The following is a 288,358-nucleotide window of genomic DNA, read 5'->3' as shown; positions in this document are numbered from 1 at the left end:
AAGATAAACACAAGATATGTGGAATGTTCTACTTTATAGAATGAAAGGAAAGAGGACTTGAAATGGGTCCTAGGTAAATGGATAAGAAAGCTCCTTTCTCTAAATCTCTTTCCCTCTGGGATACCCACAGAATGCTCACAGATACCCATGGCCATGACTAGAACAAAAGAAAGAAGAGAAAAAATGTTTTATTTTCTCCACTGATACCCCTTCCCTCAGATCTGACCCTAGTTGCAGTCTTGGGGCCATGGCTGGTTATAGGAGTAGGCAGCTGGCTGCTGGATGAGGAACAAAGAAAAGTAAACACTGATGCCAAGTAAATGTGTAGGTTTCCCGTGAAGGCAAGACGTATGAGCAAAGAGGAGCAAGCATCCTAGATACAATACAATTCTGACCAGTTCTACTGTATGCGGGTTTTTCCCACACCATCAAGCAATTCTTGGACACCAGCTGGGTGTCCTATAATTCAACTCAGTTCTGACACTATCTGTCAGGCTCTTGGAATTAAGAAATTCCAAGGGTTTTCGGATCTCTGTGCCGGAAACAGGGATAAAGACCAAATGTATATTTATTATAACTCACAGTATCACATATGGACATTCTGGAAAGCAAGGGAACGTCGAAAACATCAAGGCTAAAGCCAAACAGCAAAATGGAATCTGAAGCCGAAGTCTAAAAGAATGAGAACAGGCAAGACCAAGAGGGTGAGTTTAGGAGACTGAGCCCCCAAATGTCCTGCATACGATGCTACAGGACAGGGTGTGAGAATCTGCATGCATGTTTTCTCAGGCAGGTGGTTGGGAAAGAGAAGGGTATCATGCTAGTCAGGACATGTTCAGTATTGTATTCCCAGTTCTTTACATGTTTATATTAAGCATATAAAGTGTTTACATGTTTACATGTTTATATTAAGCATATAAAGTGTGTGTGTGTGTGTGTTGAGAAGTGTGTTTCTACCTGCTTCCTTAAGGATCACAATGGCACCCAACAGTCTCCCTAGGTAGCAAGTCACATTGAGCATAAAGTAAGGCCCAGAATTGGGCTGGAATAAGTGCTGTTCTTCTTACCAATAATCCATGCTCAGAGGATTTATTTTGTTCAGCAAAGAGAGACAAGTGAGCTAAATAAAGGCTTTTTTTTCTAAAGAGCTTACAACACTTGAAGAATGATGCAGGTTATCGTTAATGCCATGTAAGCACCCTCTAGAAGCACAAGGAAAGTTCTCGAGGAGACCTGAATGACACGTATGTGGAATGCCTCCCTATCTGCTTAACTGGTCTGTCATGGGGAAGGGATGATTGGGGAAGTAGAACAGGAAACTTGAAACAAAACCAGTTATAGCACATGAAAATGAGCGAGCAAGAAGGTTGGCATGCATGAGCTGTAGTTAAAGAGTGCGTCTGTGCCTCATGCTTCCAATGAATTGTTCAAGAACGCTTCATCCTTGAAGTAGGATTTCCTCTAATTCTGTCAAGGTTGGTGTCTGCATGGGTTATGTGCCAAGTAATTGTCCAGTAGCAAGTTAACAGTGTCGAGAGGCTATTTTAAAGATGAATGGGAACATAAAACATATTTTGTCCTATTCTCCACTTTGAATATGTCTCTGGAACAAAACTTGTACTTGAAATGAAATGGAGAAATGTGATTTTTATGAGTTACGGGGTTCTTTTTTTTTTCTTTCACACGACTGACAGAACAAAAACATTTAGAGGAAGACAGCCCAATGTCATGTAAGTATTTGTGTATTTGTTCTTGCCGTGGCTCACAAGGGACACAGCGAGCCCCCTCCCTGACTGAATGCTGGATATTATTTAAACTCTGCCATCACACTCCAATGCTTTCCAATAGCTAAAAGAATTTTGCATTTCTTCCCATAGGGACTGTAAACTCAAAAAGAAGGATTCTCCTGCAATAAATTGTATCTATTTTATTTTCTGAAATAGTTACTTTTTAAAAATATATGCTAAGAAAAAATGAAAGGGGAAAAATAGGGCCTCCATTTATGAATTGTGCTCTTTTTTATTCCTACTATTTCCAAGACCAGGCAAATTATCACAGTTTTCCTACCAGAGATACACAATTCCACCTAAGAATTGCTGTTTTCCAAAACCAGTGAAAAGCAAAGTTTCCAATAGATGCTGAGATAAATCTTCTGTATGTACTTGTATGTGTACCCTAGCAATCCTTTTGAATTTAAAGGTTATAAATAATTCCCAAACTCAACTTTCTGTTGGTATTTTAATGTGGATTATTTGTACCCCTCTGTTGGTGTCATTTCTTTTTACTTAATGATCCCTTCCAGGCTGGCACCAGTACCTTCAGTATTCTGATGGGACCAAGCCACCATCCCACCTAAGAATATCAATTATGTTTTGAAAGCAGACAATTTGATTTCATGCAGAAACCACTGTATATGCATGATGGTGTTTTCATAAAGACTCCCTTATTTACTCTAAACAGTGTTATGACTTTCACTGTATGGCCACATAGTAACTGTTTAACCATCTTACAGTCTTTTCAAGAAATCTTAAACAAGAAAAAGGAAAGCTTGGTTTCAAGAATACATTTTCTGTTCTTATAAAAATCAGCTCCTCTATGAATAGCTGAAATGAGGCAAAGCTTCAAAGCTGCAGCCTAGAGTACCATAAGTACTGTACTGGAGAGATGGCCTCTCAACCATGTCTGAATGGGAAAGGAAAGGAACTTTCTGCCAGCTGAATGTGTGTTTCCCAACTTTTTCTTCTCATGCATATCTAAAAAGGACACTGGACTAGAATCCCTAGTAGATTTCGTATTTAAGGCTTGTTAGCGAGGGATTCCCACAGTAGAATCTGGAAACACACACAGCCACATACACAGGCACACACACACCCCACCCCATTCCTTTGCTCGCTCAGGATTATCAGGACTTCACCCTGGGCCAGTTCTGCCACCTGTGCTGCCTGTTTTCTAGAAGCACAAAGAGGCTCAAGTGAGCTTATCATCTGATCAAAAAAGCCATCAAAAACGAAAAAGCCTCTCTTTTCCTATCCCTATGAAATGAGATCCTGGTGGGCAAGATTCGCCCACACTGCTCAAGCCCTTTGATCCTATAGACTGAACTACTTTCATCCTTTTCATACCGTGAGTGTACCCACAAGGCACAAACACATGCAGGTGCACATGCTCATGTGCACACATGCAGTGACATCAGGGGTGGCCACCTTTTCTTCCATATGTCCACTCACCATGTGACAGAGAGAGCAACAAGGAAATAAACATTACTTCACCTCCCCAGATCAATCCTGGTGTCCTTGTTCAGTAGATATGGCACACATTTCTACATGGGGGCTCCTGTGTAGGAGCCAGAAACTCTGTGCTTCTCCAGACACATGCTCGTCTCGAAATAATGAGCACAACTGTACAGTGGAGAATGCATATAAACAATCACAGTACAGTTGAAAACTGCTCTGTGCAGGCTGATTATCCACAGTGTACCACGCTCTACCAGGATCAGTGTGGCGGAGGGGAGCTGTCTCCCCTCTGCCATTCTTCTAGGATCAGCTGTTCCAACTCACAGAGAAAACTCCTCATTAAAAATAGTCAGAAACAGAAACTGATATTGCACCTGAGAAGACTTGAGGAAATGCCATGCATATACTCATCCTTGGAGTTCTATAGCATAGTTCGCTCATAAATTGCTTACCATACTCCTTAGGATGGGTTTTGAAAGGTAGTAAGATGGTTTTAAACATTTTCCCTCACTTTAATTCTTCAAAATAAACAAAAATTTTTGTGAATATTCCTCCAGTGTTTTTATAGGTACATCTATGAATTTTTTTTTATTAAGATCATACTATATAGACTTCTGTTAAACTTTTCACTTAAACATTTTATGTTCTCATTAAATTTTCTTTGGTAAGAGTTTTTGTAATTACTCTTTTTTTATTTTTTTTATGCTTTTATTTTATTTTGAGAGAGAGAGAGAGAGTGCAAGTGGGGAAGGGTCAGAGAGAGAGGGAGACACAATCTGATGCAGGCTTCAGGCTCCGAGCTGTTGGCACAGAGCCCGACGCGAGGCTTGAACTCACGGACTGTGAGATCATGACCTCAGCTGAAGCCGGACGGCCAACTGACTGAGCCACCCAGGTGCCCCTGTAATTATTCTCTGACACAACTTTTTCGACATCTATAAATTTAATTAGACATTAAACATTTAGATGTAATTTGGGGACGAATTCATCTGTGGTGTAGATCTGATAAAGCCTGCAGAAGTCTAGATCCCATTGAACACCCAGGAGAATTATTTTTCTCTGTTTTATAATCCACGTTTAAGAAATGGATTTGTGTGTTCTCACTGATGGTTTCTAATTCTTGCAAACCTATGTATTGGGCTTTATTAATTTTAGGCATGATATTAGCTAGCTAGGTGTGAGATATTACCATCTCACTTGGGAAAAGAAAAAATTCTTTACTTCTCCACAGCTACAGCCACATTTGTTATTAAACCCTCCATATAACTCTTATGGCTATTTAATTCTAACTTTTAGGCTACAAGAGCATAAGCAGAGCTGATGGTCTACAGCATCCCCTCTCTCCTGTAGAACCCATTAAGCTCTAATCATCTTGTGAAAACATTTGTCAAGACAAAAAGTACAATGCACTACTGGCCACGTGAGCAGTCATTTCGGTACAAATGAAAGATTGTTGCCTGTCTTTGGCCTTTAATTCTGCAGACCAAAAGCAGTTACAGGTTAAGCTGTATATCCCCAAGCTGGTAAATCTTCTTTTTACCACCGCATGAGACTCGGGGTCTGTAGAAAACTTCCTATATGACCAAATCATAGTCCAAAGTTCTTTTAAACTTATACTTGAATAAAATAAAACCTATTTAGGATGATCTGAAGCACATTCTTCACTACAGAGAGAAAAATATCCCTCCTATATGCTAATGACATAGTTTTATTGTCATGAACTAATAGCAGCAATAGACAATTAATTGGTTCAGCTGTCTAATGATTGTTAGAAAGGATAGGTTATGACCAATAATTCCGAAGGTAAAAATCACTATTTTTGGCAGCTACTCCCTGGTTCAATTAGTTTATATTCAATAATTCCATGAAACAAATAATTCATGTGGTTACTTAGGACCTTGGCAGTTTCACTGGGAATCTCTGTTGCTCAGTTTTGCCAAACCAGATGTTTCTTGAGCAAACTACTAAGAGCTCTCTATGATTGTGACAGGCTATTTGCAGCTCCTCCTTTGATAATATTCCAGGATATATTATACCTACCGCATTCTATAGTGTAGAGCTTTGGGGAATTGATCATTCATTTGTTTTTGTTAATGGTGCAGATAGAATGGTGTATATAGAGGAACTTTCTATAGAAAATTGTACGTTCCACCCATAGATCTTCTTCTGAGCCATTTCAGTGGAATATTGAAATGACCATTCATTGAGGCGTGAGTTTTAGTTAGATCACAACAGAAGCATCAAAAATGAAACTGGCTGACAATGGAGGAAAATGGGGTCAAGAAAGATTTCTAGAGAGTATGACCCTTGATATGATCCTGAAGGACAAGTAGGCTGGGGCTTGATGGAGGAAGGGGAGGAATGGCATTCCAGGTAGAGGGAGTAGTGTGTGGAAACAGCTCTGCAGCGTGGGGCAGCATAATGTACTCAAGAACTTGCATGTTGCTGAGCAGGAATGAGGGCCAGAGGTGGGGAGGGTAGCAGGAAATGAGGCTAATGTATGGTCAGGAGACAAACCATGAAGGACATTCTGTGTTAAACTGTTTTTACAGTTTGATCTTTATTCTGAAGTATATGGGAATGAATTCAAGGATTTTAAAAGCAGGCACATGACTTGATACGATTTGCCTTGTAGAAAGGTTACTCTGGCAACAGTGTGGAGAATTAGGGCAGGTAGGACCAGAGGCAGAGAGGGTAATTCCGAAGGTATTAAAGGAATTCCAACAAGAAAGCTAGTGACGATAAGACCAGAGAGCAAGAGAGGGATGTACAACAGTATTGGGGAAGTAGGATTAACAGCATAAACTGAAAATAAAAAAGTAGAAAGAGTGGAATTAAGACCAGTATTCAGGTTTCTGGCTTGGGAGGTTATGCGAATAGTTGTGCCAGTCTCTGACATGGGGAATACTGGAGTAAACTGAGAATCTTATACCAAGATAATAGTCTGGTTACTGGTATGTTGAATTTGAAGTGCAGAAATGACATCCAGGTAAGGCTGTCTTATAAGCAACTGGGTTACCTGAATATGGAGTTTGGGAGAGAGGTCTGGGCTGTGGGTATAGGTTTGGGAATCATCAACATCTAGGTGACAGATAAAGGCCAGTGGGTTGAAGGAGGTCACCCAGGGTAAATGAATAGTGATAAGGCAGGTCAGAGACAAAGATCATTGTCTATTAGAAAATCATCAGTAACTTTAATGACAGCACTTGCTTTAGAGCCCTGGGGGACAAAAGGCTCAGAGCAGTGAGTTCAAAGTGAATGGTAGGTATAGAGGTAGTCAAACCTTTGGACTTTGGTACAAACAGCCAGTACAGAAGTTTGAGGACAAACATGTTCCTTATCAGGGATTTCAGTCATCATTAAGAAAACTAGGAATCTAGAATGAAGTCAATAAAATAACTGTTGCGATCATAGGCTGGATTAAGGAAGTGTTATGCCTGGAATAGAAACGTTCTCACGTGTAGTTTATTATACTCATTTCTGGGCACTGTGCCATAAATTCTAGCTTAATGGGGCTTTAAGTTCAAGAATTTGCTCCTCTTTTTCATCACTGTTGCAAAGGATGAAGACAAGATGTGAGGAATTAAGCCAAAGGAAAAACCAAAGAATCAGACTAATTAATTGTTATAACAAGTATTGGGCTCTTTAGAAAAATAGGAGAAAGTGGTGAGGCCTCCTCACTCTCACTCACTCTGAATTAAAACCAGCCATGTTTTACAGGGCATGGGTGACCCGACCTACTCACCCAGAAAGCAGGGAAATTAGAAATTAAAGCAATATCAAGGAATTTTTAGCTGCCTCTACAAGACAGGGTTGGTTCCTGCTTCAGTGTGCTCACTGCCTGGAAGCAAGAAGGGGAAAGTCAGGTCTTCTGTGATCTGTGAGTCTGAGACTGGCAGTGAAAGAGACAGAACCTGTTTATCACCTATGAGGTAAAGGAATCCTGGCCATTTTGAGAACCTTGTCCCAAAAGTTGTGGTTCTCAACAATCAGATGAGCTGTGACTCTTCCTCTCAGTGGAATAGGAGGAAAAGTGGGTAGAGAAACAACCAAAGTGTTCCTACTTACCTTCTCCCCACCCCACCCTTCCCCTGCATAGAGAGAGAAGTAAAATTCATCTCCTCTATGAAACACATGGATAGAAATGGGAAGTTCCTCCCTCAACAGAGGACCATACATTCTGAGGAGACCATGTGGAAAATGCAGTATCTAGAGCTATGCCAGCTGAGATTTTTGGAACAAGAGAAATATACCTGAAATGTGTCAGAATGGACATCATCTGAAGGAAATTATAGCACTTTTTTGCACGGCCAAAGATGGAGCAGAGGGCCAACAGATGGCAACTGAAGATGGAGTGACCAACTGTCTCTGTTTGCCCAGGACTGAGAGGTCCTCCAGGATGCAGAATTTTCTGTTAAAACCAAGACATTTGTGGGCAAACAATAACAGTTGGTCACTTGGGATGACAGATTCAATGAAAGGAAGATATCTTTTAACAGAACTGTCCAATGGGAGGAAATGAGTTTGTTGTCTGGACATGTTCAAGCTCAGCTCAGCACGAGGCTGACACTCAAAGGGAGGTGGGTGTTGATGACTTTCAAAGAAAAGCTCATCTATGGAGTCTGGAACTTCATACACATAGAAGGCATATGTGAAATGAGATAAATTCTGTGAGCCGCCAAGGAAAAGAGTTTCTTTAATTCCAAACATGTCTTATAGTCTCAGTATTCATAGCTTTTTCTCATGGTTGACTGCTCACAACGTAAAGCCAGTACGGAGGACAGTGCTGGTGCCCTTGCTCAGGGCCAGCCTTAGGGCTTCAGTTACAGGAGAATAACCAGGATCAGCTGGCAGGAGTCACTCTGAAGGAGGGAGAGTGTTTCAGTGTCCCCACCTTTTAAAAATTTTATTGGAATATAAACATTAACAAATTATTGGTTTGGTTTTGGCATGTATATAATAACCTTTCTCCAAGAAATTCATGGTTTTTTTCATGTGTTTCATATATATAGGGATAGAGATAGAGATAGAGATAGATGTATGTATGTATGTATCCTTCACACACACATTTTGCTTCTGTTAGAAATTGCAAATGCATTGAGGGTAAGATGCTGTCTGAAAAGGACTCAATTTTATTTACCATAGCAGACTATATGTTGAATTAAACAGTGGTTGGGCTGGGGAAAGGGAAGTTAGTTCATAGAAGCCTCTCTCTCTCAGTTCCTTCTTTCTCAAAGGCATGTATTGAGGGCCTGCTTTATTTTTTGAGAGGTAGCGTAAGAAACACCAAAAAGGATATTGTCAGTGTGATCACAAACTTAGGAGATTATTTAAATTGCACTTGTAACAGCTAAGTAAGTCCCTAGTTCATGACTAACAGTGCCTGTACACCTTTAAACCTGTGGACCAAGGGCAGCAATGAGTTGCAGCTGCAGACAGAGCCTCCATTTGGCTTGCAGGAGACTGGACTGGTCTACAGTCATCATAAGAGCTTATGGTTGGAATGACTATCTGTTCCCATTTTCTCAGGACAGCCCTGATTTGTTCCTGTTATTCCAGAATAATTATCAATAGTATTCCAGTTAGGGTGGTAAATTAAATTATTACCTTGGATATGGATCCTTTATTGGGTATGATCAAAGTAGGAGCTGAAGTTGAATAGCCAATGACACTTAATTGGCCTCGTGGTCCTTAGGTTTCTAAAATACATCTATGCTGAGTCCAGGTATCAGGGAGATGATTATACCTGTGTGTATATGACAATATTTTTTCATCATTAAATCATGATTCAAAGGAATTTATGACCACTTGAAGAAAACTTTTAAAATTAGAATTCAAAATGTTTCTCAGTGATACCCTTTTGGGTGTTGTTTTGCTTTCATGTTTGTTTAACAATAGGAGAACGGAGAATAACATTGTGTACCTGGAAGGTGGTGACTTTTTAAATTTCGTATTCTTTTTTGCACTGTCGGACTGGGCAAACTCACCCTACAAAAACCTCTAGGTTAGACATTGCTTCTAGTTTTCACTATCAATGTGCTCTACCAGGTGATCACAATAGCTTAGTAGCTGGATGAAAAAAACCCAAGTCTGCGACTAACTTTGACCCAGACACTTAGGATTTCAGAAGACTAGAGACAAGATCTGGAACTTAGCCAGCTGGCCCCAAACAGGGAAGTTTTCCAGATTTATAGAGCAAGTATAGGGCTGTGACTCTCCCAAACTGGCTCAGAGATGCCCACCAATCACCACCAACACAGCCACCTGTGTTGTGAAGTTACTTTGGGAAGAATAAGTTTCTAAAACTGGGGATCCTATTGAAAAAGAAAAGAAGAGACTAGAAATGTGTGGCCAGAATGGTACAGATGGGTGGGAAGAAAAGGAGGAGGAGAAAGATGGGAAACACATGCCCAAAACAAAGCTGGTCCTACATGGATTCAGACCTGTCCAAGAAGGAAGGAAGCCACCAGGAACTCTTTTGAGGGACTAGATGGTTACACCAATATTAGAGAGAGTTAGGCAGACAAACTTCATCCAGTTAATAATAGCTTAGTTGTTGGAGGGCAGAGAAGATTCTAAATACAGCATTGTGTCGATCACTCAACAAATACTCATTGAGCATCTGTGATGTGCCAGGCACTGTTCTAGGTGAGGACATGAGATGCACAGTCAACAAGTGAACAAATAAATGAACACTATAAATTCAGATAATAAATGCTATGAAGACAATAAAGCAGAGTGATGTCATGGCACCATTATGGGGGAAGGGAGGAACTATTTCTGCTTGAGTCATCAGAGCAGATCTCTCTAAAAAGATGCAATTTGAATGAAAAAAAAAAAAAAGCCATCCTGTGAGTGAGTAAACTAAAGAATGGATAGCATTCATTGGGTTTGACAGCATGGAACTCATTGGTGATCTTAGAAAAAGTTTCAGAGAAGAAGTGGTGTAAGTGCCGGGTGGGAGCAGGCTGATAAGGTGAGGATACAGTGAATGTGAGATAGGGAAGCAGAGATAAAGATTGCAGACCGCAGTCCACTTCGGATCTAAGTTTTCGAGGAATTGGAAGGGTGTGTGCAGCTGTAGGAGGGTTTCATCCTGGAACATTGCTGAGAGGGCTTTCGACATGCAGAAAAGAGCAGGAGGAGTAGGAAATCGGATCTGGCTGGCCTCTAACAATAAAGGTGACATTTCCTTTGTATTAATAGGGAGGGGGAAGAAAAGGACTAATGCAGGGGTGGTTTTATGGGTCAGACAATAGGAAGTTGAAGGAGTTTCCATCTTGTTATCTCTGTTTTCTTAATGAAGTAAGAAATAAGGTCATCAGTGAGAGTGAGAGGAGGTGTGCAAGAAGTGAAGGGGGGAAAAGTGTATAATACCTCGATGGTGGTTCACCGTCTAGGGAAACACTAGGGAAACATTACACCATCGTGCAGTGCACTTAAATATGATGATGAATTCATTTATTGTCAAAATCAGGCAGCCTAGTTATTTATTTCTCTCTAGTCATACACAATTGCTCAGATGTAGGAACAAAGAAGGAAAATAATCGTGCTCAACAAGTGCCTAAGTTCTGCCAAGTGAGTGTGAGAGGCAGAGAGGTGAATAAGGAGTTGAGCGTCTCCCCAAGGACATGGTTATGATTTGAGCCATGAAAACTAAACTGGGCAAAAGAAGAAGTGAAGGATCGTTGATGGATAATAGAAGTGTGGTCGCATTTATGGGGTAGGTGTCTCAGTGAGGATTCACCACTGTGTGTGGCGTGGTGGCGAGATAGTGAAATACACTAGTAGTGATTTCAGAAGAAGTGAGTTGCAGGATGTGTTGTGGCAGTGGGTGGCTGAGGTAATGTGAAGAATTAGATGCTAGAGATCTTGTTTGTAGTCTTCTGAAATCCTGACTATTTGGGTCAAAGTTATCTTCAGACTTGAGTTCTTTCATCTAGCCACTAAGCTATTGTGGTCACTTGGTGAAGCATACTGATGGTGAAAACTAGGAGTGTCCCTGTGACACTGGGGTACTTTGGGGCAGAATGACAGAGCAAAGTGTCATCAGTGCAGATTTCCACTGATGACCTCATTTCCTACTTTGTTAAGAAAATAGAGATAACAAGATGGAAACTCCTTCAACTTCCCATTGTCAGACCCATAAAACCACTTCTGCATTTAGCCCCTTTTTTCCCTCTTAATACAGAGGAAATGTCTCTCTTCTTGATAAAGACAGATTCTAAATGTGTTCTGGATCTGATTCCCTGCTATGAGCTGCAGCAGAGGAGACAAAGGAAATAGGAGCAAAGGTGGAGTGAGCCAGCCCTTGCACTATGAAAAAGCCTAGGACAACTGAAGCAGAACTGGCTTTAAAGGCTGTGTCCCAAGGATATAACTATCAAATGAGGAATGGTCAGTAGAATGTCACCTTGCCATGCATAATGATCACTGATGTGTGTTCCAGAGTCAGACTGCCAGGGTCTGAATTCCAATTCCCTCACTTTCTCACAGAGTTCCCTCGGGCAACAAAATAACAGAAAACACTTGCAAGGTATTTACTGAGCACCTTACAAATAGAGATACCTCACAGTAACCCAATGAGTTAGGCATTCTCGTATCATAAAATGAGAACAAGTTTCTTGGCCTCTATAAACCTCATGATGGTTTGATAATGATAGATTCTACCTAAATTGTATTATTGTAGTTTTCAGTGAAATGACCTAGGCAAATGATTAGCACACTCCCTGGCTCAGTGGAAATGTTCAGTAAATGTTAACCGAGAGGGTTAGATAGGAGGAAAAAGGTTAGCCTCAACAGAGTAGGGTTTTAATGGGAAGGAGTAACGGTCTACAAGCAACATTCAGAAGCAAAAAGGACACTGGCCCAACTTCTGGCCTTGAAGAACACAGAGCATGAGGCAAACAAACAAAACACAACATCAAAGTTGGAAATTCTCTGTAAGTGATGTACAGAATTGTTGAATCAATATGTTGCACACCTAAAACTGATATGTCATCATATGTTAATTGTACTCCAGTTTAGAAACCACAATACAATCCGGTCCAATACAATAAAAGTCCTGGCTCAGAGTGCCCAGCTGGGAGTCAGGCAAGGAAAGGAACTGGAAAAATAAGAGAGAAAAAACTACAAATATTGAAGAGTTTGCTATTCATAAAAGAGGAATTTTAAAGCAGGGAGCAAGGGTGAGGGTAACAAGATGGGTTGAGCTGAGCTGGGAAAAGAAACACACAGAGGAGGGTGGTGGAGCTGGGTTGAGCTGAGCTGGGAAGAGAAACACACAGAGGAGGGTGGCGGAGCTAAGAATCCGGTGGGGACGCATCATATGCACACACTTATCTCAGGGTGCCTAGATCTTAATCCTTGAGGAAATTGTGATTCCACTTAAGGGTCATAAGACCAATACCCATGAAAGTGACACCTGTTCAGAGAGGAAAAGCAACTAGGAAAAACAGGAAACAGGTGGCCTGTTTCCAAAGAAGAGTGTATACATTAATCTGATCAAACAAAATTTAGCCTTGAATCCAACAAACATTTTTTTGAGCATTTACTGTATGCCAGAACCTGAGCTAGGTACATTCATGTATATTATCTCTTTTAATCCTTATACCGCCACAAATCAAACCGTATGTGTGTGAAGACTGTAAAGGTTTAATATTGAAACATTGCAGATTAGTCAGCAGATAAACTGGTACACTTCAGAAACCTCCACCTGTTTACCACCAAGGATATAATGATTACCATGAAGGAGACAAGACCTATGTATTTCCCCTTTGTTCCTTCCTTTTGTTTACCTCAGTGGTTCTCAAAGAATTGCTGTATAGAACTATATCCTCCAAACCAAATGCACTATCTTGTGTGGGTAATTTAAAGTATTTTCAAGAGTAATCCTGATTTTGCCTTAAACACTACCTATATAACCCATATAACCCAACCCCCAAGTAGGATGTAGGTCCTCTGTACAAGAGTTTAGTGATACTTGGAGAGGCTTGCATTTTGAGTGATAACCCATATAACAAGGATGACAGGCAAGATGGATTTTTTTTTCTAACCCCATCTCCCATGGTCTAAGAGTTGGTTGCCCTAAAAGCCTCATTAAACACTGGACACAGGCAGTGGTAATTGGCAACTTCCTAACAGAATATTACATCAAAATAAAGAAAGGATGTCTCCTCAAACTGGCTTAAAGAAGACAAACTTTGGAAGGTAGAAGAGTGAAGGTGGGGCTACTCAGTAACTGATGAGTATGTGTGTATATAGGTCAGGACTTCCAGAAATTCTTGGGGAAATGGAATTTACTTTTTTAAGTTTTTATTTAAATTCTAGTTACTTAACATGTGGTGGAATATTGGTTTCAGGAATAGAATTTAGTGATTCATCACTTGCATATAACACCCAGTGCTACCCTGGGAAAGGGAATATATAAGAGACTAGAGTCCTACATAAGCAGGTAGGATATGGTTATTGATGGAAATTCTCAAAGGCAAGAGAAATGTTTGGGTGGTGGATTTCAGAAGGATTTGTGGGTTTTGTGGTAGTTGCTTATCTTTTCGTTAGTTTACTTTTGACTTTTTAAATCAAAGAATCATTAGGCCTATCAGTTTATTAAAGTATTTTTCAGATTTACTTTGAATTATAAGAATTTTTTAACCATTCCACAGAGATGCAATAATGTCCAAAGAATAGACACATGAGTGCATACAACTGCAACACCTAACAACATGTTTTTATCCCCTAAAAATGATAGGATATCAAAATTACTGGCTGATTTACTCATGATTCCAGGTAACACAGGCAAACGTCAAACCCATTGTCTCAGGTTAAGTAGACCAAACATTTCAGTGACTTATTTGGTTTCCTTTTTAACCATTACATTTGTCAAGGTAGAGACATTAAAATGGCAGTGGAAACTTGTCTGTGGTTGATAAACTTAAGGAATTTCAGAAAACTGAAAGTAAAAAGGGAGAATTTTCTTCCTTTGGATTTTGAAACTATATAGTTAAAAGATTGTCTTGCTTGCTTTTACGTACTTCACAACACTGAACATGCTTTAATAAGCAAGAATGGTTTCAAGAGTCATTGTCAGAGGATCTTGCATTTTGTCTTTTAATAATGCTTATATACTCGTATATTTATTGGACGTTATAAGATCTAAAATATGTGTGGCTAGTAGACACCACCTGAATTTTTAAGGCACATTCTGGTTCCAAAATTCTATACTTAGGAAATTCTATTGCCAAAACCTTTCAGGAGGAAAACTGGAAATCATCATCACAGTAGATTCTATCTCCTAGATAATAAAATTGAGTGGCTCTCTCAAATCTCAATATAAACTAGACCAGGATCTGAGTTCTTTATTTGGCTCTAACAAAACAGCTGATTTTCTTTCTATTTTCATTCATTCTTTTTCCATTTATTGAGCACCAACTCTATCACTTACTGTGTTTCCAGCCACTGAGATATCAGAGATATAGGTCCCTGACCTCTAGGAGTTTGAAGAGGAAAATAATTTCAATATAAATGAAAAAGTGCTATGAGCTAAGCACAGGATTTAATATGAGCTCACAAGACAGACAACTAAACTGCTGGAAAATTTCTCTGAGGAATCGATGATCAGGCTGGGTTTTGAAGGATACATGGGTGTAAAAGGGACAGGAAAGATGTGCCAAACAGCAGTAAAAGGATTCACAAAGATACAAAGGTGGGAAGACACTTGGCCCTTCCACAAACAGGAGACTTACCATGATTTGAGTGAAGCATGCAAGAAATAAATGGCAGAGTGTGTTAAGAGGTGGATTTGGAGAGTCAGTTAGGATCCAAATAAAGGAATTTCTTTACTGTGCTAATCAGTCAGGATTTTTTTTCTAAAGGCATTAAAGAACTATTAAAAGTGTTAAAGTGAGAATGACAAGATCTGATTCATATGTTAGAAAAATGGTTATTTTTTGGGGCGCCTGGGTGGCGCAGTCGGTTAGGTGTCTGACTTCAGCCAGGTCACGATCTCGCGGTCCGTGAGTTCGAGCCCCGCATCAGGCTCTGGGCGGATGGCTCAGAGCCTGGAGCCTGTTTCCGATTCTGTGTCTCCCTCTCTCTCTGCCCCTCCCCCGTTCATGCTCTGTCTCTCTCTGTCCCAAAAATAAATAAACGTTGAAAAAAAAAAAATTTAAAAAAAAAAAAAAAAAAAGAAAAATGGTTATTTTTTAAGATAAAGAATGGATTTTATGACATCAGGACTGGATTTAGAAAGATTAGTAGGGTGACTGTCTCTACCTAAGGATGAAAATGGTCAAAATCCAACCAGTGAGAAAAATTCAACCAGTGAGCAAAATTCAACCAGTGAGCAGAGAGGGGGGGTGAATTCAGAAGATATTAAAAGCATAAGTTTAACAAGGCTCAGCCACTAACTGGCCATGACTTGAAAGGAGAAGGGAAAACATAGAGGGTCCCAGTTTATCTTGGGTAACTAGATATCTGCTGGTCCAGTAAACAAGAAAACACACAGAAGGGAACCAGATTCAGTGGGGAGACTCCACTTTTGACCACATTATGTTCGAGGTGCCTATGACATGATCAAGGACAAAAATCCAGAAGAGAAATCTAAGATGTGATGTGAGTCTGAGATTCATCAGCATGTAGGACACAGCTAAAGCCAGCAAAGTAGAGAAGGCTTTTCATAGAACATGTGTAGATTCAGAAGCAGAGAGGTCTGTGCATAGACTATGAGGAAATACCAGTGTTTAGGGGAAAGATAAACAAAGAAAGGTGCCAAAAAGATATCCTGAAAACCATGAAAGCTTATTATAATGGAAAACAAGGTGAAAACATTTCATAGACAAAATGGACAATAATGCTAAACATTAAAGAGCGATGCAGTAAGAAAAAGATAGAACTGTCTCAAATTTAGCAGTGAGGACCCTGATGACCGTAAATAAAATTTTTAGTTAAAAAGTGGGAGTGGAATCTGCAATGGATTCAGGTACAAAAAAAAAAAAAAAAAAAAGAATTGGAAACCAGTGTTATCTTCTTGGGAAATTTTCAGTTATAAATGAATTAGAAAAATAAGCTAGTAGATAGAGGGTGCTGTAGAGGTAATGGGGGACCTGAAGGGGTGGTGAATTTTTCCCTTTGTTTTTATGTGATACAGACTTTAGTGTCTTTATAGACTGAGGAGGGTATCTTTAGAAGACAAAACACAGGAGAGAAGAGAGAATCAGCAGTGCAAAGAGGAATAGGACCAACAGAACAAATGGAGAATAAATTTGTGGCAAAATTTTTAAAATCAATTCCTCTAAAGTGGAGGGAATAAATTATATCCTGGTCTAGACAGAGCTATGTTAGTAGAAGGGGGTGAAGAAAGAAATGGGAAGTTGAGGAAGTTGCCTTCAGATAGATGCTCTGTGATTCAGGAGGTAAGAAAATCACCTGCTAGGAGCAATGGGAAGCCATGGAATCTGGTCCAGGTAAGAATGTTAAAGGTCTGAAATAGCTGAACATATTATGGATGTGCTTGTTTGTTTGTTGTAAATAGCTTGCTGGGAAAACAACAAAAGCAACAATTTCACAAATAAAAACATGTGTCAAAATGAAAGAGTTAAAAAATATTCTTGTGAATATTTTCACTCCCTAACTCTTATTTCTGAATTCCATTTGGGTCCTTATTCCCTGCCAGTAAGTGGCACCACCACTGTAAGAATATTCTACACATTCAGCAATATGCTTTCTACTAGGCAAATTGCAACACTATTGGAACAAATATTTAAAAAATCTTGTCCTGATATATTTACCTTGTGTTTACATTTACTGTAAATTCCATTCTTTTCCAAGACAGTGGAATTCTTTTGTAATGGTAGTAGTGGGAGACAGGTCTAAGTCTATGGTAGTAGGAAAACTGTAAATTCGTTTTTTTCAGGAAGGGAATACAGTGTAATCACAGGATACCTAAATCCTTAACAAAGAGCTACATTATAATACACTTCTACTTGTAATTTTTTTCTTATCCTGTCATTTTGTTTTAATTCCACTTTAATTGCATTTTGATTATCTGAAAGGGAAGAATACAATAAATGACACAGTGATTTAGACACAGCACTAGTTTAGCTTGAATTGCAGTTCAGTGATATATAACTGAGGTAATTGAAATATGCTACATGAGTGAGATTTCAAGGAAAGAAAACAACAACAAGCTGTATTTCATATGTGGTTAATAGTTGAAAGCCTACAGACTCACATTCTTAAGCCAAAAGTAATGATCTAAATCTGAGCAAAAACTTTGGTGGAAGTCTCCCAATAATTCATTGGGAATGTAAATGCAATGAACTGTAAATTAGTATCACCTACAAAGATTGAGCTGGACATTTCTCTAAGTAATAAATTGGTTCAATACATTTCTTAAAATCTGTTTCATTCCTATAAAAGACAAATGGCTACTGAGAATGACAAAAGATCACTCAATCAGAGTAATACTGATACAAAGTGATATGTGTGTGCCAAGTAAGCTTGCTGTTAGATAGATTGAATTCGGTGATACCTTTCCGAAGCACTTCTGTAACTGGACTATATTAACTTGAATTCAAACCATTTTCATTTTACAACAGTCAAGGATTAGTCATTGGCAAAAAAATTTTAAACATCTAACCCCATGCCTCTTTCTAGTGTTGATAAGAATTGCACTACATTGGTGAACAGAAAGCCCTACACAAACAATCCCCTAATTATAATTCAATGTCTGGTGATAGAATAGAATTTGTAATTTAACATGGGCAATCTGTTGATTAACTTTACCTAATAAATACTAATGCATAGTTTAAGCAAAATGGTTAATTTCAACTAAAATTCCTCTTTTTAAAAATGTTTATTTATTTAGAGAGAGAGAGAGGGTGTGGGAGCAGGGAAGAGAGAGAGAGAGAGAGAGAGAGAGAGAGAGAGAGAATCCTAACCAGGCTGTGCACTCATCACAGAGCTCACGAGATCATGACCTGAGCCGAAACCAAGAGTCAGATGCTCAATGCTCAACTGACTAGCCACCCGGGCTCCCCTCTCTTTTAATTCCCTAGCTTTTATTATTTATAAATGTCAAGATACTTTTTTAAATGTCAGAACAATTACTTGAAAATTTTGAAAGCAGAAATGAAAAGAGAATGGGGAGTTTTGTTGTGTGTTTTCTCTTCTCAACCTTTAAACTTAAGAAAATTAAATAGTTGTGCTTTTGGCACAAATGACCTATCCTTTAGGTTTATAAAGTTGTCATAAAGGTACACCATTTAAATATTCAGCCTGGTAGCAATGCCTTGAAACATTGGGCAAACATCCAGAAAATAGGTGTCCAAGCTAACCCATGTAGTATTAAAACATATAACAGACAAAACAGATGAACATAAGGGAAGGGAAACAAAAATAATATAAAAACAGGGAGGGGGACAAAACATAAGAGACTCTTAAATATGGAGAACAAACTGAGGGTTACTAGAGGGGTTGTGGGAGGGGTGATGGGCTAAATGGGTAAGGGGCACTAAGGAATCTACTCCTGAAATCATTGCTGTACTATATGCTAACTAATTTGGGTGTAAATTTAAAAAAAAAATTTTTTTAATAATAAATAAAAATTTAAAAAATTTAAAAAAACATAACAGAGGGAAAGCTAACTGGCTCAGAGAAAGACAATAACTGCTAAGTTTGGGATTAAAATTAAGTTTAAGGCCAGGGTTAAACTTTATTGCCTGCTCTAACTAATTGAGCTAATCAGCCATTCTATAGTTTTTACTTTAAGATTTTAAAATTTAATTGTGATTAAAAAAACATTAAAATTTTACCATTTTGACCATTTTTAAGTGTACAGTTCAGCAGTGTTAAGTGTATTCACATTATTGTGCAACAGATCTCTAGGACTTTTTCTTTTTGCAAACTGAAACTCTACCCATTGAATACGTCTTTCATGCACCTCTCCCTCATCCCAGCTACTGGCAACCACGACTCCACTCCGTTTCTATGAGTTTGACTAGATATCTCATGTAGATGGGAATCATACATTACCTGTCTTTTTGTCACTGGCTTATTTCACTTAGCATACTGTCCTTCATGTTCAACCATTATATAACATGAGACCTGACTTCTGTCTTTTTTAAGACTGACTCATACTAGATTTAATGCATGTACCATGTTCTCTTTATCTTTCATCCCTTGGTGGACATTTGGGTTGCTTCTACCTCTTGGCTATTGTAAATAATACTACAATGATCCTGCGTACACAAATCTCTCTCCCAGATCATGCTAGTGTTTACCTTTTTTTTTTAACCAAATAATTGTAGACTACATAAAATCTGTAGTCTATAATAGAACTTTGTATTTATTCTTTAATAATCAGACAGATCTTTTATAGAGAAAGGGCCCAAACAGAATTGTGAATAACCACATACATAAACTATCTTCACTGTTTAACTGGGCAATAACATTAAAAACAAAAAGTACATCTCAGAGATCTGTGAAGTTTTGTTTGCTTATATCTTTTAGGCTCTTGTCCAGTTGTTTGACTCACTTTAGCAATCAAGATAATTAGTACAGTTCAGTTTGTTTCTCTGGCCCGTGTCCTGATGGAGCAGATGCCTGAATGCCATTCTGGGAGAGGTTTGGACGAGGCTTGCATTAAGGATAAGGGTGGTTATGAGCAGCAGGATGGAGAGGCTGCCCACCACCCTACTTTGGAGGCAAATGAATCAGGAGGGAAACAGAAACGTGACGTTCCCAAAATCTCATTCATAACATTTATCTTTGGGGTCCGATTTACAGGGCTATGACTTATTTTCTCATTACTCATTTAAAAACTTACTTATCAATGGGGTGCCTGGGTGGCTCAGTTGGTTAAGTGACCAACTCAGTCTCAGCTCAGGTCATGATCTCATGGTTCATGAGTATAAGGCCCACATCAGGCTTTGTGCTTATGGTGCGAAGCCTGCTTGGGATTCTCTCTCTCCCTCTCTGTCTGCCCCTCCCATACTCTCTCTCTCAAAATAAATAAATAAACTTTAAAAAAATGTTTTTAACTTATCAAAAGACAGTAGGAAGTTCAGGGTTAAAAGAATTTATTCTTAAAAAGAATGAACTCCATCCTAAAAGATTTTAATTTTAGGGGCGCCTGAGTGGCTCAGTTGGTTGAGCGTCCAACTTTGGCTCAGGTCATGATCTCACGGCCAGTGAGTTCGAGCCCCAGGAGCCTGGAGCCTGTTTCAGATTCTGTGTCTCCCTCTCTCTCTGACCCTCCCCCGTTCATACTCTGTCTCTCTCTCTGCCTCAAAAATAAATAAACGTTAAAAAAAATTTTTTTTAAAGATTTTAATTTTAAATAACCTCATACAATGAGAGAAAATCAGTAATGGTAAAATGTCTAAATTAATCGTCTTGGTAATTAACTTCCAAAAATTCTTATTCATATGTTTGAATCAAAGATGAAAGCTATATATTACAATAGTTCTAAATATTAAGTAAAATGGATTCACCAAAATTAAATTTCAAAAGGCATCAGAAAATTTGTCCAAAAATACATACGTTTTTTTTCCTCTAAATTTTCTGCCATGAAATCCTCTTATTTTCCTGTGAAGGAAAAAATGTAATAAATATTACTTTTAAAATACACAGGGAATCAGGCCAAACAGTCCATTGATCAGCAAGTGTCTAAGAATATGGATCAGAAAAATGCTTCATATTCACAGTTTGAGCTTGATATGGTCAGAAAGAGTGGAATTTCAAGGCTTGACCTCAAAAAGCACTGCAGTCAGGTGAGTCAGGGGCTTTCAGGTGTCAGGTAGACTTTTCATCACTGGAGTGCTGGCTGAAATTGTGTTCTGTGCAGTCATGAAAAGCTGTTTCTTTCTAATGGCTCTATGGTGAATTAGCCTCGATTAAATATTTAATGCTACAATCTTAGCACAACTAACACTAATTATCTTCATGTTCCCAGTCCCAACAAGATCCTCAAGAAGACAACAGTCCTGTCACCCTCGATCCAGGGCCTTTCCTTCCACAACCAGATTACCATGTGTTGGTAAAACTGTCTGGGAAGCTGAAGCAGTTTCCTGTCTTGAGGTTTGGAATATAAACTAAATATATATGCCTACAGGACTGTCAGCTAGCACTTCTCAAAAACCTGTAAGTCATGGATGAGGATTCCATCTTTTCTGATTTGCCAGGATGTTGACAGGATTGGAGGAAATTGTTTGAAATTATGAGGGCACTATTACTCCTCTTAGTGGGTCTAATTAGTTAACAGATAGGGGGTGCATTGCCTCGACTTAATGAGAGATGAATAAAAATAAACATAAATAAATAATGCTAGAATGAACAAAGAAAGTGAGAATTCTTAAATCCACAATTTAGGCATATTTCCAAATAATTAACTTGGAAATAAGACAAAACCGCCTAATATATTTTACATAAAACATTTTTAATTATGAATGCATTTTCCCCACCCCACCCCCATTGAAATAAAAGCCAAGAATTCTGTTTTAAATCTTTCAACAAGCAAAGCTGCCCAAGAACCTGATGTCTTGACTCTCTCTCCCAGTGGTTCCTTGGCTTTGCAAACTTTGTGAAAGAATTAATTGGATGTTTTTAAAAATGCTGATTCAGAGGTCTTAGCCCTACTGTGTCTCATACAGTAGGAATCTGATTTAAAATACATATACCAGGTGATTCTGAGGCAAATGGTCTAGGGAGGAGGTCCAGCTACAGAATTTGTGGAGCCCAGAGCAAAATGAAAATGTAAGCTCCTTGTTCACAAATAATTAGAAATTTCAAGATGGCAACAGCAGAGTGTTAGACCAAGAGCAAGGCCTTTCTAAGTATGGGCCCTGTATAACTACGTGGGCTGCATGCCCATGAAGCCGGCCCTGCTCGGGAGTTTATAAACACTACTCCAGATAACATTTAAACCAGACCTTGATGTCTCCAGAGCACTTTGAGACTGAAACAGAAACTACCCCCACTACACCTAAACCAGGCCTGCACCAGAAGAGACAGCCCAAAATGGTTTCTCTTTCTCAGAAATCTTTGAGGGATGATAACTTAGGACCATCTAGAATGAAAGGATACCTTTTAAAACCCAGTTTGGGGGGAAATTTAGGTAAGATTCAACTGTTATATCCCAATTTGGGGGCAAATCTGTTTATTTTCATTATTTTCTTTAATAACTCTTCTATAATCCTGTCTCATCAATGAGACCATTTTGCAGTATAAACAGAGATGGAGGACTGAAAAATACAACATGGCATGAAGCTTTTCTCCAGCTGTTCACAGCACTGGCCATGAGCCTCAGCATGGTTTTAATGGGCCACATGTGGAAACATGGAGAAAGAAAATGACTATGGACAAGGATGCCCGTGTTTCCTCAAATACTGTCTGTCCAGAGGCATTTCCTCCCCACCCAAAACTCAGGCACAGGAGAACAGCCCCTCCCTTTATGGTAAAGGGGAGTCCATGTGAATCACTGGACACAGTTCACAGTAGAACACCACAGAATAGTCTGAGCTAAAATGGTAGTGCCTGGCAACTAAATCAAGGAGGCCTCAGACCTTCTTTCTGAGCTCAGGAAGCTAAAGAGAATGTGTACACTTAGGTTACATAGCTCAGCACAAAACAAGCATGAGGGAAACCCAAGCCCAGCAAAGGGCTTGCAACACAGAGCCCAAGAGCTCAGAGCAGAAAGCAACAGCAAGTTGTTTAAACAGCAGACAGTTTATTTGAGGCAAGGTAGCAAGTCATCATACTAAACCAATCAGGAAGGAAAATGGCCCACAGGAAAACTGAAATTCTCTGTCAACGGTGAAAAGCATGTGAGGACCAAAGGAAAACAAAGAGACCCTGTCTAGTATTCAGAACTGGCCTTTAGTCCTAGGATGAGGAAGGGGAAGGGAAGAATGGAGATAGATATTAGGTAGATAGATAGATAGATAGATGATAGAAAATCCACATTATCTTGAGAAGGGAATAGTAATTAAATAAGGCCTTCTTTGTTATACCTACTACAATGAGTTCTCAAATAATTTCTTTTGTTTTCTAATACCCTGAGTTTAAAAGACAGAGAACCTTAAGCGTTGTATATGAACATATTAAACCAAAATGAACCCCACAGACTATATCATGCTCTCAGCTCCTAATTGGGGAATTAAATTTTCCAGGTCACAAATTAATCCCTGCTACGCTCTTAATTAACTCAAACCAGGTGTGGTCCTGACTGAACATTTCCAGATTATTTTGTTCTCTAAATTGTGTCAAAATAAAACATCCCAATTTGGTTTTATCAAAGCAAGCCTTTTAGATACTGACATCAAGTAGTGCCTGGATGAAGTAGCCTATATGTAGTACAAGTTAATGAGACAAAAAGAGAGGGAGTGGCAGACAGAAGAAAGGAGAGAATAAAGCATTGGAGTTACATTGGAATGTGGACAGAAAAAAGAATTGCAATAGAAAAAAAATCTCATGTTTTTCTACTTGCTCATAGGCTTCAAAAACTCTACCTTACTACTTCATTAGAAGGAAGCATTTCATTAGAACGAGGCATTTGGGGGTTTTCACAAGATCACAATCAAGTCATGTAATTTTTCTGAATTGCCGTCTCACCAATAAAATGGGAATAACCTTTTGGAATTGTTGGATTAAATTAAGTCATATGTGCATTAAGTTATTTCAAGTAGCAAGGGAAAAGCGTGCATATTCTGGTAGCTTCACTCTCATCAGCTATAGTGCTAGGCCTCCTGGAGAGGGAGGCAGCTGACTCTCAAAAGTGAGTTCCCCTGCTCCTTCCTCCAGCATCTCTAGTCACTCTACTAGCATCTCTCTCTGTCTCTGCCTCCACAGCATTTTTCCCTCTGATCTGTGACTTTCTGTCTTTTCCTAATAGCCTCTACTATCTCACGACTTCTGCTTTTTCTTTTCTGGGTACACATGTGTTCTAAACTACTTCTACCTATCCTGGTAACCTACATTCAAACTCTCTCCAGAGAGAGATATTGTATGGGTTACTCAGACACGATCCAGAAAGAACATTCTTGCTGAACAGAGTTCTCTTGCCAGGCTCACTCAAGGTCACTGACATGCTATGGATGGTGCCTTCAGATCAGTCCTTTGTCCAATCAGCTGTTGAGCAAATCATGAGAAATCACCTGTAATAGCATTCCTCAGAAGGAACAATCATTGGGCAGGCACTCAGAGCCTTCAGTCCTGTCCTTTGAATGGGTAAGCTCTTAGCTCAGTAAGGAGCAGAGTATCGATTCTTAGCTGTGCCAAAAGTATAAAGTGAAGGGTCAGTGATGGAATCAGCCACTCTGTTGTCACCATTTTCAAATAGCACATACCAGATCTTGATAAATATCAATCTTGATAAATAGCAGGAGGCAAAAACAATGGTGTGGGTGGGCTTCAGGGGACAGGAGAATGTGAACAAGAGAAAGTGGTGAAGAAGGAGAAAAGAGAAAGTATGTGTATGCAAGGATATGGAAGTCAAAGAATAAAAACACCAGCAGAAAATGTGAGCAAAGAAATGAAGAGATAGACCTAGGGAAAAGTGGGGAGGAGGAGAGCAATCCTAGGGAAGGGGATGTGAAATAGGAATGCTTGATTCCAACATCCCAGAACACAGCTCACTGCGTAAGGTCAGCCTCCTAGACATTATGATCTCTCCATTTTCATCTTTACTCCCAGACAACCTCGGAGTCAAATGAAGGTAAAGACCGAAGGCAAGAGTCTGAGACGGCTTCTCACTTCCTGCCGCTTAAAATGCTATTGCTCTTCATAGCTGAATCTATTTCTCTGATGTTAGAAACATCTCATCGGTCATGCGTTAATTAGAAGAAAACATAATAATTACTTCCCTTTTTGCTGTGCTCAGGAATCGAGGACATAATAAAGACATAGCTGACAGTGCAAAGGGAGATCGAAGACAAAAGGCTCCTTCTCTCTTCTACCTTTCTGTCCTTCTTACACTCATACTCTCACCTCAGTGCCCTTAAATTTAGGGATTATCAGAGGTGCATCTTCAGCCCACCCCCTTTAAGGATAGTTTCTATACCGTGTCCCATTCAGAAGATTCACCTATCTGCCCTCCAAACATAGATGAAAAGTAATTAAAACCTTTACTGCAGTCTTTCAAAGAAGAGGGCAAAACTTAAATTACCCCTCACTCCATCCTTCTCCAATGCTTCAGATAGCATGAAGAGCCTTTTTCTTCCTACTCTCCTACTTCCCCTACTCCCAAACTCCCCAAAATATTTCCCCTCAAAACCAGTCCTTGTTGATTTCTTCTTTCTCCTTCCTTTCCCAGATCTAGTCTTTTTTTTTTTTTTTTTTTTTTTTTTATCCTGAAGAAATTTTCGGCTCTATCCATTTTAAATCAAGAAAATCTAGGTCACTTCTATCTGCGACCTAAAACAATTACCTGTTGTCCCAATTCTACAAGAAAGCCCCGGGATGACCTAGCCAAGACCACGTGGCAGAAAGGAACGGGGAGAATTTGAGGATATTCAGACATCTGTTATATTCTCCATCATAGTTACCATATTTTTTCATTTCTAATCCCTGACCTTACAACTATAGATGGCTTAGAGCATGAAAACGGTTTTTGTTCTGTCCCTTTAAGTGATACAGGCTCAGAGAACAAAGGTCACCACTAGCAAGTCAGCTCAAAAGAAGAAACTTCTTTAAAACCTGGCTTGGGAAACAGGAGATTTTTTTTCCACCCCAGCTTCAAATTTATGCACCCCAACAAAAATTATGGCTCAGGTTTTGTGTTTTGTTTATGTGTTTGAGAAATCTTCTTGTGCAAGTAGTTTATTTGAGAAACTGTCTTCTTTCTAGTGCATTTGTCCTGTCTACGAGGAAAAAGTAGCAGGCCTGGTCTCTTTGGTTGTCTTATGTAAGAACAAATAAGTCAGGAAAATGTAACTGCTCAAGTCTTTAACAAGCTTACCAAACAACCAGCTGGCCCAACTAAAAATTTTACCCAGCTTTCAGGGAAGACAAACTAGATAAAGCAAAGCAAATAGTCAGGTTTATCAAATGTGTGGTAAAAGATAAAAAAAAAAAAAAATTCATGTTATTGTTTTTAATTTTTTTGTTTATTTATTTATTTATTTATTTTGAGAGAGAGAAAGAGAGAGAGAGTGAGCAGGGCAGGGGCAGTGAGAGAGGGAGAGACAGAATCTGAAGCAGGCTCCAGGCTCTGAGCTGTCAGCGCAGAGCCCAAGGTGGGGCTCGAACCGATGAACCGTGAGATCAGGACCTGAAGTCAGACATTGAACTGACTGAGCCACCCAGACACCCCTTCATGTTATTTTTTATTTGAAAATTTGAATCACTTAAATTCACTAAAACCATCAACTCATCATCTTTATTTTTTTCCCTATAAAATAGGAAATTCGCAAATTGTTCCTCTATCCTGTGGACCAAGTTTACCATAGATGAGAAACAAATCCATTATTAGAAGAGTAATAAGAATGTAGAGTAAAATTAACATATTTCAGCTATCTAGTGAAAAATCTACATAGTTTTCCACATCCATTCTTCTCTTTAGACAGGACAAGAAGTAAGCTCGTTACAGGCACGTGTGTAGGGACATCTCTCCTTCCAGTTCATTATATTATATTTTGTTTTCAGAAACTCACAAGATTTGCAGATTCCCACGACACAGGACAGCAGGCACCATTCCATTCTCATCACGTCCTGTGTACTACTTCTGAGTATCGAAGAGACTGCATTTCTTCTCGGCTTCCTGGGCTCCCAGATCGTATTTCCCTGTCACAGAGGCACCATTGGCAGAAAACAAGACTGGTAGGGATTCCCAGAAACGTAGGCATTAAAATCACATGTAAGCCAAGGTCTTCCTGCTGGTGCAGGTGCCAACAGCTGTCCCGGTGCTCACCTGCCTTGTCCATATGCTGAGCTGGCCTCCGACCTGGGCACACACCCAGTCAGATCTGCCTGCTAGGCTGTGGGATTTAAAGGATGATGTTGCTGTCATGCTTGCAACAAAGAAAGTGATTTTTTTCTAGCTTCTAATAACAAATCAGGATGTCCTGAAAGTCTTTTCAATAGCTTGTTTTGCCTTTAAAAAAAAAGGGGGAAATTATAGTTTATTTTTAAAGTTTATCTTATAAATACAACATACTCTAAGTTCAAATATACCAAATAAATAAATAAATAAATAAAGCCAGAGAAAGACATCCTTAGTCTTTCTAGATTATCAAAAATTATAAAGCATGAGGAAATGTTTGTGATCAAAATTAGGTTAATTGACTAAAACAAGAAATAAAGTCACTGATCCTGTCCTTGCTGGTTTCCTGCACTTCACATTCAAATCAACAGAAATCAGACTGAAGTCACCCTCCAAATACAATTGGTAACATTTTGGTATAAGTCTTTCTAGCCTTCTCTGTTTTTAAAATCAAAGTGGCAAAGAGGCGCCTGGGTGGCTCAGTCAGTTGAGGGACCCACTCTTGGTTTCTTGGTTTCGGCTAGGGTCATGATCTCGCAGCTTCGTGGGTTCCAGCTCTGCATCCCCTGCTTGGAATTCTCTCTCACGCCCTCTCTCTCTGCCCCTCCCCCACTGGTGCTGTCTCTGTCTCTCCCAAGATAAATAAATAAACTCTTCTACATATTACTTTTTTTGCCATATTTGTCAGTTACTGAGACAGGTATATAAAAATCTCTGAAAATAGTTGACCCTTTTTATTTATTTTTATGCTTTTTGACTTAAAATCTGTTTTGTATGATAAAAATAATAAAGCTACATCAGGTTTCTTTTGATTAGGTTTTGCCTGAAATAGGTTTCACTTTTGAGCTTTTTTTTTTTTTTTTTTTTTTTTTTTTTAGCTTTCAGTGTGTATCTCGTAAGCAGCCTATATCTCAATTTTACTTGGTTTTGTTTATAGTCCAGCCTAATTATCTTTTATTTTTTAACAGGTTCATATACTTGAATTTCTTTCTACCCCCAAATTTTAAAATGTATCCTGTCTTTTCTGTTTTCTTTTCTCTTTTTTCATCTTATTTTAGATTGCAGAATGTTTTATCATACTACTAACTTGAAAATTACATATACATTCTAGAAATTTTAGCAATGTTTAAATTAATTTTTGCTTTCCATCTGAAAAATAAAAGGGTCTTAGAATATTTAATTCCATTTAATCCCCTCCTAATTTATATGCTATTATCAAGCATTTTATTTCTTTCTTTTTTTGTGTGTTTTCTCAACAGGGTAGGTTTTTTATTGGTACAAATATAGCTTTACAGGCTTAGATTTACTCATATTTACCACTTTGTCTGCCTTTATTTTTTTTCTTGCATCTCAAATCTTCCTTGTTTGTTTTATGCCTGGAGTAAAACTTTTCAGATTTCCTTTAGTTAGGCTCTGGTGGATGTAAACTTTTTCAGTTTGTGTTGTCTAAAATGTCCTTCTTGCACCCCCACACAGAAGGTGCAACCTATATTGTTCCTGCGTAATGAGAGATGCTTTCTATTTAACCCCACATCGTAGATAGGTCCTAGGCCCTGTTTCCTGGTCCCAGAGCCACAGTCCAAGATTACTACTCCAAATGCAGATTAAAGTCCAAGTTCACCAAATTAAAAATACCCCAGCTTCAATTCTTTGCTTACTTTCTGGGTTCCTGATCTTATTTTACTTACTTTCTAGCTTATGGATATTTTTCAAAGATTTAAAAATATATAGATAATCCAGTATTTTTTGGAATGTCAGCGAAGTTATTGAGTGTTAAGTTTTCATTTACTCATATACTTACTATGACTTGAAGAGCCTTTTCCCATGTTATGTCCCAGCCTTTGTAAATATTGTTTATAAAGAATTTAGCTTACACATAACAAATGTATTATAGTTTACATATCATTATTCTACTGTTGGGCATTGGTTTCCATTATTTACCATCATAAATAATGCAGAAAGGGAATCTGTCATAAAACATAAGCAACAAACAGCATAAAAAGATATGAACATTTTAAAGACTTTTGATACATATCTCATGATACATTGGCTTTTCTTCAATTATTCAAAAAGGTGAACATCTTTCCATGTCTCATTTCTTCTTTTTTCTTTATGGATTTGTCTATTAATGTCTTTTTTTAAGTTATCAGTGAGATCTGCTTTTTAATGTTATTTTTTCTTGTAAACATATTGAGTAAGAGCAAACTGAATTAAAATGATTTGTGCAAAGCTGTCTATTAAAGTTCAATTTCTATATCCATCCTACCTCTTCACTCCTAAGCACAATGTACTATGGGTGACAGCATTGTCCTGAACTATTTTTGTCACAACTCTGTGAATGGATGGGTGACATTCTCACCTTGTTTCTCATGGTTGGCTAAAACTAAAGGCTGTGCATACAACAATTACAGAAAACAAAGGAATTGAATGTGCAAACATCTTTTTTTTTAGAGATCTTATTCTGTGTCAATTCTTCTGTATGTAACTATATTATCAAGAAAATTATCATATGGGAAGAATCCTGGATTGTATTGTATAAATTGGTATATATATACATATATATATATATATATATATATATATATATATATATATATACACACACACACAAAACAATTAGAATTAACCAGTAACTGTCCTCCTAAGCCTGTGCATTTCTAACTTTACAACCAGCCTCTCAAAGTCACATATGATTAGCATCGGAAGGTGCCTGGCTCACTTTGGGAGCCAAGCTAAAGATCATTTCGCTCCAACAGAGCTTGGCCTCTTCTCAAAATCTTGGGCCAGAAGAGACCACTGCAGGCAAAGAGGACACATCTGGGAGGCAAAATGCCTTACTTTGCCACCAATTCCACTGGAAAGAACTTTAAAGAAGAGCTAATGGGGGCACCTGGGTGGCTCAGTCTGTTAAGCATCAGACTTTGGCTCAGGTCATGAACTTGCTTTCGTGAGTTTGAGCCCCGTGTCAGGCTCTGTGCTGACAGCTCAGAGCCTGGAGCCTGTTTTGGGTTCTTTCTCCTCTCTCTCTCTCCCTCTCTCTCTCTCTCTCTCTCTCCCCCACTCTGTCTCTATCTCTCTCAAAAATAAAGATTTTAAAAAATTTAAAAAAGATAAAGAGGAGCCAATATCTGAATACAAAGGAAGAAAATGAGGTGAAATGACCAAATCTAGTCCAACTGGAAAAGAAGCCAGTTTTTCTGAGTGCTAGTCCAGGGCCCTGTTCCACACACTCTGCTACCTTCTTAAGCCTTAGATAATAACTATATTCCCTTTGAGCTGCAAGATCTATGATACGCACACATTTATAAAATGAAATCTGTCTTCTTAAAGTAAGAATTATAAATTCACAAATCAACTACATTAAAGAGAAGTTGAAGGATGACTTCAACCCACTCAGTCTCAAATTACTTTTATTAAAAACCTCCTAGTAGCTGGTGACTTTCAGAAAGTGTATTTGAAGGTAACATAATTCCTAGTGGATCCACAAGTTGTACTAAAAAGATAAAAGTTGTACATATTTGTAAACTGAGAAATGAGCATATGTAAAAGGAAAAAGGTCTGTTCTCTTACAGACATTATGCTAATTTAAAATAACACCAGCCTAGGCCAAGTTGAATAGTTAGTTCAAAACTGGTCCATAAGACAGCACCTTTAAAGATTGCAATAATTTAACTTTTAAATAAATATTTCACAGGCTTCACTGTCATGATTTTAAGCATTTTAAAACCGTACACTGTATTAAAAATGCAAAGGTATATTTAGTAATATGTGATAAGAAAATTTTACTACGATCGATGTTAAATGGTTTAAAACAATTTATCATTATCTCTCATAGTTCCAGGGGTTACCTGGGCTCAGGCGAGTGATTCTCACTTGAAGTGTTTTATGTAATTGCACTCAGTTGGTAACTGGGTCTAGAGGCAGCTGAAGGTTCAACCCAGTTAGCCATGATGGGTGGATGCCAACTGGGAACACAGGGGGAGCTGTCAATGGGATTGTCTTCATGTGGTCTTCTCCATTCCTTCAGCTTCTCACAGAATGGCAGCTAATTTCCAAGAAGGTGTCCCAAAAACAAGCATTCCAAAGGCAAAAAATGGAAGCTGCAGGTTAATTAACGTTCTGCCCAGAACTGGTGCATCATCTTACTTCCACTTTAACCTGCAATTACAAGGCCAATTCAGATTCAAGAGGACAGAGAAATAGACTCTACTTCTGGATGTAGCAATAGAGAAAAGCATATGCATTAGGAAATATTATTTAAGCCATCTTTGGAAAACATAATCTGTAACAACTTGATACTAAGTCTTGTAAAACAAAAAACAGTTGTATCATTTAGTAATAACTGGCACTTACTATATATTGAGTATCAGTCCGTGTTCTAAGTATGGATTTAGTATGGATTATATTTCATTTAATTTTCAAAAATAAGCTTAGGAGGAAATTCAACATGTCTAAAATCATGTCTGTAGCTTATGTGTATGGGTAGGACAAGAGGAATATATTACTAAGATAAATATTAAAAAATTTATGTTATTAGGTGGGGTGCCTGGGTGGCTCAGTCGGTTAAGCATCTGACTTTGGCTCAGGTCATGATCTTGCAGCTCGTGGGTTCAAGCCCCGTGTCAAGCTCTGGCCTGACAGCTCAGAGCCTGGAGTCTGCTTTGAATTCTGTGTCTCCCTCTCTCTCTGCCCTTCCCCTGCTCTCTCTCTCTCTCGCTCTCTCTCTCTCTCTCAAAAATAATAAATAAACATTAAAATATTTTTAATTTATGTTATTAGGTACTGAATTAAATTATGGTATTCATAAAACATAAAAATGTTTTTAAGTAATAATTCAAGCCGATTTACCTAAAAATCAATAGGTTCCATAACAGAAAAATTATCAAATTGTTTTTTTGATTTTGTAACTTATTATTCTTATAGAAGCAATATTCATTGTAAGCAGTGAAATGATGAAAAAATTGTACTTTTTCATTCCCATCAACAGCAATGTATGCTGACAGTTGATATGAATCTTTCCACACCCTTCTCTATGATCCCATATACACTAATTTATTATGCATAAGGGTTTGTTGTTTGTTGCTATAGAAAATAGGATTCTATTATATCACCCTCAAATTTTCTTTTTTTGCAAGATTATAGTATAGATATTCTTCCAGGTCTATAATTATAGCCCTAATTAATTCTTTTTAAGAATTATGTGATATTACAAAAAAAAAGAATTGTGTACTATAACATAGAGTAAATGTATCATATTTATTCAACTGATCTATTAGATTATTTAAAACCAAAATTGAAAGTGAAATCATCTTTTCAAATAGGAGAAGCACATACAACAAAATGGTCATGATAGATGTAAAATGAAGTAATAGATCAAGTTTAACGTTTCAGTGAAAAAATTGTTAAAAATATAACTCTGCCTACTATTTAACATTCAGGTAGAACAACTTACTTTACCCAGAAGGAACAAAAGTACATGTATCAGAGATTTATTAAAATATATTTTAGGGGTGCCTGGGTGGCTCAGTCAGTTGAGTGTCAGACTCAATTTCGGCTCAGGTCAGGATCTCACAGTCTGTGGGTTCAAGCCCTGTATCAGGTTCAGGCTCTGCGATGACAGTGCAGAGCCTGCCTAGGATTCTCTGTCTCCCTCTTTCTCTGCCTCTCTCTCTCTCTCTCTCTCTCTCTGCCTCTCTCTCTCTCTCTCTCTCTCTCTCTCTCAAAAATAAATAAACATTAAAAACTTTAATAATAAGATAAAGTATATTTTAATCCCTATATTGAAGCACAATTGGCATACAATAAACTGTATAGTTAAAATGAACAATGTGATAAGTTTTAACACACGTATGCACTCAAAATATCATCACGATAAAGGTAATGAACATAACCATTTCTCCCAAAAGTTTCTTTATCTTTGTCCCTTTTGTAATTGCTTCATCTTGCCAGATTTATCCCTAAGTAATTCATATTTTTGATGCTATTATCAATGGTATTATCTAATGTCAATTTCTGATTATTATCTCCTAATGTATAGGAGTACATTGATTTTTATATCAATCTCATATTCTGTAATTTTGCTAAGCTCGCTTATTACTCTCAGTATCTTTTTTTGTAGATTTCATAAGATTTTTTTACATGATGATCATGTTATCTGTGAATAAAGAGAGTTATTCTTCCTTTCCAATCTGGATAACTTTTGTTTTTCTTGCCTTATTGTCTGGTTAGAACCTCTAGTAGAATGTTGAATAGAAATGAGTGGTAAAAGCAAAAATCCTTGAGTTTTTGGGGGAATGCAAGCAGCCTTTCATCATTTTGCTGAGATTTTTTTTTTCTTTTTTTAACCAGGAATGGATGTTGAATTTTGTGAAATGCTTTTCCGCATCAGTTGGGATGATCATATACTTTTTTTCTTTTTCATCTGTGTTATGAACGGGATGTTTGTGTCCCCTCAAAATTCATATGTTGAAGCCCTTCCCCCATCACAACATGACTGTAGTTGGAGTTAGAGCCTGTAAAGAGATCATGAAGGTTAAATGAGGTCATAAGAGTGGGGCCCTAATTTGGTAGGACTGGTGCCCTTATAAGAGGAAGAGATAACAGATAACAGACCTCTCTCTTTTTGCCACATAAGGACACAGAGAGAAGGCGCTATCCCCAACCCAGGAAGAAGGTCCTTACCGGAAACTGAATTGACTGGCACCTTGATCTTGAACTTCCTATCCTCTTGAACTGTGAGAAATAAATTTCTGTTGTGTAAACCACGCAGTCTATGGTATTTTGTTATAGCGGTATAAGCCAACTAAAACAGTCTATTAATATGTTGAAATGCATTCATTAGTTTTCAAATGTTAAGGAATGAACACCACTTGGCCATAATGTATTTTCATTTTTATATATTTGTATGATCAAATTGGCTAAAATTTTCCTAAGAATGTTTTCATCTTTGTTCATGATGGATATTAATCTATAGTTTTCTTATCTTGTAATATCTTTGCTCTTGGTTCCAGAATAATATTAGCCTCATTGAATAATTTAGGAACTATTCCTTCCCCTCCAATTTTCTAAAACAATTTGTGTGGAATTTACATTATTCCTTTCTCAAGTATAGAATTCATCAGTAAAGACATCTGGGCCAGTAATTTTCCTTAAGGGAAATTTTAAACTACAAATTCATTTTGAAAGCAAATTTAGGAATATTGAGGTTGTCTCTTTTTTCTTCAGTGAACTTTGGTAGTTTGTGTCTTTCAGGGAATTTAAACATTTCATCTAAATAGTCAACTGTATTTTTATAAAGTTCTAAAAATAGAATCTATGGTGGTATCAGTTCTCATACTACTGGAGTTTATTTAGATCTTCTATTATTAACTTAATCAGTCTAGCTGGAGGTTTATCAATTTTTTTTATCTCAAAAAGTAACTTCGATACCATTGATCTTCTCTATTGATTCTCTATTTTCTAATTCATTGATTTCCACTCTAATCTTCATTATTTTCTTTCTTCTACTTAGTGTTTCATTTACTGTTAGCTGACATCATTGGTTCAAGACCTTTCTTTTGTCTAATATAAATGTTTTATACTAGAAATCTTCCCCTAATTACTAGATTAGATAAATTCCACAATTTTTACTTGATATTTTAATTTTCATTCAATTCAAAATACTTTGTATTTTCTTTTTTGATTTCTTCTTTGATCCATAGTTTATGTAGAAGAGTATTACTTTCTTTCCGAATATTTAGGGATTTTCACAGTATCTTTCTGTTTTTGCTTCTTACTTATCTCTACTGTGGTCAGAAAACATACTCTGTATAATTTGAATTCTTTTAAATTTATTGAATTCAGTTGTTTCATCACACAGAATATGACCAATCTTAGTAAATATTCTCTGTACACTTGAAAAGAATGTATGTGCTGTTGTCTACTGGAATGTTATACACATGCACATGTCAGTTAGGCAAGTTGATAGTGCTGTTCTGGTCTTCTACATATTTTCTAATTCTCTATTTCTTTCTATTAGCTAATGAAAGAGCAGTTAAAATATCTCTGAATATAATTGTGGATTTGTCTATTTTGCATTGCAGTACTATCAGTTTTTGTTTTATGTATTTTGAAGTTTTGTAACTAGATACATAAACATTGAGGATTGTTATGTCCTCTTGATGAATTAACACTTCTTTGTTCTTCATAATACTTCTGGCTCTGAAATCTATCTGAAATAATATAGTCAGTCTAACTTTCTTTTGATTAGCCTTTGCATGATTTATCTTTTTCCATCCTTTTATGTTCAACCTGTTTGTGTCTTTATATTTAAAGTGGGTTTTTTAGGGGCGCCTGGGTGGCGCAGTCGGTTAAGCGTCCGACTTCAGCCAGGTCACGATCTCGCGGTCCGTGAGTTCGAGCCCCGCGTCAGGCTCTGGGCTGACGGCTCAGAGCCTGGAGCCTGTTTCCGATTCTGTGTCTCCCTCTCTCTCTGCCCCTCCCCCGTTCATGCTCTGGCTCTCTCTGTCCCAAAAATAAATAAACGTTGAAAAAAAAAAAATTAAAGTGGGTTTTTTATAAGCCATATGTAACTGGGTCTTGCCTGTTTACCCGGTAACCTCTGCCTTTAAGTTGGAATAATTAGACCATTTACATTTAATGATTATTGATGTGTTGGGTTTAATCTATCATATTGCTATTTGTTTTCTGTCTTTCACATTTGCAAGATTGTTCCCTTTCTCTTCTGAATTAATTAGGTTTTTTGTGGTTCCATTTTATCTCATTTGTTACTAATTAGCTATAACTTTTTGTTTTGTTATTTTAGTGGTTGTTTACGGCTAATAGTATACATTTTTAAATAATCAGTTTACATTCAATTACCATTTTACCACTTCACATATAATATAATAATCTTATAGTAGCACATTTTCATTTTTCCTATCCCTGTTTTTGTGCTATTGTTTATGCATATTTTTCTTATATGTTTATTATAAACTCCAAAGTTATTTTTGCTTTAACCAATTTTTTCAAATTCTTAAATGTAAAGAAAATGAAGTTTTTTTATATGTAGCCACCTAGCTATCATTTCCAGTGCTCTTTGTTTCTTTACATAGACCTAAGTTTCTACCTGGTGTAATTTTTCTTCTGCCAGAAGGACTTCTTTTGCTAGTGTAAATCTGATCACATCACTCTTTTCACAAAAACTCTTCAAAGGATTCCAATCACACTTAATGTAAAGCCCAAATTTCTAACCCATAACCTGCTGGATTCTACATCATCTGGTCCCAGGCCACCCTTCAGATTTAATTTTTTTCTCTCACTCATACCTTAAGTCTTCTTCAATCACACTGGTCCCCTGTCAAGTACATGTTTCTCAAAGCCTTGAAAGTTGCTCTACACTTTACCTGGGCACCTCTTTCTGCAATTTATCACTTGTCGTGCTCTCTCATTTCATGGAAATCTGTCCTCCAATATCACCTCATCAGAAAGGACACACACACACACATTTCATTTCTTATGTTTTATATTACTTTATTTCTTTTCAGAGCACATAGTGCTACTTGAAATCATAATATGTTTTTGTTGATTATCTCTTAATCTCCATCATTAGAATTAGGCTCCGTGAAGATAAGAACTTTGTTCACCCACACATCTTCAGTGCCTTGAACAGTGGTGGCTGACACATAGAACTGGCTTAAGAAAAAATTGCCCTTCAACAACTGCCTGGATTAATTCTGATAACCGTTACTACCTCATATCAAAAAAATTCTGAAAAAGAAGATTTAGAGTAGGCTGGATTCTGGAAAGAATTCAAGAATAACACACAAGTTTGGCAGTCTTGAAAGTACAGTTCCTTTTCTATTAATCTAAACAAGCTAGCTTTTAATTTCAAAGCTATAATTAAGGTTCCACCTCAGGGCAATAGAGGGTAAAGAACAAAGGATAAGAGAGGCTTTTTCTTCTTAATTGCCCCTCATCCTCCCCAAACCCTGCCCATTTATTGAGTACACAAAGGCATTAGGAAGGAGGGAAGGGAGAGGAGGATGAAGCGCCAAACTTCCTTGGAAGGAGGAAGGAGTTGCCAACCCATCCCCACTCCTACCATCATAATCCAACAGCTTCCAACAGATTTGAGTCCAAGAATTTTGGAAGTGGTTAAAGTCTGTGAAGCTGCTCCATATTTGAGAGGCTTGTTCAATTATTTTATCCACTCAACTGACTATGAATTAAGTGATGACCCAGCCAAAGGACCCAGCACCAACATCCTCTGTATGAGGCATCTATACCCATCTATTCTGTGCTCTGGGTCTGCTGCTAAGACAAAGTGATCTTAATGTAGAGTTATCTGATAAGTCCCTAATTCATGCTTAATATTTTTGGCTTACACCATTCTCTGTCATCATTTTCTATGATTTATAGAGATGAGTTTATGCTGTATAAATTGTGTCTAATGCAAATAACTTCCTATTTTATGTTTTTTTTTTTTTACCCACAAAAATATCTATACTTATAACTAGAGGAAAAACCATTATATACTACAATGGTAGTAAATTTGGGGTAGGCCTCCATAAGCAAGAATTATCTCCCAAATTCCTTTTACCATACCATGTTTTCATAATTTATATATTTCAGAAGTATTATGCAAAAATTACTGCAAGACATAAAGATAGCAGTTTTACATTGGAATCTATTTTTTTTCCTATGCTACAGGAATATTCATGATTACAATGGAAGTTACATATTTTGACTACCCTATCCTTTGTTTATACAGAAATTGTCTAAAACTATTCCTATACAATCACAGTTTACTCATGAGATTATTTTGAAGACTAAAAACTAATGTATATAATGAATTTAAATATAATAAGCATTAATAAATATTAGGTATTATTGATTAATAAGTGATGGTATTCCATGTACATAGATTTATCTTATGCAGAATATTGTAAAATGATTCTCAAGACACTTCTTCCAGTTTTCACAAACCTAAATTACAAGGAATGGCTGATCAAAACAATATACAATATGCAAAGGAGGACAATAGGATAAAGTAACTCTTTTAGGTACAATAATAATTATTATATTATATTATAACAGTATTATTCTATAGTGAGAGAATAATAGAAACATCTTTCATTCACCCAACAAGAACATACTGAGCATCTAATATAGACCAGGTGCTAGAACATAGACAAAGCTTGGTTAAGAAGCATTTTGTTCACATTGATCAGTGGAGAGGAGCAGTTCTGCTGATCATTTATGAAGCAAAGAGTGGGAATTTGGAGGGACATTGTCTGGACTCACTTTAGGTAACTGGGAGGCCATCTGTAATTCTTATTTAAGTCTCATGGGGAAGACTCCTTTACTCTTCCATTTCCTCTTCTTCCCCAAGGTTCCTGAACTCACTCTCATCCTGAGCCAGCACACAACCCACCTCAAACAGGCTGGTCTCAGGGTAAAACTTTCTCTGAACCACCATCAGGTCATGCCCCTCATCCACTTCTCCCTTACCTAATTCTTTCCAGCCTTGCTTATTCCTCTCTATAAAATAAACGGATCCTTTCCGCCTCCCTCTTGAGATGCTTGCCTTCTCCATTTCACAATAATCCTTTCAAATTAAGTCCTTACTAATCCAGATTTGTTTTTTATTTGACACTACTCACTGGACACCAATACAGTATCTCTCAATAAGTATAATACAATCAGGTTTTACTCCAGCATTTGAAGAGTTTAATATTTTCTCAGTTGTTCAACAGCTAAAATATTTTGTCAGTAATGGGGCATAAAAGATACATGCCTCTGGACGCTACAATCACAAAGCAAGATACTGGCATAATAAGAGCTCTGAGAGTATCTGAGTTTGAAGTAGCAACATAAGCCTGTCTTCCCTCCCCTACTGCTGCCAAAATATGTGCTCACTGAATGAATGGCTGGTAGAAAACCCACCAAGATTTTTTTCTTCTTTTTCTTTTATTTCCTTTCTCTTTTTCTCTTCCTTTGGCCTGGATACATATAGTTGAATCCAGGTAAGTGAAATGCAAGTGGATATGTCTTTTCCATACTCTAAAACACTACAATAGAGAGATAAAGGAAAGAAAATGTAATGAAATCTATCAGCACCCCTTAGAGGATGTGTCTCCCTGAAATGTCGAAGATTTACTCACTTAAATCTCTTTCTAGAAATCTTTCTGAATAACATTGCATATCTTATAGCTTTCTGCAACAAAGTACTCTAAATATAACTTTACTTTTTCTTAAATGATGTTCAATCATCATTATTTTAAAATGAAATTCCACTCCAGCATAAAGCAATGGTAACTGTGTGATCTGCTGTGGTGCAGAGGACTGTGTGTTGCTGAGACTCTGGAGTTCTTTCTCCTTCTTCCCCTTCTCCTCCTCCTCCCTGACCCCTACCCCCTACTTCCCTTCCCCTCTTCCTCCTTCCTCCTCCTCCTCCCCACCCCCCACTTCTTCTTCTTTCTTCTTTTATGGCTATGGTCTCCTTTCTATTAAGAAAGGCCCAAGAATTTTTTCACCTCTGTCATTTTATTTGCCTGTGACAGGAACTCTTCCCCTATCAAATGCTCCTTTTTATATGCTTTAGATTTGGGGAGAGATGAAGGAATGAAAGAAACTTCCATACTTCTAGGACCTGTCCAGAGTGTTCCAACTCTCAGGGAGAGCTCTAGGAGCTTTTCTAGGTAAGAGACTATTGATCTATGAGTAAGTTGTATAAACGTTGGCATTTGATCTTGTTCCCACCTTGGTTATGCAGATCTTTCTTTATTTTGACTTCTAGCCACGTTTCAAATGTCAAAAAAAAGTAAAGCATATAGAAAAGAACATCTTAGAAGAGCATGCTGATGATAGGGTGAAAGCTGTTTTTTGGAGAATTTGAAGGGGCAAGCTGACAAATTACGTGAAATGATTTGATTGAAATGATTCCCTCTTAGGTAATACAGTTTCTAAATCCATATTTTTTAATAGTTAGAAAGGCCTGAAAATGTGACTTAATGGAAAATAACACTGTACTTGGGGCAAAGTACTAATACTTACACTAGCTGTGTAACCTTAAATAAGTGATTTACCTACACTAATTTTTAGTTTCTCAGCCATAAAATGGAAATAGGAAAATAGTTTTCTGTGACTCCAGCCTAGTATATACTCCAGTTTCCCTAAATTCCCTTGTGATACAAGCACCTAAAACAGTGCTTCTCAATTTTGATACAAATCATGTTAACATGCATTGTTAAATGCAGATTCAGATTTGGAGGGCTGGGGATCAAATGGAGATTTTCTTTTCTTTTTTTAAAATTTTTTTCAATGTTTTTTTTTAATTTGATTATTTATTTTTATATTTTATTTTTTTTAAATTTACATCCAAATTAGTTCGCATATAGTGCAACAATGATTTCAGGAGTAGATTCCTTAGTGCCCGTTGCCCATTTAGCCCATCCCCCCTCCCACAACCCCTCCCATAACCCTCAGTTTGTTCTCCATATTTGTGAATCTCTTATGTTTTGTCCCCCTCCCTGTTTTTATATTATTTTTGTTTCCCTTCCCTTATGTTCATCTGTTTTGTCTCTTATGAGTGAATTCATATGATTTTTGTCTTTCTCCAACTAATTTCACTTAGCATAATACCCTCCAGTTCCATCCATGTGGTTGCAAATGGCAAGATTTCATTTCTTTTTGATTGCTGAGTTATACTCCATTGTATATATATACCACATCTTCTTTATCCATTCATCCATCAATGGACATTTGGGCTCTTTCCATACTTTGGCTATTGTTGTTAGTGCTGCTATAAACATGGGGGTGCATGTGTCCCTTGGAAACAGCACACCTGTATCCCGTGGATAAATGCCTAGTAGTGCAATTGCTGGGTTGTAGGGTAGTTCTATTTTTAGTTTTTTGAGGAACATCCATACTGTTTTCCAGAGTGGCTGCACCAGCTGGCATTCCCAAAATGGGGATTTTCTTAACAAGCTTCCAGATGATACAAATTGAACTCACCTGGAAGCAGTTTGCTACTTACCTGGTAGTTTGTTAGAACTGCAAACTCCCCAGCCTCACCCAGACCTATAGAATCAGACTCTACATTTAGCAAGATAACCTGGGATTTGCATGCACCTTAAAGTTTGAGATGCACTTTCATAGCTTATAGTAGTGATTCTCAAAGTTAGAAATGCAAATTCTCAAACCTCCTCCACCCAGACTGCTGAGGTCTGAGAGGGAAATGAGGAAAATAGGTTTCTGGAAACTGAAAGAAAGGCGGTCCTTATATAGTGGCAAAGAACTTAGCTGAATTATGTTCTAGTGTTTTGTGAGCAGTAAAATTGGACATCAGTGGAGGCTATTTCTGAGCAAAGTATTGAAGGTGCAGCTTGGGTCCTCCTTACTGCTTTAGTAAAATTCAAGAGGAGAGAGATGAATTGAAGAAGGCATTGTTAGGTATAACGGAACCAGAACTTGGAGATTTGGCACATTGTAAGCCTACTCATATTGCAAAAAAGTGAAAAAGTTTGTTCTGAAGAGAACGCTAAGGGTATGACTGAGCAACCACTTGATAAAGAGATCATAGATGTGGCTTGTGGATTTCATCAGTCATCTCAGCAGAAACCAGGAATGGAGATAGGATTGTACGAGCAGAGATGCTGTCAGTTTGGACCAAAGGGGGCAGAGAAAGTGGAACAGAATGACGGAAGGCTGTCAGACTTCTTGGATTCTATAGGATGGCACCATAGAGGCATTTGACTGCAATCATGCTTTATCCTTCAAAAAAAGGGGAAATTTGTCCTAAAGGTGATTCAGGGATCATCAGGGTCGCTAACACAGTTTCAACAAGTCAGATCGCCTCTGCCTGACATGAGGATGTGACCCCTGATTAGGGTCCAGAAGTCAGGGAATCAAACCAGAGAGGATTACCCTCGAGCTTTAAGATCTAATGGAATTTGCCCTATGAGGTGTTGGAATTGCTTGGGATTCATCATCCCTCCCTTCTTTTTCTCCTTTTGGAATGAGAATGTCTATCCTTTGCCTGTCCTGACGGTACTTTGGAAGGACATAACTTCTCTGGTTTCACAGGTTCACAGCGGGAGAGGAATTCTGCCTCAGGATGAGTCATACCTCGTGTCTCACCCATATCTGATTTAGATGATATTTACGTGAGACTTCAGACTTTAGACTTTGGAAATGATGCTGGAATGAGTTAAGACTTTGGGGGCTGTTGGTATGGAATAAATGTGTTTTGCAAGCAATAAGGACATGAATTTTGGGGTGCAGGGAAAGAATGCTACAGACTGAATTGTGTCCCCCAAATTCATTTGTTGAAGTTAGCCAATGTCACTATATTTGGAGATAGGGTCTTTCAGAGGTACTTAAGATTAAATGAGGTCTTAATAATGGGGCCCTAATCTGATAGGACTTGTGATCAGATGAAGAGAACCCGATGTATGTACATCAAAGAAAAACCACTTAAGGACATGATGAAAATTCAGCTGTCTGAAAACTAGGAAGGAGGCCCTCACCAGGAACTGAATCAGCCAACACCTTGATCTTGGACTTCTCAGTTTCCAGAATTGTGAGAGATAAATACCTGTCTATGCTTAAGCTACCCAGGCTATGGAATTATGTCCTAGCAGCCTAAGAGAGCAATCACCAAGAAAGGAGATGTGACAAGATGTGAAAGATGAGTAGGAGTTAACTATGGAAAGTCAATAGGAGAAGAAGAGAGTTCCAGGGAAAGGGAACAGCATGTGCAGAGACCTAGTGGTAAGAAGCAGCAAGACACATTCCCAGGGGACTAAAAGAAAGAGGAATTAGCTGGGTAGTGGAGTATTATATAACATGATCAGATTTTACATTTAGGAAAGAATGGGTTAGAAGAAAGGAAAAGTAAAGGTAGACCAAAAACGTTGTTGTAGTCCTGGTGAGATATAATGGTGGCTTAGGCTAGGGTGTTGATGTTGATGGTGATAAAGCTGGAGAGAAGTAGATAGACTCAAGGGATACTTAGGAAAGAAAATCAATACAATTTAGTGGTAGATTAGATGTTGGATAGAGAGGGAGGGATTGTCAAGGATATACCCTGGACTTTTGACTTGTTTAACTGGATAAATGATGTTGTTGTTCACTGAGCATTTAAGTTCTGTGTCTATTAAGATACAACTAACATATGCAAGTTATATAAGTGAATTCTGGCTATCTGAGTGCAAGGAAATGGAGAGGAAATGCATCATGAATCCACCAAATCGAAGGATGCTAGAGCACAGGACCTGGAAACGAGGCAGGAATCCAAGCAAGTCCAGAAGTCCAAGAATCAGCAGTAATAAGAAGTGTCTTTTGACAAGAATAATCTGGCCAGAGTACCCCTGACACTGCAAGAATCATGCCACTATAATCAAACATGAATCTTCATCCTATCTTCATTTATGTAGTCCATTTTCAAATTTACAATCCAAGGGAGCAGTATCTAATTCACTAGGTCATATGCCTAAGCTTTGTCTTCCAAGAGCAGGTAAGAGAGGAGCTGACATCTTCAATGTCATTAGTGGGAGGTGGGGCACTTATCCTTTCCAAGACTATATTCATTGGGACTGCCCCAAATAGCAATGTGGTAAAATTCTAGAGTCAGAAATAAAATGAAAATACGTACACAATGGTGCACACCTTTGGCAGACCAATATTCACTCCTATCCTTCTTCCTAAATTGTACTTCCCAAAAGACTGTTCCTCCTAACATAATGTATATTTTACTCATACCACAAAAAACACACTTCTTTTCCAAATGAAATTAATCCCAACTCTTTCATCACTCTATCAAGTTACAAGCCTGAACTCCAGGAAATGTTCCTCACTCTTCTAGTTTCATTGTGATATATATTATTTACCCTGAAGGCTAAATTTTAGAATTAACCATCACTGATAAGCCATATATATTATACTCTAGTATAGAGTATAGAGAAAAGAACTCTTCACCAGGCCAGTAGTTTTTGGTTGCAGAAAAAAAAAAATGTGATCTTAAGGGACTAATCTTATATTTGAACCCCAAAGATTCTGCGATCAATTAGTCACTGGCAAAGATCCCTATAGTCACCCCCATTTCATATGCTGCTGGTATTATGCTAATAGGCCCACCATTCCTCCAGGGATGAGTGACCTATCTGGCTTCTACCACCTTACAGACTCACTGTTCCTACTGAAATCAGAAAACCCATTTCCATTTCAGCTTCTCCCACAGCCTCTAAAGAACAACCACTACTCCTCTTTTGTAATATGCCAGAGCTTCAATCACAATGTATGTCTCAGAGCCCTAGAAAATGGAATGTCTTCTAGGACTGCTTGAGAAATGTATTCATTGAATGAGTGAACGGGACCAGGACACCTATGATAAATCAAATCCAGTATTCCAATCTCCCTATCATTTGAGTTATTTTGTCTATGTTATTCTAAGACATTTCTGACGTGTCAAGTTCATCTGTAAGTCTAGCTTAGTGTTACTCAGCCCATCTTCTTTCCATCACATGGTATCAGGAATTAGGAATCTCCAATAGGTGAACTCATATCAATAATTATATTCAGCCTAATCTAAAACTGTTCCTCCATCTTTGGCCATATACACTAAAATTATGTGTTCTCCAAATTACTGCTGATGTGAATTGGTAAAGTCCTACAACCCTTTGATGTCTAAGCCTTCTCTTTCTGGATTTCACTTTTTAAGATTTTTTAATGTTTATTTTTGAGAGAGAGAGAGAGAGAAACAGTGTGTGTGTGTGTGTGTGTGTGTGTGTGTGTGTGTGTGTGTGAGTGGGGGGAAGGGGCAGAGATAAAGGGAGAGAGAGGAGGCTCCACACTGTCAGCACAGAGCCCTTTGTGGGGCTCAAACTCATGAACCATGATGAGATCATGGCCTGAGCTGAAACCAGGAGTCAGATGCTTAACTGTCTGAGCCACCCAGACACTCCCAGATTTCATTTTTATAATTGGTGTCCTGGAGCTCTTGGTATTCTAACTGTGAATACAAGTCTGCAAATAATTCCAGTTTCCTCTAGCAACATAACCACTTTATATAAGGGAATAATAGTCACATGTTGTTTCCATAAACCCTATTTATCTTTCTAATAAATCCCGTTCTTCCTTTTATTGTTGGCTGAAGGAGACCAGTAATGCTTTCTGTTGTTTGCAATCAAAAGCATCTTCTAAAATCAAAGAATTTAGAACCAGGAAGTAGGGAGTTACAGAAAATAATGAAAGCCTCCTTGGTGTTACAGGAAGATAATCTAGAAGTTCATGGTATACAATAACTGAAAGGTAATTAAATTATCATCTTTGGTCACCTGCACTCCAGTACGCAACTGCTATAACAATCTGGGGGGACATTGTTGCCACCACCAGTAAATGATATGACCAATTCAGTGACTATGTTAGTGTTAGTGTTTTTAATAGCATTAGAAATCTTTAAAAAAAGAGATCATCAGGGGCGCCTAGGTTACCCAGTCAGTTAAGCATCCTACTCTTGATATCAGCTCACATCTTGATTTCAGGGTCATGAGTTCAACCCCATGTTGGTTCTACACTGGGTGTGGAGACTACCTTTAAAGAGAGAGAGAGAGAGAGAGAGAGAGAGAATTAAATTCAAATACCTAAATGTTTGGCTCACAGTATGAACTAAAACCTGGGAACATCTAGTGACTGTTCTGGAAGTGACTATTCCAGTTCTAACTAAAAGGAACTTTCATCTCTAGCAAAACCTAATCCCAAATCAGATTTTCATGACCCCTGGCATGGATTTTTGGGGGGTTTGTCATGGTTTAATGTCCAGTTAGCTAGTTCTCACATGGAAATAAGATTGCAAACAAGTGGTACCAAAAGAATTTGGATGAGAGCAGAGGGAAGGACCCCTTCCAAATAAGTACCCTTGTCCTCAAAAACAGGCTTGGGAAATCAACAGGAACGGAGATCCTTCTGGAGGTCCTAGAACCACAAAGGACCATAAACATCTTTTAGGAGGAATAATCTGGCCCAAAGACTAAAACCACTGCAGTAGAATGCCATTATTGCCATCTAAGCTTGGAATAAATGCTAAAGACATTTTTGTGTTTTAATCAGTTACTTGAGAGGCAAGGAAGGAATCAGAAAAGACTTGATCATGTGCTATGAACTGGCTGCCTTGACATTGGAGAGAATGAAAAACAGGCTCTTCTAGATTCAGTAGTAGAGAGTTGAGAATTTCCCCCTCTTGGGACTGAGGAGTCTCCCCTAGATTGGAAAGGCAATGTTGGAAGGAGCAGGGTCTAAGAAAAGAGGCAGATGAAATTAGAGATATGTTGAGATTGACACGTTTTGAGACATACGATAAAAGAAGATCTGGGTACACAGATCTAAAACTCTGAGAGGCCTGGACCAGAAGTATTAATTTGAACATTTTTTGTGTATGTATGTTAAATGAAGCAGTGATCCTGAATGACATTAGTCAGGAAGAGAGTGAAATTAAGAAGATAGGAAGTTCCAGAACTGAGCCTTAAGGAAATGCCTACATTTAAAGGTCAAGACAAGGCTGAATAAGCAAGAAACAAAATAGAAGAATTGGTCAGAGGTGTTGAAAACCAAGAGATTGTTGTGTCACAGAAATCAAGGGAAGAATGTTTCCAAAAGCAGGGAGTGATAAACATTGTTGAATGCTACTGAGAGGTGAAGTCAAATGAAAATTTGAAATTATCTCAGGAATTTATGATATGGAGGACATTGGTCACCTTCATTAGAGCTTGTTTTCATGGAGTGACAAGGCTAGAAGCCAGACTGGAGTAGGTTGAGCAATGAGTGGGAGGTGAGGAATTGTGGACAGCTGGTGTCATTAACAACTATTGAGGAAATGTGGCTGCAAAGAGAGAGAAGGACAGGGTAGTATCTGGAGCCTGGAGGGAGAGGGTTTTAGGTTTTGGGTTTGGGTTTTTTGTTTGTTTCTTTGTTTGGTTGGTTTTGTTTTGGTTTTTGTTTTTTTGTTTTGTCTTATTTTTTGTTTTGTGGGTTTTTGTTTTTTGTTTTGTTTTTTCTTTCTTTTTTTGTGTTTTTTGTTAGTTTGGTCTCTTTAGTTGAAGAAACTTTATCGCGTTTAAAATCAAAAGGAAGAATATAGAAGGCAAGATCAAAATACACCAGAGAAAACAAATAATAAGTAGTATAATGTTATGGAGAAAGTGAGAGGCTTTAAAGTCCAAAACACAGGTGGTGGGTTAGTCTCCGGCAGGAGGAGAGAGTCCCTCTGTTGTAATGACATGAGACCCTGTGCACAAGTGTATATTTTGTGTTTGAAATAGACAAGCTGAGGGAGATCTTAACAGTTGTCTGCTGTTTTCTCTGTAAATGAAGAATAGCATCTGCTGAACACAAAGGTGCTAGAGTCGAGTTTTTCAACCTCAGTATTACTGACATTTGGGACCAGACAATTCCGTATTATGTGGGTTTTTCCTGTGCATTATAGGATGTTGAGCGGCACTACCCCAGCCCTGCCCTTTCAGCTGTGACAATCAGAACTGTCTTCAGACACTGTCAAATGTCCCCTAGGGACTGGGGTAGCGGGCAAAAGGATTGGGAGTTACCGGGCTAACGAAAGTAGAAGAAGATGGAGAAGGTCTGAAAGTGTTGTGTAGGGTGGGAAAGTAAATTGACCAGACAGACCAGAGAGGCTCGAAGGGCAGTTGTGAGGCCCACTTGAAGTTGGATATGGATCCTGGTGCAACCAGTCTGTCGTACTGGAGTTTTTCTACCAAGGACTGGCAGCTGGGGCACAGGCACTGAAAAAGTAGATGTTTGTGTTCCCCGGGGATTGAGGTTTTTGCCAGAGAAATGTTACAAAAAGACAGAAGGACAAAAGGTTTAGAATATTGGTAGGATATTTATTGAAATTATGAACCGCAGAATCTAAGCAGGTCGTGGGGAAAAGGGCAGATGAAAAAAATTCTCTTCTTAAAGAAGAATGTTGTAGTAAGTTTAGGAGCTAGAAATGAAGTTTTGACCTAAACATCTTTAAGATGCACAGACACACACACACACACACACACATTTTTTTCAAAAACAGTTTTACATCATCGCTTCTTCATGTACCAAATGAAGGAAATGAGAATAAATAGAAAATAATATGAGTTCTGGGGGTGCCTGGTTGGCTCAGTCAGTTAAACCTCTGACTCTTGGTTTTGGCTCTGGTCACAATCTCACGGTTGAGGTTCGAACCCTGAATGGGGATCTGTGCTGACCATGTGGAGTCGGCTTGGGATTCTTCTCTGTCTCACTCTCTCTCTGCCTCTCTCCTCCTCTAAATAAATAAATAAACCTCAATCATCACCATCACCATCATCATCCTCATCATCATGAGTTCCATTTACTTTGTAAATTTCAACATATTGTTTCTCTTTTCAGTTTCTCCTGAACTAGATCTGAAAACTGTTGCAATTTTACATTTGCATTTCAAGTTTCCAAGTCCCTTGTTTTGTTACAGGTAATGTTCAAACAGTGAGGCACTTATGAAATGACTAAGGACTCTGTTTTTACTTAAAGATTGGTCATGAAAATGTCTTGAAAAGCTGTTGTAGAGCAGTGCCCAGAATTAAATCTTTATTTTCTAGAAAGCTCAGTAACACTGAAGGGAGAAATGAACAACGGCAAAGTCTATTTTGAGAGGTGGGAAGAACCAATGAGCCAGTTTCTTTTAACTGGATATAGCCTGTGAGGGGTAAAGCAAAGCAAAACAAAACAACAACAGCCAAATAACCACAACCTATTTTGAATTGAACTAAAAACTTTCAAACAAAGAGGAAAGCAAATCATAACCAAAACTTAAAAGTAGCTGCATCTTTTAGTCAACCAAACAGGGTTTGGATCATTTGAATCTACTAAAAAAAAAAAAAAAAAAAAAAAAAAAAAAGCAGAAGCGGCATGGCAGAACAGACCTCAGCTAAGAAAAGTCTTCTTCGATTAGTGCAGATAATTCTCTCTACATGCCAGATTTCTGTAGCTTGAAAAAGAAATTGCACCTGTTTCACATTTACGTGTTTACATTTTTTATGGTTATTTATTTTTGAGAGAGACAGAGACAGAGACAGAACGCAAGGGGGGGAGGGGCAGAGAGCGAGGGAGACAGAATCCGAAGCAGGCTCCAGGCTCTGAGCTGTCAGCACAGAGCCCAACGAGGGGCTGGAACTCAGCACTGCAAGATTATGACCTAAGCCGCTTAACCGACCAAGCCACCCAGGCGCCCCTACATCTAGGTGTTTAAAAATTTGTGCCTTTATGTGTGTTTTTTTAATGATGAGGAAAGATACAGAATATATTAAATTTGACTGTCTATGAGGAAGGAAGAATGATTTCTTATTTTCCTTAATATTTTTTCTTTTTTTTTTTCAAATTTTTACAAAAACATGTCTCTGTACTAAAATAAAATTATTACATTTTAATGATTTGGTATCAAAAGAAAGTAGAGAAACAGGTGGTCCACATAAACAGAAAATGATAGTGATTAGAAAGAGAAAATCAATGATAAAACCTCTTCCATTTTTCATTTGTTTCCATGTTTTTAAATGAGAAAATTTAGAGGTTTAACAAAAGCATTACACATCTGCCTTCAAGGTCAAGTAGGAAAGAGAGATATTACTCACTACACTACAAATAAAGTTTTTAAAGGCAAGACAGAGAAGGGAGGAAAACCAGAAAAAAATGTTTATTTGAACATATGAAAGAGAGCACAACTATGCTGCTGTATGAGATAGGTACAAACACACTGTTATTGGAAGAATTTTCAGTTTTCTTTCTTTTTTGTTGGTCCATATCTTCTATATTTTCTGTAGCATGTATTATATTTGTGCTAAGAATGTAAAATTATAAAAATACAAAAAGCAAAAATCAATTTAAGAGGGAAAAATGTAAGTTTAATGGGAGTATGAATACTGTAAGAAAGCGGAAAAACAGAAAATTTCTTACTATGTCCTGCTTTTTATTATTTCTTGAAGGCGTGGAGCATAATGGTTTTTATTTTGGTAGGATTAAGTGAACATAGAAGAGTCATACGTGGATTCTGCTATAAACTTGATAATATGTCCTCTTAAATACCCATAATTTCTTTACAAAATAGAATAGTCAATTCTTCAAAATATTTCAACTTTTTCAGTTAAAGATATTGGAGATGATAGGTAGGTGGATAGATAGAATAGACAGATACAAATTCTATCTCTTTGGTCTTCCCGGTGATTACTGTACTGGAATTCTGATACCAGGTTCCCCAAGTGCTTAATAATAATAAACTAATATTAATAAATAATACTATATTAATACTTATTTTAATGACTGTACTTAATCTTGTATTGAATTTAATTAATGTAATATAACGTAATATTGGATTAATCATAACTAACATTTAAATAATATGACATAATTAATATTATTGATTATTAATAGTTGTTATACCTTACAGTGGTAGAGTATTCTCTTATATGCATATGATATATAATTTGATCCTCACAACAACTCTTTCAATTAGGAGTCGCCATGATTTTACAGAAGAAATTGAGGCTAAGTGTTTAAATAATCCACAGAAATCAGAGCTAGTTTTAAAAATAGGTCTTCTGATTCTTAATCCAAATCCTCTGCCCCTGCATCATTCTGCCTAGTTTAAGCTGTCTACTTGGAGCAAGTTAACTTCTCCCAGAAACGTTTTGGTCACTACAGTGCTGTGAGGTACATTTAACTTAATAGTAATTTTCCATATGTCAAAATATGAATGATATTACTTGTCTGTGTTTTACTTAATAGGAAAGAGTGTATACAAGTGATTCATAACTCAAAAACATTCCCTTGGTTTGACTACTCAATAAAAATATGTATTTCTCAAGCTGAGAAATTGTAGTATTTTCCTCTGTGGACTTGAAAATGTTTCTTGACATTATATTCTCTACTTACTACTTTTCAAACTTAAATATTTAATAATACTATTTAGTACCATGTCACTTCATCTTGCTATTTTTATTTTTATTTTTTGCTTAAGGTATTTCATGGTTCTTGAGAAATATTTTTTTTATAAGCTAGTTCTGAAAGGAATACATTCTTTTTGTAATAGCTTTATTCACATATAATTCATATATCACAAAAATCACCCATTTAGAGTGTACAATCCAAAATTTTTTGAGACACAGAGAGAGAGGGAGCATGAGCTGGGGAGGGGCAGAGGGAGAGGGTGAGAGGATCCTAAACAGCCTCCATGGCCAGCATACAGCTCTCCTTGGGGTTTGATCTCACTACTGTAAGATCATCACCTGAGCCGAAATCAAGACTTGGACGCTTAACCAACTGAACCACCCAGGCGCCCCAATTCAATATTTTTTAACATATTCAGAGTCAAGCAACTGTCATGACAATTGACTTTAGAACCTTTTTATTACTCCCCAAAAGAAATCTAATACCCTTTAGTGGTGACCTTCCATTCCTCCAGGACCCCAGTTCAAGACAATCACCAATTTACTTTCTGTCCCTATAGATTTACATGTTCTAGACATTTCTGTAAACGCAACCATACCATATGTGGTCTTTTGTGAATGCAATCTTTAACTTAGCATAAAGTTTTCAGGTTTCATCCATGTTGTAGTATATGTCAGTACTTCATTCCTTTTTATTGCTAAATCATATTTCATTGTATAGATAGATACACTGTATTCTATCAATTCATGGACATTTATATTGTTTATACCTTTGGCTATTATAAATAATGTAATGTTGCTGTGTATTATGAATAGTGCTGTTATGAACAGTTATGGACAGACTTTTATGTACACAGATACTTTCATTTCTCTTGGGTATAGACTTTAGTGCTAGAATTGCTGGTTCATTTGGTAACTCTATATTTGCCCTTTTAAAAAAACTGCCAGACTACTTTCCAAAGCAACTGCACCATTTTACTTTCCCACTAGCCAGGTATGTGAATTCAAAATACTTTTGCAAGGAGAGGGAAATGATGATGCTACATACACTTAATAAAATGTACTTAATGGAACATTATATATAGCCTATTAGTTAATTGAAGTTTCACAAATTTACCTTTCCTAACTTTCTTCTTTCAGTAATTTATTCTACCCTATAAACACCTATGGAATAAAAGAAATTTACTTGAGAAAACTGAATTCCTTATAATGGCTACTTTTTTTTTTTTTTTTAAGAAGGAGAGGTAGAGAGAATATGAGCAGGGGAGGGGCACTGGAAGAGTGGGGGGTGAAAGAGAAAGACAGAGACAGAGAATCTTAAGAAGGCACCACAACCAAGGTGGAGCCTGACTCGGGGCTCAGTCTCACTACTGTGAGATCAGGACCTGAGCCGAAATCAAGAGTCAGATGCTTAACTGACTGAATCACCCAGGCGCCCCTAATGGCTACCTACTTTTAAGAATATTGAAATTAATTTTTTTAACTTATTTATTTTTGAGAGAGACAGAGCACAAGCATGAGTAGGGAAGGGGCAGAGAGAGAGGGAGAGAGAGAATCCCAAGCAGGCTCTGCAATGTCAGCACAGAGCCTGATGAGGGGCTCAAACTCATGAACAATGAGATCATGACTTGAGCTGAAATCGAGGGTTGGGCATTTAACCAACTAAGCCACCCAGGCGCCCCGCAATTAATTTTTTGATAGAGATATATGTGGTTTTCGATATTAAGAATATAAAATGGGCCCTCTGCCCCGTCTACTGCAAGAATGAAGAACATTCTCAGCAATCAGACTGTTGATATTCCAGAAAATGTTGACATCGTGCTGAAGGGACACACTGTTATTGTGAAGGCCCCAGAGGAAACCTGCTAAGGGATGTCAACTACATCAATGTAGAACTCAGTCTCCTTAGAAAGAAAAAGAAGAGGCTCCAAGTTGACAAATGGTGGGGAAATAGGAAAGAACTGGCTACTGTTTGCACTATCCGTAGTCATGCACAGAACATGATCAAGGGTGTTAAACTGGGCTTCACTACAAGATGAAGTCTGTGTATGCTCACTTCCCCATCAACGTTGTAATTCAGGAGAATGGTTCTCGTTGAAATTCGAGCTTTCCTGGGATGAAAAATATATCAGCAGGGTTCGGATGAGGCCAGGTGTTGCTTATTCAGTATCTGAGGCCCAGAAAGATGAGTTAATTCTTGAAGGAAATGACATCAAACTTGTATCAAACTCAGCTGCTTTGACATAGCAAGCCACAAAAATTACAAGCAAGGATATCAGAAAATTTTGGGATGGTGTCTCTGTTTCTAAAAAAAGGAACAGTCCAAAATGCTGATGAATAAGATCTGAGTTGTCCAGATGATTTTTCAGACTTATTTGTGATATGTTAAAGATGCAATAAAAGCTGTATTAATTTGAGGCTTTTTCTTAAACCCAATATTCTTTACAACTATTTGGCAAGCAAACCATTCAGAAGTAAATTGTAGTGTGCTAAGAACAGTAACAGAAGGAATAGTACAGGAATTTTTTTCCAGTAAAACTTCATGGGATAAGTGGTTTGAATGTGATTTTTGAAGGAATATTAGGGGTATTTCAAGCAAGAGGAATATGGTACCCATGACACTCAACACCACATGGCTGTTCATCGCTGGATATAGAACTTTTGGGGGAGATCCTGAAGGCATCTAATTTTGCAGAGGCATGAATTTGAGTATTTGTGAGGTAGGTGTGCTTGAGTCACTTGTCTGCATACCAGTAATTTTTTGTGAAAAATCAGTTGAGAAGTGGAACAAAGTGATAGGCCTTAGTAAGGTTAATTTGTGTTCATGATAAATGTGGTTGTTGTGTCCAAAATCCTCTTACTCTCTACTTTACCTCAGCTATTTATTCCCATATGCTAGTCCTTGATATTTTTAGAAATTGATAACCCTTCATAATTTCTTAATTCCATGTGCCACACTTTATTTTTTCATGTAAGAAAACATTTTTTTATGTTTATTTGTTTTTGAGAGAGAGAGACCGAGTGCAAGTGGGGGAGGGGGAGAGAGAGAGGAAGACACAGAATCCTAGGCAGGCTCCAGGCTCTGAGCTATCAGCACTGAGTTTGATGTGGGGCTCGGACCCACCAACCATGAGATCATGACCCGAGCCAAAGTCAGATGCTTAACCGACTGAGCCACCCAGGAGCCCCACCGTGTGCCACACTTTAAATATGTTACCATGCTAGACTATTTTTAATTTAGCAGGGTTGCCCCCCCCCCCACCCAATTCCTGCAGTCTTCCGCATCTCACTCGATGGAAACCCTAACTCTCTGATTTCTCAGGCAAAATACAACACTACACATTCAATCCATCAGAAAAGTGCACGCTCTGCCTTCAAAATAAGGTATGTTTAAAGATTTAAAGAAATTTTAAAAAAAGGGGTGCGTCGGTGGTTTGGTCGTTTACACTTCCCACTTCGGCTCAGGTCGTGATCTCATGTTTCATGAGTTTGAGCCCGGCATAATAAGGCTCTGTGCTGTTGGAGCCTGAGCCTTCTTCAGATTCTGTGTCTCCCTCTCTCTGCCACTCTACTGGTCATGCTCTGTCTCTGTCTCTTTCTCTCTCAAAATAAATCAACATTAAAATTTTTTAAATAAATAAACATTTAAAAAATTAAGAAAAAGGGCAACCACTTGTAATACATAGATCTTACTGAGGATCTCAATTTAAAGTGAACCAACTAGATTGTTTATTATAACGAATTGATCTTTGATTTGATGATAATGGTTAAGTTTTTAAGAAATATGAGTGAAATGGTCAACTATAGTTTGCTTTGAAATATTTGAAGTGGAGTTGGGGAGGGCATTAGATGGAGTTCTAAATGAAACAGATTACCTATAAATTGATATTTGTTGAAACTGAAAAAAAAAGAATGGATGGCAAGTTTAGGCACTTGATATTTTAATTTCTTGTTCATAACTGTTCAAGCGACAATAGCATCATAATAGTGGAATTCATTATACACATTTAATATTTGAGAGAAACTGGAAAACCTAACAATCTCAGTGGATGTTCAATAACTATAATCTAAGAGCCAGATTAAGTATCTCAAACTCAACACATTTTAAGTTTAGTAATTTGTAGAAACCCTATCTGCCAGTTCCAGACCATTAAGTCTAACAGATATATGGGTCACTGATTTGGAATTCTTCCCTTAATTTTTCCTATGTTAATTTCAATATGTCCCTCTCATTCCCACAGGCAGGACCAGCATTAATTGTGCTAAACAAATAGACTACCTGTTGTGCTTTCAGTAGAAGCAATTTGTTCAGATACAATCTGCAACAAAGATCTGCTTTTACCTTAGCCCCTCATGAATCTATTAATTGCAGAAGAATGCTCCAAGTGAACTTGAAAAATAAGTTCAGTGGACAAAGAACTGTAAGCGAATTCCTATCTGTTTACAGAAACCCAGGGCTAAGACAAAATTCTGCCTTGAAAGACAAAATGAAAAACTGAACACATAGTGCAAACAGCACAATTATTTTGCAATGAAATTGGGAAGCAAAGTGCTGTCGTGTCATAGTTGTAGATCATTTCTCCAAAACAGGAACAAGCACATGTGGTTTCATTTCATTTAATTTCATGAAAAAAAACTCCAATTGAGCAGAATAATGTATTATAACTTTTCTAAGTTTATTTGGCTTTTCTGGAAAAGTGTATGATCTTTTATGGGAAAGAGAATGAAGAGGAAAAAATTTTTGAAGAAAAAGTGACTCCTTTTAAAAATGTATCTAATGAGGGGCGCCTGGGTGGCGCAGTCGGTTAAGCGTCCGACTTCAGCCAGGTCATGATCTCACGGTCCGTGAGTTCGAGCCCCGCAGTCAGGCTCTGGGCTGATGGCTCAGAGCCTGGAGCCTGTTTCCCATTCTGTGTCTCCCTCTCTCTCTGCCCCTCCCCCGTTCATGCTCTGTCTCTCTCTGTCCCCCCCCAAAAAAAATAAATAAATGTTGAAAAAAAAATTTTTTTTAAATAAAAATGTATCTAATGAATTCAAAACTAAGGAAACATTTTGTATTTTCTCTATCCATAGAAAGAAACTTTTCCCTTTCATTTAACTCAGTTGAAATAGTATATGCTCTTCAAGTCATAAAATTCAAACATTTTATATACAGGGACTTCTAAGGGTCATTGTTGGCCTTCTCTGCATAGCCTTTTTGCCCTGAATCTTTGGTTTCCTGATTCTTTGAGCACTAAGCAGTAATATTCTCCTCACTTGGAGACTTTGCCATCATTCACATTTTCTAAAGGCTTTAAAGAACTATAAAGTTGGTTAGTTGGCAAACTTTTTGGTCCTATTTATATAGAGAGTGGAGACACATTGTAGGACCCGCTGCCTACCAAACCTGAGACTGTTCCCCCAATTCCTCTAATGGGTATTATTTAAATAGAAGACGGAAGTTAAAAAGTGACAACCATGTGAAGAACCACATAATCCTAAATTTCTTACTTGCCATGCTTTTCTGGTTTCTTCCTTTTAAGAATCCTCTAGACACTGTTCTTTGACTATGTTGAACATTAATTCCCTTTTTAGGGAAGGAGAAAAATTGAATTAAATTTCTCAAATACCTATTGTGCCAGACACATTAGTTATACCATTTAATCTAAGAGCCACAGCAATGTTACAGATGAAGAATGAGAGATGTAGGAGATAGGTAACTTATCACCCATGGTCATACAACCAAGGACATGCATGTCTTGTATAATAAATTATTCTCTCATTCAAACTTTTGCCAACTTAACTCAGAAAAATTTCTCCCTGTACTTATCTCTTTCAGTCCTTTTGTTAATCAGGTCAAAACAAAACAAAAACAAAAACATCATAAAGGTAATTCTAGTGATACATTTGAAACCAAAAGAAAGCTATATGTATGTAATGAAGGAAAACTCTACTTAAGATCTTCCATCAACCTTTCTGACCTTGAAAGTAGGCTTAGAATCTTTCTGAAATAATCATTCTATCTCCTCTTCTTCCAAATAAATGTTTGTCCTCAGGCTCCAACATTCAAGATAAATAAAACACTTTCTAATTTAATGCTGCTTTGATTACTAGCATTGCCACAGGACTTTTCCAACATTTTATTCTTCCCTAGGGTCTTAGATCTTTGTAGAGTAGACTAGCAACCCAAAGCACCATTTACAACTTTGTTTCTATGGAGAGAAGTGCTTTGAAAGTTCCAAAGAGCTAATGCACAAATACTTGGTGGAACACAATGTTTTTAAGTTGGGGACTGCTAATATTTATGAAATGAGTGTTCAAAACAAAAACAGATGTTTCAATAGGAACATGCAGGGACAGAGGGGTCTCATTGATTCAGCCTCTTACTGCCCCCTCCCACACATACACAAAGGTGATTGGAGTCCTATAAAAATAATCTGTTATACAGATATAATATATAATCTACTATGTAATAATAATCTATTATACTCCAAAGTAAATTGAGGAGTGGGAGAAAAAGAACCAGGGTATAACTGTAGCCCTTCACATGACCACAAATGTTACTGACACTTTACTTTAAAACTTTGGTTAGTTCCTATCTTAATAAACTTCATGTAAAATTCAGAGCTGCCCAATGAAGTATTGAAAATTAAAGATTAATATTAACAATGAACTATTTTTTTTACATGTTACATTTTGTTTTTTTAGAAATAAAGGCCAAAACCTATTGTGACATGAAATTTGAAGATAATTAGAAAATCAGCAACAATAAGATTGTATCAGAAATCTAACATGTTGGACAATTTCAGTAGTTAAATGCTACCCGTATATATGAAGTGCATTTCTTTTGTCATATTACTTTTTATTTTTAAATCAAAGAAAAAATTTCAAAAGGATTCTTCCATAAACTTCTACATAGTACCTTCTGGAAACTCCCTACTAAGAAATACTTTTGCACTTTAATTTTCTGGGATTTGAAACTTTAAAAAAATATTCATTCACCACAGTTTTAATAAAAATATTATCACTTTTCCCCCCTATAGCCCTGTTTATAATTATTACTACATATAATTTTAGGCACGTTAATATAAGAGTTAAATGTACCCCTTGTTAAATATTATTTTAAAAACAGACAAATCCAAGCAGCCAAATAAATTGGGGATTTCTTTGCGCCTTGGGGAGATATCTCTAACCAAAATCAGGTTTTAAAAAATTAATTGATTGTAAAGATTTTATCTTGACACACAAAAATTTACAATTTACAAAAAAAGATACAGAGATATAAGCATTGAAAAAGGAAAAAGTAAGAATTAGGTTTGCAGGCAAACCTGAAAAAAGTACAAGGGACACATACTTCAGTACTAGCTCGTCAAATTGGAAAACACAGCAAGAATTTAAACAGAAAAACCACACAGAATCACTAAGGTTGCTAAGTTCACATTAGACTACTCATAACAACAACAACAAAAAACAGCAACTTTATCACAATCATTGTATTCACAAAGATCATGACATATCTTCAGGTAGATGAGGTGGGCGAGTATGGATTTATTGGACACAGTCAAGGTTATATTATCTGGGGACCAGAACCATAACCTGTATTTTTACTTTTTGCCTTATCCCAACATATAAAACATTGATCTCCACCTGTACAATGAGAAGTGTTTATGGTATTGAAATCAGAGCAAAGTGTCAGATTTTGCTAAAACAAAATGCAATTTCTAATTTATTGACCATCCTGCATTCCTCCTTTACCATGAATACACAGGACTTTGTGGGTTATTTTAAAGGGTTTTACTAGGTTAGTTTCTCTTTAAATTGGTATGTCTCTTTAAATACTGTCTGATTTTTTTTTTAACCTGCTGTAGCCCAAATATGAGCACTCACTCCCACATATTTCTCATCCTACCTAACACAGACTGGCCCCATTTAAAACATATCCTATAATCAACCACTTATGCTATTTTCTTATTTAACAAATCATTAAAGCCAGGCTTCACTCATAATAAATCTCTGTTTTATAAGAAATACAGGTATTAATAAAGTAATCTTAAAGTAACCTTCATAAAGGGAAACAGAAATAAACAGAGCAGTCACTTCAAACACAATATAGATAAATCAAATTTAAAATTTTTAGGAAAAAAATAATCCTTAAGACCATATGCTAAATTTTGAATAGTTCCACAATTTCAATGGGTTAGTTACCCAAATTGTTTGGTGTTGAAATTGAAGAATGCCAAAAGTAGAATTAAGTCTGTAACCCCCTTCCAGTACCATTTATTTTAAACATGCACTGAAAAGTAGTTTTTATTACCTTTCTGGAATATTTAATAATACTAATTTTAAATTAAAGTTTCTAAATATTTTTGTGGCTATAAGAAATAATTCCATTCCTAAAACGTAATAATTAAAATAACAAGTCATTCCGGAAAAGATGATCACAAAGGGATTGGCGTTTAGGGTACTAACCCTAATTATTATCTATCTATCCATGAGGTACTGAACTTTAAAGCTGTTGAAAATAAGCAATATTATTTCACACTGATTCCAACTCTTCAGTCTATCCACAACTAGCAAATGTAGTTTGAAACAAAAATTACTATTCCATCATTTAATTTTTAAAACATCGTTGTTTTCTTTTTCAGTCCTTCTAAACTTTGTTACCCTGCTTGGATATGCTGCACTCTTCTGGGCGTAGAATTTCACAGCAGTTATCAGAATAACTAAAGCCATAGGTCGGTTTTATCAAACAACAACCTCCATCAACAGAAACAGTGGGCATGTCACTCATTTTACTCAAAATAAAGACACAACAAATAGTGATGGTTAAAATGAACAGTTAGATGAAAACTGTAATGAGACTTTTTATATTTTCTTATGCAGTCTAACACCTGAAACAACGGTACTGTGGGCACCTTCCTGTAAATTGCCAGCTGTTTCCTTTGTTTTTAGGCAAGCAGAAACAGAGCTAGTCACGCTTCCAGAAAAGGGGGAGGCATAGGATAAGGCTGCTTCAAACTAGCTTTCAGAAATGAGAAGTCAGTAGTCAACTTTTTCCTCTCTGATAACCCTTCGTTTGCAGAGTAACGGGGAAATTACAAACACATTTTGGAAAAAAACGCTGTCTTGAAAACCATCTCTATTGGACCAAGTCCTTACTTCCCTGGAAGTAGTCACAGCCAAGACTTAATTTCAACACAGTGTTGAAATTTATTACTTGAAGCTATGGCATAAAACTGTCTCCTTTAAATGGAAAATTTGACTAACTTCTATGAGGTAAATGAATTTTGAAAGTGGGAGTGGGTGGAGGAGGTACACAACTTTTTTTCTTTAAGTGGGAGGGGGAAGGATGCAGACGAAGCATCCTGAGCAACCACAAAACGATGAGTCTCTTAGGACGCTAAAGGATGTTGGACCACAGAGCTCGAATGCTCTCGGATCACAGCTCCTCAGCGAGGGACTTTTGGTTTGACTGCCACCGGGCACCGGGGGAATCCCCGCCTTGGGTAAAAAGAGGGAACTGGAGAAAAGACACGTTCCGAACAACCCGGCGTCGGACGATTCTCCGCGAGACGTGGCCTTCCCGGGACCCCTCGGAGCGGGCCTGGCGTGGCCCGGGGGGGCGGGTCCGAGGGCCGGCAGGGAGGTCCTGCGTCAGTCCGGGCGCCTCCCCGGCCACTCGAGGCCAAGGAGCCCCTGCGACCCGGGCCCGAGGACCGCGCGGGATACACTCCCCGACCCCGAAACCCCTCTCTCCCCACCCGCTTCCCTGCGCCCCGGGCCTCCGGCGCGGGTCTGGACGGCCAGCCAGCCGCAACTCCCGCCAGCCTCGCGCCTCCCAGACCCGCGACCTCCCCGCCCCCGGCCGGGCCCCCGCGAGGCTGTGCTTCCCGTAAACTCCCCGCCCCGCGCGGCCCCCTCCCCGCCTCGGCCCCGCCCCCGCGGGACCCTGAGCGGTGCGTGATTGGCCCGGCCGCGCCATCACTCTCCGGACGCGTCACCGCCCTCGTTTCCGAAAGCCCGGAGACCGGCAGTGGTATTAGTGCTCGCGGGGCCGCGGTGGAGGGCGTCGTGCAGCCCTGCTCGCTCCTACTCGCCCGCGGGTCGGCGCGCTAGCCTTGCCGAGCCGCGACCGGGGCTGCGGGGTGGCCGGGCTGCGCGCTCAGCCGCCGCCGGGGAAGCAGAGGCAGCTCGTCCCAGCTCCGAGATGGGGAGCTGGCGAAGTTGACGAGCCCCCTGACCCGCGCTGCGTCCCTCCTGCCCAGAGGCGCGCTGCCCTCTCCAGGAGGTGCCCGCACGCGGCCCTGCTCCAGGTGTGCGCAGGACACTCCGCCCCCCGGGACCCGAAAACTTGCCCCCAAGTCCAAAGAGGGAGCTCTGAGGGCGGTGCCCGGAGCCGGACTCCCCACTCCGCGCTGGGGGAGCTGTCCCGGTGGCTCGCACGGCCGTCGGAGGGCGGAGACCCTCTGGAAACTTTATCACCATTATCGTAATTACCACATTTTACTGTTTCTCTCCCCGCAGGGGCTGCAGCCAGCGGTCTGTCGCGCGTGCTTGTTTGCCAAAGGAGCTGCCCCTGGGAGAAGACCCACGGAAGAGTTGTTTCCCCGGCGCATACCTGCAGCCCAGCCCAGGGGCTCGGGCGGCCTGGATGCGCAGGACCCAGCCCCGCAGCCGCTGACGCCGGGCGGCGGCGAAGTTTGGCTGCTGAGCGGCGCGGCGCAGGGCCACTGGACAGCGGGCACCCCGGCGGCCGCGGTGGCTGGAGGGATGCCGGTGGGGGGCCTGTTGCCGCTCTTCAGCAGCCCGGCGGGCGGCGGCCTGGGCGGCGGCCTGGGCGGGGGGCTCGGCGGCGGCGGCAGCGGCGGCAGGAAGGCATCCGGCCCCGCCGCCTTCCGCCTGACGGAGAAGTTCGTGCTGCTGCTGGTGTTCAGCGCCTTCATCACGCTCTGCTTCGGGGCGATCTTCTTCCTGCCCGACTCCTCCAAGCTGCTCAGCGGGGTCCTGTTCCACTCCAGCCCCGCCCTGCAGCCGGCCGCCGACCACAAGTCCGGGCCTGGGGCGCGCGCCGAGGACGCGGCAGATGGGCGAGCCAGGCGCGGCGAGGAGGGCGCGCCCGGGGACCCGGCGGCCGCCCTGGAGGACAACTTGGCCAGGATCCGCGAAAACCACGAGCGGGCTCTCAGGGAAGCCAAGGAGACCCTGCAGAAGCTGCCCGAGGAGATCCAAAGAGACATCCTGCTGGAGAAGGAGAAGGTGGCCCAGGACCAGCTGCGTGACAAGGCGGTGTTCAGGAGGCTGCCCCCGGTGGACTTCGTGCCCCCGATCGGGGCGGTTGGGCGGGAGCCAGCCGACGCAGCCATCCGCGAGAAGAGGGCAAAGATCAAAGAGGTGAGTGCACCGTACTGGGAACCCCTCCTGCATGGCAGCGTTTTTTCTGGGAGAAAAGACAAACCTTTGAAACTCTTAAGACTGTAACATTACAGTTTAAGGGGACATAGAGGTTTTTCGCTTCCACCAGGTGCAATGTCAAAGGCTCTTTCGTTTTCCTTTTTTCGCGATCGTAGTACATGTAGCCAGTTACGATATGAGGTTGAATCCCGTTGCTTTTAACTTGCATGCTCTGGTAAGCATAAGCCACGAGAGGTACGTATTACATACATGGGCAGGTAGTGTGCAAACGTCGTCTTTCACTGGCCACTACACGGTTAATCGTCCCTGCGAACACTGACAGCGAAGGTCCCAAACAGCCCCAAAATAAGGCTCGGACATGGCTTGAAATAAATGCAAAGCATCAATCGCTCAGGATAACAGAGTTCTAACAGCAAGCCAGCACACCCTGGTGTGGCCTTATTCTGCCAGGTGGCATCCTGTGTATACTTACAGACTATAAAGGTGAAACTTGAGAACTCCCTATAACAGGGAACATGCTGTTGTTTACACTTTAAAAAATGAAACATTTAAAAAGCCAGCCTATTGTCTCTTCTTGCATTTTTAATGTAGCCAGAAAAAGAGTATTTTATGTGATGCAACAGGTTTGCCTCCACAGTAGCACAGAGATGACAAAGTTAATCCAGGACAAACATGGACTTTGATAAGTCTTTCATAATTTCTTTCTCGTACTTGTAACGTATGGTTACTTCACTGGCTTAAAGCTGAAGGGGACCTTAAAAGTCATTTAGGGCTGTCAATTTAAAGATGAAAGTTGAGAAGCCCAAAAGCCCCAGAACCAGTTAGTGACCAAGTGAGGACTTGAAGCCCCATCACTGTCACCAGTCAGCAGGCTCTTTGTGGACATCCTTCCTTCCACGGCTACTCCCCTGTGTAAAACTGTGCCTGCCTGGATTTTTACACAATCCAAGAGCTGTAGGAACCATATTAAAAGCATTTCATCCCAAATCATTCTAAAATGCATTATGAGGGGAAGTAATATTTTTATCATTTAAAAAATTTCACAGTCTCTGAAAATAAATTTTGTGTTTTGATATTGGGTGGGTAATCAGGAAAGGAAGCATCCTCATTCCCCCATTTTCAGAGAATAAACAGAATTTTCGAGTTGGTGAAGAGGTATTTAGCGTGAGTGGCTACAGAACAGGCAGCTGGATTGTCACAGGATTTATGACCTTAACTATAAGACCAGGTGAATTTGGTTAAGCTGTAATTGAGTAAGTTAAAGTGGATTTGAATCCCTTTCAGTTTACCCTAGGCACGAGGAGGGTGCCTTCTTCCTTTTGTGCAGGTAGCTTCCTTGAACAGCCCATCAGCCTTTCTACTTTGGGACTCTTCCTTAGGCATAGGACCCCAGACTTGAGGGAAAGGATTTTATATACCTGGACAACTTATGTCGTGCAGATTTCCTTCTCTGGGAAGCCCTTCAATCCTGCCAGGGCTACCAAACCAGGAAAATGGGGGGAAAAGCTCTACTTCTCACCAGTCTCCCTCTCCTCTTCATCTCCCATCCTCCTTAAAAATCTCCAAATGAAACCTGTATGTAAATTAACCCCAAATCTGTATGTTTACGTTTCCCTTAGGTTTAAAACAGTGTAATTCACATGTTTCACGCCTTTAAATTCCTATGAGCTGCCACTTAGTGCAGATCACAGTTGTCCAAAGAAATTATTTCAAATACTAAAGATGCATGGAAGTTAAAAAGCTATTGGTACTGACCAATAGCGATTAAAAGTGCATTTAGAGCAGAAGCAGTGGGAATTCAGGACAGCATATTAACAGTATGCGTATCTGCCCGTGTTAGATCCATGTTATCTGTCTCTCTAAATCAAAAGGTCTTAATTAGCCTTATAAGGAAAATTTATGTAGCCTTCTGTGTCTGTGTGGTGCTAACATCTTAGCAGTTAGATGTTTTGAAACTGCCCAGTCTTGCATAAAGTGGTGGAACTAAATGTGTTCTTTAAAATTCCATGTTGCTGTGAAAACCCAAAAAAGCTGACATAATTAGCTTCAGTGTTTAGTCAAAAGCTAATGGGAAGAAATGGATTATGGTTTTTCATCAGATTAGTTCAGGCAGATGTGCTCCTTTGTAAACCACTCCCCACCCCCCCGAAAAAAAGTAACTCATGCCATTCTGAAACTGTGCTGAAAATGTTCAGGTTTAGAGGGGAAAGAGTGGTTATCCGTTGTGAATAGAGTGAGTACCCTGCACTTTAACTTCACACTTTTAGAGTCTGTTTCTGGCACCACCGTGGACATTTGTCATGGACCAGTGGATCTTTGCCTTGGTTTTGATCTTTGTTGTTCCTGTATTTTCTAGTTTTCTTTATATACTTAGGTTCTCTATCACATCTGAATGTACTAAGAGTTTTATAGCTAAAATTTAGAAGGTATAGGCAAGTCTAATATGTTGAGAGCGTAGACTATAATTTCTGAGCGAAACATTTATTTTGTAAATTTGGTTTAAAGGCAGCGAATACTGTTTTTATACTGCCAACACAATTGTTACTGGCACTTTGGTAAATTTTTAACAAATTTGTGCCATGAGCAGACAGCCATAATTTCAAATAGGATATTGCCTAGCACCCTTTACAAAAAGGCATTATATGCTGTTCAATACTAATTTGACGGATGGTAAATCTTTGACGTAAAACTTAAAATTGAAACCAAGATACCCCCCCCCCCAAAACAACTTTGTAAACCAACTCTGGAATTTCCCTGAATTTTATAATACATAATACATATTTTCATGAGTTTGATCTTTTTAAAATTGTACTCAGGTTGTGCTTAATGTAAAAAGCAGTGTTAAAATAATGAAGTACAGAAGTTAAAATAGCACCATGGAATTTTTAGAAGAATAGTTTCTCTTCTACCTTGACCTTTTTTTTTTTTTTTTTTTTAATCGGGAAGCTCTTTTCCTGTTTTGTTTTGTTTTGTTTTGTTGAGTCTATACAAAGAAGTTGCACTGTCCTTTAGGATTAGAGCCGTATTCCTAATTTAGAGGATGAATAATTTCATTTTTCATCTATTGGAATTATGGAGAGTCCTTGAGTAATAGGGGCTGAAGACAGTTAAGTTGTCAGAGGGATTCCTCCTTTCTCAGACTGGAATCTCCAGCTGGAATCTCCACCAACCTAAATGGGGTAGGGATGAAGGGGCTGACAGTCAACTTTGGGTCTATCAGGTAAGGCTTTAGGACTGGTTAGCCACGGGTCACAGTTGTCTCTAGGCTTCTCAAAGCAGTCTTTAGTTTTTTATTCCAGACCTGTTTATATGATCATAAGTTTAAAGAAAATGTTCATATTGATAGCTAATGGTTAAATACATATTTTTATGCCTTAGTCTAGTCTTACGTTGTTCTTGAGTCTATAAGTCAGCTATTGACGATCAACCCCTTTTTATTAAAGATCAGATGTAGGAATAATCTACCTTGACAGACTAATACTTTTATTTTGAAACTCAGCTTTACAGTTTATTTGTATGGGTAGTTCTGATGTGGAAAATAATATTTGCATAATACTAAAAGTCACAATTTGAAGACCTGACTCCAGAGGAACTGAAATACTCTCAGGTTACCTCACCTATCCTGCTCATCCTGGTCTGAAACACACTTGATATTAACAATGGGCAAATGCCAGATTCCCCCACTCTTAGGTCTTTCCCCAGAGCAGGTAGGTCATAGAATGTTAATAAAATCTTTTTTTTTTTCTCTTTAAATAATGAATAGATGAATAAATTCAAATTTCAATGGTCTAAGTACTAGAGTAGATGCTGACTGTTGAATATTAATACATGAAAGCAAGAAAAGACTGTGAATGGATAATCAATTACGTTCAGCTTAATTTTCTGGAAGCTGTTGATAATTTGAGAGGAGTATTCTGTCTTCCTCTTTAAACTAGGCCTGGGAACCTAGTTAAGGGTATGAAAAGTGGTTAAAAAGTGCATTTTCAAGTCAATGCTTCTGTGTGTCTTCGGTGAGCTGGTAAAATAAACCATCCTAAGAAATATATCTTAGTATTTCACATATGCCTTTGTATGACATCTGAATTTTTGGATTTCAGTGGAGAGCTTACATATTTGTATTGAATTATTCCATAAACTACGGTAGTACAAATTCTTCATTAAGGAGAGTTTAAAGCATGTGTCTCAATGTCAGAGAAGAGGAATACCCACAGACCAGTATGAGTGATGAGGGATAAATATACATGGGTAGATCAGCCCTACATTGGAACCTGATTATACCCTCTGGCCCAATAAAGAACCTGTGGCCTTTTAAGTTCTTTATGGTTCTACAAAACCATAAAAATGTATGTGTTTGTCAACGATGAGTTTTGAATGGTCAAATAGGAGCATCTACCTGGTGGACTCCAGAGATAGTATGAAATGCTTGACCCTAAGCAGATCTACATGGTAAAGGAGAACCCAGCATTTGGTAGTTTAAGGAAGAGATTCTTTCTTTGGGGAAACTAAGTCATGACTTTTCCCTCAGTCCTTAGCCTACTGTCTTGTTTAGTGTTAAGTAATTGAACTACCTCTAGCTAACCACGCCCCCACCCCTTTACCCCCACTCCCAAGCCTGTTTAAAGATCGTTTACGCAAACTATGCAAATTTTTTTTTCTGTTACTAACAATATGCCGTAAAAATGATAACTCTCTGATTTTTAAAAGTAAATATATTCTCTGAGCCATAAAGTGTTCATTCATCTGTATGAATCCTTAAAGATAGCTCAGCTTATTCATTTTACAGTAGATGAAACTGAGACGCAAAGATTCTTCTGGAAATCACATTAGAGTTGAGGATGGAAGAAGCCCTATCTCAACATGCTCACTGTCTTACCATGGTTTGCCTCCTAAATCAAATGCCACTAAAGTGTATAAATGGACTGGCCATATTCATTATTTGAAGGCCTTAACGTAGGATGAGTACAAAACACAATTCTGCAGTATTATAAATCTGAGTTTATATTAGTTAAGTTACATGAACGGTAGTCATTGTTTTTTTAAATCTTAGTAGCGGCATGATTTAGAAGACCTCTTCTTTTTAAAGCCACTCAGGAAAAGTTTGATGCGACATTTTTTTCTCTTTGTAAAGATCTGTGGGAAGCCGAGGCATTTGTAATCATTCAGTTGGACATTCTTTACAAAGAGAGGTGGGGAAGCAAAAGAGAAGAGAGACAGCTTAGAGAAAAGAAGTGTGACTGTGTGGGGGAGTGCTTTCAAACTATAAATGTGCATATTCTTTTGACATTGCATCATGTGTAACAGAAGAATTGATAGCTGGCCTGCAGGACTGTATTTTTCAAAAAGTAGACATACGTGTAAACATTACACCACTATGGGTTCTATATTGTGGGAGCACAGTTCTCTTTACCCAAGTAGGTCTGAAGAGTCTCCAGATGCCCTTGCCTGTTCCTGCTCCAACCACTTGCAGTGCTGTGGTGGTGAGAAGGGCTGGTCTGGAGGCAGATGACCTGAACCTGAATCTCTTCCATTTCCAGCTCTTTGACCATAAAGGAGTTACAGTTTAATCTTTCTGAGCTTTACTTTTCTCATTTGTAAAATGAAGATAATAATGGCACCCATTTTGTTGGATCAGAGGTCTCAAATGAGATCATCCACACTGAACACTTCCAATGATATTCAGCGTGCCAGGTGTGTGTATGATAAATGCCACTTGCTATTATTATTATTAGTCACTACCTAAAGCTATCAATCTAAGATTACATTGTTTCATACTGTTTAGTAAATCAGGAAGTAGATAATGAAGTTTCAAAAAGTTACCAAAAACCGTTCAAATTAAGTTTAGTGCTTAAAAGGATACATTTCCAGCTCATCAAGATGATCTTTCCAGACAGCTATGATTTTACTGTGTTACTGTCAACTCTGATTTTCTCAGATTCCTTCCGAATTCCAAAAAAAAATCAGGTATCTTTAAAATGATAGACTTCTTCAGCTTCTGTACTTCAAGTATTTGTTACAGAATTAGTTTCTTTCTCATAGTCAAATGTGCTTATTGCTGAACTGCCATCTTCTCAGAGCCATCACAGTCCTTGAGTTACCTCTTAGGCATTGAAACTGTTCCCTGAAATAGATTGAGTTAAGTGTGTTTTAACCAGTTTTACCTCTGGAGGAATGTTTTTAAGAAATGAGAAGAAAATTATTTTAGACTTGACAGAAATTTACTTCATCATGATCAATGCTATAATCAGAGCTCAGTCTATCCCCTAACAATCAAAATTCACATAAAGCATTTATACTTTATAACTCAAAGGTTTTGCCCTTCTTTGAGAGCCATGAATTGAGATTTATTAGGGTTTCTGGCCCAGAAAGACCTCTGAGATCCTGAAGCCCAGTACTCATTTTCCATGAGACACAGGGCCCAGCGAGCTGTGACTTCCTGAAATTCCCCCCAGTGCACTAAAGTCAGAGCTGGGAACTGCGTCTTAGCCTGAAGGCCCCACTCCGCCTGTGATTTCTTGACTCTAATGAGATCATATGTTTTGGAGGCTGGCTGGCCTGGCCCTCCCTCCTCCTCAGCCCTGAATGGCAGACCAGCAGTGAGAAGCCCCACTGAGACCATCCGAGAAGGACAGGAACATCCTTGCTTGGTAAGGTATTGCCTGAGAAAACAATGCTGACTAATTCCTTTGCTCCAAAGAAGGGGGCAGCACTGCCCTACTCCCACTGGGTCCTGACACAGACTTCTGTGATCATTAGGTACTTGAAAGAAAACCAGATGAGATTACGGCTTAAGAGCATTTAAAAGGCGCAGCCCTCCTTTCCATCTTGAATACTCTGGCAGTTGCTTTAGGTACATTAATGCCCAGGAGTCGAGCAGATAATCCAGAACAGAGATAATAAAATTAAAAGGCCCGCTATCCTTTATAGTCACTTGTCTTTTGTAACTAGAATGCCTGCCTCCATCAAGTCCCTTTTTTCAGTCCATTTGTGTCCCGGTTCTTAAGCTTATCAAAGGCCCGGTTCCTGATTCGCCTCACTGCTTTCCCATCACTCTTGCTCTGCATCTGTTCATTTAGTGACAGGCCATACTATACTAACTTTCCTTTGCACTTCTTCACACTTTGGTATGTGGGTCCCCCACTGGGTTGTCCTGTCCCCAGTCCTTAGTTCGGTGAGGGCACTTGGTGTGAGAAGAGGCATGGAAGAGAGGGATGAGGACATGAGGAAGCACACCAGCTTCCTCCGGGGGGTCTAATAACAGCATGCCATATGCTGACACCCTCTTTGCTACAGACTAGCAGGGATACCTGTTTGCCGAGGGTGTGGGTTTATGAGGAAGGGTGTGGCCAAGAGGCATGTAAACAGGCTGTGAACTGATGCAGAGGGAACTTAAGCCATGCAAAGTCCATGAGCTATTGCTGGAATCTATCTACCAAGTCCTTTCTCACTGAATGGTCTTTTCAAAGTCCTATGAGGAGCACTTGATTTTTCTAAGGGTGCAGAAGGTCCAGAGACAGGGGGCCAGGGCTTATGTTCCCTGCTGGGGATAGCCATGTCCCAATTCCCTGAGCTGATGTTTGGGCATGATTGTCTGACCCTAGTTCCCCTTTCACAACAGTATGTGCTGGAACTGTGTAAAGTGTGTGTTTCCTCACTGACTCTCTGTCAGGGCATAAGGCTAAAGGACAGCCCTGTGGAATGATTAAGGAAGCGCAGGGGTGTGTTCCCAGTCTCGAAATCTCATTCCCAGCTGCCTGAAATTTTGCCATCAGTGCCTCCCTTTCATAGATGTATTGCTTCTTAAAGGCCGCTGTTAAAAGTATATCACTCAAGTTGCCCAGCAGAAATTATTATACTTTGAGATTTGTCTTAGCAAGGGCGAGAATAGGTTTGTAGAAGAAGGAAATATCTTTCATTGTCTTATTTCATTACAAACTAATGCTGGCCAGGGGTGGGTGGTAGTGGGGAGAACATTTAGAAGTACACAGGAATAGAAAAAGGAAAAAAAATATCCTTCACAGTCCGTCCTATCATTTAGTCACAGGTAATATCAACACTACTTCACCCCAACATATAGGGTTTTTTTTCCCCCACAGTTATAACTGTGTCATTTGATGATAATATAATATATGTAATTGAAGTATCATAGTTTGTTTAACCATTCCCTTGGATCTGAACATTTAGATTATTTCCAGTTTTTATTTTCATATAAAAAATGCCGAGATAAACACCTTTGTCCGTTAAGTTTCCGTATCATTTTTTATTGCTCTAACCCCCCATAAGTAGGATTTCCCCTTGAATTCCTAGAAGAGGAAATGAGTGGACCAAGGGATCATAGTACATTTTGAGGGCTGTTTTCCGAAAAGAATTTATGCTTCCACTTGTAATATAGTGACTGTAGTCTACTGAATCTTTGTAAATTTCATAGGTGATGAAACAGTATCTTTTATATTTAATTTGCGTTCCTTTGAGCAACAATTTCTTCTGTATTGGTTGACTAGTTGCATTTCCTCATTGTGAGTTGGATAGAACAAGGAAGTTATTAAAGGGAAGGATTTAGGGAAAAGGCAAAGCCTGGAAGCCCAAGGAGTGGGGTGTCCATCAGAGAAGGTGGATCTAACAAGCTGGCTGGTTAGACATGGGCTCTCAAAGGAGGCAAGGTCCTATAAGGTGATAGACAGCATTTTATTTAAAAAAACAAAAAACAAAACATACAAAAAAACTTACAATAATATTTGCTTCCTCCCTGAGTTGGACCCTTAGAATAAAAAAGTATTCTTTATCGATAGGGGTACTTACCAAGAACCTTGGAACAGTCTGCTTTTCTGCAGCTAAGACCCAGCCAGCTTCCATCAGCTCATCTTCATTGTTAAGTTCTAGTTGGGCTTTTGCATCAGATATTTGAGGAAAGTATTGGCCTCTTTAAAGATCTGGGGAAGGAGGGAAACATCCTTCTCCTTCTAGAATCATCAGGATGGTTTCTTAATATTTTAAGATGATAGTTGAAGATCAAAAATAGTCCAAATAGAATTTCAGAAGTGATTTTAATGATGCCAGAAAATGGCAAGTCTTAACAAAGCTGATTTCTTACAGAAGAAAAATTATGCTATTTATTTTACAGGTATTTAATGTTTTAAATATGATAAATATGCATTTTGCGTAAGGTATTTTGAGAGTGCAAGAAAAGCATGATTTGCTTATGAAATTTGGGCTTTTTGTTTTTTGCTACTCCTTCAAATAACGTGCTTTTAGTCATGCGTTTTTAAGATAGTGAGGAGCTGCACATTTCAAGATGTATTTTTACTCTGACCTTGGTTAATTCATAAAAGTCTGCCAAACGCCAGAACTGTTTCAATTTGGCTCTGAGACTGCGTTAACATGGTGAATAACGATTGACATAAATGTACTATATTATTTTTATAAATTGTGGTTTAAGATGATAGTAATTTTAGAATGTTTAGGATGCTGTTCTTTGAGACATGTTATTTTTGTAGTCAACTAGCAGTGTTGAATGTTATGATGTATCTAGTCAACTACAGGTTTTCATCTCATAATTAGAAATGTTTCAACAGTCCATACTGTGTCCTCAGGAGTTATTAGCCCGAGTCAGCAATTTTATAAGGCATTCTTATTAAGTGTAAAAAGACCTCTACTTAGTAATTGGCATGTATTTAATACATTGTGTATATTTACTCATATTAAGCATTTTGGTTAGTCTTCATTATTTAATCCTCCTAGGGATTACTTAACTTTGGATATGTGATGAAGAACTTATTAGCTTAAAAAAAACAACAAAAAGGAAGCTGGGTGGGGTGGGCAATTTGAGGAGCATAAAAAATGAAGATGATTTATTAACTACTGCTTTAAGCTGTTTTAGCAGTTAGGGTGAATAAAAATTATGATTTAGTAAGTGGTCTGTCAATAATAAGATAAAGCCTTAGCATAGGTTAGAAGTACTTTCTCTTACTCCAAGAGAACTGTGATGTTGGCTCTTCATTGTTGTGAATTGGTTCCAGGACTAACATGTTGAGAGCGGGACAGAGCTTCCCCCTTATGTACCTAATGGGTCAGCTAACTCTGGGCCTTGCCCATAATAGGACTCCGTAAATATTTGTTGAATGAATGTGCTTATTTAAGCAAACATACCAAGAGGAGTTACTCAAGTGTGACACGCCTACCCCCACTTTAATTTTTTTTTTTTTTTTTTTTTTTACATTTATTTATTTTTGAGAGACAGAGCACAAGCGGGGGAGGGGCAGAGGGAGAAGGAGACACAGGATCCGAAGCAGGCTCCAGGCTCTGGGCTTGAACTCAAAAACCGTGAGATCACGACCTGAGCCGAAGTCGGATGCTTTACTGACTGAGCCACCCAGGCGCCCCTACCCCCACTTTATATAATCACATAATCCAGAAATGGTGTCCACTCATCTTTGAAGCCCCTTCTATGAATCATCATAGGCTACAAGCCATTGTCTTTTGAGGGAAAGCTTGATACTTTTTAACAGTCAAAAGTCACTCATAATCAGATCTAGTGAATAGAAATTAATCAATGTAGGAAATACCTTTAACCATTTTAAAGTTTTTTTCACAATCATTTATAAAACGAAAACCTGTATTCATTTTCTTATATGATTCATAAACTGGCTGTGAAGATTTTTCATAAAAAATCTTTTGACCGGATGTAACAGTGCTGAAATCAATGTAGATACTTGTGAGATATTTTTGGAAGTCAACACTTAATTGAATATAAAAGTTTGTGTTTGTTTAAAAGTTAGTCTGCTTTATGTTTACATTCAGTATTTTATTTTTCAGGTATGTGACTTTTAAATTAGGTAGGGTCCTCATTCATTTCTATTCATTATTATCTAGAGTTGTGGACTACATTTATGAAGAGTTGTCATTTTTCTTAGATTTCAATTTTATACATGAGACACCTAATTAAAGTTGGTTTGGGTGTCCCCCTTCCTGCTGCTCCTGCCAGCAAATAGTTTTGAGACAATGATGTTTTTATAAGTAATGTTTACAGTACCACCCTGAAATGAAAAGTAATAGGTTAGGGGTTATTTTCCACTAGAGAAATTAGAATTTAATAAAAATTTCTCTGTAATAAGGTGTGATATTTTGCAAAAGAACCTTGGTCTCCTGTTTTCCAATTTAATATTTTGTAGCTCCTGAAAAGGGCCGTCTCATATAAATAATTGCACGGTAGAAGCTCTGTGAACTTTATGAATTTGCAAATGGTCCCTTTTCTAATTCATTCTGCAGCTCACTATTAGATGAATTTTCCTAAAACATCACTTCTCTTAAGTCACCTATCTCAGAGGTTTTAGTGGGTCTCCATTTCCTGTGGAGTAGCAATTCAAACTTTAGCCAGCCTCAGAATCCTTTGGAGGGCAAATTAACACAGATTGCTGGGCTCTGCCCCCAGAATTTCTGATTCAGTAGATCTGAGTAGGCCCTAGAATTTGCATTTTTAGCATGCTCCTGGTTGATGCTGATACACTGGCCAAGTGACTAGAGTGTGAAAAATATTGCTCTAGGAGGAAGTCTCCATTCCTTGGGCTGGCATTCATAGTCTTCTATAAATCGGGCTCTGCTTCTTGAATCATACATAGCTCTTAAATTGGGAGAGACTTTAGCTTTAGTTAAACTAAACTAAACTGCCTTAGCTAAACTTGCATAGTTACTGTCTCCAAAACACTTGTTTTGCCTTGTTTAGTTTATTCCTCTCAGTTGGCATGTCCTCTTACTTGCCCCATGTTCCCCATGAAGCCCTTTCTCACATTCCCAGCCTTCGCTGCTCTTCCCTTCTCCAAATTCCCATGGCATTTGTTATCTCTGTCTTTGCCCTGTGGGTTGCTAATTCATGAGCATATCTGTTATCTTCCAACTAGATGTTAGACCCCCTGAGTATGAAGAGACCTTTTTCTATTCCATCGGTTCATGGTCCAGAATTAAGAATGGAAAGAAATTTGTCTTAAATGTAACCAAATTGAGAAACAATTCAAGTCTATCACCAAAATTCTAGTCAGACAGTGAAGCACTGTGGCAGAGCAGAATCCCTTCTGAGCCTCCCTTTCTACACCCATGAAATGGGGCTAACATTTCTCTAGTGCAGAGTCCTTGTGAGAATTAAAGTAGAAAATGTATGTGAATCTCTCCGTGTAATACCTGACACATAGCATTCATTATTAGTATTTATAGTATTTATTTGTCAGTAACTAGGGATTGGTTGGAGTAGTAAGCTTGGACTTTTGTTAAGAAAGGGATTGTTGGTAAGTAAGTGGATTCGAGAAGTCATTTCCAGGAAAGAAGGGGAAGCTTTGGCCGCAGTATTGTTGAACTAACCAATGCTAGTTCGCTTGTATTTTCTGCTGTTACCTCTGTACTTTGTTGTTGTTGCCAAAATTCCTGCTTCCTGTGGCAGGAAAGTAAGCATTGTTTTGCCTTGTTTCAATTGTTATCTCACAGAAGTGATGTTCATCCTTGGGAAGACCATAGAGGGGGTGACTATTTATCAGTGTCCAGTTACCTCTAGCTTCCTGGCCTGGTATGTCACACAATGCTCAAACTGAGGGAGGAGAAAAAAAGCAGGGGAGAATGAAATCTGGAGAAATACCTTAAAGGCATGAAAAGAAATATTTTGTGAGCTGCAAGGCTGAAAATGTTTCATTCAGAGATAGCTACATGTATAAATTTAGCTCAATAATTAGGCATATGGCGCTTTCATTTAGGAAGTATCTACACCCTTTGTGATAAGATCCGCTGATTATTAGAGCCGCTGCAGCTTTAACCACGTCTGCGGCTGAGATTCCTAGTGCATTTAAAACAAGAATTGAAGAGTGAAATGGAAAACGGAACTAATAATTTGTTCTTGGTTGGTTTTAATCTGCTCTTTATTAACTTTGTAGCTTATGCCTGGAGGATTAGATTTGGAAACAGAACATCACTAATGTTCTAAAAGTTTACTTCCTTTTATTGGAACATTATATTCTTCAAGGCTTTCTGAAGAACATTTTAACTGAATTTAATCTTAACCTAAGAAACAAGACATAAGTTCTTATGATTCAACCTAAAATAATAGAAGGCTTTTGACTTATGGTATTATTTTAATTTTTAAGTCATGTCACGTTAGATTTCAAAGTAGGATTTATTTGATTAAAACTGATTAGTGTAGAGAGCTAAGGGTATTCTTTGCTGACCGTATGTTTTAGTCTCCTTTTTTTCTAGCTGTTTTTTTTGTTTGTTTGTTTTTTTAATGCCCCGCTCCCAATCTATTTGTTTCGGTCTTAGAATTTTAAATCTACTTGACTGACATTGGTGGTAAGGAAATAGGAAAAGCTAAATTCAAAAGAATCTTGCATTTCCTATGCCTTGACAGTGTTTCTAAAGTTGATTGAAATTGAATAGACAATAATTTTATAAATAGGAGAGAGTCCTATTCCAAGATATAGCATAGTGTGATGAACTAAAATACAAAAAGTTGCCCTTGGGGGAGATGCTGTGCATCTATTTCTTTCTTGATGCTTCTTTAATGTAGTTCCATTAGAATATGCCTGTAAATCTGGGATTCAGTGTAGTTGCTTCTGTGGTTGTAGTTCTCCACCCACCTGTGATCTGTAGAATTACACTCTAGGTTTTCATAAAGTAAAGGCACTAGAATTTAGGCATTTTGAAGGGACTTCTTTCGGGACTAGAAGTTTTAACAAACTATATTACCAGGTTTGAGTTAACTGACTATGGATTTCTCATTAGGAAAACGTATGTATTCTTGATAAGTAAAAGCTCTGACCTAATTCCTCTAACTTGTCTTTGATGTTGTAATAGAGGTTTAGAATTTTAGAGCTGAATATGCCGTAGATAATTAACTATTAATTTTAGCTGAATTAGTTTAGCTTAATTTAGCTATATTTTTTCTTTCATACTTTTTTAGTGTTCATTTAGTTTTGAGAGAGAGAGAAAGAGAGATAGCACGAGTGAGGGAGGGGCAGAGGGAGAGGGAGACACAGAATCCTAAACAGGCTCCAAGCTTGGAGCTGTCAGCACAGAGCCCCACGTAGGGCTCAAACCCATGAACCATGAGATCATGACCCGAGGCGAAGTCGTATGCTTAACCAACTGAGCCACCCAGGCACCCCCTTTTTTTTTTTCATACTTTTTAACCCATGCTATTAGTCATCTTTCATCCTTTTGTGTTTTCTCTCACAGAGAGGTGGTGCTAATGACACAAAGGTAGATAACAGTAGCAGAAGTGGGATGTTAACTAGTCACCTTAATCATCAAGAAGGAACTATGTTATCAGCGGGGAATCTTGCTTTCCTGGAAGTTTAAGAGGTGAATTCCAGATGTTAGCACTGGTAGATCACCTTCTCCCTGACCTGTGGGGCACTTGCTGCAAGGTTTTAGAGTTCCTTATGGAGAAAGCTGTCTAGTTACATGATTGGTTGGCGTATCTGTGGGCCTTTGGCTCTCAGTGGAATTGCTGGAAGGCTGTCTCAGGAAGGAATGCCTTTGACTGAGTCAAAATCTCAGGCATCATCACCATAGGGTTGTTAGGGCTTTCCAAAGCACTGGGGGATTTTTGCAGTCAGCACTTTCAAGAGCTGATCTGAAGGTGGCAAGCTAAACTGGTAACGAGGGAAATCCCTCTTCCATCTCTAGGTGAGACCACTGCTCTTGTACTTCATTCTGGAGTACCCGGTCTTCACAAACCCCAGAGGCACAGAACACATTAGTGATCATAAAAGAGAATGTCTGTATATAATGCATTCTAGAGTTTTCCATCATTATATAAGAAGCCCCCCATTAGCTGTTTCTTTCTTAAACAGAATTTTGCCTGAATATTTGAGATAACACATTTATTCCTTAAATGACTCTTAAACTTCAGCTATTAATTTGCAGATATATTTAATTTATGAACAACAACAACAATAGCCATTAATTTTCTCTTGTTCTCTAGGTTTAAAACAGAAGTAGCAGTTAGGACCACACATTTAATAAAAAAATATACTTTCTCAGTTACGCTCTATAACATGCTTCCTTCTTTCTCCCAATAGAATGCATGTTATTCTTCTTGTTCTGAGAATAACCCCTTTAAGTGATTTTCTCTGTAGCTTGATCTATAGATAATTAAAACAACGAATAACTAGATTTTTACAGTCTCATCTTTGTATGGATTTTGTCTCTTTTATCTGTAATTTTAATTCTAGAGGGATGAAAAATATGAAAGTAATTATAGCATACCATTGTTGAGTGTTTACTTCTTATTAGGCACTGTGCTAACCACTTTACATACATAAACTTGCTTAATTCTCAGAACAGCCCTGTGACTTCAGTCTTATTTTCCCCATTTTACACATAAGAAATTGGGGTCAAGAAGGGTGGTGAAAATTGCCTGGGGTTACAGAGCTTCTGGGTGGCTCACCTGGGATTTGACATTGGCTCTATCTGGCCCTGGCACAAATCTTCCCAAGACTGCATTCACTCCTGGTGAATGCACCTCCCTCCCCTTGCCTTGGCGTCCTTGAGGATCTTACCTGTTTTGACTAAGGAACTGGGAGTCACTGGAGTCACTCCTTTGCCTGAGAAGTAAGGGGGAAACAGGAGCATGAGGGTCGATATTCCATCTCAGCTTGTGGCAAACAACCCGCTGGGTTTTTGTTTTTGTTTGTTTTCATTTTAGTTTTCAGTTTGTGCTGTTGTGTCTTGTTTTTACACTTAATTCTGAAAGTAAAACCCATGATCAGTTTGTTTGCAAAGGCTTCTCTTAATGATATTGTGGTCCACATTAAGCACATGTTTATTAGTGTATATTAATGTAAGCATATACACCTTAATGATATGTTTATACATAATGTATACATGATTATGTGTACGTATGTAATTATCTCAAATTATATGTTAAGCATTAATGAAAATAATTGGAAGTCCTGGAAAGTTGTTTAAGTCAAAATGGAGAGAAAGAGGACAGTCTCTGAAAAAAGTCTAAATTTGCTTCCTTTCTGGGGCACCTGGGTTCATTGGACTGTAGATTTCAGCTCGGGTCGTGATGTTACAGTTCATGAATTTGAGCCCCACATTAGGCTCCACACTGTCAGTGTGCAGACTGCTTGGGATTGTCTCTCTCACTATCTCTCTGCCCCTCCCCTGCACACACACACACACACACACACACACTCTCTCTCTCTCTCTCTCTTTCTCAAAGTAAATTTAAAAAAAAGTTGCTTCCTTTTCTCCCCTTAGTCTTGGGGCAACTATGACTCCTAAATTTTAGAATGAATAATCTTGCAATTATTTAATTTTTAAGGGAGACATTTCATAAAGTATGACCATAGTAACACAAGTGAAATATTAATTTTAAAATTCATGATGAGGTATATTGCCAAAAAAGATTTGAGTCAAAGTAAGCATCGTTACTGACTTGATGCTCAGATTTTACATAGAAGTAACAACAAAGCATGTTTAATTGGTCCTCGATGATGATACATTGGACAGTATAACTCCTTCTAAAGTATATTCAGGTGGAGCAGTACAGTAATCATTCATATCCAAATGTTTTTAAAAAACAACTTTAATATTAATTTTCTAAAATAAGCCAAATGAAGAAACATTTCCAACAGTGCTCTTTCCAGAAATATTTAGGAGTACTTCCTTGTACAGAGCACTGGAGAGACAACAGTAAGCAAGGTATATGAGACCAGTGCCAATCTGGAATCCAGAAGGATAGGGAGGAGAAGTGTGATAAGTGTTCCAGTAGGGAAGTTTGGGGTGCAGTGGGGGAGTGTGATAGGGACCATTAGCTCAGGTTTAGGAGTTTCAGGAATACTTTCTAAAAGTAGTAGAGCATTAGAGGTGAGTAGAGATTAGCCACTTGAAGAGCAGGAGGAAGGGGGCACAGAATAGGGAGAGGCCTGTGTGAAAGCCCCGAGGGTAAGCCAAAAACTGAACCAGCTAAATGAGCAATGAACCAGCAATTGAGAAGCCAGTGCTAATAAATAAGCCAGAGAAGTAAAGCAGAGAAGGGATCTCACAAGGTGTGTGGATTTTATCTTGAGATCTCTGGGAGTAATGAAAGGGTTTTAAATTGAGGAAATAATCTCAAATTTGTATTTTGGGATAAGGTTGGAGTCAGGCACGTGTTGGGCTTTGCAGTAATCCAGGTGAGAGGTGATGATGGCTTGTTTAACATGGGGGCAGTGGGGATAGCCAAAGTGGACAGATTGTTGAGATATTTAAAAGATAACACTTACAGAACTTTGTGAGCACTTACATGGAGACAGATGAAGGAAGTAGAATCAAAGACAGTGCTTGGGTTCCTGGTTTTTGTGCATGGGGTAATGGTGGGGACCTAGGCAAAGTAGAGGAATGGAGAGGCGTGATGGATCTGGTTTGGCGTGCTTTGCATTAAATGAGAAAGATGTCCAAGTGTAGAAGGTCTCTCACAGGCAATTGGAAATAAAGAGCAAGCACTGCAAAGACAGGACTGAACTAGAGATACCAATCTTAAGACCATCAAGCCGCAGAAGTAGATAAGCTCTCTCAGGGATACAGTATCCTACTACGAGAGTTCAAGACCTAAGGCCCGAGGAACATCAACATTTAAGGGATGCACAGGGTAAGAGACACCAGGGAAGGAGCCATCAGAAGCACAGAAAGAAAACTAGCAGAATATGGCACCCTGGGTCATTTTTGGATATTTAACATTTTAAGTAGTGAGTGTCAGCAGTGTCAAATGATGCTGAGAAACAAGATAAGGACTAAGAATTGGCCTGCAGATTTGGTAACAAACAGGCAGAAATAGATCCCTACTAGAACATATTCAGTGGTGTATTTGGAGTGGAATCCGTAGTGCAGGGGAGGGAAGGAAGTACAGAGACCTTTCTTCCAAGAAGGCCAAAGTGGTTGGAACTGGAGGGGTGGGATAGTAGCTGCAAGATGAGTAGGGGCAGTGCAAACATTAAGTACAGAAACAGCTTGCTGGGCACTGCCAAGCACACATTTGGGGCTGGCGGCCATGGATTTGTGCTGGCTCCATCTGCTCACTTGTTTGGTTCCTCTTTAGCAGGATTCAGCCACTCTGACATAGTTGAAGAAGGCAGACAAGTAGATTGACGTAGTCTTGGGGTTTTCCCAAGTGTTGTTTGTTTTGTTTTGTTTTGTTTTGTTTGAGAATTTGATGCAAGGATCATTTTTTTTGTAAGAATATAAATCCACTCAGTTTAGGTTAAAGAAAGTGGGTAGGGATATTTATTGCAAGATAAGAGAGATTATGTCATGGATTCAAGTCAAGAAGTGCAGCAAGATGCTACAGGGCCTAGAACTATCAAGGGATCTGGAACCAAGACTGCTGTGCCTCTAGTTTCTTATCCTGGGTTACTTGATCTTTTGTCTGTAGACATATCTGTTTTATTCTTTCCTCTGCAAACAAATGCTTTCTTTAGTTTCCACGGCCAATGAGTTAAAGTACTAATATTCCAAAAAGTGTCTCAGAGACTAAATTCTAAATTACCAGAATGGAGAATCTGACCCAGCGGTAGTTAGGTGTCTAATCCACTATGGCCAAGTGGTAGAGTATTGATTTTTAATACCAATATAGCCATGACACGGAGCCCCTTGAGTGTTGGAGAAGACAGGGTTGCCTGGATACACAGAGGTCTCCCTCCATCTCTGCTGCATCCAGCTGCTTTTCTTTTATTGGAGGTTCCTTTGTCATGGGACTACTTGTTAGAGGCAGATTGTCTGGGGTTCTGCTATATATATTCACTACAGAAAATTCTGCCTCCTTGAAATGACAGTTTACCAGCATTTTCATGTTGTTCCACTAACTATGATACAAACATGCCTGCAAAACACTAGTTCATGAATCAAACATACCTGCCCAGAGATGTTCTCTATTTAACAGCCTCTCATAGTGCTGCTTCATAATGGGATAAAGTTCAAATATTTTAACCTTAATGGTGGCCAATTCTCTCTCTCTCACACACACACACACACACACACATGAATTTGATTCCATGTTTCTAAAAAAAATATCAGGTCTTAGCATTCTTTGGAAATTCTACCTGTCCATCCAGACCCAACTTAAATCTTATTAGTTCCACAAATTCTTACCTGTTTCCCTTCCGCTTCAAATCATTTGTCTTTTCAGCGCTTTTATGGCTTGCTTTGTTTAATCCTTTATATTTACTACACATTCACTGTTAAAGGCAGCACATGCAAAGGCAAAGAGATAAAAGATCTCATGGCTTTGTCACTTATTAACAGTCTAACCCTGTGTAAGTACACAATGTCTTTGAGCCTTTCTCATCTGTAAAATGCTTTCATGGCTGTTGTGAGGAGCCTGTGAGTAAATGGATGCAAAACCATTTGCTTCCAGGATGGTGCAGATATTTATTATTTAAAGAAATAGTTTGGGGGTTGAAAGACTGGGTTTCTAAATCTTTGTCTGCCACTTGGTAATTTATGCTGTGGCAGTGGGTAAGTTACTGTTCTTCCTTGTTCAGGCATGTTGCATGCTCTGTTAGTTTTCTGTAGTTGCTGTAACAAATTACACAAACGTAGAAGCTGAAAACTGTATAAAATTAATGTCTCACAGTTCCTTAGGTCAGAGTGAGTGGGCTTCTTTGATGTCTCTGCACTGGGTGGCCTGGTCTCTTACCTGGAGGCTCTGGTTGAGAATCCACTTAGAGGTTCATTCAGCTTGTTGGCAAAATTCAGTTCCTTGCAACAGCAGGGCTGAGGTCCCAGTGCCCTTACTGGCTGTTAGCTGGGAGCCTCTCAGCTCTTCAAGGCTGCCTGTATTCATGTTCACAGTGCCTCTCCCATTTTCAAACCGACAACACCTCACTGAGTGCTGCTCAGCTAAATCTCTCAGTCTCCCTTCTGCTGCCTCTCTTCTGCCTCCAGGTAAAGAACATTGTCTGTTTTCAAGGCCTCAGGTGAGTAGATTGGCTCCACCTTGATAATCCAGGCTTCTCTCTGTGTCTTAAGGTTACCTTACCTATCCTTGGATAATTAGGGGTAACTTTCGTTACATCTGCAAACTGTCCTTTTGCCTTGTAAAATTACATTTCACAGGTACCTAGATTAGGGAGCGGACATCTTTGGGGGGATTTCTACCTACTACTTGTGGATACTATGTGTGTGAGGCCTGGGAAGCCTGGTACAGCCCATATACAAGAGCTACTCAACAGCCACTGGCGAATCGTGTGGCCTGTTGCTATGGTTTATGATCGACCAATCAGGCTGTTACCCAGGAAGTACTTCGCGCTTCAGATTACTGGTAGGGATAACCCAAAGCAGAAGCAGCGTTTTATAGTAGTTTCTCTGTGTAACCAATTCTAATTGCTATATGCATATAAACAGGGAAGAGACACCAAAGATACATCCACATGTAAAGAGTGTGAATAAATAAGAATATTCTATTCATTATTCTTAGAACTTTTTTTTGAGGCTTTCCTAACTGCTTTTGATAAATTATCTTATTTTATCTCATTATTGTTCCTGTTTTACCAATCACTATTCTGAACTCACTAGGGGTATGTAAGGTGTCTGATATTATAAGACCACTAAAAATCTTGAATGAGAAATAATTGTAAGTTGTGTTTGTTCTCCCTATGTCATCGCAGCTATCATGTGGAAATTAGGAGCCAGACTCCTTAGGTTTGACTTCCCTCTCTGCCACTTATGTGTCCAGTGACCTTGGGCAGTAACTTCACCTTTCTGTACTTCAGTTTCCTCATCTGCAAAATAGGGGTTAAAATAGGCTCTACCTCAGAAGAATTGTTATTGAGGATTAAGTTGAATGGTGCCTAGTTCATAGTGCTAAAAAAGTATTAGGATGATTATTTTAATTTAACCATTTGTTTCAACCATTGTTTCTCAACTGGGGCTATTTTGCCCTCCCGCAGCCTTTTCCAGGAGACAGTTGGCAATGTCTGGAGATATTGGCTATCACATCTGGGGATATGTGCTACAGAGCATCTGATGAGTAGAGACTAGGGATACTGATAAACTTCCAGCAGAGCACAGGACAACTCCTACAGCAAAGAATTATCTACCCAAAATGTCAACAGTGCTGAGGTTAAGAAACCATGTTTTAAACCAGTGCCCTTTTATGGTTTTAGTAGCAACTTCATTTGCAAATAAGATAATCACGTTTAATTAGTGACTTTTAACACTGAAGATACTCATGCCTGACAGACATGGGGCTCTGGGTTTACAGTAAAATAGAGAAAACATTTTATGGTGTTAAAAAGACAAACCTTTGTGTATCTATTTTTATATGTAACAGATTCTACAAGGGTGTGCTTAACCCCTACAATACACAATTAGGGGTTAGAAATACTCGGTTCCTGTGAAAAATTGAGTGAAATTTTTAATTTTCTTCATTTCCTAATTTTCCAGTGAGCTTTCTTCTGGAGATCTTAGGAAGGAAATTATTTGAGTTTGGGGATTTGCTGTTGCAATTTACATTGAAACTCAGTAATAGGCAAGATAAGTACCCATTGTAGTTACCTATTTTGAATTTACCTTTATTGTAGTGTATTGTTTGGAAACCCTGAAATGATTTTACCAGTGTCATTTTTATTTCTATTATATAAGGCTTGTGTATTTGCTGTTTTCATTCCCTCCCATTCCCTTCTTATACATAAGTAATGATTTAGAATATTCTCCAATTACTTTTTTCTCGCTATCATCCCTCTCCCCTGTCACCTCGGTCTCAAGTTTAGCTAATTGAATTGTCTTTCTCACTATCCATTTGTCTCAGAATTTGTCCTTCTGATGTTTGGGTCAGTTAGTCATCAATACCTGAATTACCACTGGGTACAGAGAGCTGATTAGCCTGATATCCTGGGAGGGAAAGAAAAGAATCTGGGTACATTCCCATATCTTCCACTGTGTTTTGTACCTGGAGAAACATAACCACAAGACACAAACACAGCAATAGCTTGCAGATCTGAATTGTTGTGGCTAAAGCAGAAGGAAACTGACATGCTGAGCACCAATTAGGTACTCAAAAATACTTAATAATGGATTTCATGTTATGTGAGACAGTTGCTAAGTATTGGTAAAATACATGATTGTGATCATGTTATGATGGAAATATATTTTTCTTGTAGCTAACAAATTCTTGGTTTTTACAAATGTCAGCAAAAAGGAAGTATTTGCTGAAGTGAGGATGACATCTACTCCATCCTTTTTGGGTCATTATATTACAACTTTGAATCTGTAGGTACAAAGAGAAACACCCAGGCACTTCATTTAAAAGGAGCAAACAAAACATTTTCCGTACAAACCATATCAGCCATACTTTGTCGTCAGGGCTAGAAACTGGGAAAAACAGATAACAACAGAATTACATTTTTTAATGTGGTCTTTTGTTAAACTTCACAGGTTCATTTTTGTGGCACTTTCTAGAAGTGGTGGAACAGTGATAACTACTTCTTCACAGACTTCATGATTAAGAGGAATTCGACTTAAGTATAATTGGCATCTTTCAAGGGTTTGGACAAAGTCCAGCTTGTTTCCTATGATCTCAGGCTGTTAGAATAGAGACCCTTATCTGTCAGCAGCTACCTCACTGTAGACTTGGTTACACCCTTGAGCACCGTGTTAAAAATCAAGCTACATAATAGTTGAAAACTAGTTAAAGCCCCCCTTCAATTTTGAAATGACTATTACCCAAATCTTATTTTGCCACTTCATTATTTAAAGTCTTGTGCTGAAGACATTTTGGAAAAACTCTTAGCTTTACTTTGCTACTTCATTATAGCAAAACTATTAGCTTTACTAGTGAAATGTGGAGGAATGCCTAAGTTTCTCTATCAGGAATGACTTGAATTAGGGGAGGATACCTTGAATTATAATGAATCAGCATTTAAATATGTTACTCTATAGAAAAAACTTGTAAATTGGATTATCTCAGTGGCAACCATCACAGCATTGTGCTTCTAGTCTTATGGAACTGTACATGTATCGTGGCATTTTTTTTTAATTTTTTTTAACGTTTTATTTATTTTTGAGACAGGGAGAGACAGAGCATGAACAGGGGAGGGTCAGAGAGAGGGAGACACAGAATCTGAAACAGGCTCCAGGCTCCGAGCTGTCAGCACAGAGCCCGACGCGGGGCTCGAACTCACGGACCGTGAGATCATGACCCGAGCCGAAGTCTGCCGCTTAACCGACGAGCCACCCAGGCGCCCCGTATCATGGCATTTTATTTGGTGGACCAGGCCAATGGCTAATGGGGCCCACAGACTAGAGACCATGCATGCTAGGAAGGCAGTTCCTTTACAAGGGATGGTTACCAATAATCCTGAGAATAGAGTTGAGGCATGAGTCTGGGCTGCAAAGAATATCAGCGAAGTATATCGTGGTAGTCATGGATCTGAGCGGAACAGAGCCCAGTACCCAAAGATCCAAGTCAGAGAAAGGAGAAAAAGCAGAAGTGGAATCAGAATTGAAGCTCTTAGTAACACCGATAAGAGTCATGGGCATACAGCTGTGTAAAGTTTAGCCACTGGTGGATAGGAATGGAATGTAGTGTTGACCACGTAGCTGTAGATGCTCAGATGTTTGTGGAAGGAATGAACAGTTCAGCTGGGCACAGAGCAACAGGTGGGAATGGAGTTGGAATTGGAGTCTGTAAAGTCCAGTACTGGAATACGCAGGCAGTCGCACCCGAGGCCACTCTGACGACCTCACCTTTGCCCAGCTTCTTTCCTGGGCAAACAAAGATAAACATTTACAGGCCATGCATTTGATCCATTAGATCAGGACCTTGGATCTTTGTCGGTAAATTCAAAGGTGAGTAATTAGTTGCTGGAAGGGCATCATCTTCTAAGACAGGGCTAAGGAAGCAGGTAGGATGGACAGATTCCTCTTAAATACTGACAGAGCATCCTGGGAGAAGGCAAAATATTCTGCTAGTTCTGAGGAACATTTTAAACAAGGATATTTTAAATCAAGTTAAAGAGTCCTAAGCCAAGGACAGTATTTTATATTCAGTGCTTGGAAGGTATTTTCTGTCAACTGTAGAAGGTCATACTTCTCTATTTGGAACAACAGTCTCGTTTCCAGAAACGAAGGATATGGAATTCTAATATTGTACAAACAATGAGAAGAAAATACATGGTAGAAGAGAGTCAGTTTATATGGAAATTGATAGTTGAAGATCACAAGTATACTGACCTTTTTAAACCAGATTTGGTGTCGTTATAATAAAACATAGGAAAAGTTGTATTCTTGTACATATAAATATATAGACATATTTGGGGAAGAGAAATTTTACATTGAGAAAAAGAAATTGTAACTCAGCTGTGTAACTCTATAAAAGTAGACAACAAATATTTCAACTAGTGTGACTAGTTTTACTAACAGGAAGCATAGTATTAAGTAAAAATACCTTTACATGTTTTTGTTTTTGTTTTTTAACCAGAGGCCTTTTCAGATAGCTTAAGCTATGTAATATAGTTAACAATAATGGGATGCAAATATTAGAGTAATTCAGTTTTTACCAGCACTGTGGATAAATTCTATTATAGAAGATACCTTAACTAATATTTGAGATTTTCATTCAAAAATATAACAGTCATCTTTAATGGCACTACTTACTTGAATAACTTATTCCACTTAGAAGAAATATTTTCCTTTTTTCGAGCAAGGTGGAGGAAAAAAACTCACATTCTTCAATAAAGTTACTGTTTTCTAGGTGAATCCAGAAACCCTGATTACATACCTATTATTTTTTTAACCACTTATGGCTCTCCCCATAACCCCTGCAACACACCAGCCATTTAAAGCTTGGACAGAGGACTCCGGTACCATAATTTCTTTGATAAATTGTATTATTTATTATTTTGCAACTATTCGGATCAAACCTTTGGAGTAGTTTCAGCTAGCAAACAATATTGTGAAAGTAAATAATGCAAAGAAAAACTTCCTGTTTCCCCTAATTGGAGGTATGGCGTAAGTCCAGTTCTGATCTGATCACTCAAAAAACAACCAAAGGAGAGCTACTCAAATGTCAAATTCATTAGTGGTGTTTGGTCTGTGAGTTAAGTAGCAATAACCTTAGTTTCAACTTATAGCTGAGGGGCAGGCCATGGTTGTCCATTCCATCAGAATGATGCCTCTGTGGTGCTTCTGAGTTCACACTCATTTATGGTAGCAGAATGGCCACTCTGACAGCTCATCTACCCACATCTTGCCTTCATTTAGGACAGAAAGAAGAGGTAAAGCAGAACTACCAACAGACGTCGGCGAATATCTCACTTGTCAGAACTTTGTCACATAGCCACCTCTAGCTGTGGAGAGGCTAGGAAAGCACACATTTGGCTTTCATATCTTATATTCTAGAGACAAGCAAGAGAGAAGGAGACTTGGGTGTGGTTAAACCAACCTATATTATCTGCAATATGTAGAATATATATTCACTTTTCCCCATTTTTATTATTGTTTTTCATCTTTGTGTCATCTTTTTAAACAGTAAAATAATTTGACTTCTGCTAATAAACTTGGCATCTTTTTTTTCCCTTCTTCTTAGATTTATAAAGGTCTTTGCCTGCTTTTTAAGCTGTAACACAGCTGAAGAAAACTGGAAGTCATTTGTACCCAAAGCTAATACTAAGCAATGCAGTCTACTTTAACAGGTCACTGAATTTGGCATATATTTAATTCTGGGCACTTGCCATCCTGCAACAGAAAGAATGATTATTATCTTTTTCTACCATTCGGGGGAAAAAAAAAAAAAACCCAGGCTTTGTCAGATTTTAAAGCTTTCACAGAATGGTAAGAGTATGCATTTTCAAGCCCAGGAAATACTTGCCATCACTTACAAAACATTTCAGATGATCTTCTGCCCATAGAGAATCATAGTTTATAGACTGGTGATAATACAAGCGTATGAGATGTTAATGCTTCCTTTAAAAATCATATCACTTACGGTCCAAGATAATTGTTTTCCATCTTCAGTAATAGTAAAAGTCTAAAAGAAGCTAGTAGAAAGAGCATTGACAAATAATCAGTATCTCTTTACTTTTTTTTTTTTTAATGAAGGTGTTTAGTGAGAACTCTGATGCTGCCAATTTAGGAGCAATTTATAGAGTGCTACTGACATTTAAATACATTTTGAGCAAGATGTCTTTTTTCAGTAGCCACAAAACAAAATTATTAGGGTGTTCCATTGGTGATAAAATGTCATCTACTATGAAACCAAGAACAAAATGAGCTAACACTATAGGGTGTCCAAATAAACACAAACTAACATTTTTCAAAGGAAGGAAATTTTAGATGTTAAAATTAATGTAAAGCAAAATTCTTTTTCATTGTATGTAAGACATCTTTATCCTATAGGGCACTAGAAGCAAGAGGTAGTCTCATTTTCATTTCAATTCCTTAATCTACCAATATATTTAATGTTTCTCCTCTATACCAGCAAGGTTTTCAAAAATAGAAAAATTAGAAGGTGGTTTTGCATGCCATGTTTCTGAAAGTCTTTATTAAAAAGTTTAATTTCTCTAGAATAATTAAATAGGTAATAGAAAACATACAAAGATGTCTATCAGTGACGCATGAGTTAATAGTTTTTTGGAAGTTTATTTGGAAGGCAAAGTCCCCAGATTGCATGGGCCATATGTTTACCTCAGGACAGTGTACAAGTCAGAATGTCATAGGCTTCAGAGTCAGCCCAAATTGAGAGCCAACCTCTACCACTCATCAGAGGCCTGACCCTGCAAAAATTACATAACCTATTGATTTCTTCATCTGTGCAATGAGAATCTTAGTCGGGAGACTGACTATCTTCTTGCAGGGTTGTTATGAGGCACTGAGAGAGTATGTAGGTGCTTCACATACTTCCTGACATAGAAGTGTTCAGTAAATGCTGGTTCTATTATTAAGGATGATAACAAAGTGCCTTATGTGACACACCAATTATGGATAATGTCTTATAGAATCACTAGTTGCTACCCCAAGAGTATATTAGGAACCAGCACTTCTGATATTTAGTATATATAAATATTATTTTTCACAAGTAACTTATAATACCTTTTAATACAACATTTTTATTATTGCTGTGCCCAGATAGTAGTGTCTAAAACTGTTACCTCCAGAATATAGAAGGATTACTTTCAGAATCATATGAAATCATGGATTCTGGAATGGTAATGGGCATCCCAACTATTAACAATGGTCAAATTTTAAGGATAATCATTTCAGAAGGTTTAAAAATTATTTTCCTATACCATGTGACACTTATAACTAATACATTTTTTTATGAATTCTACCTTCAAATAATAGTAACTTACAAAATTACAGTTTGTAATGCTTTAGCTGGTTTTAATTTGAAAACAACTGTGCCCTGCCACTTTCTTTTTGATGGCAACTTTATTTGTAATTGCCAAAACTTGGAAGCAATCAAGATATCCTTCAGAAGGTGAATGGATAAATAAACTATGGTACATCTAGACAATGGAATATTATTCAGTCTAAAATGAAATAAGCTATGAAGCCATGAAAATTCAGATATGGAGGAACCTTAAATATATATTTACCAAGTGAAAGAGGCCAATCTGAAAAGGCTTATACTATATAATTCCAACTATGTGAAATTTTGGACCAGGAAAAACTGGGGAGACAGTAAAACGATAAGTGGTTTTCAGGAGTTGGGTGGAGGGTAGGAATGAATGGCGGGAGCACAGAGGATTTAACGGCCGTGAAACTCTTCTGTATGACACTAGAGCAGGGGATACAAGTCATTATGCATTTGTCAAAACCCACGGAATGTACAACAACAATGAACCCTAGTGTAAACTGTGGACTTTGGGTAATTATGATATGTCATGTAGGTTCATTGATACAGCAGATGTCCCATGCCGGCACGTGATGTTGATAGTGGGCATGGTTGTATGGTGTTCAGGCAAGGGAGGTATATGGAAAATCTCTGTACCTTCTGCTCAATCTCACCATGAATCTAAAACTGCTCTAAAAAATAAACTCTCAAGGCTCCTGGGTGGCTCAGTTGGCTAGGTGTCCAACTTCATCTCGGGTCAGGATATCACAGTCTGTGGGTTCGAGCCCTGCGTCTGGCTCTGTGCTGACCACTTGCTCAGAGCCTGGAGGCTGCTCCAGATTCTGTGTCTCCCTCTCTCTCTGCCCTTCCCCTGCTCGTGCTCTGTGTGTCTGTCTGTCTGTCTGTCTCTCTCTCTCTCTCTCTCTGTGTCACTCAAAAATAAATAAACATTAAAAAATTTTTTAGAGATAAAGTCTCTTTAAAGAATATACACACAAAAGAAAAAAAAGGAAACACCTGTACCTTGTAACCCTCTTGCTAGCTGAAGCAGAACAGGGTTTGACATCTAGGGCTAGTTTGTTTACTTAAAAAATAATAAGAAGGGGCGCCTGGGTGGCGCAGTCGGTTAAGCGTCCGACTTCAGCCAGGTCACGATCCCGCGGTCTGCGAGTTCGAGCCCCGCGTCAGGCTCTGGGCTGATGGCTCAGAGCCTGGAGCCTGTTTCCGATTCTGTGTCTCCCTCTCTCTCTGCCCCTCCCCCGTTCATGCTCTGTCTCTCTCTGTCCCAAAAATAAATAAACGTTGAAAAAAAAAAATTTAAAAAAAAAAAATAAAAAATAAAAAAAAAATAATAAGAAAATAATATACTAAAAAAAAAATATCTGATTTTTGCCCATTTTTATATAAAATTAAAGCTAATTTTTTTCATTTATCATTAATTATGTTCTAACTCATGGTATTTGTAAAGTTTAAAAAAGGAATATTTTTTTTTTAATTTTTTTTTTCAACGTTTATTTATTTTTGGGACAGAGAGAGACAGAGCATGAATGGGGGAGGGGCAGAGAGAGAGGGAGACACAGAATCGGAAACAGGCTCCAGGCTCTGAGCCATCAGCCCAGAGCCTGACGCGGGGCTCGAACTCACGGACCGCGGGATCGTGACCTGGCTGAAGTCGGACGCTTAACCGACTGCACCGCCCAGGCGCCCCTAAAAAAGGAATATTAAATAACAAATAAAAGGTTATCTGTCTTTATGAACTTGACAAACCCATAAACAAATCCCTTGAAGAGAGTGTATGTCAGTTCGAAAAAATCATTGTGTCACTAATGCAAAAAGGTAAATGCAGTGAAAATTTGAAACTGTAGAATGACATGCATGAGTTAAAAAGATGTTTGGACTTGATTTTTTATTACAAATATTGAAATTTTGGGGCGCCTGGGTGGCTCAGTTGGTTGAGCGTCCGACTTCGGCTCAGGTCATGATCTCGCGGTCTGTGAGTTCAAGCCCCGCGTCAGGCTCTGTGCTGACGGCTCAGAGCCTGGAGCCTGTTTCCGATTCTGTGTCTCTCTCTCTCTCTCTGACCCTCCCCTGTTCATGCTTTGTCTTTCTCTGTCTCAAAAATAAATAAACGTTAAAAAAATTAAAAAAAAAAAAAACAAATATTGAAACTTTAAAAAATCTTTTGAGATGAGACATTCCATGAGAATAGTATTTGTTTTCTATGGAATAATATTTCAGATCTCCATCTTAGAATAAAGAGAGCTTCATGATATCCCAGCAGGGGATACCAGTTTGTCTTGATGGCTAGCAAAGTTCTGTAGCTGCTGATGCTTCCCAGTTTGGAAAACCCTTACCAACTCTTTGCCTGGGGACCAAGCAGGGAAGATCAGCTGGTGTCCCATTGACCACAGAGGTCTTAGCAGGGGTAATCTAATAAATGCAATTTTAGGTCAATTAAAAACCAATCAGACAGACCCAAAACCCTGAGGTTGAACCTTTGAACTTGAGTGACAACTTCCGTGTTAAGAGACCATAGACATTAACCACAAGACAGATATTTTTGATGAGGAAATAACTGCAAGTGATAGGCCCTGGGCTGATGCAGAGCTCATTGATGTAGAAAACCTTCTCAGTAATCTCAGTAATAGTGCTTCTTTCCAGAAAAGGAAGGTACTAGATATTCACATATCAGCAAGCCTTTTCTTAGCCTCCAACTTTTTTTTATAAGTTTTTTTTTTACGTTTATTTATTTTTGAGAGACAGAGATGGAGCAAGACCAGGGGAAGGGCAGAGAGAGGGAGACACAGAACCCAAAGCAGGCTCCAGGCTCTGAGCTATCTGCACAGAGCCTGAGGTGTGGCTTGAACCCAAGAACCTGACCTGAGCCAAAGTCAGATGCTCAACCAAATGGCCCACCCAGGCACCCCCTAACCTCTAACTTTTGAGATGCTAACGTACTATCCCTTAGAATATTTTAGAGACATGTATTGAATGTTTTAGTCAAGTTTGGGGGTTCTTTTTTTTGGCTTGAGGGTTTTTGTTTCTTTGTTTGCCCTGTACCCTCTTCCACTTGATAACTGCACAGAAGTTTTATAAAATAATGTAGAATTTTGGTCACAAAGAAAGAGAACCATTAAAAAGCATATGATCGAGTTCCCTGAGCTGGATCTAGAAAAACTGGCTCTTTCTTAGGGAATGGGATACTTCTTAGAAAAAGGACAGTCTGTCCTCACAAGTAGTGATTAACTAGAATTCTCATTTTTTAAAACTGGCTTTATCAGGCATTCTGACTCTTTCTAAAGAGATTGCTACTGCTAACCACTCTTTCAGTTCACTGGGGAATTAATGCTCAGTGGCCCACTGGGGTTCATACAATAGCATTAAATAATTACTCCTCCTTTATGTATCTCCTGCTGTCTTAAAAAAATAAGTATACTAAGATTGGCTGTGGGAGAACTCAGGACATCTAACTGTGAAGAAAATATGCACACATATATATCCACTCGGTGGTTAAGAGGCAGCTTCAAGTACTCTGTAACAAGCAAATTGTTCACACAGAGACAAGAAAGAAAAGGAGCGAAGAAAAACTGGCCACAGTAGCCCAAGTGGTGGTGATAAAGCTCAGGAACTAGTGGAGTTGAAGGGAGCAGGTGTAGGTGCAGTCTGCAGCTTGGTGTGAAGGAGAGGGATCCACAGTTCTCCCTAAATCCAGTGACAAGCATGTGGCCATCTTCTCTGCGCAGTTAGCCCCCAGTGCTAGGAGGACAAGAGCAGGGATAAGGTGGAGGGAGCCCTGATATGGAGGGGAAGGAAGGTCATGAAGGATGCAAGGCAGGCGGGGAGAGGTGGTGCTTTAAGCTTCTTTCCTTGAGCTGACTCACAAACCCAGTTTGATTTGGTGAATGCCATTTGGTGCCAGGCCTGGCCGTGTCTCCTTAGACCCCAGATAGGGCCGCCCTGTGTGCGTGGAGCAGTGGGAGAGTTGTCTTAAGGTTGACAAGCAGGAAAAAAAAAAAAGTTGAGGCTCTCTTAAATGTTGTAGTGGCAAGAATGAGAACTGGCGAGTTTGTAGCCTTGCTGCTCCTCTGCGCTGTGCTTGGCCTCAGCTTTCTCATCTGTAAAATGGGGTACTCGTACCCCAGAGGGACATTGTGAGGTAAATTGTTATCAAGTTCCCCTCAAGGTGCCTTGTGGTAGATGATTGACAAAGTTAAGCCAATTTCTCCTTTTCAGCTCCTGCAGTTTCATTTGTAAAACAGAGCATTTAGAATTCTAAATGCTTTCTAAAATGTGAAATCCGGGGCGCCTGGGTGGCGCAGTCGGTTAAGCGTCCAACTTCAGCCAGGTCACGATCTCGCAGTCCGTGAGTTCGAGCCCCGCGTCGGGCTCTGGGCTGATGGCTCAGAGCCTGGAGCCTGTTTCCGATTCTGTGTCTCCCTCTTTCTCTGCCCCTCCCCCGTTCATGCTCTGTCTCTCTCTGTCCCAAAAACAAATAAACGTTGAAAAAAAAAATTAAAAAAAATAAAAATAAAAAAATAAAATGTGAAATCCGGCAGAAGAGAATTGCTGAGAAGTGTATGCATTATGGTTTACACATCTCAGGTCTCAAGACCTCGCTAATTCCACTAATTCTTGGCAAAGAGATGGCAGCGAAGGTGAGGTCAGGACAGTCCAAGAGCCAGCAGTGAGGGCAGCCTGTGCCATGGAGCTGCCCATTGAGGGTATGTGGGTAAACAACATGCCCACAGACCTAAACACAGAGCGGTGTTTAGACATGTGCCTACAAACCAGGGACTGCGTTGCAAACTGCTGTCTGTGGGCTATCTGTGCCTCACAGATTTTTTTTTCCCTTAGCTAGCATACTATTTTTTTTTTTTTCTAGAGCTCTGGAAAACCTGGCTCAAAACCTTAAAAGCAAGCTTAGTTTTTTTTTGAGTAATTTTTATAAATGGCTTTAGTCAGGGCCTTCACTCTTGTTTTACCACATTCCCTGTCATTTCCAGTTGCTCTAGACCTGGCCATTCTGTTCCTATCTGGCCCATGAGTTTTTAGTCCCTCTTTCAGGGCCAAGGCAAGGCAGGACACAAGCCAGGGACCTGGCCCTGGACACAGAAGCAGCCATTGAATGGTTCTCTCCCTCTATCTCAGGGTTTCTGGATGAAATACAGGACTCTGTTAAATTTGCATGTCAGGTAAACCTAAGTATATATATTTTATGTAAGTATGTCGCATGAAATCTTCTTATTTCCTAAATCTGGCGTCCTGCTCTATCCTCACTTATAATTCACATCATGGCACCAAAAGTACTCCATAAGTAGTAATTGTCATTGTAACATTTGGAAGAGGAATCTTGGAAACAGAGCACCTTAGCAGCCTTGGAGAAAGGGAGAGAGAACTAATATATTTCAGCATTTGAAAGAGATAAATTGAGCAAGGCTCATGAGTGAATGTTTTAATTTGATATGGGGTAAAATTGGAAACTGTCATAGCTAGGAGGGTTTTTCTTCATGCTGGGCAATGACAGATAGAAGGTTACTGGACTCGGGCCTTGCTCAGTGAAGAACTGTGTCAGGAGGAGCATCATTCCTAGGACTGTCTTCAGTGCATCTTGATGCCTGTTAGTGAGAGGATGCTAAACACTGTAATTGTGTTAGACTCCAGGCCTGCGGTCTCTGTGAATCCTGTCATACATACCAAGCTCTGCATTCTCTCACCTCTAGGTGACATTGGCCTCTTTCCTTTTCTATCCTGTTAATTCACTTCTCCCTCAATTGCCTTGCCTACTCCGAGTGTAGCTGAGTTTCCTCTTTTTTCAGGCTGTTCTCCCTTATCTCTAATTCTTGTGGCCTGGGAGGGCAATGAGGAGGTAGTGTGGCTAGAGGCCAGCAATATTCATTGGACGTCTCCTATCAGCCAGGTGCATTATCCAATTTGATCTCTTGACCATGCTGTAAGGAAGGTAACGTTATTCTTTTCTTAAATATATGCTTTATTTTTTAGAGCAGTTTTTTTTTTTCAGAGCAAAATAGAGTGGAAAATATAGAGAGTTCCCATTTATCCGTGCCCCAACATACCCTACTATTAACTTCCTGTACCACAGTGGTACCTTTGTTACAACTGACTATTGTTATTTAAAGATGAGAAAACGGGGTTTGTGAGGTCAGAGTCAGGTAGCAGGGCTCTGTCTTTGCTGGTGGAAGCCTGCCTGCTTTGCTTCCACAGCTGCCTCAGCACCAAGTCTCTCCCTGGTCTGGTGCTCCTTGTGGTCCTTTCAGCCTTCATTCTCCCAGGGAAATGTAGGCAGGTGTAGCTTTAGATAAGAGGAAGGTGTGGGTAGATTGTTGTCTCGTGTTCCCACATCTAGAGATTCTTCTCCAGTGGATAAGAATGGGTTTTCGAGCAGCTGTGACTTAATTCCCTGAAGTTACTTTTTATCTTTTCCTCCTTCCACTTTCCAGTCCACAAAGATTAAAAGGAAGGTGGATAAAGTGATCCCAAAAATATTCTGTGTTGAGATTTTATCTGAAAGTTCCAGAAGTTACTTTCATGGGACAATCAAGTTATTTCAGGCAAAGTTTGGTGGAATCTACTGTCCACCTTTAAAATCCATGTTTTTCAAAACATCAACTGTAAGTATAATCTTAAGAGCTAACAATCAGTGAGGTTGATTGACCTCACACCCTAGACCTCACCTCAACCAAACATAGCCCTTCGTGTCCTCTAGAACAGGGGGAATGTGAGTGTCACTGGATTACAGTTTCTTCCCTTAAGTACCACATGACAAGCTGTCACATAAATGAGCCAGAGATGGCCTCTGAGTTGTTCATGTGTCCACTGTAGTCTGAAATATTGTTAGCTCAATAGCCCACTGACACTAAATTCAGGTTTTTACACATGCTATTATTTAAAACAAACAAGCAGAGTTTTAGCCATTTAGAGCCTGCCTGCTTTATATACTCTGTGAACCTTACCCAGCATCTGTTGACCATTGATAAGAGAGGGCCTTGTGGTTTTAATACCCCAGGCTGCTACTGCCTTCTGGAGTTCTTTCACCCACGGACTTCCTCCCATGCTTCTGAGTGAAGTCACTTAGCACGTAAGCTCCCTTTCTCCTGGGAGTTCCCTTGCCGTCCTTCCTTTCAGGAGGCTGGCCTCTTTTACTTAAGCCTCTGGACAGTCTCTTGCTGTCAGGGACTTCCATCTTCCATGAGCCCAGTCCAGGCAGCACGCAGTAAAGCTTATTGTGCATTACTGTTTATTGTGGGCATATCTATGCCCTAGATTAGCCCCCACATCCCTCAAGAAAACCCAGACCGGGCACAACTAACATTTCAAGAAACCAGGCACAAGAACCTTCAGAACTAAAATTGACCCATACTGCCTACATCTGGAAAAGACCCTTTGTAGAAAAGGTTCTCATTGTCTCTTCTACCTTTTGGATATCAAATAGTTGTATATATTTTTAAGTGTGTATATTTATAGTTTGTGTACTAAATAAATTTGCCTGGTTTTATGTATATTTGCCCCCTCCTATTTGTATATGTTACTAGGAAAAAGTATGATGCTTTTTCAGATTACAATGATCAGAGACATACTTAGGTTTTTAATAAAAATAAGTATAGTGCCTACAATTTATCATGTACTTACTGTGTGTCAGGCAATATATTAAGCTCTTTCCATGCATTATTTTACTTAATCATGAGAGTAACCAGTGAGGCTAGTACTTGTATTTATTTACATTTTATGGGTGTGGAAAGTGGGTTCAGAGAGATTAGTTGCCTCATTTAGAGTCACATTAATGATGCTGCCATTGGGTATGAACCCAGTTTGTCAGATGCCTACACCTGTGGCCCGCTCTCTTACATATTCTTCAATAAGTGAGAGGGTTTTCTATAAGGACACATGGGAAAGTAAGTAAACAGCCTTGGTGGGCAGAGCCACACCTCATGGAGTGGAGGAAAACAATTCATCAACATTCAGGATTCAACAGCACTGTTTGTAGTTCTGCAGTGGCTCCAGGACCTAACCTAATTCCCCTGGGGCACCCTGTCTGCCTCCCAGCCTCTGCTTGCTTTTCTCTCCTCACCTTCCATCTCCCTCATGGTTTCATCTGCCTCAGAACTCCTTTTTTCATGGCTTTTCTTCTTTGTATTTTTGTACTTCTCTGTTTCTCCCTCACTCTGGCCTCTGGATTCTCTGTGAATATTTCTGTTACACTTTCATAGGTAGAGTAGATGATTGGGTTCGTCCAGCCATTACAGAGAGCTTCATATCTGGACACCTCACCTCCAGGCTCATGGCCAGCCCTTAGTTGTCTGCCTTTGGGTCAGGCACCAGGCCCTGGATCAGTGAGCTGAGACCAGGGACTTACTTCAGTCACACTGTACAAATGATGGAAATTTTGTGTAAGACCACACAGGACAGAGCTACAAGTGGGACTTGAGCTTGCAGACTTTTGTAAGGAGGCAGCAAAAGCCCAAGTCTTCATAAGATCTGTCTGGCAAAAACAGTGAGATATTCAAAAAGATTTTTAATATATCTATTTTGAACAACCTAAGATTATATGGTGAAAGCATCAGCAAATAAAAACATTTTCAAGGGTACTTCCTAGCAACAAAAATGTAAGCTATGAAATCTATATTTACCTGGGGAAATTCAAGCATATTTTTGTTTATTTGTGGCTTCTCATGTCACTGATTAGGTCAGGACATAAAATGGAAAACAGATCATTGGTTGTGATAGCAGAGTTTCATACAATGTTAGTTCTCTTCTTCTGTTACATTTATAAACATCTATGAGTATGTACGAATGGATAATGTTAAGGTTCCATACATTATCTATTAGATTATAAGCATGATAGAGTCATGTACACTTCCCCTTCTAGTGCTTTAGCATCTTATTACTCATTTATTGAGCAGACACTCAATAAATGACATTGCCTAATTACTTAACTCTGTTGCCCATTGAAAAGAAAGTGCTGGAGTGAGGAAGATGGCGGCGTAGGAGGACGCTGGGCTCACTGCGCCTCCTGCTGATCACTTAGATTCCACCTACACCTGCCTAAATAACCCAGAAAACCGCCAGAGGATTAGCAGAACAGAGTCTCCGGAGCCAAGCGCAGACTAGAGGCCCAGGGAAGAGGGTAGGAAGGGCGGCGAGGCGGTGCGCGCTCCACGGACTGGCGGGAGGGAGCCGGGGCGGAGGGGCGGCTCGCCGGCCAAGCAGAGCCCCCGAGTCTGGCTGGCAAAAGCGGAGGGGCCTGACGGACTGTGTTCTGACAGCAAGCGCGACTTAGCGTCTGGGAGGTCATAAGTTAACAGCTCTGCTTGGAAAACGGGAAGGCTGGAGGACAAAGGGAGGGAGAGCTGCTGAGCCCCCGGACGACAGAGCTCAGTTTGGTGGGGAACAAAGGCGCTCGCCAGCGCCATCTCCATCTCCCCCGCCCATCCCCCAGCCAAAATCCCAAAGGGAACCAGATCCTGCCAGGGAACTTGCTCGCTCCGCACAAACACCCAACTCTGTGCTTCTGCGGAGCCAAACCTCCGGCAGCAGATCTGACTCCCTCCCGCTGCCACAGGGCCCCTCCTGAAGTGGATCACCTAAGGAGAAGCGAGCTAAGCCTGCCCCTCCTGCCCCCGTGCACCTTGCCTACCCACCCCAGCTAATACGCCAGATCCCCAGCATCACAAACCTGGCAGTGTGCAAGTAGCCCAGACGGGCCACGCCACCCCACAGTGAATCCCGCCCCTAGGAGAGGGGAAGAGAAGGCACACACCAGTCTGACTGTGGCCCCAGCGGTGGGCCGGGGGCAGACATCAGGTCTGACTGCGACTCCGCCCACCAACTCCAGTTATACACCACAGCACAGGGGAAGTGCCCTGAAGGTCCTCACCACTCCAGGGACTATCCAAAATGACCAAGTGGAAGAATTCCCCTCAGAAGAATCTCCAGGAAATAACAACAGCTAATGAGCTAATCAAAAAGTATTTAAATAATATAACAGAAAGTGAATTTAGAATAATAGTCATAAAATTAATCGCTGGGCTGGAAAACAGTATAGAGGACAGCAGAGAATCTCTTGCTACAGAGATCAAGGGACTAAGGAACAGTCACGAGGAGCTGAAAAACGCTTTAAACGAAATGCAAAACAAAATGGAAACCACCACGGCTCGGATTGAAGAGGCAGAGGAGAGAATAGGTGAACTAGAAGATAAAGTTATGGAAAAAGAGGAAGCTGAGAAAAAGATAAAAAATCCAGGAGTATGAGGGAAAATTAGAGACCTAAGTGATACACTAAAAAGAAATAATATACGCATAATTGGTATCCCAGAGGAGGAAGAGAGAGGGAAAGGTGCTGAAGGGGTACTTGAAGAAATAATAGCTGAGAACTTCCCTGAACTGGGGAAAGAAAAAGGCATTGAAATCCAAGAGGCACAGAGAACTCCCTTCAGACGTAACTTGAATCGATCTTCTGCACGACATATCATAGTGAAACTGGCAAAATACAAGGATAAAGAGAAAATTCTGAAAGCAGCAAGGGGTAAACGTGCCCTCACATATAAAGAGAGACCTATAAGACTCGTGACTGATCTCTCTTTTGAAACTTGGCAGGCCAGAAAGAATTGGCACGAGATTTTCAGTGTGCTAGACAGAAAAAATATGCAGCCGAGAATCCTTTATCCAGCAAGTCTGTCATTTAGAATAGAAGGAGAGATAAAGGCCTTCCCAAACAAACAAAAACTGAAGGAATTTGTCACCACTAAACCAGCCCTACAAGAGATCCTAAGGGGGACCCTGTGAGACAAAGTACCAGAGACATCACTACAAGCATAAAACATACAGACATCACAATGACTCTAAACCCGTATCTTTCTATAATAACACTGAATGTAAATGGATTAAATGCGCCAACCAAGAGACATAGGGTATCAGGATGGATAAAAAAAACAAGACCCATCTATTTGCTGTCTACAAGAGACTCATTTTAGACCTGAGGACACCTTTAGATTGAGAGTGAGGGGATGGAGAACTATTTATCATGCTACTGGAAGCCAAAAGAAAGCTGGAGTAGCCATACTCATATCAGACAAACTAGACTTTAAATAAAGGCTGTAACAAGAGATGAAGAAGGACATTATATAATAGTTACAGGGTCTATCCATCAGGAAGAGCTAACAATTATAAATGTCTATGCGCCGAATACCGGAGCCCCCAAATATATAAAACAACTACTCATAAACATAAGCAACCTTATTGATAAGAATGCGGTAATTGCAGGGGACTTTAACACCCCACTTACAGAAATGGATAGATCATCTAGACACACGCTCAATAAAGAAACAAGGGCCCTGAATGAGACATTGGATCAGATGGACTTGACAGATATATTTAGAACTCTGCATCCCAAAGCAACAGAATATACTTTCTTCTCGAGTGCACATGGAACATTCTCCAAGATAGATCATATACTGGGTCACAAAACAGCCCTTCATAAGTTTACCAGAATTGAAATTATACCATGCATACTTTCAGACCACAATGCTATGAAGCTTGAAATCAACCACAGGAAAAAGTCTGGAAAACCTCCAAAAGCGTGGAGGTTAAAGAACACCCTACTAACGAATGAGTGGGTCAACCAGGCAATTAGAGAAGAAATTAAAAAATATATGAAAACAAACGAAAATGGAAATACAACAATGCAAACGCTTTGGGACACAGCGAAGGCAGTCCTGAGAGGAAAATACATTGCAATCCAGGCCTATCTCAAGAAACAAGAAAAATCCCAAATACAAAATCTAACAGCACACCTAAAGGAACTAGAAGCAGAACAGCAAAGGCAGCCTAAACCCAGCAGAGAAGAGAAATAATAAAGATCAGAGCAGAAATAAACAATATAGAGTCTAAAAAAACTGTAGAGCAGATCAACGAAACCAAGAGTTGGTTTTTTGAAAAAATAAACAAAATTGACAAACCTCTAGGCAGGCTTCTCAAAAAGAAAAGGGAGATGACCCAAATAGATAAAATCATGAATAAAAATGGAATTATTACAACCAATCCCTCAGAGATACAAACAATTATCAGGGGAGACTATGAAAAATTATATGCCAACAACTTGGACAACCTGGAAGAAATGGACAAATTCCTGAACACCCACACTCTTCCAAAACTCAATCAGGAGGAAATAGAAAGCTTGAACAGACCCATACCCAGCGAAGAAATTGAATCGGTTATCAAAATCTCCCAACAGATAAGAGTCCAGGATCAGATGGCTTCCCAGGGGAGTTCTACCAGACGTTTAAAGCAGAGATAATACCTATCCTTCTCAAGCTATTCCAAGAAATAGAAAGGGAAGGAAAACTTCCAGACTCATTCTATGAAGCCAGTATTACTTTGATTCCTAAACCAGACAGAGACCCAGTAAAAAAAGAGAACTACAGGCCAATATCCCTGATGAATATGGATGCAAAAATTCTCAATAAGATACTAGCAAATCGAATTCAACGGCATATAAAAAGAATTATTCACCATGATCAAGTGGGATTCATTCCTGGGATGCAGGGCTGGTTCAACATTCGCAAATCAATGTGATACATCACATTAATAAAAGAAAAGATAAGAACCATATGATCTGTCAATCGATGCAGAAAAGGCCTTTGACAAAATCCAGCACCCTTTCTTAATAAAAACCCTTGAGAAAGTCGGGATACAAGGAACATACTTAAAGATCATAAAAGCCATTTATGAAAAGCCCACAGCTAACATCATCCTCAACGGGGAAAAACTGAGAGCTTTTTCCCTGAGATCAGGAACACAACAGGGATGCCCACTCTCACCGCTGTTGTTTAACATAGTGCTGGAAGTTCTAGCATCAGCTATCAGACAACAAAAGGAAATCAAAGGCATCCAAATTGGCAAAGATGAAGTCAAGCTTTCACTTTTTGCAGATGACATGATATTGTACATGGAAAATCCGATAGACTCCACCAAAAGTCTGCTAGAACTGATACATGAATTCAGCAAAGTCGCAGGATACAAAATCAATGTACAGAAATCAGTTGCATTCTTATACACTAACAATGAAGCAACAGAAAGACAAATAAAGAAACTGATCCCATTCACAATTGCACCAAGAAGCATAAAATACCTAGGAATAAATCTAACCAAAGATGTAAAGGATCTGAATGCTGAAAACTATAGAAAGCTTATGAAGGTAATTGAAGAAGATTTAAAGAAATGGAAAGACGTTCCCTGCTCATGAATTGGAAGAATAAATATTGTCAAAATGTCAATACTACCCAAAGCTATCTACACATTCAATGCAATCCCAATCAAAATTGCACCAGCATTCTTCTCGAAACTAGAACAGGCAATCCTAAAATTCATATGGAACCACAAAAGGCCCCGAATAGCCAAAGGAATTTTGAAGAAGAAGACCAAAGCAGGAGGCATCACAATCCCAGACTTTAGCCTCTACTACAAAGCTGTCATCATCAAGACAGCACGGTATTGGCACAAAAACAGACACATAGACCAATGCAATAGAATAGAAACCCCAGAACTAGACCCACAAACGTATGGCCAACTCATCTTTGACAAAGCAGGAAAGAACATCCAATGGAAAAAAGACAGTCTCTTTAACCAGTGGTGCTGGGAGAACTGGACAGCAACATGCAGAAGGTTGCAACTAGACCACTTTCTCACACCATTCACAAAAATAAACTCAAAATGGATAAAGGACCTGAATGTGAGACAGGAAACCATCAAAACCTTAGAGGAGAAAGCAGGAAAAGACCTCTCTGACCTCAGCCGTAGCAATCTCTTACTCGACACATCCCCAAAGGCAAGGGAATTAAAAGCAAAAGTGAACTACTGGGACCTTATGAAGATAAAAAGTTTCTGCACAGCAAAGGAAACAACCAACAAAACTAAAAGGCAACCAACGGAATGGGAACAGATATTTGCAAATGACATATCGGACAAAGGGCTAGTATCCAAAATCTATAAAGAGCTCACCAAACTCCACACCCGAAAAACAAATAACCCAGTGAAGAAATGGGCAGAAAACATGAATAGACACTTCTCTAAAGAAGACATCCGGATGGCCAACAGGCACATGAAAAGATGTTCAACGTCGCTCCTCATCAGGGAAATACAAATCAAAACCACACTCAGATATCACCTCACGCCAGTCAGAGTGGCCAAAATGAACAAATCAGGAGACTATAGATGCTGGAGAGGATGTGGACAAACGGGAACCCTCTTGCACTGTTGGTGGGAATGCAAATTGGTGCAGCTGCTCTGGAAAGCAGTGTGGAGGTTCCTCAGAAAATTAAAAATAGACCTACCCTATGACCCAGCAATAGCACTGCTAGGAATTTATCCAAGGGATACAGGAGTACTGATGCACTTGTACCCCAATGTTTATAGCAGCACTCTCAACAATAGCCAAATTATGGAAAGAGCCTAAATGTCCATCAACTGATGAATGGATAAAGAAATTGTGGTTTATATACACAATGGAAACTACGTGGCAATGAGAAAAAATGAAATATGGCCTTTTGTAGCAACGTGGATGGAACTGGAGAGTGTGATGCTAAGTGAAATAAGCCATACAGAGAAAGACAGATACCATATGGTTTCACTCTTATGTGGATCCTGAGAAACCTAACAGAAACCCATGGGGGAGAGGAAGGAAAAAAAAAAAAAAAGGTTAGAGTGGGAGAGAGCCAAAGCATAAGAGACTGTTAAAAACTGAGAACAAACTGAGGGTTGATGGGGGGTGGGAGGGAGGAGAGGGTGGGTAATGGGTATTGAGGAGGGCACCTTTTGGGATGAGCACTGGGTGTTGTATGGAAACCAATTTGACAATAAATTTCATATATTAAAATAAATAAATAAATAAATAAATAAATAAATAAATAAATAAATAATAAATCTTAAAAAAAAAAAAAAAAAGAAAAGAAAGTGCTAGTGGAAGAATCTTCCATAAGAGTAGAGTCGAGGAGAAATAAAGCTACTTTTATGGATATTTTATGTCTTAATTCCAGTTTCTCTGGGTCAAGATGATAAATTGCTGTAATAGAATTTTGTATCGTTCTCTTCTGTTTGTTCCCATTCACACCATGTGTTAGCTGTGCCTCTCACTAATGTAAATATAAACATTTGGGAAAATATAAATCTTTGGTATGCTTTCATTTTTTTTTTCATGAGGGCTTCAGTACTGTGTTTGAAGTCCTAATCAACTTCTAGTTTAGGCCTATTTTAATCCTTCTACTTGGGATGTCAAGCTGTAGAACTCTAATTAAATTGATGAAAGACTACAAAACAAAATTAAGGAACATGTGAAGATGGAGATTAATCCTGTCCATGGACTTCTTTGTTAATAGTTGAATTTTGGAAGTGACCTTCTGTCCTGTCAGCTCACAAGCTCACTGAGTCTAGAGAGATTAAATGCCTTCATCCCCAAGATCCCTCAGCTGACTAATGGCTTAATACTATAAAATTAGAAGCTATAGCATTTTGATGTTTCCAGATATTTGTATAAGTCATAGCCTTAGTTACAAAGTTGACTTTATATATGACTTGTGAGTTCAGTCTCACTATTATACACACACACACACACACACACACACACACACACACGCGTTGTCTTCTGTTTGGCTTTAACTTGGTAAATCATTTCCAGAGGTGATCAAACACTGGGATCATTTAACAATATGGTGTTTCCTCTTCATTTCATAAGTTCCTGGAGAAGCCACTCTTTATGCTTCATTCAAGGCATTTTGACCACAGAGTTTTCTTTTTTTTCCTCTCTAACTCCTCAAAATCCCATGGGATGAGGAACCCATTCTGAGAAATATGTCACAGCAACTTTTGAAATATAGAAAGCCAAGCAATTAGTGTCAGATTTTCCCTTGGGGAAAAAAGATTATATATATATATATATATGTGTGTGTGTATATATATATACACGTGTGTATATATATATACGTATACATATACGTATGTGTGTGTGTATATATATATATACGTGTGTATATATATATACACGTATACATATACACACGTATATATATATATACACGTATATATATATACATATACGTGTATATATATATACGTATATATATATATACGTATATATATATAGACACATACATACACACACACACACACACACACATATATATATACACATACACACACACATACACTACAGAGGTAACTCAAGGAAGTTCTGTACTAGTGGTACATTGTATAAATGATAACTTTTGATAAAGCAACAATCTATCTTCTCTGGGAGAGATTTATGCCATCTTTGAGTCATTAATAGTATATGACACTGGTTTCCACTCAGAGCTGAAACAAATCATCGTAGAGTTTTTTGTTGTTCTTGTATCAGGTATATTTCAAAAGCTTTTGAATTTATAAAATGTCTGGAAATTTACAGGAATGAAGTTGACCAAATGTACATTTAATGGGAAAACCAAATCAAACTCAGATGTAATCTCAAGGTGTTTTTGTGGACTTCATATTCCTAGTCTTTTCAGAGGGGCATTGGTTTCTTTTTCTGTGATGTGAATTTAATTGGTTCCAGTATAAGTTTAAATTCAATAAACAGGTGATTACCCACCATGTGCAAAGCCATACACTAGGTGCAATCATGGGCTGTGCTCATGTAATCCTTACATATACCCAGTGAGGAATATGATCCTATTACTTCAAAGAAAGTCTTGTAAAAGCTATGACTCATCCATGATTACGTGACTAATCAGTGGTATTATAGGAATCATAAATCATGTTATTTTATCCTTAAATCGATTATACCTTCCAATAAAATTATAAGGAGAAAAGTCTTGAAAATACTTCCTTGTCCACATTCTATAGATTGTTGCAGGATCAACAATCTGATTCATCAATGGAAGATTCTGTTGCTGACTCATTAAAGGAAGATGATGTTGGTTAATGCCATGACTTTGGAGTCAGGCCAACATGGGGATGAACCCTGGCTCTTCAGCTTTGGAGAAATGTCATGACTTTGAATAAAGTTGTTTGGGTTTTAACTTGCAAGCCTCAATTTCTTTACCAAACAATAGTAATACAACATTTCATAGGGTTGTAATGAGAATCGAGTACAATACTGAACATACAGTATTTAGCAGAGCACCCAGCAAATTGTACAGATTCTTCGTAGTTATTATTCACAGAGATAGTGGTGGGATAAGAAGATAGTATACAAATTGGCTAACAAAAGATATTTATTGTGTTCAGGGACTTATGAAGAATTTTCTTATTAATAAAATTGTATTGATCTCACTGAAGATGTTGGTGATAAACAGCCTGCATAAAGTATTTGTCAACTTTAGGTGATGTTTTTTTAAGATATTTTAAAATATGGAACCAGAATAGAACATTTTTAGGTTATGTCCGTATTTTAATTATTTTGCTAATGGATTGGGAATAATGGCATGAATAAATTCTGACAGGTGAAGAGTTCCCAGCCCTCTTTAAGAAATGCATACAAAACTAATTATATATATTCTTTGAGTCATTAAAATTCTACAGCTGTTATACAGTGGTTATACAACTATTTTGACAGGCTCTTAGAACAATTTCTCTCCTTAAAAATCATTCACTTTCTACTAAAATTAATGTCTAGCACAATAGGTCAGAACTTTATCTGTAAGCCAGGAGAAATTAATTTGGTTTTCATTACATGTAGATAAATTAATTTTGTTACAATTAATAAAAAATAATTTATATAACGTATGACAGAGAAGTTTGGCTTTAAAAATACTCCTGGTACAAGGAATCTAGATTGGGAATATACAGGATCAGTCTTTATTATACAGGTACACAGACATCTATACAATTCAAGATTGATTATATTAAAACAAGCTGAAGTTTCCCCAGATTTAAATATAACCATAGAGTTTCATTTATTTCCTGTAGACTTCTCCACATTAACTTGGTCAACATACATCAAAGTGTTTAAAGTGATAACCTTGGATATTTGTCTATATACTATGAGGTTGACAAAGTACAAAGAACCTTGTGCAAGAATCAGAATCTTAAATATAGTCTTTGCAGATTTAATCTTTCATGAGAATAAAATAGATAAATGTAAGAATGGTTCATCCTTTAAAGGTAAGTTAAATGTTGTTCCTGGGAAATGACTTTTGAAAATGATATCTCTGGATTCAAAAAAGAAATCTCCGTTTGTAAATATAAAGGGACAATGTGTGTGTGTGTGTGTGTGTGTGTGTGTGTATTCTAGTTTATTCATACCATTGTCACCCTTTTAATTAATCATCATCTTTTTAACTAAACGATAAGTTTTAAGGCTTTAACCTTTAGGTCCTCAGTGAATGATCTATTTCATAGCAAAAACATCTTAAATTCAAATTATAATCCTATTTTCATTTCTTTTTCTCAGATGATGAAACATGCTTGGAATAATTATAAACGTTATGCCTGGGGATTAAATGAACTGAAACCTATATCAAAAGAAGGCCATTCAAGCAGTTTGTTTGGTGAGTAGAATGTGCTTTGGTTTCTTAGTGACAGTAACTTTTCTCCGATTGATGGAACTTGTGGGTGGTAAAGTTTGTGTGCCCCTCCAGGCCATGTTGCTAGGAAACTTGCATACCTGCTGCAATTATCTGCAAGGACTGGGCATAGTGTGTCCTTCAGACAGAGCACTCTACATTGGAATCACTTAAGTACCTTTAAAAAAAAATACTGATGCCTGGGGAACAGTCCCAAAGATTATCATTTGATGGCTATGGGTGCAGCATCAAGATTTTTAGCTCCTGGGGTGATACCCAGCAGAGGAGCGTTTGGTCGGCTGCATTAACTGCTTCTTGTCAGGTAAAAGTTGTGTCTTTATCGATAAGCTTTATTGATCACCAGCCTGCCATGGTGATCTTCACTGTATCTTGGTGACTCTCAACTTTAGCTCTGGGTTTCTCCTGTTTGTGCCGTGGAAGAGAAAGTGAGAATGGATGGTCAGTTATTTGAATGTCCATTTATCTGCGTTGGCATGCTTCATTGCATTTTGTCCTCACAGCATCCCTTGATGTTTGGTACTGTGGGTATTAATAGCAATCCCATTGTGACGTGAGGAAGCTAGGGAACAGAAGTGTTAGGTGGATTCCTTGGGTCACAGAGCTACCATTGTCATTCTCCTCACACTTGATTCTTTTTTATCCTGCACAATTTTGCCTATAAGTAATAGGATGAAGGGGATAGAGTCTTATTCCAACACTTCTTAATTCCGCATAGAAAATGTGACTTTTTATACTTTAACTGAAGGTGTTAAATAGTATCAAATCATATAACAAACAACAGAATCAACTGATATTTATTATGCATTAAGCATCATTTGTGTGTCATCTCCCTTAACCTCATTATTATACACATTTTATAGATGAGAAAGATGCAGCTCAGAGCATAACTTGCCCATGTGAGCCACGTACTAACAGGCTGAGCTGGGGCAGAACCCAGGTGTGTCTAAGGTCAGAGTCTGTGGTCCTCTTTTCCATTTATTCAGGATCTTCCATGTGTTTGGCTCTCCTTCCAGTACTGGTGTTAACACAATACAAGTCTTTGCAGAGTTCTTGGCCTTGGGCAGAAGAGCTGTGTGTAAACAGTGAGTTGTCAGAGCATTAGAAGGGTCAGTAGATATTCGTCTGAAGTTCAGATATTCATATGAAGTTGATTCCAGGTGGGGAGAGGAGAATTGTAAGAACAGTTAGGGAGAGCTGGCAGGGTAGAAGAAAGACTCGTTGGTCCATCACAGTGATGCAGCCTGGAAGAGAGCCCAAACCTGGAGTAGTGACAGAAGTGCTTTCAGATGTTTTTATAAAGTAGTGTTTTCAGGACACAGTGACCAGTTAACATGGGTGTTGAGAGTTAGGAATTGAAGACAAATTTAGAAGCTTCATGCAGACTCAGAGGCCTTTGTTTTTTCATTGTTTCCTATAACTTTTTTTTTTTTTAATTTTTTTTTTTCAACGTTTATTTATTTTTGGGACAGAGAGAGACAGAGCATGAACGGGGGAGGGGCAGAGAGAGAGGGAGACACAGAATCGGAAACAGGCTCCAGGCTCTGAGCCATCAGCCCAGAGCCTGACGCGGGGCTCGAACTCGCAGACCGCGGGATCGTGACCTGGCTGAAGTCGGACGCTTAACCGACTGCGCCACCCAGGCGCCCCTAACTTTTTAAAATCTAATTCTGTTTTTGCTTTTATCCCTATAAAAGTTGCTTTTATAATTAATAACTCAGTTTTGTGTAAATTTGTCAAAATCTTTGTCAGAGAGATTATTTTGTTCTTTGTTAACATGTTGATGATTTTTTAAATTATTCTTAAGCATTGAACATACTAAGTCTCTTAGTATGGAATGTGCATATGAAGAAGACAGGTCTTTTCCATTCTGAGGAAGTTTACAGGCTAAAAGAGATGCATACAAGTAATTATAATGGAAGGCAGAAAGTGATGAATGCAAGACCAATGTAAAGTCTTCATGTCAAGGGAGTTCGAAGGAAATGAATCATAAAGTCAAGATGGGGTGGGTGGGTGGAAGGGGAGGTTAGGATCAGTCAGGCCTTCAAAGAGAGTGAATTCCATTTTAGAATAATGGCTTCTTAGAGCTATCATAATTTTAGATCTAACTATATTTAAAAATTTTGCACAGGTGCACTTTGATGTGATTACATTCAAATTAATATGTGTGTTGCTCCTTTGTTTCAGATCTATTTTTTGTTGCTGGAGAATTCAGTCATAAATGAAATGTCTAAGAGATTATTTTCTACAAGTTCAGAAGAAACTTTAAAGATTAGTGTATCAATTCATAGCCTGTGATTATTGTTAGTTTGGTTTTGATGCAGCTTTTACACTCTCTTTTACTGAAAGAAGTTTAGACTGTGTTCATTATTACTATTATTAATAAATTCTGTATTCTCTCCAAGGATGGTCAATTTGCTTGTATGTGTGTCAAATATTTTAATCAATAAATGTTTTTCTGATATTTTCAGGTAGTATTAAAGGAGCAACAATAGTAGATGCCCTGGATACACTTTTTATAATGGAAATGAAAGATGAATTTGAAGAGGCAAAATCATGGGTTGAAGAAAATCTAGATTTTAATGTGGTGAGTTAAACAAAAATTGCCAATTCAGTTTTTAAATCTCAGTTTAACACAGACAAATTCTGTTGTGGGGCCAATTATTGTGCTATATACCATAGCAGAAACAAAGAATGCATTTTTAAATAGTACCATACTATATTCTTGCCCCCATTACTGTGGAAGTACATGTTTTTGTTTTTTAGCAAATTAGGAGTAAGGAAAAAGTAAAATCTGTCAAGGCCAACATGTGCCAAGTGTTGATGTTCAAGTCCCATAACCACCCTATGAGATGGCCATTATTTTCACACTTGTACAGGCTATAAATTGGAGCCTCAGAGGCTTATCCAGATCACACAGCTAGTTGTGTGTCAGAGCTGTGAGTCTAGCAGAAATCTGTGTGGCTCCATGCTCATGCTTTTGCACCGTGGGCCATGGCACATTGTTTTCATTTTATTAAATTAACTTTTGTTAATTGGAGTACAGGGTACTAGGTGGTGAGCTGCAGTCCAACAAAAGACCACAAGAGAAACTGCAGTAGAGAAGCTTATTACTCATGGGTCCTGAGGAGGTACGCAGCAGGCCTCCAGGGGCCACACAGGGAGGTCAGAGTATAGACAGAACCTGGGGCACATGCCTTTAGTAGGGTGGGTATAGTGCTTTGGAGTCAAATTGGTCAATTCGTACCGGAAAGAGCTACGTTTTGGTAAGGTCCACAGGAGTCTTTTCTAAGGTGTGCACAAGGGGAAGGCCCTGAGGGGCTAGGGAGACCATTGATCACAAGGGCGATTGGGGGAGTCATGCCAGGAACTTGGATTTGCTTGTGACTGCATGGGCTTAAGGCCCCCCACAGGCTATGTGGCTGCCAAGACTGCAATACCAAGGAGACCTCCACTAAACTCTCAATATGCATCCACTGTCACATAAATAAGGCTTCAAACTTTGTTAGTTCTATACCCTTGTCTGCATAAAATGTTGTCAATATGTATTTGAAGCCTTTAAAAATCTTTGTGCGTGTACTATCATTCTTAACAAATACATCAAAATCTATTGTATACCAAGGAAAAGGTTCAGAATTAAGGAGAGCAGACACTTCAGAACTTCTTGATAATTTTGATTTGGGAGGGCAGCATCTTGTCAGAGCTCATCTAATTCCATAATCAGTGTTTTGCCTCATGATGAGATTGGCAAAAAACTTGTTTTAAAAAAGCGGAAGAGGGGCGCCTGGGTGGCTCAGTCGGTTAAGCGTCCAACTTCAGCTCAGGTCATGATCTCACGGTCCGTGAGTTCGAGCCCCGCGTCGGGCTCTGTGCGGACCGCTCAGAGCCTGGAGCCTGTTTCGGATTCTGTGTCTCCCTCTCTCTCTGACCCTCTCCCATTCATGGTCTGTCTCTCTCTGTCTCAAAAATAAGTAAACATTAAAAAAAATTTTTTTAATTAAAAAAAAAAAAAAAGCGAAAGACTGTTGGCCCAGCTGTGTTCTAGTCATTCACTTATGTTTGCATTATTAGTATTTTTAATCAGAGATTGTTTCACAGAAAGCCTTATAAGCTTCTTGTCTATCTGGTAAGCATTCGATAGTATCTGTAAATCTCCATAACCAGGCACAAGCAACATGCTGTATGTTGAAACTGGACATAGAAAGAGTGTTTCTCTCTCAACAACTCTACTTTGTGGAGCTCTTGTTCTCTCACAGGCCCAGTGAGGACAACAGTGTCAGTCAGAATATTAAAGACCGATAAAACTAAATCTTTTTCCTAACTCTTTGCATTAAAAACCTATATAAATTAAAAGTTTGAATATTTTGTTTCAAGGCTGCATGCTGAGCTTAAGATTCTCTCCCTCCATCTGTCCTCTCTCCCTCTCTCTAAAATAAATATATATATTTTTTTAAAGAATGAATATTTTGTTCCAGCCTTCTTATTAATTGCCTTGTATGCCCCATTTTGGAGATCACTGCCTTAAAGGACATTTAGATAAGTCTGTGTTTAATCTGCCTTATAATTGAATTTGGAATATAAAGGAGACATATTCCAACATAAAAGGACCTTGGAGATCAATGTGTTCGGCTCTTTCATTTTAAAAATGAGAAAACAGGGGGCGCCTGGGTGGCTCAGTCAGTTAAGCGTCCGACTTTGACTCAGGTCATGATGTCACGGTTTGTGAGTTCCAGCCCTGCGTCGGGCTCTGTGCGGACAGCTCAGAGCCTGGAGCCTGCTTCAGATTCTGTGTCTCCTCCTCTCTCTGCCCCTCCCCAACTTGTGCTCTGTCTCTCTATGTCTCTCAAAAAATAAATAAATGTAAAAAAAAAAAAAAAAATTTTTTTTTTTAATGAGAAAACAGACCCAGGGAGCTGGTGATTTGCTCAAGGTTCTATAGCCATTTGATTGGAATGACTTGTGATAGATATTATCAATAGAACTGAGAATATTATCAATATTACCAATAGAACTGAGAATGAAAAATCAAAGCAGTGAAAAAAAATTGTTTCTTCTTGAGGGTTTGTCGTCTCTTACTAATATCTCTGTCCCATCTTGTTATTTATAAGTTAAATTAAAATACCTACGTTTAAATAGGGCTTGTCATCAGCTATCTATGGGAGAGAAAATGGTTAATGTATTCCCTCCCCCAACCCCTCTCAAGAAAGGTTGGGAGAATAGGAACTGGATTCCGTCAAAATCAAATGATTTTTTTTTTCCTCCTGTTATCCAGTGTTTTTTCTTTCTTGTTTCTTTAATTTAAGTATAATTAACATAATGTTATATTTGTTTTGGATATATAATATAGTGATTCAGCAATTCTGTATATTTCTCAGTGCTCATCAAGATAAATATATTCCTAATTCCCTTTATCTATTTCACCTCCCCTTCCCCTTTGTTAAGAGGATATTTATATTTTTCAGTTTTAGAGGAACCTTTGTACTGTTTTCCACAGTGGCTGCACCAATTTGCATTCCCACTGACAGTGCTCAAAGGTTTTTTTTTTCTCCATATCCTCACCAACACCTGTTATTTCTTATGTATTGTGCCATTCTGACAGGTGTAAAGTGATATCTTGTGTGATTTTAATTTGCATTTCCTTGATGATTAGTGAGGTTAAGCATCTTTTCATATATTTGTTGGCCAGTTGTATGTCTTTGGAAAAATGTCTATTCAGGTCTTCTGCCCATATTTTAATTAGATTGGGGTTTTTTGGTCTAAAATTGTATAAGTTCTTTATATATTTTGGATTTAACCCCTTATCAGATATATCATTTGCAAACATCTTCTCCCATTCAGTAGGTTGCCTTTTTGTTTTGTTGATGGTTTGCTTTGCTGTGTAAAAGCTTTTTATTTTGGTGTGGTCCTAATAGTTTAACTTTGCTTTTGTTTCCCCTTCTGAGGAGATGTATCGAGAAAAATGTTTCTACAGCCAATGCCAAAGACATTACTGCCTATCCTTTCTTCTAGGAATTTTATGATTTCAGATCTCACATTTAGGTCTTTAATCCATTTTGAATTTATTTTTGTGTATGGTATAAGTGGTCCAGTTTCATTCTTTTGCATGTAGCTGTCCAGTTTGCCCGGCACCATTTGATGAAGAGACTATCTTTTCTCCATTGTATGTTCTTGATAGTCATACATTAATTGACCAAATAAATGTGTATTTCTGGACTCTATTATGTTTTCTTGATCTCTGTGTCTGTTTTTGTGCCAGTAACATACTGTTTTGATTACTACAGCTTTGTAGTGTATCTTGAAATCTGGGGTTGTTGTTACCACCAACTTTGTTCTTTTTCAAGATTGCTTTGGCTGTTTGGGGGCTTTTGTGGTTCCATACATATTTTGGGATTATTGTGCTAGTTCTGTGAAAAATGTTAATATTCTTATAGGGATTGCATTCAATCTGTATATTACTTTGATGGTATGGACATTTTAGCAATATTAGCTCTTCTAATCCATGAGCATGGAATATCCTTCCATTTATTTGTGACTTCTTCAATTTCTTTCATCAGGGTTTTAGTTCTTAGAGTACTCCTCTTTGGTGATGTTTATTCCCAGATATTTTATTATTTTTGGTATAGTTGTAAATGGGATTGTTTTCTTAATTTCTCTTTCTGCTGCTTTATTGTCAGTGTATAGAGATATGGGGCACTTGGGTGGCTCAGTCGGTTGGATGTCCAGCTTCGGCTCAGGTCATGATCTCACGGTTTTTGAGTTTGAGCCCCAAGTCAGGCTCTGTGCTGACAGCTCAGAGCCTGGAGCCTGCTTTTCATTCTGTGTCTCATTCTCTCTCTGCCCCTCCCCACTTGTGCTCTGTCTCTCTCTGTCTCTCAAAAATAAATAAATGTAAAGAAAATAAATGCAACATATTTCTGTAATTAATTTTGCAGTTTTACCATATTCATTTATCCAAGATCAAATGATTGAAGACAGGAAAGTAGATGTCAGTGATGCTAGACCTGAATAGTACCCAGGTCCCTTGTCTTTTAATTACAGAATTGCTCCCCAAAACTCCCCAAATCCTGCAACAATTCTTTGCTTTCATGACCAGCAGTAGTCTGAGAAACTGTGGAATCATTTATTTAAAAGAACGAAGCGTAAAGGCCTCTCAAGCTAACAGACAAGGTAACAGAAGGTGGTTGGCTGACCTCAGACCACTACCAGGTGACATGAATGTGTTCCGTGGGCAGTGGGGACCTGTGAGGAAGCAGAGGGAATCTAATAGGGGATATTAGGCTGTGGAGAAGAGCCAATTTTTGTGCTTCCTTACTTGCAGGATAAAGCAGTCAGACTGTTCTTGAGTGGTTGCTTAAATGCTGACCTTTAACGTTGTTTATTTAAAGCTATATTTTTGTTTTTTAACAAGATTTTATCCAAATAATTGACAGACTTGTGTAAAATATGATTTTAGAACTGTTATTGATAATCTTGGCCTATGTCTTTCAAAATATACTTTAAAAGTCACAGCCACAGGTCTCAAATTTCTGTTTCTTATAATACTATTCCTAATGTGAGAGGTCTTGAAACATATTTGTTATAGTTCTCTCTGGGTGTTGCCATATTTTCCCTTAAAAAAGCATTTATCAGTAACATCCAAGTGATAGTACTTCTTTTTTTTTTTTTTAAATATATGAAATTTATTGTCAAATTGGTTTCCATACAACACCCAGTGCTCATCCCAAAAGATGCCCTCCTCAATACCCATCACCCACCCTCTCCTCCCTCCCACCCCCCATCAACCCTCAGTTTGTTCTCAGTTTTTAACAGTCTCTTATGCTTTGGCTCTCTCGCACTCTAACCTCTTTTTTTTTTTTTTTCCTTCCCCTCCCCCATGGGTTTCTGTTAAGTTTCTCAGGATCCACATAAGAGTGAAACCATATGGTATCTGTCTTTCTCTGTATGGCTTATTTCACTTAGCATCACACTCTCCAGTTCCATCCACGTTGCTACAAAAGGCCATATTTCATTCTTTCTCATTGCCACGTAGTATTCCATTGTGTATATAAACCACAATTTCTTTATCCATTCATCAGTTGATGGACATTTAGGCTCTTTCCATAATTTGGCTATTGTTGAGAGTGCTGCTATAAACATTGGGGTACAAGTGCCCCTATGCATCAGTACTCATGTATCCCTTAGGTAAATTCCTAGCAGTGCTATTGCTGAGTCATAGGATAGGTCTATTTTTAATTTTCTGAGGAACCTCCACACTGCTTTCCAGAGCGGCTGCACCAATTTGCATTCCCACCAACAGTGCAAGAGGGTTCCCGTTTGTCCACATCCTCTCCAGCATCTATAGTCTCCTGATTTGTTCATTTTGGCCACTCTGACTGGCGTGAGGTGATATCTGAGTGTGGTTTTGATTTGTATTTCCCTGATGAGGAGCGACGTTGAACATCTTTTCATGTGCCTGTTGGCCATCCGGATGTCTTCTTTAGAGAAGTGTCTATTCATGTTTTCTGCCCATTTCTTCACTGGGTTATTTGTTTTTCGGGTGTGGAGTTTGGTGAGCTCTTTATAGATTTTGGATACTAGCCCTTTGTCCAATATGTCATTTGCAAATATCTGTTCCCATTCCGTTGGTTGCCTTTTAGTTTTGTTGGTTGTTTCCTTTGCTGTGCAGAAGCTTTTTATCTTCATAAGGTCCCAGTAATTCACTTTTGCTTTTAACTCCCTTGCCTTTGGGGATGTGTCGAGTAAGAGATTGCTACGGCTGAGGTCAGAGAGGTCTTTTCCTGCTTTCTCCTCTAAGGTTTTGATGGTTTCCTGTCTCACATTCAGGTCCTTTATCCATTTTGAGTTTATTTTTGTGAATGGTGTGAGAAAGTGGTCTAGTTGCAACCTTCTGCATGTTGCTGTCCAGTTCTCCCAGCACCACTGGTTAAAGAGACTGTCTTTTTTCCATTGGATGTTCTTTCCTGCTTTGTCAAAGATGAGTTGGCCATACGTTTGTGGGTCTAGTTCTGGGGTTTCTATTCTATTCCATTGGTCTATGTGTCTGTTTTTGTGCCAATACCGTGCTGTCTTGATGATGACAGCTTTGTAGTAGAGGCTAAAGTCTGGGATTGTGATGCCTCCTGCTTTGGTCTTCTTCTTCAAAATTCCTTTGGCTATTTGGGGCCTTTTGTGGTTCCATATGAATTTTAGGATTGCCTGTTCTAGTTTCGAGAAGAATGCTGGTGCAATTTTGATTGGGATTGCATTGAATGTGTAGATAGCTTTGGGTAGTATTGACATTTTGACAATATTTATTCTTCCAATTCATGAGCAGGGAACGTCTTTCCGTTTCTTTAAATCTTCTTCAATCACCTTCATAAGCTTTCTATAGTTTTCAGCATTCAGATCTTTTACATCTTTGGTTAGATTTATTCCTAGGTATTTTATGCTTCTTGGTGCAATTGTGAATGGGATCAGTTTCTTTATTTGTCTTTCTGTTGCTTCATTGTTAGTGTATAAGAATGCAACTGATTTCTGTACATTGATTTTGTATCCTGCGACTTTGCTGAATTCATGTATCAGTTCTAGCAGACTTTTGGTGGAGTCTATCGGATTTTCCATGTATAATATCAGATAGTACTTCTCATCTTAAAATTAGTAAATAAAATTCAGGAAAGCTGTATTGTTTTACTCTACTAATCATTGTTTTATAAAATTCTTCAGCTTCCAATTTTCTGGTTGGTTTTAATATGTCTTATATGAGAATTCGTTTTATATTTGCTCAATTTACCCAGAGGCTCAGGTGATTATATCAATAATTACACAGCTTTCTTTTTGAAAATGCAAACTTTTTCCGTTTATCTGAAGGATGGAGACATTGGAGAAGCTTATTAAACAAAGAGAGAAAATTTGTTTTGTTTTTATGGATAACATGTAATATGATTCCAGCTTGGAAAAATTATTGCTTGTTTTTAAATTAACTTTTTTTTTCCTGATAAAGTATTAATTATAATTGACGGTGTCGGGGTATTGCAGAAAAGTTAATGCATCCAAATTTATTGCAAGGGAAAACTCAGAATGAAACTGAAACAAACACTACTGTTGAGGGTTGGTTTATCCTGTGGTGCTCTTGAGCATCAAGAATAAATGTGTTTGTATGTGAAATATTCAATTTGCATCACTTACAGGTGTAAAGTAAATGTTTTTTTATTGGTTTATACTACCATTAACTAAAACTCATTTTCTTTTAATTAAGGCATAGCAAGTTGATTCCATTTGCATACTTGGTAGCACAGAGTTCAAGTGGCTCTAATAACGGGCTTAAAATAAATCACTGAGATAATATATAGGAGCAAGGGCTTCCCAGGTGGAGCTTTGTATTCCATTCAAGCATCTGTAGAGGAACACAGATCTGGGCAGACCTCTAAAGGTAGATTCCAATGCATGAGTTTTCTGGTTTTAATTCAAAGTAATCCTAAAACCAAGAATCTGAAACACATCCTTGGTTACTCATTATTTATTTCATTCATATGTTTTACTAAACACGTTTTAAGGTCAGTTACCCTCCTGGAGCTTATAGTCTAGCAGGAAAAATAGAGTACTTAGCTGGGGCCAAGTTCTCTTGAGGGAGGAAGAAAGGAAAGAGGAAACCACCATTTAAAGAGTACAGAGACATGCCAAGTATTATGCTAGGTGATTTTTTTCCATAGGTTATCTCATTTAGTGTTTGTGACAACCTTACAGGGTAAGTGGTATTGTCCCTGTTTTTATAGATGAAGAGGTGATTAACTAATTTCCAAATCACACAGCAAGTAAAAGCTGTGGGTGAACAAGATCTGCTTAACTCAGCGACCCTGTTTTTATTAGAGAGGAAGTGCAGAGAGTTGTGAAATACACATAGGCAGCCAGAGAATTTGAATCCTCCCAGGTTAGGCATGTAATCTTCATATCACAGCACACATTAAAGGGTATTGTTCCACAGGTATTCAATAAATTCTAATTAAATGAACGAGAAGTTATCTTGTCCTACTTCTCAACAGACTATGCTAGACTCAGAGAACAAGATGACAGGGCGCAAGGATAACTGTACTGTGTTATATTTTGAAATAGTTAGAGATGATCTGGACTTCAAGTGCAGTTGATCTACTTGATTTTTATCTAGCCTACTTCCAGAAGGGATTTGTGGTGACTCCTGCTACTGGAAAGTCTGTAACATAAGAACAAATGATCAAGAGTTTCATATTTAGGCATTTCTAAGTTCAGTTCTTAGTGCTGCCTATTCTTTACTGTCACCTCAAAGAAGTATTGATTACCTAGATCCTTGCTGGAGAAATATTGAAAACTGTGTTCAGTATTAATATTATAGAATGTGTAGAACTTTTCTCCAGATAATAATTTTTATATAAAACCTCAGTAAATGCCAAAGTTATATTAACTATTAAAAAGCATTTTTATTCATTGAGGTAAAGTGGTATCTCTATGACAGGGGGAGCTTTGAGAATGACAAAGGATAGATGATTAGCCTATTCCAGACACTTACCTAGCAACACACTAAGATGGTGGTCTTTGGCAAGCACATGGGTTGTACTTTTTTTTCTTTAATTTTTTTTATTGCAGTAAAATACACTGGTACCATAAACTGGTACCATCATAACCATTTTTAAGGGTACAATTCAGTAGTATTAAGTACTATAATATTAATAGTATATTGCTGTGCAACCATCACCACCATCCATATCCCATTCTTTTAATCTTGCAAAACTGAAACTCAGTTCCCATTAAACTCTAAGTTCCCAACCTTTATCCATCCAGCCCCTGACAACCACCATTCTACTTTCTGTCTGTATGATTATGACTACTCTAGCACCTCCTATAAAGGGGATTCATAAGGTATTTGTCATTTTGTGACTGCCTTATTTCACTTAGCATAATGTCTTCAAGGTTCATTCATATTAGAGCATATGTCAGAATTTCCTGCCTTTTTAAGGTTGAGTAATATTTTCATCAGATGTATATTCCACGTTTTGCTTATTTACTCAGCTGTCAGTGGCAGTTGGATTACTTCTATGTCTTAGCTATTGTGAATGTTTCTAGGAACACAGGTATCCAAATGTCTCTTTGAGATCCTACTTACAATTGTTTTTTGTATACACCCAGATGTGGGATTGCTGGATTGTATGGCAATTCTATTTACAATTTTTGGAGGAACCACCTTGCTGCTTTCCACAATTGCTGCATTGTTTTACCTTCCCACCAATAGTGTGCAAGTGTTCCAGTTTCTCCACATTCTCACCAACACTGTTATTTTCTGATTTTGTTTTTTACAGTAGCCATCAGTAGCAGATGTGAAGTGGTATCTCACTGTAGTCTTGATTTGCATGAATTGTACTTTTTATCATAACGAGTACTGTATGTTTAAGATAACAGGCGAACTTAATCTCTTCCCTTTTTTTTTAAGTTAAAGTACAATGTTGACATGCAATGTTATTTAAGTTTCAAGTGTACAATATACTGATTTCACAATTCTCTACATTATGCAATGCTTACGACATTAAGTGTGGTTGCCCTCTGTCACCATTCAGTGTTACTACAATATTATTGACTGTATTCCCTATGCTGTACTTTAATTCCTGTGATTTATTTATTTCATAACTGGAAGTTTGCACTTCTTAATCCCCTCTGCCTGTTTCCCCCACCCCTTCGGCTCTGGCAACCAAAAGTTTGTTCTCTGTATTTATGAAGCTATTTCTGTTTTGTTTGTTCCTTTGTTTTGTCTTTTAGATTCCACATATAAATGACATCACATATGATATTTGTAAAGTTTTATGGTATTCATCTGACTTATTTCACTTAGGCTAATACCCTTTTGGTCCATCCATATTATCTCAAATGACTTATCCTTTTTCATGGCTGAGTAATATTTATGTGTGTGCGCACGGGCATGCATATATCTTTTTGAATTAGTGTTTTCATTTTCTTTCATTAAATACTCAAAAGTGGGATTACTGGATCATATGGTATTTTTTTTAACTTTTTTAACATTTATTCATTCTTGAGAGACAGAAAGAGACACAGTGTGAGTGGGTGAGGGGCAGAGAGAGGGAGGCAGAATCTGAAGCGGGCTCTGGGCTCTGAGTTGTCAGCACAGAGCCTGACGTGAGGCCCGAACCCACAAACCCCGAGATCATGGCCTGAGCCGAAGTCAGATGTTCAACCAACTGAGCCACTCAGGCGCTTCAATATGGTATTTTATTTTTAATTTTTTGAGGAACCTCCATACTGTTTTCCACAGTGGCTGCACCAATTTTATTCCCACCAACAGTTTAATAATCCAGACTGTTCTTTTACCCTACTTTTCAAGAAAATAAGCTATAAGGTTCCCTGTTGGAAGGACGTAAATAAGTTAACCTCACAAAGCAATTTTTGGATCATCTCAAATACCTGAATGCATACTTGACATAGGTCCAGAGTTCTATGCCATAGACCATGAAAGAAGTGACTTCTGCTTTAGTATTTGCCTTAGTCTATTTTAGAATAGCATTATGTCTCTATGGAGGCAAATAAGTTAATTATCTGTTGAATGGAGTTATTCAGTATTTTTATCTGAATGCAAATCAGTGCCTGCCAAGCGTGATGATTTAAGTTTTGGCTTTAAAAGGATACTGAGATGTTCTGTCAATAATTAGTGATAGATTGGACTACTAGTTGAGGGTCCTTCTGGGTCTGCATAGTAAAATCTATTCACATAGAGAAGATGGTCTACCTTTGTGGCCTAATGCTTTGTTCCTCTTAAGAGGCTTATCATGTTACTTAAACATGAAACTAAAAGCTGCTAGGACATATGTTACACTAAGTTACATTGTTTAATATTTCAATTTAATCTGTTAAAAGGAGTTTTATACTTTTAATCCTTGAAATAATAATACAAAACATACTTTGAAATACTACTTATAATCCAAGGTGTCTGCTAAGCTTAAGCATAGGCAAGGTGTATGGGCAGTTACCACTCTTTAATCAATGTCTTTGAAAAGTCTCATCTTGTTTCCAACGTACTTTTCAGTAAGGCAAAGCATAGTTATCATATATGTTAGGAGTGGAGCAGTTATTATTAAACATAGTTACTGCATTGGATTGTGGTAGGGCAGTTATTAATGCTTGCTTTTCACTTACAGTTCATTGAGTAGAAAGCTGGTGGGGAGTTTGGAGGAATAGCTAGCAAAGAAGTAGTCTCTGATTTGAGGGCTCAGAGAATTACCCTTAAAAAAAGAAGCCTAAACATTTACCCACGGGATACAGGTGTGCTGTTTCGAAGAGACACATGCACCCCCATGTTTATAGCAGCACTATCAACAATAGCCAAAGTATGGAAAGAGCCCAAATGTCCATCGATGGATGAATGGATAAAGAAGATGTGGTATATATACAATGGAGTATTACTCAGCAATCAAAAAGAATGAAATCTTCCCATTTGCAACTACATGGATGGAACTGGAGGGTATTATGCTAAGTGAAATTAGTCAGAGAAAGACAAAAATCATATGACTTCACTCATATGAAGACTTTAAGAGACAAAACAGATGAACATAAGGGAAAGGAAACAAGTTATATAAAAACAGGGAGGGGGACAAAACATAAGAGACTCATAAATATGGAGAACAAACTGAGAGTTGCTGGAGGGGTTGTGGGAGGGGGGATGGGCTAAATGGGCAAGGGGCATTATGGAATCTACTCTTGAAATCATGGTTTCACTATATGCTAACTAATTTGGAAGTAAATTTTAAAAAATAAAAAATTAAATTAAAAAAAAAGAAGCCTAGGAATTTGGACCAAATACTCAGAATATTATTAAAATATTTTTGAAAATTTTGAAAATAAAAGTCCTCTTCCCAAGAGACCTTTTTAAATTAAATACAATTAATCAGATCTGTCATGCCATGTAGAATCATAAGAATTAAGAATTCCTTTAGTATAAGTTTGAGTCTATGTCTGTTCTTTAGGGAAAGGCTGTGCCTCTATAGTTCCTCAATCAAAAGAAAACTGTGGCTAAATCTGTGCTATAAACTAAATTTGTTATTCTAATGGTGAAGCCCATTTCATTCACTGAGATTAATTAAAATCTATCATTTTACAGAAAATTTTGGTGAATAAATTGCTTATAAAAATATCAAATAAATCCCTAATAAAGTTTTCTTACTTGTTTAAAATTCTATCTTGCCTAGTGGGAGAAAGTTAATCCTTCAGACATTCATTCTGAAACAAGGATTTTGAAGTGTTCACTTTTCCTCTTGCCCAGATAGAGTTAGGTTCTTTGTGCTCATAAATCAAATCTGTTGACTTGAAGGAAGTCAGTAGAAATATGGAGCATAGTATTAAGAATTAGGAGAGGGAGACATGCAAAATGGTATGTTGAATTAAACTCTTTTATCCATCTTAGCATTCTTTATCAGTTTATTTCATAATTCACATAAATGTATAGTGAACTAGATGACAGAAATGTTAAGGGATAAACTTACAGAAATTATAAGTCTAAGACAACCAGTATAAAAGATTAGTACTATGGCCTAATTTCTCCATAATTTGTCATACTCATCTCTTGATTCTAGGTGTGACCTTAGTTATACAATATATTTTACTTAATCTATATATGCATGTGGTTAAGTGTGCCCTTCAATTCAAAGACTGTTGGTAGAGGAAAGTCAAAATGAAGGAGGCATTTCTCCAAGCCACATTTTTTGATGGTTAGGATTTCAGCCAAAAATGTCCACTTCCACTTGTTTATCAATTGTGATATTAACTAGTAGGTGCATGCAATTTAGCCAGAAGACTGGATCAACTTCTCAACCTGGCAACCACATATGACAGTGCACTAGAAGCCCTAGAATATTGGAGCATATCCCTGCGATGTAACCTTACTTAAAGATTTAAGGAAGGTAACTTTATTTTAAAACAAACACAGATCAAGGAGATTGCAAAATAAATAAATCACACAAGATTTTAGTGTTACGGGCTCTTTGCGACTCCCCTCCTTCACATACTATCTTCTCCCTGTCCTAATCCCTCTCTGTCATTAGAGTAAGTCACTGGAAAAGTTTTAGAACATCTTAAAAGATACTGCATGAATATTGGTAGGATGAATATATTCACTTTAATTTAATAATATTTTTAATGGAAATCATAATCAGAAATTAATAAAGATAGCCTACAACCCTGATTGTAGAAATTCCCTTTTGAAAATCCCGATACCTTATATGAAGTATATCAAACCCAAAAGGAAGTTTGGTCAAAATACAGTATTTCAAAAGAGGATTTTTTAGACATTGAGAAAGAGGACTCCCATGAGGGTCAGAGAAGATGTGTCAGTTTGCATTCTAGAATTTAGAATGTTAGGATTCTGGAGTTTCTGATATTCCAGTAACCCCTGAGGAAATAAACTAAGATAGACCTTGGTTTATGTCGCCTGAGTTACTGTGCTGTGGGTAATGGCAGCCGTTCTCTGCTGAGTGCATTATGCCAGGCACCATACACAGTGCTTTACATTCAGACTCCTAGTGCCTTGTAAGGAATGCGTTGTCCCTTTTTACAAACAAGAAAACAGAGACTCAAAGAGAGTAAGTGACTTGCCTGGGATCTCACCCTCAGCCTTCAAGCCCAGGTCTTTCTGACTCTAAGGTAGTCTTTTTATGGTCTGTTGTTTCCAATATAGAAAACCAGTTTGCTCTGGTGGGAGAATTTTTATTTTCTTCGTCCTTTTCATCTAAGGATCTGTAAAGTGAACAAAAGTATCTAAATCTCAGTCTTTTGACCTAATCACATAATACAGCCCAGAATGTTGAAAGATCTCTCAAATTAAGGTTTATAAATAATTTAGATTTAACTTTGATAAAAAGAAGTAGAAAAAATAATGTTGGGAGTTCTAATGTCATTCCAGTTTTCAAAAGGGGGAAAATATGATGATTCTTGAGTAGTCGTAATGGTGATGTGACATTCCTGAACAAGGCTTTTAAAGACAAGGACACAGCAGTCACTGGAAAGCTGCATGGGTTCACTAACAAGCCAGATTTGCTTCTTGGACAGGCTCACTAGACTGTTAGATCCATGAAATTCAAAAGGCAAAGCAACTGACTTTGAGCATGGTGTTTTGCAAGGTCATTTCTCAATATTTTATAGAGCAAGATCAACAGAATTTAGGTTCTAGAATACATTGCTGGATCAATATCTGGTTGAACAGCTGTACCCAATAAGTGATTGATGTCTAGCTGAAGATATATTCTGATGATATTTGACATGGCTCAGTCTTCTACCTTGCAGTAATTTTTATCAGATGTCTATATCAAAGTCCTCATAACCAAAATTTTCATAGGAGGAAGAGAATGCATATCTAATAAACCCATAGCCAGAATAAGAATATAAAAATCACTTTCACAGATTTTAGTAGGTAGAAATGCAGAGGACTGCTCTCAGACTTAAAAACTGAAAAACACAAGTAAAATACAAGAGTTTAAATTCCTTTGATTTTACTATAAGACACTGTTACCTTTAGACATAAGAAATATAGCGTGTGAACCAAAGTAAATTAGTGAACTCCCTTCCTTTTTCCTTATCAGTGATTTTGTGGAATAAAGAAGCTTTTACCAATATGCCTACAATGCTCATTCTGAATGATGCACCTCAATGATAAATTGCACCTCTATAGAGTCAAATCATATCAGGTGCATGTTGCAGATTATGAAATACTGTTAAACGAGCCCACTAAAGAGTCTTATGATGCTTTTGCCTACCTCTGGCCCACTAATTCTCATAAGTTGTTTTCATCCTTTACAGGAAATTTTTTGAAAAATTTTTAACCATAAGTAGTTGACTAGCTTTCATTGTTAGATCCTTATAACTTTTTAGCAAGAGCATGGGGCAATTAAATGAAAATCTATGTGTATTTGTCTTTTCTGGAATTGTTTCCTCCCACTAAAGTGTAGATTCCATGAGTCTGAGGACCTTGTCAGTCTTCATTACCTTGACCCTAGGGCTTATGACAGTGCCTGGCACATAGTAGTTGCTTGATAAATATTTGTTAAAAGAAATAATGTCTTGGATGATTTTAACTAAGCTCATCTGCGAGACATTGACTCCATATAATATAGTTTGCTGTTAGCCCCTATGATTATCAGTGAATGGTTGGACCTTATGTAAAAGGGAACAACTACTGAGTAGGCCAATGAACATGAAGGGAAGCTAACCAAAGATTAAAGAGGATCTTACCCCTATTGTAGGTTAGCTGTGTGAAATTTTCTAGTAACAGCATGTAGGACAGGTCTATTTAGTAGTCAAGTCTTGTAAAATAATACAAGTATTGGTGATAATTACTAATTATATGCCACAACGGTATGACCATTAATAAAGAGACTTGGTGCATTATCATGGAGGTGATAATAGGAGTCAGGACAGTGCAGAGCCACGGGCCAGGAATTGGAGTACTCCAGTCAAATTCTGATTCAACCACTTATTTGTTGTCCGACCTTAAAAATGTCACAATAACCACTCTACATCTCAGTGTCTCCATTTGTAAAATAGACATAAGACTAGTAATTATTTCACAGGGCTGGTGTGAGTATTAAAGGATGTAGTTCAGGTAAAGAGACTAGCACAGGATCGGGCACACTGTGGATGATAAAAGCAGGCTCCTTTATGCAGATAAAATTTCTTCCCAGGAAGATGTCCATCCTAGGCCCCAGGCAGGAATTTGGGAACAAGCACTGGGAACCCAGGTCCCCCCAACTTCAAATTCTATTTGCATTCTAGCCCTGCTACTTTAACATGGTGGGAGAAGAACGCTAGAATAACGTTCAACCACCAGCCAAAGTACAGAGTCTGAATGGCCTTTCAGGAAGAAAAAGCAGGCAGATGAATAAGATAAAGGGGAACCCAACAGAACAGAAAAATAAAATGTCCTGGCCCTGTGGCATCTGCGCAAATAGAGAATACCAGCTAAGTACCGTATCTGTTGTTGAGCAGAGGGCGCATAACTTAATTTTAGAAATATTTTATAATTGTTAAGAGTCAAAATTATTTTTGTTTACATATATTTTGACATTGTTAAAAGAGAGGAACATTTTCTCTTGTATATAAATTGCTCTGGGCAAACATAAGATGGAGTAAAATTTAAATATTTGGCACATTTTATCATGATGGCATTTTTCTCAATTGTGTGCTATCATTTATGTATGAACCTTCTTTATTCTATTTCCACAGAATGCTGAAGTTTCTGTTTTTGAAGTAAATATACGCTTCGTTGGTGGACTACTCTCAGCCTACTATCTGTCTGGAGAAGAGGTAAGATGAAACAATAAAATTACATTTTTTGGAGTAAAATGTGCTTTCTATGGTACCTATTTTCATATTTTGATGGGCCTCAAGCATACAATGAATTGTCATATAATATATACTAATTAGACCAGCAAACTGGGAGATTTGGGCACAAGTTGTAAGGAAATGTTAAGCAATGCCTTTAAAAAAGCCTGCCTCCATTCCGTTAGGTGTGGTGTGGTTACAACCATAAATCACATATGCCTGTTGACCAATTAAAGAGGCTTAGTGCAATGGCAGGCCTGTGAATGATTGTTTTTCCTTAAAAATTATTTTAATGTTAGCATAATGTTAGCTTAATAAAAACCTTTTTTAAGGTAGAGACATTTTGACAGGTAAGATATAAAAATTACAGTGTTTAAGAAATTGAGAGGGTGAGTGAGATACTCAGCCTTGCAGTGAGAAGCCCTGTAGGCCAGTGTGTCCCTGTGTAAAGTGCTTTGGAGCTCTTCCTAGAGCAAAGCTCAATTAATTATCTGCTCCGAGGAAAGCAGAAATTTTTCATTTAGCTGCCTTTTATTGACAGATTAAGAAAGGATTTTTGTATCATGCTTGTATAGAGTATGAATGCTATTTTCTTGAAAGGTTTTGGACAACTTTATGAATATCTTAAGTTTCCACTAAGTTGTTGGAGCGGACTTCGTCTTTAATGTTGACAGTATTAAAAGCTGACGTCAAGGCAAAACAGTCAGATATTTCAATTTCATGTCAGTCAGATTTGTGTGAGCCTCAGCATTCTGGCTAGAGTGGATCTTACCTAGTGTAGTATTTCATGTATTTCTATGCTCCTTCAAACAGATTTAAGCAGAGCAATAAATGTTTAATGAGAAAAGCTGCTTGACTTTGTTCCTGTCTCTCGGGTACTTTCCTAGCCATAACAAAGCAGCCTGCGCAATCTTAACGTTCTCTCCGTCTTTAGATTTTATTCTACCGTAGATATTTTTAAAGTATATAAATGGCTTCTATATTCCCCTATATCTGTCCTGTTGAAGTGTTAAATTCTTTTCTTCGTTATAGATTCTGTCGCCTTCTCAGCCAGGGTAAAGAGACTTTCTGGCACATCATGCCTCTTCTTCCTTTTTTCCAGTCCCACATAACTTCATGTGTTCAGTTTAGTTTAAGATGTTCTAAGCATTAAGCCAGAGAATCCATATTTTTAGAAAGACATACTGAAAATTAATGTTATTTTAGTTAGCAAGTATCTGCTTTTAGAATATTTGTCTTTGAGTGTCCAGTGCCTGGTATTCTCATTGTTTTTGACGTGACATACTTACATTGAACTTGGTTTTAACTTTGTTCATCATTTATGTGGAGGTGAGACAATTTGGAGGAAGTAAGAATGGCATGCTAGCATATATCTGGGCTCAAATAGGAAAATTGAGCATATAAAGAGAAACAAGTAACATTTCTTTTAAATTTGCATCATATTTAATTGGGATATTTTTTTCACCTGTAACAGTGACTTAAGTTTATATACATATATATTTCATATGCGTGTGTGCTTATTATAGACGTATATTTATGTACTTTATATAACTATAATACCCACAGATATTTTTCCTATAGATAAAATCATTTGCCTCAGATCTTGTAAAGGTACTTTTTTATTCCATACTTAGATAACTTTAGTAAACTAAAGACTACAAAGAACACCTCCATTGAAAATAATTCTTTTAGTGTATTTGTTTTATGCTTATCCCCATGCAAAACATTGTTTTCATTACATCTAGAGTGTCTACATTTTAATTTTATAAAAATTACTTAAGGTATTTTCTTTCCTACATACATTTCTGTTTCTATAGAATATACTTTTAGCTTTTAGTACATAAGGATTCATCTTCTCAGCATAGTTTTTGCATAACCAGTCTCTAAATGTTGGATAGTTGGGTTTTTTCTAGTATTCCTGTATTTTGGATAATGTAGCTAATAAATATTTATTCTCTAAAGTGGGATTTCTTGGTGAGAAGTGATAAATACTAGACTTTTGTAACACCATCTCCTCTTTTTTCCTCTCAGTTACCTCATCACTGACAATTTCATTTGACCAATGCACTCAGGGGAGTTGTCCATCAGAAATGTGGTCAAGAAAAATTATTTTACCCCAAACACTCAGGGAATAGGCTATCAGGAATGTGGTCAAGAAAAATTACTTTACTTCAAATCTGTGCTTAAGCTATTTGTCTCCATATCAAAACAAAAAAAAAAAAAAATTGAGCATTCATTAATAGAAAGAACATCAATATGGCCAAATTATGAATTAGGTAGTTTCAGATTGTTGATAATGTTCTATACTGTATTTTTTATGTAAACTAAGGTATTTACTTATCTTGTCTAGGAAAATTCATCTTCCTAAATCATCTCATAGAGGGGTTCTAAGTCACAATAATTTAACATTCCCATTTCATTGCTGAGGCTCAGCAGTATTTTGAGAACATCTTATAAATCACCATCAGAAGTATATAGCTCCACATTGATATAAACACAAGATTCTTAAACTTATATTGCAAAAACAGAAGAGGAAGTACCAATTGTTTGTGTTACATGCTTCAGGAAAATTACAATTAGAAACACTAAATAGTAATCAAGAATGCCAATGGAATTCTAAACCCTACCAAAATTACAACGGGAATATGACATACCTGTTGATAAATAGTTTGATTGTAGGGACATATTCAAAACTTTTAAAACACCCCAGCTCATTTAAAATATTTTGTAGTGCCATTAAAAACAGTCAAGCCATGGGGCGCCTGGGTGGCTCAGTCGGTTAAGTGGCTGACTTCAGCTCAGCTCGTGATCTCATGGTTCGTGGGTTCCAGGCCATGTTGGGCTCTGTGCTGACAGCTCAGGCCTGGAGCCTGCTTCAGATTCTGTGTCTCCCTCTCTCTCTCTGCCCCTCACCCACTTGCTCTCTCTCTCTGTCTCTGTCTCTCTCTTTCTCAAAAATAAATAAGTATTGAAAAACTTAAAAAAAAAAAAAAACAGTCAAGCCACAAGATTTTCAGTCTATATACGAAATGCAAATAATCACAAGAATTACAAACAGGCTAGAGATAAGATGAATAGTAAATAGGAATGAGTAGTATTAAATATAAATAACATAGACAGTATTGCTCCATTATAAGCTCAAGGGAAACTAAAATCCTCATTGGAGATAGTAAATAGCAGTATCTAGAATATCATTACCCAAAATGTGTTCTACAGAGCACTAGTTTCTTTTTTAGACATGTCAGGATAAGTTTGTATCTGTATACATACTAAAAATAAGTTCAGAAAAAGCTACATCTTATATTCTGTCTTAGAAATTCACAATGTACAGAAAAAGAAACTAATTGAATTTTATTTATCCCTGTGTTTTCCATACTTAACTATAACCTCTCTCCTTTTTTCCTAGTGTAACATTTGCTGAGTTACAAATAATGTTTCCCAGAACAAATTTTAGGAAACCTCACTGTAGAGTAAGAGTAACCTAAGCAAAAATGATATTGAAAGTTGGAAAATGCAAAAAAAAAGATATTACAAGAGAAGATGATACATGTGGGAAGTAGCATGCATAAATATATCACATATTATTTGTTTTACAGGAGCAACCAATGGCTTTCTTGAGCAGAAAGAGAATTTAACAGGATATAGTAATGCCACAGACTCATAGTGAGGGCTGAAAACAAGTTGGAAGTAAGTCTCAAGTTGCCACAGAGAATCTCTGTGGCTGGATAATCACTCTGGGACATCTTAGAATTAATAAACATGCCCTATTTTTTCTACCTTTGTTAAGACACAAAGGCCCAGGAGAATGACATCAGTTGGCATGTGGCCCCTTAGGGATCTTGGGGAATGAAAGAAAGGATATGACAGAAAAAAATATTCCATAGGGTTTGAATTCAGTATCCCTTGAAGACTGAGTGAAGATCATTCCTGAAGAGGAAACTGAGGCCCTATTCAAAGAGTGCTGGAAAGAGTAGATATTTTGAAGCCCCCCCTCCGCAAAAAAAAAAAAAAAAAAAAAAAAAAAAAAAAAAGACAACGTCACTATGATGAGTAAAGGTGTCACAGGAAATAGACAAACCACAGAAACTGACAAATTTAATGATATGCTTGAAAAAACTTTTCCTGATTTGCAAAACTACTTTATTCTGTAAATTAAGAGAGAACATTTAGAACTACCAAGATCAGAGGAAACATTTGACTAGTATGTTTTATGTATGTGAACTAGAAAAACAAAAAAACAACTCCTGGGTGCTAAAACCATTGAAGAACTAGCTGTCAATGAATAAAGGTCACAAAGACATCTGATCTAACACAGGGGAAACACACATAATGGATCCTTATATTAAATCAGTTTACTCCGCCAAGATACCCTTCATTTCAAAGGTGGCAAAAGTATTGTTACCCAAATTCACCAAAAGAAATCAACTGCTCCATACACCACTACAGAAGATTGCTGAAGGACTTCCTGAAAAGAGAAGTAGCTAATGCCACTAAGTTTAGGAATGTCAAGGGGAAAAACATATAGGAAACTGATAGGATTATGGAGTGGAGAAGAGAAAAATAAGATTGAGAATATGAGTTTAGTGGTAGAAAGATTCACTCTTTTCTCATAATAGGATTCAGACATTTGGGGTACTAGGGTTCTAGCCATTAATTTTGTAGAGTTTGATTAGTGACTAATAATTATAAAAATGTTTAGAAATCCCTTGGAAACTCAGGATGCATTGATGGGGTTCCCTTTCAAACTCAATATCTGCCACCATTTACGAGAATAAAGTTGTCTTCCAGACCATCCACCCGTCTCCTGCCTTATTCTGCAAAGAAATTAAAGTGACTTACAGTAAATGTGCATAATACACACAGAGCTGTTGAAAACAGAGAATGAAGTCAGAATATTTTTTTAATTAATGTTTTTATTTCCATTCCAGTTAACATACAATGTTATATTAGTTTCAGGTGTACAATGTAGTAATTCAACACTTCCATACATCACCCAGTGCTCATCATGATAAGTGCTGTTCTTAATTCCTATCATCTATTTCACCCATCCCCCACCCCTCCCCTCTGCTAACTATCACATTGTTCTCTATAATTAAGAGTTCTTTTTTGTATCTCTCTCTCTTACCGCTTTTTTATAAACACTAAACATTGGATAATGTAAAATAACCCACATGTCACCTTATACATACTAAATTTTCCATAAAATGTAGAACTATCTGGTATAAACAGGAAAAAAAATCCAGCAGAAATACATTAATACCCATCTCCCCAAGTCCTGCCTAAATTGTAAAAATTGGGTTTAGATTTATATCCTCCTCCCTGGATAATAATTTAATTATGGTCTCTAATAAAGTTGATTTGAATCCAGAAAGCAGAAATATCAATAGAGGGCATAATTGCAAACACACACACACAAAAAGGATTGAAAAAAAGTCATAAAACTATAAGATCAAAATATATTAAGCCTATGCAATTAATAAATAACAGATGTGAGCAGTACAGTTTAAAAGGAGGCTTGAAATAATGGCATAATGAAATAGAAAAATTAAGTAATTGAATTCTTGAAGAATATTTATTATATGTTACAGACCATAAAATTTTTTTAGTAAAATATATGTGTAATGCCACAGTCAAACTGTAACACTGGGGGGCACCTGGGTGACTCAGTCGGTTAAGTGTCCAACTTCAGCTCAGGTCATGCTCTCATGATTTGAGAGTTCAAGTCCCACATGGGTCTCCCTGCTGACAGCACAGAGCCTGCTTTGGATCCTCTGCCTTCCTCTCTATCCTTCCCCTGCTGGTTCTCTTTCTCTCTCTAAATCGATAAAACTTTTAAAAAATATGTAAGATTGAGCATAAATGATACACATATTTAAAATGGTGAAACCGCTTGAAAATTTTTAAATCTCTTAAATAACTGGATCAGGGAATGAATCTATAATATTAAAATAGACTACTCAACAAACAAAGTATAAGCATCCCTTTAAATTCGGTGGAAAGTAACCAAGGTTGTTCTTAGAAAAACACCTCATTTTAAATGTCTATAGTATGAAAAAAATACATGGTTAACTAAGTCTATATTAATTAGAAGAAAAGAAAGGGAAATAGCAAAAGTAAGAATACTAAATACATTGTAAGATGAGAAAAGGGTTGGATTTCCAAAACTCCTTTTCGTCAATATTCTGAGAAAAAGTTTTGGGGGAAGAACTTGGTAACGGAAAGACCCATGTTGGAGGAGGAGGAGTTAGGGAGGCTAACAGGGAAGTGTTGGATTGTTAGATGAGTTAGGGTGCCAGCAGGAGAGCTCTCATGGGTGTGTGTTTGAGTAGAGCTGCACCCTGAAGTGGTGTGGGATTGGACGGCGATGCAGATAAAGCGGGGAGTCACAACATGAGAGAAGTCGTGTTCAGTGATGCTGGTCGCATTCCTGCCAGGCACTGCACACTGTTGCTTGCCTTGAGACATATCTGAGAATAAAAGCACCTCAAATCCCTGCCCTGTGGATTTTACCTTCTGGCGAGGAAATGTAGCTCTTCTAAACCAAAACAGTGACACTTGAACAGACCTGTAAGAAGAAGGGTTTGTGTTTTTGGTTTGTTAGTTTTGTTTTTGCAATGATAGCATAACAAGGCAGAAAACGGACTTAAGGATATCCACATGACCCGACCATAGCTCCAGCTTCTTAGCCTTCCCGTCAGTCTTGCACTTTCACACCATATAAGGATGTAACCATGCCACACAGCCCTTCCAGCAAACCTCCACTGGTCCTTGTGACTTTGTAAGTTGAGTCTTTTTGATTCCGCCTACAGAGCCTTTAATAATCTGGCCTCAGCTTATCTTTTCTAGTTCTGTTCATTGTGCCCCTCACACACCTTCCTCTGTAACTACAATGTGCTTTTTTTTTTTCCTTCCTAAAATACTCCAAGCACATCTGTGCACTTTTTATATCCACACTTGCTATCCCCAGAATGGCTCTCCCACCTCCCCCAGCCTAGATATGGCCCTTCAGTGAGGCCCTCCCTGACCTGACCTGCCTGACCTGCCTGACCTCCCTGACCTCCCTGACTGCTGGTACCATTTCTACTCCTACAAGGAGGAGTCCAAGACTCCCTTCCTGCATCCTCTGCACATGCTGTTACCACTTGTTGTTCCTGGTCCTCTTACTCCTCCACTGTCCCTTTCCCCAGTAGAATCTGTGTAACTCAAAAATAAGGATTAAGTTTCTGCTGTTTTTATATCCCTTTGCTGAACACTGTGTGTCTAGTACTAGAAAATATTTAGTAAATGTTTCTGACTAAACCTTTATCAGGCCTTCTGTGACTTTTATTTTTTTAAAACCCAACAGAAAATTCTTCTAATTTTAAAGCAAAATCTGTGCATTGATAATGTAAATAAGCAAATGGCCTGGAAGATTGAGGCGGTGTGTTGAGACAGAAAGAATATATAACAAGGTGGCTGAAAATGTGCACAATCTCTGATCCCCTGTGTAAGCCCCCACAGCTGTACCCCACTCCCCACCTCAACCTCTCCTACTGATCCTGGCAGAACAGCTTGCTTTTTTTTTTTTTAAGTCTGTTCTGTAATTGCTGGTTCTGTGAAGGAGAAAGTTTTGAAAACCAGTGAGCTAGAGACTACATCGAAATTTAATTAATTACTAAGTATCGTTGGTCATTTATGGTGGACCTTTAAAACAGAATAGACATTAGAACATTTTGTGAAATTGTAAACATAAAGAAGAAATTATAAAAGGTAAATGGGAAAGGAATTGTGCAATGTATATTTGCTTTAGTTTGAGGAAACGATCCAGCTAAAACTTTCTTAGCCATTTAATGGTACACTTATGCTACTTTTCTGAAAAAGAACAATTTTAATCATGTTTACTAAAGGCTATTGATTGTTTCCTTATGTTATTTTGTACTGATGTATTTAACCTTATGCTTCTTAGTTTAGGTTGATATTTACATATACTTTAGGTATTAAATTTACTGTTTAGCATTTATTATTGAATTTTTTACAAAAGAAAGGAATATGATATAGTGAACATCAGTTTTCACTTAAAAAGTTTCAATGTGACATTAGAGTATAGTAATTTTGCTTATTTGTTAATTAGATTTCCATGGTTAATGAGTTATAATCATCTCTCATTGAATGTTTTATTATGATTGGAACTTTAATATGTACTTTAAAAGAGCTAGGAGTGGGGCGCCTGGGTGGCTCAGTTAAGCATCCGACTTCGGCTCAGGTCATGATCTCACAGTCTGTGAGTTAGAGCCCCGCGTCAGGCTCTATGCTGTCAGTTCAGAGCCTGGAGCCTGCTTGGGATTCGTATCTCCCTCTCTCTCTGCCCCTCGCCCATTCACGCTCTGTCTCTCTCTGTCTTGCAAAAAATGAATAAACGTTAAAAAAAATTATAAAACAGCTAGGAGTATATGGAATTGATTATAAATAATATACATTTTAGTTAAATGAAGTGACTACATTTTTTTGTCCTAGAGTGAATTGCTGAAATCATATATACTCCTTAACTCAGGTTTGCTATATGTGTTTATCTCTGTATAAAAATCTATCCTATGTTTATAGTGGTTTGCAAAAGCACAGAAATTTTATCAGTAAGAACTTTCTCTCTACAATTCCTGAAAGTAGTTCTACAGTTTGCTAATAATTCCAGCTCTAAAACTTATTCATACTAATGTATAAGTGGCAGAAGCTGGTCTGATTTCTCTGATTGTAAACCAAACAAGAAAGGTTGGCGCCCAAAGAAAGGGAATGTCAGAAAATTAACTTGTTTCTTTTTTGTGTTTTAAGTAAACTCTACCCCCAAGGAGGGGCTCAAACTCACGACCTCAAGATCGAGGTGCACTCCCTACCATCTGAGCCAGTCAGGCACCCCTAACTTATTTCTTAATGAAATATCTGTATCCCTTCTAGTTTAGGTCAGTACTTTGCACACAGTAAGAAAACTGCAAATTCACATCAGTGAGTGTAGACCCAGGCTCTGATGTAGTGACAGCCTCAAAATCTCAGTGATTTAAGACAGTATGCTCTATATGTTCCACATGTTCTTCCCATGCTATATGCTGTGCCCATGACTCTGTGTCTCATCATCCACCCCCCACCCTCTCCAGAGCCCAGACTGATGGAGCAGCTGCCATCTAATCATTTCCATTTGCCAAGATGGGAGTCAGGAAGTTATGTCTCATCATCCACCCTCCAGAGCCCAGACTGATGGAGCAATTGCCATCTAATCATTTCCATTTGCCAAGATAGGAGTCAGGAAGTTGGAGGGTGGAGTTGGCAAAAGAGAATCTAGAAAACTCACACTGGCTTGTAATGCATCTATTGGAAAGACACCTGTTATTTCAGCCCACATCTCATTGGCCAGAGCAAGTCACATGGCCACTGTAACTTAAAAGGTTGGGGGAGGGGATGCATAGTATCACTGTATCCCCAGGAGGAAAATTTAGTGAACAGTGTTAATGACTGCCACAGTGGCCACTGACTTGAGTTAAAATGTATAGCCTTCCTGACCACCAGGAGTAGCAGAAGACAGGGATTTGTGAGAAGAGAGGAACTTTTCCAAGGATCCCCAAACCATAATCCATCTCTACTGCTAGGAAGAAACTTCCTCCCTGTGGCATCAAGGTAGTAAGTGGAGGGTTGTGCCTTGGGATAGGAATTCTCATCTTCAGGAACATTTCTTTTTTTTTTTTTTTTTTTTAAACTTTTTTTCAACGTTTATTTATTTTTGGGACAGAGAGAGACAGAGCATGAACGGGGGAGGGGCAGAGAGAGAGGGAGACATAGAATCGGAAACAGGCTCCAGGCTCTGAGCCATCAGTCCAGAGCCTGACGCGGGGCTCAAACTCACGGACCGTGAGATCGTGACCTGGCTGAAGTCGGACGCTTAACCGACTGCGCCACCCAGGCGCCCATTCAGGAGCTTTTCAAGTAAAAGGCTACCTGTTAGTATTAGTCTACAAAGATCTGCTTCTCCAAGAAGTATCTTCTATTGTAGACCTCTCGCCTAACTTTCCAGATTTTAAAAATAAAGTTGACAAACAGACATAAAGTACTCTATCAAAAAGGAATGTCTGTCACCACTATTGTCGTTGTCTGATGTGAGAGTGAATCGTTGCTTTTTGGAAGCACCCTATTGTGTTGACCAGACGTCGAGGACCTGGTGCTCTTCCTTCAACCACTTTCTCTTTGACTTAAGTGTTCCCAGGCCAGTCGTTTCTGGTTTTACAAAAGTCTAATAAAAGAGATGAGGTAATATATTGATATTTATGTTGAATCATTTCATAATTCACAATGTCTGTTAAAAACAGTATTCCAAGTCATTTTTACTGTATGAATCACATCAACCTGGATTTCCAGTACCAGGGTGGGTGGGTGTGTGTGTGTGTGTGTGTGTGTGTGTGTGTGTTCGCGCGCATGTGTGTGTGTTTAAACAGAAGTTGTATTTTTCCAGGATATCCTTTGTATTGTTTCTCTTTGAAATTGTGGTGTCCTTTAGAAGGGTACCAAGAGGTAGCTGTAGCAAGGAATTTAAAATTTAATAGGGCTAGTAGAAAATTCCTCAGAATTGTAGTAATTTGCCATCTGGTAAGTTCACTTATTTACTGAATCAGCAGATGCATATGGAATACCTGCTTTGAGGCACTGCACTTGGTGCTGCAGAAACAACAAACAAGGGAAAGACAGTCTCTGTTGACAAATATTAATCATTTAGATTTCACAACAACCCTATAAAATAAGAATAGGTATTGTTTTTATTCTCATTTTATGAAGGAAGAAACAGAGCATAGGTTGTTAAGTAACTTGCTCAAAAGCATGCAAAGTGGCAGAGCTGGGCTTCAAACTCAGACATTCTGGCTACAAGATACCAAGTAACAGCAAGACATTAGGGATCTCAAACATACAAGATAGATGTAGTAGGCTATAGCCTGAACAGATGAGTCATCAACAGATAAATGACCATAGAAGGAATAGAAGGGGAAGGGGTTGCCCATAGCATATAATAGGTTGAGAAAAGGAGGCCTTAACATTTAAGCATTAGTGAGAAGGACTAGAGAAGGAGACTGAGATGTGGTGGGCCCAGAAGTAGGAGGAAAACCAGTAGAATGTGACTAGCCAAGACAAAATAGTATTTTGAAAAAATAAGTATTCAGCTGTGTCAAAGGCTGCTGCTAGGGCAAATTGTTACAAGGACTGAAAAGTTTCTTTATTACATAGCAATACAGAGGTCATAGGTGACTTTACTGAGAGTATTTTGATAGAGTAATAGTGTAGATTCGAAATTATCTTTCATTTAAGAGGAGACAGTCTTTAAGAAGGTGGAGGAAGATAGGATTCAGAGGACAGATGACCTTAGGAAGGGGTCCTTCCTCCATTGCAGACTGAGAGTAGAGGAGAAAACATGTCAGTGACTCTGTAGATTTGATGGGCCATCTGATGGCCCCTGTTAACTATACGAAGAAGTAGAAGACAAGGACATCTGCCTAGACTTGAAGAGAGAACATATGTTGAGTGTTTATAATATAGAATTGTCATTCTAGAGATAGTTGACTAGAAACATGGTAGAGTGTCTAGGTTGGTGACCATGAATTCACGATGGCATCAGTCTTCCTAGGTTCCCAGGTATATATTGCTCAGTAGCTCATATACAAGGAGGAGAAGGTAGGTGGTTGGTTTTAGTTGGGTTTTACCAGGCAGAAGTGACAGAGAAAAAAAAATGCATGGGTTCTGTGCTATTGGCAAAAATATTATTGAAATTACAGACTACACTGTCCAAAACGAGTATAAGACAGTATGAAAAAAAGCAGGTGAGTGATGGTTAGAAAATGGACTGGTTGGGGGCGCCTGGGTGGCGCAGTCGGTTAAGCGTCCGACTTCAGCCAGGTCACGATCTCGCGGTCCGTGAGTTCGAGCCCCGCGTCGGGCTCTGGGCTGATGGCTCGGAGCCTGGAGCCTGTTTCCGATTCTGTGTCTCCCTCTCTCTCTGCCCCTCCCCCGTTCATGCTCTGTCTCTCTCTGTCCCAAAAATAAATAAACGTTGAAAAAAAATAAATAAAAATAAAAAAAAAAAAAAAAAAGAAAATGGACTGGTTGAATTGCCCAAAGTTTAGTTAAAGTAGAACAGGAGTAGCAGTAATTTACAGGTGACTGAAAGGTCTGAAAGTAAAGGCTATATAGTGGGATGGGTGAATAAGGGATTTTAAAAATGAAGGTGTTTTGAGTGATGTCATGATCTAGGATAATATCACAAGACTAAGTGGTTAAGGTGGGATTTGCCAGAGTCTATCTGCTTGCCTGACTATGCAATACATTTTGACTGAAAAAGTATAATGTAAAAATCAGTCTTTAAAAAAAAACTGCCAAGGGGCGCCTGGGTGGCGCAGTCGGTTAAGCGCCCGACTTCACCCAGGTCACGATCTCGCGGTCCGTGAGTTCGAGCCCCGCGTCGGGCTCTGGGCTGATGGCTCAGAGCCTGGAGCCTGTTTCCGATTCTGTGTCTCCCTCTCTCTCTGCCCCTCCCCCGTTCATGCTCTGTCTCTCTCTGTCCCAAAAATAAATAAAGGTTGAAAAAAAAAATTTAAAAAAAAAAAAAAAAAAAAAAAACTGCCAAGCATCAGTGAATTTATTTTTAAATTTGATAAAGTGTAAACACTGTTTACATGATATTCATAAATGTGTATGAAAATATGCACTGAACAAAGGTCACTGTTTAAACAAAAAACGAGGGAAGTATTCACACAGTCTGAAATTTAAATATAAGATTGTTGGACAAATATTCATGACTCTAGAGCCTTAAGAAGTTAGTACAGATGATTAGAGTTGGCAGTAGATATGTAAACAACACATATTAGCTAATTACTTGGGTTTAATGCATCTGTATACCTATGCAGAGCTGTTTCTTTTAAGCTACAACTAGATGAAATTTTACCTGCGATAAATACAGTAAATTTGATTGTGTGATGTGAATTTGTTTTGGGTTTTCTTTAAAAATTACATCTTACCTAGTATATGAAACTATTTTATTTACAAAAATTTGCTTTGGCAAAAATTTTATGGTTTGGGATTTAGGTATTATCCTAGTCCATTTGGGCTGCTGCAACAGAATACCGTAGACACATAGCTTACAAACAACAAACATTTATTTCTCCAAGTTCTGGAGACTCAGAAGTCCAAGGTCAAGGTCCTGGAAGATTTACTGTCTGGTGAGAACCAATTTCCAGGTTCACGGGTAGCTATCTTTTCCATGTGTCCTCACGTGGCAAAAGGGATGAAGGAGCTTTTGGGGGTCTCTTTTAGAAGGTCACTAATTCCATTCATGGGGACTCTATCCTCAAGACCTAATCACCTCCCAAGTCCCTACTTCTAAACACCATCACATTGGGTATTAGGACTTCACAAATGAATTTTGGGAGGACACAAACATTCAGTTTGTAGCAGGTGCCTTTTCAATAACTCCTCTGAAGATTTCATTTATAAAGCTTTCTTGTGTTACCTTTTTATGATATAGGTTTATAGATTATGTATTTTTTTAAGTTTTTTCTTTAAGACATTTTTGAAAATAGTTCATTGGCAAGTCTTAGGGTTAGCCATTGTAGTAACTGAATCCATTTCTACTACATTACAAATTGTTTCTAAGAGAGATCTGCTATATCTGAATATGCTACCATTAATTGTATGTCAGAAGCAAACAGTTCATCTTATAACTTAACTGAAAATTCTTTTACAATGATGATAAAATAACTGTAAGTCTTGAAGGTAATGTTTGTTTTTAACTTAATAATTGATCTTTATTTTAATTTGAGTTTTCCAATTCCTCTAAAGCAGTACAAATAGCAATTGATTCCAGGGTCCTGCAAAATGAGGAAGTCGAAGAGTTTTAATGGTATAGGCATAGAATACAAGAATTTTTTTCATAGCACATTATTATTTTGTTCTATTTTAATGTGCTATTTCATAGCACATTATTTTGTTCTATTTTATTCTTGCCATTAGGTAGAAGTTTAGAGTTAGACCAGATAAGCAGAATAGATTGTCACATTTAAGTTCCATGTGGTTGATGCATTTACTTGTTTAATCTTGTTTTAATAGATTATTTTAAGTTCTTGATATAATAATAGACACTGTTTTTCTAATTTATAAATCACTGTTAATTTTTGTGTTTCAATTCTTATGGCTAACATAGTATATAATTATTAAATAGGGGCTTCTTACTTTTAGTCTTCTCTCACAGACTTCCTCTGGTCAGGTAGAAAGTACACTTACTACTCAATTTAGACTTAACCACTAATTTTGGAAAACGACTATAGCATTTATGTTGAGCTTCCGCTGTCCAATCTTTATGACTATCGAATGCTTTATGACTGGGGCTAGAATAATACTAACTCATTTAACTCTGAAGATTTAGTTGTAGAGGACCTTACAGCTCTATCATCTTGTCAGGCATGCAACTGTCAACACGTTTAACCACTTATGATTCACACCTTTATTCAGCAAATATTATGGGCCATCTGTGATTACTTTGAGCATCTATTATGTGCCAGTCTATGTTCTTATCTCTGGAAGATTCAGCAAGGAGCAAATTTGACAAACTCCCAGTTTCAGGAAATGTACATGCAATGAAATAGTATGATAAATAAGTTCACAGGATAATTTCAGACAGCAATAAGTGCTGTGAAGAAAATACAAGACAATCGTGTGATAAAATGTGATAGAGGAGTAGGAAGATGAGGTCTACTTTAGGTCGAATTGGAGCCAGGACCAAAATGACACCACTGAGGATTTGGAGAAAAGAACATTCCAGAGGAACTTGGGAGTTGAGTTTATGACAGATTTTTCTCTTAACTTTGGAACGAAGATGAAGAGGAGGAGGATGGTGGTGGTGATGATAATGGTGGTATTAAGATGATTTTTTGAGGGTTTCTTGGGTGTCATAGTCCACACTGGAGAAATTGCGTAATCTCCATGTTGCAGATACACTGAAGCCTGTGCACCTGATTCCTGATTCACACAGGAGGTGTTAGGGCTGCCCACACAGTGTTCCCAAAGCCAGAGCTACCAGGGTTAGTACCACAATCTTTTTTCTTACTTGCTTGCTCATCTTTCCAACTTCTCAACTTCATATAATGAGCCAGCAGCAATCTTCCATAACCTGTGAAATCTTACACTTCCTGAACAGCAAAAAATAATTGAGGTATGAAAACTAAATTGTGTGATACATGCATAACACTTGTGACATTATAACAGATTTGTACTCAAGTTGTATTTGAAATTATTTATTCACTGCATTCATGTCATTTTCCAAAACAGAGACAAAGTTCTTGAATTTCTTTTCAGATAATTTTTTAGTTGCATTCTTATTTTCCTTCTCCATTTTTTTATTCTTCATTCCCTCACCTTCTTCATTAGTAGAATAAAATGCTTCTCATTGTCCAGTGAATACATGTAGCAAAAACCTTGCAATGTGTCTAAAACATCTATGTGATTTTAGCATCAATCTTTCTTTTTATCTGTATCAGATACAGTTCAAAATGTTAATAAAATCTCTGTACATTTAAGTGTGACACTGTAATGATTAAGGTATATATTCAACTTTTTTATAAGTAAGGCACATATTGAAGATGGCAGCAGTTGAGAGCACGGAATGATGTATGTGTACATAATTTAGAAAAGAATAGTATTTTCAATTTTGAATCATATTTTCTGATAAAGAAATATGAAGGAAAAAAGTAGTACCTTATCATTTCAAATGACACTAAAATATTTTGGCTTTATTAACAGACATAAATTGTGAAGGTTTACCAATACAATTGGAATGCTTTTATATAATTAGAGAATTCCAAAAAGGATTTAGAAATAGCTCATAAATCTACCATATGTCAACAGCACTTTAATAAATTCCTCCTGACTATGAATAAAAATTTGAAATCCTGTTGCCTATTTGCTTTTTCTATTATATTCACTCAACAAAGAGAGGTTGGAAAACTCAGATTTATCGTCATACGTCATAAAAGTCACTGCAAAAAATGATTAAAAATATACTTATTAAAGATTTGCAGTGAGGCAGCATTTAATAGAATGTTTTCCTTTAATTATGCTAACTGTTGTCAAAAGACAAGACTCAAAACTGGGACACCTAATGTTTAACTAAGATTACATCCAGTGACTTGGAATTCTGCCAGGAGTTTTTTCCTAGGGGTCCATACATTGTGGAATTCCAAGGCACCACCCCAAATAATAGAGTTTGATTAGTCTGTAGATAAATGAGCAGTTCTCACACTTCCAAGTAGTGCCAGTCTCATCTCACCAGTGCCTGTTGTTGCATTTTCCATGAGTTTTACCTCAGTGCTTTTCCTCCGTGTTCAGACAGATGCAGAATAATAATTTACACATACTCAAAGTAAAATACCAACACTTCAACTCCTCTGCCCCCTCCCCTTTTTGCCATCAAACTAGCAAAGACTAAAAACTATGTTAATACCCAGTTGGGTGAGAGTAGGGCAAAAGTTCACTCAGGCATTGCTGAAGGGAATGTAATTTGATGTGATTGCTCTGAAAAGCTATTAAGTATATGCATATAAGAAGATCCTTAATAAAGATATTTACTTAGCTTCTGTTATTCTACATTGGGGAATCTATCCAAAGAAAATAATCCAAAATGTAATCATATTATGCCTAAAGCAGCTAATGGATATATTTTATGTACTCATTATTAGGAGGACACATCTCAAATATCCAACAATAAGAGAATGATGGAACAGATCATGAAATTCCCATACAGTGGTTTACTGTGCGACTATTAAAATGTATTCTTGTTCATTTATTTAATGGCATGGATAATTATTGATATAATAAAACAAGATACAAAATTTCCTGTATAATGATTTCGGCTATGGAAAATAGAATAATTACATAAGAAACTTCTTAAATATAAATAATATTTGCCTCTACCTTTTTGGGTTTTTTTTTTTTTTTGGTACTTATCAAAGTTTCAGTGGTGAGCTAGTTAGTAACAATCTTATGATCAGAAAAATATTAAAGGAAAATTACAATAGATTTGGGGAAAAATGATTACCAAGCTTTTGTCCCTAGACTTACTCAGGATTCAGTTGTTCTAGCCTCTCTTCAGATTTAAAATTTTTTTGACTTTTCTTACAAGAATCCAGCCTGTAGAGTCTTGAAAGTCACCTTTTTCCCTTTCTGACATCTGTTTCATAAAGAGAATGACTTTACTCAGTGATAATTGAATTTCCCTCTTTATAGTCAATTTATAGATTTCCATTTCAGATGGTGGTTTATTTAAAACACCATCTTTTCGATGTTAATATTATCCTCAGTTCACATGGAAATAGAGGTGACACAAAGCTTAATTAAGTAAACAGATTGGCCATAAACTCTTGCATCGTCTCAGATCAACTCCTTAGTCTTTGTATTACCAAAAGCAGTTTAAAAAGACAAGGGCTAATTATAGTAATGAGATTTTTTTGTTACGCACATATACAAAACAACTTAATGTAGGATACAAAATTATTGAGTATTTCATATCTAAAAACATGTGAATGGGAAATCTCTCTGCATTTTCCATCGTCAACCACTTGAAAGGCAAAAGAGTAGAATTATTTTTGTTAAATGTATAGATTCATTAATAAAGTTTATGTTCATTGCTAACATAGAAAGAAATCTGGGAACACTGAGGCACTGGGTACAATCTGTGTCTTTGTTTTTCTCTACAAGATCTAATTGAAAGAAGGTATTAGGGAGGACATAGCAGAGAGCCTTTCTCCGGTTGTTACAGCAGTAAATATCCCTTAAGAAACTTCAAAAGCAATGCATGCTTGTTTGAGGAAGAAGAAAGCAAAAGGCTGTTCAGTAATGAGCCAGGGAAAAAAGAAAACCTTGTCTGAGAGAAAAAGGACGTGACTATAAAGAGGGAAGCATATAATCTACCAGACACTCTGAGGCTTCTCAAATCAAAATCTAGATTCACTTTATGATGCAAACCCAAGGTAACTAGAAACTGTATTTTTAAAACTTGTACTATTTTGCTTTATCTTTTTTTTAATCCAAAACAATTATGACTATATGACTGTGATACAAATTGATAGAGCTTAGTTATGGGTGTTCAGGTACTGGAAATTTCTATATTTATGAAATATAATTTTTAAAAATGTTTGAGGGCATATCTACAGATGCAATAAAAAGCCAACAATGTCTTTTTTCACTTCATTTTCTCCTCGCCTGAAAACTCTGCCTTGCCTTCCAGCTATGTGATATTTACTTGTCTGAGATCCTGTAATGGAAATAGATTTTTGTGTAGTGATCCTGAGCCTCTCATGACTTAAAATTGTATTTCTGAGGGAAATCGCCAGATTTTGAGCCTATAGATAAACAATTTGTAAATGGGCTACTTGACATATTCATTGTATTGGAGTTGTCCACCTAATAAACTTAAGAAGTAGCTCTTAGGGAGTGGAAAGAAGATTGTTTTTAGAATCTGGGATCCTGTTTCGATGTTGACTTTACCTTGAGCAAGCCCTTTCATCACTTTCAGATTTTTTCATTGATTTAAAATAAATGTGGAATAAATGTTTTCAAAGTATCGTCTAAATCCAGTGTTCTAGAACAACGATACACTGATTTTCAAGTTTACAGAATGTTGTAAACTGGAGGAGGGGTGTGGTGGGAGAAATTTTCTTCCTATAACTCACATCTTCCTAACTCATTTTCGGGTGTAAACACAATGACTGCTTCTGGTGTAATGTGGATTTATGCTTCTTGCTGTACAATGCTTAGGCAGTGCAGATATGTAAATCCCTGGCATTGAAAAAGAAGTAGGAAAGTTGGTCATCTTTACGCCCTGGAAAAATCTTGTGTTCCATGGAAGAGAAATGTTAAGAAGCAGAGAGAAGAACTGCAAAGAAAACAAACTGCTATGGACACAGAGAGGATTAGGACCATGCACTGATTCTTTTCTTATGGAATAAGTTACAGTCTTAACTCCTTCCTTATCCAAAACTTGAATGCAAATTTTCCATTATAAATAGATCTCCCATTTTAATGATAAACTCAGGGGAAATTCTGGCAGCTGCAGAGGATGCCGGCAAATTATTATCACCATGTAGGAAATTAGAGAATATGTTTTCCAGGAGCCCTTCCTGGTGAATCTAGCATAGAACAAGCTTGAATCAACCAAAATCCTGCATAGTATGATTCCATTTTTATGAAACATCCTAAATAAGCAAATCTGTAGAGACAGAAAGAAAGTAGATTAGAGGTTGGGGGGCAATGGGGAGTGACTGCTAATGGATTTGGTGTTTCTTTATTAGGTGTGATAAAAATGTTCTAAAATTTATTGTGGTGAATCAATTTAGTGTGACTATACTAAAACCACTGAAACGTACACTTACGTGGGTGAATTATATGATAAAAGTGTTAAAAGGAAAAACATTGTAGTTCTGAATTTTAATTGGAAATATTAGTATTAATTTATGAGATATTTTATCTTACAATATTAATATTCATTAATGTGGGTATATGTGTATTTGGATAACACATACACACACACACACATTTTTAGGCCTGAAGAAGTCTAAAACCAATGATGACTTCAGTGGTCGCTAGCATCCCCAGCACCCAGATTCAGTTTTGAATTCCTGTTTCTTACTAATCAGGGCTTCCTGCAGAAATGGCTGAAATACAAAATGTACAAGACTAGTCTGAAACATCTCATTAAACCGGATAACAAAGACTACTTATGTAATGTAATGTCAGAAGAACTTAAGAGCCAACTTAAAAAGGCTTCCCCTGACTGACAAATATGAGAATTTTGTTTTAGTAAAACTAAGAAATGTAACATTAAAACCCATTAGGTATGTTTAAATAGATGAGTTCATAATGATATTAAAAAACAAAAAGAATTGATCACCTGCAAAGCAGTGATGAAGCAATTTAGACCTTGAAAATCGATAGAGAAAAAGAAAGCATTTATCTTGCCCTCTCTATATGAACTGTATCACTGGTAACCAAGTAGTAGATAAGCCAAGTGTCTCTTAATAAAATTATTTCTGTTAATAAATGAATGTAAAATGATCAAAGTAGAAAATCACCCATTTTTACAAACCCTGAGGAATTAATGAATCTAGGCCATGATCATCAACAGCTGCTAATTTCTCAAAAGGAGAGCAAACTACGTATGTGCCTCCTGATAAAAGAACATATCACCTTGATTCTTGCCAAAGGGATCAAGTCTCTGAATCCAGCTTCCAATCTGTCAAAAATACAGAGGAAAAAATGTGTTGAACTACACTACACATGCATGTGCATAATGTGGCTGCTGTTGTTCAAATAATTCAAATTTGTCCTGGTAAATTATAAGGAAAAGAAAGGGGAAAAGGGAGAATTGTGGTTTAAAACAGGCATAAAAGTGGTAGTATTTTGTTTTTTGTTTTTTAATGTTTATTTTATTTTTGAGAGAGAGAGAGCATAAGTGGGGGAGGAGCATAGAGAGAGAGGGGGGGAGACACAGGATCTGAAGCAGGCTCCAGGCTCTGAGCTGTCAGCACAGAGCCAGACATGGGGCTTGAACCAATGAACCATGAGATCATGACCTGAGCCAGAGCCAGAGATTTAACCGACTGAACCACCCAGGTGCCCCAAAAGTTGTAGTTTGTTTTTTAAGTCTAAGGGTGAACAGTTGGTTGATTAATAGAAGGGAATAAGTGCCAGGATATGGTTAGTTGGAGAGAAGGAAGGAGCTGTCTCAGCTGGGACACACAGGGGCCTCTGATGGGGCTGGCAAAAACTGGTTTCTTGACCTGGATGGTAATTACTAGGATATGTGCCTTATGATACTACACTAAGCAGTACATGTTGTATATGTGTGTGTTGGGGGAGGGGATGTCTGTATCTCTGTGCATCTTTAGAATTTAAGTTTTAAAATAAATTAACAGCAAAAAAATTTCCCAGAAGGGGATTCAAGCTTGGGTGGAATCAATTTTGGATCTTGGGATCTATTTTGGATCTTGGGATCTTCTCTCTAAAGGAATGTTTAATGTATTTGAGTTAACTTGATACATACAAATTATAGATTATATATCAAATATAAAGCAAGCATAATTCAAATATACAGTATATATATAAATATTCTACATGTCTTAAAGTGCTGGCTGAAGAGGTATTTTGGTAAATGGCATTCATCTTTTTATTTTATAAAATAGATCATCCAAATAACTTGAAACAGTTTATTTACCACCTAGGTGTGGTAGTAAATTCTCAAGTTATAAACAGCTGTATACTTAATAGCATATATGGTGATTAACATTTATTATATGGAGAACAATAAGCAATCCTTTCATTAATTCAGTCTTGTCTTACAACACATGTTGAATTTTGTTCAGAGTTAACTCTGAAACTTGGTTTCAGTAGCATGGAGTAATGGTCAATCCTAGACTCGAGCATCAGACTTGGGCATTCAAATCACAGATCTACCTTTTCATAGCTTTGTGTGAACATAATGAGGGATGTTAACCTTTCCCACCCTCTGAAGCTTCTTTAAAGTCTTAAGCGACTTAGATGTAGACATGCAGAAAAGTCACGGGAGTATACCGAATGCTATATAAGCATCAGCTATTATTATTATTACTTGGCCAAAATCATTTATGCAGTTCAGTCTTTGGGAAGTTATATGGCTGAAAACCTACTTAAACATCCTCATTCCTGGCATCCCTGAACTTGGGCATTCCCACTAAATGATTGTGTTTTCACAGAGGTTGTCATCCTAGTGTGGACAGTAATAAAAGAAGGAAGGCAAGAAATGAAAGAAGGAAAGAAATGAAAGAAAGAAACTCATGGGGAGAAAAGGATTTGCCTCAAAATATTTGATTTGTGGTCCACGTTACTGAAATGCATGTGGTCTGTCATTATAATTAGTTGTGTGATTACTTTATTTAAATACATTTGCATTCCTTACTGTAAAGTCTTTATTATGAATTTTTTAAATGTAGAAATTTATTCAACCAGCACAAAACCAATATGTTGATCCCTGCCCCCCCTCCCCCACAGTTTTGGATTCTAATCAGTCATTGATAAATGAAGTTTAGCCGATAAGAGTTTGGAAAGGCCTCAGGAAACTTTTTTAAATGTTTATGTATTTAGATTTTCCAAATTTCCTGAGGGATCTAGACCTCAAGAAATATTTACATATATTTGCTAGTTTCCATTTCTTTCCTGCTGATTTCCTTGTTAAGAACTTCAATGAAAAGAAGCCCAAAATATCTCTTAAGAAAGTTGTACATAAATCTTCTTCCTACTATTAATATGAGACATGCCTAATTTTACAAATGTTTCTCAATTACATTATTCCTGGTCTATAATATTGGCATAGCTCTCACTGTTGGAAATAATTGTTGTTGTTACTGTTTTTAACTTTGTATTATCAGTCCTATGCTGAAACAGGGTTATTTTACCTGTCAACTACCACAATTAGATACAAGAGCTACTTTACATACAAATGTCCCTTCAAAACTGAATACTATTGTGTGCTGATTTGCTACAGAGTCTGTGTGAAGGGAGAAAAAACTAATAAATGCTGTGTTGCCAACCAGTAATTAGATTCTCAATGTGGTATAAAGTACTCACAGGAGGTTTGTTCTCAGCCTCATAAATTTGACCGTATCTTTCCATTCTAATGCTATTAAGTGACTTAGAGACATGACTAACAGTAAAATAAGCCCCTAAACCACAGTGGCAAGCACATAAGACTGAAATTATGCAGTGATGACTGCCATTCATTTAGGAATTGGCTGTCCCATTTGCTCTTATATATCAGGCGAACAGCAAATGGAGAGTTGGCTATTAAACGGTGAATTCAGGGTCATGTGGCTTAATACCTCTTGTGCAATTTGCTAAACTTAAAGATTATGAAAGATTTTTGCTTGGTTCACCGCAGAAACCATGTAATACTCATGGTGTTATATAAATATTTGGATGAAAGTATTGTTTCCAATCAATTTATTTCTCATTCTTATTGAATTATCTGAGTCCACTCACATTCAGTGCTTCTCAAACTAGTGTATATCCAAAACCCAGCAAAGGCTTATTAAACACCGATTTATGGGCCCCCCTCAGAGTTTCTGATTCTGTAGATGTGGATGGGAGTCTGATAATTCGCACTTCTTACAAGTCCCCATGTGACGCTGATGCCACTAGCCTGAAATCCGTCCACACTTTGAGAACCACTGACTTAATGCCATAAACTCTCCTCTTGCAACCAATAGGATTCCTTTAAAAAAAAAAAATGAACTAAAAAAATAGACATCTAGACTTGGCTGTCACCATTGTTTAGGAAACCCTGTCCTAATTTACTACATCAGAAAAATTGAGGGAAACATTTCCTCTATTGGGAACCATGATGATTCCTTTCCTAAAACCTAATAAACATTGTATCAAATGGAGCATACATTATTTGGGGTTTCATTTATATGAAGGGAAGCTCTAGTAAATAAAGTAAACAGAAGAGCCATCTCATTATCCCAGAAGAATATGTGGCACAAATTTTTGTCATTGTTCTAATATTTAATGGAGATTTTTTAAGTGTTTTAAAATCTTATTTCCTTCAAAGTCCAAGATCCATGCTGGAATTTGCCAGAATTTTTGTGTTTATTTTTCTATCACAACCCCTAAAAAAAAAGATACTTGCTATTTCCCATGGTTCTCAGTCAGTTATCTTCATCAATACTGCCCTGTAGTGACTAAAATTAGGGCCAAAGTTACAGTACTCCACTCTTACTCTATTTTTTAAAAGGTGAGATTTTCAGCATTCATATCAAGTTTTTATCCTGTGCATTGCTCCTTGTTTTATGTTAGAAGAACTTGACTCTGTTTCTATGTCATCTTGACCTATGGGTCTGCTGCCTGGGCTTAGACTGGCCTTAGGACTACCAGGCGTCTTCTATCACCTCTCTTTTACTCCTCTTTTATCCTTGAATGCCATGTTTTCTCCACCATGCATTATCTCAGAACTTTGAGTCATACTTCCCCCCTTCCCAGCTTCATTGAGACATAACTGACAGCGTTGTGTAAGTAAAATTTACAACATGATGATTTGGTGCCCTTATATATTGTGATATGATTACCACAGTAGCATTAGTTAATACCTCCATCACCTCACATAATTGTGGAGAGAATTTGAGGTCTATTCTTTTAGCAGCTTTTAAGTATATAATACACCATTGTCAACTGCAGTCACCGTGTGGTATATTAGATAGCCAGAACTTCTTCATCTTATAACTGGAATATGTATGTCCCCTTTGACCAGCATCTCCCCATTTTCCCAACCCCTTTTCCCCCTTAGCCCCTGGGCAACCACCATTCTGCTCTCTGTTTCTATGAGTTCGGCCTTTATAGATTCTACATATAATGATAGCATATAGTATTTGTCTTTCTTTATGACTTTTACTTTTTTAAACACACAGTTCTACTATCCCAGTCTTTCTATTAGAGTTAGCCCTTCTGAACAGATCTAATCAGTTTTTTAGCTACTTGGGGTAATTCCCATCGGAATAACCTTCAAGACGTTGACCAGTCACTGAATAAAAGACATATGTATAGTGTACATAGATCATGCTGGGGGAAGTCTGCTTTGTGTAAAACTGAGTTTAAGATCTTTAAAAACATCTAAATGATAACTTTCTCTATAGTTTTATACAGTTGTCTTTCTATATATCTCTGATACTTTTGCTGATTTTAGATGGTCTGTCTGATGGCAGGGATTTGTCTAATACTTTGTGCAGTACTCACAAAAATATAACTTTCTTCTCACTTTCTTTTTGGAGAATAAGTGGAAGTTATTACTTGATCCTTTCCTGTGCATCATCAAATACTACTTACTCTGTGGACATTTTTCTAGAGTTACACTTCAAAAACAAGTGTTACTATGAGTCACTGACCACAGCTGTCTTATTTACTTATGTATTCCAAGTGCCTTTTGCAACTTGGCATGTAGTACATAGGCACTCAATAAATATTTGTTGAATAAATGAATTGACATTTTTAAAGGTCAGAATTATAGAAGAGGTCTCTTTCTGAAAGTTTGTAATTTAGAAAGTTTCAGCTATGTTGAAGTGTGTGTGTGCATGTGTGTGTGTATGTAATACTTTACAAAGCATTCAGATAGTGCAAGAGTAGCCACAATGTACAAGGTAAATCATATTTTCTGTTAGTTATTATATATTTATATTTTAGAGGAAATGCCTCCCATATTCATTCTTTTTTTCCAAGTGATAACTCTAAATTTATTTTTTTTAACTTTATTTATTTTGAGAAAAAGAGCATCATCAGGGGAGGGGCAGAGGGAAAGGGAGAGAGAGAGAGAATCTCAAGCAGGCTCCACACTGTCAGAATAGAGCCCAACAGAAGACTCGAACTCACGAATCATGAGATCATGACCTGAGCCGAAACCAAACTTAGAAACTTTACCAACTGAGCCACCCAGGTACCCCCAGAATATTTCAGTTTGGTATTTTTGAAGCTCTACTAATAGAAAAGTATTGAGTTATATAACATTTTGATATTCTGATGACAATTATTAATACAAGGCATTGAATTATTTAGTGCAAGAATAGAACACTGGTCTATTAAAAATATGTAGTGTTGTCATGAATAGGATATATGAAAAATTTTTTAAACCTCTTACTGTAAATAAAAAATATTTAAGGTGCTCTCAGGAAAGTTAACATAATACGGGGTGGCAGGCTACAGACACACCCATTCATTTACATTTTGTCTATGACTGCTCTGATTCTACATCTCCGGTTGGTGAGTGAATGGATGAAGAAATGCCCTATGACCAAAAATTCTGCTTCCAACCATTTACCCTGAGGAAATAGTCATATATATAAATAAGTGTGTACAGCAATGTCCATCCCACTGCTCTTTGTAATATCAAGACAGTGGAAACCTCAGTGTCAGGTAATAGGAATCTGGCTAATTTCTGGCACATCTGGCATACATTGGTATATTATATAACTTTTTTAAGAGAGATACTACAGAAATGTATGCATTAATGTAAAACAGGTCAGCAAACTACAGCACTCTGGCCAGATTCATCCTGAGACCTGTTTTTTACTACCAGAGCTAAGAATGGCTTTTACATTTTAAAGGATTATAAAAGAAAAAAACAAACCCATGAGAGATAGAGAGTATGTAACTGGCACTTACCATCTGACCCTTTACAGAAAATGTTTGCTGACCTCTGGTATGCAGTGTTGTTTTTGATGTAGATTGAGTTGCTGGGGATGGATTTAAAACATTACATATGGAAGACTGCCATTTTTCAAAAAAAAAATGCAATCAATGCCATTTAGAAGAATAGGCACTTAAGATGTTAACAATAGTTTGTATCTAGATGGATAGGATTAACGGGACCCTATTTTTTTGTCTGTATAATTTTGTGATTTTTCAATAATGAGAATATATTCATTGTAAGATAGGAAAAATTAAAAATTTACTTTTGGTGTTAGGTAAAAAGAATGGGGGATGAGAAGGAACTTGTGAGTTCTCAGGTGCAAAGGTATAGTTGTCCGTTTTGTAGATGAGGCAGCTGAGGCTAAGGGAGGTTAATCAACTTGCTGAGGGAGGCATAAACATAAAAGAAAAATAGCACTGCGCCAAGTTTTTTTGTCCAGCAACATCACCATTTGATAACTTAAAATGTTCATCCATCAGTTGACTTGGTTAATTATGAACTCTGTGCCCAGGGGCAATTTAGAGGTGTCCTTTATCTGATAAAAGAGGGTTATGCAGAAATCAAAACCACCAAATTAATGGGATTAGATGTAGAATCAGATGGGTTTACATTTGCTTAGACTGAGAAAAGAGTCGCTTACATTTTGCATTTTTTTAGAAAAAGCAAACAGAACCTGTGTAGATGTAGGTATTTAGTTGACTTTGCAAATTTGCAAGCTACTATTGCTTAATACCATACTAATTCACTGCTGTTTCATCCATGTAGAGTTAATAGTTCATATTCAGTCACCTGACACAAAATTAGGGCACATTTCCTGAAGCTCATGCCCTTCAACAGAAGACAAACATGCAAGAGACATTTGACATCCTCAGGCTCTGGTACAGATGACTGTTTACAAAATTAGTCAGCAATTTAGAAGGAGAGCAAGTATACTACAACAGTGAGAGATCTTCACTATAATGAACTGATAGCTAATAACCAAAAGAAACATTACAACTACAGAAAACAGACATAAAAGCTCAGCAGTTTTTGGACCATTTGGTGTATGGACAAAAAGCCTAATATCCTCCAATTATTCCTGAGGGAACCGTGATCTTATGGCAAAGAACAATGAGGATGGTAACTATTATGGCTCTTTACAAAGCACATGGACATTTAATAACATTTAATCATCTTGTGGGGAAAATGATTCCCTGTTCACATATTTAAAAACTGAGGCACAGAGGGGGTTAAGTGAGTGCTCAAGATCTTACAGCTCCATTAGCAGATGGCAAGGAGCTAGATCTCTTAGTCCCAAACCAGTGTCTGCATGTGATACAGATGCTGAGTCAGCAAGACGGGATAGCTGTACATTTCACTAGATCGAAAGAACAGATAAACATGTTTCTAAAACCAATACAAATAACAAGGTTAAACTACAGATATTTTGATGTGCTTTAGAGATGAGGTTCGGCATCTGGAAAAATCCCTAGCATAGAACGTCTTAAAACTCAAAAATGCCAAGGAATCATAATATACTTGGATAGATGATGCTGTCATTTTATTCTAATCTTTCTACTGGACAAAGGTTTCCAAGCCTGGATTCTGTGTATTTCAAATTATTTGTGATATTTACCTATAAATGTAATAATAAACAGAACAGTCCCTGTTTTAACACTGTGATAGCACATATTAACAAGACTTATGTGGTGGATTCCACAAATTCTATTAGAAATTATAGATAGGGTACAGATTTTCATAATTTCCTGTCTCTTTAGCAGGGACTATGTTTTCTTTAAAAAGATGTTTTCTTTTTGATGTGAAATGTGTGTTCAGGCACTATCTGGCATACTTAAGTAATATTAAGTATCGTTAGCAATATACTGCATATTTTTCAAACCTCATGTTGGTGAATTGCCCATTTTTTAAGACCAAAATTGAGACAGAATGAGCAGCTCAACAGCCCATCTCTGAGCACTGTATAATGGCTTGGACTATTATGCTGTTATTTATTGTTCTTTTGGCCAGTGTTTTTTAGAACATCTAAGGTAACACAATGTATGGTACACCTAAGGATAATTCTCAGTGCAAGAGCTACATAACCATTGGTTCTGTTCACTTTTTTGTGCATTTTGGATATATGTTAGAACTTCCATATTAAATGTATGTTGGAAGAGGGACACATAGCTTTCTGTCATCATACTATTTACCTTCTCTAAACCCCGCACTGCCCCATTTATCTCTACAATAAACATATACTTTCCCCTTGAGAAAGTTTTTTAAAGGACCCTAATTATTTCTCAGGATCTTTTCTCTATCACAAAACCATTGTAATATTTCTTGGCATTTATGTACCTTTGCCCCTTACAACTAAGAAAAGTTACATAACCAATGAGAACTCCTGCCTTTCTCCTGCCCCATTCCTCAGGGTCCTGATTCAGAAATTCCTACATTTGTTGTGAATGGGAGGCACTAAGGTGGTAAGTGTTGGGACTTGCTTGACCCATGATATGCTCTTTTAACCAACCCTTTAACTTCTCCCTGATATTTAAGGTTAATGAACTTGTCTTATTTCATTTGGGCCCTATAAATCTACCTCTCTACTCTGCTTTCTGTCCGGCTCCTTCCTCTCCCCTTCTGTTTGATCTCCTGTCCTCCACCACATTAATGCAGAGTGTGCACAAACAGGTACATACCTACCCCCAAATAAACACCCACCTACACCCACATAAGTGCCATCTCTCCAATCTTACCTCACCCCCAGGACCTAACTCAATCTCTTTCTTTGTTTTATTCCCATAGTTACAGCCTAGATCGCACAATTTAGTCTCTATTTATGTGCTACTATTGTTTTATGGTGTATATTTTATGTTTATATAGTTCTATATGCCTGACTTGCCTTCCTGGTTGTAAGCTCCTTGAGATCAGGGATCTTTGTTTTCTCACGGATCTCTCTTATAGTCCTTATCACTTTGAGAAACATGCAGTAAGTGCTTCCTAAGTCTTAAAACCAGATCGTATAGAGCAGAAAAGTACTCAGAAAGTGTCTTGTCTAGTGCCCTTCATGAAGGTACTAGATGAAAATGAAGGCCATCTTCATTGTGACAGAACTGAAAAGTAGCAGACCCTGAACTAGTACCCAGGTCTCCTGACTGCCTGTTCAGTGTACCTATTACTAGGCCACCTTGACTCTGGCTTATTTATGCTCAGGGAAATCGTAGGACCAGTTCCAGGAGGAGGTGGCCATGGTTTCTGCCCACATGGATACTGGTGATGTTGACCTTAAACAGCCTGAAATTCTCTCTAGTATTTCTCCCCATTTTTCATCCTGCTCGCTTAATTTTATAAGATCTTCCCTGTTCAGGAGCTAGGGAATGAAATTAGAGCCCCCAGGAAAAAACTAAGAAGCTAGGGAATAGAATTGGAACCCTCAAGGAAGAATCAGTACCAAGATGCAATTTTATTAATTCATTTATCAACATTTATTCATTTTGACTAGGAGATACTATAAAAGCAAACTTTAAAAAAAACTTTTCACTGTTAATTTTTTCATGAGAAATATTTTTAAAAAGCTAGCTAGTTCAAAAATGCCTATTCTTTAGGGTATTCTATATCCAGATTTTAAAATTATACCTATCAGAAGTTTTTTCCTTTCACTTAAACTTTGTGGTTTTCATACATTGGAAAAAAATAGTCTAAGGCACAGTTACATTGACTCTTCTAGGTTATGACTCATGGTTATTGGCAGATTAACATGCATATTCTTTTTATTCTGAATAATCAAGTTCGGGGGGATCTTAGTGCTTTACTTTTGCAGGGAAAGGAAGGACACTTGCTTCATCTAATTGCCTAAAGACTAAAAATCGAATTATACTGAATCATAGAGAAGAAAAACAAAACAATTGACAAAAGAATTCACCTAATCAAATTTATAAATTCATAAAAAATGAAGTTCATAATGCAACTTGACAAATACAACAAATAGTTCTTATTTAGAAAAATGTCGGTTTTGGTGTTTAATGAATTACAGAGAGAATGCAAAATTTGAAAAAGGCAGTGTAAGATGTGTGCACACATACATACATAGAACTCACAGGGGAGTTTCTGTGAGTCAGAAGAATTACTTGTATCTGGGGTAGAATGAAGCTGGCATTCACTTGACCACAGCTACTATTGAACTGTCCCACATCAGAGCATTTAATTGGGGGAATAGGGCCTCTCTGAGCATCAGTTTCATCTGTACACTAAGATTATAGAACTAGATGACCTCTGACATCCCTTCCAGCTCTAAATTTCTTCTGGATTAACTATTTTTATATATCTTTATTTAAATACTTAAACCTTTAGCAATTCTACTTTAAATTATAAAGCCACAGTAGCTCAATAACTACTTATTGGTTGAATGATTAAATTTGGCCGTGTCATGTGTGTTAATCAACTCAGCTAACGATATATAGGTTATTTTAGTTGTTTTCAGCCAAAGATATTTATCATATCTATGGCATCTTGTGCTGAAAGTTTTATGTAGCAAAAATGAGTAATAGGTAAACACTGCTTATACTAATGGGGAATTAGTGTTTGATCTTTTAACAGTGAAGTTTTCAGCTCAGCGTAAGCATTTGAAGAAAGGCTTTGATATTGATTGCGCACTTCAAACTGAAGCATGTCTGAACTGAAACTGGTTCTTTCCAGTGCCAGAGCCTTCTGTTCTTATTCATTTCCTCTTTCCTTACTCTTTGCTCTGGCGTGTAAATATTCCTGTACAGTTCTTCGGGGATCTGCAAACTAGAAAGGCAAAAAAAGCCATACATCTTGTTTACAGCCTTGTCTAATCCTATCTGTAAGGGAAAAGTAAAAAGATAAATGTTTTTATTTGATACATTCTACAATCTGAAGTTTTTAAAACACTGATCAAAAACAGCAGTAAGACTATGATGATGTTCCTTAAAAGTAATGAAAAGATACAGGTTTGGTGCAGTTATTTTGAAATTCTTAACTTGAGACCATAAAAGTTTTTATTTAAACCTATTTGTTAGATACATGCTTGAAAGATTATTTTAGAAGCTATTTCATCATATTTTACTACCCTTCTTTCAGCAGATTACATTAGTTTTAATTTTTCGCTATGGATATCACTAGAATCTCTATGATGCAGGATCTTTTTGAAGTTTCCTTGTGGGTCGTAAGTGTCTGCCCATCTCAAATTGATTGGTACATGTTGTACAAAAACTATTTGATTTTAATGGTCATTTAAAAAAAAAAAAGAAAATATCTTCTATTATCAGCATGGATTGCATTTTATTAACTGTCATTTTTCTTTTTGCTATCTTTATAAAATCCTCCCTACCAAACATAAGTACCAGTAAATCCTGGAAACCAAGGTTGACTAAGAATTTGATGGCAAATTAACACTTCCTATCTTTATAAAAATGATAATAGGTTTGCTTTTTTGCGAGTCCCATTTTAGTACTAGCTTTATGACTTTAGAGTACTTGCTTTTCTATAAGCCCATTTAACTGGGGAAACCAAGAACCAGAAAAGTTAAGTGATGCACCCAGGCGCCTCTTGAAGTCATGGTAGAGCCAGTCCTAGGATGCAAGTGCTGGCTGGTCCAGTGAGACCTTCATCCTGCTTGCCCCATTTGAAAGAGCACAGAAGCACCATTTAAGTGTGCTTTTTGTGATCATTTGCCTTTCAGCACATTGTCCAGCATGTGCTAGTTAAAACTTAACTGTTCTTTAGAATGATTTGTGACATTTTTCCTTCATTCTTATAACAGCATTAACTTAACAAACTAGTTTCAAATTTTATTGCATAGTCACTGTTTTAAGGAGAAAGACATTATCTTTGAGAATCTGGATTCCTCCTCCAAGTAACTTGTCTTAATATCTCAGGAGGAGATAACAAATCAAACATTAAGAATTAGAATTGACTCAGGCTCATATATGATTTCATTTAAAGCATGAATATGTTAATTAATGTTTTTACCCAAAACTATTTTGTAATTGTGCCCAAGGGTTGAGACTCCACAATATTTGACATAATTCATTATTTTCCAACAACAGAAACTAGTAGAATAGGATAGAGCACTTCACAAACAGTAGAATATCATTGGTTTCTGATTACAGAGCCCAAGGTATATTTATTAATATTGGATTAATTCATTTATTAAATGAACATTTACTGAGTACCAGCTACATTATAGGATACTAGGTGTATGTATACCTCAACAAAGAAAACAGTCCATGCCCTTGTGAAGCTTATGCCTGCTGGGATTGTCAAACAATAAACAACACATTAATTAGGGACATGATAAATGGTGGGACAGAAATAAACAAGATGATATGATGAACAGTAAATGGAATGGCTAACTTTACATGGTGTTGTTAAGAAAGACCTCCAAAAGGGTCAGGAAAGTGGATTCCTAAAGCTAAGCATGAACTAGGCATGCAGAGAGCTAGGGAGCCAGCAAAGGTGGACTAGGGAATCTCAAGACACAGGGTTGTGATTTTCTCTCTGTTAACTGAGAATACAAATATTCTCCCACCCACTACTCATAGGAATACTGTGGTGATATCAATAAATTTAAACACAAAATGACCTGGGGCACCTGGGTGGCTCAGCTGATTAAGCATCGGACTTCAGCTCAGGTCATGATCTCAGGGTTCGTGGGTTTGAGCTCCATGTTGGGCTCTGTCCTGGCAGCTCAGAGCCTGGAGCCTGCTTTGGATTCATCTCCCTCTCTGTTTCTCTGCCCCTCTCCTACTCATGTTCTCTCTCTTTCTCTCTCTCTCAAAAATAAACATTTAAAAATCTTAAATAAACACAAAATGACTTAATCTGAGTTGGATATGTATAATAGGCAGTGAGGAGAAATGGAGGTGTTTTTCTCTACTTGTAGAAAGAAAAGAAAGTTACTTGGGGGTACAAGAGAGTCACACAAGAAAGCATTAGAGATCTATATCTTGATTTCTGTAATCAAATGCTACATTATGTGATGCCAGTTGTCAGTGTAGGAGTTCACATAAGGCAAAGATCTTGGCCTGGAGTTGAGATTTAGACTGGGCCTTGAGCAATGGGTGAATTTGGATTGGTCACCAGGAGGCAGAAAAGGGTGTTTCAAGGTGAGAGACTCTACAAATAAGTATACAAAGGTTGCACCCCCCCCAAAAAAGGAATTATGCAAAAATATAGAGATGTTAACTAAGCTTATTGTAGTAATCATTTCACAGTGTATGCATGCATCAGATCATCATGGTATATACAATTTTACATGCCAATTGTATCTCAGTAAAGTTGGGAGGAAAATCACTTAAGAAAAAAAAAAAGATACTAAAGTGGATGGACCTTGAATGAGTGACCAAGACCATGAAGACTCAAGCTGGAGCCAGAGTGGTCTTAGAGAGAAGGAAGACAATAAATTGGTCTCATTCATAGAGGTCATTGAAAAGTCAGCAGATCAGTTTTAACCTGATGTTTTAGACAAGAGGGAATCATTATTGTTTCTTGAAGAAGAAAGTCGTATAGTAAAAAGATTCGGTAATACAGATACAGACTAATGGAAACAGGAAGGAAAATCCTGGAGAATGGGAAACTTCCTTTTTTTTTTTTTAATGTTTGTTTATTTTTGAGAGAGAAAGAGAGAGCGCGCTCACTGAGGGGCATAGAGAGAGGGAGACACAGAATCTGAAGCAGGCTCTAGGCTCTGAACTGTTAGCACAGAGCCTGATGCAGGACTCAAACTTACAAACCACAAGATCATGACCTGAGCCAAATTTAGACGCCTAACTGACTGAGTCACCCAGGCGCCCCAAGAGGGCCTTCCTTTTTTTTTTATCATGCCATTTCATTGTACCTGGTGATGAAAATGAGGACTATGCTCATATCACAGAAAGGGAATGAATTGGATATGAGACATTTCGGGGAAATGAACATTGACATTTGATGACTAAAGAGTGATAAATCAATAGTCAAAATGCTTCCTCTCTTGGGACCCACGGACTGGTTGAACAGTGTCAGTGGTGGAACTGGGGAAGTTTGCCTGGAATATTAAGTGATTATTTCATCTTGGACATGTTGTTTCAGAAGACAACAAGATACCCAAATTGTGATGTGAGTACACAAGTAGAAGTATAGCCCTAGAGCTGACATGGAAGGTTGAATTAGAAAATGCAAACAGGTGATGAGAACTGAGGGCTTAGCTCTTGAGAATGAATGCTGATGATAAGAGTATGTGTAATGGGGTCATAGCACACACACACACAACCTGAGGAGAAGGTACCAAAACAGCAGTGGGATAAAAGCCAAGACAAGAAAGAATTTTAAGCATTTCCTTCTAGGGAAAGTTGTTAGGGAAATACCATTATCACTATCACCATAATGATACAGGTAACCTCTTAATGTGATTGCTGCGTGTCCTAAGATCCTTCAATATAGAAACAGTCATTTCTTTCCACAATCTTTAAAATAGTAAATGCAACTGTGGGCTTTTTTTTTTTTTTTTTGAGAGGGAGGGTGAGACAGAAGAAGAGGGAGACAAAGAATCCTAAGGAGGCTCCATGCTCAGCGTGTAGCCCAAAGCAGGGCTTGATGCAGGGCTTGATCTCAAGACTGTGAGATCATGACCAGAGATGAAATCAAGAGTTGGATGCTTAACTGACTGAATCACCCAGGCACACCAGTAAATACTATTGTTATCCCCACTTTATAGATGTGGAAGCTTAGCATAGAGGGATTAAGCAATTTGTCCAAGAATACCCAATTTGAAGAAGTTGAAACTAATATTCAAGTATAGGCATTGTGTTTTCAAAGCCTGCATCCTTAACCTCCCACGCCATATGGTTATAATATCCACGATGGTATTTTAATTGCATCGTTTGACTTCCATCTTATGTAAGTTTCTTGAAAAAGGAGTTAATTAACTAACAGTTTAAAAAGTGAAACTAGGAAGTCAACAGATGGCTGGGCGGTGATTGGATAATCCCTTTCAGCAGAAAAGAATGTAGAATTCTATAGAGTAAGGCAGAGAAAGAGAAGAATATATCTTTGGGTCTGTTTTTTTTTTTTTTTCTCCTCTCCTTCGATATACTGTTAGTGATTGAAATGGGAAATTGTCCACTTTAAAGAGAGTTATAGTAATTTGTGGAGGAAAAAAACCCTCTGTTTTCTAGTGCTTTCTATGTATTACAAATGTCTGTGTCCTCATTTCTATACCAGGAATGTTAGTTTATCTAAACTGATTGTCAACCAAAACTTTACAGTAAAACTCATTACTTCCTTAATTTTCATTACTAAATGAGAGTCTGCAAAAGAGTAGGGTTTTCAAAATAGCATCAACATTGGTATTACTGGAGTATATTCATTCTGGGAGCCCAAGTGTATGCCAGGATTTCTCTGTGGGGGGGCTCAGGACTTACAGCAGGAATTATGGACTGGAACCGTTCCCTCTGGAGATGCTACACAAGACCTCTTTGACAGGGGGTTTAAAGAATGCTTTTCCACTGTCTGGGAGAGGACTTTGTTTCCAGTTTTTTCCATGCTTCTCAGGGTTTCCCCAGCCTTTCTCACATCTCCGTTGTTTGAGCAAGAGGCAAAGGGAAATAGTTAAGTTCCCATCCCACCATGCTCAGTCCTATACAGTATAGGAAGGAGAAGGGGTGAGGCACCTGCTTGGTGCTTCAACTGTCACAGGGAAAGCTGTAGCATGCCTTCCTTCAGTGAGACTGAATGGATGTCATCTCATTACCCTTCCTAAGGCACAATGTGCTCAAGTGAACTGGCTGCTTAAAAACTTTTGATATTTTCCCATTTTAACAGAATAGAATTCTTAGACTTAGTTTATGACACTCCACAGTTTGGGCCCATGTTGTATACGTCTGACCTTGTTTACCAGTATTCCCTCTTTTTTGGTTAGGCAGGCTGACCTATTCCATTTCTGCTACAGGTCCCCACCTGCCTGTGTCTGTGTTTATTACACTGACGGCCCCCAGGGATACCGCTTCCACTTCCTGCCTTAATTTCTAGTATTCCTAGTCCCATTACATGCTGAGTACAGCCCTCATCTAAATGCTGTCTTCACCATAGAGCATTACAGAGTGCATCTGAACTCCCAAATGATTTTATCTCCAGTTGTCGTTCTATCTATGTTCTAGATATTTATGTGCATATATCATCTTCCTTATAAATTCTGGGCATAACTTGTACCTAATTTAACTTTGTGTCTTCCATTTCACCTACACTTAACATCAGAGGAAGTTAAAACTGCAACGAACTGAGAGGACATATAGGTTACTTGTAATAATATGTTTTTAAAACTTCTCCTTTCTCTGTGCTCCTCTGAATCAGTAAAGATGGGACAGGACCAGATCTCCCGATTTTCAGTCCAGGACTTACCCTCCAGCAGCCCTGGTTCTGCCTCTGGTTTGCATGTTGGAATCATCTGATGTCACCTGTGGTGCTTAAAAAAAATTGTGTTCCGGGAGCCTCAAACCATAGAATTTAGAATCTTGAGAGTGCGATCCAGACGTCCATATTATTCAGATCTCCCAGCGTGATGCTAATGTGCAACCAAGATTAGTAATAGATTCCCCACAGCACGGTGGCCCCTGGACCATTCTTGCTTTACTAGGTAATTCTATTAATTTGAGAAACTTATTTTTTCATATAAAGAAAATTTTAAAGTAGAAAGTACTAAATGTGAGACGATAATATAACACTTTTTTGTTTTGCTTACAATAGTAGCTTACGTAACTGTTTAACTTTTCAGATATTTCGAAAGAAAGCAGTGGAACTTGGGGTAAAATTGCTACCTGCGTTTCATACTCCCTCTGGAATACCTTGGGCATTGCTGAATATAAAAAGGTAAAATTCTTCATTTTCACAACATATTTTAAGTTGGAATATTCAGTTGTGGTTTAACTGGATGGATAATTTCTTGTATGATATCAGTGACTGATACCACTGGGAGTCTTGGCATCTGTCCTAGTGTTGGAAGCTAGCAGTTTTCCAAGCCTTAGACGGGTCCCTATCATGGGATGGTGTGACCCCAACAGAATCATCCAAGCCAAACGTGATTTGAGGTTTTCACTATTCATGGTGATGTTGAATATTGTCTCCCTATAGATACCAAGAACATCCCATTATCTTTAAAATCATTGTCAAAGCATTTCACTTCCAAAGAATCCAAGTCCTAAGAGCACTTACTTCAATTAGGCTGCTGGCAGAGATACTGCAGAGCCAGAACCTTGGACCAATCAGATCTCCCATGTAAGGAACTGGTGTGACAGGTGGGGAGCACTTGGGGCTGGCCTGCCCACAGTTGTAAGGAGGGAATGGAACTGCTCCACTGACCCAGATCAGCCCAACCATCTCATCCCATTTGGGTGAAAAATCTTGTTATGCCAAGTCCATGGGAATTTGGCTCCAAGAAAACCTGGGCTAAACAGACTTTCTGGTGTTTTCCCAGGGAGTAGTTTGAATTTTTATGATAGTTGAATAGTTTGCCAATAAACAGTCTTATCTTAAGCTGCCTTCTTAACCCCTTCTCCCCCATAGGTAATTAGTTACATACGTACCTCCTTGTGGTGGTGGTGGTGGTGATGATGACGATAGCTATTTTATTATCATAAAATGTCAAGCTTTGTTCTAGGGTCTTTGTGTGTATCACCATATTCAATCCCACAGTGACCCAAAAAGGTCAATACCATTGTTATCTCCATTTTACTAGTGGGACTTGCACCGCAGAGAAATTAAGTAATTTGCCTAACATCATATTGTATATAAATGGTAGAGATAGAATATGTACTTAGATATTTATACACACATCAATACATTAAAAAGTTTTCTTGTTTTTAGAAATGCCAAGAGGATGTGCAGGGTGATTTGGCAGGATTAATGCACATTTATTCTAAATTACTTATTTAAGTGACTTTCTTTCCTGAAATTAATCTTAAATAGTCAGTGAAATTAATTATTTGATTAATAAATCAGTTAAATGTGACGCTTTGTTTTCATTTGTATGTTATATATCAATACCTGACATCACACTGTACCTGTTTATAATTGTGTGTGTGTGTGTGTGTTTGAGGCAGGGATGTTAAGTCAGTAAGGCAGGGAGAGGGAGAGTCCACCAAAGTAGGCCATGTTAACTTGAGTTCTCTATTGTATGATGTGATATCTCAGGATCCGCTTTTCCCTTTAGAGGTCTGACAGCTCTCTCTTCCACCTTGAAGGTCATAGCATACACTGCAGGGACTCAAAGCAAGAGTGGGTGTGTGCTTGGCCTGGAGGCAGTATGGTGTTTGTTTGGAGGTCCGTGAGTTTTTTATTTGGCTCATGTAGATCACCTATAATAGGCTTCTATATCTTTGGACTTTGTATTTATAGAAAATACTCTGACCTAGAAACGACTCTGCCACCTGAAATAAGACCTGGTTATGAAAACACTTTGCACATTTAACACTTTTTTTTTCCTACTTACCCTCTGAGAAAAAAATGATATAAGCATAATAATACACTGAGTTAAGTGGTTATCAGGAGACCTGGTTCCAGGTATTTACAGCCACTCTGAGCGTCTTTCGAGCAATCATTTCAGCTCCCCAGGATTATTTGTAAACTGGAAGTTAGGCCACTTCAGTAGTTGCTTCGTGCACCTTTTCAGGTTTATAGGCCATTTGGAAATTCTGATGGAACATGGCCCTCTCCTCATAAAATGCACATTCCTGACTACACGTATTTTTACACAATTTCCAAAAGCTAACAGCACCATCGGAGCCCACCTAGAACCTAAGAACCCTAAGTTTAAAATACTGACGTGAATGATCTCTCCAACTTCTACTCTAAGATTCTGTGGAACTAATTTGCATTGTTTCCTGGAAGGTAATTAAATAAGGCCCTGCTGAAACTAGCAGAGAGAGATGTGCACCTCCATCATTGCCGAAGTTCAGTCAATTACTGTAAGGTGCTCATATCATTCAGTTAGTTCTAGCCTCTCTCAAAATAAGCATAAGAAATTAGATTCTTTTCAAGCATATTTAATTTTACTTAGTGTTTGCTTCCAACAGCCAAGAGGCTTTTTCCTTAGTTAAAACTATCCTTCGTGTATAGTGGAGGTAGTTTTCAGTACACAAAGGAATACTTCTAAAAACTTAAATACTGAGGAATCCTCCATTATCCTCTAGTGTCTATACCTCTTGAAAATTCATCAACTGGGGCATGGAGTTTTTTATAAAAGCTTATTTTGAATGTATAGTATTTTACATTAGAATTTTTTAATTTCAAAGATTACAGGAAAATTATATATGTTAAAAACTAATGTGTCATTTTATTGTATTCTCTAATGTTTTCCCGTAAAACTAGAGGAAATTAGGTGACCACTCAAGAGCTGATGGGAACACTTTTAATTTCTTCCTGGACAATTTGTATGAAATTTTTTATTATACATTTTTTCCATTCTCAATCCCATTTATTAAATAGCACTGACTTGCCCAAATTCACAAAATAAGCCATGGCAGAATTAATAGTGATATCAATCCACTGAAATTCCTCATATCCCTTTGCGTAATCAAGTATACTCATTGAATTCATTCTCCGTCCAGCTGTGAGGCTTGTTTATTACCTTAAAGAATATCCTCTAGGAAAAGAAGCCAGAGTTTCATATTTATCTGTAATAAGTGCCTTTCAGGATGTGCTGTTCATGTCAACCTGTGTATATGTGCTGTTTCCTCTGAGTATCTGTATTTTTACAGTATGTGCCAGAGGATAAGGGACAGCTGGCATGGAGCTTCTTTTCTAGTTTTTTGACGGCTGTCACCAGTAAAATTTTCAAAGGAGAGGGGAAAAATATGTCTGGCAAAAACATATTTTCTTAATTATCTTCTCAGAATAAGGGAGTGTCTGTGGAATGATTCCCACAAGAAAAAAAGTGCTTGAGGGTGCTTTTTAGAATACAGTAGCTACATATTCACTGTTGACTGGCTTTGAAAATTTTGGCAATAATTACGATGGGAGAGGTATAGAATATTCTGTCTGTAATATCATAGTTCTCTTGCTTCTCAATTTTAAAAATAGGGATGCTGCTCTTTGCCAACACCTATATGCTAACAAAAAATGTGAACTTATTGGTGTTATCTATTCACATCCCTCTAGTATTCAGATTATTGCCTGAAGATAATTGGTTTCTTTACCTTTCTGTTGTAAGAAATAAGCATTTATTTTAGTCCCTGCTGTGATAAAGTTTCTGTACTGGGTCCTGGGAAGATTTTCTGTTTCTCTTCACTTTATTTAAAAAGACAACCGACATGATCTTTCCCTCAGGGTATTCACGGCCTGGTTGGTAAAGCAGAATATATTTTTTATATGTTACTATATTATACACTCACTCAAGTAACTGATGAATGTAAACTGGTCTGTGCCAAGGAGAGATAATAAGTACTCTCCGAGTTGAATTTAAAGCAAGCAGTAGTTTGAATTGAGGAGGTTTATGCATTTGGAGCCAAAACACCAATAAGCCAAATTGGTTTTCAGCATTTGTGCAAACTGAGAATAGCAGAGAATCTAAATAATTTACTCATATTCCACATTAGTAATTCTGTCCCAAAAATCTGTTCAGAAAAAATAGATATATAATTATCTCTTTTGCTACATCTGTAATAATTCTTAATTCAAGAGCTGCTATATTATCTTGTAAGTTAATCGGAATTGTGATTTAATAGCAAGCGGTAATTTGAACAGATACCTGGGTGTCATACACAGGACCTGATTCGACTAACATACCAGCTTCACCAATACAATAGCAGAATGAAGATATGTGTATTATATAACACCTCTGCTAAAAGGAAAGCATGGCCTTTTTAGTAGATTAGATTTTTGGTAGAACTCAATTTCTCTAATGTGCAAATGTCAAAATTTGATGTCTGATCTTATTACTGTGAACAGGAGGCCCTATGCATTCTTTTTCTCCACCCTACAGAAGAAAAATCACCTCTGTGGTTTGTAAAATCAAGCATTTCACTATTTCCATATTTCTAGGTGTAATTCAAGCCTAGATAGAGTAAACTTACTAGATTTGGAGTTTTCTCCAGTGTGTTCTTAATTTAAAATAATATAGTTAATGTTCCCATTACTCATTTCTATCACAGGGCCTACAATCTGGGCATTCCTAATAATTATTCTGTCTTTCTTGATAAATGAGTTAGTTTTAGCTATATACTATTTTATCACTTGTTTCTCTTTGTGGATTTTTCCAAACTGACACTTGTCTGGTGGTTATATTAGGTTAGTGGAACTGTCTATAGCGTGTGCTTTTATGGCGCACATCAAGGGATGTGCTGGGAAGTGACTGATCTCCGTTCCAGCTCTCCTTCATTAGTCAGCAAGGTGATGAATGAGCACAACTCCTTCACCTATTCTTATTTCCTGCTTTGTAAAACCTTATTTACTGACTGCTCTAATTATGCAACACAACAGCATATTGTATCATTAGTTAGGTTGCAATTTGTATTATTATTATAATTAAATTGCAAATTGCTTTACTTTAACTGAAATGGGGCCTTAGTTAAGAATACTACATAGCTTAAGGTTTTCTAATAGTGAAAGATTATCCTGTGTGAAGCATGTACTATAGTAACAAAAGGCAGTAGCCCCCTTATTGGGTTTTACTTTGGGGTGTAAATGCTTAAGTATTATTGTAGCTGGTTTCAGTAGACACAAACTATGAAAGACCATCTAATAAAGTAAATATTTTAAAAAATATTTTCCATATATCTCCCTGTGTTTTATTTGAGAGTTGAAATATAAATGTTCACATTATTAAACTTATTAAATTTTAAGATGAAGCAAATACAATCTTAGACTTTAAGTCACAAGAATAATATTTTAAAAATCAAGAAACAAATTTTTTTAACATGAACAGATCAGACTTATTTAATGATTTGCTAATATTCTGATGCAAAATGCTGAAAAAGGTTCTGTAGCAGTGATACAACCTGAGTGTAAAATCAGTGTTGTGTCTTATCTTTATCTTTTATTTATATATTTTGTGGATCTGCTAAAAATTCAAAGTTCAAGCAACCCTAGAAAAGAAGGAAGTTCCACTTTTTCCAAGCATCTTGAGCTAACCTACTCTGTTTTCATTTTTCCTGATTGAATGTTTTAATAATAATCATATTTTAAGGTTTTCATACTGACATGCACAAAGTTATCAATGTCAGACATTAGAATATCAGTACCATAGTTAAAGCTGCTGTTTATGAACATTGTCAATATAGCTCTTGGCCTTGGATAAGTCACTAAACTGAGTTACCTTCTCATAAAGTAAAATAATAATAGTAATTTTACTTATCCTGATGACCTCATAGTTTTTTGTGGAAATCTAATGGTTTAATTATAAAATATCATTTCGAAGTGGTGTGAAATAAATGTAAATTGAAATTATTATTAATTTTTGTTCTTCTCAATTTTCATTATAAAATTATGTGGTGTGTATAGTATTTTATATTATAGAAAATAGCACATAACTAAAACTAATTTGGTTTTGATACTTCTTTTATAGCAGTTTTTAAGTTTTTAAGATACTCAGTGCTTATAACCCATTCTCAAGTTTCATTTTTGAGGTCAGGAAGAGAGATGGTATTTGTAGAACCAGCTGGAAATATAGAGAGAATGTCTCCATGACTATAGTACATGTAGGATTGTGCTGGTTTCATACTCAAACATTTGTTATTTTTTAGAATATTTTGGAATCAGCCTATAGGTTCCAATCTCAGTTTCCTCTCTAAAATTATATTTATTGGTGAATTGTCTCCTCTAGAAATAAGAACTGTTCCATCCATAAGATTTAAGAAGTGTGTGAGGCAATAAAAGGCAATGGTCTTTTCCCATGTCCCACATATTAGATAGTGTTTAATTAATATGGCATAAACCTGGTCCATAAGAAGGTATGTGCACTCTTGCTGTAAATATCTGTAGAGCCCTCCTTCCTAGTTCTTAGGCTGTCTCCCTTCTACTGAGGGTCTGACTGCTATGGTTACTTTCTGTCAGTGATTCTCAACCTTTCCAGTGCTTTAGAATAACTAGGGCATTTAAAAATACATATTTTTTGCTGCCTCCCTGTCCCCAGGTCTGTTTCATTTGGCTTGGAGTATGGTCTTGGCATTTTTCAAATCTCCTCAGCTATTCCAATGTTCACCTGGGGTTGAAAATCACTGCATTAAGTCTAGTGTTTATATGCTGAGAATAGCTTCATTTCTCTTCTCAATTACCTTTGAAAACATTTCCCTGCCCAATTGATGGTCAGTTTAACTTTTGAAATATAGAAATATTAGAAAATTGGTATGAAAATACCCAGCTTTAATAGAATAGTAGTTCTCAAATTTTAGAGTGTATAAGAATTGCCTGGAGAGTTTGTTAAAAACAAATATTGTTGGCTGCCCCCTAAGAGTTTCTGACTGGACAGGTTTTTGGTAAGTCTCAATAATTTGCATTTCTACCCAGATCCAGCTGACGCAGAGGCTGATGCTACCAATGCTGCTGATGCTCAAGGACCATACTTTGAGAACCATCGTAATATAAGAAATGAGCCATAAGAGCTAGTTAGTTTCTTAAATCTCAGAGCTGCTCAGTGAAGCCCCCAACTCCAAACATCCTTGAGGGGTGAGGAATGGCGGAGGAGAGGGGAGGGAGGATTCTGTTTCTATGACTAGTTTATTTTGTTAATAATTACCCAACTCTTTCAATTAATTCTAAGCAGTTTATTGCCTCTTCTGGAAAGCACTGATTCCAGACATTAATTACCCCCAGAAAAAGTTTACATGTTTTTTCCCTTGCACTATTATTTTTTTTTTAATTCAGTAAGACTAGAAAGCAAATGTTGGTCCATTTTAGCATAGAGGGGAAAAAAAAAACATTTTCAATGAAGGACTTCGGGGTAACATAGAAAGGAGAGCCATTTGTGTAAAAGCCATTCCTATGGCTCAGGCAAAGCAACTTTATTTTAAGCAGCTGGTCACCTGGTCCTATACCTGAGGGCATTCCAGAGCCCAAGAAGCTATGATCATCCTCCCATCAGAAGAGGAGGAGGGAACCCAGGCTTCTTCTGGATCATTTAATTCTCTCGCCAAGCGTCAGATCACTGTATCTGTGCCAAGCACTCCATAGCTTGACCAAACTAAAGGCATTTATTTATTGCAAGTGGAAAATAAGGATAGCAACACTTAATTTAAAGGTACTTTGTGTATATCCTCCTTTATTGGGACATAAGGGACAAGAAATTCTGAATAAAGGATGCTTTGCTATTCCTTAGTCATGCGTTGTGAGGCAGTAAGAATTTCAAGAACCTAATGGTGTCTGAACTGTTCCATTTCTTCCCACTCCTCTGGCCATAATTGAAGTTAATACCCAGGTAAATTAGGTTTTCAGTGTCTTTTATTCCCTGGAGGAAGGAGCAGACCATATCTGTCTTTGCACACAGCCTCTAACAGTCCTCATTACTTCTCTACACCACCCCACCCTCTTGCTTCATGAATTCCCGTCTGCCACAGACCACTTCTGCTGCGCTTCGGTGGGGCAGTGGAAGAAAGTTGACATGTGAATGGAATAAACTGGCTGATGTTTTATTCAACCATGGATTAGATGCTGAAAAAATGTGTGGGGTTTTTTTTTTTTCTGTATTTCCTGAAGTGCCCACACTTAAAGCTAAATTACAGCATATGAGTAATTAAAGTGCAAAAATTTATCAAAGGTGATGTGTAGGCAATTGAGAGACAATCTACCCCAAGAGGGCTGCTTAACTCCCTTAAAAAATGGCTTGTGGTATGTGGGAAGGCTGGTAAGAGGCCTTCCTCACTATTCAGTTCTTGGCAGATAGATCCTTGGTACAAAATGCATGGAACTGGATTGTTAAATATGACCACTACTTTCCCCCACAGCATCCCACTGTTGAAGCAGTTAACTCCCCAGGACAATTTTAAGGACAATTATAGTTATTTGAACGCAACAAACTCAAAGTGGCTTTCATCTCAAGTTTTCAAATGCTCAGAACTAGTATTTTAGGGATTCAGCTTTGTTCACTGTATTCACACAATTGGTGGCAAATCAGACTTGGCAATTGGAAATGTATTCTGTGTACAGGACTTAAATTAGGAACAAGTCAGAACACATAATTCATACAGTGCCTTTACAGGTCAGCAGTGGAATAATCTTTTCAAGGAGGCTGCTATCCCAGATTTTTAATGAAGCAGCAATCAATTTTCCTGTGATTAATCTCAAGACCAGGCTCATGTTTTTAGTGTGGGGCAAACCTTTCAAATATCTAATTAATAAAGTTTAATTTAAAAGTTTATGAAATCGTTTGATTAGATGTTTGGAAATCAGCCTAGGTATCAAAGCAATTTCTCAGCCCTTATTATTGTTAATCATTGTAAATATTCAACTAACTATATTGGATCTTTGGGAATTGGAAGGTCAGTATAAAATATTTATACTACAGCCAATAATTTTTAAAAGCCTTACGCTCTCAGTGGGTATATTAACCACTCCATGTTTTCTGCTCATGCAGTAGTGGTTGTAGTTGATCTGTTCTAAAAAGTGGGATGAACAGGAATTGATTGCTGTCTCTTTAATTAACTAGAAAAAGAAAAGTGATGGAGCAATAATAAGAATTAATTGTAATTTACTAATCTGGAAATTAATGTGCAGCTGGGCATGAGTACAAGCAATGCAATTTGGTGATTTAGCAATCATGACAAATTATCTTCATCTGTAAGGTAGAGAGTTGCTAGCATTTCTTTATTTGATTTTTAGTAACAGACCTAGTTTTTAGGAAGACCTTAGATGAGGGCTCATATTGCCCTTTTATCCTGGAAATGTCAGTTGGAGTTTAGCATTATTAATTAGGTCTCACTTTCCCTCTTTGTCATGTCATGCTATAGTTTTTATGGAACATTTGTATAAAACAGTGATTACTGGTAATTGACCTGCATATGTTGAATAATCTTAAGATGCTACTGAGGGTTTAATGTACCTTGTAAATTGAGAGGCTTCCAATTAAGTTGAGTTCTTAAGATAATCACTTTCAAAACTAATCAAGTAATAGGACATTAGTAAAGCTCTTATTGACTTAATTGTGACAAATTAATAAATAGACCCAGTGCAATTACTATAATGGTTCTGTCAGTGAGCAGTTTTCCAAAACTTAAGCGTAAATCTATTCTACCCCCTGGAAGTACAATAAAAGTTACATAAACCATTTTAAGGTGGATATCATTTCTAATAGCTGTGTGTGAGTACAGTGTAGTGTTGTGTCACTTCCTTTTTAAATATGACTGCATTTATTGCAGAGGCCAGTGAATCTGCTTGCTAAACCCTTAAAGCATATGATTTTATAAGAGATCTTCTGTATGCCTTGAACAAAATGATTACACGTTCTTGGGTTCTCCCATCTTTATTTTTCTATGCCTGTGCCCTTGGGGTTGGTGCCCTCTCTCCTTGGAGAGCCATAGAATGTCCTGTCCTAATGTCAGTCCCCAAGAGCTGTCAGCATAGTGCCTTTTTATACCTAGTTGGCACTCTGCAAATGGACTTTGGGAAATAAATGAATTATGAATTACAGATTTGCCATAATTTTTTAATATCTGACAGTGCCAATTTCTATGACTTTGCTGATTGCATTTAAGAAAATGGCATCAGAAAGAACGGGAATAGAAGTCCTGCTTCCACTAATTTAAGAATAGTATGACAAATATAAATATTTCTCCAAGAGCACCAAACTATGTGTTTAAAATGCTGCATTTTACTGAATATGACTCTATTAAAAAATAACATGATCACATATCTTCTTTCTCCAAGCTTTGATTTTCTCATTTGTTAAAGTAGAATTAATAAATTGTATCAGTTTTCCTGAGATGATGTTTATGACAGAATGCAGAAATTCAAGAAGTCAGGCGTCTTTTAGATCCATAAGTGTGGATCACTATGGAATTTCAGGATCCTGAAATCATCATGGTAGACATCCATACCACCCATCCATACTACCTGTGTTTAAGTTAGACCTTAGCACAGAAGAATGGACTTTCATGTAAAGAAGTGTGTGCATACATGCGTGTGTGTATAATAGGTATACACACATTTGTAATTCTAACATGACTCTCGTGTTCAGTTTGTAACTCATGGTCTTCCTCAAACAGGGAAGCATTGTAGAGACCTCATAGTAATTGTCATTATCTGGAACAACAAAGGGAAGTCAAGTACCCAATTTAACTACACGGGTGAAGAAGGATTGTTTTTAAATTATTGTAATAACCTAAAATAAGGATTGCAGTAAGGACTAAAATTGCGGTGATTTCATTAATTGTGAGGCATTAAAATAATGGTTCCGGAACTTAATAGGAAAAAATTCATGTTAACATCGTATAAATGCAGCACTTTTAACCATTTGTTTACATGCAATTACTGTAGCTAATCACATGATGGAATTTGCAGCCCACTATATCAGCACCATAAGCCCATGGTTTTTAAGCTTTTTTACCCTCTTATCAATGAGATATTTTTGAGCACTCACCCAGAACATGTACTCTTATTTGTAAATTATATATATATGGACCGCTGTATTAATATGCCCTATACATTTGCAAATACTCAAAAAGTAGAATTGTAAAGGATAAGAAATGAGGAAATAAAGTATTTTAGTAAGAAATGAGTGTTGGGGCACCTGGGTGGCTCAGTCAGTTAAGCATTCGACTCTTGATTTTGGCTCAGGTCGTGATCTCACGGATTCATGAGTTCAGGCCTCACCACACTACCTCCATTAGGCTATACACTGACAGCTTGAAGCCTGCTGGGGATTCCCTGTCTCCCTCTGTCTATCCCTCGCCTGCTCACACTCATTAGCGCACTCACACGTGCGTACCCTGCCTCAAATGTAAATAAACATTTTTTTAAAAAGGAGTACATGAATGATCATTTTAGACAGTGTAGTGTGATTTTATTTTTCATTTCAGTTTAAGGCTTATGATACAGTGAGTGTTTCAAAGGTCCCATTCTGTTTTCCTTATTTCAAAATTTGGTTTTAACTCTGTCCAGAAGGAAAAGGTAGCAAAGTTGTATTGGTGAGAGAAGTGTGGCACTGGCTGACTTTCCTAAAACGTGATGTTTGCATTAAATCCCATCCTTTGGTTATGCAAAGAATATTCTTGTAATTGTGCCAGGAAGTGTCAGTCTTTCCTGATATCATCCTTTGTTCTTGCAAAGTAAAAGAAACAAAAACCTCTGGAACTCTTCTTTTAGAAGATTTTAAAGCAGAATAGAAACTTCCATTCTTAAGTTTGATACAAATATGAGTTGTGAGGTGAGCCACTTTCGGAAATATTTTCAGGAATGTCCAATTTCAAAATAATCTTTCCTTAGAGTTCTTTTCAAATTCAGAGTTGATCCATGTTAACTTGTTACTTTTATTTTCAAGTTGTAGAATAAGTGTGTTGTTTTCTTCCTGTTTCTTCTTCTTTTTCTTGTAGTCCTTCTCCTCTTTCTCCTGCTCCTCCTCCTTCTCCTCCTTGGCTTCTTTATTTTTTTTTTTTTTAATTTTTTTTTTTCAACGTTTATTTATTTTTGGGACAGAGAGAGACAGAGCATGAACGGGGGAGGGGCAGAGAGAGAGGGAGACACAGAATCGGAAACAGGCTCCAGGCTCTGAGCCATCAGCCCAGAGCCCGACGCGGGGCTCGAACTCACGGACCGCGAGATCGTGACCTGGCTGAAGTCGGACGCTTAACCGACTGCGCCACCCAGGCGCCCCCTCCTTGGCTTCTTTAAATCATCTCATAGGTAGCATACTACCGACAGGTAGTAAGTCCCAGTAAACATCAGCAAATAAAGACCATTTTCTTTTTCTGAAAGGTCAACTCTTGATTAAATTCTTTGCTTCAAGATAATCATAAAATCTCTGTTTGTTGCAAAATATTTTCGTGGTCACTCCCCATCTCTTTACGAAGTATTGTAATAGAATTACTCTGCTGTGTAAGGTCTTGGATGTTAAAATTAACTGCATCAGTGACATTCTATAGCTCATAAACCATAATACATCAGAAGTCACTGACTGCTGTAGAACAAGTGAGGTACCCTGCTGACCTCTTCTCACTGTGTAGTCTCTGCAGAATCATCACGGGGCTATCTTGTATGGAGCTTTTTACAAGAAGCACCAAGGGAGGGGAGCAGTGAATATCTGAATATTTAATTTGATAAAGCTTTTCTTTTTTCCTTTCAGATAAAAAATTTAGAAATAGCAGCTTTGATAGTTTCTTCCTGCACTCTAATTAAGAGTCTTGCATTCTGCTTCAAAGGCTGCTGCCATAAACAATAAATATCTGAATGTCATTTACCTTTGTCAAGCCCAGACCAGTGTCTTATCGTTTGGCAGTTTATAATGGGCATATTGTCTCATTATATTAAGTGGACTTTGATCCTGTGTAGGTTACTCTTGAGAATATTTTTTAAATTGGTTTCAAGGGAAGTTCTAAATTACTTTTAACCAGCTCTAAATATTATAAGGGTAAATAATCCTGTGGCACATTCTCCTTTATTTGTATTAATTTTCTCCACTTTAAAGTGGGTCAGCTGTGGAAGTGTGCCTGAAAAGATTGTTAATTATATCAAGAACTTTTCTAAGGTGTGTTATTGGTTTTAATATGAAATAGGTCAGAAAGTGCTTGAAGACATTAATATTTAATATTGATTGAGTAAGCAATAAAATGGCTGGGGTACCAGTCTGCACTGGAAGAGTCATATTTTTAAATGGACGGCATATTTGGTGCTAATATCCAAAACTTTTGTTAGATTCAAAAGGTTTCAGATTACAGAATTTGCTAATTTGAGTTTCTGAGGCCCATGACCAAGAGAGTAATGATTTCATATTTATAGTTGAAAAAGAAGTTTCAAAAACTGGGATTTGTAGGGTAAGTATAAGCTCTATATAGAATAATCTATAAAAATAATAAATTTGTGTTTTGAGTTTTTCTGAAGACAGTAAAACCTAGGTCTCTTCAAACAAAAGGTGCTACAAAATATATTTATTATTGTGTTCATCCTGAAGAAAAGAGTGTAAAGGGGAGGAAATGGGAAGCAAGAGGAATTATGCGTGTACAAGCTGTAGGTAAACAGACAAGCAAATATCAATGCCTTATGCCCCTGCCATTCTCTGTAGTCTACAGAGGAATTCCAAATATAGGTATGTTTTAAAGTTTTGTTAATTTGATTTAATCTAGTCTGGCACAGATATAAATATCCAATTCTGTAATTTGAATTTCCTTTTGAAATCATTTGGAGCTATTTGAACTAAAGAAAACTTTTAATGCTCTGACATAAAAACATCTCGGTATTCTATTATTAAGTCCTAAATTTGTACCTGAATCATTGGAATCCCATTCTTTCCCCTTTCCTCAAAAAGACTCTTCAGGGGTGCCTGGGTGGCTCGGTTGGTTAAATATCCAACTTCGGCTCAGGTCATGATCTCATGACTTCTGAGTTCCAGCCCCACATCGGGCTCTGTGCTGACAGCTCAGAGCCTGGAGCCTGCTTTGCATTCTGTGTTTCCCTCTCTCTCTGCCTCTCCCTCACTCATGCTCCGTCTCTGTCTCTCAAAAATAAACATTAAAAAAAATTTTTTTTAAAGAGTCTTCAGTGGTAGCACTTGTATTCTTGAATGTACCCCCTTGTCCTTCCCCCAGGACCTTCTTTCCTGGGCCCCTTCCCCTCTCCGGCCCTTCCATCCTTTTACTTTTTTGCTGATACTTCATCCATAATGTTTCCCTTCTTTATTTATTTCTGGTCCTTCTCTTCCTTCTTCCACTTGGGCCCTCACCATCGCTTATTTCAACCATTGCAATAACTTTTAACATTGTCTTGCCACCAGTTTCCCAAGACATCTTCCAAAGTTCCACACTGTTGGAATGTTTTTAAAATGGAAATTTTAGGGACGCCTGGGTGGCTCAGTCGGTTAAGCGGCCGACTTCAGTTCAGGTCATGATTTCGCAGTCCATGAGTTCAAGCCCTGCGTCGGGCTCTGTGCTGACCGCTCAGAGCCTGGAGCCTGTTTCAGATTCTGTGTCTCCCTCTTTCTGACCTTCCCCCGTTTCCCCCGTTCATGCTCTGTCTCTCTCTGTCTCAAAAATAAATAAACGTTAAATAAATAAATAAATAAATAAATAAATAAATAAATAAATAAAATGGAAATGTTATCATGTCACTTCCTTTTGTCTTCTTCTTTAGTGGTTATTCATTACCTTAAGTATAAAATCAAAATTAGCCAAAAAGATGCTCTATGATCTATATTTCTGTTGTACAAGCTGTAGAATTTCTCAACTGTGTCATGACTATTCTTTCCTCTGTGTATTTACATTATCTCTGTCTGGAACAAGTTTCCCTTTGTCCCTTCCCCTTTAAGACATGGCAGGGACAGCACCACTTGCAGGAAGCTTTCCTCATTTCTCCCTGCATCTGTGGGACTGTCCTAGTGTTGCCCAGCACCCCACGCTGCCCTGATGGAACAGCCTTACTTGTCTCTGTCATCCCAGGCTGGGAATGCTCTTGTGGTGACAGGTGAGTGGCAAGTGTCCAGGTCCTTCTTCGGGGCACAGATGAAGAGTTCCAAAAGATGCTGGGAAACATAATTACCTTTAGGCAAGCAGTAAAGAGTGCAGCTATAAGCAAAACAAGGGTGCTAGAGACACACAGTTTGGTGTGAGCCTGACTACATGACACAGACAGTTCACATGGGGAGTAGCTGTTTTTGTCTCTGCCTTCTAGTCTTCACTGTCTGTACGGAGGTAGGTGTAGGTATATATGAGTGGATCAACAATTGAGGCTAGCTCTGTTGCCTTTTTCAAACCCTTTGCATGCAGATACGTCCAGAGTCCCCCTAGATTTTAAAAGGCAGTAACCACCCCTTAATCCAGATCTGTAGCCCAGACTTCACTACAGAATTTAATCCCTATATCCTACTGAGTGCCAGATAGTTCCTCAGCTAATCTGTCAAAAGTTGTCTGCAGTATTTTAATCCCCAAAGGAGTTCCCCTTCCAGACCTCTTGTTCTACCAATAACCTCATTCCAAACATCCTGAAGTCTTTAAATACTTATCCCTGATGGCTAGTCTGTCATCAGATCGTGTTTACTTCATTTCCATAGTATTATTGACACCTCTTACAACCAAGTTTCTTCCCCATTCTCTTCATCACCCAGTTCTAGGCCCCCAATGGTTCCATTCTGAGATAGAACAGTAGCTTTGGAAAAAGCCTCCCTGCAGACAATTTCTCTTCCAACTTGACTGTATTCATATATGTATGAATATGTGATATATATGTGAGATATATGATATATGTGATATATATGTCATATATATATATGATATATATCACAAATAGGTGAGATAGATATATATCTATTACAACTAGAGTCATCTCCTCAAAATATATTATCCTTCTGCTCTTCACACATTCTCCCTTAATCTAGAATCTTTAATAGCTTCCCCAAAGCTGTAGTGCTTTTCTTCAAACAGGCACTGTGCTCTCAAACCCCCACATTCATGCATATATAGCCCTTGTCCTAAGCAGACCCTTTAACCACCAAAAAATTCTGCTATCTTCAAAGGTCCAATTGTGTCACCTGTTCTCAAAGATTTCTTCAATTTCTTTCTCTCTGCCTTGTCCCTTCCCCACCCTGGGCAAGTTTAATGACCTTCCTTTTCTTGTTCTCTTAACACTTTGTTTCCTATTGCAGATAAAAGCTATTTCATTGAGTTGTGGGACTTCAAAAAATTCTGCATAACTGTGTTGAATGCATGGAGATGAAAGCTTCTGGGTGAATTAAAAAAATAGTATCAATTATTTTTCCACTACAACAAAAAACAATGCATTCAGGTACAAGTGGAAATAGTATCTTTTTGGTAAATCTCTATTCTGTAAATAACGCATTAATTATTTAGTGAAAATAATGAGGCATGCTTTTACAAATTGGTATTTCACCATTTGCTGTTTTTCTGTTTTACATAGCTAGATAAGAGATTAAGGCTTTCCCATTATCTCAACCTTAAAAACTGGTGTACCAAGTCCCATTATTTATCTAAATACTGTTTAGATTGTTTTCTTCTGGCATGATAAAAAAAACCCAAGACTTCCAAATATATGAATCATAAGAAAGATTTAAATTAGAGGCACCTAGGTGGCTCAGTGGTTAAGCATCAGTCTTTGGCTCAAGTCATCATGTCTCACAGTTTGTGAGTTCGAGCCCCACATCAGGCTCCACGCTGATGGTGCAAAGTCTGCTTGGGATTCTCTCTCCCTCCTTCTCTCACTGCCACCTCCATGCTTGCTCTCTCTTAAAATAAAGAAATTTTTAAAAAAAGATTTAAATTATATCGGGATACTTTAAGGAGTGGAAGAAGAATGGAATGAAAGAGGATGTTTTGTTCAGGTAGGCTTATTTTCAAAGTGGAGATACCACTTTGGAACAACATCCTTCACAGTTTTCTAGTATGAAAGCATTGTAATTAGAGGATGAAGTGGAAAATAAGTCCTATTAAGAATGTATGCATGAGATCTTTAGTCCAGTGAGTCTGGAATGATAAAAGTGGAATATCACAGTGCACTGCAGCAAATATTCCCCATTAATCACTGACCTGCTGCCCAGACAGTGATCCAGAAATTCAGTTCTCATCTTTGCCTTTTAAACTCTAGGTAGATCCCTTCGTGTGAAAATCTTTCTAGACTCAGGAAGATAGTTCTAACACTCAGGGAACTTTACCCAGTCATAGTCTACTTCTCCAACATTTTGATAAGCGGTTTCAAGGGTTAATGACAGGGTAAAATAGGTTTCAGTAATGCTTTGGCAAGACAAGAAAGCAGCATGCTCACGTATAGAACAACATAGAATGGTAAAATCAGCAGAAAGACCCTGTGGTCCAAGATACATTCTTGCCATTATTACCTGAGATCCAGTTTTATATTTTATATATAACTGTAGCTACAGTTATATAAAACTGGGGTGAGCACTGGACAGAGAAACTGCTCGGGGAAAGTAGTTGGGCGAATTAGACCAGTGTTCTGATTGCAACGGCTACAGGAAACCTGCTCGTTTATTAAAGGAACCTGTTCATTTATTCAGCAGACAGCAGACAAACATATACAGATTCTCTTCCTCATGATTTTCTTAGAAACATTTTCTCTAGCTTGGTTTATTGTGAGAGTACAGTATATAGTACATGTAACATGCAAAATATGTGTTAACCAATTGCTTATGTTATCGGTGAAGCTTCTAGTCAACAGCAGGTTAAGTTTTTGAGGAGTCAAAAGTTATATGAGAATTTTCAACTGTGTTGAAACAGTGCTCCTAACCCCCATGTTGTTCAAGGGTCAGCTGTATATTAAAGAAAACCCTAAGTCAATATCACAATATCATGATATTATTAGTGTGACTTTTTTTTACCAAAGCTTTGGATTCATTGTAAACACATGAAACACCTGTAGGGTTAGAATGAAGTTAATCAGATTCTTTGCTCTTGCACTAAAGGTAAAACTGTCTTCGATTAAGTTATCAAGGAATAAGTATGCTGGAGAAGAATCAATAAATAATTACCACAAAGCTGCATGACAGGAGTCTCTCCAAACTAGGTCACTTTCACAAGTCTGATAAGTTTAATATTCCAACATTGATCAACCTTCCACTGAATATGTTAAACTAAAAGCTAGAAAATCGAGCATGTTTTTCTAGTCTCCTTTTTCACTCCAATAGTTATTTTCACATATCTAGAAAAGCTTTGGTTTGCTAAGGATTTAAAAGTGTAGAGCAATGAATCCTGTGGGTGTATATCTCAATAATGACAAGTTTTCTTATAATTCCAATAAATAAATTAATCTTTCTTAAATACTTTCAATAAATGTTAGTTTTTTCTGATTGTAGAATTTTAATCCAGTATAAACAATTCTCATTTTTAAAGAGACAACAATGAAATAAATTTTTGTGCTATCTTTTTCTTTCATCAAATTTATTGAGGCATAATTTACATGCAAAAATGCATAAATTTTGAAGGTAAATTTCAATGAATTTTGACAAACATACACCCATGTATCCAGCACTACAATCAAGATGTATAACACATCATCACCCACAAGACTTTCCATGTGACCCTTGCAGTCATTCACTCACCCCTGACCTGACCCCCAGGCAATCAATCACTGATATGTTGCTGTCACTATAAATAGGTTTGGCCCTGGCTAGAATTTTATACAAAGGGTATCATATCGTATTTGCTTTTTTCTGCCTGGTTTCTTTCATACCACTGAGTAGTATTTCATTGTATGGATATACCATAGTTTTTCCATTCTCCTGTTTATGGACATTTGTGTTATTTCCAATTTTTGGTGATCATGAACAAAGCTGCTTTTGAAAGTTCACGAGCAAGTCTTTATGTGAACATTTTATGTATTAATTTGAAAGTTCATGAGCAAGTCTTTACGTGAGCATTTTATGTATTAATTTCTCTGAGGTAAGTACTTACAAGTAGAATTGTTGAGTCTCATCAACTTTTTTCCAGTCTTTCCAAGGGTGTTTTATACAGCCTCAGAAGATAAAGTGTCTAACATGTTTTCTTCTAGGGAAGTGGACAGTGTGGGTTTGTATTATTTTGTTTTGTTGCCGTCCAAGTTAATAAAGATAATATCCCCTTCTGGATCAAAAGTTGGGCAAGTTTGTCAGCAGTTCCTTTAAAAGATTAAGGTTTCCTAGACTGCAATGCAAACCAATTGCATGTGCAGTGTCTACCCAGGCCACCATTCCTCGTCCCTGTGTGAAAGGGGACAAGAGGAACTGATGCAAATATGGAGCTTATGCTGCCTGCTCTTCCTTTTTTTCTCCTTGTCTGTATTATTATATACATTTTTAAATTTTCTCTTTATTTTGGTCTAGGTAACATACAGTATTAGTTTCAGATGTACAATGTAGTGTTACATATATGTGCATATATATAGGTATATATGCATATATATGTAATAGATTTAGGTATGTATATAGATATATAGATTTGCTCTAAGGATTGTAATCTATTTAGAATTTATATTGCATTTCAGGTAAAATACAGAAATTTTTCAACAGTATCATTCTTTTTGAAAAAAATGCAGATAGATATAGTTAGACAGACATAGATAGATATATATACTGACTGACCTTACATTTACCTCCATAATTTGCCATTTCCAATGCCCTTAATTCCTTCTTCTAGATCTCAGTTTCCATTCACAATCATTCCCTTCAGCCTGAGTAGATTCTTCTAGTATTTCTTTTACTGCAGTTCAGCTGGCAACAAATGAACTCAGTCTTTTGCTTATCTGAAAATACCTATTTCCCTTTCCTTTTGGAGTAAGGTTTCATCAGATAGGGAATTTTTAGTTTTCAGCTTTTTTTACTAACGTTTTGAATATGTAATTCTTCTATGTTATGGCCTAGATTGTTTCTGTAAGAAGGCAGTCGTTGTGTTATTGCTGTTTCTGTGTAAATGATTTGTTCATTTTCTGCCTGCTTTCAAAATGTTTTCATTATCTTTGGCCAGCAGAAATTTGACTCTGATGTACCTAACAAGGAATAGTTTTCTTCGTATTTATCCTGGAGTTTACTGAGTTTTTAAGATTAATACCTCCATGGTTTTCACAAAATTTGGGAAGTTTTCAGCTGTTGTTTCTTCAGATATTTTTTTTCTTTTCTTTTTTCTCTCTTTCTAGGACTACAGTTACATTCTGTTGGACTTCTAAATGTTAGTCTACAGGACTCCAAAGCTCTGTTCATTTATATTTATCCTATTTTTGCTCTGTTCTTCAGATATGATAATTTTATTGATATCTTCAAGTTTGCTGTTCCTTCTGCCCATCCTGTTGGCAAGTTTCCCTTTAATTTTTTTTTCAAGTTAAGTTTCAATTCTGTTTTGTTTTTGTGTGTGTGTGTGTTTTTTTTTAATCCAGGTTAGTTAATATATAGTATAAAAATGATTTCAGGAATAGAATTAAGTGATTAATCACTTATATATAACACCCTGTGCTCATCCCAACAAGTGCCCTGCTTAATGTCCATCACCCATTTAGCCCATCCCCCCACTCACCTCCCCTCTATCAACCCCGACTTTGTTCTCTGTATTTAAGAGTCTCTTGTGGTTTGCTTCCCTCTCTGTTTTGATCTTATTTTTGCTTCCTTTCCCCTATGTTCATCTGTTTTGTTTCTTAAATTCCACATGAGTGAAATCATATGATATTTGTCTTTCTGTGACTGACATTTCACTTAGCATAATACACTCTAGTTCCATCTATGTTGTTGCAAATGGCAAGATTTCATCCTTTTTTTTTTTAACGTGTTTTGTTTTTTTTTTTTTTTTTTTGAGAGAGAGAGACAGAGACAGAGAGACAGAGCGTGAGCAGAGAGGGGCAGAGAAAGAGGGAGGCACATATTCTGAAGCAGGTTCCAGGCTCTGAGCTGTCAGCACAGAGCCCAACGCAGGGCTCGAACCCACCAGCTGCTAGATCATGATCCAAGCCAAAGTCGGTCAGACGCTTAACTGAGCCACCCAGGTGCCCCGAGATTTCATTCTTTTTGATCACTGAGTAATATTTCATTGTCTGTATGTACATCTTCTTTATCCATTCATCAATCAATGGACATTTGGGCCCTTTCCATAACTTTGGCTATTGTTGATAGTGCTGCTATAAGCATTGGGGTGCCTGTACCCCCTTCGAATCAGCCTTTTTGTAGCCTTTGGATAAATACCTAGTAGTGCAGTTTCTGGGTTGTAGGGTAGTTCTATTTTTAATTTTTTGAGGAATCTCCAAGCTCATGTTTTCCAGAGTGGCTGCACTAGTTTGCATTCTCACCAGCAGTACAAAAAGTGTTCCCCTTTCTCTGCATCCTCCCCAACATCTGTTGTTGCCTGAGTTGTTAATGTTAGCCATTATGACTGGTGTGAGGTGGTATCTCATTGTGTGGTTTTGATTTGTGTTTCCCTGATTATGAGTGATGTTGAGCATCTTTTCATGTGTCTGTTAGCCATCTGGATGTCCTCTTTGGAAAAGTATTTATTCATGTCTTTTTCCCATTTCTTCACTGGATTATTTGTTTTTGGATGTGGAGTTTGATAAGTTCTTTATAGATTTTGGATACGAAACCTTTATCTGATAATGTCATTTGCAAATATCTTCTCCCATTCCATCGTTGCCTTTTAGTTTTTCTTCACTATGCAGAAGCTTTTTATCTTGATAAGGTCCCAGTGGTTCATTTTTGCTTTTGTTTCCCTTGCCTCTGGAGACATGTCAAATAAGAAGTTGCTATGGCCAAGGTCAAAAAGATGGTTGCCTGTTCTCTCCTCTAGGATCTTGATGGTTTTATGTCTTATGTTTAGGTCTTTCATCCATTTTGAGTTTATTTTTGTGTGTGGTATAAGAAAATGGTCCAGGTTCATTCTTCCAGATTTCCCAGCACCATTTGCTGAAGATAGTGTTTTTTCCATTGGATGTTCTTTCCTGCTTTGTCAAAGATTAGTTGGCCCATGTTTGTGGGTCCATTTCTGGGTTCTCTATTCTATTCCATTGATTATGTGGCTGTTTTTGTGCCAGTACCATACTGTCTTGATGATTACAGCTTTGGAATATAGCTTGAAGTCCAGAATTGTGATGCCTCCAGCTTGGTTTTCTTTTTCAACAGTACTTTGGCTATTTGGGGTCTCTTCTGGTTCCATACAAACTTTAGGATTGTTTGTTCTATTTCTGTGAAGAATGCTAGTGTTGTTTTGATAGGGATTGCCTTTTAATTCTTTGAATGTATTTAAATAGTTGTTTTGAAGTCATGATAAATCCAACATCTAGACCCACTCAGAGTCTGTTTCTGTTAACTGTCCGTCTTCTGGAGTATAGGTCACGTTTTCCTGTTTCTTTACATGTCCAGTAATTTTTGGCTAAATACTAGATATTGTGGATATGTTTACCAAAACCGGATGTGTTACATTCTTCTGAAAATTATTTTGTTGTTGTTGCTTAGCAAGCTGCTAACTCTCTTAGAGTCAAACCATAAACTCTGTCTCCCCTACAGTGTGCAACAGCTGAAATTTCTGTTCAGTTTTTCAGTTTCAAGCTGTTTTTTTTTTTTGTTTTTTTTTAACTTGGCCTCCTCGGGATCTTCTCTATATCTGTGCAATTCAGCATTTGATCAAGGATTTGGGCAAAGTTTGTGGTAAGCCATCACCAAGCTTTGTCCTCTGATACATGAAATCATTAAGCCTTTCGCCTTCTGCCTCCTAGTTAGACATGTATACAGGAGTACCTGAGTCAGAAAACACAGTAGAACTCACAAGATCCTTCTGGTTTCTGCCAGCTGTTTTCCTGTTGATCGACTGATATCTTATTTAGTGGCCCTCCAGGGATTTGGCAGAGATTATACTCAGATTTTTGGTCCTACCCCTTCCATGGCTCACAGATTTCTAGGACTACCCCCACTCTGCCTTCCTCCCCTCAGTAAATTGTCAGCTGCTCTGCCAACCTTTAACTCTGCCTAAAGTAAGACTGCAATTTTGTGAGATCAGGAAAAAAAGCACTCACTCAAGTTCTAACTCATTGCAGTTGCTGTCTTTCAGTGGTTAATACTCCTTTAGTTTATGCTTGATTTTGGTCACTCTCTAGTGCCTTTAAAACAGTTGTATTAAATAGATAGATAGATAGATAGATAGATAGATAGATAGATGACATATAAATAATATATTAAATATACACACACACACAGGGGTGCCTGGGTGGCGCAGTCGGTTAAGCGTCCGACTTCAGCCAGGTCACGATCTCGCGGTCCGTGAGTTCGAGCCCCGCGTCGGGCTCTGGGCTGATGGCTCAGAGCCTGGAGCCTGTTTCCGATTCTGTGTCTCCCACTCTCTCTCTGTCCCTCCCCCGTTCATGCTCTGTCTCTCTGTGTCCCAAAAATAAATAAACGTTAAAAAAAAATTTAAAAAAAAAATATACACACACACACAAAGAGAAGGGAGCAGCCAGATTATATATTGTAACTTACTGGAGTATTTGCCAGCCAATACCCTTCATCATTACTGGAAGCCACAAGTCCCTCCACTTTTCCAATAATGTTATAAAGAATTCTCCATGTTTTTAAGCACTGTCTTACAACATGATCTTTAATGGCTACATACTATTGGATCTTTTCAATGGTCTAAGTTTTCAACCTTTCTCTTGTTAGGTAGCCAAGTTCTTTTCAGTCTTATACTAGTATAAATAGTATTTGAATGAACAGGCCATGGATTTACTTGAGGATATAAATATTTATACTTGGGGATAAAATTATTAATATGTCTTTAGGGTAAATTTCTGGAGCTAAAATTTTTAAATTAGTGTGTGTGAATATTATTAATATTTCTGATGCATTTTGCCAAACTTCCCTACAGAATGCTTGTACCAGTTGTCAGTACCACCTAGGGAACAAGATTATTTATTTCCTTTCAAGTCACATAACTTTAAATATATTATGAGATTTTCTTTTTGCTAAGAGAGTTAGTTCTGATTTATCCTTTTTTTTAAAATAACTGTCTCCACATGCTATGCTTATGTTAACAAAAGTCAGAGTTGTAATACGGTCACATAATCAAAATAGTAGAATAGTAGGAGCTTTATTTAGTTTAATTATTAGGCTTTTAATTTAGTAATAAGAATACTTGGAAACATTTTATTTATTTATTTATTTATTTATTTATTTATTTATTTTTTAATATATGAAATTGATTGTCAAATTGGTTTCCATACAACACCCAGTGCTCATCCCAAAAGGTGCCCTCCTCAATACCCATCACCCACCCTCTCCTCCCTACCACCCCCCATCAACCCTCAGTTTGTTCTCAGTTTTTAACAGTCTCTTATGCTTTGGCTCTCTCCCACTCTAACCTTTTTTTTTTTTTTTTTTTTCCCCTCCCCCTCCCCCATGGGTTCCTGTTAAGTTTCTCAGGATCCACATAAGAGTGAAACCATATGGTATCTGTCTTTCTCTGTATGGCTTATTTCACTTAGCATCACACTCTCCAGTTCCATCCACGTTGCTACAAAAGGCCATATTTCATTCTTTCTCATTGCCACGTAGTATTCCATTGTGTATATAAACCACAATTTCTTTATCCATTCATCAGTTGATGGACATTTAGGCTCTTTCCATAATTTGGCTATTGTTGAGAGTGCTGCTATGAACATTGGGGTACAAGTGCCCCTATGCATCAGTACTCCTGTATCCCTTGGATAAATTCCTAGCAGTGCTATTGCTGGGTCATAGGGTAGGTCTATTTTTAATTTTCTGAGGAACCTCCACACTGCTTTCCAGAGCGGCTGCACCAATTTGCATTCCTACCAACAGTGCAAGAGGGTTCCCGTTTCTCCACATCCTCTCCAGCATCTATAGTCTCCTGATTTGTTCATTTTGGCCACTCTGACTGGTGTGAGGTGAAATCTGAGTGTGGTTTTGATTTGTATTTCCCTGATAAGGAGCGACGTTGAACATCTTTTCATGTGCCTGTTGGCCATCTGGATGTCTTCTTTAGAGAAGTGTCTATTCATGTTTTCTGCCCATTTCTTCACTGGGTTATTTGTTTTTCGGGTGTGGAGTTTGGTGAGCTCTTTATAGATTTTGGATACTAGCCCTTTGTCCGATATGTCATTTGCAAATATCTGTTCCCATTCCGTTGGTTGCCTTTTAGTTTTGTTGGTTGTTTCCTTTGCTGTGCAGAAGCTTTTTATCTTCATAAGGTCCCAGTAATTCACTTTTGCTTTTAACTCCCTTGCCTTTGGGGATGTGTCGAGTAAGAGATTGCTACGGCTGAGGTCAGAGAGGTCTTTTCCTGCTTTCTCCTCTAAGGTTTTGATGGTTTCCTGTCTCACATTCAGGTCCTTTATCCATTTTGAGTTTATTTTTGTGAATGGTGTGAGAAAGTGGTCTAGTTGCAACCTTCTGCATGTTGCTGTCCAGTTCTCCCAGCACCATTTGTTAAAGAGGCTGTCTTTTTTCCATTGGATGTTCTTTCCTGCTTTGTCAAAGATGAGTTGGCCATACGTTTGTGGGTCTAGTTCTGGGGTTTCTATTCTATTGCATTGGTCTATGTGTCTGTTTTTGTGCGAATACCATGCTGTCTTGATGATGACAGCTTTGTAGTAGAGGCTAAAGTCTGGGATTGTGATGCCTCCTGCTTTGGTCTTCTTCTTCAAAATTCCTTTGGCTATTCGGGGCCTTTTGTGGTTCCATATGAATTTTAGGATTGCCTGTTCTAGTTTCGAGAAGAATGCTGGTGCAATTTTGATTGGGATTGCATTGAATGTGTAGATAGCTTTGGGTAGTATTGACATTTTGACAATATTTATTCTTCCAATTCATGAGCAGGGAACGTCTTTCCATTTCTTTAAATCTTCTTCAATTACCTTCATAAGCTTTCTATAGTTTTCAGCATTCAGATCCTTTACATCTTTGGTTAGATTTATTCCTAGGTATTTTATGCTTCTTGGTGCAATTGTGAATGGGATCAGTTTCTTTATTTGTCTTTCTGTTGCTTCATTGTTAGTGTATAAGAATGCAACTGATTTCTGTACATTGATTTTGTATCCTGCAACTTTGCTGAATTCATGTATCAGTTCTAGCAGACTTTTGGTGGAGTCTATCGGATTTTCCATGTACAATATCATGTCATCTGCAAAAAGCGAAAGCTTGACTTCATCTTTGCCAATTTTGATGCCTTTGATTTCCTTTTGTTGTCTGATTGCTGATGCTAGAACTTGAACACTATATTAAACAACAGCCGTGAGAGTGGGCATCCCTGTCGTGTTCCTGATCTCAGGGAAAAAGCTCTCAGTTTTTCCCCGTTGAGGATGATGTTAGCTGTGGGCTTTTCATAAATGGCTTTTATGATCTTTAAGTATGTTCCTTGTATCCCGACTTTCTCAAGGGTTTTTATTAAGAAAGGGTGCTGGATTTTGTCAAAGGCCTTTTCTGCATCGATTGACAGGATCATATGGTTCTTCTCTTTTTTTTTTGTTAATGTGATATATCACGTTGATTGATTTGCGAATGTTGAACCAGCCCTGCATCCCAGGAATGAATCCCACTTGATCATGGTGAATAATTCTTTTTATATGCCGTTGAATTCGATTTGGTAGTATCTTATTGAGAATTTTTGCATCCATATTCATCAGGGATATTGGCCTGTAGTTCTCTTTTTTTACTGGGTCTCTGTCTGGTTTAGGAATCAAAGTAATACTGGCTTCATAGAATGAGTCTGGAAGTTTTCCTTCCCTTTCTATTTCTTGGAATAGCTTGAGAAGGATAGGCATTATCTCTGCTTTAAACGTCTGGTAGAACTCCCCTGGGAAGCCATCTGGTCCTGGACTCTTATTTGTTGGGAGATTTTTGATAACCGATTCAATTTCTTCACTGGGTATGGGTCTGTTCAAGCTTTCTATTTCCTCCTGATTGAGTTTTGGAAGAGTGTGGGTGTTCAGGAATTTGTCCATTTCTTCCAGGTTGTCCAAGTTGTTGGCATATAATTTTTCATAGTCTTCCCTGATAATTGTTTGTATCTCTGAGGGATTGGTTGTAATAATTCCATTTTCATTTATGATTTTATCTATTTGGGTCATCTCCCTTTTCTTTTTGAGAAGCCTGGCTAGAGGTTTGTCAATTTTGTTTATTTTTTCAAAAAACCAACTCTTGGTTTCGTTGATCTGCTCTACAGTTTTTTTAGACTCTATTTTTTATTTTTGCTCTGATCTTTATTATTTCTCTTCTTCTGCTGGGTTTAGGCTGCCTTTGCTGTTCTGCTTCTATTTCCTTTAGGTGTGCTGTTAGATTTTGTATTTGGGATTTTTCTTGTTTCTTGAGATAGGCCTGGATTGCAATGTATTTTCCTCTCAGGACTGCCTTCGCTGCATCCCAAAGCGTTTGGATTGTTGTATTTTCATTTTCGTTTGTTTCCATATTCTTTTTAATTTCTTCTCTAATTGCCTGTTTGGCCCACTCATTCGTTAGTAGGGTGTTCTTTAACCTCCATGCTTTTAGAGGTTTTCCAGACTTTTTCCTGTGGTTGATTTCAAGCTTCATAGCATTGTGGTCTGAAAGTATGCATGGTATAATTTCAATTCTGGTAAACTTATGAAGGTCTGTTTTGTGACCCAGTATATGATCTGTCTTGGAGAATGTTCCATGTGCACTCGAGAAGAAAGTATATTCTGTTGCTTTGGGATGCAGAGTTCTAAATATATCTGTCAAGTCCATCTGATCCAATGTCTCATTCAGGGCCCTTGTTTCTTTATTGATCATGTGTCTAGATGATCTATCCATTTCTGTAAGTGGGGTGTTAAAGTCCCCTGCAATTACCGCATTCTTCTCAATAAGGTTGCTTATGTTTATGAGTAGTTGTTTTATATATTTGGGGGCTCCGGTATTCGGCGCATAGACATTTATAATTGTTAGCTCTTCCTGATGGATAGACCCTGTAACTATTATATAATGCCCTTCTTCATCTCTTGTTACAGCCTTTAATTTAAAGTGTAGTTTGTCTGCTATAAGTATGGCTACTCCAGCTTTCTTTTGGCTTCCAGTAGCATGATAAATAGTTCTCCATCCCCTCACTCTCAATCTAAAGGTGTCCTCAGGTCTAAAATGAGTCTCTTGTAGACAGCAAATAGATGGGTCTTGTTTTTTTATACTTGGAAACATTTTAAATTCTACTTTAGGGAACTAACTTTATTCAGATACTACTTAAGAATGAGTTTTTATTTATTACCTCCCCCCTTTTTTTTTAAAGCTGCTTTATTGAGATATAATTTACATCCCATACAGTTCACCCACTTAAAGTGTACAACTCAGTGTTTTTAGTATATTCACAGAGATGCACAACCATGATTTCCTTTCCTTTTGAATAATAAGATGAGGATAGAATCCTGGCAATTTTATACATGTAAAAGTGTGGAAGACTAGTTATGATGAAGAAAGTTTCCTAGGCAAATGTCAAAATGGAGTCCAGATGGTTGGTGTTTGTTGTCATTGTTTTTATTTTTGGATAGAGGTGAAAGGCACTAATAAAAATAAAAGGACAACTCAACCAAAATTTAAAAATAAACATTGTAAACTTTTCATATTAAAGGCTGTAATATTTCTCTTATGCTAGCAATACTACAGCCAAAGGAGCTCTGTAAAAAGTAATAATTCTTCATATTCTGAGGTTAGTTGCTGAAACTTGAGTAAAGATTAGGCATTAGACCATTTGAAGAAATTAATGTTCTTCGGTACCATATAATATCATGGTCGTATAGGAAAAATTTTCTGCTTTTTGGAGATGAATGCTGAAATATTTAATAGTTTGATGTCTATGATTTCTTTAAAATAATTCCCCCCGATAGGTGAAGCAAATATGGCAATGTAAATATTAATAGTGGTTAAATCTAGGTGGCAGCTATGTGAGTAAATCTAAATGCTTATTGAACTTTTGCTTACTTTACATTTTTGAATTTTTTGATTAAAAGTAAAGTTTTAAAAGATGAGTCTGTGAGCATTCTACATATGAAACGAATTGGTTTTAACAGTGTTTAGTCTGCTATTGTTTATGTTAAAAGACTGTATATGAAATTTACTCATATTGGTTAGTATACACAAAAAATTTTCTTTGGAATGAAAATCAAGAAACAAATAATAGTGACCATCTGTGAAAAAGAAAAAAATATGTAAACACTGGATGGGATAGGAATTGGAAGTAAAATTTTACCTTTTTGTGCTTTTAATTTGAAATATTTTATATCTAATAAAAATATATATTAAGAGAGAGCATGATTTTTAAGAATTGGATCCTTAAAAAATAGAAAAATAATTTTTTCTTGTTCCAAAGGCTTTCAGCTTTTGATAAAGTATTGGGCTTGTGGATGTAGTAACTGTTGTTGACCTAGACATTTAGAGTTCATCACTGGCATTAAAAACCAAAACTGTTTTACTTAGTCACAACTTATCAGAATTATTTTTCTTTTTACCTCTTTATAGCACATTTGCACCAGGGAGTTTTATTATCAAGAAAAAAGTTTATTAGGAGTCTATTCTGTGTATATTATTCTTCTTTAAACTATCATATTGCTTCAAATAAACACTGAATCATAATCTCAGTTTTACTGCTAATAAATTCCCTTTACTCTACTAGTCTCCTAGACTCTGCAAATTAGCTAATTAACCCCTAACATATATAGGAACATGAAAAATAACATGATGTAGTATGTGAAAAGTGTAGCCCACACATAGCAAAAATAATCAACCTAATATGGAATCCCATCCTGTCCCTGTCAGTTAACTAAAAACTAGATGAGTCACTTAACCTTGCTAAGTCTCAGTTTCTTTTTGGTAAACAGTAAGATAATAATACTACCTAAATGGTTATTGAAAACAAATTAATTGAATTATATAAACAATCTCCTACCTGTCATGCCCTCATTTAAAAGAGGTACCCAACGGCTATCTATGTTTAAAGTATGGTTTACTAGTTAAGTCTATCAAGAACTGTTATTTTTGACATTGGTTTCATTGCTTCATTTATGTACAGGTAATTCTAACAAGAATGAAATGTAGACAATTTTACCTGCAAACAAAACATTATATGAAAATAATTGTAATTAAATTTAAAGTTTAGATCAGTTTTTAAGAAAATTATTTTGCACGTCTCTTCAAACTTGCCAAGTAAAATAAATTTTTGAGTTATCAAATCTTTACCGCTTCTTTAAACTTCCTATCGGGTTTAACCCACTGTTGCACAGTTGATTGGATCAGCAGCTATGGAAATCACAGTGTCCTTTGTGAGCATTACATATTATCTGTAGTAAAGTAGTTGATATAATGAGCAAGTCTGGGCCAAGAAAGATTTCTGTGGTAGGCTTTTAAAAATCATTCTAAAATGAATATTGTGGCAAAAGTCCCCTTTTGGCAGGAGATAATTTGAGAGAATAATCTTTGCTAATTTCCTATGCATATGAATATTCATACATAGATGGATTTTTTTAAATGATGATTCATTAGGGACTCATAATTAATTGTTTAGCTACCTTACAGAAGGGATATGCTGCACCTGTCCAAAACAGATTAAGATTTTGTGCCTTTGGACAGGAAAAAAATCACTGGACAGGAATTTTGTGCTCTTCCTAATTAATGCATATAAAATGACATTGGTCTGTGCAGCTGTCTCTTACTACTAGAAATATTTTTCAAATTACCTTTTTTCTAGAAGACTTGTAAGACATGTAAGAGGTTTCTTGAAGTGCTACATATTTGGTAGTTGAACAGCAATTAAATTGCTTTAAGAAAGTTGGCTGTTAACAGTAGCAATTTGTTACATTTTTAACTCCTGGGAATGCCTTACGTTGTTTCATTATTACTTGTGTTATAATTTCTATCTCCAAGTGAACATTTGGTGAATTTATTTTTATTGAGTAGACATCTCTAAAATTGAAGAGAAAAACCCAAAACCAGATTTCTTTTGGTTAGCTAAATGTCAGTTGCTTAATGCAAGAGATAAAAATACTTTTCTGGGCTAAACTCTCTATAGTTTCAAAGCACATTCATGTGTATTATTCCATTTGATCCTGTGCAAACCCTACAAGGTGGGTTGCACAGGTATTACTTTGTTTTAAATATCAAGAAATTGCTGCCTTACAGAGTTTAAGGGACTTGCCCAAGGTCACACCTGAAAATTCTCTAAGTGCATAAATAATGCTTAAAGATGATCTGGCCCATTCTCTCATTTACCTACAGCCTCTCTGTTGTCTAAGTTTTTCTGGATAAAATGTTCTCCATTTTTAATTAAATACAACCTTTTTTTCCCCATCTCTTAATTAGGAAATACTGATGAAACTACTAAGTCTCTATAGGAAAGAAATAAATCAGTAAACTTTTGCTGTAAGTTCAAAAAAAGAGAGAAAAATACTAAGAGAACTTAACTTTAGGCTGCTTAAATATTCATTAGCTGTAATGAGCTAAGCTACTGAATAAAAGAGCCTAATACAACTTTTTAAAAAGTGATAAATGATGTGAGAAACAAAAATATTTATAGTTAAAAAATATAATATACTTAAATATAATAATACTATGATTTTCACTGTTAAATCAATTTAAGGAAGATATTGCTAAGATTTTCATGATTTTTAAAACATAATCTTGGATAAGGGGAGGAGACTTTTTAAACAGAGCACAGAAACCAGAACATATATGGGGGTGGGGGGAATGCAAAATGTTTACCAAATAAATATTAGCAGAGGGAGAAAAAAGAATGACTGAAGTCAAAAGACAAATAGCACCTTGGGAAAAAATTGCAAAACACATGATGAATAAAAGGCAAGTTTTCTTAATATATAAAAACCTCATTCTAAGAGCTTTACTATAACTAAAGATGGCTAATGTGGCATGATTATAGTATTTAAACATTAGAGAGGTCTACCTGTTTGTCAATAGAGGATTGGTTTAATTAGATGTGATTGTATTTTTATGAAATATTATTATGCAGCTGTTAAAAATTATTATCCTAGAAAGGTGTCTGTGATGAGCTACTAATTGAGGCAAGTACCTTGCAAAGTAAAGTGTATAATGTAATCCCGTTTTATTGAGAAGAACAAATCCTCAATACCTGCACATACCCATATGCTTGTATGCATGTAGATGAGAACATTGGCTAACTAGGCAGGCGGGAGACATTCTAGGGGGGTAGGAATACAGTATGAACTTCTTCTCCATTCATCATTGCATTGTTTCACTCATAATAGTACACATTTCTTAAAATTTCATTTTGAAATTTGTATAATTTTTAACTGTGTATTTTTTTAATTTATAAAAAATAATGGAAGTGGGAGAGACAGTGACACCAATACATAAATGAGACAAGTTTGTAAACATAAACTTCTTAGAAAAAGATTGCTCATTGGCCATTGACCATCAGAAGCTCAAAAAGAGAAATGCAAATTAAAATAGCATTAAGGTGTTATTTTTTTTACCTAGAAGATTGATCAAGTTCTTAATTTTTTTCTTTATATGTTTCATATTTTTATTGAAGTCTAATTAACATACAATTTTATATTCGTTTCAAGTGTATAATATAATGTTTCACCATTTCTGTGCCCATCCTCATCTGCCACCAAACATGTTTACAGTCTTATTAACTATTTTCCCTATGCTGTACTTTTCACCTCCATGACTTACTTATATCGTAAGGGGAAGTGTGTATCTCTTTAATCCCCTTTATCTATATCACTCATCCTCCTACCCCTAAGATTTAAAAAAATAGATAAGTGCCCAGAGTTAGCAGCTAGGATATTCTCATGCGTACTCAGAGGGACTAAGTATAGGGACAAACCTTTTAGAATATAATTGGGAGGTGTTTATTAAATTTAAATATATACTTTATCACCTGGAAATTCCACTTGTAGGATTTTATTCTGGAGACCTACTCATGAATGTGCACCATTGTTTAGAAATAGCGAAACTTGAGACCAAAAAAATGATTAAATAAGTTACTCTACACCCACACACTGGAGTCCTGTGCAACTGGAATGAGGCAGAACAACTTAAATACTTCACTTTTTCATGAAACACAGGACATAGTAACATGTATAGTATACTTCCATTTATATTTTTAACCAGTTTGTCTAGTGACCATGTACTAGGAAGTTTTGGGAGAGATTCCAGTAAATTGGTGATTGATGTTTATTCAGAGATAATAGTAGGATCTGAAGGAAGAGACAAATTCATTTCCACTGCATAATCTTTTGTTGTTGTTTTTTTTTTACTTTTTTGCTATATGCATGTTATTTTCATGATTTTTAAATAATTTCAGGATTACCATTGCAAAAGAAAAGTTTATCACATTGAATAAATTGATCTTTATAAAAAACTAAAAAAATAAAAGGAAAATTAAAATGATCAGACCTGGCTTTTTCCTTGTAATTGTGAATAGTGTGGTTATTATAGACAAATCAGAAAAACAGAGCTCATGTTTTTCTTTGTCTTGCCCTCTTCTGCCTCAGTCTTTGCCATCTTCTTAAAAATAGCATCAGTACCCACCCAGCTGCTAAAGCCAAACAACAACAACAACAACAACAACTAGAAATCATCCTTGACTCCTGTCTTCCCTCATCTCCAAATCCAATACTTCTGACAACTCTTCCCTCCAGACAGAGCCCAAATCCCTCCACATCTGTCCATCTATTGGCACCTAGTCCAGACCACCATCTGTTTTTTGCCTGAATACCTGTTTGCTTGCTTACTTCCAGTCTTGCTCTCGTATAGTCTATTCTTCCCACAGTATCAAGAACGAACTCTAAAAATGCAAATGAGAGATCATCACCTCCTTTGTAAAACCCTAGTGACTTTCCATTGCACTTAGAATAAATCCAAATGCTTGCTCTGGCCTTACAGTTGCCTTTATCAGCTTGCTAGTGTCCCTGTCACTAGAGTCCCCTAACTGATTATCCTTCAGCTACACACCCAGCCTCTTTCTCGCACACTTTACAGCATCCTGCCTACCTTAGGGTACTTTCAGGAGACACTTCCCAGTCTTTGCTGATACGTTCATTTTTATCTCACTGGTCTCAGCTTGAAAATCTTCCCTCCAACATAGTCTTTCCAATAAACCCATCAAAAGAAGCTTCCGTGTCAGACTCTGTCACATCGTACTGTTTTATTTTCTTCTTAGTGCTTAACATTACAGGAGAATCATGCCATTTTTCACACTGACATTTCACACTGACTGCTATTAACTGAAGTAGGTAATCTTAAATTCCAAGAATGTGCATTTTCCCCATGGGATACAAGAGAACATTTTCATTTTGAATGGAGAGATGGGGATAGCCCATAAACATTGTTATTGTTCTTAAATTGGCATTCAAGAAACAAGAAGGCACTCATCAAAGCTGTAAGATTTATTTTGTAGCAAGAGTAGCCTCAATCCATAAATCCTTGGAATGCTTCTTCTAGTTCATTGCTTTATCTCACAGCAGTTCATTTCAGACCAGATCTATCTGGAAAGTCTGGTCTTAGTCTGAGTTAGTCTTAGATGAATTTGTCCTAATTGACACCTCTTCCCTTCCATTCTGGATTCCTCTGTTTCTCAGAGATTCTTTTAATGACATCACCAAATCCCGTCCTCAGTGACTTAAGAACACTAGTGTTTGGGGCCTAATTACTACACAGAACTTTCTGGGCCAGCACCGTACCCTTACTGCAATGTAAAGCTCAGAGTCCATTAGCCATAAGGTAAAAAAGGAAGGTATTTTTTCCTCTCTTTTTCGTTCTTCCTTTCTTTTTTATTTTTATTTCTTTAATTTTTTAATTAAAAAAATTAATATTTATATTTATTTTTGAGACAGAAGGAGACAGAGCATGAGTGGGGGAGGGGTAGAGAGAGAGGGAGACACAGAACCTGAAGCAGGCTCCAGGCTCTGAGCTGTCAGCACAGAGCCAACGTGGGGCTTGAATTCACAAACCATGAAATTATGACCTGAGCCTAAGTCGGACACTCAACCAACTGAGCAATCCAGGCGCCCCTCTAACTTTTTCTTATAGGTGAAATGGATGATTATCATTTTCAATTTCAAAGCACTATTTTGATGTTTTCATTTTAGCATTTTATAATGTTCTCTAAGAATTTACCAAAAGCTACAGTTTTTTGTGTCAGCACTCCTTTATTTCCTTAAAGGTAAAATAAGAATGATCGTATGGTCTCAAGATGCTAGACTGATGTTTTCGTTTTTGCATTTTACATAGGTAATGCACATTAAACAAAGATTTTTAAAAGCTACAGATATATCTGCCAACACTCATATATCTTCAATAGTTCTTCTAGATAATAGTTAGTTTTACTACCAAAGCTCCTCCAACTATTTACTCAATATTTTGAAACATTTTTAAATTTCAATATTAGCATCAGGAGGCTACCAAAAGTTCAGACTATGTAAACTACCCACTTTGATTATTCTCACTTTGTAAAAGTTAGTGTTGTTATATGTTTCAGTATCTTTTTCCTATAACATAAAGAATCCTAATTGCTTGAATATATATGAACACGTGAGTTAAAGTGACGCATAAGAGTATCAATATATATAAAATATTTTAATTATGAATAATAAACCTTGCTTAAAGTAATTCCTGAATTTTGTAGGGAACATATTGATTACAGTAATGTTAGAAATGGACTTGCTGCTGAAATATATAAATAAAACAATCATCAAATTATTGTACCTGTGTGAATAACTGTAGGGGTGGTGGGAGGAAGGCAGTAAAGAAACAGAATTGTATTTATTGTCTTTAGGTCTTATTCTCCGGTTAGGAAGATAAACTAAAGCATGTAAAAAGTTAAATAACAGAGAAGCTGTCACAAGGCAGCAGATAGCTAATTATACACAGATGATCCTTTAGCACTGACTGCATTTATATAAGGATGTCATTGAGGGCCACACAGAACAGACGCGGATTTCAACCACAGTGGCTCCTGTTCTGTTGAGAAGGATACCTGCCTTTATTGCTGAGTCTTCCTCAACCTTGTACTCTTCCTCCTTATTCTTACTCACCTCTTAGTTCTCTTGTCATAGACAAGAGAATTTTTCCTAATCTTTATGTTCTTAAAACCTCAGTTGCCAAACTGTTTCGTAACACAGTATTCTACAGCCTCTAAACCATAAGTTGTAGGCAGAAGGCAGGGAAATGAGAATGAAGTCGTTTGATAGTTTTATTCTCCAGCATCTGTTCAGAGTAATCTCTGAATCTGTTTGTTCTTACCACAAGTTATGCATACTTGTTTGTGATAATTCTTTATGTAAAAGTTCAAAACCCAGAAAAACTACTATTTTAAATTATAAAGTGGTTTAATTGCCTACCTAGTTTCTTTTGGTTGGTTAGAGTTCTATTCGATGTTAAAAGAAGTAATTTGAATTTACATAATGCCTCTTAAAAGAACACATTAATTATTGGCCCTGATCACCTAGACTCACCTATTTTCTTGAACTTTCTCACTGTTAACTCATCATTTGGATATTTGAATAGTACTTGTAGCATTTAGCTACATTTTGCCAATACAGGCTCCTTAACTTAGCATTTATTTTATTTATTTTCCTTTAAAAAGAATCTATTGCCCACTCTGAAGTATGGTGATAACTAATTTATTAAGCATCAGAGAATGAATCTTTCCCAATTACTCTCAAGTAGTTTAATATCTGGAAAAAACATACAGCGAGGATCTGTTGAACTTGGTAATGAAATATCAATGTGCTTTATATACCATACTAGTCAGAGGAAGCTCACTTTCTTTCATAAAATTTAATTAGACCCACTTGATTTCTTTGCCGAAGACCTCTGAAGAATGCCCAAAGGAAAACCAGAATGGTTCTCCAAAAACTGTTTTGCTTCTACTCAGGTGACTGGACAAAAATTTAATTGAGTTGCAGCTGATAACCCAGCCCTCCAAAATTTCAGAACAAACCATCTTGACCAGTAAGATGCTGGAAGGATAAGTAAATCTAATCAATCTCCAGGTAAAGCCAGACCTTCCCATACATGCTCACTGAGAAACCCCATTAATTTTGTTCAACTCCAGGGGAGCCTGGGTGGCTCAGTCAGTTGAGCGTCTGACTCTTGATTTCAGCTCAGGTCATGATCCCAGGGTTGTGGGCCCAAGCCCTGAGTCAGACTCCATGCGCTTGATGCTTGAGATTCTCTCTCCCTCTGTCTCTCCCCCCTCTCACAGTCTCTTGCTCCATCTAAAAACAAAAAAAGAAAGAAAAAGAAAAAAAGTATTTCAACTCCAAAGTCAGGTTGTTCTTTAGTAAATTGAGGATTTTTATTTCAATGATCCTTTTCTAAGCCTGTATTCCAGATGAAATCATTATCATTCCCAAAACTCTTGCTTATATATACTGTGCTTACAGAGAAAAGTTATCTGAAATTTGAAAATAAGGCAAAAAGGTGGGTATGCTATCATGTCATGTTAGGGTAAAAGATTATCTAGAGGACGGTATTGAATTCAAAGCACTATATACTATTGATTAAAGGTCCTAGAGTTAGTGAGGTTACATGTTCAATTGTAGAATTTTGATGAAATATAGATTTTGTAGAGATGCAAATATTTTGTCTGGTGGAAAAGATAATCCAAGAGTTACCGTTTATGATGCTGTTGTACATGACCTCGCGTTGTGGGTAGACTAGAGGGGCTCTCCTAGCATTGCCTAAAAACAACCAGTTTCTCAAATGCTCCTTGATTGTTTTGTTATCTTACTGGTTCCTTTATTGAACCAATAAAATATTTGTCATCTGAAAAAACAGAAAACCTTAGCGTGTTTCCTATAGTGTTTCATGTTTACATTGTACATGTGCCACGCTCTCAATAAATTATGGTCGACTTACTGGCTCATTCTTACTTGACTTTGGCAAGATGTACCCCCAGAGTACTTATGTTTTAACCTGTTGAGCAAAATCATTTAATATTATCCTCTTATACTTCAGAATTTCTGCCAAAAACTAACGTTAGTTTTGGCATAATTGATAGTGAACTGTTCTTTTGCAATAGTAATTGCTCCATAGCTTCTGCTGTACCTTAAGATCAGTGGTGGCAGACTTGTAGCTTTCATGGGCCACATAAAATTTCCCTAATAATTGAGAGGCTGGCTTTAGGTGGCCAGTGTTTTTATTTCATAAAAAAACAATACCAAAACATAACCCTGCCTATTATCATCATTATTTCATTGAAAAAGGAAAAGCTTAACATCACAAAAGTGAGAAGGACATTAAAGTGGAATAAAAGATGGGGCGCCTGGGTGGCGCAGTCGGTTAAGCGTCCGACTTCAGCCAGGTCACGATCTCGCGGTCCGTGAGTTCGAGCCCCGCATCAGGCTCGGGGCTGATGGCTCAGAGCCTGGAGCCTGTTTCCAATTCTGTGTCTCCCTCTCTCTCTGCCCCTCCCCCATTCATGCTCTGTCTCTCTCTGTCCCAAAAATAAATAAACGTTGAAAAAAAAAATTGAAAAAAAAATAAAAATAAAAAATAAAGTGGAATAAAAGACAATCATTTAAATTGAATAAAATTTAGCTTTCATAATAATTTACTGCCCTGTCCTTATTTTTCTCATTTCACCATATCTCAGCTCTTAGAAATCACAACTTCAGATTACTTCAAGTTTGTGGTAGAAAACTTGTATCCAGACTAGAAAGGATATTTTTTTCTTAAATTGTCTGTAAAAGGACTTGTATGTGGTAACTCTAAATGTAGGATTTTATTATTTAGCTACAAGTTAGGGGTAGGAGCCAAAGACATAGACCCTTCATTATTTTTTAAATTTCATTAAATGAAGCATATATTAAATACCTTTGTTTCTTGGCACTGACCTAGACTTTGGAATTAGACTTTGGGTGCTTTATGAATAAAGCATCTTAGAATCTAGAAGGGAACAATCCTGGCCGTCCTGGTTACAGAAAGAGACTGAAGAACAGAATTTGAAGAATTAAAAGCCTGGAATCTGCACTGATTTCATTTATCTTGATCCATAGATGATCCATAGACCCATAGAATGAAAGGCAAATAAATAAACACAGCCAAATTTCACTGTATTATGAAACTGTATCCACTGTATTATGGATTAGATCTTAATGGATCTTAAATGATGTCTTAGAATGATGATATCTGTTAAACTCTTACAGTAATGAAACAGTTGTTTCTAAATCTCTGGCAAACTAATATTAGTTGCCATTTCTGAAGATGGAATATAGTATCCCCTATTCCATCCTGAGGTTTATGAGAAAAGTGTCTGGCTATAAATGTTTATTTGTGGTTCCTCCATCCCCAGCTTTAAAGGACTTGATATAATGATTTACAGCAGATGAATTTAAGATATCCCAAGAGCTGTAGAGACTACCAAATGTGGCAAGATATAATAGGCCCACACTTTTAAGAAATAACTCTGTAAACAGTAGACATTTATGCTTCCAATACGTATTCCCAAATCCATCTTCATTATCGGTTTCGACAATTAAATTAACATCTTCCAGCTGGAATCTGTGTAGACATTTTTGCGTGACAGTTAGTTAGCTTTAAAAAGAACTAGACCTACCACCAAATTATTTATAGTGACAAAAGTAAAATGAAAATAAAGTGGTTTCAATGTCTATCAATAAATGTATGTTTAAATAGACTAGAGTATAACTGACCCTCAAACAACATGGGTTTGACCTGCATGGGTCTATGTATATGTGGATCTTTTTCCAATAGATACAGTATTGTAAATGTATTTTCTCCTTCTTATGATTTTCTTAACATTTTCTTGTCTCTAGCTAACTTTATCACAAGTAAACAGTATATAATACACATAACATACAAAATATGTTAATTAACTACTTATATTATCAATAAGACTTCCAGTCAATAGTAGGCTATTAGCAGTTACATTTTAGAGGAGTCAAAAGTTATACATGGATTTTCAACTGCACAGGAGGTCAACCTAACCCCTGTGTTGTTAGAGGTTCACCTATATATCCATTCAGTCAGGTACTATTCACTCAAAAACAATGTACATTGATGGGTATGGGAAAAGTCCACGAAGAATGTGATGTATGTTTAAAAGAACATGTAGAATATGATTTTTTTAAGTACAGTAAAGTAAATGTATGTGCATGCTCACACATCCTAAATGCACTACAATGCTTTCTAATCAGTATTACTAGCCTTTTAGGAGTGTTCCCCAAACCTAATGATAGGTTGCCCCAGTTTATCCAATAAGTGGGTAGAAACTGCATTCAACTTATTTGCAATCTCTTGATAATGTTTAGCAAGGAGATCTTACTGAAAGGACAGCTGGAAAACAGAATTTTAGCATCTTTGGACATGTGGAGCAGATTATTTAGGGAACTAGAGAGGCCTTCTCATCATTTACATTTTTTTAATTTTTTTAAATGTTTTATTTATTTTTGAGAGAGAGAAAGAGAGAGAGAGAGAGAGAGAGAGAGATAACTAGCAAGGGAGGCACAGAGAGGGAGGGAGACACAGAATCCGAAGCAGGCTCCAGACTCTGAGCTGTCAGCACAGAGCCCACCGCAGGGCTCGAACCCATGAACCATGAGATCATGACCTGAGCCAAGTCAGATGCCCTACCGACTGAGCCACCCAGGCGCCCCTCACCATTTATATTTTTTGCAAACCCCAACCTCTGCTCCAATCCTACATAGTCAAATGCAAGGACAGCAGTATCGACAGTCAGAATAAACTAAAATAATAAGTATTTAGTTTTAATTCTGTCAAAAGTAACTACCCATAAGAGGGAGCAAGGTGACTAATTTTAAAACATTGTTTTGGTTTTTGGTTAAGAAATTTAATGTGCATATTCTTTGGAGATTTAACCCACATGCTGCTGTTCAGAGGCAGTAAAGCATGAATAGTGAATTAATTCAATCAAATGGCTGCCCTTTATTAGCCATCATTTCCCTGTGGGTAGCCTTGAGGGAAGTAGTCCTCCCCAGCTGAATTTTGTATGGATGAGCTATAGTAGAACCTTGCCTAGTCCTAGAATGCCAGTCCCCTGGGATTATTAGTCCAACTCTCAGTGAGGTCTCAGATGACAAACTTGAAAGATCAGCATTGTGTGAATCTGTTCAGGAAGGAGGCATTTGTAATAAGTGAAGCTGAAATTGCTTAATCTCAAAATCAATTAGCTTTGGGAATACAGTTAAATGAAACAATTGTTCATGAACTTTTCTAATTATTCTTTCCTAATTTGTGCTAAAATCCAAAAGGAATAATATTGGATTATCTGCTCTTTTGAATTAAATATCCCTGTGTGCCTCTCTATTTGCATGCATAAGTAACGCTTTACCATAATATACAGAATGTGGGGAATTTTTTTTCTTCCAAAACTTGCTAACCCCATAGCCCAAAGGAATAACCCATATTCTGGATTTTGAACTTGAAGGGCATTTGTTTACTGATCAGCTAATCAGAAATTATTCAGGCAAGAATCCTCAAGACAATAGTTTATTGGCCCATTTCCCATTGTGCATAGAACAGCAAGCAGTAAGGAAGAGTAGATTGAAAGTCATAGCTAATCAAGACTGTATAACTATGTAATGCTTTGTATATATATTCATCTGGCAATTTTTTAGAATCATCTCAGTTCTGTAAATGCTTTATTTGTTTCATTTGATTATAGTAAATAGCCAAATGTATTTTTTTAATGATCTAAACTATATCTGGGCAAACATATCACTTTGGGTACCTCAATTTAAGATTATTTTGAAGAGATATACCATCAATCCAGAACAACCCTCCAGCTACTTGATTCATTACAAGCTCTAGGAGGAGTCAGCAGCACTCCCTGGGATTCAAGTGTGAATAGATTACCATTATTAGAATGGTAGTTCCTTTCTCTGGATATTAGCCATTCCCAGGAGAGAGGGGAAAAAAGCATAATGTCCACTGCTTATGAGAGCTATGAGGTCAGTAAATAATTATACCTTCTTGTTTTTTATTGCAATAGGATGTGGGAGTATATTAACACTGCTTAATAAACTACACTCAAGTTGTACTCTCTAAAACAACAGAATAGTATTTCACATTTTCAAAAGAATCATAGTGACTCAGCTTTTAAAGACATGTTTCTAGTTGTGATTGCCAAAATCAGTTATTTTTTGTTGTGATGTTTTATCTTTAAGGAATTATTACCTTTGTAGAATACTGAAAATTTTAATTAAAAAGAATTTTTTTCAATACATTGAAAGATATGTATTAAATAATACTCCAATTTAAAATAGAAGAACTGGGGCTTGGAAGAAACAGAAGTAAGTGAAATTAGAGTAGTACAAAAGTTTGAAGTTCTGTTTCAGGATTCTTTGAACCACATACTTGGCAGCTTCCCAAATCACGTTAATTGCCTTTTTGTGTATACATTTCCATATGCTGACTCATCATTTGGCTTATAATGGTTATAATGCAATCATTATAACAAGATTGGGAATATTTAAATATTCTTCCCTTTTATGCCTACCTGATGGAACTAATAGTTTCTGAACACAAACTGTTATTTTGTTTTTAAATATTTTTCTAAAGTATTATTAGTGTTTAGAAAATAAAGATAAAATAAAGAACACCATGACTGCCTTTAAAATACTGTGATAACAGAACTGAAATTAAAGACATTTTAAATCCCCTACTCTCTCAGATGAGACTGATCTTGACCCAGAGGTCTAGAAAGCTTTAGTGTTTGGAATCATGGGATGCCCAGAGTATCCTGACCCCCAGATCAAAGGAGCAGAACCCTCTCTGCACTCATTTCCCTTTGTCATAAACCCACCATTTTGGTGTCAAATGCTCAACGTTTGTATATATCAGTTTAGAAATTAGAGCCATATAAATGTATTGATTCCTCAATAGACTTAAAATTTAGAGACCTTAGAAATCATTCTATGAGTGTCCAAAACTGGTTCTGATTCAGTACACATTTGCGGTACAAACAGGCAGCCAGTACACACATTTTTTAGCTGTTGTGTTTTTTTAGCTGTACCCAGTACACACATTTTTTAGCCGTTATGTCTTATGTTGTGTGCCCCACACTCTTCCCCAGACCAATCTCTAGTCATTGCAGGTTTGCCTAAGAAAAGGTAAGTGACCTTATTAAATATCTAGATAAAACGATACTCTCTCTGACTTCCTGAAATCCCTCTCTCACTTATATTTAACAGCCAGTACAACTATTGATCTTACAGTTTTACTGAAATACATTAATTCTGTAGGTTGAAAGAATGGTAATCAAAGCCATTCCTTCATGTAAACATGCCATGTATTCTAAACCCAGCTTTCTTCCTGTTAGCGTGACATATCCTTTGCTAATGCTTTTACTGTTCTTGCTTCCTATATAATTAAACAGTGATAGAGAAGTGTGCTGATTTCCTTCTGATATGAATGTGCAAAGGAGAAGGAGGAAATATATATAATCCTTTTTAAATCTTAACTTTTTTTAACATATTGAAATTTTTTCAGTGTGTCTCTGATTTTCTCTTAACCACATTAATAGCAGGGAACAAACACATGGAAACAAAAGTAATTTGAATTTTAGATTAGTACATATATACTACTTGAGTTTCCCAGGTGAGAGTGCTGCCACACCCTCATACCCTGAACTGAAAAGAACCAGTCTTTGAAGATCTGGAAACTGGGCTGCATTCCTAGCACATTGTCTTTTTCCCCCTCTAGGACAAAGTCCTCATTCCCTCTTACCTTGATATTGTGGCTTTGATTTTAATAGTTTCTATAGAACATAGAAACTTTTGCTTTTGCTTCATTAGGCTTATTGACTCTGGTCAGTGATGGAATGGTTGGAATTTAAAAACATATGACAACAAACTAATGACCAATTACTATGTGCACTTGCCATATGTTAATAAAATTTGAAAGTAGTTGTTCATCCTATTTGGATGATTGGCTATTGTTTTCGTCTAAGCCAGCCATGAAAATAGAAACTGATTTACATTCCTAGAACTTAATAAATGTAAGGAATTTTTAAAAATAAATAAATGTGTGATTTTCAGACCTCTTTTATTTCTGTTTACTTTTTTATTGTGTTTACTATAAACCTGTGTTAGAAGATAAAATCTAGGTTTTGCTCTAAAAAGAAACAGAGCAGGGAGGAAATCTAGGGGACACCAAGAGCAGTATTCAGATGGAGTCAACTTGGAAAGGGAGGAAAGTGAGAAATCCATAAGCCTCCAAGACCTGGCCCAGATTCAACTTCGTAGCCTTCTCTTCCCTTCCCTCTACTCACCAGTATCAGGAGCTTCTTCCAGTTCCTGGCTAGCCCTTCTGTGTACTCTCAATATGCGGATGCTCCCTCTCACCATTCTTCCTCACTAAATCTCATTCATTCTTCAAGAATCACTGGGGAGTCTCCTGCTTAAGAAGTCTTCTGTGCCCCTCTGCCATGTAGGATTATATGTCCTGGCTCTCAGGTCTCAGAGACCTTTTCACACATCTATCCTGGCACTTACCATATTTAATTGGAATTATCTATGCCTAGGTCATTCTTTCATATTATACTATAAGGTCTTTAAGGAAAGATTGATCATAATCATCCTTTAACCCAATGCCATACATAGTCCCTGGCAAATGTTAGGCATGTAATAAATCCACATTTGAACAACAACCAAAACGTGGGTTTTCAGCTTTCTCCAAGGGGATTTATTGGTAAAATCCTTGACTTGACTCTTTATTTCAAATATCATGTAAGTCTTGACGTTTTAAATGGTGCCGCAAAAATACACTGTGCCCAAGAGTCTGACCATGTCTCCAAAGTTATTTTATGTGTACTTGTGTGTATGTATATTTAGGATTAACTCTTTTTAGAAACCATTTCTCCCAGATGAGCCATGAGGCAATAATTTTGGGAGCTCATGCCTTTTGACCTCTTTCAGATTTGAATTTCATAATTGTGTTGAACATAGATTAAATGGGTCAGAGAATAAGTGAGTGCTCTGGAAAATATACTTAGAAAATAAGTAAAATAGTGTAAGGGAAAACAAAAGAAAGTAGTAAGTGGAGGGAGGGTTTGGGGAAAGATTCAGTGAGTTTATAACCAATGAATCAATGAAATGTATATCAAAGAAAAACTTTAAATATAATGTGAATGTCTATAATAGTCCATGGAATCTCAGGCTGAAATTAATTAAAATGTTGGAAAGCTTTATGTGGGATTTGGGATATGTTTATATTCCACTTGGAATAGGTATGTATCTCTATATGGCACCTGTTCCTTCCAAAATATTTGTCTGTTCATCAACAGCAAGGACATAGCAACTTTTTTCTGACTGAAGTCTACATTGATTTTCAATTTGTAGGTAAGAGTCAAAGCCTGAAACCAATAGCCAAAGCCAACAATGCTGGATATTTTTAAATATCCAGAGTGGACTATCAGCTGAGATGCCATTATTCAAAAGCTGTCTCTTTCACTTCTGTTATTTAGAGCTGCAAAAATTGGCATTAGTCTGACCCATAACTCTTCAATCTCCTCTCTTCTTTAGTGGGATTGGAAGGAACTGGCCCTGGGCCTCAGGAGGCAGCAGTATTTTGGCAGAATTCGGAACTCTGCATTTGGAGTTTCTACACTTGAGCCACTTATCAGGAAACCCCATCTTTGCTGAGAAGGTGAGATCCTCCAATACACCTTGCATTGCAAAGCTGCACTTGTGAGAAGCAACATCCTCTCCTGGACGATTTAGTAATTTTGGATGTGGAAAAGAACAACCAAGTTTAACATAGTTCTTTATGATGTTTTGTTACATGCGGCATTTCATTTTACCAAACAGTAATCCTGCAGCCTTTTTATGGCATCTTCTAACTCTGTGTGGGGCAGCCTGTGATACATGTCTGCTTCTCTATACCTCAAGGAAGTCTCTTCACCTCTCTGAATTTTTTCCTTATCTAAAAATATATAGGTGTTGTGTGGGACTGTATGAACCACGTATGTGACTTTTTAAACTCAAAATATAAATTAAATTTGAGGTAGCAAATGAATCTATTTCTAATTTGCAAGAAACAAACCCATAGATATTTGGGTAAATTTATATTCAGCCCAACACTTCTGCCCTAAGCTTTCACCCCATCTCTCAACTCCCCTCACAGCAAGATTCCTTGGGAGGGTTGTCTCTGTTATCCCCTCTTCTTGTGTCCCACTTATCTGGAACACTTTCCAGTCAGCTTTTCTCCCTGCCGCACCCATCTCAGTGACCAGTGAGCTCCACATTACCAGGTCTGGTGATTATTCTAACCTCCCAATTTCATCACCCTCTCAGCATCTGATGCACTTGGTCACTTCTCCATGAGACACTGATGGGGCTGCAAGCTTATGGTGCTATCCTGGTTTGCCTCCTTCCTCAGTGGAGTGCTCCTTCTCAGCCTCCTTTGTTGGATCTTCCTCAGCACCCCAATCTCTAAATATCCAAAAGCCCCAGGACTCAAGCCTGGGCCTTTTTATGTTCACTCTCTACATTATTTCATCCAGTCTCATGGGTCTACATGCTATCTATGTGCTGTTGACTCCAAATTTGTAATTCCAGTCCCAACATGTCCCAGACTCTCTCTCCAGAATTTCCACTGAAAGATCTAAAAGAGAGCTACTACTTAAAAAAAGCCTCAGACTCAACCCCCAGACCTGTTTCTACCTCAGTCTCCACTATCTGAATAAATGAACCGCTCTGTTTACCCAGTGGCTCAGACCATTAATCGGAGGTCATCCAGGCTCAGGCTCCTCTCTAAGGATAGACCTTAGGTCGAATCCATCAGGAAATGCTTTGGCCCTGTTCTGTGACTCTGCTGCTACCCTGTTCCAGGGACCTGTCTTCTCTCACCTGAACTCCGCCGTACCCTCAGTCACGCCCATCCTGCAAGAGCACCAGACTTAAATGGCTTCCCATCACGCTCGAAATAAAATAAGCCCTCATTTTGGCCCACAAGGCTTGCATGTGGCCCTGGTTACCTTTCTCCTCTGCTTTCTGACATTCTCCCCTTTGCTTCCTCACCTCCAGCCTCGGTGGTCTTGCCAAACCCACTTTCTCCTCAGGGCATTTGTACCTCCACCTCCCTCTGCCTAGGTTGCTCTTCCTCCAACTTCCCGCATGGTTGTTCATTTGATTCTTTAAGTTCCTGCTCAAATCCCCTCACGTCAGGCTCCCCGGCCATCCCTGACTCAGCGTGCAGCCTCACCACCTCACATCAGTCTGTCTCACTGCTCTCTATAATTTTTTCACAGCCTTTATCGCCACCTTGACATATTTATGTGTTTATTATGTCTCCTCCCACAAGAATGCAAATTCCAAGAGGGTAATGACTTTGTTTATCCACTGATATATCCCTAGTTCCTTCTATGGTGTCTGGCAGATCAGTGTGACTGTATTCACTTACTGAGATTATTTTTGTAAGCCAGTGGCGACTGTCTTTGTGCTAATTCTAAATTCTTTCCTAACATGGAAAAATGTAATGAAGAAAGAGAAGAATGGCACCAAAATTGTTTTTTAGATTTTCATAGTAACATTTCATTTTCTGTTGTAGGTAATGAATATTCGAACAGTGCTGAACAACCTGGAAAAACCACAAGGCCTTTATCCTAACTATCTGAATCCCAGTAGTGGACAGTGGGGTCAATGTAAGTCAAAAGATTAGACTTGTTTTAGCTCTTTATGGTATCCAGCACTGTTCTAGTAACAGAGAGAAGGAGCACAAAAAAGCACAAATCTTTTTGAGGAATGTTTCGAAAAGGGGAAAGTGGGCATGGTTCCTTTCATGAGTCTGTTGTAAGACAGACTGTGTTACCAGGGAACTAGGTGGCTTATTTTTCCTGGGTGACTGTGAGCATGATGACATTGTAATCACATTTAAATTATTAATCAGGAAGGAAAGATCTGATCAGGTTGTGTGGGGATGTTAGCCTATAACAAGCTGGTCATGTGGATAGAAGAAAAAATTGTTCCTTTGCGCTATTAACTATTAGCGTTTTGTACAAGAGTAGCTGGATCATTCTACTTTGTAGCGTTTTCTTTTTTTCTTTTTTGGCTACAAGATGAGAGAGGAACCTGAATCTTTAAGGGTTAGGAAATTGAAAGAGCAAACAGGGTGTTTTCTCTACTTAATTTTAAGCCAGCAGATAAAGGTTTCTTCCCAGTAGAATTATCTTCAGATTAGGAGAAAGTATTATGCAAGAAGCCTTCACTTCAGATCCCTTAAGGACTTTGATCAGTGTTACGAAGACTCAGAGTAGTTGAAAGAAATGTTCTTAAGTTGATTTGGAGAAAAAAACCTGGTAGATTAACGCAGCAACTAAAACCAAGTGCAGAATACTAAGTGAGGTGCCTAACTGTGCTGGGGATATTAGCAATGCCTTACAATTTAATTCCAATTTAAGTATTTTCTTTATATTGAAAATTATATTCTTAGATGATTATGCCTCACTGTTACTTTAGAAGTACTTTTCTCAAAGAATAATTTAGTAGGGGAAAAAATGTGCTAAAGTCTGTGTTTGTAATGCCTATGGAAGACAGGCATCTCAATGCTATTGAGACCACAAGACCATAATCATGGTTGCCACTTAACCTAAGTGTGGTTCACATATACTGGACCTTTCAGGAGGTCCACAAGGTCAGAGCTATTTTTATATTAATACTAAGGCTTTCTGCCACCTTCACTGTGCTGATATTTGCACTTCTGTTGCAAAAGCAATGGTGGGTAAAACTACTGAAGCCACAGAGAGAACCATGGTAGAGGAGCCAGAAAGTACTAATCATGGTATTCCTCATCGACAATAAGAAATAAAAATATGCCAGAGGCACTTATGAATAGTTTTAATGAAAAAAATTACCTGTTAAGTTTATTTATTTGTTTTGAAAGAGACGGAGACCGTGCAAGTGGGGGAGGGGCAGAGAGAGTGGGAGACAGAGAATCCCAAGCAGGCCCCTCACTGTCAGCACAGAACCCATGGGGGACTTGAACTCATGAACCGTGAGATGGTGACCTGAGCCGAAATCACAAGTCAAAAAAAAATTATTGAGTCTGGTAAATCTCAGCCATTGAGTACACTTCTTTGCTGCATAATAGAAAATAGTGTTTGCCGCATAGAAAACCACTTGTGTGATTGTTCGAGTTGCAGGCTGAACCAGCCATCTATTGCTCCGTGCAGTACCATTTTTACTTGAAAGAACAACTGAAGACACACTTTGGTTGTTCAGAGTTGGGTAACTCGTAGACATGTTCTCAAAAACGAGCCTGTCACTTCAAAGAAAACTGATGGTGTCGGTGCCATGACAGAATTTGAGTTTCTAAATGAAAATTAGAATTTCAGGAAATGTGTATATGCCGCCATGACCTTGATGCCTTTAACCAATACTTAGAGACATTTATGATGAGATTGGTGTTCATGTTAATAAATACAGTTTTTGGATACTCTATAGTGAACTGTGTCAGCATTCAGAAGATCCACATAATTCAGTGAACCAGTATTTTCCAAATGACTAATGCATGCAATTACAAAATGATGTCAGAAAGAAGATCCATTCAAAGTGCAAGATAGACCAATGGATTTTAATGTAACAGTACAAAAATTCATTGATGTGATTTCTAATTCCACCTTACAACCAACCTTTAAAACATTTTTAACCTTTGGGGCACCTGGGTGGCTCAGTTAAGCGTCCAACTTCAGCTCAGGTCGTGATCTCACAGTTTGTGAGTTCAAGCCCCACATCAGGATCTGTGCTGACAGCTGGGGGCCTGGAGCCTGCTCCGGATTCTGTATCTCCCTCTCTCTCTGCTCCTCACTGCTTACACACTCTCTCTCTCAAAAATAAATAAAAATTAAAAAAAATTTTTTTGACATTTTTAACCTTTAAAAAACGATTTGTCAAGTTTTATTTTAGTATCAAAGAAAAATATCCATACTTGTCTAGAAAGATTCTTCAAATACCTTTCCCTTTTCCAACTATGTAACTGTGTGAGGCTGAATTTTCTTTGTGTATTTCCACCAGAATGACATACAGTACTGGACTGAATATACAGCAGATATGAAAATCCAGCTGTCTTCTGGTATAGCAAAAATTTAAAAGATTTTCAAAAATGTAAATCAGTGTCAGTCTTTTCACTGATTTTTTTCTTTTGTAAAATATAACACGTTTATGAAAAAAACTTTGGTAATATAATGGTTGTATTATTATTTTAAATGAATAAAATATTTTTAATTTAAATATTTTAAATCTAGTTTCCAATATGGTATATATTTACAGATATTACATAAACAAGTTATTTGGAGTATTTCTTAATTTTTAAGAGTGTAAAAGGGTGCTGAGACTAAAAGTTTGAGGACCAGTAGAGTATTTGAAATAAAATAGAATTTGAGTTGCTTTCTGAGTACAAGGACCAGAGAAGATTCTCTAAAAGGACAGGTAGTTTTAGCATTTTCCTTCTCATGAATGATTTTAAAAATTGAAAAAAAAAATTATCTTTGATTGACTCTTTTCTTCCTGTGATTTAGAAGCCACTGTGAAGAGGGACAAAAAGTATCAGTTGTACTGGAATATTCCAGCTTCACCTTCTGCGTTACCAGTATATTGTGTATTTGGCCATGTTTCCCGGTACAAAGGGCCCTTTATATTTGGATTACTTATGGGCCAATTTCCTGATGGCAGACAAATAGGGTTGATGAGTCTCATGTCCGTTTCGCCTCCTGCACCTCCATCCTGTGTTCCAGCCACAAGGGAGACCCATTTGTTTTTTTCATTCTTTAATCAAGCCCTGCTTGGGCATATCCACGTCCTGGTTTGTGCTGTTTCCTCGGCCCTTTTACCTCTCTTCTGACTTTGCCAACATCCAGCTCAATTGCCCTTTCTTCTGGGGGACCTTCTTCTTCAAGACCCGGTTGTAATTTGTTAGCACCCACTTGACTTCTACTTGCCCTCTTCTTCCCCTGCCCCAACACTTTGAGTGCTTTCCTGTCACTGTCTTTTTCAAAATGATTTGTATACATCCCTGTTCCTAGGGACCCAGAACTTTTGAGGCCAGTGACTTTGCCTTAGTGATGTTTGTTAGCCCAGCACACTATATCTTGCACCTAGTAGGTGTTTGCTTACTTGAATTTTGTGAATCCTCATGCACTGTGTATCCAGTCTGTCTTTCTGTCTCTGCTTTTAATAATGGTTCTATTTATTCTCCTTTAACAGTTGCCCCTGCTCCTCAGTTGTGGCTGAGAGACAGCATCAGGTCCTGGTCACTGATAATACAAAGAGATCTTGCAACTGTTGAGGCCAGTTGGGACTCTGTGTCTATAGACGGAAAATTATCGTTCTCTCTTGATTAATATACATATAGTGTCACTTGCATCATTGGGGGAATGCTTTGAGAAGTTCAGATTCAGATGAAGTGTACAAATTATTAAACATTAAAGATACTGAGTATTTAATCCTTTTTGTCTTGATTCTTTTGCTACTCGTTTTATCTCTTTAAGTATTATGAATCATTTTATGGGACCTATTCCTCTCAGGAAGGAAAGAGTAAATTGCCTTCCATAGAGAAGAGCATAATATTTGAGTGACCGTAGTACACATTACGTTTAGAACATTTGGGAATAAAAATACCATATATGTTCTTTCTAGAAGTGGGCAGTCCCTTCCTGCTGATAAAATCGAGCATGTTCTGTCCCACACCCACTAAATATTTACACAGAATTCTGTTGCCAACACAAACAGTCCTCCAGACTGGGGGAAACTTAGTGAGTGATATTCTAAGTTATCAAAAAAGCTTGCTCTTGTTTTCCTCTATGTTCCTTTATTTTGATTCTTTCCAAATATGAAAAATCTATAGGCAGGAAATAAAAATATAGAAAATTATCTGGTGTTTACCAAAATTAATTAAAGCAAATATATTGTTATGTAACCCTTTTTCCTTTTTTAAAAATCATCAAATGCCCAAACTTGCTTCTTCCGTCCATTATAGAATCATAACCCGAGGGGGAAGAAAATGAAGCTGCTTCTGGCTGTTAGCTTTCAACTCTCAGTGCTTGAACTCTGAAGGGCATGTCTGGATCATGGCCATCATTTCCCATTACTTCATCTAGACCTTGTTATTTTGACAGTAACCAGACAGTGATTTTCTTTACCATGCATCACTTGCATTTGTCTCCTGCAATCATGTTTATAACAACAGGGCTTGTTATTGATGAGATAGTACTTAGTGTATTTAGTTTGTAAATGTCAGAGGTTTCTGTGGTAATTTATTTAGGAAATTGCAAAGGTCACTTCAAACACTGCTGTTTCAAGAATCTGCCTTACAATTGTAAAAACACTAATTTTACATCAGAATTAAAACTGTAAATCTGGACATTCTTACAATAATAAAAATCACATATTTCACTACTCACAAATATAGCCCTGATTGGGTATAGTCCTTACAAGAATTTTGCTTTGTTCCTCAATTGTTTACTGAGTACCTGCTATATGCAAGCTACTTTCAGGGGCTGATTATGGACCAGGCAACATGGTAGATCTAGTCCCTGTCCTCCTGGATCATGATCTTGTAGAGAAGACAGAGAAGAAATTCCACCATCTTTTGAAATTGCCAAGTGTAGTAAACACGTGTTATCAAAAAGTGTATAGTGAGGGAACCCAGTGGGTGAGGGTCAGGGAAAGTAAGCATCTTTGAGGAAGCAACATTTGATCCTAGACATGAAATATGAGTAAGAGTTACTACTGAAAGTGAAAGGAGTCAGGGAATGCACATCAGGCCCAGAGAACAACGCCTTTAGAATTCCTGCAGTAGAGCCTGCTGGTTTCAAGGGAACAAAAGAAGAGCCATATGGCAAGAGGATAGAAAGCAATCAGAGCAGAATTGATGGTAATATGGGGAAGATGGAGACCACGCAGGGCCTCTCAGTCTCCGAAGACCCAGGATTTGAGTCTTTGCCATTGAAGGCTTCCAATTAGGGATGATCCAGTTTACGTGTCAAAAGGGTTATTCTGGTATTAATGGGGGAATAGTTTGGAGTGGCACTACCATTAGAACTCAGTGTGATGATGGAAATGTTCTGTATCTTTCCTGTGCAGTACAGTAACCAAGGACCACATGTAGCTGTTGGGCACTAGTATGGCTGAGGAACTGAATTATTTTATTTTCTTTTAATTAATTTAAATGTAAACAGCTGCATGCTATTGGAGTAAAAAAGGCCAAATAATTGGGCACTGAAGCCTTGGAAGCAGGGGCTATTGGTAGCTTCATCCAGGATCATATTGGTGAGGACAGAGGAGTGGATGGATTCAGGAAATATATAAGAGGTGAAATGAGTAGAGTTCAGTAGTTCACTGGATATAGGGAAGAGAGAGAGAAGTGAAGAATGACTCTCTGATGTCTAACTTGCACAGTTGGGAGGATGATGGTGCCATGTTAGTGAGGCACCAACAGCAGAAGGTAAGGTTGAGAAGGACAAGAGAATAAATTCAGTTTTAACCTGTTTAATCCTGTCCCCACATAAGCCTCCAAGTGGAGTTGTCAGGTAGGTGTTAGGAGAAAATTGTCTTGTTAGCTGTGTAAAAACGGGTTCACTTTTATATGACAAAGTCAACACAAAGGTCTTATTTTAAAAAATAGTTATGTTGGGGTGCCTGAGTGGCTCAGTCGATTAAGCATCCAACTTTGGCTCGGGTCATGATCTTATGGTTTGTGAGTTTAAGCCCTGTGCTGAGCTCTGTACTGACAGCTCGGAGCCTGGAGCCTGCTTCGGATTCTGTGTCTCCCTCTCTCTCTGCCCCTCCCCCACTCTCGTCTGTCTCTGTCTCTCTCTCTCTCTCTCTCTCTCTCTCTCACTCAGAAATAAACATTTAAAAACATTTTTTTAAATACTTATGTAAAACTAGGTGTGAGTTATGAAACTTAAAATGCAGATTTCCGAAGTAAGGCTGTTTTATTAGTGCTCAAATTCTCTATGAATTCTAGAAATGATATTTGAAATAGATTATGTCTCTGTTTTTGCAGGTAGATATGCTTGAAAAATTAAAGTATTAATTCAAGCAGTAGGCAAAAGAATACATTCAGTGTCACAAGGTAGAGAGCAAGAAGTTCCAAGTGCGAGACCGTGCATGGGCTGTGGAGTCAGATGGCACTTACCAGTGATGCAATCTCATTTAGCCTCACTAAGCCTTAATTTTTTTCACTTTTAATGAGGATACTTACCCTATAAGTTGCAAAATTGTGGTACTATATGTAGTAGATGTGGCATAATAAGTGGCAGTAGGGGAGGATCGTAGGAATGGAGTGGTAGGAAGAACGTCTCCTGCCCTGTCTTCTTTGTTACTGGCCTCCCTCAAAGGATTTTGACCTTATAGGTTGAAAACACTAGAAACTTTATGTAATCATCTTCATCATCATCACCATCATCATCATCAAAGAGTCTGAGGAGCTTCATTTTATCATATGCCAGTCCTTTTTAAGATTTGTTAATACTCATAGTATTTGACATACTTTAGTTATGTTAGTGAAAGCTAAAGCAATTAAAAATTTATTTGAATATATACCGTGAAACATTTTAATTTGGTAGTTTTAACTAGAAAAACAGATTTTAGGAATTGAGGTTGATTATGTATTTTTTATCTTCATGTTTACAAAACTACCCTGGTAATTATTTAGAGTATATCACATTAGTTAACAGCGCATCTGCTCGGTTCAGAATATCTTTCTGAAAACAAGAGATTTGTTGGAATTTAAATGTAACATCGAGTTGCAGTTGACATAGGCTTTTGCATCCTAGTTACTAATGTGATTTTGCTGCATTATCTGAGTTAAAGCCTGAATCACTCTAAAATTCATTTTCCTCTCTTTGCAGATCATGTATCAGTTGGAGGACTCGGAGACAGCTTTTATGAATATTTGCTAAAGGCGTGGTTAATGTCTGACAAGACAGATCTAGAAGCTAAGAAGATGTATTTTGATGCTGTTCAGGTAAGCCCAATATTTAAATCATCTTTGCCACTAAAATAACTTACAACTTGCATATTAATCAGCATTTAATGGGAAATGGAATACCACATGAGTGAATTACAAAGTATTTCCAGTTAGGCTGAGTTCAGTGTCTGCTAATATAACAATAGTAATCACACTTGGGTTTCATTCTAACGGGGCAGTTGAAAGTGTTTTATTTTGCATGAGTCACAAAATCATGAGGAGGAGTAAATCCTAAATTGTATTCTGAAAATTGACAAAGTTAAAATTGTCCAAGGAGTGTCTGGGTGGCTAAGTTGGTTAAGTGTCCAATTCTTGATTTGGGCTTGGGTACAGATCTCGTGAGATCAAGTCCTGCATCAGGCTCCACGCTGGCAGTGCAGTCTGTTTGGGATTCTCTCTGTCTCTGTCTCTGTCTCTCTCTTTATCAAAATAAATAAATACACATTAAAAAAGAAAGAAAAAATAAAATTTCCCATGATTACAACATCCCTAATGGCTACTTCCATTTCAAATAAACTTATCTCCAGAGATAAATAGACAGCACTCTCATATAAAATTCCGAACTAATTAATAGTTTCCTATGATCCTTGTAATGGAGGAGCAATGAGAGGGAAAAAATATTTGTTGAAATGCCTACTGTGTGCTAAGTAGTATGTTAGGCAGATACTTTTTTTTTTTTATCATTTATTTATTTTTGAGAGAGAGACACAGAGCATGAACAGGGGAGGGGCAGAGAGAGAGGGAGACACAGAATCTGAAACAGGCTCCAGGCTCTGAGCGGTCAGCACAGAGCCCGACGCAGGGCTCGAACTCACGGACCGTGAGATCATGACCTGAGCCGAAGTCAGACGCTTAACCGACAGAGCCACCCAGGCGCCCCTAGGCAGATACTTTAAATGAAGGATTTGTTTGTTTCCTCACAGTAGTTTAGATATTATTTACCTGGTTTTACAGATAAGAGAACTGAACCTTGGAAAAGGTTGATTGTGGAACCAAAAGTCAAACTAAAATTTGTGTCAACACATGTCTCTTTTTACCTCACCACTATGGATTTATTTGTGAAAAAGAATTTCCATAGTACATTTAAGTATGAGCAGTAAGTTAGTAAAGTAAGTTCGAAACTGCTCTGCAAAGTCTATAGGAGGTAGCCAGTGTAAGAGTGAACGAAGCCTCAAGCAAATGTAAGCTTCAGTCAAAACTGAAAATAAAATTTGAAAGTATAAAAAGCTTTAAAAGAAGAATATTGTTTTATATAAAATGCTTGAACTCATACCCAACTTTTCAGGAACAAAGTTTTTTAGCAGAACTCAGTACACTTGTGATTGATAAGTATTTTATGTGGTAACCCATTTTCTTAATATTAATTATTATCAAGTCATCTCAAATAATGTTATAAACTTATGGCTAAATCCTCAGAAAAATGACTTTTTTATTGACTCCTCAGAAACTTTTTTATAATTAAGAATATTAATTCATAGGGGAGAAAAGTGGAAGTTTATAATTCCAATAATGTAGCCACTGTTCTAAAATTAGTCTCCCTGAGAAGGAGGTCTGGGTAATTTAGACATAGTCCAATTTATTCATTGAAATATAAATGCAACTTACTTTGCTCTGGTTGTCCAGATTCAATATTACTGTGGTTCCCTCCCAAGATCAATAAGAAACATCACTAAGTACAGCAGATATGACTCTTTACTGCCTGACATACAGGAACCAGAATGCCTTAGTACATTGGCTTTTGTTTAGCACACTTTTAATTAAGGTGCATGATGAACATAAAAAGCAAAGTAGGATATGGTTCACATGGCCTCTTCCAGGTTTGTTTCTCATCTTTCCTATGAGGTTTCAGGTTTTAAGCTAGGGAATTCTTCTCCATACCGTATGGTTTCCAGTGTGTCATTTTTTTTTCTTTTTCTCCTGGCATATTTTTTAATTATTCTAATCTTAAAAAGGCCCCCTAAGATCTTGAAAGGTAACTTTAAAATGTTCTTTGAAATATTTTCCCCGAGTTTCTAGACTATACCCACACAGTTTTTAATATATTGTATTTAGACAAACCATGGACAGGAAAATCCATTAAGAACAAATGAAGTAAAGTGTTTCCTGTTTCTCTTAATAGTAAAAACATTTCCAATTCATTGTATTTTCAACATAGAAAGCAAAGCTAGAACAATTACATTTCTGATTTTGAGAAGTAACCATGTCTCGTATAGCAAAGTTTCTTTCTGCTAAACTGTAGTTTAAAAAAGCGTTATTATTAAGGAGAGAGTCCTTTACATTATTGTTCTGGACAGTTGAGTTACTGCGGATATAGTTCTTCAATTTTAGCCTCAAGTGGATTTTGGAAAGCACTGAATCCCAGCATGGTCTGTTTTCTTTGGTTGTTTTAATAACAAAATACTTTGTGCTTTCAGCTGGCTGTTAAGTTCTTCTCTAGAGACCACACTAAGAATGCACAGTGGTGGATGTTCATTCTTCCAGAGGTCCATTAGAATGAATGGTAGCTGGGCTGATGATGTGTTAGACATTTAAGTTTCTAAAGGTTTCATCACACTAATTCTTTTCAAATATGGAAGGCTGAAATCACAACATATGTAATATTCTTTTTTCCTAAGCAATTCTCTGTAGATTTGACACTTTTTTTTTAGAGCCACTAAAGACTGTTTTTTCCTCTTTTATATTTATTTACATTTTCCCACTGGCGCACAAACATTGCTTCAAAAGTCTTGGAACTTCATTGTAGTTTATTTAAGAGGTAGCAGCTTGGTCAGAACCATGCCAAAAGAAAGAATATAGTACTTTATTCAGGATCCGTAACAGGGTAATAATGTTTCACTAATCCATGATCCAAAGCTATAACTTTTGCCATGTAGAAAGAATAATTTCTTGGGTGATGAACAAATATCTGCTTTAAGACCTTTACTGTAATTTGTGCTATAAGAAGTGTAAATAGTTAAGATGTTCAGTTGCATGAATAAGAATGAATGTTAATATAACTAGACCATCAATAAAACTAGCTAACCACAGTTAATGAGCACAGTACTATGTTCATTTATTTCTTACCATCTTGGTTTCATGTATTTATTTCCAATAAAAATAGGAAAGGTTTTATCTGTCTGTATATTCACTTTCATTCATTCTTCTCAATCTCAAGTTTCATCTGTGTGTACTGTTCCCAAATGTGCTTCCTAAAAAACTCTCTCTTTTTTTTTTATAATAGTGTAACAGGTATAGACGTAGTCTTAGCTCTTTTTCTTCTATGAAGTAATTGAAAGGGGGAAAAAAACACATTTCCTGTTACAGTAGTTGGAAGTTAGTGATTTCAAACAGTTATATTTCATTTTTGCTTTTTAGAATATAAGGCTTATTTGAAAGGCTTATCTATTTGAAAAGAATATCAACAATCCTGCAGCAGAAATAAGAGATATTTTACAGATCATATTTGTAAACATCATTTCCCCCCAATTTACAGATCTTTATTCCTTTTCTTAAGTTTTTATTTTAATTCCAGTTAGTTAACACACAGTGTTATATTTGTTTCAGGTGTACATTATAATAATTCAACACTTCCATATATCGCCTTGTGCTCTTCACAATAAGTGCCCTCCATCCCCATCACCTATTTCACCCATCTCCCCCCTCTGGTAACCATCCCTCCCCTCTGGTAACCATCAGTTTGTTCTCTATAATTAAGACTTTGTTTCGTGATTTGTCTATTTTTCCCTGTATTTATTTTGTTTCTTAAATTCCACATATGAGTGATACCATCTGGTATTTGTCTTTCCCTGACTGACTTATTTCGCTTAGCATTATACTCTCTAGCTCCATCCATGTCATTGCAAATGGCAAGACTTCATTTGTTTTTGTGGCTAAATAATATTTTATTATTGCCACATCTTCTTTATCCATTCACCAATCGATGGACACTTGGGCTGCTTCCATATCTTGGCTATTGTAAATAATGCTTCTATAAACATAGGCGTGCATGTATCCCTTTGAATCAGTGTTCTTGTATTCTTTGGATAAATACCTAGTAGTGTGATTGCTGGATCATATGATAGTTCCATTATTACCTGAGAAACCTCATACTATTTTCCATCGCAGCTGCCCCAGTTTGCATTCCCACCAACAGTGTGTGAGTGTTCCTTTTTCTCCACATCCTCACCAACACCTGTTGTTTCTTGTGTTGTTGAGCTTAGCCATTCTGACAGGTGTGAGGTGGTATCTCATCATGGTTTTCATTGGCATTTACTTGATGGTAAGTGATGATGAGCATTTTTTCATGTGTCTTTTTTGTTTTCCATTGTACACGAATGTGCTTTTTAATAGAATTATTAGGGAGGAATTTAATTCAAACGTTACCACAATGGAGATGTGAATGAGGATGATAAATGAACCTTATCAAGTGCTACAGACAGTACTGACTGCTTCATAAAGTAAATGTTGCTGAATTTTCTCAGTAAATACTACTTATTCTCCTTTTATGGATAAGGATACTGAGATTTGGGGATACAGTAAGCAAATTACCCACCAAATTCACAGATAGTAAATGTCAGAGCTGGAATTTTGAAGCCAAGCAAACTGATTCAAGAACAGCACATCTTTCCCACTCAGTTTTGCCACTCTCTGAGCCTAAGAGAGCAAAAGGAAGGGTAATACCACCAGCCTGATTTTATATACAGATATGCTCTGTTCTTCATCCACAGTAGGGCCTGTGTTTTGTGCTGTTTCTTCATTGTGAAAATGGAAATGCATTAAGCATTACGTCTACACCAGTAGCCTATCATTGAGAAGCAGACCATTTTTGTTGTATGAGGACTAAAAGTGTTTGATCATGGACTCAGGCAAAACCAACTGGACTGGCCCAACAGTGATAATTCTAACTAACCAAACTAATAAGGCATATACTAGAAGAAGATACAGAAAGCAAGAGCATAAAATTTCAGGTTGAATCAGGTTTATAACAAACTCAAACCGTGAGTGAGGTTATATCCTTTTTCTCTCTTAGTCTTGAGAGTGTTTTTAGTATAAATTTGAGAGGAGATTTAAAAATGTTGAAAATAATTATTATTTTCAGGCAATTGAGACTCACTTGATCCGCAAGTCTAGTAGGGGACTGACTTACATCGCGGAGTGGAAAGGGGGCCTCCTGGAACACAAGATGGGCCACCTGACCTGCTTTGCTGGAGGCATGTTTGCACTTGGGGCGGACGATGCTCCCACAGGCCTGACCCAACACTACCTTCAACTCGGGGCTGAAATTGCCCGGACCTGTTATGAATCTTACAATCGCACATGTGAGTACATGTTACTCTTCATTTTCTATCTATTCCCACATGCTTTTATTTCATTCCTAAGGAACATTGACATTGCTGCCATCAAAAGAATATCCACTGTGCCTCATGAAATAGGAAGCTCATGATTAATATTTTAAAGGAATTTATATTTTTTACTTTAGGAAGTACTGCTTTCTACATAAAAATATCTACTCTTAGTTTACTAAGGAACAAAATTGGAGGTCGTAAAGGGTTAAGCCGGTCTCATTTATTGACCCTGCTTTAAGCAAATTACATTGGGTAAGACTCTCTATCCCAAGTGCAAAAGAAATTTAGTATTTTATAAACCATTATTAATCTTCTCAGTGTCTCTATGAAATAGAGTCTGGGTCCCTTCTTATGAAATAGGAGTTTGAAGCACAAAGATTAACATAATTTATGACATGATGACTTAGAATTAGTTTTCCAGCTAACTAATAAGGGGTGTTGTAGTGCCTTGTATTTACCTGGGGGGCACTCAGTAAATGATGGTTAAATGAAAGAAAATAAAAGATCATTGCCATTTTCTAAAAAGGACTCTTAGATGACTATATTCTCAAAGTTGAGACATTATTATTTTGAACATTATTTATTATGTGATGTTTATAACCATTTCTATTTTTCTTTTTTTTAAATATAATTTATTGTCAAATTGGTTTCCAAACAACACCTAGTGCTCATCCCAATAAGTGCCCTCCCTCCTGCCCATCACCCACTTTCCCCTCTCCCCCACCCCCACCTACCCTTAATTTGTTCTCAGTCCTTAAGAGTCTCTTATGGTGTAACCATTTCTTAAAATGATTGTTTTGGCATATCTCTTGAATGTTGTAAAGTACTTTCTAGTTTCATTTAAGTTATAGAACTAAGCAGTGTCCAAGGCAATAACCCTTGTCACCGTGCATACTCTTTAGTTATGAAGCTGGGACCAGAAGCTTTCAGATTCGATGGTGGTGTTGAAGCCATTGCTACAAGGCAAAATGAAAAATACTACATCCTGCGGCCAGAGGTTGTTGAGACTTACATGTACATGTGGCGACTGACTCATGATCCAAAGTACAGGAAATGGGCCTGGGAAGCAGTAGAGGTGATATTTTAATCTGCTGACATTTCTTGTTCATAAATGTCTCAGGAAAAATGTTCAATGATTTCTATCAATCTAGTATATCAACTTTCCTATGGTTTTGAAAGCTTTAATCAGACTTTTTCCCAACTTACGAATGAGTGTTGTCAGTTGTCATCCTATATCCCTGGCTTTGCTTCATATGACAATGATATTAATATACGAATTGTGAGATTGAAGGAGGTATGTAGAAAGGCATATTATGAAATTAAGTTCCCACAGCCATAGAAATGATGATCATTTAACTCCACAAGGACTTGTTGACAACGTGGGGAAAATCACCCCTGCCTGTTGTCTGTTTAAAGAAGCCGCTCTGTGGTTTGTTGTTGTTGTTGTTGTTGTTGTTGTTGTTGTTGTTGTTGTTAGTCTTTGGGCATTGAAATGAAAATATATGCTTGTACTTAGAGTTCCAACCTAAATAAAGAGGTAAATTGAGGCAAACTCAAAATTATATTAAAAAAAAAAAAAGTTGATTCCAGAAGAGCAGAGGAATTGCAATTCAGGACACACAGAATGTAGCAAGCTACAGGTGAGTCAGTTGAGGGTTTGAAGTAGGCTGTATTTATGGACAGGGAATGTAAAGAAGAAAGAATTCAGTTAGAGTCTATTCAAGTAAAAAACAAATGGAGACCAGCTTTGAAAATTCCCTGAGCAGACAAAACCAGTCCAGTCCTACAAATACAGCTCAATGGAGCTCTTCTGCGAGACCAGCCAGGCCTGTGTCATTTCATGTTCATTCCTCTGAAAACCATAAGTAAAACTTCCCAAAGTTGATATAAGGCACCCCCTGACCAACTCCCTGTCATTCCAATATTATCAGTTTTCTATAAATCCAGCATATGTAGGAAATCAGTCTCTCTGTCCTCAAGTTTTGTTTTCCCGAGGGCACATGCATAAGATTTTCCATTTTCTTCCTTCCAGTTCCATTTTAGATTGAAATTCTTTCACAGAATAAATTAACTACTTAGATCTAACTTTTAGAAAGAACCTATAGAACTACTTTATGCAATAGTATTCATTCACTGATCTCAGGCTTATATAAACTTTCCATCTGTCCAATACACTGTTTTAATTGTCTTTGTCACCCCTTGGGTCTCTCCTGCCGAATATGGCATATCATCTTCCTAAACTAATCTGGTGAACACTGTGTGCTGGTGCCCACGGACGTTGCCTCCAGAACATGCATCAAATGGTGTCTAATTTTAAGAGCTGTTATTCTGGAAGGAGTTGTGATGGGGCACCCAGGCAATAACAGCAAGCCAAAGCTTGAATTACACTCACTTACTCTTTAACACTCTGTTACAAAGTTAGCTGTCTTTAAAAACTGACCATTAGAAATAACTTCTGTCAGGGCACCTGGGTGGCTCAGTCGGGTAAGTGCCTAACTCTTGATTTTGACTCAGGTCATGACCTCACAGTTTATGAGATCAAGCCCCTGTTGGGCTCTGTGCTGACAGCAGGGTGCCTGCTTGGGATTCTCTCTCTCTCTCTGCCTCTCTCCCATTCTCTTTCTCTATATATAACAAACAAACAAACAGACTTTAAAAAAAATACAAGAACTTCTCTCAGGAAATCTAAAATGAATATATTGCCTTTGTGTAAATCATTAACTAATACCTTAGGAAGCCATTGATGAATATTGCTTTTTACCCACTCCGTGTAGAATATGTCTTATCACTGATCATTAATCATTTTAAGTAATAACGATTCTTTAGGTCCCTTTTTTTCTTTTTTTTTTCTTGCAAAGTTTTCTCGTTATGTTTAGCCAGTAGTAGTTCCAGTTTCTTTAAATGTGTATTGTTTTCCCTCTGAAAAACTGTATAAAAATGGAGGTTCGTGTAAACTTTGGTGATAGGAAATGATTTTGGTTTTCAACACTCCAGCAAAAGAATTAAGGCTAAGAGTCACCTTGTGAATATCAATTTAAATGGATATATCTCATTAAATGTAAAACACCCTAATTGATAAGGGTATTTGATAACAGTGTGATTTTATGTACCACTAAGAGAATACAACACTACCAATTAAATTATGACATGCCAATTTTAGAGATGGCAAAGTGTGAAAAGCATATGGCCAGGGACTGATATAAAAACAGAAATAAGTAAACCACTATTGTCATGTGGTCGAAGAGCTTTGGTTTGCTTGGTTCTTCAGGGGCGTGTGTGTGTTTGTGGGGTAATAAATTGGTTTCAGATGTTAGGATTTTTGTCTGTTGTCAAATTTTAGCATAGCGTATGATGTAAGATTGTTTCCCTATGCCAGGACTCCTGGGTGGTTCAGTTGGTTAAGTGTCCAGCTTCGGCTCAGGTCATGATCTCATGGTTTGTGGGTTTAAGCCCTGCGTTGGGCTCTGTGCTGACAGCTCAGAGCCTGGAGCCTGCTTGGGATTCTGTGTCTCCTGTCTCTGCCCCTCCCCAACTTGCATGCGCGCGTGTGCTCTCTCTCTCTCTCAAAAGTAAACATTAAAAAAATGTTTTTAATAAAAAAAATAAAGATCACTTCCCTGTGCCACAAAACAGATGTACCCCCAACCCCACCCTTGTTTTTTGCCACTAGTGCTTCTGCTAGAACTTGAGGTGTAGTGGGGACAGAGGAGTGCTGGGACACTTGCCTTTTGTAAAGCACAAATCGTAGACTTAGATGGTGTGGCGGTACTTTTTTCCCTTGTGTCACACCCCCCAGCCCTCCTTTGTTTCAGCTGCAGCTGCAGTGGGCAGTATCGCTGTGGGCTCCCTGGTGTTTCTCAGCTGCTCTGACTCTGGGCTTCCTCCCAGGCTGTGGTCTGGGAAGCGGGAGAGTTAAAGTCTCCAGGGACAACTCTGAAGCAGTGAGGCTTCAGAGTTGATGGACAACTATGTCAGTCTTCCCTCTTTGAAGAATAACTCTGAGATTCCTTCTGCATGGTTCCTTAGATGGTTTCCAGTGGGACGGAGCCCTTGCGGCCCACAGCTGTAACCCAGTCAACATATTTCCCTGGCTATTCTCCCTTGCTCCGTTCACTTTTCCCATTCATCACCTAAAAACTTCTTGCATCCAACCCTGTCTTATGCTCTGTTTTTAGGGGAAGCCAAACTAAAACATAGGAGTATACCTTCAAAATAACCTAGTCTATCTAGTCTTCCACTCAAAGAAAGAACTTGTCTTCGTCTTTGCCAAATGGATATTCCTCATCAATCCAAGGACTTTGTAGCAAAAGGAATATGGTACTAATAAAGTAATTCATTCCAATTTTTTAATGTCTGAAAGTGTTAGAAAGTTACTTTTTGAAAGCAGAATTTACAGTGTTTTGTGTTCTGGGGGTCCTGAGGAAAAATCCCTTCTCTCTTCTACATTTTAGCTCCTCATTTATCTGAAAACAGCATGTTCTGCCACCTGTTCCTTCCCCACCCAACACTTCCCTCCATTTGCGTCCTCATGACATGTGCGGTCTCTCAGGGCTGAGCTATGCGAATCAATAACCTCTCTTCTGAGTATCATTTCCCACAGCCTTTGGTCCAACTTGTTCTTTTAGTAGATTGTAAAATTCCTGGCTTACACTGAAATTGTGGTCAAATGGTGTTAGCTACTACATAGCCACTGTTGTGACGGTTCTTTTGTTCCATATCTGTTTTCACCCATACTTGCTATTTGTAAAGTATTTGTCAGCCCTGCTGTCTTCTAATGAAATTCTCCCTTTCCAGCCTTCTTTCACTGATACACTCAGTAAACCTGCTTTCCATGTCTTAACCAAATTCCTGAATGGTAATGCCAAACACAATAATAATGTCGAACAAGATATGAGATTATATAATCCAGCATACAGCACTAGAAGCTTCTCCATAAATTACCAACAATCCATTAATACCAGATATTCATGCATTTGTGAATCTACGTAGCAGAAATAACATTTACCTGATAGTTCTTTTGCTTTTTCTCAATAATGTCATGAAAACTTTATTAAATTCCTCCCAATTAAGTAGGTATAATATTCTGATAAAGGTCTACTACAAATTATACATATACATTCACATATGTGTTGGTAAATATAGATTTGACAACATCTATAATTATAGGTATGTATAAATTATATGAGGTCTCCTCTGGTCCACCATAGCAGATAAGCCTTATATAGGGATTTTATATTTCTTCTTTTTACGCACAGACATTTTTTTCCGGTCTCTTAGATCTGACCTTTTCCATATTGTCTTCTCAGTCCCTTCTTGTCCCTTCTCAGGCTGGAACCCTGTTTCCAGACTCTTTGATATGTCTGTTTTGCTAGGTTCCAAACTCAACCATTCAGGTTTATTATTAGCATTGTTGCCTGGGATCCACTCTAGGAAATCTCCAAGGATCAGCTGTTTATCTAACCTGTTTAACCTAAAGATAAGAGAATGCTTTTCTTTATCTTTCTGACTTAGGATTTTAACTCATGCTGCTCCCTATTCTCTGACCTTTCTTACCCCTAAAAAGGTACAGTTACTTGGTGTCTGGGTTGTCCTTCATCCTTTGTTTAGACTTCCAGTAACTGTAAACATTTCCCTATTTTCTATTCTCTGCTATTAGCACATTCCAGCCACATATGGTCACTAATAATGTAAGCATTTACATAAAATCGAGGTGACCCCTGTGCCTAGAGTCTGAGAGTCCCAAGAACAGATTGTAGTAAAATGATGTTCTAATCAGACTGTGCAGCATAAATACGTGACTGCTTCCACTGTTGAGTTACTGTGAAACCAGGACCTGTTATGGGTGCCCAGGAGGCTCCATATTCCTAAAGTTTCAAAGTTTAGACTTGACAGGAAGGTTTTTCATTTTTTGAAAGTTAAAAAAAAAAAAAAAAAAAAAAAAAGGGCAGTGTGGCAGTTCCCTTTTTTTTCTCTTTAATTTGCCAAAAGCCTCTGAAAGGTTTCTGTCACTATGGTAAGCGTGTCTTCATCTTGTTTTATTCTCATGACAGCCCATGTTGAGCAAAGGGACACTGCCTAGGTCCAGAAACGTCTGAGGTCACAGGGAGTCTAGGGCTGGGATTTGGCCCCCTCTTCTAAGATTTTAGAATGTGTTCTGGACCACTATGGCTCACCACATTAGGACAGAGAGAAAAGAAGAATGGGGGTGAACTGAAAAGAAAAAAGATTGGGCATTGTCTACCCCACAGAACAATTATTTTCCTATAATGAAAGAGAGAACTTAACAGAAATTTCCATGGGAGAGAGGAATGGCAGTTGACCATGCCTCGTCCTCTCATTAGCTTATCACCAAAGAACTTCAAGGGGGGAGAAAAGTTTCATTGTTAAAATCTTTTATAGGAAATGTCTGGAAGTAGGGTTTAATTATGTTCCATAACAAGCTTGTCCATTTCTTCCAAATCCTGGGTTTTTTTTCTTTTTTACAAATAATCTCTGGTCTACTCCAGTGTATCTGGTATTTGACTTTTTAATCAAAAAGAACTTCTGTCAAAAAAGGAAGGAAGGAAAAAAATATTAGGACCTGAAAGTTCCTTTCTGCAGGCTTTCCCTGCTTGGTTTGTTTGTCTGCAACAGAGAATATAATCAAAGCATTTTTTTAAGTTGATCTTATTTTCCCAGTGGCTTTTAAAAAGTACCAAATCATGAAGTATTTTCTTTATTCATGTAGCCTGCAAATTGTGTTAGGTTGTTACCTAAATTTTCATTTCCACACTGCCCAACCCATCTCTTTTCCAAATACTCGTTATAGTCAGAGAACTTCAGAAATGTAGCATCATTTCTCTCTAGACAGTTAAGAAATGGACTCATCCTATTTTCTTCCATCCCAGAGCAAAACAAAAACAAAAACAACAACAACAAAAACCCACTTTTTTTAGAAGTAGATATCAGCCACATTTTTTCACTGCTTTGCATTTTCTTCTTTTATATCTGTTACCAATGTCACTAATTAGTACTCCGCAATCAGTTTTTATAAAATAAGATGTTCTGAGTGTAGTAGCAGCTGTTTTTGGTCCAGTATATGTTCTAAGTTTTTGGGTTTATAATCCCAATTGACATTAACAGTCTCTCTAGATCAGGGGTCAGCAAACTTTTTCTATAAGAGCCAGAGAAAATTAGGCATAGGGACCAAGTACAACTAAAAGCGTGCCTCATTTTATTGTGCATTGTTTTATTGTGCTGTGTGGATATTGTGTTTTTGTTTTTGTTTTTGTTTTTGTTTTTTTACAAATTGAAGGTTTGTGGCTACCTGTGTCAACCAAGTCTAATTGGTGCCATTTTTCCAACAATATTTGCTGCTTGCTTTATGTCTCTGTGTCACATTTTTGTAATTCTCACAATATTTACAACTTTTTCATTGTTACATTTATTATGGTGAATGTGTAATCAGTGATCTTTGATTTTATTGTTGTAATTGTTTTGGCGTGCTACAAACTGCGCCCTTATAAGACAGAACTTTATCGATAAATGTTATGTGTTCTGATTGCTCCACCAACTAGCCATCCCCCAACTCTCTCCCCCTCCTTGGGCCTCCCTCTTTCCTGAGATATGACAATACTGGAATTAGGCCAATTAATAGCCCTATAAAGGCCTCTAAGTGTTCAGATGAAAGGAAGAGTCACATATCTTTCAATTTAAATCAAAAGCTAGAAATGATTAGGTTTAATGAGGAAGGCTTCTCGTGCCAAACAGCCACATTGTGAGTGCAAAGGAAAAGTTCTTGAAGGAAATTAAAAGTGCTACTTCAGTGAACACATGGATGATAAGACAGTGCAACCCTAATAGGGAGAAAGTTTAGTGGTCTGGATAGAAGATCAAACCAGCCACAACATTCCCTTAAGCCAAAGCCTAATCCAGAGCAAGGTCCTAACTCTCCTCAATTATGTGAAGGCTGAGAGAGGTGAGGAATCTGCAGAAGAAGAGATGGGAGCTGGCAGAGGTTGGTTCATGAGATTTAAGGAAAGAAGCTATCTCCATAACATCAAAGGACAAGGTGAGGCAGCGGGTGCTGATGTAGAAACTGCAGCAAGTTCTCCAGCAGATCCAGCCCAGATCATTAATGAAGGTGACTACACTACACAACAGATTTTTAATGTAGATGAAACAGCCTTCTATTGAAAGAAGATGCCCACTAAGACTTTCATAGCTGGAGAGGAGAAGAAGCCTGGCTTCAAAACTTCAAAGGACAGACTGACTCTTTTGTTAGGGGCTAATGCAACTGGTAACTTGGAATTGAAGCCAGTGCTCACTTATCATTTCAAAAATCCTAGGGCCCTTAAGAATTAGGCTAAATCTACTCTGCCGCTCTAAAATGGAACAACAAAGCCTGGATAATAGCTCATCTGTTTACAGAATGGTCTACTGAATGTTTCAAGCCCATTGTTGAGACCTACTGCTCAGAAAAAAAAGATTCCTATCAAAATATTACTGCTTATTGACAGTGTACCTGGTAGCCCAAGAGCTAAAAGGAAGACAATGAGATTAATGTTTTCATGCCTGCTAACACAGCATCCATTCTGCGGGTCGTGGATCAAGGAACATTTTGACTTTAAGCATTTAAGAAATACATTTCATAATTTCATAGCTGCCATAGACATTGATTCCTCTGGATCTGGGCAAACTAAATTGAAAACCTTCTGGAAAAGATTCACCATTCTAGATGCCATTAAGAACATTCGTCATTTATGGAAGAGGTCAAAACATCAACATTAATAGGAATTTGAAAGAAGTTGGTTCCGGCCCTCATGGATGACTCTGAAGAGTTCAAGACTTCATTGGAAGAACTAACTGCACTTGTGATAGAAATATCAAGAGAACTGGAATTGAAAGTAGAGCCTGAAGATGTGACCAAATTGCCAAATTTCACGATAAAACTTGAACAGATGAGTAGTTGCTCTTTATGGATGTGCAAAGAAAGTAGCTTCTTGAGATAGAATCTACTCCTGGGGAAGATTGTTGAAATGACCACAAAGGATTTAGAATATGACATAAACGTGTTTGATAGAGCAGTGGCAGGGGACTGACTCCAATTTTGAAAGAAGTTCCGCTATGGGTAAAATGCTGTCAAACAGCATTGCGTGCTGCAGAGAAATCATTTGCGAAAGAAACTGTCAAGTGATGCGGCAGTCTTCGTTGTTGTCTTACTTTAAGCATTTGCCACGGCCACCCCAGCCTTCACCAACCACCAGCCTGATCAGTCAGCAGCCATCCACATGAAGGCAAGACCCTCCACCAGCAAAAACAGTACAACCCACTGAACACTCAGATGAGGTTTAGCATTTTTAGCAACAGAGTATTTTTTTAATTAAGGTGCGTATGCTGTTTTTAGACATAATGCTACTGCACACTTAATAGATTTTGTGTAAACATAACTTTTATATGCACTGGGAAATCAAGAAATTCACTTGATTCACTTAATCGCAATATTCACTTATTGTAGTGGTCTGGAACCAAACTCACAAAAATCACTCAAAATTGTCTCAAAATTAAATGTAGAAGTGTTTCAAATTAGGTGAGATGTATTGTCCATGTGCCCCTTAACTTTTCATACTTTATATGCATTTACATTTTGTGGCCTTTTAAATTGTCACCTGAAACTCTTCCAATGCATCCTTCAACTTGAATCCTTATTTTATTGAATTTGGCAATTTCACAATAAAAATTGGTGGCAATTTATTGAAATGTGACCATCTTTTTCCCTCTTCCTTGTAATGTAGGCCCTGGAAAATCACTGCAGAGTGAATGGAGGCTATTCAGGCCTAAGAGATGTTTACCTCAGACATGAGAGTTATGACGATGTGCAACAGAGTTTCTTCCTGGCAGAGACACTAAAGTAAGTAAAATGTTTTCTAAACGTATGTGGCAGAGGTACCTGGTCAGATCTTCTTTGGCGATGTCTTCATCATGGACACATTCAAGTAATATCAAGTACGACTGCTTCCGAATGCCATCCTTACATGCCTGGCAATAATTGCAGGCGTGTCTCCAGTCGTCACCTAAGTTTGATGACTTGGAATTGCTTTGTGGGTTTTCACACACTACTACCCAAACACAAAGCAGCTTCTCTGTTCCACATTAGTGACGGCATTGCCTCAGGGTTTTGCAGTGCTTGACTGTTGTCCGTGATTCTCCGTAAGAAGAATGGAGACATTGATGTGGTTTTTGCTGTGTGTTTCTGCTTTCCCTGCCTGACACAGTCTCTCGGGTCTCATATGCTCACGTTTCTCCCTCCAGGTATTTGTACTTAATATTTTCTGATGACGATCTACTTCCACTGGAACACTGGATCTTCAATACCGAGGCACATCTTCTCCCTGTACTCTCTACGAATAAAAAGGAAGTTGAAGTCAATGAAAAATAAAAAGACATTTCATATTTTACCCTGCTCCATTCCCTTCACTGCATACCTTAATGATTCCTTTTCTGGTATTCAGGCACATGATGAATTTTTATCAATAGGTCTGTGATTATTCTAAGTTCTGAAATTGTTTTGCAGTCTTTTAGGTTTATTATCAGAAGCATAGATGGACCTAAATTCCTTATCCTATCCTTTATTATTCAGTCAGTGGATCATAGGTTTTTACATTTTTTTAAGTAATCTGGAGTTCATGAAGGTGTATCATTTTTATTAAACTGAATAGAATGGTATACCAGTGACCTCTTAATTATAACTTTGATTTGACTGCAAAACTTTTTCCTCCTCTATGAGGAGATGATGTCTGCTTTAAGCTGTAATGTTTTGCCATGTTGCAAAAAGCCATAATAATAAATTAAATATTAAAAAAGCTTTTTCCTTTTCAATTTTATGTTAATCTGGTTTGTCTATCCACCAGAGACAGATCTTATAACTGTGACAGACAGCTTCTTTATGCGGGTCTATCATTATTTGATAGAATGTCTTCTAAAATACTTCACTCACATTGTAATTCAAATTAGAATGTCATCCCAAAAGGATCATCTCATGTTGACCTCATTTCATTGGAACCATGGTATATTTTTGTTAGTTAATTATATTAGTGTTTCCTAATTTGTGAATTAGTTCTCAAATTTTACTTTAAATGTCCTGTGTCATTTCTGGATCATGCCCTGGTTAATTTCTCCCATTCCCTACCACACAATGGGTTGATCGTTCAGGTTTTGCAGAGCTCTGTTATTACCAAATTATATTTTTTTAAAGGAAACAATATAACTCTTAGTGCATTAGTTTTTGCTTTTAACTGAGTATATGAAGAAATTGAGTCTCTCTCAAAAAGGGTATTTCACATGGTTTTTAGTTTGTATTTCATCTTTAAGGTTTTTTTTTTCTTGTTATCAAAAAAAAAAAGCATTACATTTGGCTCAGATTTTTCAGATTTAAAAAAGACCCTTTCTCAAATGTAGTAAGTTATTTCAGTTTACGAAAGCAGAATTTAACTCTGAAAGAAGCTCTGCTAATGTATCTATCTATTCTTGGTCAATTGAAGAAAATCTAATAAACTTTTAGGCCAAATAAGAATATAGTACATTTTGTGTGGTCAAATTCAACATAGAGATCCCAGCTTAAAAGCAATATATAGGAATGGACATTCCTAATTCCCCACAGTCCTATAGCAGATCAAAATAATGATATGATTCTTCTTTAAGAACAAGCATTATTTTGAGATATGAGTGGCTTTCCCAAGAATAAATTTGGTGGCACCCCATGTCATATTTCCCATGAAAGGGCTAATAATGATGATGCATTTACTGAGGAACAGAGACTCTGAGCACCTGCATTTTCAACCTGGAGGGGTCAGATAGGTCAGTGCAACCTCATGAATTAGGCTGAACCATATGAAATTGCTGCACTTGTAGTTCAAAAACTATCCTATATCAGCAATTTCGTATGGTTCAACATACTGTTTTTTAATTATTTTATTGGCTCTCAGTAGATTCCATTGTTTTAGCTGTTTCAGCTTTTGAAAGTGTTTCAAGATTTCCTTTGTCTGAAAGGACCACCTGTGTGACCTGCTCTTTTTTCAGTACTGTACATTGGTTTATGTCAAAGAATAAATTAATAAAGTTAGTAAATGAAAAAGATCCTTTAGTACATCATTATTGCCATGTTAATGAGTTCCTGTGACCCAGAATAATTCCTTCCACTCATATCTTCAGCTCACCTTATGAAATGAATAGATAGCTGAGAGTCCTTTCTTCCCAGGACTTCAAAGCAAAGTGTGAAAGATTATTGCAAAAATTGGGCCATATGTATTTAGATGATAATTCTCACGTGAATGTCCTAGGACTAGCAACTTAAATTAATTTATTTTCTTTGATTTTCACTTTGATTTGTAAGAGCACAAAGGTGATCTGCATTTCTGCAGCAGAGAGGATATTAAAATCAGGTCATGTGTACACACTGCACTATAATGTACCTTTTGTATCCTGATATAAATAGGCAAGATGATTGTACTACCTTTTGCTCTGCCAATGACAAGAACAAAGTTTTTCAATTCCAAAACTTGGATTTTTTTAACGTAAGTCCCCAAAACACCAAAAACGTAAACAAGATGAGAGATGATTATTATGGTGATGTAATTTAAAGTTGTACTTTGTGTTAATTATTTTAAACAACTTAAGTCCTTAGGTAGACACTCTCATTTTCAGCAAAACCGTGCAGTTAAGTTTACATATGTATTCACATCCTGAAAGGTGAATAATTAAAATAGCACTTAATTTTGTGTTTCTGCATATGTTTTTGGTATACTGTGCACAATTAATATTACACATATAAGTTGTATGGAAATTTACAGAACTCGAAGATGTTTGTCATGACTCCTTCATATGTAGTAGTACCCATTCTTTTCATTGATTGTTTTTAATTTGTACATAAGTCTATTCTGCCATATCCAACTTTATATAAATCTCTAATGTTATGGGAAACATAATAGATTGACACATAATTTTTAAAAACTATATTTGTAAAATTTCTCTATTGTGAATAAAGCCTTTTAATATATCTCCTCATTTGTTGTTTTTCTCCTTTTAAGTAAGCTTTTGTATATGTCGGGGTGAGTGCGTACAATTGCAAGTTGAAATAATAGTCATTATTATTCATCCTGATAGTGATTCCATACCACACCCAGAGAATCTGGACAAGGAAACATTTCTCATTACAAACTTAAAATTGCAAAAAATTTTGCATATACATTTTTGATTAATCAAATATCATATTAAGACTCCAAAATATGTTCAACACCAGGCATATAGAGTAGAGATGGGGAGTTAGTGGAAGAAATAGCATGAAGTACGATCCTTGTTCTTAAGTTTGCAATCCAGTTGAGGAAATGAGATTCACCCCACCACCAAAACAAAACAAAACAGCATTTAGGCGCCAGTTAAATTCTGTAGAAGTCAGGGGAGGAGGGGAGCAGGAGGTCACTAGGGTTTGAGCAGTCAAAGAAGCTTAGTAGAAAAGGGAGAACTTCAGTTACTGGAGAGCCTCCAATATTTATGAAAAAGCCTAGGTTTTTCAAGTTCATGTTGGACTTTTTAGAATGTCTCATCAGACATTCTGGTTGTTGTTATCTCTGCCTAGAAATCTTTCCCCAATGTTTTTTTTGTTTGTTTGTTTTTAATTTTTGTTAACTGAAGTATAGTTAACACAGTCTTACATTAGTTTCAGGTGTGTGACATAGTGAGTGGACAAGTCTACACATTGTGCTATGCTCTCCACAACTGTAGCTACCATCTGCCACCGTACAACGCTATTACAATACCACTGACTGACTGTATTCCCTGTGCTGTACCTGTTATTCCAAAACTGGAAGCCTATAGCTCCCACTCCCCTTCACCCATTTCAATCATCCCTCTTACCCCCCTCCCCTCTGGCAACCAGAAGTTAGTTCTCTGTGTTCATAGGTCCTGCTTTGTTTGTTTGTTCATTTGTTTTATTTTTTAGATTCTGCACATAAGTGAAATCTTACGGTGTTTGCCTTTCTCTGACTGATGTATTTCACTTAGCAAATACCCCTAGGTCCATCTCTTTCCCCAGTGTTTTTCTGGCACATTCCTCACTTCACTCAGGTCTCTGCTCAGTTGTCACCTTATCAGAATAGCTTCCTTGACAAATTCGTATAAAATTCCCCATCACTCTTTGTTCCTTGCTCTATTTTATTTTCTCCTTAGCATTCAAGGGCTCACACTTGAAAACTAGTCTAAGGCTCTTTCTCAAGGTGTGGGTTACATATTTCTTTACTTATTTGCTTATTGTCTCTCTAATCCCTTAAAATTTAACCCCCATGAGAACCGAAAGTTACTTTGTTTGGCTTTCCTCCGCCCCAGGCGGCCCATCTTAAGTAGCATATAGCACTTGGTGGCACATGGTGAATGTCATGACTGAATGAATGCATGAGCCTTATATTCCTAACTTTTGCTATGGCTATTTTCAAATGTTTTTTTTTAAACTTTTTTTAACGTTTATTTATTTTTGAGACAGAGAGAGACAGAGCATGAATGGGGGAGGGTCAGAGAGAGGGAGACACAGAATCCGAAACAGGCTCCAGGCTCTGAGCTGTCAGCACAGAGCCCGACGCGGGGCTCGAACTCACGGACTGCGAGACCATGACCTGAGCCAAAGTCGGCCGCTTAACCGACTGAGCCACCCAGGCGCCCCTCAAATGGTTTTTAACAAGCAGCAATTTTTGAGAGGGGAGAGGGGTGGGGTGGGGAGAGAGAATCTCAAGCAGGCTCCGGGCTCAGCACAGCTCAATCCCATGACCCCAGGATCATGACCTGAACCAAAATCAAGAGTCAGACGCTCAACCACCTGGGCCACCCAGGTGCCCCAATAAGCAGTAATTTCTTTTTTAATATTAGGTATCAGTATTATACAACATGCTGTTTTAAACAAATCATCATAAAGATGGCCGTTTTTTATTGCTACCTGTAGTTGTTTTAAGGAAATATGGAGTAAATATGTGTTTGTGGCTAGAATCAACTCTCCACCAACCAAATTTTTAAAAACTTATGTGTGGCCCTCTGTAAAATACACAGCAGAAAAATGTAAGTCATGATTTTCTAATATAGAGTTTTTTCGGTGTTATTATTTGAAGAGCCTACTATTTCTATGATTTAATCTCATAATCCCTGTCTCATAAGAAAACTATTTCTGCAGCATCAAGCAAAGGAATTGGTTTTTCACTTAACATATAGCTACTCAAATGGGAACCTTCTGAGTTACTTGTAACACACATAATGCCTGCTCTGTCTACTCATTGCTGACAGAATTATTAAAGGATATTGTAAACATGATTCTTATTTTACTAACCATCAACCATCCACAGAGATGGCAGCTTGGCACTCAATACATCTAATTTCTGATAATTATATATAGACAGTTGCTAAACATTTTAAGAAAACTAGATAAATCTTTTCTCATTTGAGCATAGAGTTTGTATATCTAATTGCCATTCCAGCTCCCTCAGTTGGACTAAAATGGGGGGGTGGGGGTGGGGATCTTATTTAATCTTTTTAATTGATTTAATGTCCCAAAGACTGATTTCTGTTTTTTCCTGGCTCATTCTATCCACACTGGCCAACACATGAGTCATAATCTTCAAGAAATATTTGCCAGGCATCAGGTATGCATATAAAGGATCAGAACTACATAAGAGTCTAGACAGCATTTAGTCTAACTCTTATTGTAAATATGAGAAAACTGGGGGATTTTCCCAAGGACAGGAACTGTTTTTTTGTCCTGTGCTTCCAGACACAGGGATTCGGTAAGATTTATCGTAATAAAAACAAACAATATATTGTATTCATCCAGCCACTCCAAAATAAAGGTGTAAATTCAGAGCTCACCCTTGAAAACTGGTCTAAGGCTCTTTTTCAAGATAGAACTATTCACCTATATCAGAGTTTCTTGGAAGTCCTATTGAAATGCAGATTTTACAGACTTCCCCTAAACTTAGATCAAAATTGTGGTGAAGTCCACCACTAGCTCTTTTTGTTCTTACTGAGCATGCTAAAGTTGGAAACCACAATTGTAAGCTATACAATTGTATAAATTGGGAATTATTAAGTCCCAACCCTCCCAGAAGAAATAATGAATAAGTTAGCAAGTCATGACAAGCATATTTTGTTTCTACTCCGAGATTTAAGCACAACTCGAAACGCATTTTGCATCGTTTTGGAAACAGAGATTTGTCCTTTTACAAAAAGCATTTCTGAGCAAAAAGCCATACCCCTAAATGTTTTGGAAACAGATTCACATTGGATTTTCAAATGTAATTCTTCTTATTGAGGGACTCTCAAAAGTATTAACTTCAATCACTGCTTTTTTTTTTTTTTTTTTTTTTTATTCAGTGAGTTTCCTTTGCTTTCTTTCCCAATAGCTGCTTCTAAAGTCAGTTCTCAAATCTTATCTTTGGATCTTGCTGAGTTTTAACACGACTATCACTTGCACAAACTACACAGAATTCCTAGTTTTGCCCTGTGCCATGTAAATATATAAGATGTTCTTGGAAACAACCTCTGAAGAGCACCTTCATTTCTCATTTCTATCCCCTGTGCCTTGTGTTTTTGCATTCATTGCAATGCTAATTGTCAGATTTGTTGGCTCACCATTATGATGATCACTTTGAACCCCCTAAAACATGCCATTACTTACTGAATAAATTAATGTAAATTTGTGTCACAGATCCATTTAATTCTCCAGTGAATGCAAATTACCACGAAAACTTGGAAAACAGTAATAAATGTATATAGCTTTTTTCAAAAAAAAAAAAAAACTTCTCCACATACTGGGGTATTTTGGCCTTAGGCTATGAACACACATTAATTCATAATTCTGCAAATAGGGCCATAAATGTACTGCTTTCAGACAGCATTTTCCAAAACTACTGGCACCTGAGAGTTTTGTTTTCTTTTGCTTTTTAACTCTCCCAGGAGAAACAAGTGAAAGATCTTCCTTTACAGAATCATTGGGAACTTTGTTCCTGACTTTGAAACTCCTTTGGAGTTTTTTGTACAAAGTAGAGGCACGTGGCTTAAAAGCGGGATGGGAGACCACCATATCAACTTAAGGTAGGCACAGTGTTATTGGTCCCATCTCATGGATATGACTTTGGCTCATTGTAACCCCAAGCCTCTATTTAGTGGCAAAAAAACACTCTCCCTTCTGGGTGCAAAATCTCATCACAATATACACTTTAACCTTACCGAGTATATAACCCTGAGTACATTTTACTGCCACTCATATTCCTCTTCTGTCTTGCTATTGCCAAACTGATAACTTTGTGTCTTACGTAATCTTAACCAGAACCCCCAAATTATATACATTTTAAGTTCTGCCATATAACAAATTAAGTCCCTCTAGTCTCTCTTCTTTATATGATACAGTATAGAAGGAATAGTAGAAAGTAAATGCAGTTAGGCCAATGGGAAGTTGACTTCCCTAGGAATCAAGACAACTGAATTCTAAACTTAGCTCTGTTACCAACTTCCTGTTTGATTTGGAACAAGCACCAAAGTCTTCACATCTCAGTTCCCTCATCTGTAAAGTGAGAGGAGCAATTAGCCTATGTGTAGCAATTAAGTTATGCCTTGAATGATGTCTGTCGTGAATGCTGGACCAGGAAACAGCAGAACCTTTCTGTGTATGGACTAGAGTCCTCTCCACCAAGATAAGAAGCATCAAAACCTTAGTTTCCTCATCTATAAAATGGGAGTAACAGTACCTACTTCCTGAGAATTAAAATAACTAATATATGTACAAGTTCTTGGCTCTATACCTGGCTGGATGATGCCTTCAATCCATAAGTTCCAGCCCCTATTTTCAGCTCTTACATCCAATGAAAGAATCACCTCTACCTCGAGAAGCCTCCTGCTTGTTTTGTTATGACAACACATTTGCTATTACTTTGCCTGCTGTTTCCAGCTACCCTAGGCTTTTTTTGGATGCCATCCTTCAATCAGGCTGTGCCAAACACATGTTATTGCTTATCTTCCAAGGTCAGAATTTAGCATTTATTTTCTGACATGAGAAGACAAAGAAATAGAGATCACCCTGCATGATTGTTGCACTGGTAAGAACACCATATCGGTTGTGTCATTGATGTATTCAACTAATCCCTTGAAAATAAAGCAGTGGCTACAACTGAAGTACTCCTTTTAAACTGAACTGTTAGTTTTGTCTTCATCCCAGAGAAGCTTTGAAAACCAACGAACTCAATTTTATGAATTAGGCAGGATTACTGAGATAACTCTTCTGAAAGAACAGTATTGCTCCCCAAATCAGCTTATATATTTGAAAATCATTTATAGTAACTTAAAACTAATCACATCCAAAGAAAAGTGCATAGTTATTTTGATTGAGAATTGATTTGTCTGCTCAGCCCACCTAAAAGAAGGAGGGGGAGAAGGAGGAGGTGGCAAAAGAAGAGGAGAAGAGGGAGGGGAAGGAGAAAGGAAGGGAAGGAAGGAAGGAGACAAAGTAGAGAGAGGGAGGAAGGAATAAGGAAAGAAAGAAAGGTAGGAAAGACCTTAGTTTACACAGCACGCAGAATATGAATTCTGGCACATACCTGTTTCTAACCCAACTGTGCCCTTCCATCCTGCACGTAGGAGACACTAAGAGAGCATTTGGTAAAGAGTGAAAAAAAAAATGTTAAGAAATGGATAAAAAGTCTCAAACTTCTGTTCAAAATATATAAACATAATTTTCCTCTTAAGTTTGCCTCCAACAGAACACAGCTCCTGCTGGGCCCTACTAACTCAAAGTTGAATGTAGATTCTATTTTTAGTGGATAATCTAGTGTTTATCTTAACTGTGAGATACCTAATTATAAGCTGTCATTAGAAAATTTGCATCACTGTACTTGCAAAAGCAAACTCACCGAAAATGGGACAGGTTTCTCATCTTTCAGTATGCTCAAATTATATCAATTGTCTCAGGGAAAACCCATAGGAGCCCAAGCTGTGTTCCTCCATTTTAATTGCTCTGGAATACTCGCTGTCATTAAGATGAACAGACCCGACACATAGTTTCAACGCCATTAGGGTTTGGCTTGTTTAGTTTATTTTGTTTTGGGGGTATGGGGTTGTCATTTCAGTCATCATAGATAAAGCCTTCTCAACAGCATGCCCACACATCTGGGACTGGCTTCCTCAGGTCGGTGAAACACTCAAGGGACACTATCTGTGATATAAATGATAAAGAGCTCCTTCTCTAGTGTCTGCAGCCTTTTTGTAGTCCTCTCCAATAATAGGACAAAGAATTCTAGCTAGGTCTGAAGTAAATCTGTTAATAATTATATGATTATATTTTTCTAATAAGTTCAGCTTATTTTCCCCAAGCTTGTCTTTCTTTAACCATTCTAGCAGGTGACTGATTCGAATTTTCACCTCATTAACCTTATCTTGTCTCTCATTTCTAGGGGTCTCACTTCTAGTGTTCATATAAATGAACAAATAACAGAGAAGGAGAAAAACAAAGAATCTTACAGAGATTAATCGATCCCTGAAAATCTGAAAGTGACTTTTGTCACTATTATAAATCAATATACAGGATTTTCTTAATCACTGGATAAAAACCATACATCAAAACCATGATTAAAAGGTAAACAAATATAATGAATTTTAATAAGAACTTGGACTTATTTTGCCACTTTAAAAAAAGTATAGGATAGATTGTTTTTTTTTTTTTCCTTTAGTCTCCTTCATACAATGATGATTGCATTAAGAAGAAGTTTCAAATTTTCCACATTGTATATCTGGGCTTTTAACCTCTCACAAAGATCAGATAAAGACTGCCAAACCAAAAAGCATTCTTGGCTCCTGTGCACAGCTCAATCTTTAAATAGGAGTTTCAGCACGTACAGGCAGGAGCAAAGACTTCTCCAGAGTCTTTATCTATTGATTAACTGTAGAGGATATTCTGTTTAAAATGAATCTTGATACTCTCTAAAATAAATGTTTTATTCTATTTTGGAGTAAAAGGTGTAAAGGAAAAAATGAGACATATGTACCCCTCCCCCACCCTGCAAATATGCTACATTACATTTTTTCGCATGATATTTCTATAAAAAGCTGGAAGCAGAAGGAAAAATCCATTTGACAATAAGAAAAATCCAAGATCAAGTGCCAGTTACTTCTCTAATGGGCAGAAGTCACTTGGTGAGTGACTCCCTACTACGCATTAGGAACTGCCCCAACACCTTTGGTTAAACTACTGATGCACCCCACACCTCAAAAGGAGTCAGGGAAACCCTCCTTTTCCTGTGATTTTGATGGTTAAAATACCAAAATTCCTAGACAGAGGCCTGAGGAGTAGACGTGACATTGTCAAGAGATCAGTTTAAAGTGAGATTTCCAGTGTTCTTACATGGTCATTATCTTTGTGATTATTACAAGTAGTGTATCAGCCAGGAAACAGAAACCACTCTGTCTCAAAAAGAAGTTTAACACAAGGAATTTGTTGCATACATGATAGGAGCGCTGAGAAGCCAAATGGGATGGTGAATTCTGATGTCAATTCAGGAATTAGCAATGGCAGGATGCCACTGTCTTTGGCAGGAAATGGAAAGAAACAAGGTGGAATTAACGTCACCAAAGATGAGAAATGGTCAAAGCATGAGCTAGATCTACAACAGAGGACTTTCTGGCGGGAACCAAAACTACAGAGGGAAGCAACCATCCCAACAGGAGCTAGAATCATGAAGGTGATTTAGCACTGCCAGAGACACCCTTAAAAACACAATGAATGGAAGAAACACCTTTGCTTCTCTCTGTCTCCTACCTTCCAGTCTTTACCAATGCTTTCCATTGGTCAAGACTATCAGGAAAACAGGGCAAAGGAATCTGGGAAATGTAGTTCACTAAAATGCAGAGCCAAGCTGAGGATGTTCAGGAAATAGATATGAGAGAAAACAGGTAAATATCTGGCAAAAGTGACTGTAAGTAGACTCACCATTTGGGATCTCTGCTTATCTTGAGGGTTCTTCATAGAAAAAAACAAAAAAAAACAAAAACAAAAAAAACAAGCCCTAAGACTGCCAGCTGCTAGAAACTGATAGCTTGAGAGCTTTGACTGCAATGACCAATGCACCCTCCCTGAGCTACACAGCAAAAATATTGCACATACTTTTGATACTTCATATCACAGTAGTCAACTTGCTACTGAGAAGACACATCTGCCCATCCGTGAAAGTTCAAAAAAATATTAACAAGTGCTTTCAATCAAAGAATAGACTCAGGGGAAGAAATCTGTGAGTCCATGAAGCACTTGTTCTCAGAGAATAGAAGGGCAGATTGGCTTAGAATAAAACCTGCAGAAAGCATGGCCATCAAAATGATTGTCTAAGAAGTCAGTGATTAAACTTTGGCCACCCTGCTTTAGATCGCAATTGATCTTAAGTCCTAATTTTCATATGACTGATAGCACTTTTTTAAGCCTTTATCTGCCAACCCAAATACATCAGGCTAGTTTTATATCCTACTTTGTGGAGCATAAAAATGATGAAAGCTAAATGATCATGCAAGAGAGAGAACTTAGATTTTTTTTTTTTTAAGACACTGACTCTATTAGTTTAATAGTCCTCACCAGCATAGAATCCTGTGATTTAAAAAAAAAATTACCTAGAGAAAAGACATTTTGGAGCATTTTTCTCTTCATTCCTCACTTGGTTTAGATGGCAATGCTTTCTCTTCCAAGCCCAGTTCAAACGGTTACCTCTGAACCGTTCTCTGTCTTGCTCCGTTTTGTTCTGGTAGCACCTTGTACAAACCTAAATGGGTGTACTTATTATATTATATTGGAAGTATTTGTTGCCAGTCTAACTCTCTCTAGTAGTGATTTAGATCAAAACAACCTGTCAAAACCAATTTAACTTTACAAATTGGACAAATATAAGTCCAGTTTGCACTACAATTTGGTCAAAAATTAATCCCCCAGTCCCCGTTGCCAAGTTTGATCATTTGGTTGCAGAATGGGGTTGTTTGGCAATGCTTTGTGAGTCCTGAATTTAAGAATTGTTTGTCATTTTCTTTTTTTCCAGAATTGGGACTGGAGCTTTTCTTATTTTTGCTTATGTATTTTCAGCTAGTTGTTGCTACTCTGTGTTATTTGTAAAAGTTGAAGCAACCAAACTATCCAATTTAGGAGATTGGTTGAAACAAATTTGCAGTATTCGGAGGCAAATTGGAACAACTTCAAAGTCCAAAATTGATTGGCTGGAAGACAATATGTAAGTAATGTTTTCCTTTTTATAGAAGAATATTATAATGGTGCCTATTCATCCTTGATGTTAGCTCACAATATATAATAAGTATCTAATAAATGAGTGTGCTGTAGCCTAAATGCATTCCTCTGAGAGTCACATTTTGAAACCTAATTCTTGGTGTGATGGTATTTGGAGGTGTAGCATTGGGGAGGTGATAGGTCATGAGAGTGGATCCCTCGTGAATGGGACTGGTGCCCTTATTGAAGAGAACCCAGAGGGCCCCCTCACCCCTTCTACTACATGAGGACATGGCAAAAATACTCTGAACCAGGAATTAGGCCCTCGCACGACACCAAATGTTCTGGCACCCTGGTCTCAGACTTCCCAGTCTCCAGAACTGTGAGAAATAAATGTTTATAAGCCACCCAGCTTATGGTACTTTGTTATAGCAGCCTGAATGTACTGAAACAGTATGAATATAATTTTTGTTCTTTTTTATTCTGAGTTCAATCCATATGGATAGTGGCATTCATTCTTTCAGTATACTGAAAGGTGTGTATGTTCAAAGGTCTTTCTTTATCGAAGATTTTGCATGAATGCATTAGTTCAAATGTGATTCTACTGAGTTAAGAAATAGGGAATAAACAATGCTTCCTTCCCTCCTCTTCCCTCAGACAGTCTGTGTCTCCAATTCCCAGCTTCTCCATTCCCTACTCCTCCTCCCCAAATGTTAAGCAAAAGTCTCACTATCCATAAACCATATGCTGAAACAAAGTTATTCCTTTCATAAGTTATTTTCTGCCCAACTCTAAGAATTTCATTTAGACAACACTCTTGAGGGCTTTCCATACCAGAGTTGTATATTACCGCCAAAGGCACAGGGGGGAAAAAAAGAATTAGCAATCTCATAAATTGTTCCTGAGTGGTTATCTGCTTCCAAAGACTGAATGAGAGGCTGATTGCAACAGACATCCTTTATAATCAATCCTAGCAAAGTGTTGACTGGTTTTATTTCCAGTTTATGGTACAGGAGATGTAAAATCTAATGTGGTATATTAATAAACAGTAATGGTCTATAATCATTTCATAACAAGAAATCAGCTAAACAAACAAGTAATTAGGTTGCTTAAAATGTAATTAATAAAATTATTAATTCATGTCAGAACTTAATTGCTTTTGGCAAGACCTTTTTTGGACTTACAGTAAGTTACCAGCCAATCAGAGTACTGCAGAGGAGTGGTCATTTTATAGAACACAAATGGCCTTCCATATGGTATATACTCAAATGTACCCATCCCATAAATGGTGGAGGGTAGGCATGCTGTGGGGTTTTTTTTTTAATGAATCACTAAAAGGAAATAAGAATAAAGAGACATTTGGATCATGAGAATGAAAAGGTCGTATTTTAGAGCAGTTCAAACAAAATAAATTATTTGTTGTAATGTCAACCAACAGTTTTAGTGCTGAATTTTTAAATGCCCAGTGCAAATAATATTATCAACATTCTCATATTTGGCTTTTTATGGCATATCATCACATACATTATTTCATTTCACCATTCTAATGGAGAAAATGTCATTCATATATGTCTGTAGTATGTATACATGTTTCACTGTAAACAATGCATTTTGGCACATTTCGAAAGTGCACAACAAGTAACATAAACACAAGAAATTCCTGGTATGGTGTCAGGTGAGCAGTTGTTGACGTAGAGATCCATGGATGGGGCCTGTGAGTGTGTGTGCATTTTTCAGGAATGAGGATCTAAAATTTTAATCAGACTCTCAAAGGGGAAAGAAGATGAAAAATATTGGAAAGCACTCTTATAAACAGATGCTACAGTCACCAAGTAAATATAGGTGGTCGAGTTAACCCAGGAGCTCCCCAAATGTAAGTTCCTTGCACTATTTGTATCCGGAGAATTTTGCTAAAATTGCTCATTTTTATTCCATGATCCCAGTTAATGTGTGATGAAGAATGTGAGCCCCTTTTTTTCCATTTGGGAGCTTTTATGATAATACCAAGGAAGAGATGCACAGGTGAAAAAGGAAGTTGCTACTGTGTGTGACACCCTATGTATTTTCTGCTAGACCAGGTAAGCTCGGCCAGGGGCAAGTGCATCCTGATAAACTATACACTTTGGGAAGGCAAGTATAGTCTCTCAAGTCACCAAGGTGCTGTTTAGAAGATGTGTTGTATTCATTTGTTAGGTGATCAAAAAGAGACCATCTGAATCCTGAGACATACTTTGAAAAGAGTCTGTTACAAAATTTTTCATAAGGAGAAAATGTATATCCAGTGGGAGCAAAACTGAATCAGCCAGGATCATCTGGAATTAATTACAACAATGCCATGGCCATTCCAAATACTGAGATATCTACAGATGTCAACTTCTTGCAATGGGAAATTATATAGAAGTGATTTATTTTCATTAAGTCCATTTTCTAAGTGCTGTTCCCGAGAACATGCATTGGTTTCCTGTACGTCATAAGCCAAGGCCTGATTTGTGATTGTGTTCCAATTTTCCTCATCATATTATTTCCCCAAATACTCCATTTTATGGTTATATGTGCAATCGATCTCTATATAGAGATTTATGTTTAAATGGATGCTACAAGCTAGGAAATGCTAAATTAATCCCATTACTCTCTTTTGTGGGAAAGAAATGCTTGTTGTTGACCAAATACCAGCCTAACTGGCTGCTCTCTGACTGGATTAATATGTTCCAGAATGGTATTCCTGAGCAGTAGGGGTATTCATTAAAACATTAATTCCCGAGCTATCCTAGAAACACTAACACTGAGCTGCTAAATATGAGAGTAAATATAAACGTTTCCTTTCACTCAGAATCCATACAATGCCTAAATTTCTATTACCAAGCTATTGAGATTATGATGAAAATTGTCCTTAATGCCAACATAATAATAACAGGAACAAAAACAAGAAAAACAAAACGGAAACCAAAACCACCAGCATAACAATAGCAAAGGATCAGGTGAATGGGAGTTCAGGGAAGATCTGTTCTGGGGAAACTGATGAAGCGTTGGCCCAGTTCTCCCTTCACATTACAGTTTCTTCACAGTAAAACACCTCCATTCTAGACGCCAATTAAAAGCAAAAAAGAGAAAACCATCACAGCAACCCAACCCTCAGGGGCTCAGCTGCATTTCTGCCCAGAGAACAGCCACCCAGACAGTGCCTGGGCCTGGTACCCCTGCTTCCCTGGCTCTTTCTCATGCCCTCTCAGGCTCTGTTCTGCCCTGACACCTCCAGCTCATGCCTTATAAGCCCCAGCTGTTTCCCTCCATCATTTCCTAGAGAGCAAATCCTTCAAGCAAGGCCAGGAGCCAATTCTGGATTTGACAGGTGTCTGAGTTGGAGGGATCTCAGGCATGTTTCTTGAGCACTCAGCATGGGCCCAACAGCTTGTGTTGTCTCCAGAAAGCCCATTCAGGACACTGCCAAGGAGGAGAGAGCTTGGTGCGCTGTGACCAGAAGCATGCCATCTCATCAGGACATGCAGGATGCCAGCAAACCTGTTCCTCAGGAAAAACAAAGCAAAGCACTGTGCTCATGGATATGTTTGGTATCCCTGCATGAGGGAGCAGTCTGATGGAAAAATCTAATTAACAGGCATCTCTTGAATGGCCAATAACGTGCTCTCCACCAGAACAGGCCATGGTTTCTGAGGTTAGCTTGGGAGCTCGAATCCAGCTCTCCTCTTGCTAGATTGATTGAGTGAGCTCAGCTGTTGATTGAGAGCCTACCATATGCCAGTCATTATTCCAGGTCCTTTGGAGACATCGAACAAACAGACAAAGCTTCCTGTTCCTGAGCAGCTTACATTTCAGCAGAAGACAATAAACTTCATAAATAAGGAAACCCTAAAAACAATAGGAGATGAGAACTATAGGAAAATTTAAAAGTAGAACAGGGTAAGACAATCAGGAGTGTGGGGATAGTACCCGCTGCACATATTGCAGAATGAAGATGAAGTGGTCAGGGTGGACTTCATTGAGAACAAGAGACTGGAACAAAGGCATGAAGGGTATGAATAATTAGCCAAGGAGCTATTTGGGTTATCCAGGGGAAGAGTGCTCCAGACAGAGGGGCTGGGTAGAACAAAGGACTTAAGACACAATGGGACAAGGGAATGGGGCATGGAAGGTCAAGGAATGACAAGGAGAAGGAACAGGAGTGAAGTGCTTGAGGGCATGGGTGAGAAAAAAAAGGGGGGGGGGCATTGATACCACTGTCAGGGGCAAGCCCCTCTTCTCAGCCCTCCTTTCCTGGTGGGCACAATGTATATCACAAGGCTTTTTGTGAGGTCTGGTGAGGATGTGGTAATAAGCATAAAGTTCCACGTAGTACAAAGTGAGCCTCCACAAACGTCAGAAAGTTCTCCTTTCCACCTCTTCCACCTCCGATGGCACAGCTTGTACAAATGAGCCCAAACTTAGGTCTGGAAAACAGGAGCTATGCCCCACATCAAAGTAGCAGAGGGCAAGTATTTAAAAATATTCGAAGGGGGGTTTTTCTAACAAATTTGAACCTTCTCACTACCCTCAACCAGCAGTCCAAGCTTGCAGCCACCACAGTCCCCTGGCAGCAGGTGGACAGTGGACCACCCTAGAGACCCAAGGTCAAGGGTGAAATCTTGCTCCCAAGTGGTTTCCCTTTCCCTCCCTGTATCCCCTCCCTGTTCTCACACCCATGCTTGACCAAGCTCTAAACTGGGTGGTGGGGTTTTATCCAGATGTACAGTATCATGTGAGCCCCCTGGTTGTATGCCACTAGGTATAACTAAGAGCTCCACACTTACTTCTGTGAGGAGTGAAGTGCGTGTGGACCAGCAGGTTCTTGGACAGGAAGGGGGCACACTGGAGAAGGGACAGAGAGCAGGAAGGGGCCTTCCCTGGAGAGGAATGCTTAGCACCAAGGAATCTGGATTGCTGCCCCTTTCTGGGATTCCTTGGTGGTAGGAGAAGCTAGTTGCAACTGCCCTGGCTGGGGCTTCTCTCACCTCTTTTATGGCCAGTGAGACGAAGTCAAATGCTGACATCAAAAGGGAGAAGTCTCCCCTTCCTACTTCAGAGATGCAGAGGCTTAGATGGACATCTGCTGCAGCCAGATTTCCAAAAGCAGGATCTCATTCCTTCACAGAGACCTCCCCAAGCAGGGAGGAGCCCAGCACACTGAGGTGGTGTGGATTCCTTCCCCACAGACCATACATAATGGTTTCTCTCCAGCCCTCCCCTACAGCCTAGAGGGAAAAGAGAAGATGAGTAATGACAAGAAGGGGCAGGAGCCCAAGTGGCCAACCCAGGACCTATTCCACTTGCATGTAAATGAGTTCCAGGAATTATTCATCCAGGTTGTCACCCAGCAGCTCCCCATTCCTCCCGCACTTCCAGGACCTAGCTGCCTGGTCCCTCCCTGTTCCACAGCACGTCACAGCTAAAAGTGTTGGGTCCCAGGGAGGAGACCCAATTCCTGAACCCCAGGGAAGTGCCACCCTTGCCTGTATTTACCGAGAGGGCTTCCGGGAAGAATTAGGCAGTGACTCTGACCTCAGTGCATTTTTAGATGAGTTGGGGGAGACAAAATTGGCATGAGAGACCAGGGGAAGCTTTGAGAGAGAGAGAGAGAGAGAGAGAGAGAGAGAATTAATGTGTGATAAGCACCACCAGTGATTAGAGAAGAGAGCCAGGCGACCTGGAAGATGAGAAATTTAAGAATAAGGCCAGCGAGGCAACCAGACTCAAGAGGGGATGTTGAAAAGCAAGTGAAAAACAAGTTGCATAAGCAGGGTGGGGCCAGACTAAGGAGGGTGTTGAAAGCAAGGGGAAAACTTTCAAATTCTCCGGGAAGAAATACAGGGTCACTGAAGGTTTCCCGTGTTGGGCTGATGTTGATGACGGAAGCACAGCTGCACGGCCCCTCTCAGCTTCACACCAGGCCTGAGCCTCCTCCAGACGCAATTCACACACTCGATTCATCATCAGGAGCAAGTGCTGCTCAGGTCCCAGGGAGTGGGCAGCCACAGAGGACGTTCTTCTTGAATGGATCGGATCTCTGGGGAAGCTTCTCGACCCTGATACTCTATTTCTGGCAGCCAAAGAAGGCTGCCAGGATATGGGAAGCTCTGCATATGAAAATAATGTCAGCCGCCTCTGGAGAGGAGGTTGGAAGCAAAATCACTCTGAAAACTCGCAGATGGCAAGCGCAGACTGCACTGTTTTGGCATCGTCCATTTTTGTTCTTTTATTTTGCATTTCCAGGTTCCAACCACAGTGGCCGGGGAAACATATCATGACAGAGAGCTGGGGTGGGTGAGGAGAGGGGGACAGTGAGAAGGGGCTTCAGGGTCCATGACGGTGTAACAGAATCTACCCCTCCGCCTGTTGCCGACACCTCACCTAGCCACAGCAGATGGTCACCAGGACGTTCACAGCTGACCCCTGACCTTCCACTTCATGCCCCCTCCCATTTTTATATCCACCTATGAAGGAAGGAGCAGTCACCTCTCCTTTTTCCATCTGGCAAGGACTTCCCATAGGTCAAGTCCTCTTCCTTCCCTACTCAGTCATCATAACTTAGTCTTAATAGAAAAAAAACAGCAGGGGAGGAAAGGAAAAGGCAAATGTAGCCTCATTACATATTCTGGATCATCCTTCCTTCAGAGGGTGGAGGTTGGGCTGGGGAGCGTGGTGGCTGCCTGGAAAAGGACTAGTTATCTACATTTTCTAGTATGAAAAACAGTTCCTCTTTCCATCTCTCACAGTGTTTCCTGTGGCAGAAATCCTTGGTCTCTTCATTCAGTCAACAGTTATGGCACACTTGCCCACGCTCCGTGGCAAGTGCGCATGCTTACATTGGTGGTCTGCATAGCTGCTGCTCCCCAGTAACTCTCAATGCCTCCGCTCAGCAGCACATACACCTCTCCGGTTGCACTGTGGGAGATGGTGTGCTACATGAGGCAAGAGCCAGCTGTGTGGAGAACCTCAGGAAAAAGCCAGATGTGAGTAACCCGCCTGCCCACATGGCAGCCTCTCAGCTCTAATCTGGTTTGGTTACCAGTCAAACCTTAGCCAAACTCCAGGGCCTCTGCCTCTCCTAGTACTGAAGTGCAGCCTGAACCACAGCTGCCTAATCGTGAAATTTGGCTAAATGTCAGGGAACTAAGAGGAGCCTCAGTGAGGCAGGAAGGAAGCCACACTGGGAGGGCTGGGAAGCAGTGCTGCTCCGGAAGGGGACAGGGGGCACAGCTATTAATTAAGGCAGGTAGCAGCCTGGCCTGGCACAGATGCAGGAAGCGTCTGGTGGATGCTGGGCCTGTTTTAAGGTTGACGATCTCAAGGAGACCTGCTCCAGGCTCCTGAAAGCTGAGCTCCAGCCAGTGTTGAGATTGGCTCTTGGAAAAGATCACTGGCACTTTACAGGGCAGCATGCACTCAGGCAAAGGTTAGGCTGGGAGAAGTTCCCAGCTCTAGTTAGGAGATATATTCTTGGGGTTTTGAAAGACAAACCCAGGTCTGGGCTTTCCTGCCTCCAAATGCGATGTCCCACTCAGCCGAACTCTATGCCCACAGCCATCAGAGGTACAGAGGAGAAACCCTCGGCACTAAAAGGCTGGCTCCCACCGATGTATTCTGGCTCTTGCTGACACGTTCATGAACTATATGGATTGTTCCCGTGGCATCTCCAGTCTTTCACAAAAACATGGTGTTGTGCCTGTACCACAATATTCCAGGGTAATTTGGCTCAACATTGCAGAGTGTTGGCAGTATTTGACAGCCTTGTAAAAATATATTGGCAAGGGTTGTTGGCCATGTGATATTCTTTTAAACCGCAGTGTTTGGGCTACAGTTAAGTGTGTGTATCATTTATTTAGGGTTCATGCTATTAATTAATACATGTCTACTTTAATCCTGCCTGTCACTGACTTCCAGAAAAAGTGGGAGGGGAGTTGTTTGTTTTCAAACAAAAAGTCTCAGAGTAGCAGAATGAACTACTGGTTGGCTATGAACTTGGGCATATTAATGGTGACCTACACCCTCCGTCTGCCAACATTCTTACCCTGTCTTTGGCTCTGTGCTCAACTCATACCTGGGATATGCAGCTTCCCAACACATGACTTCAACTACCCTGACTTCCTAAGATTTTCTTTCTTCTGGACCAGCCGACCTCTCAGAGAACTGTAACCCATAAAATTTCTAAAAACAGAAGTGGGCCCTTGGCATTCTGTCCCTCTCGACCCTCTTCTGAGCCATGTGACCATGCTGAGCGCCATCCTGAGCCATTAGCTCTGGTTTATTATGCAGACCACTCAGCCTGTATCTCAGTGCAGGTGGAGATCATAGGGCAGCAGCACGAGGATTTACACAGGAGCCTTCCTAGTGCAGAGCTCGTAACCAGGACCAGGTCTGTGTCTTTAGCCTCACAATTTCTATTCAGCCCATTTTAAAATCTACTATAGCTACTTAGGTCCCGGCCACAAAAAGAACTGCCTCTGGACAGTCAAGATAAGCTATTCCTCCTGCTATAGAAGCTGGCATTCATTAGGTAGTGTACTGGGCTAAAGTACACCCATCTCCTCCTCTAATGAGATATTTTAGGCAGAAAGAGGAAAGGATGACGTACTGCCACATGCTGTGTTTATAGACTCAGCATGTCCTTGAGTTTGTGTGAGTTCAGAGTACTCTTCAGAGGGTTACAAGGGGCATAAACTCAGCGGGTTGGTTAGGTCGATAGGTGTTCAGGATGACTGAAAGCTATCATAAAAATGCACTTACCTTTTATTCTTTCCACCTAAAGAGCATACTCCTAAATGGACCCCATCAATCTCCCTTCTCAAAACCCTTCTTTGGATGTCAAAGAAATGTCCAGAGCACCCAGACCGTCCTGGAGAGGGGGCGAACATCGCAAGATTGGCTGAAATAACAGTGCAATACCTGAGGTCACAAGTCTAGAATGGTAGAAATTATTGAGTCACTATCTTGAAAAAGGGACAATTGGTAAGCTAACACCTGGTAACCGTGTTTACCTTTACCCAGGGTCACTAATGGAAAGCAGAATGTACCAGTATACTGCCCTGGACAATTTGGGAGAAAAAGAAGATTTTTAGTAATCTATTCTAAGTACACAGAAACATAGTCAGAAATTTATATTCAGTTTTCACTGCAATATTATTTATAACAGTGAAAACTCAAAATCAGCCTACATTAGAATTAATTAATTAGGCCACATCAATAAGTCAGAATATTGCATTGCCATTAAAAAAGATGTTAACCAAAAAGATTTAATGATGTTGAAAAATATTCATGATCAAGTAAAAAGCACATAAAAAGTTGCATGTGCAGTATGAGTGGGGTAATATTAACAGTTCATAATTTCATTTTTATTTTCTGCTGTTTTCTGGATTTTCTTCAAGGCACATGCATAACTTGTATAATCAGAAAAGCCTAAAGGCAGAACTAGAGATTTTAAGTGATAAGATAATCACTTTACACTGTACATATTAAATGTTTCTCAAGATAGTTAACTCCCCAATTGCACAAAAGATTTAATTTCCACATACAATTCATTAATTGAACAAATACTTACTCAGTGCCTACAATCTGCTGGCTAATTTATTTATTCCTGTAACAAATACTTATTAGAGATTGAGCATGAGGTACAGAAAATAACAAAATGGATTTTCTGCCCTTTTGGAACTAAGAATCTGCTAGGAATTGGTGATACTGAGATAAAAAACAAAAATCCCTTCCCTCAAGCAACTGTAGAACCCAGAAAGAGAGACAGACAAATTAATAAAAGATGATGATGCTTAGCACAAGGGTTAATACTTTGCTGAGGATCTGTGGGGTGCAGTTTGAGGAGGTCTGCAAAGGAAGGAGGGAAGAAACCATAGCAGGCTATTGGTCAGCAGTCTATGCCTCAGCCCAAATACAGGTAAACTCATGGTTTCTTAGCTCCCTAACTTTGCATTATCCTTCCTACTCAAGGAACTTTAGCTGTGTTCAAAATAGGCAACTTAAAAAGGAGTCCAATTTTAACAAAAAAGATCTGAGCTCCCCATGTCCATACCCACCCCACCGCGCAGGAGAGGAATCTGCCACTGCTATGGACTGAGTGTGCCCTCAGATTCATGTGTTGAAATTTATGTGATGGTATTCAGAGTTGGGGCCTTTGGAAGGTGCTTAGGTCCTGAGGGTAGAGACTTCATGAATGGGATTAGTGCCCTTATAAGAGACTTTAGAAAGTGCTCTCATTCCTTCTGCCATGTGAGGTACACAGCAAGATGGCTATCTATGAACCAGGAAGTGGGTTCTCACCAGATATCAGATCTGCCAGCAGAGAAATAAATAAGAAATAAATGTTTGTCATTTATAAGCCGCCCAATCTATGGCATTCTGCTAAGCAGCCTAAGTGGACTAAGACAGCCACCTTTATTTGTTAAGAACACTAAGGAAACCTTGGTTTCACAATGGCAAAAAAAGCCTAGAGCCAAGGCAAAGCTGGGGAAGGGGCCACATTTCCACCTTTTAAATGGTTTCTTATTAGTGACACATGGATGCAATCCTACACTTTCCACAGGAGAGCCTAAATGGGATCCCAAATCTCATTTCATCTAATTAGCAGGAGATGGGTGACTGTCTGCACAAACAGACGTCCACAGGCAATCGTTCTTGTCTGGTGGTTGCCATTGTTACTGTTTGTGAGGCTGACTAAAGGAAATATAAAGATATAGAGCAGTGGAGAAGAGCAGTAAGTGAAAGATAAGGTGACAAGACTGACAAGTGGGGGCCAGAAGTTAGAGGAAAGTATATTATTAATGGAAAAGTCATTCACTGTGCCCACATCTGGTGGGACTAAGGGCATTCAAGTTCCACACATCATGTCTTACAGGACTTACTCTTTTCTCTGATGGCGAAAACCATGTAACTGACCTTTGGCCTTTGACCTCTCAAGGATCTCAGAATCATATTCAAAGCTTAATTACGGAAACTATTTGTCCACCCCACCCCCAATACCTGCACATGTTTTTCCTGACTTAGTCTTTACTTTCTGTTATTGTGTATAATATTCGTGTTCCTGATTCCCTAATTTTATTTTACCATTATTTGTATCTGCAGTTAGCAGATAAAAATCTTGCCTGGTGGGAAGCTGTTAATAAATACATGAAAAATTGATTCCCAGCAATAGCCTTGTGCAATAGCCCTGTGGTATGTCTCAGTTTTCCAGATGAGGAACTGACATGAAGAGGTACCGGGCTGTGTACTATGTACCTTGAGTGTTTGCATATGGAAAGAGGGTGGTGCTTTCAGAAAGAGGTGGATCACAGGGTAGAATTTCTAACATCAGTGGAGGAGAGTTATTGTTTTCATAAACTGGTAAGTGTAGTCCTGTCAACTGATGTCATACTCTTCTTTTTTTTTAAACTTTTTTTTTTTTATTTATTTTTGAGACAGAGAGAGACAGAGCATGAACGGGGCAGGGGCAGAGAGAGAGGGAGACACAGAATCGGAAGCAGGCTCCAGGCTCTGAGTCGTCAGCCCAGAGCCCGACGCGGGGCTCGAACTCACGGACCGTGAGATCGTGACCTGAGCTGAAGTCGGACGCTTAACCGACTGAGCCACCCAGGCACCCCTGATGTCATACTCTTCTTACTAAAACATTACCTATCTGCCTAGGTCATAAATATATATATTATAATTATAAATAATGGGAAATATATATATAGTGGGAATATATATACATATATATACACATATATCAATGTAATATGTACACACATATATAAATATAAATATATATATACATATATATACATATATTGAGAAAAGAGTCCTCAGATCATGTAGAAAACAGTGTTTTGTCTCCAAAGGAAGTCCCAGGGACACAGACAGGAGAACCAGCTGCTAGAAAAAAAAAAAAAGAGAGAGAGAAGGGGCTGAGAGAAAGCTGAGCCACTTGAAATGAAAAATTAAATTAATTTTAAAATCTAATTTAAAGCAAAATAGAACAGCAGATGTGGAGGGAGTTGAAACTCCTCCTTGGATTGTATCCCCTAAACTTTCCTGTTCTTTCATTCAGCCTGAACATCATCCTATTTATACCAAATAGCAAAACTGGATTAATTAAGAAATAAAATACTCCAGACAGTTCATTTCTAGGGATTGTTTGTACACAGCATGTGTGAGAGGAAGGGACTGCTTGTAATTTTAATTTCTCCAGAAAGGAAGACCACCAACACTTCCTACCTCAAGCTTTTATTTTCCTGTGCAACTGTCCTAATGATCTTTAAGGCCCAGAATCAAGTATGAGTAAAATACATATTTCTTTTTGCCACTCATTTAGTCTTACTGCACATAAGTATTATTGAACACCTTCTGGGAGTCAGAAGCTGTGTGAACTTCTCTGTTGTGTAGGTAATTTCAGAGTCAGTCCGGATGCCAAGATCCAAAATCAAGTCACAGGCCAGATCAGTCAAGAGTTCTGCCTCATTGTCACCAGCGAGACAGGTTATATCAAGAAATGAGAAAGAAAACTGCTTCCTTTGTGCTGTCACGGGACAAGCATAAAATAAAGCAGCCACCAAGGAGCCCTGCTAGGAATCTTGTGCTTTTCATGAGATGAACGTCCACTCCCTGGAGGTCTGTGAATAGCAAAACAGGATGCCACTTCCCTCCCTCGGCACTGCCAGCTCTCTCCTGCTAGCCACGGGCAGGACACCTGCCAGCACACCCCGCAATTTAATTACACAAGTTGTTTCGTTCCACCCTTACCTTGCATGAAATTGTTCTTTATACACCAGGCTTTCTGTTTAGTGATGCTCTGCTCAAAGTGTTTAGATTTTTAAAAAATCTAAACAACAGCTTGGTTGAAATCTGCTCTTATAGATTCCTTTCTGCATGTATTTAAGCATCACAATAAAATGTAGGTTCTAGTAACGAAGCAGGAGAAAACAGCTGGGAATATTCCTCTGCAAAGGAACTGATTTTAGAAAAGGTGAGATACCTTACTGGCCAACAGCAACAGCAACAATATCTAACATGTATCGAATGCTTACTAGGTGCACTGGGTTAGTGCATCCATGTATTAGTTTCTTGGGGCTGCTGTAACAAAGTGCCACAAACTGGGTGGCTTAACGGAAATGTGTTGTCTCACAGTTCGGGAGGCTACAAGTTTAAGATCAAGGTGTCTGCAGATTTGGTCGCTTGTGAGGCCTGTGAGGGAGAATCTGTTTCGTAGGTCCTGGTGCTTTGGTGGCAATCTTTGGCTTGTAGATGCATCAACCTGATCTCTGCCTTCACCTTCATATGTTGTACTCCTCATGTGTGTGTGTCTCTGTGTCTAAATTTCCTCTGTTTAAGGACACTAGTTGCATTGGATTAGGGCCCATCCCAATGACCTCATGTTAACTTGACCATCTGCAAAGACCCTATTACTAAATAAGGTCCCCTTCATTGGCTACTGGTATCAGGACTTCAACATCTTTTTGAGGGGGGACAAAATTCTTTCCTTAACACCTGCATTGCTTAATGTTGAGGAAAGGAATATGGTTATCACCATGACAAACTGGGATACAAAAGCTTGGAAAGCTTATCTTCCCTTCTCTGAATTCACCTGCTGCAAAAATGGCAAACCAAGGGTTTGAGTCCAGACAGTTTGACTCAAGAGACCATACTACCAATCGCCACATGGGGTCTCCAAAAGAGCATCAGGAAGTTTCCTGATCTTTCAGTTGTTCAACCATAGGTTATGCTCTGTGATCATTGCATCTACACAGAGCACCAGTGATTGAGCCCCTACTATGCAGACTTGTATTATCTTATTTAATCTCCCAAACAACTTTAGACGTCAAAAACTCTTTACTTCAGTTCACAGATAAGCATATTAAAGCCAAAGAAGTTGAGAACATTTGACCAAGGTCACAAATAAAGTAAGAGTTGAGCCAGGATTCAGGCCACCCCCGCCCCTCCACCTTGATCCTGAAGATGTATTTCTCCCCACTTTGCTGTCCTTCACACAGAGCTCAGAGACTATCAGGCTATCATTCATCACATTAAAAAAAAAAAAGAAGAAGAAGAAGAAGTCCAAGAAAATCTCACCAGTGCTGTTTTTAAAGGCATGCACAAAACAGACTTCATTTCCTAAGAATCTGAATCAGCCAGGGAAGGTATAGGAAAATATCAAATGTTTGTATGATTACCTGGGCAACTTTGCCTGTGCTATGTAAATATGTAGTGACTAATCAGCCAGAGCAGCTGAGGGATTTTTCTAGATGTGGGCAGTTTTCATTCGTGCATGTGATTTGCCCAGCTATGCATATAGAAAGGGAAAAGTCTTCTATTTACTTAGCATAACGATAGACCAAAACAAAAGGAGAAATCATTTCACTCATGCTTAGCTAAGACATTTTAATCTTTCTTAAATCTCTGTGTGTGTATTTTCGGGTTCATGGCAACTGACAGACTATTTGGGATGGAAAGTGCATGTGTTGGTGCAAAGAGAAGAGGGCCTTGGGCAGTGGGGATGTGTGCAGAGGAAGGATAGTTGATTGATGTCTGGCGAGTGTCAAACACCAACGGCCATTGATTAGGAAGAGTTCTTGGCAAAATAATATTAAGATTTTTCTGGAGGTTGTTGACCATTATCATTTTTCAGTTTTCTGACATTCACAAAAACAGAGAAATACAGATCAGGACTCCCTAGAGACTCTAGTTTGCCAACTCTCTGAGAGCATTGGCAGCTGTCTAGTGCCATCATGTGGTCACTTCTCAATCTGTTCAAAAATTTGGCTAGAGCCAAGCCTGGCAGGAAGACTTGGAATGATTCAGATAGGATTGTGCTGGGCAGCTTGCGACAACAGAACTGGCTAGTCTGCATCTGATACAGGCGGCAGTAGTGTGTGTGCTGGCAAAGGGTGAAAGAAAGGGCTTTGAGGATCCCAGGAAGCAGAGCAAGGGTGGGACAAGGGGAAGCCAAGCAGCTGGACTTGGCCCTAAAGACAGACAGCTGGCAGACAGGAAATATAGCCACTGGGGATGAGGACCACTCTAGTGGGTTTGCGTTCACAAAACAGACTTTACTCCTTGAGAAGTAGGAATTGGCAAGAGTAAGGCTAGACCCCAACCCTCATGGGGTAGGTAGAACCTGGAAATAAAGAAACAGAGCTAAACCCCGGTTACAGTCTTGCCTGGTCACTGGCTCGTAAAAAAAGCAAGGCAACCCACACGTGTTACTTGGGAGTCCAGCCAAGCCCTGCCTGGGTTTTCCCGAGAAAAGTGCTCATCCTGGGTGCCTGGTTGGCTCAGGTGGTTGAGCGTCCGGCTCTTGGTTTCAACTCAGGTCATGATTTCATGGTTTGTGAATTCGAGCCCCACGTCTCTGCACTAGTACAGAGCCTGCTTGGAATTCTCGTGTTCTCCCTCTCTCTCTGCTCCTCCCCCTTCTCTCTCTCTCTCTCTCTGTCTCTCTCTGTCTGTCTCTCTCCGTCTGTCTCTCTCTCTCTCAAGATAAATACACTTAAAAAAGAAAGGAAGAAAAGTGCTAATGCTGACACACTCTGCTGGCCATACTCTTCTCCCCAGAAGATGATGGGAATCTTGTCCACAGAGGAGACTCTAGGATCTGGAGTCTCATCATCAGGCAGGGTGCTAGAGGCATGGGTTGTGCTCTGTGGAAATAAACAAAGCCCAACCAGATGAGAAAAGCAAATGCTATTTATTCTGAGCTGGCTATTAACAAGGGAGTCAGCCACCACCACCCTCCTTTTGGCATAGACTCCAGACAGAGGGTGGGAGGCTTTAGATTGGAACTAAGTGAAGACCTCAGGCATGCCCTTATTGGAGGCTGTTGGTCTGGGGAAGCTGTAGGCAGGCTAACTAGAAGTGGGGCTTCCTATATGACTGGTGAGGGGTACGTATTTGGCTTTCCGTGGTTGGTTCTAAGTTAAAAACAAGGGCAAAAATTAGGGACGCTGTCAGTTATTAATCATGTCCTGGTCATCTGGGGCCAATTGTACAGAAGGTATTGTTCAGCTTCCTGGATTGTCACTGGAGATAGCAATCTGGCTTCCTAGAAGTCTGACGAAGAGCCGGCTGGCTTCCTGCATTCTTTATTGTAGATGAGGCTTTCTGGGCAGGTTGCTACAGATTTTTATATATGGTCTGGTCTGTTGCTACATTCAGTCTCTCGGCTCTGAGGGGCTATGCCCCAAGGATCAGCCTAGGAGTAAACAACCTGTGCTGAAGGCCTCCTCTTGAGTCAGACAATGAGGACTTGGAATTGGAAGAAAAAAACAAAAACAAAAACAAAAACCTCACCCCACCCTACCCCCCCGTCAGAACCAAGTCTTCAGGGGACAGAACTATTTAGAAGCCCAGTGGCCAGTACTGGGGTATATAATGGCTCAGACCAGCAGCACAGATGGGCTCATGCTGAACACCCTCCTTCCTGCCACTATTATGTAGCCACTAATATGTGGCCTGGTTATTTGCTGCCTGAGTCAGGACTAGATGAGGAACTTGGAAGAGACTTCAGCTTCAGGAGGGGAAAGTGGTGTTAGTGGTGGTGACAGTGGTGGTGACGGTGGCAGTCATGGTGGCACATTTTGTGGGCAGTTTCTTACCTCTGGGGTAGGTATGAAACATGAATCAGAGCCTGACATTGTCTTACGGGGTATCTTAATGCCCCTGATGAGGGCTTGGGGACCTTGCCCTATCCTGGTGAGAAACTATTTGATTTCCTAGAAAGGCAGTGGCCATGATTTGGAGAGGGCAGGGGTGCTGCAAATACAAGGCTGGGGAGCTCCTACTTTAATTGAAGTAGAGCACAAAGAACCCCAGTCTATGCAACAGGGGATCTAAGGACTTTTCCGGTCCTATTAGTGATTATAACATACTCACACTTGTACATCATTCCTCAGCTAGGAAGTTACTCATGAACCAACACAACTGCCATATAATACTGACATTATTCCGTTCGCTGTCAACTCCACATGACCCAACTGGTGGCACAGACACATTAGCTGTGGTAAAAGTGTATTCAAACAGTCTCTGGTAATAGGCAAAATATGGGTATGTTAATCAGAAAAGGCATTTGGGAGCAGATGGACAGATATTTAATTTTTTACTTTCTAGCAGAGTTTTGTTTTGTGTCGACACTTGGAGCTCACTGAGGGCCAGTGTGGAGTGACACGGTGTTCCCCAAGCTTCAGTCATCATTTTGGTCATATCCAGACTCAGCCTACATAATTCTGTAATATTTTTCTTTAAATTTATGTAGTCTTTCCCTTTACATTGGAAAGGGAAACTAATTCAGTATTGAAAATGGGAAACCATTATCACTTGTCATAAATAGGAAGTAATCCTAAACAAAAGCACATAACTAATCATATCAAACTCTTCACTCAACACACTGCCCCCAAATTGTCTCCTACACCAGCAGGGGTATAAGTGCCATGTTTGGGGAAAATCGTGTGGTCAGTAACAATCTGGCTCTTGTATCAGGCTGCCTGTGTTTGAAATCTAACTGTAAAATCTAAAGCAAATGTCTCTAAATTTGGTTTTCTCATCTGTAAATGAGGGTGTTTGCTTCACAGAGCTGTTGTGGGGATTCAGTGAGATGCTACATAAAAGATTGAGCACAACTCGCAGCATATGATAAATAATAAATGTTAGCTGTCTCTCTTAATGTCACTATTATTGTTCTTAATATTATCCTTTTGGACAAGGTTGCTAGTTTGTAACTCCTCCCTCATAGCTGGTCCTCAAAACATTCACACTTATCTGTGGACAGGAATCATGGTCAGAATATACAGAGGGTGGAAGTCTTGAAAGATTTTAAGACTACCAAAAATAAAAAGCCACAGAATCAACAGTAGAACTGTTGGGCCTTTTATGTTAAAAATTCCAGTCAGTGAATCAGAGAACCTCAGTATATCCATCAACTTTTGATTTGTATTTTTTTTTTATATTACCTATCCTTTCCCAGCTCCTTGGCTCTGTGTGATAATATTTTTTTCTCCTGGTACTCACCATGTATCAGTCAGTGTCTCAGCAGGATTCAGATGGTACTCAAAGGAGTAATTGAAGGGCTTAGTAATAGAGCTATTTATAGAGGTGTTGGCAAGAATTAAAGAGCCAGCAAAAGACAATGAAACACCCAGGGCCTAGCACCAACAGTAAGCTGTTACACCCCAAAGCCTAAAGGGCAATAGGAGTGTTCAAGTTTTTCTAGACCCAAGATGAAACTGCTTCTTCCCAGGGTGCTATGTCAGCAAACAGAACTTTTCTGTTGCCATAAATGTTCCACTTAACCAGGAACCCAGTATACCCAGGCAGCCAGTCCCCAGACTCTAAGCCAACTCTGGGCTCTATGCTTATTTCCTTGTTCCTTGATCTTTCTCAATAAGGTCAGATATGTAGCCCCAGCCAATCCTGCCCAGCTTCCATGTTGCCACTTCTAATACTGTATAAAACTCACCCTGGCCCAGACTCCTTTGGAAGAGTGCTCCACTGTTTGTGAGGCACTGTGCTCCCCCAACCCATGGATTGTTTTCCCTTGAATAAAGGACACCAAACTCATTACTACTAAATCATTTTCATTTTGTCATTTGTCAGGAGGAAGCTACTGCTGGAACCCTGGGAAAGCCAAAGCCATGAGACGTCACCCCACTCTATACCCACAGAAGCTGTGGCCTCACCAGAGGAATGCAGTCATAGGCCAGCAGGGAGGGAGCAGAGGGAGTACCTACCGTGAATGCCCGCTCTCCCCTGCCAGGGTCTCCCAGGGGCTGAACCCAATTGGAAGCCAGAGAGAAAGGGGAGCCCTGGACATGTCATTTTCAGAGGTCAGCAGAGAAGGGCAGAGAGTGGATCTAAAGGGCCAGATGGAGAGGAACCAACACATTCATATAACACTATGATGTTTATATATCTGTGGAGCCCCTTTGCACCCCTTAAATTCTCAGTAGAAGGAATTGTAAACGTCAGGTGAATCAGACTATAAATGTGTGTCAGCAGCACAAAGACAAGCAAAGCAAACAAAATGGAGGCATGCACCACCCACCTAGAGTGCTGACAGAGCACCCCAGCAGGCCAGGGGCCGCTGCCCGGGAGCTCACAGTATCTCAGCACTCAGATCCCATCCAGGAAGTAGAGGGCTGAAGCCATGTCTCAGTTGGTGAGCCAAAGCTCTGCTACCAACAAGCGTGGGATTGGAGGTGAAGGTAATAGTCCATGGAAGGGACCCTCCTGACTCTCCTCTTCACCTCAAGCTAGCAAAATCAGGAAGTGGTGTGATTAAAATCAGTCTTCTAGTAACAAATAAACGGGTGTTTTCCTCAAATCTTTTGAGAGAAGGACATAGCTAAGTCTCAAGGGCAGATGCTAAGCCCCTGAGCCAAGCTGCCTCTCACAGCATTTGGAGTAACAGTGGCTGAGCGTATACTGGTGTGAAGGGCAAAGCTGGCAACTCTCAGTGTGTGGGCTTCCAGACCTCCTACAGAAAGGCAGGTGACCTTCCTTCTTTGAAAGCTTCCATTGGATGCAAGTCGCAGGCAGGCAGCACACTGTTTTCTGGTGTGAGGAAACCAGCCTGTGCAGTCTGGCTGCCCTCTCGTAGCTAGGCCAAGCTAACCCTCCTATTATCAGAACAAGCCCCATCCACATCTCTCTCTTTTTAAAACTATGGCAAAATACACATGAAATTTACCATTTTTAAGGGTACAGTTTAGTAGTACTAAGTACATTTATATTGTTGAAGAGTTCTGGAAATTGGGTATACTTCATAAAACCGAATTCTATCTCCATTAAACAACCCCCCATTGCCCCCTCTCCCCAGTCCCTGACAACCAGCCCTTCTACTTTCTGTCTCTACAGATTTGACTACTCTAGATACCTCATGCAAGTGGGATCGTACAGTATTTGTCTTTTTATAACTGGCTTATTCCAGTGACCAAACTGCCCTCCGGGTTTTCATTCCATGTTGTAGCATGTGTGATATTTCCTTCCTTTTTAAGGCTGCATGTATGCCATTGCATGTGTGTTCCACATTTTCGTCATGCATTCATTCATCCATCCATAGGCATTGGGTTGCTTCTACCTTTTGGCCATTGTGAATAATGCTTCTATAAATATGGGGGTATGAATTTTCTAATTTCAATTCTTTTGAGTATATACTCAGAATGAAATTGCTGCACATCTCTTTTTTATTCACCTCCATGTCAACTACTTTCAGAGGTGGTGGGGGGAGAAGGGCCTGGGATTTGAAGACACAGCTCTGGATTTTCTTAAGTCTCCATGTTAACCTTCTATTGGCTATGCAATCTTGGGTGACTTCCTTAACATCTCTGAAACCTGTCTTCTTCTATAAAACAAAAATATAATACCCACAGTATTAGTTTCTTGGGGATGCTGTAACAAAATACTGCAAACTAACATGGCTTAAAACAAAAGAAATGTTTCTGTAACAATTCTGAAGGCTAAAACCCCAAATCAAAATGTCAGCAAGATTGGCTCCTTCTTGGCAGCCCACAGGGAGAATCTGTTCCATGCTTCTCTCCTAGTTTCTGGTGGTTTCTGGCAATCCTTGGTATCTTTGGCTTATAGCAGCATAACTCCAATGTCTTCCTCCATTGTTCCATGGCTGTCTTCCTTGGTGTATCTGTATCTTCACATGGCATTCTTCTCTCTGTGTGCATCTAAATTCTCCTTATTTTCTAAGGACACCAGTCATTGGATTAGAGCCCATCCTAATTCAGTATCATCTCATTTTAGCTTGATTGCATATGCAAAGACTCTACTTTCAAATAAGATCATGTTTATAGGCATTGGGGTTAGGACTTCAACATTACTTACAGGGAGATACACTTCAACCTGTAACTCCCACCCTGCAGGATCTCTGTGAGCAGCAGATGTATTTTGTAAATGCTGTAGCATCATGTTGGAAGGGAGTGATGATTATGGCTAGGCTGACAGTTTGTGTGCCTTGTAATCGCAGTCAACTCCTTCTCTCTGTGCTGCTTGGTTTAGAGTGTTAAGTCCATTCTTGTTTACTGAGTGGCCCTCTGGTTTCCTGCAGGGACTGCATTCGCTGTGTGTTGTTAAATGTTCAATGTCTTTTTTGTCCCTGAGAGGAGGAAGAACATTAAGTGCGGGCTTCAGTAGATAAAGTCGGCTCCTTACCCTTTGTATTTTTTGTTGCTTTTGGTCTCTGAAGAACATGTCCTCTGCTGCTTTTCATTACCCTCTTTTCCCGGAGGACAGGCAGAAACGATGTGCCTGGGACACTGTCGGGAAGTGAAACCATCAGGCCTACAAGGTCACTGCGTCCTTCCCCGGCCCATTCAATAGTCCCCACATCCACAAATACCGCACCCCAGGGAGGCCCGTGCTGCCTCACTGATATATTGTCTTCAGATGTTCCTCCGTGTCCTCCATAACGTTCCAAGCTGGGACACACAAAACAGATTTAGTGGGAGTAGGAAGAGAAATGATTAACTCTCCACACTTTAACTATATTGCTGCTAAATGGCTCACTCACCCATGTGCCCTGTTCCTCTGGAGGAATAATCATTTTCCAACATATGAAAATCTGCACTTCTAGAAGAGATAAAATTAGGGGATGATTGTATTTAAAAAGGATTCGTGAACATGGGTCTTTAAAGGAGATGGCCTAATAATGATAATAGAAGATTTTACTTAAAATTGTTCTGAGCTCCTCTATTGGAAAATGTCACCTGATCATCTATCACACAGCCTCCTTCCAGGACTTGTAACTCTGGGGGCCCTGAGATGGACTTTATTTAAAGGAGTCCAGCTGATCCGTATTCAACGGCTCAGCAGCTCAGCAACCAGACTGCTTAGATTTGCACCAGCCCTGCACCCAACTGTCAAAACTGCAGGCAGCCAGAGGGAGAAGTGACAGACTGGTGACACAGACCGCTCAGAGACTTGGACGGGGCCACCTGGTGATTTATTGACAGAGGCAGATTTGCTTTAAGATCAACACCAGGGCAATTTGAGTAGGCAGGCCACTGAACCCTAAGGCAAAGTCATAGTTTAAAAGTGTTGTTATTTTTTGTCCTCTGTATCTAGTCAGTTTTAATGAGCTATGGCTTTCTAGTGAACGCATTAAAGATTGATTCATCATAGGAATAAATCTAAGTAAGGGACTCAAGACGCAAAAGTCCACATTCTCCTCTGGTCCTGCCACCTATTCGCAGCCACGAAACGTAGCCCTGGATTTCACGCATCCAGACAGACAGGACTTCAGGAGAGCTTATCTCCACTTGTAAAAGCCTGTTTAATGCTACTAATAGCATAAGTAATTTTGCTGGAAAGCCTGGGGAGGATTCTTCAATTTATTACCTAGTGAATCAATTCTAGCTTTAATAGAAAGACATCAGCCCTAGACCGCAATGCACCATGAAGCTCCATGCACAAATCCCAGCAGGGTGTTGATGCCAGGATTCTGAAAGGGAAAGAAAGACCCTCCCCCCCCCCACCCTTCTCGCATGTTCCTGCTTGGAGTGTGGGAAAGGAGACTCAACTTCTGGCAAAAGGAGCCTCTCTGTTCTTCTGCTAGTGCCCTTGAGACTTGAGACTGCAGCACAGAGAACAGAGGGGAGGGAACCAGGTTTCAGGCATTGTGTTGCAAACGGAGGAGAGGTGCGGAGGAGATGGTGCTGATTACAGGCACTGATGGAAAGCAGAGAGCACAGTCCTGAAAATGGCTGAGAAAGGAAGAAAGAGATGCCCTGTGAGTCCGGGAAAGTGGATATTGCATATTGGGTGCCACGGGCATTTTTCCTTCAAAGATGAGGCCCACCCTGCCTGAAGTTCATTGGCTGCTTCCCCCAAGGGCCTTCTCACCAGGCGGCTAGGGGGTTGGGGGGAGGAATGGAGAATCATTTTTCCTGAAGAAGCAAATTTGACCAGACGACCCATTAGTGTGGCATATGGCAAACAATAAAGACACTTAGCCAGAAAGTTAATTCTTCTGTCCCTTTTGTCAGCATACCTTTTTATTGTCAACTCCTGTCCCTATCACACAGAAGGCAACTCACGAGGGCAGACTGCACCATTTTCCTTTCGGATATGGCCTTGTGTTCTTAAACATTCCAGTATCCACCCTCCTCCTCCTCAAGCCCGTTCTCACCACACAGCTTAGAGCACCCCCACCGCCAGTCCTTAACCTCTGTCACTTGCTGGGGCTTGACACCCAAACCAAACCTGGCAGTCTCAGCAAAGTGAGGCCTCCACAGACTCACACATGTCTCACACAACCGTGCATCTGAAGGGAGTAAGTTTTCACTTGCCATGACTAAATGGTCACTTTTTCACCTGGAATCAGGAAACCCTAGTCATTTGCTTGATGGGAAAAAAAGAACTTGAACACAATCCTTAATTGCCTTTTCAGAACTCCTCCAGAGCCGCCACTGGAGAGACTTCCAAAACTACATCCTGCCAATTAATTTAGTTTTAAGTGGGTCACTAACAATCCCCAGTGGTGTTTTTTCTCATACCTTCATAGCAGCAGTATGGGAAAGTATAATACGTTAAGGAATTGCTCAGTGTCTTTTCCCCCATAAGGAAACAAGGTCCCTATCTTCTCTTATTTACATGAATCTTTTCCTACCTCTGCTCTAAAAGGTGTCAGGGCATATTCTTTAAAGCGTTCCCCACCCCTCCCACGAGTAACCCTGTAGGAAGGAAATCTTGTTCAACAGAGCACTCATAGTTAAAGATTTCCAGATACTGACTGGAATAGTCTGAGAACAGTGAGTCAGCTGTGAGAGTCAGAAACAACCTGCTGAGCTCTTCTGCATAGCAGCTGAGAGAGGGCTGTGGTTTTGACACCTGACCCTCTCATAAAGAGGAAGCTCTCTGGGATTCTCTTGAAATCTCTCAGATACAAGGAAAACAAACAAACAAAAGACTGATCCAACTTTGGATGTCCCCTGTGTTTCACTTTACTGTTCAGTAACACACTGAGAACAAAACCGAAAAGAGAGAAGAGAAAACAATTCCATCCATTTTTTGGACATGGTAAAGCTACACTAGGGAGTGGTAGGCAAAATAATGCCCCCCCCACCCTAGGTGTCTATGTCCTAACCCCCAGAACCTGTGGGTGTGTTGCCCTATGTGGCAAAAAGGACTTTGCAGATGTGATTAAGCAAAAGATCTGATGGGGAGAGTTTCCTGGATTACCCACGTGGACCCAATGTAATCACACGAATCCTCATAAGTGAGAGAGAGATGAAGGAGAGTATCAGAGTGTGACAGGAAACGAGGAAGGTTTGACTGGATGTTTCTGGCTTTGGAGATGGAAGGGCCATGAGCCAAGAAGGTGGTCTCTAGAAGCTGGAGAAGGCAAGGAAACAGATCCTCCCTGAGATCCTCCAGAAGAGATGCAGCCCTGCCTACACTTTGATTTTCGCCCGGTGAGACCTGTTTTAGACTTCTGACCTCCAGAATGGAAGGTAATACATTGTAGTGTTTTAAGTTCGTGGCAATTTGTTACAGCAGCCATATAAAAACTAATACAGGAAGGAAGTTGAAAAATCATATTCTCTAGTAATCAGGGAACTAGAGATCCCAAGTAACCATACACACATGAGTAGTTTATATATCTCATTTGACCCTACACCAAACCCAATAGAATCACCAGTCCAAATGATCTTTTGAAAACACATATTGGAACCGGCCTCTCCCCTACTCCCACCTTAGGTTCTGGGACAGAGAACAAAATCTTTTTTTTTTTTTTTTAGTTTATTTACTTATTTTGAGAGTGAGAGAGTGTGAGCGGGGGAGGGGCAGAGAGAGAGGGAGAGAGAGAGAATCCCAAGCAGGCCCCATGCTATGAGCACAGACTCCGACTCAAGGCTCAATCTCACGAACCATGAGATCATGACCTCAGCCGAAATACTGAACCACCCAGGCTCCGAAGAGAACACAATCTTTGACAGGGCTAATGGCTGTATGCTTTTACATCTGCCTTCCTGCCCACCTTCTCCTTACATGCATGACTCTTGCCACACCTCTCTTTGATCCAGGCAAAGCTCAATGTGCCAGGTCCCTCCCACTTCAGGGCCTGGACACATGCTGTTCCCTCTGCCTTGTGTGTTCCCCCACCCCTACACCTCACTGCCCCCTCCCCTGCTCCCAGGCAACTCCTGCTCCTCCTTCATCTTTCTTATCCAAGATCATTTCCTCAGGAAAGACTTCAGTGACCTACGCTATCAGATTAGTTGGTAGCTGCCCACCCTCCCCACATGTTCTATAGCATCCTACACTTTTTCTTCATAGCACAGATCACTGGCTTCTCAACACCTAGCCCTGAATTTGTAAGAAAGCAACACACTTTTGTGGCATCCGTGAGCTTACTGAAGTTAAGTGATTTCCTTAAAGTCACACAGCTTGTAAATGCTAGAGCTGGGAATAGAACACAGGTGCTCTGACTTTCACATCTTCACAATTCCACATGGCCTCTCTTAGTAATTTCTGGTGGGGTGTCAGAAAAACAGAAGAGGAGACACTACCAAGATTGGAGCAGTGCCTGCCATAGAGCTGAACTGCAAAAAAGTAGTAGAGTCAGATGAGCCATCAGAGGCAGAGCCTCTCACATTGGGGGCTCACTCTTGGTCCAGGAGTAGAGGAAGGGCTCTCCACAGAGCCTGGCAAACCCCGACAGATTGCTCAGGAAATGGCGTTCACTCAGCAGACATTGCAATCAAATTTGTGCATGAGGACAAGAGGATTATCAAAGTGAGTTATTTGGCAAATTGTGAGCCCCATAGTGGGTACCTGCCAAGAACTGAATTATGTCCCCACAAAATACATATTTTGAGGCCCTAACCCTCAATATGACTATATCTGAAGATGGGAATTTTAAGACATAATTAAGGTTAATGAAGTCATAAGGGTGGGGTCCTAATCCTATAGGATTTGTGGCCTTATAAGAGGAAGAGAGAGACAGGAGATCCCTTATGAGGACACAAGGAGAAGGTGACCATCGATAAACAGGAAGAGGGCTCCCACCAGGACCCAACCGTGCTGGTACCATGATCTCAGACTTGCACGCTCCAAAACTGTGAGAAAATAAATTTCTCCTGTGCGAGCCACCCAATTTTTGGTATTTTGTTATAGCAGCCCAAGCAGACTAAGGCCCAAACGTTTATAGCATTCATTTAAATTGTACAGTGGTTCTAGGTAAGAATACAGCAAAATTAATTTCTGATCAAAGGGTTCTAGTGGATATCTGCTATTTTTCTAGCCCAACATCAATGCCCATATTCTTTAGGAATGACCCTTGATTTTCCTTTGGAAAACACGGGATCTCTTCCCATCCCATCCCAAACCTATCACTGTAGCAAACCTAGGTCAAATTTTCCATCGCAGCATAACTTCGTCTTGTCAAGAAGAATCCTATGACCCAAACCAGGCCAGACTATAACAGGAATTTGAAAGTTAAGCACAGTGATACAAGAACTGAGAAATACTGAGGTGAATTTATTTTTATGATAGTACCTAGGAAAAAAAAATACTGTCTAGGCCCCACTATCTAGATTCCTGGATCTACCCTAATTCCTGCCCTTTCCAAAGTCTGATGGGTCAATTATTTCTTCACTTCAATTAGGTACCCCAAGTCCTTCCAGTAAATTCTTTTATAGTTTCAATCAGTCAGATTTGGTTTTGGTAGCTCACATCCATTGTCACTTATCTGCTGGCTCACCTCCTGGGTGTAAAGCAACAGCCAGACCTGCTACTATCCACCTTCCCGTAATCCCTCAGCCTCTTAGACTCCTGGGCCAGGTGTGTATGTTTAGCTCCAAGATGAAGTTGCCTTGTTTTTCAGGATACTCACGTTAAGAAGTGCCCAAGGCCGATCTTAGATGTTTTATGGCTTTCACACTACTGCGTGGTCATATGCAGCACTTACTGCCTGAACCAAAGGAAGTAAAAGATAGCTTTCAACACTTGGGTTTTCTATAGTTCTGGTTTCCTCACCACAACTCTGGAAGGAGTAATGTAAGAGACAGGAAGAAAACATGAATTCCTGTATGCCTGTCCATGGGCACTGCCACCACAAATGGATCAGGAAACAGAAGCTTGTGTGATGCCACCCCTGTCTGGTGATCTGTAGCTCTACTCTGAATGTCATTGTCAATGGACAAATCAAGTAAAATATGAACTGTCAAATGCAAAAAAAAACAAAAAACAAAAAAAACCCAAAAAAACCAAGAACCCAAAACCCTGCTGATAGTCCAGTCTATCAAATCTGTGCTGATTTTTTTAATGCCAATGAATTGTTTTTGATAAAATTATGCAGCTAAAATGAATATACATTACTGAAAACTGTCTGCAAGTTGGAATGAATTTAAAAATATTTTTAGTGATTAACATACACGTTAGAAAAATTGTACTGTATTTCTGGAAATATTTTTTCTGTTGATTCTTTTATCAACAGGAGAACCCTAATATTTAGGGCCATCTGGGTAACTCATCTGGAGATGATGAGATTTCTATGCTGAAACATTTGCAGAACATTAAGAAGAATAAAGAGAGTAATACATATTTTAATATTAAAATGGCATGGATGCCACAGACCTGAAAAGGAGTAGGATTCACACAGTGAATCAATTTCAATGAAATTCTAATCTTTCTTTTGCATGAGGGTTAGGTTTGGGCTTATTATTCTCAGTCTATTTTAGCTATTCTCCTGAAAATACACATCAAAGATCTGGAGCCAGACAATGAATCAAAAGGAGCTCTGAGGGCAAATTACCATGACTTTTGTGGTAACATTTGTGAATTGAGGAAACTCTGCTCCCTTTTTCAGGCTTGATATATTTATACTTTTCTGTTTTGATGAAGGAGAATGGAGGTTGGATAGATACTTGATGTGTAATGATGAATATTTTAGAACAATTTGCTCGCTGAAATAATTTAAAATGCCATGGCTATGTCTCTTTTTAAGAATACTTTAATTTGCAATTTTTTTGTTGTGAAGCATATCATCTTTACAAAAAAAGCTATACAAAATGTATCTGTAGAGTTTAAAGAATCATAGTAAACTTGCGTGGCATTGAGAAATAGAACATTATCAGTGCCCCTCCCTTACCCAGGAGTATCCCTCTCCCACAGAAGTAGCTACCATCCGATATTTTGTATTGATCATTCTTGTCTTTACAGTTTTATCTCCTATACATAGATCTCTAAAGAATAAATTGTGCATTTTCCTTTGTGACTTTTGTGTTTTGTTCAGCATTGTCTTTGAGATTATCTAAGATGATGCATATAGTTCATTCATTTTGTATTACAGTATAGTATTCCACTTGAGGAAATATACCATAATTAGTTTATTTGCTAATGGATTATTTATGAATTTTTGCTATTTAGAGCAAGGCTTTTGTGAACATCTTTTCTAGGACACATGTGTACAACTATCTTTAACATATATACCAGGAGTGAAGTTGCTGGATCACAGGTTGTTCAAATGAGTTCAACTCATAATGAGTTCAAATCACCTAGGAAATGTAAATATTCCTTAACATGGTTGTGCCTGTTTATATTTGCACATGCAGATGACAGAGTTTCTATTGCTCTAGCCTCTTGGGTTAAGGAGAGACAACATGTCTTAATGGTCCTTGTTCCTCTCTCTTGCCAGAAAAATAGTAAGAAAGGGGGCCTATAGAACACAATAACTCTCCTACCTTGAGTTTTTCCCATGTGGTCCTAGTGAGTATAATTTTGTCCCTTTCATGACAGGGAGTGGTAGATGTCTAAGTTCTCGCATTCTGTTAGATGTGCAATTATGCCTGAGGTAGCTAGCACCCAAGATGGTTCTCAGTGAATCTTGCCTCTTGATCCTTCCAGACTGTGCTCCCACAATAAATACCGCTGACCTACATAAACAATAAGATGTTGTAGAAATGAAAGACTCTTATTTCTGAGGTGAGCTCATAAAGGACATCACAGCTTTGCCAGATTTTCTTTTGGATCACTTGCTCTGGGACAAGCCAGCTGTCATGTTAAAAGGACACTAAGCTATTTCTCCACAAGGGTCACTTCCATGGCTAGCAAGTTGATGTTGGTTATTGCTATCTTGGAAGCAGATCTTCCAGTCCCAGTGAAGCTTTTAGAAGACTACAGCCCAGCTAACCTCTTGACTGCAAGCGCAGAAGATACCCCCAGGCAACAACTACCCAGCTAAGCCACTTGCAAATTCTGGACCCACAGAAACTATGTGAGGTGATAAATGCTTATTGTAGTTTTAAGCTGTTGAGTTCTGGAGCAAAAGATAACTGATAACTTATACTGCTCATTTTTAGTTTAGTTTGAAGTTCCCTGATTACTCATGAGGTTGACATCTTTTCCTCTGGTTATAGACTGTGTTCCTTTCTTGTAAATATCTAGCTCATATGTTTTCTTCATTTTAATTTGGTTTCTTTGCCTTTCCTATATTGACCTAAGTTTTTATATTCTAGATATTAATCTTTTGTTAATAATAGGAGTTGTAAATAATTTCTCCCAATTTTTGAGTTTTTTTTTACTCTCGTTACTGTGTCTTTTATCATCTGAATGCTTAATTTTAAGATAGTTGAGTGTGTTAATGTTTTCCTGTGTAATTCGCATTTCTGTGTCTTCTTTAAGAAACTGTTCCTTATTCAAGAATTTGAAGATATTTCCCATATGCTATTCTAAAAGTGTATGGTTGTGCCTTTCACATTAGGTATCTAACCACCTAGATTGTTTTATAAGATAAAAATCTATCTTCAGATTTTTAAAAAATATATGGATAACAAATTGTCCTTAAGCCATTTATGAAATAATCTGCTCTTTCCCACAGATCTATACAAATCAAGTTTCTATATATGCACAGATTTATTTCTGGACTCTATTTCCTGTTCTGTTCCATTTGTCTGTCTCATCCTGTATCAACATTATATTCTTAATTATGTAGTCTGATAATAAGTCATTATATCCAGTAATGCAAGTTTTCCCATATTTCTTCTTCCTCCCTGGTATTATATTCTTCCATATAAATTTTCAAATCAGCCTGTTAAATTTCACAAAAACCACAGCGGTATTTTTGCTTTATTGGAATTTCATCAAATCTATAAATCAATTTAGAGAGAACTAATATAGTTATTTAAGAGTCTTCTAGGAGTGCCTAGGTGGCTCAGTTGGTTACACGTCTGACTCTTGATTTTGGCTCAAATCATAATTTCACAGTTCCTGGGATCCAGTCCCACATCTGGCTCTGTGCTGACAGCTCTGGGCCTGCTTGGGATTCTCTCTCTCCCTCTCTCTCTCTGCCTCTCCGCTGCTTGTACTCTCTCGCACACACTCTCTCTCTCAAAATAAATAAAAAATTTTAAAAAGTCTTATATCCATAAATTTTCTAACATCTCTTGATAAAGCTTTATCATTTTCTCCATGAAGGTATTACATATTTTTGATAGATTTATTTCCAGTTATTTTTATGCCATTGTAAATTGTATTTTTAAATAAGGTTTTCTAAATTATTTCTTGAATATAGAAATGCAGTCGACACACATACATACAGATACCTACATATATTTACTTTGCATCCAAAAACTCAAACTCTTTTTTATTATAATTATTTGTAGATTGTGATGAAAATAACATCACCTGCAATTCATATTCATTTTGTTTATCTTTTAATCCTTAAACCTTTTCTTTTTTCATGCCTCCCCACACAATGCTGAATAGAAATGGTGACAATGAACCTCCTTGTCTTGATTTTCTAATCTTAAAGGGAATCTCTCAACATTTTACCATTAAATATGACATCTGCTATACGCTTTTTGTATGTACTTGTAAAGGACACTGTGTGTGCTTCTGAGGTCCCCCTTCTGAGCTGAAGTAATTCTCCCAGCAGGTAGGAGTCCTGCTAGCAGATAATCCTCAGCTGTCTGCCTTCTTCAGCTGAGAAGAGTCCCCTCACCTATGTCACACCTACTTCCTGGAGCAGCCCACCTCAGGTGATTGGCTGACATGAGGTAAGGCCCAACCTACTCATTCCAAATTAGGGCAATTCCAAAGGGCCAGCCTCATTTCAGAGCTGTCTTTAGGGTTGGCTGAGGCTTTCCCTGAGGCTACACTACAACCCAACTTCTCCTCCCTCTGTGTACCTCTACTTTCTTTCTTTTCCCTCAAGAGGTACTGATACCATGAACAATCCCTAACAAACCTCCTGTATGTTAATCTCCATCTCAGACTCTTCTTACTGAGGAACCCAAGCTGTGATAATAACTGTAAGTTTGCCAAGAATTTTTCTAAATCTGAATAAATGTTGAGGTTTTTCTAGTGTTTTTCTTCTGCACAATGTTGAAATAATCTCATGATTTTTTTCTCAATTTATGAGGTAGTAAATAAATTAAAAGTGAACCAATATTACACTCATGGGATAAATGTAATTAATCATAAAATACAATCTTTTTATGCCTTTTTGGATTCAGTTTGCTAATATGAATTTTTTTAAGGATTTGTATCTATGGTCATGATTGAGAGTATTTTGCTTGTTCATTTCGGTTGTAATGTCCTTGTCTAGATCTGGCATCAAGGTAATGTTGACTGCATGAAATAAGTTGGGGAATATTCCCTCAGTTTCTATTCTCTGTAAGTGTGTAAGATTAGAACTATCTGAAGAACAAAATTTTTTGTGCAAAGATTTTTAGCTAATTTATGTCTTTAATGGTTATAGGAATTTTCAGATTCTATTTTTCCCTGGGATAGATTTAGCAAGTCATATTTTCATATGAATGTATTCATTCGATTGAGGTTTATAATTTATTGATTTTTCTCATAATGACTTTTTGATATCTTTAGTTTTGTCCTTCTTTTCATTCATGATATATTTTGAGAATATTCTCCCTTTTTTCCTTAGTTTTTCCAGAGGTTTGCTATGTTTGTAGTCTTTTCAAGGAATCAAATTTGAAATATGTTGATCCTCTCTATTGTGTGTTTTATATTTCATTGTTTCTACTCTGCAATTGCATTTTTTCTCCCTTTTACTTTCTTTGTGTTTATTCCATTGTTCTAATTTCTTCAGTTAGATATTTAACTCATTGATTTTGAGACTTTCTTCTTTTTTTAATATAATTTTTCTGTATTTGAACCCACTTTATTTGATATTCCCTGGGTTAGAAGTGGCCACAATGGAGAGAGAGTTAGTCTGCCCAATAGTCTTCTTAAATCAGGCTGTGACCTTAACAGGAGTGGATTCCCAAGTCCCAGGGGTTGAGGGAAGACATTGGATGGAGAAAAAAATCATCCCTATCTCAGGAGTAATGGAGGGATATATTCCAGGTGGAGCCTCCATAGATCCACAAACACACACCAAGAGAAATACCAGCTTTAAACCTCTTCCAGCTGGAGGAAACCAGTGCCAGGTTCCTTGCCACCAGTGAAGGCAGTAACTGTCCTGCTCCTACCCTTGTCTCTCCCTGGGTCCCCTTCTGTGAGAATCCAGGATTAGCCCCATGAACAGAGGACAGAGAGGCATGGTCAGAAGCTCAGATACAGTAAAAAAAAGAAGCCATCATGCTCTCTTTTCCCATAGCATCAGTTTGGAGCAGCCTTAATTGGGGAAAAGAGGCTTTGAGTGAGATTTGGAGTTCTATGTGTGACTCAACAGTTTACTGGAATGAAGCTATTATTAGGACTCCTGTTGACCACAAAACTTTTCATTATCCACAGGTGAGCTGCCTGAATCCACTTTATTTGAATCCCCAAAGATTTGATGGGTAGTACTTTTATTTGTTCAGATCTCAATGTTTTCCAATTTCCATGATTTTTTTAATCTTATATATATGTTTTTTAATATCTAAATATATAGGATTTTCTTAGTTATGTTTAATGATTTCTAAGTTAGTTGCATTGTGTTAGAAAAGTGATCTATATGATACCATTCCTTTGACTTGAGGCTTTATATACAGTGGGTGAGGAAGCTCTGATTATGACCTGGCACAATGTGAATTTTCAAAATGTTTCATGTGTACTTTTAAAAAAAAAGTATATACTCCAAATTGAGGGATTGAGTTTCTTGATTTTGCTCTTTAAATCTTCTATATACATACAGATATTTTGTCTACTATCATTTACTCTGAGAGATATTTAATATCTCCTACTATGCTTATAGATTTATTTATCTTTATATAGTTCTGCCCATTTTTGCTTTTTATATTTTGAGACTTCATTAAGTCCATACAAGTTTTAATTGTTTATATCCTCCTAATGAATTTAACTTTGTCCATCATGAAGTGACTTCATATTTAACTCTTAAATTATATTTTGTCTAATAGTAATTTAGGTATACTAGTTTTCATTTAGATGTTTCCCATATGCCTTTTCAGTCCTTTGACTTTCAATTTTTTGTGTGTGTTTTTTTTATGCTATGTATATCTCTTACAAAGAGCATATTGTGGAATTTTATTTAGTTTGATAAAATTTGTCTTTAGCTAGAGAGTTATTATGATTACCTATCTGGATTTATCTCTAGATCTGTATCATGTGATTTGTATTTATTTTACTATATTTTCTTCTTTTAGCTTTCTTGCCTTCTTTTATTTATTTTTCTATTGAAGTATAGTTGACACACTGTAACATTGGTTACAGGTATACAACACAGTGATTCAACAAGTCTGTACATTGTGCTGTGCTCACCACAAGTGTAGCTACCATCTGTCACCATTCAATGCTATTACAATACCATTGACTATATCCCCTATGCTGTATCTTCCATTCCTGTGATTTATTCATTCCATTCATTCCTGTATCTCCCACTCTTCTTTATTCATTTTGCCCATCCCCCTACCTCTCTCACCTCTGGCAATTGTCTATTTGTTGTCTATATTTATGGGTCTGTTTCTGCTTTTGTTTACTGACGAGACTGTCTTTTTCCATTGTGTATTCATGCCACCATTGTTGTAGATTAATTGACCACATAAGCATAAGTTTATTTCTAAGCTCTCTCTTCTCTGCATTGATCTATGTGTCCATTTTTGTGCTACTACCACACTATTTTGATTACTACAGCTTTGTAGTATATCTTGAAATCTAGGATTGTGATGCCTCCAGCTTTGTTTTTCTTTCTCAAGATTGCTTTGGCGGTTTGGGGTCTTTTATAGTTCTGTACAAATTCTAGTTCTTTGGAAAATGCTCTTGGTATTTTGGCCAGAATTGCATTGAATCTGTAGATTGCTTTGGGTAGTATGGAAATTTTAACAATATTGGTTCTTCATAAACATACAATTTCCTTCCATTTGTTTGTGTCACCTTCAATTTCTTTCACCAGTGTTTTATAGTTTTCAAAGTCTTTGAAAGTCTTTCAAAGTTTTCTTGGTCAAGTTTATTACTAGGTATTTTATTCTTCTGAGAGTAATTGTAAATGGAATTGTTTTCTTAATTTCTGTTTCTGCTACTTCATTGTTAGTGTATAGAAAAGCAACCAATTTCTGTGTATTGATTTTGTATCCTACAACTGTGATGAATTCATTTATTCTGAGAGTTTTTTGGTGGAGTCTTCAGGGTTTTCTATATATAGTATTATGTCTTCTGCAAATACTGACAGTTTGACTTCTTCCTCACCAATATGGATGCCTCTTCATGCTGCCTTTTAGATTGACTATGTTTTCCCCATTCCATTTCCCTCCTCTGTTTGCTTGGAAGTTATATCATTTCTAGCCTTTTAATGGTAATCCAACCTCTTTTAATATACATACTTAAAACTACAGTTAATATCTTACCTTCCATAATTCCTGCTTTCAGTTCTGTTTCAGACTTTCCAGTGCATGAAGGAAGAAATGAAGGAAGGCTTTAAAAATTTATTTATCTAAGATTTCTGTACTTCAAGTAGGAATCTCATTTTGGATAGCTAGTCTACCACACTACCAGAAATAAAAATATAAATTAGATCTCCAGCATTTTGTGATCAAGATATTTCAGAATTCTTTAGTAAAACAATCCAGAATAAATTAAAACCCACATGGAAAAGACTGCATAGAAACTGAGCTGCTGAATGCAGTTGGCAACAACCAATTAGTAGTGTTTTCTTATGTGCCAAACACTTTGCCAAACTTTCTCCTTTGAATACATGCTTCCTCCTGAGAATTTACTGATTCTCAAACCTCTGATGAGATTATCACTCTTTGGTCACACAAAAATATCCACAATTGAGTATAAACAAGCACAATCAAACAAGATTTACTACAACTCAGTTTTTCAACTCACTGACAAGTCTTAGACCAGCAATATTTATGAACAAAGCCTGTCTTTATTGCCTGGTTTGGCTCTTTGTCCCCTAATATTTTCAACTCTAAGAGCTGGTTAAAATGAAGGGAGCATTATGTGAACATCTGGGTCCCAGTTCTACCCATCCTCTAAGCTTTTTACTACCACGTGTAAAATTAATTGAAATCTAATGTTATCTGAAAGGTAGAACTTAAAGCCAGAGTAGTAAATAGATTTCACCTCATGTGACCACTTCCAACAATTGGTAGGAACTGTTTGGATCACTGTGCTGTAAAGTATTAGAGGGCTATATCCCATTCTAAGGAAAAGCAAGCTGTAATCCGTCAGAGATATCTGTCACCAGCGGGATTAACAGGGTAGAAAAATGGGGAGTGGTGAACATGTGAAAAAATAAGAGACTGAGTAAAAAAGAAATTTACAAGTGAACAAGAAGTGGCATTTACAGTTGGAGTTACCTTTTTCTTCAAAAATGTAGGTTTGGAGTGCACATGAGTTGTTGAAACTGGGATCCAGGCAGCTGTTGTAGCACCAGCTGACAATTTTAATGGTCTCCTGGGGTTGGAGCTGCATCAGAACCTCAAACAAGAACTCTTGTCCTCTAGCCAAGCCAGCCAAGTAGGAGTTACCAGCGTTTGCAAAGAGCTAACTTACTGCAAATTGTATTGCATTCGCAACCATAGGCTGATAGGAGGAAAAATATTTAGCAGATAGGCACAGGCAAAGAAATGAAATTGATCCTGCAGTTATTAGGGACTGGTTAACAGTGTAGATTCATACTTTATTATGAGAAAAATGTTCTATATCCTGATACTTAATATCATTAAAATCTACAAGGAACTTGGCATTTATTTCAAAACAGAAAAAAGTGGAATGTTTTAATGAGGAGAAATAAACCTCAAAATTTTGTTCTCACAATGGGACATGATTATGTAGGAAAGGATAGATAATCAAGTTAGCTAGAAATGAAATTTTATTCATTTTATTCATTATGCTTTACTTGGGAGAGTTAAGTGTAAATTACCATATTGTTCTCCTTCATATGATTTCCCTTCCAAATGCTAGTTTGAAAATAAATTAATGAAGAATAGATTTAGCCATACAGTGATCCCCTACACACACACACACACACACACACCCCTCATCTCCCAATACTCTGATGTTTTTCTGTATTGAAATATATCCGTAACATAAAACATCATACAGGACTGTATTTTATGATTGAGTAGTTAGGTTACAGAAGTATGTAAGGGTCCTTCACACATAGTAAACAAACCTTTGAAAAAAGAGTAATAAAGAATTCTAAAATTGCTGCCAGTCTGCCCAGATTCCTCAGGCAAACACATAAAGTGAGGAATCTTGTTTCCATACTTATCAGGGTCTGTTGGGCCTTTTGAGCCTGGCAATTCAGAAAAAAAATTAAGGAGAAATGTTTCAAGTTTGTGCTCAGAATCTTTATGTCTTTAAAAGGAGCAATAGGGGCGCCTGGGTGGCGCAGTCGGTTGAGCGTCCGACTTCAGCCAGGTCACAATCTCGCGGTCTGTGAGTTCGAGCCCCGCGTCAGGCTCTGGGCTGATGGCTCAGAGCCTGGAGCCTGTTTCCTATTCTGTGTCTCCCTCTCTCTGCCCCTCGCCCGTTCATGCTCTGGCTCTCTCTGTCCCAAAAATAAATAAACGTTGAAAAAAAATAAAATAAAATAAAATAAAAGGAGCAATAAATCAAGAGGCATTCCTTTTTACCTTTGGCTTAGGAAATAACATTGGCCATCAGTAAATACAATTCTGATCATGACATTGTGGCAAATTCCCAGTCAGGGTGGACCTGGGCAGAGGGCAGTGTGTAAGAGCATTACTGTGAGTTTTGATTTGATAGTCAAGCTAGGTTTCAGAGACCTTTTATAAAGACCAGTTCTTATCACAGGATTCTGGGTGTGTGACACCAAAAAACAAATTTGTAAATTTCCACAGGCTATTAGCACCCATGGGAACAGGCAGTCCAGTGTTTCTTAAACCAGATTGCTAATTTCCTTCGTATCATCTGGGTTTTGTAACCTATTTTCCTATAAATCAATAAGACTACTTTCATTTTATTTTAAGCTGTTTTCTATGGTGAAAAAAATTAAATCTTCTGTGATGATCCATGTGCCCTCTTTTCTTGCTGTGATTTTTTTTTTATTTTTAAAAAAAATTTTTTTTTAAACGTTTTATTTATTTTTGAGACAGAGAGAGACAGAGCATGAACGGGGCAGGGGCAGAGAGAGAGGGAGACACAGAATCGGAAACAGGCTCCAGGCTCTGAGCCATCAGCCCAGAGCCTGACGCGGGGCTCGAACTCACGGACCGCGAGATCGTGACCTGGCTGAAGTCGGACGCTTAACCGACTGCGCCACCCAGGCGCCCCTCTTGCTGTAATTTTTTAAGCAGCTTGTGTCTTTTGGCCAGTTTGCCAGAATGTATTTGATACTATGGGAACATCTGTGTCTGGTGGCAGTTGGATCTTGAGCACTTAGTTCTGTCCCCTGGATAAGATCCACAGGAATCTGGCAGTCTTTCGTGAAATGCTTATTTCAGAAATAACGTTTCATGATTTGGGGGTTCCCTAGAATCTTATTTCTGGACCTATAAGCCTTGCTGTAATGGTGGTTTTCGGATTCTTCCTCTGGCTCTAAGTAAATCACGTGAATTCTACTTAACAAATGAAATTATTTGGAAAAATATGACTCATATTCTAAATATTGGCAATCTCCAAGTGTTTAACCTCTGTCTTTTCTTTTTCATCCTTGTGAGCCTCTCTTCTTACATCTTGCCGTGTGCTACATAATGTTCAGTGTGCTCTTGCCCCATTCTTGGTTTAAGGCAGGGGTTCCAACCACCCTTTCAATAGAGATTCCCAGACTTCATCCCTAAAGCTTCTGAATTCATAGATCTAGAGCAGGGCCTGGAAACCTACATATTTTTAAAACTCCTGTTCCACTCAGTTTTGCTGTAAACCTAAAAGTGCTCTTAAAAAATAAAGCCTATTTTTTTAATGCAGATGCATAAGAAAGAAAGAAAGAAAGAAAGAAAGAAAGAAAGAAACCAATCCCCAGTGATTCTGACAGTAAGTCCAATTTAAGAACTCCTGGAAATTTCTCTAATACTGACACTAAGAACCTTAGATAGTCTCATTGGCAATAATGTCTAAATCCCTCTGGTTCCCTCTAGTGGACTAAGATAACACGCACTTTCTACAAATCATCTAGGCAGTTATGAGAATGAAATTAGATTAAAATGCACATAAGGAGAAATTTTGAGATATAGTCAGAAAAAGGCAATATGCACCCAATTAAATGGGTCCGGGCCCTAACATGGTGGAAATGTCCCACAATATCTGCTATATGGCTGGTTTTGCCTTGGGTGGGGGGAGCCCAGGTCGACCCTAGTAAATAAGCCACAGGAAGAACTTTCTCATGGCCATCCCCTGCAAATTGCATTCAGGTGTCTGCCCAGGCGCATAGCTCCACTGCTGATTGGAATTTCTGATTACAGAGCAAAATGAAGTTTTCAAACTCCATGCATTTTATGTTGAATATGTACTCAATGCATCTTCTTTCACTGAGAGGGGAGAAATTAAAGGGAAACTGAATCTGGGTGCATACTCCATGTGCCGAAGGTAGATACCTACCATGTGTCACATTGGGCAAATTCCAGAGATACCAGGCTATAAAGCCAAAGTTATATGCATGGCTGTCTCTGGCCCTTAACTTTGCAATATTCCTGGGACAAGAGCACTACAAACATTCTTCTTTTGGGGTATCCCTTGATCCAAATGTGAGCTGCATTCAGGGAGTTCTGCTGATTCTTCTGTTACTGCAGCCAGCAACTCAGGAGAGCCTGGGAAGGAACTGGAATCTGCCCAGCGTCTCCAAGTGGATTTTATGGGTTCACAAGGGTTAGCCCTAGAATTAGTCTTTGAGGTTTTCAATTCAACCCATTCGCTGAGCAGATAAGGAAACCAGGCACTGGAACCCAAATCTTCTGTATCCTGCTTAAATACTTATTGACAGTAGAATATTCCAAACCAATGGAATAAACAGTCCAAAGGATACAGAAGATCTTCTGTCTTATTGTAACTAAACATCTTGTGAATGGAGAAGACAACTTGAGTAGTATAAAGGGGCAATTGTGAGTTAAAATACATGCAACCACATTTAATCCTGTAGCTCCTATATCTGGAGATACACGGATCACTCCTTAAATACAACCATATACACTCTGCATCTCTTTCATATCCGCCTTCTCTCTAAACCCATTGACACCATCCTGGCCCTACCCATTTGCCGTGGTATTCCTGACTCTGCTATAACCACCTTCTTCACTATATTTTTCAAACTATAGCCAGGATGATACTTTTAAAGTGCTAATCTCTAAGTCACTCTTGCTTAAAACCTTTTGATGTTTTCCCATTGCACTTAGGATAAGAATCCAAATTCACTAACATGATTTTTAAGGCCAGTTATGGCCTGTACCAAAACAGGTCACAGTGGGCTGATTATAATGCCTTAAATGTGCCTTAGCCATTTAGGCTTCCACCCCTTCATAAATGCTTTTTCCTTGCCTGAATGTCTCCACCTTCCTCACTCTATTGCATTTCCAATCTCTTCTCTCAGCTAATGCCTATTCCTTAAGCATCCTCAAGAAGGACCCCTGCTTTCAGGCCCATAGGGTCCCCACTCAGTAACATTCACCATCTTGTACTCACTTGCCTCTGTCTCCCTGGCTAGATGGTAGGTGAGCAAAGAGCCTGTATGCTTTTTTCTAACTTCCCCAGGGCCTAGCACAGTGTTTAGCACATAGTAGGTAGTCTTGAATGGATATTTGTGGAATGAACTAGTGAGTGAGTGAACGACCTGAGGAACAATTCCATATTTCGTATGCCCGTCCTGCTTCTTTGTCAGCCTTTCTTTCCCACCTCCCGGCACCGTTACAGCTTAGGAAAGAAGGAGAAATGCTTGGTTTTAAAAAGAACCCCAGGTAACTTCAGGGTAGTTGTCTTACTCCTGCTTCCCCATCTTGTTAGGAATCCCTGATCTATTCAATCCCCTCAGCTCCAGACCCAGAGAAGTTAAAAGATCTGACTAAGATCACATAGCTACTTAGTGGAAAGGGCAGGTCTCCTAACTGCTAGGCTAAGTCCTTTTCTATGAGGTTCAATGACATCACGAGAAACCCAGAATATTTCCTCCCATGGCCTGCATGTGTTATTTTTTTCTGAAGAGTGGAGAACAGTCTTAGCTACCTGTTTCCCTTGTGAGACCCTAGATCTTGTCCTCTCACTGTTACCCCATGGTAGAGGATTCTGAGACTCCCCACTGCCACCAGTGTGCATACATCTTTTCCCAGTTATTCAATGGAACCCTAACCTAGGTGCTGCCATGAATGGATTTTGCAGGTCCCAAATCAGTTGACTTTCAGATAGGGAGATTATCCTTGGTGAGCCTGACCTAATCAGATGAGCCATTCAAGGGATTGGGCTCTCCCTGGAAAGGGATTCAAAGCATGAGAGAGATTTGATGCAATGGTGGTTCTCCATTGCTGATTTTTACAATGGAGTTTTAGGCTTCTAATGACAGCAAATTGTGGAAACATAAATATATGGAAGAGAACTAATGGAGTAAGGTTTGTTTGAAGATTCTTCTGGTGCCTTCTTGGGGCTGATAAGAGTTAGTAAAAGGAGAATTTATATTTTGCTTGTAGGCAGAAAAAGGGGGGCTTTTTATGTGTTTGTTGCTCCTTAATTGCCTTCAGTTCAAAATAATTTTTAAGTCAAAGAAGTGTATTTGGGAGTGACATATTCTGATTTCTTTCAATGGTTACTTTAAATATTTGAGTCACTTTTTCCTTTTTTTCAACAAAAATGTACTTATCACTTACTATGTTATGTGCATTGCACTAAGTGCTAACAGGTATAGAAAAGATAGGAATGGAAAAGCAGAGTCCTTGCCTTGGGCTGGTAGAGGAAGTAATCAGACACACA

The 288,358-nt window shown here is 38.2% G+C and overlaps 1 protein-coding gene, 1 long non-coding RNA gene and 1 pseudogene across 3 annotated transcripts; 2 read left to right on the top strand and 1 right to left on the bottom strand.

Annotated features, from left to right (window-relative positions):
• The first annotated feature begins 52,791 nt into the window (after nt 1-52,791).
• Nucleotides 52,792-53,493, top strand: LOC123609803 (annotated as a pseudogene).
• Nucleotides 53,494-61,168: 7,675 nt separating this feature from the next.
• Nucleotides 61,169-237,855, top strand: MAN1A1 (mannosidase alpha class 1A member 1). Of its 2 annotated transcripts, XM_045499427.1 has the most exons (13): nt 61,169-61,444; nt 61,656-62,522; nt 108,269-108,365; nt 110,870-110,985; nt 127,620-127,700; nt 164,720-164,814; nt 210,046-210,169; nt 212,072-212,165; nt 219,372-219,487; nt 224,568-224,787; nt 225,717-225,889; nt 234,588-234,703; nt 235,105-237,855. In XM_045499427.1, the coding sequence occupies exons 2-13, from the start codon at nt 61,902-61,904 to the stop codon at nt 235,229-235,231; spliced, it is 1,980 nt and encodes a 659-aa protein (XP_045355383.1). In that variant the 5' UTR covers nt 61,169-61,444; nt 61,656-61,901; the 3' UTR covers nt 235,232-237,855. The 2 variants fall into 2 exon arrangements, with proteins under 2 accessions (XP_045355383.1, XP_045355384.1); XM_045499428.1 differs by lacking the exons at nt 61,169-61,444; nt 225,717-225,889 and having other exon boundaries at nt 61,794-62,522; nt 235,105-235,250.
• On the bottom strand, nt 134,579-137,405 carry LOC123608944. Its single transcript, XR_006717526.1, has 2 exons — nt 134,785-137,405; nt 134,579-134,748 (listed from the first exon to the last, which is right to left on the bottom strand). It is a non-coding gene; the product is annotated as an uncharacterized LOC123608944 (long non-coding RNA).
• Nucleotides 237,856-288,358: the final 50,503 nt, after the last annotated feature.

This window comes from Leopardus geoffroyi, chromosome B2 (genome assembly GCF_018350155.1).
Source record: "Leopardus geoffroyi isolate Oge1 chromosome B2, O.geoffroyi_Oge1_pat1.0, whole genome shotgun sequence".
Lineage (NCBI taxonomy): Eukaryota > Metazoa > Chordata > Mammalia > Carnivora > Felidae > Leopardus > Leopardus geoffroyi.
The sequence above is the reverse complement of the archived record's forward strand: the minus strand, read 5'-3'. Positions and strand labels throughout refer to the sequence as shown.

What these genes read in the sequence shown, in the direction of transcription:
- MAN1A1 (XM_045499427.1), top strand. Translation starts at nt 61,902, where the DNA reads ATGCCGGTGGGGGGCCTGTTGCCGCTCTTCAGCAGCCCGGCGGGCGGC. An exon ending in ACTATCTGTCTGGAGAAGAG is followed by an intron (nt 127,701 to 164,719) that starts GTAAGATGAAAC and finishes TTAACTTTTCAG; the next exon opens with ATATTTCGAAAGAAAGCAGT. An exon ending in TAGTGGACAGTGGGGTCAAT is followed by an intron (nt 212,166 to 219,371) that starts GTAAGTCAAAAG and finishes CTCTCTTTGCAG; the next exon opens with ATCATGTATCAGTTGGAGGA.